Source organism: Mytilus galloprovincialis, chromosome 4, assembly GCF_965363235.1.
Source record: "Mytilus galloprovincialis chromosome 4, xbMytGall1.hap1.1, whole genome shotgun sequence".
NCBI classification, from domain to species: domain Eukaryota; kingdom Metazoa; phylum Mollusca; class Bivalvia; order Mytilida; family Mytilidae; genus Mytilus; species Mytilus galloprovincialis.
In genome coordinates, this window is record NC_134841.1 from 1011351 (window position 1) to 1299708 (window position 288358).

General features: G+C 33.2%; 4 protein-coding genes across 21 annotated transcripts; 2 read left to right on the plus strand and 2 right to left on the minus strand.

Annotated features, from left to right (window-relative positions):
• Positions 1–1723: 1723 nt before the first annotated feature.
• Positions 1724–75261, minus strand: LOC143071085 (solute carrier family 23 member 2-like). 8 transcript variants are annotated; one of them, XM_076245170.1, is made up of 12 exons: positions 75241–75261; positions 52541–52578; positions 29845–30025; positions 26814–26971; positions 24255–24352; positions 22702–22793; positions 19777–19958; positions 17968–18088; positions 16172–16564; positions 11976–12252; positions 10488–10583; positions 1724–6607 (listed from the first exon to the last, which is right to left on the minus strand). In XM_076245170.1, the coding sequence occupies exons 2-12, from the start codon at positions 52558–52560 to the stop codon at positions 6369–6371; spliced, it is 1857 nt and encodes a 618-aa protein (XP_076101285.1). In that variant the 5' UTR covers positions 52561–52578; positions 75241–75261; the 3' UTR covers positions 1724–6368. The 8 variants fall into 8 exon arrangements, with proteins under 8 accessions (XP_076101285.1, XP_076101282.1, XP_076101284.1 ...); XM_076245167.1 differs by lacking the exon at positions 75241–75261 and adding an exon at positions 65441–65502; XM_076245169.1 differs by lacking the exon at positions 75241–75261 and adding an exon at positions 61088–61431.
• A 3370-nt stretch (positions 75262–78631) lies between these two features.
• LOC143071084 (N-alpha-acetyltransferase 35, NatC auxiliary subunit-like) lies at positions 78632–166766 on the plus strand. 5 transcript variants are annotated; one of them, XM_076245163.1, is made up of 19 exons: positions 78632–78672; positions 94891–95013; positions 101482–101596; positions 102075–102149; positions 102942–103109; positions 104805–104915; positions 111020–111154; positions 115437–115554; positions 116477–116655; positions 118084–118143; positions 118460–118566; positions 123362–123527; positions 125641–125819; positions 126704–126789; positions 127613–127731; positions 128542–128682; positions 131829–131951; positions 143054–143134; positions 166645–166766. In XM_076245163.1, exons 1-19 carry the CDS (start codon positions 78632–78634, stop codon positions 166702–166704), a joined length of 2187 nt encoding a protein of 728 aa, XP_076101278.1. In that variant the 3' UTR covers positions 166705–166766. The 5 variants fall into 5 exon arrangements, with proteins under 5 accessions (XP_076101278.1, XP_076101277.1, XP_076101280.1 ...); XM_076245162.1 differs by lacking the exon at positions 78632–78672 and adding an exon at positions 87896–88002; XM_076245164.1 differs by lacking the exon at positions 78632–78672 and adding an exon at positions 93782–93800.
• Positions 166767–189870: 23104 nt separating this feature from the next.
• On the plus strand, positions 189871–251376 carry LOC143071088 (AP-3 complex subunit beta-2-like). Of its 7 annotated transcripts, none has more exons than XM_076245177.1 (25): positions 189871–190052; positions 191155–191230; positions 192252–192326; positions 205815–205910; positions 206790–206950; positions 210776–210842; positions 211275–211457; positions 212503–212661; positions 213340–213437; positions 215003–215057; positions 216419–216490; positions 217810–217872; positions 218058–218190; positions 220707–220759; positions 221046–221084; positions 232105–232272; positions 232589–232841; positions 233783–234004; positions 234535–234851; positions 239376–239448; positions 243461–243585; positions 247233–247421; positions 248158–248200; positions 248526–248708; positions 249866–251376. In XM_076245177.1, exons 1-25 carry the CDS (start codon positions 189943–189945, stop codon positions 250153–250155), a joined length of 3303 nt encoding a protein of 1100 aa, XP_076101292.1. In that variant the 5' UTR covers positions 189871–189942; the 3' UTR covers positions 250156–251376. The 7 variants fall into 7 exon arrangements, with proteins under 7 accessions (XP_076101292.1, XP_076101293.1, XP_076101294.1 ...); XM_076245178.1 differs by lacking the exon at positions 221046–221084 and adding an exon at positions 226337–226354 and having other exon boundaries at positions 189872–190052; XM_076245179.1 differs by lacking the exon at positions 221046–221084 and having other exon boundaries at positions 189872–190052.
• Positions 251377–274654: 23278 nt separating this feature from the next.
• On the minus strand, positions 274655–275873 carry LOC143071087 (glycoprotein 3-alpha-L-fucosyltransferase A-like). The gene has a single exon (XM_076245176.1). The coding sequence runs from the start codon at positions 275729–275731 to the stop codon at positions 274763–274765; it is 969 nt and encodes a 322-aa protein (XP_076101291.1). The 5' UTR covers positions 275732–275873; the 3' UTR covers positions 274655–274762.
• Between the last annotated feature and the right edge of the window lie 12485 nt (positions 275874–288358).

A 288358-nucleotide genomic window follows, 5' to 3' on the forward strand; every position in this document is an offset into this window, starting at 1 on the left:
TGTTTCTCAAATTCATATTATTGTGTTGTTTGTAGCTTACGTAATTCCAGTGGGAAATATTTCATGTATAATTTCAGTATAACCAGTCATTAAAAAGTATTCATATAAATGTGGGAAAAAAAATGCCAACGAAAAACGAAAAAAAATTTGAGACGCAATATCGTGTATAATGTCAGAACTATATTTTTAAATTTATAAGAAAAAAAAATCATGAAGGTCTAGCAGTTTAACCTGTATATCAAAAAGAAAATGTGGTATGGTTGCCTATGAGACAACGCATTGTTAGCTATAGAAGGCTCTGAAATTACAAAAGTAAAACCATTTAAACAAAAAACAAATATGCCATACAGTAACTTACCATACAACAACCACTTAACTACAGGCTCTTAAAGTCTATTAAATTAATCCAGACTTATTATTTCTAAAATTATCCTTTAACATAAGTTTGTCTTTCCTAAGGTACGAGTACACAGCAACATACGACAACCATTAAATTACAGGCTCTTAAAGTCTATTAAATAAATAAAGACTTATTTTTCTAAAATTATCCTTTAACATAAGTTTGACTTCCCTAAGGTACGAGTGCACAGCAACATACGACAACCACTAAATTACAGGCTCTTAAAGTCTATTAAATAAATCGAGACTTATTTTTCTAAAATTGTCCTTTAAGATAAGTTTGTCCTCCCTAAGGTACGAGTACACAGCAACCTACGACAACCACTAAATTACAGGCTCTTAAATTCTATTAAATAAGTCCAGACTTATTTACTTGTGTTTGTTTAATTTTTGTAAAGCGAGAACAAATTTAAAAACAAAACGTACCTTGTTTTAAAAGTACATCGTTGATAACACTGGTATACAACTTTAAGTTATAGTTATTGACCAAGCAAGGTACTCTTACGTTGGAGTCAGGATCCGTTCCTAAAGGTAAAAGTACCTTTGAACTGTAAAGTATATCCGAAGTAGTTGAGGCATACTTTATCTGTGCATTATCCAGATTAAAGCAAAGTTAAAACAAAGAGATTTTACCTACGACATGTTTGAATTAAATCTAATTTGATTTTGAAATGCATTTTTATCCAAAAGTGTCAGCAGCTTTTGCCGCTTTTTTTTCAAGTCCATACCCTCAGAAATCTTTCTCTCGGTACTGTTAATGTTAGACTGCGTAATGCTGTCGGTCTCGAGATTTTTACGTTTATCTGTATTTCATTTTTATAAGCATTGTGTATACATTTCATCAAATTAGATCGAAGCCAACTAAGTTAGAGAACGGAAACGAAAAAATCAGCCATTTATATGTTTATAAAAGAGCATAATTCAAGTACGGTAAAAGTGACTTTTATTATGTGGTAATACGAATTGTGTATAAGTTTCATAACATTTGGTTGAGGCAAACTAAAGTTAGAGAACAGAAAAGAACAATTCCGCATTTTTTAATGTTTCGAAAGGAGCATAACTCTTGAACTCTTATATTGACGCCACCAAAATTCAAACTTGATCTGTGTTTTGTAGCAATACGCATTGTGTATATAAGTAACATAATATTTGGGTGAGGCAAACTAACGTTAGAGAACGGAAACCAACTTTGGGACGTACGTATGTACAGAGGAACAAGGATAAAACACAATGCCCCCTCCGCTACGATGGGGGATATTGAAATACAGTTACTAAATTTGGAAAACTACTATTAATAGAAAAGAAAAGAAAGAAATAAAAATACTTTATGGGTTCAAATCATCGTTTATTTTTTACTTAGAAATAAAAGGAGATGATTTAAATTTGTACTAAAACATACAAAACTATATTGCAATACAAATACATGATTCGTTAGAACAGAAGCCAAAAGCAATAGTAATCTCAGTCTACTTACTATAATAAACATTCTTAAATAGTTTTACATACTTGTAGTACGTATCATAGTTAAACATATATAACTTTTTATTTCATAATCAAAGAAAATTCTATATAGTTATAAATATTTCCAAAACCAAACATATACAAATAATCCAAATGTCTGAATTTCTGAAACATTATTGCAAAAAATACAATCAATGAGTTAATACAGTTGGTACCAGAAGTGTTATGTACATTAAAGTAAAAATTCCTCCCTCCTCAGATTCCAACAGATCTATTATCATACAAATGTCATACATACATTGGAATTATTTGCATTGGTGAAGGTAACAACAATAACATTAGGCAGTATTGACAAAGTCTGTGAGCAAAATCTACTATTAACTCTAAAGTAGGAAAATATATTGAAACATAATTTTTCACTATGCTTACAAATTAAAATAAATACATGAAAAGGATTAAATTGAAAAGACCCCACATATTAAATGGTCTTAAATGATGTGTGCTAAATTATATCCCCCTTCCAATAAATATAAGTTATGGTGTAAGGTATAGCTATGACAACACCTTGTGATATTATGGATTCTTGTTTACTGATAACATTTCATTTTCATTAATTATTTTATTAATGACGAAATTTAAAATGCACATTTAATTTCATATCTCAAACACAATAACTTTGCAAAATTTGTAAAAACTAACATGATTGACATATATATAACTGTGACTTACAAATATAAAATACTTATAATAAAACACGATGTATAATTCTACAAAACGGAGTAGCAATATTAAATATGGTCTATTAATCTACAAAAACGGAGCAATGAATCGGATTAAAGCCTCGTGTCAAAAAGACTAACACTGCACCGTTTTCAGAAGGAAGATCATTTAGATGATTTAAATTACTTTCATCAACATTGAAAAAAAGTTTAGTTAGTAGAAAATGGTGTATAATGTTGTAGATAGATTAATAGGTTATTATGAATAAAAGAATATGTTTTAGGTCAATGAAACATCCTGTACGAACTGTGACGCCCGTATATGACACGGAAACCAGGCGTTAAAATCATACTTTATCCTGGCGTCATTGCTGTGTTTACAAAATGCATGTCCAGGCGTCAACCAGGCGTAAACTGGGCGTAAATCAGGCGTAACTGAGGCGTAAGCCAGGCGTAAAGTTAGGCGTTATATTTAAATAAGTACCCCTGGTTCACAAAAAAATAGGCGTAATATGCAAATGAGTACGCCTGGTCAATAAATAAACCAGGCGTAATATCCTTACATAATACTACACTTATTCTAGATCAGTGTATTACCCTAGCTGTGTACTTTTGTGTATTTGAAATAAACGTCTGTACTGTTGCTTTTATTTCTTATTGTTGGACAAAAAACTTGAAATATTAACCATTGAAGAAGCTAATATAGAAATGAATACATTTTAGACAGACACTGGCTCAAATAAGTTTAAGTTTAAATAAGAATTACGACAATTAAATATTTTTTGAAATAAAAGTAGCATTTTAACTAAGTTGTTTTTGAAAATTATTGTCTTTTGAACTAAAAGTAAAAGATATTAATGGTATTATCCATGGATAAAGGTTTTGGGATTTCAAAATTTCTGATAGAACATAGTACTTAATAACTTAGTTATACTCACATTATTATTATTTACCATGTATTACTACTTTCCTTTTATTTCACAATTTTCATTATTTATTTGATTCAGTATTTCCAATTTCAAATTCTTCCCAAAATCACAAAACAATCTAATCATCCCTGAATATATGAAGCTGCCATAAGTCCAACTCTTGCAAACTAAAACCAAAGAGCCAAATTTTGAAAACAAAATCCCATGATCCTTTGAACAAAGCATTATGGGTATTTCTATTTACGCCATACCAACAGTTTTACGCCCGTAAGAAAATTTACGCCTTGCTTATTTTAATTTACGCCAGGTTTACTGCTTTTTTCAATGCCCGTAAGAACTACAAATTTACGTTTCCTGCTCCCTTACGTCTGGATCGAGACACGTAACTACCACTTACGCCTGGCTTACGCCTTATTTCCAGGCGTAATACGCCTTATAATTTCGTACGGGAGCAGCCATATAATATTAACCAAAAAATCATTCTTCAGTGATAGACAGATGCCTTTACAATATGACAGGCTCTAAATTGTCAAAGAAAATTGTGAATAAATTCAACAGGAACAATCCAATATCTACCATAAAATATTTGTAGTTGTTTGCTTCATGTCAGGAGGCAAACAGTGTATGCACATTCAGGACTAGATCAAATTAAAAATTAATCTGTTAGATAATTTTTGAAAGATGACAGGACAGGGATGAATGAACCATAACCATCAGCTGAAATGACCCATTATTTTAGCATGTGTTTTGCTGTTGGATGGGAAAAGTTCAGTATATGTCTATACTCCAAAACAATAATTGGGCACATGCATTTAGGTTACTGCATACAATGTTGTATAAAATGAATGTAAATTTGTAAATTTGTAAACGACCAATGTTTAATAATAATAATGTTTTGTCTATGCTCATAAATATCTCACATATCAAAACTATACATATTTAACTTATCAATGCATTTGGATTTGTAGAATAACAAACTGTTTTGTATTATATTGATTTGTAGAATAACAAACTGTTTTGTATTATATTTGCTTCTAATTATGTCCAACCATTGAAGTATTAACGTTAATATAATACGTCCATGGTCCAACATATTTTGAATAATGTTATATCCTGTACGAAATGCGACGCCTGTATCACACGGAAACCCTGGGTCATAACCAAACCAGGCTTCGTTGTTATCTACCAAGTGTAAAACAAGCGTAAATGAGACAGAGACTAGGATTCATACTTAAATAATGTCATCAAAGAGACCAGGATAAAAACTGTATACACCGGTCGCGGGTTTCATCTACAAAGTCTTAATTATGACGCTCGAACCAAACGAGTTTAAAGGCCAAAAAAATATTAAGTTGGATAGGCTTAAGACCCCAAAAGACGTAAAATGTTTGCCAAATATACCCAAGACAATCCATTCCTTGGGTAGAAAATCCTTAGTATTTTAAAAAATAGTTGAGTACATCGGTCAACAGAAACCAACAGAGTAATACATGAGTACAGCTTGTTAAAAGAAATCAAGGCATAAAATCCGTACTTTATACTACACCTAATTGATACTGTGTCTGAAGGGGTTTTTTTTATACAAATTTAGGAATGCTGATTACAATTTTGAATTGTCTGACATAAAAAGTGCAATAAATACCATTAGAAAAACTACAAAAGATATAATTTAGCCAGACACAGTGGTTTATATCAGTTAAAAGTTTAAATGAAAATTGATAATAACTTGTTGAGTAACATTTGTTATTTAGTGGTCCTTTGAACTGAAAAAATCACCGATTTAACACTGCACTGTTATTTATCTTGAATACAAGGTTGGACTTAAATAATTATTACAGTAAGTTAAAATGACAAGCATTTCTAAAATTAACTGTTAAAAATAATAGGACATAATGACTGTGTTATTTCTAACAAAACAATGTCCACGTTATTTTACCTTTAATCTAAGATTTAAATTTATTGATCAATATACTTTTCTTAGTCCAATTTCAAATAATTCCAATGAACACAAAATATATACAGCACATGAATAAAAGACAAATTTTGAAAAGACATCCCATGATCCATAAAACACTTTTTTCAACTCCTTGCTGATATGTATGAATTAACGTTTCCTCTCCTGTATGACTGTACCTTGACATGTAAATACCACTAACGCCTGGGTTATCTGGTGTTTGACGCATCAAAACTTCATACAGGATAGTTGTAAAAGATACCAATTTAACTAAAATAATTGTGCTTTTCTATATTTTATGTTTTTATTTTAATTTTGCTCAAGTAAAAATATAAGAAAATACAGCTCCTAATACAATGTTAAAAAGGTGATATAATTGAAAAGCACTTAAATTGTTAGTCATAAACTCATCATAGATACCAGGATTAAAATTTTATATTTACGCCCGACGCGCATTTCGTCTACAAAAGACTCATCAGTGACGCTCGAATAAAAAATGTTTTAAAGGCCAAATAAAGTACAAAGTTGAAGAGCATACCAGCTGCTATTTGGGGCATATTTTAGTAGGATTCTAGTTGTGGTTTCAAGCGTAGAGGTGCGTAGAGAATGTTCATAAAATATCATTTTTTGGCATAAAATCGCCCAAACAATTTCTCCTCCCTCAATAACGACCATTATTATAAATTATAGCATTTTTTGAAAATACCGGAATTGCTTATGACTACTTTAACCTAATTTCATCAAGTATATTACAACCTGAAATGCATTGATATATGTTAAAATTGAAACAAACAAATATTAAAATAGTACTAACAAACTCCATGAAAAACACTCGTACATCCGCACATCCTCAACATTCACAGCACTATCATTATATGAAGAGTCTCAACAATGATAACTAGTACATCAAACTCGGGTGTTTTCCTCGTAATTAACGCTTGAAACAGTTTCCAAAACTGGCTTCTTCTTAGGATCTGGTAAAAATGGAATGTACTTTAAAATTTTGCTGTTTCTCCATTTCTGTGGAAAAAGTGGTTCATATACCTCTATTCCTTCCTTAAAATCATCTGTCACAAGATTTTCTGACTCTTGTGCTTTTGATGGAATGTTCTGCCATGAGGTGATACCTCGTTCATCGAGAGTGCCTACAAAACAAGTAAAAAACTAAGGTTGGGGTATTTATAAACCTCCTTCACAGTAACTTTATACTCGGAGTAAGACCGGTTTTCATATAATAGTTGGTTGGGGTTTTGATAAACCTATACAGAATTCTAATGCCCCAAGTTGGACAGGTCATTGTTATTCTATTGATTAAAGGTATGTATTAACACAGGTCATTATTATTCTATTGATTAAGGGTATGGATTAACACAGATCATTGTAGTTCTATTGATTAAGGGTATGTATTAACATCACTTATCTCTGCATGATGTCTCTATTAATGACTTGCTGCCATTCATACAAAAGCCGTTAGGTATTCATCACATTCGCACGAAACTTTATTCATTACCCCTTTCGAAACTTCATTCTCTGTTCAATTTATGTTTGGAATCCACTGTTACAAACCCTCATTCAAACCAATACAAACTTGAAGCTATAATTTCGGATATTGCAAGTCACAGACTTTTCAAGCCAGTTCGCATTGGAAAAGATGAAAAAGAGAAAAGATCTTTTCTTAATCTTTCCTTTGCCAACAAAGGTCTCGATGGCGTCAACCTAGGCAATATCCTTCATCATAAATTAGTGCAATCGAAAATACCTCCTTATTTCAAAGACCAGTCTGTACCAATAATTTCTTATACCTATACCAAACCTATTGCAACTAAAATTTTCAATTACAAACGCGTTTTGCAGGATCTCGATATTGACGACTTCAAGTCTAAACCTCCTGATTGCACTTGTGCTAGTTCCAAATTCACATATAATCCTGCTGGCCACGTTATTACCGGTGACCTTAACATTGTTAATAACACTTCTCTACGAAATGTGTTATCGAAAGGTCCCAAATATCGTGAGCCTAAATCCATCAATTGGAAATACAACTTTAAAATTTTGATGGATTCAGTCGAGGATTATGCCAGGCAATGGGCTAAGCGCGAGAAGGAAGACGTAGACACTCTTTCCGAATGGATTAAGGCAGTGAGGTCGTTGATACAAATCAGAATTAAGAAACTGAATGGGTCCATCAATGCCCATGCTACGTCAATCTTTAAAGACCCAAATGTTGCAAAACACCTATCCGACCTCCATGACAAATATGTTGTTGTCCCTGCAGATAAAGCCCCAAATAACATCGTTTTTGTGTGTAAAAGTCACTACATCAACTGCTTGATAAACGAATTAGGTATTGACAATTCACTTGGTAACTCAACATATACCCTCACGACACTTACCAAAGAGGAAATCCTGGATAATCATAGGTCTGTTCTATGTTCCTTTGGAATTTCAACCAAAGATGAAGAACTGGATCTTCCATCACTGTATTGGATACCTAAACTACATAAGTGTCCTTACAAACAACGGTATATTGCTGAGTCTTCCAAGTGCTCCACGAAACCTCTTTCTAAATTATTAACATCTATTTTATCAGCAATCAAAGACGGGCTTCAAAGTTATTGTGAAACTGCCTATTCTAGAGGTGGCGTGAATCAGATGTGGATACTTAAAAATTCAAAAGATCTTTTAGAGTACATACAATCTAACTCTCTTTCATCTTGTAACAGTATTAAAACATTTGACTTTTCTACCCTGTACACAAGTATTCCACATTCCAAACTAAAAGACAAATTGAAAGAGTTGATATTACTTTGCTTCATAAAAAAGAATGGCCAACGTAGATACAAGTATCTTGTCTTAGGGAGGGATAAATCCTACTTTGTAAAGAATCACTCTGATTCAAACAAAAAATTCTCTGAAACTGATATTATCAAGATGCTTGATTTCTTGATTGACAACATATTTGTTACGTTCGGAGGACGTGTTTTTCAACAGACTGTCGGCATTCCAATGGGAACAAACTGTGCCCCTCTACTCGCCGACTTGTTTCTTTATTATTATGAGGCTGACTTCATGCAGGAACTTCTTAGGAAGAAAGATAAGAAGTTAGCAATATCCTTTAACTCTACTTTCCGCTATATAGATGATGTTCTTTCACTAAACAATTCAAAATTTTGTGACTATGTGGAACGCATCTATCCAATCGAACTAGAGATAAAGGATACTACAGATACAGTTAAGTCGGCTTCATATCTTGACTTACATCTAGAAATTGACAATGACGGTCGGTTGAAAACAAAACTTTACGACAAAAGAGATGATTTCAGCTTTCCAATTGTGAACTTTCCATTTCTAAGTAGCAACATTCCAGCAGCACCTGCATACGGGGTATATATCTCCCAATTGATACGATATTCCCGTGCTTGCATTTCCTATCATGATTTTCTTGATAGAGGTTTGCTGCTCACAAGGAAGCTATTAAACCAAGAGTTCCAAATGGTGAAGTTGAAATCATCCCTTCGTAAATTTTACGGACGCCATCACGAGTTGGTTGACCGTTATGGAATAACCGTTTCACAAATGATATCGGATATGTTCCTTACGTCGTAACTACAATCCCCTTCCCTTTCATGAATATGACCTACCGAATTAGACTATTTACCGGATTTGTAATCACTTAAGCAACACGACGGGTGCCACATGTGGAGCAGGATTTGCTTACCCTTCCGGAGCACCTGAGATCACCCCTAGTTTTTGGTGGGGTTCGTGTTGTTTATTCTTTAGTTTTCTATGTTGTGTCGTGTGTACTATTGTTTTTCTGTTTGTCTTTTTTATTTCTAGCCATGGCGTTGTCAGTTTGTTTTAGATTTATGAGTTTGACTGTCCCTTTGGTATCTTTCGTCCCTCTTTTAAACGCCCCAAGTTGGACAGGTCATTGTTAATCTATTGATTAAGGGTATGGATTAACCTTTTAAACGCCCTCAAGTTGGACAGGTCATTGTTATTCTATTGATTAAGGGTATGGATTAACACAGGTCATTGTTAATCTATTGATTAAGGGTATGGATTAACCTTTTAAACGCCCCAAGTTGGACAGGTCATTGTTATTCTATTGATTAAGGGTATGGATTAACACAGGTCATTGTTAATCTATTGATTAAGGGTATGGATTAACCTTTTAAACGCCCCAAGTTGGACAGGTCATTGTTATTCTATTGATTAAGGGTATGGATTAACACAGGTCATTGTTAATCTATTGATTGAGGGTATGGATTAACCTTTTAAACGCCCCAAGTTGGACAGGTCATTGTTATTCTATTGATTAAGGGTATGGATTAAACTTTTAAACAACAACCTAATGCTCTTTGTTGGACCCGTAATAATTAATCAATCATTTAAGGCTATTTATAAATCTTTTAAACAGCATTTAATGCTCTAAATTGGACAGGTCTCCAGCTTGTTGAAGTTGTTATAGACCCCTAAACACCAACGCAATGCTCTAAGTTGGTCCCGTCATTGTTCAACAGTTGGTTAAGGGTATTTATAGACCTCCTAAACACCAACTTATTGCTCTAAGTTGGACAGACCTTTGTTCATCAATTAGTGTGGGGTATTTATTAACCTATCACACAACAAAGTAATGCTCTCAGTTGGATCCGTCATTGTTCTTCAATTGGTTGGAGGGTATGTATAAACCTATTACACAACAAGTCAATGCTCTAAGTGGACCCCTTCAAAGTTCTTCATTTGTTTGAGGTTATTTATAATCCTCCTACACATGAACCTTAAGCCCTAATTCAGACAGGTCACTGTCCTTTGTTTATTAATCGTTATATCATTAGCAATCATAACACATGATTTAATCTTTAAAGTTTACTATTGGGTTGATGTAAATGATGTATTTTTAATCAACAAAATAATACTAACAAGTATATACAATTAATTACTTGTGCATATTTTTTGTAAAGTTATATATGAAATACTTGATAGTTTTGTCTGGTATGATGGTTTCCTATTAAAAATACCTACCTGGAATAGTGTTGTCAAGGAAACAGGCTAGTAAAGCACCAGATAGATTTGCATTGCCCAAAAGTGTCTTTAAAATATTATCTACACGGAAATTTCCTAAAATATAAACATATACAGGTTTAAAAAATGGTGAAATACAGCACAAATAAAAATAAGCATTTTTTTGTGAAATTGCATGGCAATACATAAACATTTACTTTGTACTAGAACAAACTGCTAACTAAATTTATGACTTGTATTGTTGCAAACTATGTAACAAATATCAAGGCACTATCTTCAAGGACCATAACTCTGAATAAAATCTTCACTATAGAACAAAACTCGTACTTGATCTGTAGCTTGTCACAATAAAAATATATACCAACAGGAATGTGTCCATAGTACACGGATGCCACAATCGTACTATCACTTTCTATGTTCAGTGCACCATGCAATTGGGTACATAACTCGAATTTGGCATTAAAATTAGAACGAGCTTATCATAAGGAACATGTGTACTAAGTTTTAAGTTAATTGGACTTTAACTTCATCAAAATCTACCTCGACTAAAAATATTAACCTAAAGCGAAACAGACGGACGGACAAACGGACGTAAGGAATAACGTACAGACAGACAATGGTAAAACTAAATCACCCTCCACTACGGCGGGGGGATAAAAATAATAGTGCATTGAAAAACAAAAATCAAAATTTATGTCGGTCCAAAAATGTTTTGGCAATGCATTGCTGGGTTAATTTCCTACAAATGTCATATTCAAGGCATTATTTTTTTGACACTTTTTCAATCAAAACCGGATGTGACGTACACTAATTTGATGGTTTTACACGCAGGTGTATTATGAGACACATAGATACCATATGTGCTTAGAAGTATCACGAGACACAAGATAGGTGGCATTATAATGTACATGTATCCTAAAAAAAGTGTAGATGTATCACTGGACATCTGTTATGTGCTATACATGTTTAGATGTATCACGTGACACATGACAGGTGCTATATCTGTGAATATACATGTATATATCATACGACACATTGTAGGTGTCAGGTGAAAAATATATCATAAGACACATGATAAGTGCCATACGTCTTAAGATTTATCCTGAGATACATGAATATTGCGACATGTTTGCACATGTATCAAACGAAACATCATATCACATGTCTATTGCTGTATCTTGGGACATAAGCTTTAGATTGGTGGCATATGTGTGTTTAGATGCATCATGACTGACTTTTCAGTTGATTTCTTGTGGATTTTTTATATATTGAGTTAAGTTTCGATAACATCTATTGGGGTTTTAGTAATAATCTGCGTTTTGTTGTCCATGTTTATGTATAAAGCTTTGTCTAATGTTATGGAAAGAAGAGTAATAGTAAAATAATTATCACACAATTTAAAAAATCATCAACAGTTTTGTATGTTTGTTTCATCTATCTACTATATGTTTACTTTTTATTTATAAAAAGAATTTATAATTTTCTCACCCGTTAAAACCAGATCTTTTCCTTGAAGTTCCGCCCAATAAGGAACCATGAGACCAATGAGGATGGAGGTACCAATAATTGCTATGTTCCTTGTGGATGATAGACACACATACCGCAGATTAGACAGGACAACTCCAATGAACATACCAAACATGGTAATTAGAGCACCACCAAGTACTGGATGAGGTATAGTTATAAAAACGGCGGAAAACTTTCCTATCAGTCCAAAGGCTATATAGATTATAGCTAACACTAAAAATACTAGTCGACTGCCAACCTATAATATAAATTATCATATAAATCTCAGCTTACACAAAAAATAATAGTCGACTACCAGTCTATAAAATAAACTGTATTATATATCACAGCTAACAATAATAAACTCCCGAGTGGAGCTGGATACGACTGCAGACGTTAAACCTGAGCAGTTGGGGCAGAAAATGGTCATAATATTCTAGCTTGACACAAGTCTGACTTTGGATTATAAATAAAATATTTGACACATCTTAGATTTCTTACACAGAATAAATGTAGTCAAAGAACCTAAAATTAGTAATGTGATTTGAATTTATATTCAATTGACCCCTCTTTTCCCCCGAGGATATAAAAGTATCTCACCCAAAACATTTTTTGTTATCCCCCACCCTTAATTTTTTTAACTTCCCTCCCTTTTCCACAAAAAAAGCATTTGAAGAAAACTTTAATAGAACACGAATTATTAACTGAAAACTAGAAAAATGCTTGTTTTATAATAAAAAAAAAACGTAAGATAAGTCATACAAATCTCATCTTGAACTTCATCTTAATTTTCAGAACTCGTTTTAGAAATTTAAATGTGACGTGACTTTGAGCTTAAAACTGGTTATTGCTAATCAGGCTGTGCATTTTTGTTTATAATCGGTTTTTGTTCTGTAGCTAGTCACCACTTCAGTTTAATCATGTAAATCTGTTATATAGTCATTTTATCAAATTTACTATTTGCAAAAGTATGTATTATTCTAAATTCTAAATAATATAAAAGATGTTCTTGTCCCAGGTAGATAACCCTGGCCGTATTAGTCACGACTTTTTGATACTTTTAGTTCTCAGTGCTTTTCAGATTTGTACTTGTTTTGGCTTTCAAACTTTTTACATCTGGGTGTCGCTCGTTAGTCTTGTGTGGACGTGGTGCACGTCTGGCATATTAAATTTTTAACAAAGTACCCTTTGTTGGCTATTAATAACTTGTTTCTCTGTCCTATATTTTATCCCATTTATTTGTATTGTAGTCCTGTCATGTAATGTTGTCATTTTAATGTTATAATTAACATTGCCATTAAAGTGGGAGGTTTGGCATGCCACAAAACCAGGTTCAACCCACCATTTTTATCTTAAAATGCCTTTTTACAAGTCGGGGAAATGGCCATTGTTATATTATATTTCGTTTCTGTGTGTGTTACATTTTAATGTTGTGTTTCTGTTGTGTCGTAGTTCTCTAATATTAGATGCCTTTCCCTAAGTTTTAGTTTATAACTCGGATTTATTTTTTCTCTATCGATTTATGAATTTCGAACAACGGTAAACTACTGTTGACTTTATTTATACCCTGTGTGGCCCATAATTCCTGAACGGTTTTGGCAAATACTCCCAAAATTAAAGATAGCGCTCACATACCCCATGCCCCCACATAAATAACTCAAGAAAGAAAAACATGAACCATAATTTCCTGTCGAAATTCACATTTACATAGAGTGTCCTTGTTATCTACAAAGTTTCATGAAATTCTGTTGTGTAGTTTCAGAGGAGTTGCGATGACAAGAACAGGACTGTCTGACTGACAGACTAACAGACTGACGGACAGACGGACGTGTCAAAAACAGTATACCCTTGTTGAGTGGGGTATAATAAGTCCAAACCATCGACTTGTGATATTGAACCTTGTGGAACAATATCACAGCAATCAAAATACTAATACACAAGTTAATGTCCTGAAACTAGATAAATGCTTGTTTTGTGTCCCTTTTTGGCCTTTAATTCCGAAACTGTTTGGACCATCACCCCAAAACAATCCCAACAATCCTTTGATAGTATTGAACCTTTTTCCAAGAGATCCATAGACTTACACTTAAGTTATTGTCCAGAAACCACATGTCTTCGTACGACGATTCAGACGACTTCGACGACAAGATAGCATTATACGATCCGCAAAGTTGTTTTGTGTTGTATAAAATAATAATAAATAATTGGTTTCAAAATAAAATAATAATTTTTTTCAATGTAAGTTGTTGTTTTATTGTTGAAACAAAGCAGCTATAATATTTTTTTTATATTGATCTCAGTCAGTGTAAATGTTCACACAATAGTCATTTGTCTTAAAGGATAGTCATACAATAAAGTTTTTGTCAAAGAAAGTTAAAAGGGTTCAATAAAATGTGCAAATCAACATTTTTAAACGTAATTCACATGTTCGTTCCACATAAAATGTCATCAGCCTTCCATTCCTGATATTAATATCATAGCAGTACTATTTTACACTCTTATTTTCTCAGTCAATATTTACTTAATGTTTGGTTTATGCCGAAGTCTTTGCAGACCATTTTAAATAGAACGTTTGTTATTTGTTAATTTATTATTTCTACAAAATAGAATGATATTAGTAATACATGAAGTGAAAAACAAGAGGCTCTCAAGAGCCTGAATCACTCACCTGAATTTTTTTGGTTTAATCTCTCATCAATGATTATTTTGGCTTTTCAATTTATTTAAATGTTCTTTGAATCGTCCTATTTTCTTCAAAAGCAAAAAAAAATCATTTTCTCCTATGTTCTATTTTAGCCATAGGAGCTATGTTTCTTGACATACAAGGAAATGAAATATAAAATTTATACTAGATACTCTGAAACTCTAAAACTCATTTAGCCTAAGTTTGGCTGAAATTGATACAGCAGTTTCAAAGGAGAAGATTTTTTAAAGTAAGTCAACATGATGAACAAATTGTGAAAAAAGTCTTTAAAGGGCAATAACTCCTTAAGAGGTCAATTGACAATTTTGGTCAAATTGACTTATTTGTAGATCTTACTTTGCTTAACATTTTTGCTATAAACAGTTTATCTGTATCTATAATAATATTCAAGATAATGACCAAAAACTGCAAAATTTCCTTAAAATTACCAATTAAGTGGCAGCAACCCAACAATGGTTTGTTTGATTCATCTGAAAATTTCAGGGCTGATAGATCTTGACCTATTGAACATTTTTACCCCATGTCAGATTTGCTCTAAATGCTTTCGTTTTTGAGATATAAGCCAAAAACTGCATTTGACCCCTATGTTCTATTTTAAGTAACGGCGGCCAAGTTTTTTGACGGATCAAAAATCGAAGCACACACTTTGTGCAGGATAATCTAAGGAACAATCATGCTAAGTTTCATCCAAATCCATTCAGCAGTTTCAGAGGAGAAGATTTTTTAAAGTTAGCAAATATGATGAACAAATTGTGAAAAATTGTCATTAAAGGACAATAACCCCTTAAGGGGTCAATAGACAATTTTGGTCATATTGACTTATTTGTAGATCTTACTTTGCTGATCATTTTTGCTGTTTACAGTTTATCTTTATCTATAATAATATTCAAGATAATGACCAAAAACTGCAAAATTTCCTTAAAATTACCAATTAAGTGGCAGCAACCCAACAATGGTTTGTTTGATTCATCTGAAAATTTCAGGGCTGATAAATCATGACCTAATGAACATTTTTACCCCGTGTCAGATTTGCTCTAAATGCTTTCGTTTTTGAGATATAAGCCAAAAACTGCATTTGACCCCTATGTTCTATTTTAAGTAACGGCGGCCATGTTTTTTGACGGATCAAAAATCGAAGCACACACTTTGTGCAGGATACTCTAAGGAACAATCATGCTAAGTGTCATTCAAATCCATTCAGTAGTTTCAGAGGAGAAGATGTTTGAAAAATTGTTAACGACGACGACGACGACGACGGACGCCAAGTGATGAGAAAAGCTCACATGGCCTTTTAGGCCAGGTGAGCTAAAAACCACATATTTACAATATCATGAGTATTATGAGGCATGATTTTAACGTACAATGGTTTACTTTTATTAATTGTGACTTGGATGGTGAGTTGTCTCATTGGCACTCATACAACATCTTCTTACATCTATGTCATTTTTTGTCTCCTTTTAGTTCAAAATGTTACCTTTGTTATACCGATAGCACCAATATTTCCACCATATGTCGATGTTGCATGTCCTGCCCCCATTATACCAGAAAGAGTTGTACATAACCCTTCAATTGCAATACCTCTATTGACTGCATGCGATGGTGGTGGAGGCACATGACAGGTTTTAGCACAGGCATAGTAATCTCCTATAGAGTCCAACACAGAGATAATTGTAGCAATGAAAAATCCCACAAAAATGCTGACATCAAAACTAGGTGGACCAAACTGAGTTGGGTGTGGAACATAGAACCAGCTGGCATTGTTTACAATATCTATTCCAACATCAGTCCTGGCTTTTTCGTGGGATAAAACTCCTGCAGCTGTACATATACCACTTACTCCCCAACCCACCATAATAGCTATTAATATCTAAAACAAAATATAATCACATTAGCCAATCATTGGATATATACCACTTACTCCCCAACCCACCATAATAGCTATTAATATCTAAACAAAATATAATCACATTAGCCTATTATTTGATAAATATTACTTAATCCCACCCCACCATTACAGGTGTTAATATCTAAAAATAAAATCGCATTACAATATATCATTGTAAATATACTATTTACTTCACAACTGTAAATATGCCACTTTTATACTCCTCAGTCAACCATCCATTTTCTAACAAAATGGCTACAACGCAACATTATGACTCATTTGGCAGATAAAATGATGAGTGAAATAAAGTGTCAGATTTTAATGTAAAACTTTTGTAAAACAACAATCACTCCTTCAAAAACGGCCAAACAAAATTGTATGGTCAACTACATAATCATGGCAAACAATCCTACAAAGTATGAAAATTGTTTGTCAAATTTTGTCAGATAAGTTTGCTTTACAGTGTGTGGTACAAAAGTAATAAATACCGCAATAATTCACATGTATACTCCTGTATATTGGTCAAATTAATATCAAGATAGAAAATAATCAATTTCTTAAGGCGGCAAAGAATAAAGGAAACAGTATAACATCTCTGTTCAAAAGTCGTAACACGATTGAGAGGAAACACACCTGAGTTACAAACTAAAACCGAGGGAAACACGTCAACTTTAAGAGTCCTGAACGCTTTTAATATGTAAAATCAACTAAATAAGATTGCAATTACAAGGTTTCATTTTTGTACTGTACCAAGTCAGGAATATAACAGTTGTTATTCATTCGTGTGATGTGTTTCAGCTTTTGATATTTTATTTTTATTATGGACGTTCTGTTTTGAATTTTTTTGGAGTTCAGTATTTCTTTGATTTTACTTTTTTTGTACTCTTATTAAACAAATGAAGAATATGTCAACGGGACACAGATGCCACTACTTGTAAATATATGACAAATTCTGCCATTTTTTCAATTCACAAAGGGACATAACTCAAAAATGAAAACAGTGACGCCATCAAAATTCAAACTATATTAGAATTGGTAATAATAAACATTGTGTATAATTTTCATAATTATTTTATTCTAAACAATTTTACTTAGTGGGCTGAAACTTATTTTTAGACTTGCGGACGTACAAACAGACTCATGTACGTGCAGAAAGGGGTAAAATGTAATGCCCACAATGGACAAAAAGAATGCCAGAATAAGGAACAGAATTAACTAGTCTCTGAATCTACTTTAGCCGTTTGACACGCAGGTAAAACGCATTTATTTCCCCTGTAACATCACTTTCAATACTGACAGGTCTGGATTGCTATCAGAGCAGTCATTACCTTCCTATATTCCTATATTTATTATATATAACCAGAGTTAATGTCCATTTTACTTACAGAAAATACTTGATGTAATGGATATCTTATAGTATGACAACCACGTTTTCTTGTCCACACTGGAATTGGCAGAAGATATTTTCCCAGGTACAAAGATAAAATAATAGAAATTGCTGCAGTCCTGAAAAATCAACAACTTAAATTATAACTGATTAAATTATAACGTGATGTCATCAAATACATAGGTCCATTGGTTAAGGAAAAAATTTGTAAGGGTTCCACGGAACCCAGTGTCTCGCCTACTTTTGCTGTTAATCGCAGACTCAACAAAAATGAGGAAAAACATCAATAAAAATTTCCCTCTCGATACTGTCTTTTGATTGAAAGAAGCTTCCAAGTTTGGTAAAAAATCCAGGATACTTTATGAATCTAATAAATGTTTTATAAACTTTAACTGCAGACTGTATGTAATGTTAACTGGAAGAAAAACTAAGTCCATTTATAAGTAAAATACGGAAAAAGTGAATTTTTTTTCCAAATTTACTTCTGAATAATATCTTATGATCAGAAACAAGCTTTTGTCGATGTTTGGTAGAAATCCAGTATAGTTTAAGAACATTATAAAAGTTTTAAAAACTTAAACCACAGAGTGAATGTTTTGTTACTGGCAAAAAAACTAAGTCCATTTATAAGTAAAATACGGAAAAGTGGAAATTTATTTTCACAAAATTTTCTTCTTGATACTATCTTATGATCATAAACAAGCTTCTGTCCATGTTTGGTACAAATCAAGGATAGTTTATGAAAGTTATTAAAATTTTAAAAACTTTAACCACTGAGTGAATGTAATGTTTCCTCGCAGAAAAATTAAGTCCATTTATAAGTAAAATACGGAAAAAATGGAATTTTATTTTTACAAAATTTACTTCTGGATACTTTCTTATGATCATAAACAAGCTTCTGTCCAAGTTTGGTAGAAATTCAGTATAGTTTCAGAAAGTTATTAAAATTTCAAAAACTTTAACCACAGAGTGAATATTTGTGGACGCCGACGACGACGGAATGTAGGATCGCATAGTCTCGCTTTTTCGACTAAAGTCGAAGGCTCGACAATAAAAAAGACTGGAATGGGTATAACCAAGATAAGTTACCTGCAAGAGAGGATGATTATTAAGCATCTTTCCAACAACAAATGCAAGAGTATGCAGGAATTAGAAAAAGAGAAAATAAACTGCATTCAAAACAAATAAGCTTAACTATCAAAAAATGAAAATTCATCTGGGAAAACCCCTCCTGCAATTTGAATACTAGTAGTCTATTTGAATATTGTCCACAATGGACAAGAAGATCTCCAATAAGTCTACTTGATCTATATTGACAATCGACTTATTATATGAGTTATTATTATTATTATTATTACTACCATTCCTTGAATAGCCTCAAGACTTACATATTTAAGCGACAGAACCAAACAAAACAAGCAAGAACATCTAAGTTAAATTAAGATAAGAGATCTGAATGCACTATATGTAAAATGTGTCATTGTCTGGTACTAGGTGGATAAGCGACAGCTTTTTAGCATATATTTCTTTAATTCAACATTGCGAAACTAATTTGAAATTCAAACTGATGGGCAGGCATAAATAAAGCCATTGATTTTTTAAACAAACTTATTCTATTATGATATCTGTTTCTCTTTTATTGTTCAGGAGTTATGGTCCTTGGTGGATTGGGAATTAACACTTTAGATATTTTCCATACCATTACCTATGCTAAACGCCACATTATAAAGGTACCTGTCCTAAGTCTTTTCTTGTAAAATTGTCATGTGGGACTATCGATAATATCGTAGACAAAGTGGTTACTTACATAAGACCTATACCCCAATGATATGATATAAATTTGACAGCCGTCCTTGTCATGTACAGTCCTATCAGTAATATAGTTGGCACAATAGTTACGGGTCCTATGAATCGCAACAATACTCCAACCAATCCTGTTGCTCCAATCAGGAAATGTAAGAAACCTGCTAACATTAAGCTGCCTTCTAACTGAAATATAATCCAAACATTCACTGATTAAAAATCTAAAGGACAGTGTGTAGTACTTTTATGATGGTTGGTTTTTCAGAAAAATAATATTTATGGTTAAGCTACCAAACGTATTATTTGGAACAGCCACGACTTTGGTTGATCTTTAGAATGATGAACAAAACAATTGGGATCGTTTTAATACAATTGTGACATTCTAACATAAAATGAAGTATTCCGCTAAAACAAGATTGTAATGAAGAACAACAGCGACGTTCAGAGAATACGGGCAAGCAATAGAAGATTCGTATAGACTTGTTTATCCTTCCAACCCCACAATTGTTCAAATATTTATCTATACTTGTGAAGATTTTAGTGTGCTCAGGCATTTTATTGAAAAGAAGTTAATAAGAAGTCAACATTATTTACATAATTATTTTTTTTTAATTACAGAGACAAAGGTGACTCATCAGACATCGAGCTGAATGATGTGGTATTCTTAAAAAGGTAAATGCAAAAGTCGTTATTGTTGTTGACGGTCAGCTTGGAGGATCTTCAATCACATAAAAATATTGACCGGGACTAGAGGAACATTGTTAAAATACTTCTTCCTTTGAGAGAAATTGCAAGAACAAATCATTGCAGGAAAAAGTAAAATCACAAAAATACTGAACTCAGAGGAAAATCAATTCGGAAAGTCCATAATCACATGGCAAAATCAAATAACAAAACGCATCAAAAACGAATGGACAAGATCTGTCATATTCCTGACTAAAAACAGTGTAGACACTAGATCAGTAATTGCTGTAGATACATTAATGGGAACTGCTATAAAACGCAGTCGTAGTAAAATAAGGACTGACAGGAACGTTCGCTGATATTTCATAGAGAAGTTTTAGTGTTCTGTGAAAATTGACGGGAATATCGCTAAGAACCATTTTTATGAATGCATATGAGGGATTAATTATTACCAGATTGTTTAATACAACCACTACAGAAATCACATTGTTAAAACATATAGCTTTTTTATTTAAGTTATGAATATCATTGAAAATTTTAAGGTAGCAGCTGATAATGTTGAAATGTGTGTCACATTGACGAGAAAATATACAAGACTGGGGCATAGTTATCTCACTATAAGGATAATATGTTAATTGATGAAAAAACTATTATTAAGGTATTTAAACAATACGAAGTTATTTGCAAATCCTAATGAAAAGACTGGACAAACAATATTGTCAAGCATTCTATAACATTGCATGATGAAACACCTATTAAAGAAGAGCATCACTGATCAACAGGCACGTTTTGGAATGTGAAATAGAAAGTTTAAAGAAAAACATGTATCATTGTCTTAGTAAATAAAAAGTCATATCATGGCGGCTAAGTGTTGATTACTGGAAAATGAATGAACAGACTATCTAAGATACATATCCGATTCCGCTGATTAAAGAAAACTTGAATGCTTTGTGTGGATCACGTCAATTCTCTCAACTGGACTTGGATATGCTTGATATTGTCATATACTAAGCCTAAAGACACAGAAAGCTAAATCAGCAAACAGCAATGCCACTCAAATTATGTCATGAGGCATCACATTTCAGAAAATAATTGAAGCAGTAGTTAGCGGACGTCACTTGCATTTAGCAGTGTTGTAGCTGAACAATACTTTTTTTTATTGTAAATCGTGTGATGGCCATCTTGTATGCGTTTATGAAGAAACTTTAATTGTCATCACAATCAGTTACATTTTAAATACTAATGTCATGAGCTGTACGAGGGAATTGATGCATTTCATTACAGTCCTCATGACTGTTACGATACCGCCCGTTGTCTATTGAGAGAACCGTACATTTTTTTCTACTTTTCGGAACCACAATGGCACTAACCATGCAGGACCATCACGGTAAGTCAATGTCATTAAAACCACCCTCGTCGTTGAGATAAGTGTATGTTAAGTTTAGCTTGTGTCAATAAGGAGATGCATTTAATTTCAAACTTAATTACATAATCAAATAACAAGCATGGAACATGTAGAATAGTCACTAGCCAAACTCTATATTACAATGGTCTTTGTTTTATTGTATGAAAACAAAACGTAACATCATTTAATGAATTTTCTATTGTTTTGAATGATTTTAAAATATTCAAACGTTTATGTGAAGGTTTTTTAAAGAATTATCTTTAATATAATACGTTCCGAAACATGGAATTCATGCTTCATGTTGATGATTTTTAAAAAATAAGAATATTTTTTGGGGTGTATGCTAGATTTTAGTCATATACTTCATAATTCAAGACAACAGTAGATTCTGACATGAAATGAACTTCCTTTATATTAAGAAGCTGACTATAACCTTATACTAATGAAAATTCACTGAAAGTTTATATATTTTCTCTACGTATTCCTCTAATTTTGATTTAATTGCAATCTTAAACTATAATAATGTGTATCACACTAAAATAATAGCCAGATATATGCAGCATACAAAGGTAACATTAAATAAAGACGTATATTTGTGTTTAATAATTTGCATATTAAGTTGCTTTTTTCTACGGCTTGGGAATGAAATTATTAAAAGTCGATAATTTATTACAGGGTCAATTGCGGAAATTGACAATTGATATCCAACGAAAATAATGAATCCATTGATTTTTCTCCAAAAATCCACGAACAAAATTGTACCCCACAGCCATATATCTTTTATATATTTATTTTTCTTTTTAAATTTGACTAGGAGTTCAGTATACAATGAGTACTTACCTTTTGAACCTGTCCATATAAAATATCATCTGCACTTGTTGTTCTATTAACTAATATTGATATGTTTAATGTTGAATTGTAAAAAGAGCTTTCTGCAATGAAATAAGAATTTCTGTTTAATGTTCACACAATTCTTAACTTCAAATTAGTCCTAGTAGTGAATTGAGGTAATTCAATGTAAAGCATTAAAAAAGAAAAATCCTTCACCCACCTAATCACAAACTAAGACATTGTTGACGCCGACGTTGCCGTTGACCCCGGAAACAGCATACCTATGTGTCGCTTTATGCCTCCGTCAAGCGAGACAAAAAAAAGTCAGCATATATACATAGTAACAGCTAGAACTGACATCAAAGTGAGAGGGTTAGCGATGTAGTCCACCATTTTCTACATCTGAACATGCCTGTACCAAGTCAGGAATATGAAAGTTCTTGTCCATTCGTTTTTTATGTGTTTTGTCTTTCAATGTTGCCATGTGATTATGGACTTTCCGATTAGATTTACCTCTGATTTCAGTATTTTTGTGATTTTACTTTTTTTCTAGAACATGAGCCTTGATGAGATCTTTAACAGGCTTATGTTTGCTGTGTGCCACTTTGTTATACATGAGCCTTGATGAGATCTTTAACAGGCTTATGTTTGCTGTGTGCCACTTTGTTATACATGAACCTTGGTGAGATCTTTAACAGGTTTATGTTTGCTGTGTGCCACTTTGTTATATTGTGTCTCTTATTTCGTAATTCGTAAAGCCAACAAATCACTATTGTGTCTATTGGCTTTGTTTACACAACGTAGTCAATATAATGGAAATGTATACGACTGTCATACAAGTGAGAGGTTTGGCTAACTAGAGTTAATCTACCATTACCTTCATAAGAAAATACCTGTACCAATTCATGAACCATTTGATTTGGGACTTTCGTTTTGAATTTTTCTTGGTATTTTTGTGATTTTACTTCCCACAATACTAAAAAGGGAATGAAGACAAAACGTAAACAATTACATGCACTGACAACAAATATGTACAGCATGTTAATATGTGTAAAAGAGGAGATAAAACTTCATTGGTCACATAACTTCTGATTGTTCTTCCATTGTTACATCACCGACTTTCAAATGTTACGGTTTAGGAAAGTAAATTTAGAAAAGGACTTCATACACACAACATTTGTCTATTTGTCATTTATCAAGTGATTGTGTTATAATGTGATTCAGCATTCATACTGGCAATATGTATGGATGTAATGTGAAGTTGTAATCATTAGCATTGCAAGAAGGTCATACTCCTATTAGAGTTCTTTAAAACTGCCATTGTAGAAATACAATTAAAATGGGTCGATGGGATTCGGATTGACAAATGTTTTTCTAAAGACCTTGATATGCTACTAAACTGGAGATTAAGACACACAGACTTACAGACTTGGTGTACATACTTGCAGAAATTGATTATTATGGAACATCTTAATGTACAAAGTAATTTTTAAAAAAACTTCACAATGCCAATTGAATATTGAGATAGAATTCGTTATGTGTTATTGGCACGGTAAACATACCCGTTATTATTTGTGGGTCACATCGTTCAGGATCAAGTGTCTGAAGTGCAAGTAACGGCACTGTGTACTCAAAAGCTGCACCTTGGAATAATGGTAACCTGTTAAGGGAAAAAGAAGCATATTATTAACAGATACATTGTAGATTGAATAAATTGCTTATATACGACCGCAGAAGTCTAACACTGAACAGTTGGGGCAAAAATGAACACAATATTCGGGCTTGATACAGGTCTAGACCTGAATTAGGATTGTAATTAGATATTTGACACATAATAGGTTTCTGAAACAGAATAACTGTAGACAAAGAACTTAGAATTGGTTATATGATTTGAATTTATATTTAATTGTTTTGCTTTTGTGCATTACACTTTGCTGTTTCGAATGGATCCCCCCTTTTTTGCAATAAGAATAATATTTGAAGAAATTGTCTTTTTAATTTCTGTAATTTTGAGAAGAAAAAACCATTGCCCCCCCTTTTTCCACACAAAAAAAAATTCTTTCCCTCAAGACAAGGTCATAATCTCAGTTCAATTTTCCAATGGAGTGTAAAACCATAACTACCCATTCAAATACAGGCATTTTCTAAAGTAGAAAATTGGCTATAAAAAAAAGAATCAAAACAATAGGATAATTTAATATATATCTTCATCCAATTTTCTCAACATTGGTGCAGTCAAATTTGGCAGATATTTAGGGCCAAATTTACACTTTTAAGCGAACTAACTCCTTTATTTGAGAGTTTAACATCGTTGATTAACACCAAGTAAACTCTTAGACTGACCTTAAGCCTTGTCAACTAAGTTTCACCATACTTCGGTATTCTCATTTTAGAAAGACTCTATCAAATGTTCTAAGTAGATATAAATACTAAATTACATTTAATTTATATTTTCTTAAACCTTATTTTTTCCAACATTTTTTTCTTTCTTGTCAAATGAACAAACATTTTAAAGTAAACAAAAGGCTAATATATGAATGCTTACAACATAATGAACAAATATGTTATTTCATACTATATTTGTAAAAATATAAATTCATTCAAATGTATTCAGCCTTTTAGACAATTTTTCAAATGGATGGATTTCAAGATCAATAAAACATCCCAAATTTACAATTTTCCGTGACTAAATTGTTAATATTTTTGATAATAATCCATTAAAATATTTGTAAAATATCCAACAGAAAAATAAAAATTCAAGGTATTCATAATACAAATGTACAATTAACCTACAGTATGACATGTAGGGTGTTTAATTTAGATGTCTTTTGTGACACCTAATCAGAATTTACATCATTTGTAAATGTTTTGCTTTGGTCTTTTCAACTTGTCAAAACGTGGATTCTTAATGCTTATATAATGTGTATAATAAAACCTCTAGTCTCACAACATAATGATATTTATGTGTTCTTTTCTAACATCAATCAGTTCACAAATATGAAACTACTCTGTTTCATATAACTCAGTAAAAACACAACTTTCATTGATATAATCATATAACATTATTGTTCAATACACAATAAACTAACTATGTTAAAACTGTAACTAACTTCTTACTTTATTTGGCGTTTTGCTTTTACATTTTCTTATTCCAGCGTCACCGATGAGTCTTTTGAAAACAAAACGCGCGTCTGGTGCATATACAAAATTTCAATCCTGTTATCTATGATAAATTTAATCACATATTTCACAAGAATTGGTAAAATTTACCTTTTAATTATAACAACTACAAAAGGAGTCAACTTGCGGTAGGTTAGCGTTTCAGTCTTGTTCACGTATATAATATTGCCCTGGTCATCATTATGCTGTTAAAAAGTATTTCTCTTTCTACTATAGTTCCCATAAACATCACGAAAAATGATTAATATTGATCTTTTAAGGTGTATATCTCCCATAAGGAGTTGACTGACAACTTATAACATTTGACCTGTTTGTTGAAAGTGTTCTGCTGATCATTTTTTAAACAATTAACTCAGAATTATGGATACTCTTAAAAATGAGATGATTATAGACCGATGTTTGTTTGTTGTCTTTTTATATTGGCAATGCGTTCAATTTAAAAAGAGAAAATCCTTAAGAATCGATTGATGATGTCTTTATATATAATTTTATTTTAAGAATGGAATAGAAATTTTATTTCAATTCGGGTAACATGCGCATTATTTGTTCCCTCTTTGTTCGGTCTTCAAAAGTCAAAAATCGATTAAGAGAAAACAAATCCAGGTTACAAATTAAAAGAGGGAAACATAACAACTATAAGACAAATGTAAGAGGAAACCAACAAAAACAACAGACTAATTCATTCCAATATTTACTGTTCAGTTAAATTTGAGGTAACATATGACTTTAAAGATAAAACCTGTGAGGAGTTTTCGGACACTTTCCATCATAATGAGTAACTATCACAGTACCTAGCTTTGATAACTTCACCTCCTTTGCCTGATTTTATCAGCAGCCAGTAATTATATTTATCTTAATATCCTTGCCTGATTGTCTTCATTTTTTATGTGTGATACTTTCTACTCAACTCAAAGGTAGTCTTTCGTCTTTTTTATTCTTACCTCACTCCAAACAAAATCATCATCAGCGTGGTAATACCATCCATAAATAGAGTGGTACTGAGCAGCCTCGTTTTAAACATGCCATTTGTTTCTCCACACACAGCTTCCGCTACCATTATAGACAATGCTAATTGATTTGCCAGAGAGAGGAGTGCTTGCTGAAAGTAAAATATTAACTTATTCAGGGGTTTGATAGGATAATAGACAATGCCACTAGGCTTGCCATATGTATAACTGGCTGACAATAAAGATAACTTAATAAGGGGTTTGTTGGAATTCAAGACAATGTCAACTGGTTAGCTAGAATGAGAGAACTGGCTGAAAGAAAGTATTCTTTTTAAACTTATTTTAGGTGTATGGTAAAATTATTACTTATCATAGATACCTGACTAAAAAACGTGTACATAAAAAAGACAACAGTAGTATACCGCTGTTTAAAAGTCATTAATCGATTGAGAGAAAACAAATCCGGGTTAAAAACTAAAACCGAGGGAAACACATCAACTAAGACGTATATAAGACTAGCATTTTGTCTACAAAAGACTTATCAGTAACGCTTGTATAAAGTAGTTAAAAATGTCAAATAGTTATCAAAGGATCCAGGGTAATAGTTTGATACGCCAGACGCGCGTTTCGTATAAATAATACTCACCAGAGACGCTCTTATACAAAAAAGTAAGAAAGCCAAACAAGTATGAAGAGCATTGGGGACCCTAAATTCCAAAAAGTTGTGCCAATTACGACTAAGGTAATCTATCCCTAGGATAAGAAAATCTTTAGTATTTCGAAACATTCATAAATTTTGCAAACATTAAATTTATAAAAATGACCATATAATCAATATACATGTCATCACAAAAAGTGCTGACTACCGCCCTGTACGCGATAACGCACGAAGATGAAGAGCTTTCAGATCCGAAATGTCTTAATGATTGGTAATACATCTAAGGTATTGGAATTATAGACAATGCTAACTGGTTTGCCAGTGTATGGGGTGCGTGCTGAAGGCATATATATAACACATTTAGGTGGACGGTAGAATTATAGCAAAGTCTTCATTTTTCATTATTATATGCTAAATTTTTAACGCACAAATCAAAGAATATATTATGAAGTTATAATACATTGTTAAGTGTCTATTTTGAAGCTTAAGGCTGCCTGTTTGATCTATTTTCTACGATGAAGTTGCTTCAATGTAGCTAAATTTTACCTTTAGAATAAGTCAAACTGAAGATTAATTTTTAAAATTATTATTTTTAAATGTAAATTATTTTGTCACTGAAATACCTGGGAGACCGTATCAAGTACCTGACTGATTTGATCTACTGTTAATATGCATTACTGCATTTGAGACTTACATGTCTATTAAGTTAATATAGTCGAGTTGTTGTATTGTCAGAGATTCAAAATCGTTAAAACTTCTGATTTTTCATCAACATCTAGTGGCAACTATTATATGTGCAACTTAAGGTCTAGGAAGTTATCGATGTGGAGATAGGAAAGAATGATTGAGTTTTAACTTCCACAAGAAAAGACTTTAAGGTTAGACAATTAAATCTTTTCAAGAAAACAGGCTATCCATGGATCCCTCAGGTAGTTGTTGTAAGGTTTCCCTTATCTGATTGTTGTTCTCTCAGTACACGAGAATCGTGTCTATTCGGACCGGGTATAACATGTGTATGTCTCCTCTCGTAACTTGTCTATTCGGACCGGGTATAACATGTGTATGTCTCCTCTCGTAACTTGTCTATTCAGACCGGGTATAACATGTGTATGTCTCCTCTCGTAACTTGTCTATTCGGACCGGGTATAACATGTGTATGTCTCCTCTCGTAACTTGTCTATTCGGACCGGGTATAACATGTGTATGTCTCCTCTCGTAACTTGTCTATTCAGACCGGGTATAACATGTGGATGTCTCCTATCGTAACTTGTCTATTCGGACCGGGTGTAACATGTGTATGTCTCCTCTCGTAACTTGTCTATTCGGACCGGGTATAACATGTGTATGTCTCCTCTCGTAACTTGTCTATTCGGACCGGGTATAACATGTGTATGTCTCCTCTCGTAACTTGTCTATTCAGACCGGGTATAACATGTGTATGTCTCCTCTCGTAACTTGTCTATTCAGACCGGGTATAACATATGTATGTCTCCTCTCGTAACTTGTCTATTCGGACCGGGTATAACATGTCTCTGCAGATACTAAATAGTGTACACCTATGACAGATTCTATTCTGAAACAAGCTTAGTACTAACATGTGAAGCAACACGCAGGTGTCACACGTAGAACAGGATCTGCTTACCCTCCCAGAGCACATAAAATCACCCCTAGTTATTTCTAGGGTTTGTGTTGCTTAGTCTTTATGTTTCTATGTTAATCCATAGTTCTCTTTTAGTACATGTCCAACACTTACATGTATGCATGAACCTTTGTTATGTCGAGTGACAAGTACTTGTCTACTGGGATGACCGTTGACCCTTGGAATCGGTAAAAAATAGCTAGCTGCTAGGTGGATTTTTGACCTCTGTGAATCAGTAGTATAATACTGGCTGTTTGCAGACGCTGGGCCCTGGAAAGCGGTAGAAAATTACTGCTTTTGGGTGGACGGAAGGCCCTTGATATCAGTAGAAAATTACTGGCCATTGGGTGGACGGTAAACCCTGGGAGTCGGTATTCAAACATTACTAGCTGCTGGATGGACAGTTGACCCCGGGAAGGATTTTCCACATGAAAAAGGTTAGAGCAAAACACAATATCAATCCACATAATGCATTCTCTTTAATATATCTTTTAATGTAATTTCTTATTAAAAAAACTTTTACAATTTTCTGATATGTCATCTTGTTCATGTTATTTGTCACCACATGCCGTTGATGTTACCAATTTTTATACAACAAAATAGCAATGGCAACAATTATTAAGGGTATATAATTTTCTACGGAATTTAAGGACTAGTTTATGTGTACGTTTAACGTGTTTACAAAATGAAAGGACTAATAGATTAATTGAGGAGATGTAAATAAATACCTGGAAAGCAAATAGTATAGTGAGATGTATTGGAGGGTTGTCAGTAACACCATAGATTAGGGCATCATCGGTGACGTGAACTTCGTCCTCTATTGTAATATCACCCTCGGGTTCTGGGTGAGGGGTAAAACCATTCTGATCCTTCTCCTCCATTAATGTCATGGTGGCTGAATTATCAGACCTGCAAAATAGAGATATCTTCTTTAACAAGATGTATGTTGTATATATGTGTGACTGTGTATAACATGTGTACAGTCCTGGAAAATAATGATGTCTTCTTTAACAAGATGTATGCTGGATATGTGAGGCTATTTATAAAATTTATACAGATTTTACTAGGAATAAAACATGTTGTATCTTCACAAAGCAAACTAGTTCACTTATAACCATTTGTTGTATGTAGTTTCTAAATACGGAACAAAATAGGGACGTAAAGTAAGTAACTGACCTTGAGTACATCTTTGCACCGGACATCACCACCAAAATATTTTCTAATCCATTTCTTATTAAACAATCATCAAAATACTCTGACCAAAACACGTCATGATGTACAATTACAACCAAAAGGAGTGCAGCATGTTAGAAACTGATGAAGAATCAATAAGTATATTTATCTTACGCCCTCATCTTATTGATTCTTGATTATCAACATCAGAAAGAAAACAATTATTAGAACTTAATAGTATTTTTAATGTCATTGAGATTTTCCCGTTTTACATTTATTAATGAACATGATGTAACTACAATCAAAAATACAATAGTTTTTAAAGGATTTATTTTTAGACCAGCAGTAACAATAGACGGATCAATCAATACCACCATTTAACAGGTTTACATCACATTACACGTATAGCCTAATCTTGATCACACATTACACATGATTTCCTTATAGATACGACCGAGAAGTTCACGGAGTACAAATACGACAATATTCATCCAAAAACCCTTCATCTTCTGATTTATACTGAGAAACAAGAAAACATCTCATAACATAAACAAAATGACTATGTATTTAACTTAAATGGAGTGCAGTCAAAATACATTTCTATAAGAAGATAAAGATAAGATAAGAATTTTATTAGTCTAATCAAGAACCCATAAAGGGCATCATTTTACAACACAATATGATTGGAAAAAGCAAAACAGAAAACTAATACCATACTATAACATTATGGACAGGATCAGAGCCTAACACAACATGTGTTTTATATAACTATTATATTAAATCTTATAACAATAAAATATTATATTATTTCATATATTTTGTTTACATCTGGATCTTATTTCTAAACCTTTAATAATGTAATTTCCTAGGCACATGAGAGTTGGTAAATGCTCATTTGTGAACAGCCAGAAATATTTCTTATCATTAGGTAGTTCTTTAAAATTAGTACAAAAAATGGTAACTTTATCAAATAATAATTTCCTATGTTCATCATATAATGGACAATTTACTGTAAAATGGGTCTCATCTTCAATAGAATTTGTTCCATGTGATAAGGCAGCAACCATTTGATTTTCTGGGGGGGGGGGGGGCTATGGTTTTTTTTTTGAAAAAAAGTTTGTTTCCAGTTTTTGGAGAAAAAAATAATTTGTTTTTGATTCTGAGAAAAAAAAATTGTTTGTTTCACCCTCAGCTGCCACTATATGTAATGCTAAAATTGAAAGAAAAAATTGTTTTCGACTTGTGAAAAAAAAAATTGTTTTTCGCCGCAGGCGGAAAAAAAATTTCTCCAGAAAAAAAAACCATGCTACTGAGATATCGTGACACCAAATCGCCTGCACTGCAGCCGTCCCGCTAGACCACACGACCACCTGGGCTCTACAATAATAAAGCTTTCAGTGGCCGTGTGTTACCTTTCCTCGTCAGTTTTAATCTAGCGGCGTACTACAGTACATGATATATAAGGCATGGAGTGTTATTGTTACAGATCAGCTTAATTATCTATAGTAAAGGATCCTACAAATTAATGCAAGATACAGTCACAGAAAATAATTATATTCATAAGTACGTCTGAGTCAGTGACAACTCTACAACAGATGTATCCATCGGATCGCCATCAATGATGGTGATACATGGCTGTGTACATTATGTATATACAACTCGTCTAAACATCAACCCAACAATGTTAGATCTGTAAATTTGCTTTCGTAAATTTTTTATTCTTCCTTCGCCGGGATTCGAACCCATGCTACTGAGATATCGTGACACCAAATCGCCTGCACTGCAGCCGTCCCTCTAGACCAAAAGACCACCTGGGCTCTACAATAATAAAGCTTTCAATGGCCGTGTGTTACCTTTCCTCGTCAGTTTTAATCTAGTGGCGTACTTCAGTACATGATATATAAGGCATGGAGATGTTATTGTTACAGATCAGCTCAATTATCTATAGTATATATCTATATATATATACCCCATTTGAAGTGGCGCCCAAAAAGCAAGAGTTTTATACTTCATTTAGGATCATGTGAAGTAGCTGTCAAAAGTTATGAGTTATATACCTCATGTAGAGTGGCATGATTTCCCAGATGGTATCACCAGCCCAGTAGTCAGCACTTCGGTGTTGACATAAATATCAATTATGTGGTCATTTTTTTTTAATTTCCTGTTTACAAAACTTTGCATTTTTCGAAAACTAAGATTTTCTTATACCAGGTATAGATTACCTTAGCCGTATTTGGCACAACTTTTTGGAATTTGGATCCTCAATGCTCTTCAACTTTGTACTTGTTTGGCTTTATTACTATTTTGACAAGAGCGTCACTGATGAGTCTTATGTAGACGAAACGCGCGTCTGGTGTACTAAATTATAATCCTGGTACCTTTGATAACTATTTCTATATAATGTGCAGTGACCGTCAAAATAGAAAATTTCTATACCCAATGTGGCGTGACAGTCAAAAGGCATGATGTCTAAACCTAATGTAGCGTGACAGATAAAAAGCAACATTTCTATATTTTAAGTAGAGTCACAGTCGAAATACATGATTCTATACACAATGTAGAAAGACTGTCAATGGGCATGCTTTCTATATCATATGTAGAGTTACTGTCAAAAGACATGCCTATACATAATGTAGAGTCGCAGTCAAAATGCACGATTTCCATACCTCATGTGGCGTGACAATCAAAAGGCATGCTTTCTATATAATGTGCAGTTACCGTCGTGATTCCAATACCTAATGAAGAGCGACAGTCAAAAGGCATCAGCCCTATAGCTAATGTAGAGTGACTTAAAAAACATCAGCCCTATACTTAATGTACAGCGACTTAAAAGACATGAACCCTATACTTAATGTAGAGTGACTTAAAAAACATGAGCCCTATACTTAATGTACAGCGACATAAAAGACATGAGCCCTATACTTAATGTAGAGCGACTTAAAAGATATGAGCCCTATACCTTATGTAGAGTTACATGTACCAAAAAGTTACGTTTATCCCCCGTATAATATTTGATATTTATAATGTTTATAATCTTCATACCAATTGTATGTACATCTCCCCGTTTAGTATATATCTAACTTAGTAGTATATCACCCCCGCCCCTCAATTATCGTAATTCATGTTTAAAATCGTATTAGCAATCGTAGACCCAACCACTTGTTACACATCGTATATCCAATTGTACTCCCGTCACATATTATAAATAAGATGTGGTATGATTGCCAATGAGACAACTGTCAACAAGACCAAAATGACACAGGCATTAACAACTATTAGGTCACCGTACGGCCTTCAACAATGAGCAAAGCCCACACCGCATAGTCAGCTATAAAAGGCCTCAATATGACAATATAATAATTTACATGAGAAAACTAACGGCCTTATTTATATAAAACTAGAGGCTCTCAAGAGCCTGTATCGCTCACCTGATTTACTTGGGTTTTTGAAATCATATACAAAAATATAAAATTTTGCTAAAAGTAACAACACTTGGCAAGCACCTCATAAGGAAAGGAACATTCATGCTGTGTTTGATTTCATTCAATTCAGTGGTTCTTTACAAGAAGACTTTTGTATGCATTTCCCATAGGGTCCTATGTTAAACTAAGTCATAGGCGGATCCAGGGGGCCCTGGGGGGCCGGGCCCCCCCTTTCGTGGGAAAAATTTTGTTGATTATATAGGGAATAATTGAAGTATGACTGGAGCGGCCCCCCCTTAGGTCAGTCAGTGCCCCCCCCCCCCTTTTTAGGAAAAGTTCTGGATCCGCCACTGTAAGTCCCCCACCCCACTGGCGGCCATCTTGGATGTTGCAATGACAACAAAGTAACAACACTTGGTCAGCATCTCATTAGGAACATTCATGCTATGCTAGGTTTTATTCCATTCAGTGGTTCACTAAAAGAAGACATTTGTATGTATTTCCCATAGGGTCCAATGTTAAACTAAGTCCCCCACTGGCGGCCATCTTGGATTATGGATGGGCTACAAAGTAACAACACTTGGTCAGCATCTCATAAGGAACATTTATGCTATGTTTGGTTTCATTCCATTCAGTGGTTCTCTAGAAGAAGTTCAAAATGTAAAAAGTTAACAACGACGACGACGACGGACGACGACGGACGACGGCGGACGACGGACGCCAAGTGATGAGAAAAGATCAATTGGCCCTTCGGGCCAGGTGAGCTAAAAATAAACGAAAAACAAATATGTAACATATAAACAAACGACAACCACTGAATTACAGGCTCTTGACTTGGGACATAAATAATGTGGCGGGGTTAAACATGTTAGCGGGGTCCCCCCTAACCTGGGACAGTGGTATAACAGTACAACATAATATTGCCTATTTAAAATCGTCTCTTCAAGCTATGAACACCCCCCCCCCCCCCTTTCCCCCTTTTCCACTTTGTCACACATTTTTCAAATTTTTTGCAAAGTTTGATCGCACACCTTTATAATTTAAATGATAAATGATTGACCTAATAAATTATAGCTAGTATTGTTGACATATTTGTTATTTTAAATCGTCTTCTGATTGTACCCCCCCCCCCCCTTCCTTTTTTTAAATATTTATGATTAAAAATCGTCTTACCAATTGTTGTTAAATCAAATCCCTGTAAAAAAAATTCACACGTTATAAAAAAGTGGACAGTAATGAAGATGATGACCGGTTAGGTGTTGACACTGACAATTTATTTTACCACCAGGTGAACAGCATGAAGACAAACACTTGTCAAAATGACAGTTGGGGAACATAAAAAATGTTTTATTGAATAAAATAAATGCATTGTATACAAATGTAAAGTGAAAGTATTAGTAGTCAGACTATGATCTAAATTAAATGGAGATACCTTCTAGTAATGACAAAATGCATATTAATGATTGATATCCATTGTTAAGTATCATCAGTTAGAAAAACTTTTGTTACATTATGGTTAACTTTAACTCATAATATGGTAATGGAGTTGTGGGGGGCAGACGTGTTTCCTAAAGTGCTGTTACATGTATCCAAATTAGGGGGGAAGTTGAGCGCGCACACACATTTCACCTAAAACAATGTGTGTATACCAGGATCTTGTAAATCGGTGGTTGTCATTGGTAGCTGTCTGTCATATTTGTTTTTCGTTTATCGCAAACACAAAATTTAAATCTTTCACAATTTGTCATACCGGACCCTAAATAGGTACTGTAATTTTCCTAAATATTTAATATACTAAGTTGATACAATATGTCACAGCTCCTAGGGTTTACTTAGATCACTTACATTTTTAAAAGTAAACCATTATAGGTCAAAGTACGGTCTTCGACCAACACGGAGTCTTGTCTTACACCGAACAGCAAGCTATAAAGGGCCCAAAAAATGACTAGTGTATAACTAATAGGCTTGCCATAACATTTTAGGGGGCTCTGATTTGCAGTTTCCTCGAATTAATGAAACGAATAGTTTATGGGACGAAAGCGCGGACGATTGAAAGGAGGGAGATACAAAAACCAGAATAACTCCTTCCTTCGGACTGGAGGGGAGAGGGGATTGATATCAGACAAGAGAGGGAATTATTATAGTACCGGATTGGGGATTAATATGAGACTAGAGGGGGTTTAATATGTGTTTTGTCTTCATTTCGTTCGGAAAATGGATGAATAATTTGTTTATGCTGTTACTCTGTATAAATGTAAAAAAAGAAGATGGGGTATGATTAGCAATGAGACAACTCTCCACAAGAGACCAAAATGACACAGAAATTAACAACTAGAGGTCACCTTACGGCCTTCAACAACGAGCAAAGAACATACCACAAAGTAAGCAATAAAAGGCCCCGAAATGACAACGTAAAACAATTCAAACGAGAAAACTATCGGCCTTATTTATGTACAAAAATTGAACGAAAAACAAATATGTAACACATAAACAAACGACACCCACTGAATTACAGGCTCCTGACTTGGGACAGGCACATACATTCACAATGTGGCGGGGTTAAACATGTTAGCGGCATCCCAACCCTCCCCTAACCTGGGACAGTGGTATAACAGTACAAGTTAATATATTTCACCATGTTGTACATAATTGAAATATTAAGGTATCCTCGCCTGGTACAGTTGATAACACAAAGTTAGTTTTTACTAATGTGCGAAACAAAAAGTGGAAAGGCCCAGTTATATAACAACTGTGTTTTGTCTACGTAACATTTTGATCAAGTGTCTGGTGTTTTTTAAATGAATTATTTTAACTTCGCCTTTCAAGTTTTGTGCAAAAACATTAACACCAAGATGTATTTCATTCTTAAAGGTAAAACTGATTAGCCTACTTGAATTCACATGCACTTTATTATAGCTTTGTTCAAGAAATGCGTGTTGACTGTCACACATTATAAACTTTAAAAAGGGGTGTAAATGAGATGGTGATAATTGATTAGACAGCAATCCGACAAAATAACAATAGTAGATATACTGGCATGTCACGCTTCTCCTCCATCGACTGGATATTATAGGACAAGGTCTTCCTAAGATATACTACGTATTATCTATTTCTCGCCTTTAATAAACAAGTACAAAATACGTGTATCACAACAATGAAAATGTATGAAATCCTTTGATATAAAATAACGAGAGGCTTTTATGTAAATATTATGTTAATCAGTGAACCATGAGAAGGAGGTATTTAACTCGCAATCTGACGAAAAACATCTATAGGTTCGGATTTTAACCGTAAACAAACTTGGTGTCAGTAACATCTATAGGTTAACTTTCGGTCTTTTAACAGTAAACCAACTTTATTAAGTTCTGTATGCTCTGAGTAAATAATCTACCTTTGCTAGATTACAATCAACTGATTCTTACATTAAAGTTTATTTGGTTCAATACCACAAAGGTAGCTGTAGATATAATTCTCCCGTACAACATTAATGGACAGCCATATGACTGCAGGGAATTTATTATTACACAATAAAAACTGCAAACGTTACTGATCAAATGATAAAAATAAAGCATCTGAACATGAAACCTTTTTGTGAAGTACTAACATACATATATTTAGAGTACATGTATAAAGTTTTCTGAAACAATTTATTAATTCTTGTAAAACATGTTCCCAAATGAGCACACGGTACAATGCAGATCGTGACTTAATAGTCTTCAATAAATAATCTTTATTATTGAATAATTATAATCTGCACCACTCCATGCATAAACAGTCCGACATGTTATGTATTTAGACAAGTAACATATACAATTAAAAACATTAACAAAAATATATGTATTAAATTACTTTTACGAATTCTTTCAAATTATTTCATTTAACAAACTTTTTTTTTCTAAATAACTGTTTCGAATTATTTCATATATGTATTTCTATTTTCTCCTATATTTAAACTTGATTTAAACAGATAGAGATGTGTATAATAAATTCAAGATTCTTTTAACGATATAAAAGTTGTAAATAATAAACAAAACTCGTTTATGTAAATCTTTTCTGAAAAACTGTATATCTTCGCTTAGTAAACAAGTTACCTTAAATATATTCAATATTATCGCTATCACCGATCTACATTTGTTAGGTAAGAGGACAAGGTTACGACGAATTTTAGGAGCTTGTATCGCTCCTTTGGAATATACATTTCTTCTAAAACTCATTGATACTATATTTTGGCAACTGACAATGACATAATTGGTATATAATTGACATAAAAGGCCGTACATTGACCTATAATGGTTTACTTTAATAAATTGTTATTTGGATGGAGAGTTGTCTCATTGGAGCTCATACCACATCTTCCTATATCTATATAAACATCACAGAAAGAAAACTCACAATGGCGCTTCATCATAAATAAAAGCTACAGTAGTTTACCGATGTTAAAATGTCATAAATCAATAGAGAAAACAAATCTTCGTTAAAACTAAAACCGAGGAAAAAACAATTCAAAACTATTTTTCTAAATGCGGTCTGATTTTAAGTAATGGCGACTAAGTTAGATTGACTGGAATATGATTTGCAATGAAAATAACGCTTACATAAAAAGTCTGACACCTGACCTTGTACATGTTTAAATCTATAGTCTGACCTCTGACCTCTGAAAGGTTTGAATCTTTTGTCTGACCCTCTATATAGGCATAAATACGAAGTCTCAACCCTGACCTTGTAAAGGTTTAAATCTATAGTTTGACCATCTTAAAGGCATGAATACGAAGTCTGACCCCTGACCTTGTAAAGGCTTAAATCTTTAAACTGACCCTCTATACAGGCATGAATACGAAGTCTGACCCCTGACCTTGTAAAAGTTTAAATCTTTAGTCTGACCCTCTATACAGGCATGAATACGAAGCCTGACTCCTGAACTTGTAAAGGTTTTAATCTTTAGTCTGACCCTCTATACAGGCATACATACGAAGTTTGACCCCCCGACCTTGTAAATGTTTAAATAAATAGTTTGACCCTCTATAAACGCATAAATACGAAGTCTGACCCCCTGACCTTGTGAAGATTTAAATCTAAAGTCTGACCCTCTATACAGGCATACACACGAAGTTTGACCCCCTGAACTTGTGAAGATTTAAATCAAATTGTAGCAGATACAGTGGGATAACTAAAAAAAAACTGAATCAAATTGTAGAGATTAATCTGATTCCCACAAAAGACCAAAGCTAACAGTACAGTTTATAGTCTGTTCCATATATAAGACTAAATCTAACTGTAATCTTTACATGTATAGTGATCTCTATGAAAGCTTGGTGTATATTCAAGTCTACATCCGGCTGTACAGTTTATAGCTTGGTGTATATTCAAGTCTACATCCGGCTGTACATTTTATAGCTTGGTGTATATTCAAGTCTACATTCGGCTGTACAGTTTATAGCTTGGTGTATATTCAAGTCTACATCCGGCTGTGCAGTTTAAAGCTTGGTGTATATTCAAGGTTACATCCGGCTGTACAGTTTATAGCTTTGTGTTTATTCAAGTCTACATTCGGCTGTACAGTTTATAGCTTGGTGTATATTCAAGTCTACATCCGGCTGTGCAGTTTAAAGCTTGGTGTATATTCAAGTCTACATCCGGCTGTACATTTTATAGCTTGGTGTATATTCAAGTCTACATTCGGCTGTACAGTTTATAGCTTGGTGTATATTCAAGTCTACATCCGGCTGTGCAGTTTAAAGCTTGGTGTATATTCAAGTCTACATCCGGCTGTACAGTTTATAGCTTTGTGTTTATTTAAGTCTACATCCAGCTGTACAGTTTATAGTATAATCTCATAAGAAGACAAAATCTAGCTGTACAGTTTATAGCTTGGTGTATATTTAAGTCTACATCCGGCTGTACAGTTTATAGTCTGGTCTCAAAACACAAAATTTAACTGTACAGTTCATAGCTTGATGTTTATTTAAGTCTACATTCGGCTGTACAGTTTATAGTATAATCCCTAATTACAAAATCTAGCTGTACAGTTTACAGCTTGGTGTATATCAAAGCTTATAGTCTAACTGTACATTTTAAAGTCTGATACGTATAAAAGACTAAATCTAACTGTACTTTTTATAGCCTGATAAAGGCATATATCTGTGTATAATATAATTAATGAAGTCATACTTACATCTTAACTTAACACCAAAGTATCGTATAAACATGAAAATATTCCTTTCCTTACAGTGTAAATAATGTAAGTAAAAACATATATATATACTCACAAATATGATCAATATAACCAGATGTTCATACTTGCAATTAATTTCACACTAGTATACTAATACACCTTGTAACCGACAACAGATTGTGAAATGTCAGTCATGTTTTACTATTTTATTGGACATATGCAGGTGAAAAATTAAACAATCAGACCATTGTATGACCAAAAATAAAAATAAATTTAAACCGGGCAAAAAAGCAAAACAATTTTCAAATGCGGCTCCAGTATACTTCTGAAATTTCAAAAATGTACTTTGCTGGCTTTAGTTAGTTTAAAAATGTACTTTGCGGGCTTAGTTTTAAAATGTACTTTGCCGGCTTAGTTTTAAATAATAATGAATGCTTTTCAGCATGCATGTCAAACATAACAGATACCCAACAAAGAGGTATGTTTCATTCTTATTCTGTGAGTTATAGTATACAAAGCAGACCCTTCTACAGTGGCCACCGCAAGACCCTTCTACAGTGGCCATCGCAAGGGCTTTGTCTAATCTGTTTATTGTATCTTTATACAATTTATTATCAACATTTTCTGTCTTATATTGATATTAATAAGTAAAGAAAAAACTATCTTACCTTTTACGTGTTTGTCTAGTTAAATACCAGTTGCTATTCTGTTGTTAGTATTTGAGAAATGTGATTTAAATATTTATAAGATATGCGTGATAATATTAAGCTACGACGCATCACATAGATTTTCAAACATTTGTTAACATTAAAGGGTCCTGAACGTGCATATAACAAACATATTAAAGATGTAGTGTCTACGTAGAGCATTTTACAGGTAAATAATAATTCGACATCAATTTAGTAATAATAATTATTCATATTGATAAACTTTTGATTTAATAACGTCCTATGTTTTTTATGATTTTGTCATAATGAGGAATTTGTTGAAATAATTATTACTAAAGCGTCATCAATGAGAATTGTGACACTGAATTAATTGAATCATATACGATTGCAATATGATTTGTTTCTGTTGAATGAAAACAGTGTTACTGTATGACAAAACAAAATGTCCTGCTGATATGTTTTGCTTCCCCAAGTTTTTGTCTATATCCATTATAGTTTTCAAGATAATAAGGATATATTAAATATAGTGGGTTTCAATTATGATTCAAGGACAACAATAGTTTACTCTTGTTAAAAGTAGATTGCCGTTTTGACTAAGTTGTACATGTAAATAGTTTTTGCTGTTGAAAAATCAGTATATATATCTAGTTTTCATGATTGTCAATAAAGCGCAATAACTCATACAGAAGTCGGCAGACAATTTCGACCATATTATTGTAGATATTTTTTTCTGTGTATTTATTTCCTATACGGGTTATCTCTGTCCTCTATAGTTTGTCAAAATAAATGTAAGCTAGTTCAAATAGTTGGTCAAGGGAAATAACTCCTTTCATTGAGTCGACTGCCGATTTCCGTCGTGTTTACTTATAAGTAAATCAAATCTTTGTGATCAATCGTTTATTGAAAGTTTCTCTCTATATAATAGTTTCCTAAAAAAGCATAAATGTGTAGAAATCGTCGTTCAAGGGCAATAATTGTTTTTTCTCCATTAGTTGTCTTACAATTGGTAAACATTGTTATTTCCGGTATAAGCGTCCAATAAGAATTGTCTAACAATTGCTTGCAATAGCCTTTCAGACCAGGTGTGCTCAAATAATCTTCAGATAGGTGTGCTCAAATAATCTTCAGATCATTTTGACTTTTGGGAAATATTATGTCAATAAACATACAATCGTATGTGACGTCATACAATATACAGTGACAAAACAAGTCGTACAATCAAAAACGACTAAACATATACAATATAAAGTGACTTAAAACAGGTCGTCCAATAGAAAGTAACTAAAATCAGGTATCACAATATGAAGTGACTAAAACAGGTCGTACAAACTAAAATGACTAAACCCAGGTCGCACAAATATAAAGTGACTAAAACCAGGTATCACAATATGAAGTGACTAAAACAGGTCTCACAATAATAAGTGACAAACAACTGTGACAGGTCGAACAATATAAAGTGACTAAAACCAGGTCTCACAATATAAAGTGACTAAAAACAGGTCGTACAAACTAAAATGACTAAAACCAGGTCACACAATATGAAATGACTAAAAACAGGTCGTAGAAACTAAAATGACTAAAACCAGCTCGCACAATATAAAGTTACTAAAACCAGGTTTCACAATATGAAGTGACTAACCAGATGCTCCGCAGGGCGCAGTTTTATACGACCGCAGAGGTTGAACCCTGAACGGTTGGGGCAAGTATGGACACAACTTTAAGCTGGATTCAACTCTAAATTTGGATTGTGATTAAATAGTTGACACAGCATAGGTTTCTGACACAGAATGAATGTGGTCTAATAAACTTAAAATTTGTTTTTTGCCTTTGAACAATTCACTATGCTGTTAAAAATTAATCCTCTCAAAAAAATGTTTGAAGAAATTTTCTTTTTATTTATGAAATCTGAAATGAGAAAAATTGACCCCCCCCCCAATTTTTTTTCACATCCCCCTTTCCCTTATTCCTAAACTGATCTCAATTCAAATTACTAATGGAGTTTGCAACAATAACTACTCATTTAAATACATCATAAAATATTAAAATGTAAAAAAAGTGCACTACTATTCTGGACAAAGAAAGATAACTCCAATTGAAAATCTCTTGCTATTGCGCAATATTGTGCAATTAGATATTTCTTGCTATTGCGCAATACTGTGCAATTGAAAATAATTGCTATTGCACAATACTGTGCAATTGAAGATTTCTTGCTATTGCTGAATACTCATGATACTGTGCAATTGAAAATATCTTGCTATTGCACAATACTTAATATAATAATTTTGGATCCTAATTTGGACAACTTGAAAACTGGGCCCATAATCAAAAATCTAAGTACATGTTTAGATTCAGCATATCAAAGAAGCCCAAGAATTCATTTTTTGTTAAAATCAAACTTAGTTTAATTTTGGACCCTTTGGACTTTAATGTAGACCAATTTGAAAACGGGACCAAAAATTAAGAATCTACATACACAGTTAGATTTGGCATATCAAAGAACCCCAATTATTCAATTTTTGATGAAATCAAACAAAGTTTAATTTTGGACCCCGATTTGGACCAACTTGTAAACTGGGCCAATAATAAAAAAAATATAAGTACATTTCTAGATTCAGCATATCAAAGAACCCCAAGTATTCAATTTTTGTTAAAATCAAACTAAGTTTAATTTTGGACCCTTCTGACCTTAATGTAGACCAATTTGAAAACGGGACCAAAAATTAAGAATCTACATACACAGTTAGATTCGGCATATCAAAGAACCCCAATTATTCAATTTTTTATGAAATCAAACAAAGTTTAATGTTTTACCCTTTGGGCCCCTTATTCCTAAACTGTTGGGACCAAAACTCCCAAAATCAATCCAAACCTTCCTGTTATGGTTATAAACCTTGTGTTTAAATTTTATGGATTTCTATTTACTTATACTAAAGTTATGGTGCGAAAACCAAGAAACATGCTTATTTGGGCCCCTTTTTGGCCCCTTATTCCTAAACAGTTGGAACCAAAACTCCCAAAATCAATCCCAACCTTCCTTTTGTAGTCATAAACCTTGTGTCAAAATTCATAGATTTCTATTTACTTAAACTAAAGTTATAATGCGAAAACCAAGAAAATGCTTATTTGGGCCCTTTTTGGCCACTAATTCCTAAACTGTTGGGACCAAAACTTCCAAAATCAATCCCAACCTTCTTTTTGTGGTCATAAACCTTGTGTTTAAATTTCATAGATTTCTATTCACTTAAACTAAAGTTATAGTGCGAAAACCAAAAGTATTCGGACGACGACGACGCCGACGCCGACGCCAACGTGATACCAATATACGACCAAAAAAATTTCAATTTTTGCGGTCGTATAAAAACAGGTCGCACAATATAAAGTGACCTAAAACAGGTCTTACAAACTAAAATGTCTAAAACCAGCTCGCACAATATTAAGTGACTAAAAACATGTCGTCCAATCTAAACTGACTAAATCAGGTCGTCCAATAGAATGTGACTTTGACCAGGTATCACAATGTAAAGTGACTAAAAACAAGCCGTACACTCTAAAGTGACTAAAAAAAGTCGTTACAATTTTTAACTAAAGAATACTTACACAGGGATTGTCTCTTAGTTGTACATCAAATGAGTTCATTTTTATGTGATGTAACATTATAATAAAGTCCGTAAAGGTATTCATAAGTTAAAAAACAATAAACAACCACGCATTAACTGATTCCTAACGAATTTATAAAATATGGAAAAAATAAGTTATTACCTTCATATGTCAATTTATTTAATAGGATTTTGTCATCGGGTGTCTTTCCAGATTGCTGGAATATCTGATGTACCACACTTATACATAAGAATGGTGATATCAATTGTTGTGATAATTACAGATGCCTAGGTCTTACAAGCTGCTTCGGAAAACTTTTCACTTCTTTATTACAAACTAGACTTAATGGATACCTAGATGATTATAATCTATATAACAAATTTCAAGCCGGATTCACACCAGATTACTGTACAACTGATCATATATTTACAATAAAGACAATACTGAACAAATATATCTTTTAACACAAAAAACAGATATATGCCTGTTTTGTAGACTTTTCCGGGTGCGGGAATTTCTCGCTCCATTGAAGACCTGTTGGTGACCCTCTGCTGTTGTTTTTTTATTTGGGCGGGTTGTTGTCTCTTTGACACATTCCCCTTTTCCATTCTCAATTTTATTTGATTTAATTTGACATGATGGGTTATTTGAAAAACTTTTAAAACTGGGAGTCAAAGGATATTTTTTCCAATTACTTCACAATATGTATAATAATGCAAAATTTGTTGTAAAAAAAGATAACACTATTCCTGAGTCATCTAAATTAGGAAAAGGTGTGCGACAAGGCGATGGCTTAAGCCCCCTCTTATTTGATCATTTGATTCAATTTTCCCCGAAGAATCATGTTTTCCGGTGCAGCTTACAGACACTAGAATGAAGTGCGTATTGTATGCTGATGATTTACTATTACTATCTGAAAACAAAGAAGGTCTCAATCCTGTTTAAATTCTCTAAAAACATACTGTGATAGATGGAAGATGAATGTCAATTTAAATAAAACAAAATTTTTTTTTTTTTATGATAACAAAGAAATTGAAATTGTTGAGAAATATAAATATCTGGGTATTATCATTTACCTTAATGGAAATTTTAAACATGCTGCAGAACACTTATATAAACAAAGCCTAAAGGCACTTTTTTCTCTGCATTCTAAGACATTTGGATTCAATACTATAGATCATAAACTAAAATTAAAACTATTTGATACTCTTATAAAACCCATCAGTACTTATGGGTCTGAAATATGGATTAATGACTACAATATAAAACACTCAAATATTGATAAATTACCTTTTGAAAAAATTCATAATAAATTCTGTAAAAATATTTTAGGAGTTCACAAGAAAAGTTCAAATATGGCAGTGAAGTGTGAATTAGGAAGACAACCTACTTTGAATCATATACTAATCCTAGCCCTTAAATATTATGATCGACTTAAACAGCTTCCATCTGACAGATTGCTTAGTGAAACATATAGATTAGATCATTCATTATTTATTGATGGACACAGATCTTGGCACACATTTATCTCGAACTCTATTGAAAAATATAATTTAATAGACAATAATCTCAATTTAAAGAACTTAAAGGAAAATATTAATAACCAACATTCTATAAATAACACTTTACATAATCTAGAAAAGTATGCCAGTATTTATTCAGAAGAATTTAAATTACAACATTATCTATAGTATAAATGTTCTCCTAATATAACAAGAAATCTTACAAAATTAAGAATTTATTTTAGTTCCCACCCTCTTTTGATTGAAAAGGGTACATATTTCAGACCAAAAATTAAAAGAGAAAACAGAATATGCTTGAACTGCAATCAAATAGAGGATGAAAAACATCTCCTTATTTATTGCAAAAAAATTGAAAATTATAGAAAACAACTATTTAATCAACTAAATATTAATTCACAAGATTTGCGCTCTGAAAAAGTTATGAAAACCATTATTAGTTTAAATAACCAACAAAATATTGATGATACAAAAAAACATATGCCATTATATACAATAATGCTTGAATCTTTGTAATTTTATTCATTTAACCTTGATTAGGTATTTTGTCATACATAATATATATTTATTTATGTGATGTAATATGATGTTAATGTGGGGGAAGACATCATTATACTTGTATTGATTTTCCTGATTTAATAAAAACTTGAAAACTTGATATTTATATAATTGCTGGAAATAATCCGTGTGGTTTCAACAACAAGTATAATACACACAAGTTTGATGTAGTGCATTTATAATTTGTCACGTACTCCTTAATCATTATTTTTCTTGTGACTTTTACAGGTTAAAATATTTAAAATTAATTTCAATACAGTCAAATGTGAAATTGAAAAGTATATGTAAGAGTCAAGATATCTACATGATCTTCACTACCTTTTAAGGGGTAAAATTTGAGATATTTACAGCTCAAGAAATCAGTTTTTTATAAAACTTCATGGCTTTGCGGTGTAAGAGGATACAAACATACGGTAAAACGTGTTAAAAAGACTTCATGGCTTTGGGGTGTTAGAGGATACAAACATACGGTAAAACGTGTTAAAAAGACTTCATGGCTTTGCGGTGTAAGAGGATACAAACATACGGTAAAACGTGTTAAAAAGCAAAGAAAAAAAAAAGAATTGTTTTGTGTCGATTTTATTCAAGATGTTATAAAGAATCGTATTACATTAATATTTCCCACAAAAAATTCGTATTTAACATATGATAATTAACAAAATTCATCTGCATGTATAATCTATACAGGACTATTTCTACAGGCAAGTGTATCTTTTATCATCTATACAGGACCATTTCTACATGCAAGCTTATCTTTTATCATCTATATATTAAGAAGTCTACAGTGCATTGAGTAATATAACTTTTTAATTTCATCCATTACAACATTTGTAATTCTCGTTCTTAATTCACTGTAATGTTTCTCACTAATCGTTAATAAATAACAACCAATCTATTAGCGAATACCTAGAGCGTAGGAAACTAAATAAAAAAAAACGTAACCGTCAATCGATGTCTCTATTTGTTTCCCCATCAAAACTAAATGAATAATTAGGTATTGTACATTATACACCCGTTACTTATAACAATAAATAATTCCTTATAAGTGATTTGAAACTGTCATACTTCATATAACTTTGTTACATTGTAATAAGCTGGTTGTAGATGTCTCAACTTTCTCAAATACAAAATTACATTTGACTGACTTGGTACCGTAAAGACTATGCATCAACGTGTTTACTGTCAAACTTAGTAGGTTGAAAGTACTGACTTGGTAACGCAATCTAATTAAAAACCGATCCGTCTCATCGCTCCCGTTTTCTGATATGTCGCGTGCGCGTATCAGAAAACGGGAGCGATGAGAGATTGGTTTTTAATTAGATTGTTGGTGCCGTAAAGACTATGCATCAACGTGTTTACTGTCAAAACCTAGTAGGGTGAAAGTACTGACTTGGTACCGTAAACGCAAACATATCGTATTATCGTCAATTTTGTTTCTTCTCTCTGTCTGTTATGATAAAAATATGGCAGCTAATTAATTGCCGTGATTTAAGCCGTAGTTTGTCGCTTATCACCTTATAATAATTACATAAGATGTATGTTTCATTATAATACGTTATTTTGATTGGCTACACTGCAATCTCACGTTATTCCTTAATCAACTTCATTACACAATAAAATTTATCATTCATGACCCCAATAAAGTGCACAGGTAAATTAAATAAAAACCTGAAAAAATCGTGTTTTCATGATCCTAACTAAAAAAATGTAATTATAAGTATTGAATTCTTCTTTTTGTAAATTCCTAGGGTTGTAAAAGCGTTGACCGTGCGCACATTTTTAGAATGAAGCACGGAAACAAAATGTACTTAAGTCAACGTTTTTATACCCCAATGAAGTTACAAAAAGAAGCATTCAATTCTTAAGTAAACAACTCACAAAGAAGCATGGATATTGAACACGTGTATAACATGTTCAATTAGATAGTAGTTTATTTTAAACATAGATTCAGGAGTAAAGCGATCATCGGATTTTTACGAGACGGGTCACGCTAAGGTCACTTGTATAGTGAAAAAATGTCGGCGAATTGCTTCCTGGAAGCAACCAATTAAAAAAATACACTTCTAAATTGTTCAAACAATTGCATGTTACCCATATATTCCATTTTAGACATAGCGGCTATGTTTTTTTGACGAACAAGGAAATAAAATTACAAAATTTATACTAGATACTCTGAACTTCGTTCAATCCGAGTTTGACTGAAATTGATTCAGCAGTTTCAAAGAAGAAGATTATTTTAAAGTAAGCAAACTATTCGTTCCTTCTTATGTTGTACTGTTACACCACTGTCACAGATTAGGGGGTAGGGATCCCGCTATGTTGTACTGTGACACCACTGTCCCATGTTAGGGGGTATGGATCTCGCTATGTTGTACTGTTACACCACTGTCCCATGTTTGGAGGTAGGGATCTCGCTAACATGTTCTTATGTTGTACTGTTATACCACTGTCCCAGGTTAGGGGGTAGGGATCCCGCTAACATGTTTAAACCCGCCACATTCTGTATGTGTATGTTCCAAGTCCGGAGCCTATCAAGACATAATCTCTTTTTTTGCATTAGAAGTAGACAGAGCATATCATAGGGAACATGTTTACTAAGTTTCAAGTTGATTGGACTTCATCAAAAACTACCTCGAACTATTTCAAACACTTTAACTTGAAGCAGGACAGACGAACGAACGACCGGACGAACGAAAGAACGGAGGCAAAGACCAGAAAACATAATGCACATAAATGGGGCACAAAAATTTTGGAATTCAAAATGGGGGCTTCCTCTAAATACAGACCAATAAATTGAGAATATAAGTCTTCATGATCAAATCTGTTTTATAAAGATATTTCTGTAATTCAGTGGTTGTCGTTTGTTGATGTGTTACATATTTGTTTTTCGTTCATTTTTGTATATAAATGAGGCCGTTAGTTTTCTCGTTTGAATTGTTTTACATTGTCATTTCGGGGCCTTTTATAGCTGACTATATGGTATGGGCTTTGCTTATTGTGGAAGGCCGTACGATGCCCTATAGTTGTTAATTTCTGTGTCATTTGGTCTCATGTCGAGAGTTGTCCCATTGGCAATCATACCACATATTTTTATAAACGAAGAAATTGTGAAAAATTGTCTTTAAAGGGCAATAATTCCTTAAGGAGTTGACAATTTGTGTTGTATAAAACTTATTTGTAGATCTTACTTCGCTAAACATTTTTGCTGTTTACAGTTTATCTTTATAATTAATAACATTCAAGATAATAACCAAAAACTGCAAAATTTCCTTAAAATTACCGATTTAGTGGCAGCAACCCAACATTGGGTTGTTAGATTCATCTGAGCTAAAACACTTAGTGTAATCAAAAGTCTGTATACATAATTAACCATTTGTGTTTAAAGGGAAATAACTCAATTACATAATCAGTACCACTTTTGAGGCTGTCAAGAGCCTGAATCGCGCACCTGTTTTTCAGAGAAGATTTGTAAATGTAAGCAAATTTGAACAAATTGTGAAAAATTGTTAAAGCTTTAGGTTTTGAGACATGAGCCAAAACTGCATTTGACCTCTGTGTTCTATTTTTTGCCATGGCAGCCATGTTTGTCGATCGATCAAAACTTTGGATATAATTTATACACTAGATACCCTAAGGAACATAACCAGGGGTGCTACTTAAACAAGTGATTTCAAAATCACTCCTTTGAGTGATTTTGGCTGTGAAATATTTAAAAAATTTTGCACAGACTTTTCAAAATCACTGAAACAAGTAATTTGAGAAGTTAAAATTTAATCACTTCAATAAGTGTTTTTAACAATTTTTGGATAATTTTCACACAAGCTTGATTTTTTTATTGGTAAAAAGACCAGAATTCCATTGAAAAAACAACTATGTACATGCAGAAATTGTCATTTGCTTGATAAGCCTGCCAGTTTTTACAGTTTATTTGAATATGCAAAAACTAGAATAATTTGTAGATCAGGACATAACTTCAAAATAAATCATTCTAATTCTAAAGAAAACCAATCAGGTCACCTAATATTGTTGACCTTTGTCTGATAGTAAGAGTAGTTAATGAATATTTGATTACAGAACAATTCCCAAGGGTATTTTTAAAAGCTTTAGCGCACTAACTTACTGCCCAAGCGCACTGGTGAAACTGATATATAAAGATAAAGGGATAATTGATTTATGTACGAAAATTACAGAAAAGTGTGTGAAAATATGGAAAATCACTGAAATTAGCATTTGAAGATCAAAGAAAACACCAAAATCACTTAAATAGGTGATAACTGAATAAAAAAAATCACTGAAATAGGTGATAATGAAATCACTTGTTTAAGTAGCACCCCTGACTGATAACAGCTCAAATTAAATTTTCAAAATGATTGGGAGAAAATGTGAGATTTTTATTTACAGAATCAAGGCAAATTGAACACTTATTTTTCATTTAAAAGGTCATTTGACTACGAAAATTATTTAGATTTAAAGCCCCCACAAAAACATTTGTTAACAAAATACAGACTCAGTAATCACTGTTTAAGAATAGAAACTGGCAGACATGATCGAATTACCAATGTATGTGGTAAATATAAAATATTACCTCGACATGAGAGGATATGCATATATTGTAATTCAAATTGTATTGAAAATGAAATGCACTTTCTTCTGGAATGCTCCTTTACAATAACCTCAGAAGAGATGTGACTGATTATATCAAAAAATACCCCAGTTTATATAATTCAAACAGAAAAGATCTTTTTTCATGGATAATGATTAATGAAGATAGCAGATTTTTATCTATTTTATGTGCATACCTCGATAAAGGCCTGCAACTTAGAAAATCATAAAATTAGTTAACTTAAATACTCTAAAAGATATCAAAATTATCTCCCTTTGACCACTGATTCTTTCCTCATGCATTTGAATTATTATTTTATGTTTCTTTAATCACTCTGTAATTTTTATGTCATGTTATGCTCTTAATGGGCCCTTTAATTTGGAAAATAAAAATATTGTATTGTATTGTATTGTATTAAGTTAAAGTTTAAAGGTATTTGGCCACGTTGTTTCAGAGGGGGGAGATTTTTAAATGTTAGAAAACTTGATGAACAAATTATGTAAAATTGTCCTTAAAGGACAATACCACCTTAAGGGGTCAATTGACAATTTTGGTCATATAAAAGTTTTTTTGTAGATCTTACTTTGCTGAGCATTATTGCTTTTTACAGTTTATATCTATCTATAATAATATTCAAGATAATTACAAAAAAACTGCAAAATGTCCTTTAAACTTCAAATTTAGTGGCAGCAACCCAACAATGGGTTGTTCGATTCGTCTGAAAATTTCAGGGCTGATAGATTTTGGCCAATTACATAATTTCACCCCGGTCAGATTAGCTCTAAAAGCTTTAGTTTTTGAGATATAAGCCAAAAACTGCATTTGACCCTTATGTTCTATTTTTAGCCATGGGGGCCATGTTTGTCGATGGATCAAAATTTCGGATACACTTTATAAACTAAATACCCTAAGGAACATTTGATTTAAGTTTGAAAGTATTTGGCCCAATGGTTTCAGAGGAGATGATTTTTAACGACGACAGACGACTCACGCCAAGTGATGGCATAAGCTCACATGGGCTCTTCGGGCACCTGTGAGCTAAAAAGAGCGACAACTCAACTACGAGAAAGGTTAAATCTTGAAAATTGAACTTGCTCTTAATTTAGTCACAGGAAACGCATATCTCAAATTGTCAATTGTCAAAGCGTTTTCATGTAAATTAACGGACATTGTTTGGAAGCTGCCCGCCATACATCCCGAAACCAATAACCGATGATTTCCCTCGAAAATCCGGTAGAAAATTTAAGATGATCGTGTGGATTCTGATCCACCTTGTTAAAAAACGAATAGAGATTTACACATGCAACCGTCGAAGTTTCTTGTACTATAAAAAGAAACGGATTCTTCATTGAAAGTATATTTAATAAGCTTGCTCGGAAGTATGAATGTTATCACATGTACATGTATTGTATTGTATTTCATACATGTTTTATTTAAATTTACACATAGTTCTGGCACACATTTATAAACAAACAAGCACATCTATATATATATATAATTCATAAAATTATGGTGTTAAACACGTTTTTAACTGACACGAAGTGCAGTAAACACAGTACATTATATGATTAATGATGATTATGAATACACTTTATTAAGTTTTAGAATCTGAGAGCCAATCAATGCAATTCTACTTAAAAATCTTTAAAAAAATAAAGTTTACATTTTATGATGGGGTACGTAAAGCAATTCATTCATATTCTGTACTTACATATCGTCTTCTGGGAACATTTTTCTCTCTATGTCGTCCTGAAAACATGAAAACAAAAATTAAACAATGTACTAAAATAGAGTTTATTGTTGTCATTTCATGATAAATTACCTGTACAACAGTTACATCACTACATGTATCATACTTTATATACAGATTTCTCCCTGCGTTTGCTTCATTCATAGGTACGAATCTTGAAGTTGTCAAATTCGATTGGAAATTGATAATTAAGACGTCTATATATCAATTTACTCTGTCGAACTGAGGAGAGAGGTAGAAACATGCGGCAACGTCTAGTCGGAATGGGAACGTTAATCTGGTGCACGAAGAAGTATGAAAGTATAAAAGTAGATACCAATGAAGGCAGTCTATGGAAGAAGCGATTCGATAAAAACTTTTCTTATATCACATAGCGATATTGTCTAATGTCAATTGTAAATATGCAGACATTCCATGCGGAAAATGTTGTTTTCGGCAACGAAAAATAAATAAAATACTTACTTTAAAACTTATTGTTCAAATATGAACAATTGAGTCTAAATATACATTCAGAAGTTAGTTAGAAGCAAACGTTTATTTCCGTGTAAAATTTGAAGTGCTGTGTTTTTCTTATATAAAATAATATACAAATGCTATTAGTTCTAATATCAATGCGATACTTTTAAAATATTATAGCGGTGTTTTTGTTATTATATCAATATTAGTACTTATTAGTATTAATATTTGACTGCTGTACCCATATTTTGACAATTTTACCTATTATGTCTGTTTTGTTCACGCATCGTTGTAAATATGACAGAATTTGATGAGACTGTCATACACGTGAGAGGTTTAGCGCTATAAAACCAGGTTCAATCCACCATTTTCAAAATTTGAAAATACCAGTACCGATATGACCGGTACCGATATGGGATTTAATAAACAATGTCGTCATCAAATAGCTAAGTATCAAACCTGTTGTTCACATATAAAACATTTAGCAAATTTTATAATGAATGCTATTAGTTCTAATATCAATGCGATACTTTTAAAATATCATAGCGGTGTTTTTGTTATTATATCAATATTAGTACTTATTAGTATTAATATTTGACTGCTGTACCCATATTTTGACAATTTTACCTATTATGTCTGTTTTGTTCACGCATCGTTGTAAATATGACAGAATTTGAAGAGACTGTCATACACGTGAGAGGTTTAGCGCTATAAAACCAGGTTCAATCCACCATTTTCAAAATTTGAAAATACCAGTACCGATATGGGATTTAATAAACAATGTCGTCATCAAATAGCTAAGTATCAAACCTGTTGTTCACATATAAAACATTTAGCAAATTTTATAATGAACGCACCGAAATAATATATATTTGATATGCTCGAAACGCACGCATGGATGACTTTCTTTATTGATAACAATGATACTAACTAGTGACAAAGATGAATCATACTGTCCTCGTTCAGATTGATTCGACAAATCTGACCTGTACTTTTGAATCTCCCTTTTTTATACAACATAGACCGTTGGTTATCCTGTTTGAATGGTTTAACACTGGAAACTGTTTGGTTTCTATATAGCGTGGTGTTTGCTGTGAGCTAAGGCTCCGTGTTTAAGGCCCTACTTTGATCTATAATGGTTTGCTTGATACAAATTATTACTTTGTTGGAAAGTTGTCCCATTCGAACTCATGCACCATCTTCTTATATCTATAAACCTTTAAAATTTCCCCTATAAATAACTGCTTTCCAGTCCTCCAAAAACGTCATTTGGGTGCTGAATCTTTTGTAAAGTGCAATATGAACTAGCACACTTCTAACGGTAACGACAATTATGATGGTACAAGACCGATTACGTCAATAAAAATACAAAATAAACAGCACTGGACGATCTAAATTTATAAATAAAGAAAAGATATATACACATTTCTAAAGTCAACAGACATTTACATCTTATTTATTTGTTTTCTAATCATTTTTTTTTAGTATTTATTGATGAAATGAATTTATAACAAGCGATACGGATTGTTATTTTGCCACTAAGAAATGTTCGCGTATTCATACGATCGGTTACTAGTCAAAAACGAAAGTCAAATCTCTGTGACAACAATACATCAGAATGCCCTCACGGTTTTCGCGATGTAAAAGAGCGTCCACGCCGCGAGCTGATTATGTTCATAGAGATCTCGATTTACCAACGGGAAAAGTCTTTGATATCCAAGAAGATCTGTTTTCCTTCTCAATAGTTTCATTTCTATGGTAATAATAAATACATTTTCTGTTTGACAAGATTTTTGATTTTCGTTGTATTTGAAGTTGTTCAATTTATAGTCTGAGGCTATTCAGTTGGTATCTTAAAAGTTCGGGACATCAGCATTTGTACATTTTAATTTGTATGGAATATTTATTTTACCATTTGAATATTCTTTGTTATTTGGAGCTGTATTGGATTGGATTGTTTGAATGAATGTTTTTTTTTTAAGTAATGATATTTTTTGTCTATTTCCATATTACCCATGTAGATAGGCTATAGCAGTGTGACCTAAAGGGTGAATCCCAGGATAAAGGGGGTGTCCAACCATATGTCCCCCTTCAAATGCAATGATCGGCCAAAAAAGGGGATTTCCACCCCCCGGATCCGCCACTGGACCTATAATATAATCTAATAGGTGGGTAGACTATTCAAATCCGCCATTGCACCATCACTTCAAATAGAATTAGTCGGTTAAACCATGTGATTGAAAACAATAGACTGAACAGGTTGTTAACACTTTTAACTATCAATAGGATCAAGCAACATTTTCGAAATGATTAGTTCATGTAAGCGTTAATTTTGTTACAGATACGAACTTTTAGTGATATTGATCCCCAAACATTAAGCCGGCCATGAATTAAGTTTGTGAATAATGTTTGCGGTTTTCTTGACATGCATTGTGACGTGTCATCGTATTCATTTTATATTAGAAAACTTTAGCATTTATATTAGAAAAGTATCGCATTCATAATTTTTTTTATATTAAAAAAGTATCGCTATGATATAAGATAAACATCGCATTGATATACTAAAATATAGCAGTATCTTTGACTTATAGGTGATTTTGGCTTAGCAAACAATTGAATTCATCTCAATTGCATTCCACTGAATTTGCTACATGATATTTATTGAATGTGTACATCTATAAATGATAAATCGTGCAGTAATGTTTCTTTTATTCAACAATTCAATTTTCTCGTTATTTAAAATACACCTTGCTTGTTATTACATACAATAATTCATGGAAATTATACAGCAGACGTATGTCGTGTTAAATGTCCCCCTGTTTTAAGAAAAGAGTCATTACTTTATACAGAGAAATTTGCCTTTCTTCGTACAAATGCTAACATTCGTCTGAAATTTCCCACAATGCAACTCGTTGATATTATATGTTATTCAGGTCTCGGACAGGGTATATACTGTGACATTCCCAGCTTAGAGTTTATATCCCCTGAGCCGACTGAGATATCAAGGACACTTAGGTAGGGGGATATAAAAGTAGATATTAAGGAAGAAGGATATACAAGTAGATAAAAAGAAAGGGGGATATAAAAATAGATATCAAGGAAGGGGGTATAAAAATAAATACCTAGAAAGAGGGGATATACAAGTAGATATCAAGAAAGGGAGATATACTATTAGATATTAAGGAAGGGGGATATAAAATTAGATACCTAGATAGTGGGATACAAAAGTAGAAATCAAGGGCGCAGTTAAAATATAGATAACAAATAGTCAGTAATTAACAATTAATAATCGTTTAGGAGGCGCTATAAACAAAGTTGTAACATAAATTATATTTTTTCTTTTGATGTTTTAATACAATAATTCGCTTAAAAATTGTGTTTACGGAAAACCATGGTATATTAAATGCAAATTGATGTTGTACCATACTTTGCTAATTAAATATGCAACTCAACTAGAATCTAAAGGAACGAAGGCGGAGCTTAGCCATGGTACAAAATATTCATGTTCATGTTATTCCATGATTGAAAGGACCAAAATCCTGAATTAAATAAATGCGAATACTTTGGGAGTGTGAGCAATTCATTTTTGTGTAGCCTCAGTTGTGATGTAAATCAAAATCGTGTCAGGATACGTCGAATGTAAAAGTGTAATTAACGATTAAGATTAGAGGTCTTAATACATGTAATATATAAACGGAAATTTTTAGTGGTTAGCTTATCATTAATATTTGATATTTAACATTTTTGCTTACTGTTGTAACGACACAGGCATTATAGAATAAGATGTGTAAGTCATCATAGTTATTTTGAACATCTATTTCAGAGCCTAGATGGTCCAGTAGTCTAGCGTCGGGCACAATGCAAGGATATTTAGTGTCACGATATATCAGTAGCATGAGTTCGAATCCCGGCAAGGGAAGAACCAAACATCTGTAAATTTGCGTCAATTTACAGATCTAGCATTGTTGGGCTGTTATTTAGACGAATTGTATATATTCTATTGTATCAGATATCCTTGTTTAATAATTCCTGCGAGAAGGTAACACCTTCCGAAACGAAAGCTTATTTTTATAAGATTTAGTTAGAGGCGGGGATAAGGTGTCTGCGCAACGCTTGGCGGTGTTTTGGTAGAAGTTAGAAATAAAAAGAACAGGTGGCAGCCCCGAATGGGGAGGAAGTGACAAATCAGTTCTACTCTAACATCGTTAGGTTGATTTGCTATCCACTTTATATATATACAAATTAACTTGTCTACTATTACAAAAAGTTCACATGAAAAATTTATAGATTTAAATTCATATAAGTTTTAGTCCAAGTTTTTTGTTTACACAGTGTGACTTGTGATATAATGTTGGAAACATAAGATTCAAATGATACCCTAGTAGACCCTGCATGAGTGACACCTGTCATCTTATGATACCCCAGTAGACCCTGCATGAGTGACACCTGTCATCTTATGATACCCTAGTAGACCCAGTATGAATGACAACTGTAATCTTATGATACCCTAGTAGACCCTGCATGAGTGACACATGTCATCTTATGATACCCTAGTAGACCCTGCATGAGTGACACCTGTCATCTTATGATACCCCAGTAGACCCTGCATGAGTGACACTTGTCATCTTATGATACCCTAGTAGACCCTGTATGAATGACACCGGTCATCAAAACCTAATAGACCCTGCATGAGTGACATCTTAATTTAATGATACCCTAATAGACCCTGTATGAGTGACCCCTGTCATCATATGATTACCTAGTAGACCCTGCCGCTGGTTCACTACCCCTATGTCTCGCTTTCTGTGGCAAAATACGCAGGTTCGACAAAAATGTTGCCAGGACCCGTGAGAAATTCAGTAAAATACAAACATGATACGATGATATGTGAAGAAACTGAGTCAATTACAGACATGCTCGGGCCTGGTGAAGAAACTGTGTCATGGTGACGAAACTGTGTCAATTACAGCCATACTGCAAGAACCCGTGAATAAACCGAGTCAATTACAGATATATATGCTGCAAGAACCCGTAAATTAACTGAGTCGATACGTACATGCTTCTAGAATCCGCGAGGAAAATGAGTCAATAGAGAAATACTGCCGGGTCTGATGAAGAAACTGAGTCAATAACAGATTTGCTGGCGTGCCTGATGAAGAAACTGAGTCAATTACAGATATGCTGCGGGCCTGATGAACAGATGAAGAAACTAAGTCAATTACAGACATGCTGCTGGGCCTGCTGTAGAAACTGAGTCAATTACAGACATGCTGCCGGGCCTGATGAAGAAACTGAGTCAATTACAGACATGCTGCCGTGCCTGATGAAGAAATTGAGTCAATTACAGACATGCTGCCGGGCCTGATGAAGAAACTGAGTCAATTACAGACATGCTGCCGGGCTTGATAAACAAACTGAGTCATTACAGTTATGCTGTCGGGCCTGATGAAGAAACTGAGTCAATTACAGACATGCTGCCGGGCCTAATGAAGAAACTAAGTCAATTACAGATTTGCTGTCGGGCCTGATGAAGAAACTGAGTCAATTACAGACATGCTGCCGGGCCTGATGCAGAAACTGAATCAATTACAGACATGCTGTCGGGCCTGATGAAGAAACTGAGTCAATTACAGACATGCTGCCGGGCCTGATGAAGAAACTGAGTCAATAACAGACATGCTGCCGCGTCTGATGTAGAAACTGAGTCAATTACAGACATACTGCCGGGCCTGATGAAGAAACTGAGTCATTCCAGTTATGCTGTCGGGCCTGATGAAGAAACTTAGTCAATAACAGACATGCTGCCGCGCCTGATGTAGAAACTGAGTCAATTACAGACATACTGCCGGGCCTGATGAATAAACTGAGTCATTCCAGTTATGCTGTCGGGCCTGATGAAGAAACTGAGTCAATTACAGACATGCGGACGGGTCTGATGAAGAAACTGAATCAATTACAGACATGCTGTAAAGACCCATGAATAAACTGAGTCAATAACAGACATGCTGCCGCGCCTGATGTAGAAACTGAGTCAATTACAGACATACTGCCGGGCCTGATGAATAAACTGAGTCATTCCAGTTATGCTGTCGGGCCTGATGAAGAAACTTAGTCAATAACAGACATGCTGCCGCGCCTGATGTAGAAACTGAGTCAATTACAGACATACTGCCGGGCCTGATGAATAAACTGAGTCATTCCAGTTATGCTGTCGGGCCTGATGAAGAAACTGAGTCAATTACAGACATGCGGACGGGTCTGATGAAGAAACTGAATCAATTACAGACATGCTGTCGGGCCTGATGAAGAAACTGAGTCAATTACAGACATGCTGTCGGGCCTGATGAAGAAACTGAGTCAATTACAGACATGCGGACGGGTCTGATGAAGAAACTGATTCAATTACAGACATGCTGCCGGTTCTGATGAAGAAACTGATTCAATTACAGACATGCTGTAAAGACCCATGAATAAACTGAGTCATTCCAGTTATGCTGTCGGGCCTGATGAATAAACTGAGTCAATTACAGTCATGCGGACGGATCATGAAGAAAAAGAGTCAATTACAGACATGCTACCGGGCCTGATGAAGAAACTGAGTCAATTACAGACATGCTGCCGGGCCTGATGAACAGATAAAGAAACAGTCAATTACAGAAAGATTTGCTGCTGGGCCTGATGAAGAAACTAAGTCAATTACAGGCATGCTGCCGGGCCTGACGAAGAAACTGAGTCAATTACAGACATGCTGCCAGGCCTGATGAACAAATGAAGAAATTGAGTCAATTACAGATAGATTTGCTGCCGGTCCTGATGAAGAAACTGAGTCAATTACAGACATGCTGCCGGGCCTGATGAAGAAACTGAGTCAATTACAGACATGCTGTCGGGCCTGATGAAGAAACTGAGTCATAACAGACATGCTGCTTGGCTTGATGAAAACACTGAGTCATTGCAGTTATGCTGTCGGGCCTGATGAAGAAACTGAGTCCATTTCAGACATGTTTCGGGCCTGATGAAGAAACTGAGTCAATTACAGATATGCTGCAAGGACTCGTGAATTGAATATCATTAAATAGATCAGAATGATATAATAGGTATAAACTATCTGATCATCTATACTAAACCTACAAAATGCCAGTAAATAATCTCATCATAGATACCAGGACCATTTTGTATATACGCCAGACGCGCGTTTCGTCTACAAAAGACTCATCAGTGACGCTCGAATCCAAAAAAGTTAAAAAGGCCAAATAAAGAACGAAGCTGAAGAGCATTGAGGATCAAAATTCCTTAAAGTTTTGCCAAATCCAGCTAATGTAATCTAGCTATGCCTGACATGCCTGAGGTAGAAAAGCCTTAGTATTTCAAAAACAAGTTAGATCTACTGTAACGTAAGCAAACCAAACTAATTGCAATAAAAGAAAAAAAATGACGTATTTTTACCAGGTAAGAATGATAAGCGAATCAGTTTATTTAAAGCGCATTGGTTTCAAGCTACAGGTTTTTTTTTTTAAGTTGTCTGAATTCGTATAGATTATATATGGACAATGCCGATCTAGTTCGAACCAGCTTCATATTCAAATGATCTAATTATCTTGTTCTCGTCCTTACATCTGTATATTACTGTACTACATGCCACTGGACGTTACACCCCATATCTATCTTGTTAATTATTATGACTATCGTATCAGCCTTGATTTTCTTTGAACATGTTAAATAAAATATTATATTAATATGCTGCTGTAGAAATGATAACAAATGGCAAATAAGTTCCGAAACAAATTTATTTTAAGGATCGAACAATAAACAAAAATTAATAATAATTAAATAAACAGGCATCATAGATTTGTTGTGGTACATTCTTATTATTCCTGATATTTACTAAAAATGACCTGTCGATATATTGACCATCTCGGTATTATACAAGGCTTAAACGATGGCAAGGGTATCAACACTCCGTTAATATGTGTGGTGAAGAAATAGTTTAAAGTAGATAGAAACAATTAATCAATCAGTGGTATAAAAAAATCTTTATTTGTAGTGACTTACCTTGATGGATATTATTCCAGACCAATAAGAATTTTAATAGTTCACCGGAAGACAATGTGAACACAATGCGATCGGAAGTTACACAACCATCACATCGCGTTTCTCAGAATAAAAGGTTAAATGTTATTAAAATGCCCAGTAGTTCGTATTGATTTTCTATTATTAGTTATTTATTTTTATTCATTGTCGTTAACACTATATTTTCACATGAATTGTCAATAAATGAAAAGTAGCTCGATTAGTCGGTGAACAACAAAAAATACACAAGAAAAACATATCCGCGTACAAATCACGTGTATGTAGTTTCCACGTGTTATATTTATTTATATAAACCATGTCGGGACAACATATCCAACATTGTGTGACCGTGACTTTTCTTTCAAGCAGAGTCGACATGCTTCACTAAATGCGTTACACCCTGAGTTAATAATAGAATACTAGATTAGAAGTGCGTACGGACAACTGTCAAAATCATTTCATGTAATTTAAATATCTGATTGTGGGGACCTGGGAGAAAATATGGAATTTCTCTAACTTTTAATGAAATCCATTGAAGCCCCCATTTTGAAAAAAGAAACTAAATTTCACCCCTACCCCAAAATTGATCAAAACCCATATTTTGTCATAACCATGATAACGTTAACAACAAAAAAGGTATGGTATTTCTATATAAAATTATTGAATAGGATGTTGCAGTATGGGAACTTTATCCGGATCATAGCTACATGGGGACAAGGCAATTGTTTTTGCCCTACCATTTTCTTCTCAATATACGGGGGGGGGGGTAGTTTTTTTTTATGGTTTTTTTTTTTTCTTCTTTCTTTTAATTTCCGCAACTAATCATGGCTTACGACAAACAAATGGGCGAATTTTTTTTTAAAAAGTGTATGAATAAAAATATAGAAACTAAGGATTCGGTTAATATGACTCCCCTCCTTTTTTTACACAAACATACATGAATTGGGGATCAATATTTGTGCTCTGGATTAAAAATTAACATACTAAATTTTTACTGCAATATTAACAAATGATTGTTGTATTCCTTTGTATAAACAACAGATCACTTGATTATTGCTCCTGTGTCAATATATTTAGAGGTGGGGACCGGACATAACGAGCCAACGACAACCTGGGGCCTCAGATAAAGCTCAAGTTCTGAACGAGACAACTTAATCTTATTGCTTAACGAATGTCGTTAGGGAAAGGTCTTGACTGTCCTTCGCGTTTTGGGAAATTGTGTGCATTTTTAAGGTATATCTACGTTGACAAAAACTATACACCATAACTTTTTTATAACTGAATCAACAGTCTTATGAGGGCATTTGAAAACCATATTTTTTTTACAAATGTACACCACAAAACATTCACCAATTCTTGTAAAACCAATGAATACTATTTGACTTTTATAAAAACCCAGATTTAACGATATAAGTGAGGTAATCAACCGGAGAAAGGGAAGTAATTCAATGTGAAAAATTAACTGTAAGTGTTAAAGAGAGACGAAAGATATCAGATGGACATTCAAACTCGTACTGACAACGCCATGACTAAAAAAGAAAAAGACAAATAGACAAAAAAACCACACAAGACAAAGTATAGAGAACTATAGACTAAGCAACACGAACCCCACCAAAATAAAAAAGATCTCAGGTGCTCTGGAAGGGTAAGAAGATCCTGCCCCACATGTTGAACCCGTTGTGTTGCTCATGTTATTACAAACCCAGTTAATAGGCTTAATTCGGTAGGTCATAAGTGAAACTACAAGATTTTCTTCATGTTGGCCACGGTTTTTTAACCAATACTTTTGTTAAGAAAATATGTGTCCTAACGATTTGTAAATAAAAAAAAAAGATAAAAAAAAAAAGATAAAAAAAAAGCTGTGTAAAAAGCGTATAATTTTGGGTTTATGAAGTATCTTCATGCAAAGTTTCTTTTCTGCTTTTTCTTTATATACATTTGTACTATGAAATATATTTGTGATTTTGTCGCCCTTCGGTTAATATAGGATATATATATAGAATCCAATATTACTTTTCTTTTTACAAATCTCGATTAAATGTGTGCCTGCAATACAACTTTATTTATAATTATATATGACATTTACACACATTTTACATGCCTATGGCCCATAAGGTATCGCCCCCTGGTGTCAGCTGCCTTTAGGAAACCATAATGCTTTCCTATTTGCTGCTGACACAGGATGAGTCATGGACATGTTTAATTTCTACTTTCTTTTTGGCTAATTATTATATATTTAATTGATCCAACTTTTTGTGTACTATACATATGTGGATATCTATTTTTCTTTTTTTCTTTTTGGGCTGCTTGTTTGTTATCTATATCAACCACACTTGCAATAAAATGCATTAGTATTAAAAAAAAAAACATATTATAGATTCTTTATCTACGTATTCTTTAAGAACTTAAATAGTTCTCGTTTAACTTTTTTTTTTATCTCATTGTTTGTATTGTATTATGAAAAAAATTATTGATGTTGTAATGTTTATGCCCTTTGGGGCCCATAATTGGAAAATAAAATATCTTATCTTATCTTATCTTATCTTATCTTATCTTATATGACTTTTGAAAATTATTTAACAGCTGATTATCAATTATCATCATCTAATTTCCATGTTCTCTTTGTTGATTGGACCAAAATACACTTTAGTACATTCAAATTTCAATCAACAAGACATTTGATAAGATATAAATCAGGAAATAAGGGGGAGTTAATTCGGTTTTTTTCTCCGTGTTCCGTTATGGAAAGATATATATATATATATATGTATGTTGTTTGTGCTATATTTAGACCCCTCTACAACGAAATTTGTTACATACACATGTATAAAAATTGCAGTTTTTATCCAACGCAACCATAGGTTTGAACGTTGTTTTCAATTTAGACTTGTTTATATTTATTTCGTTTGGGCTTGTATTATATTTTCCCTCCCCTTTATGTAAGCCGTTCATCTTATTTCGACTCTTTAAAATTCAAGAGTCTATCCTAAATTGAGGTAAATTAAATGACCCTCCAAACATCCGTAACATCACTGAAGAGACATTAATTGTCGAAATCCGGATATGGTGTAAGTTTAGCACCTCATTTTGTGGTTTACCATCTTTGCCGCAAGTATATTGTTTTCTACTTTGTATTAGATAAGTATAGGACCTATTAGTCAAATGCGTTTTGCGAAAATATATTTTTTCACTCTTTCGGTCTTTTGGAAAATGTTGTTTGTGCTATATTTAGACCCCTCTGCAACGAGACTTATTACATGCACACGTATAAAAATGGCGTTGACATCAGCCTAACAATGTTTTTGTTCTTCCTTCGCCGGGATTCGAACTCTTGCTACTGAGATATTGTGACACCAAATCGCATTGCACTGTGACCGACGCGCTAGACCACTCGGCCACCTAGGCGGAGGATCGGGAGGGTAACATAGCGAAGGATTGGGAGGGTAACATAGTGGAGGATTGGGAAGGTAACATAACGAAGGATTGGGAGGGTAACATAGCGGAGGATTTGGAGGGTAACATAGCGAAGGATTGGGAGGTACATAGCGGAGGATTGGGAGGGTAACATAGCGGAGGATTGGGAGGGTAACATAACAGAGGATTGGGAGGTTAACATAGCGGAGGATTGGGAGGGTAATATAGCGGAGGATTGGGAAGGTAACATAGCGAAGGATTGGGAGGGTAACATAGCGTAGAATTTGGAGGGTAACATAGCAAAGGATTGGGAGGATAACATAGCGGAGGATTGGGAGGGTAACATAGCAAAGGATTGGGAGGGTAACATAGCGGAGGATTGGGAGGGTAATATAGCGGAGGATTGGGAAGGTAACATAGCGAAGGATTGGGAGGGTTGGGAGGGTAACAAAGCGGAGGACTGGAAGGGTTGGGAGGGTAACATAGCAGAGGATTGGGAGGGTAATATAGCGGAGGATTGGAAGGGTAACATAGCGGAGGATTTGGAGGGTAACATAGCGGAGGATTTGGAGGGTAACATAGCGGAGGATTGGGAGGGTAACATAGCGGAGGATTTGGAGGGTAACATAGCGGAGGATTGGGGAGGTAACATAGCAGAGGATTTGAAGGGATGTGAGGGTAACATAGCGGAGGATTTGAAGGGTAACATCGCGGAGGATTTGAAGGGTAATATAACGGAGGATTGGAAGGGTAACATAGCGGAGGATTGGGAGGATAACATAGCGGAGGATTGAGAGGGTTGGGAGGGAAGCATAGCGGAGGATTGGGAGGGTAACATTACGAATGATTGGGAGGGTAAAATAACGCATGATTGGGAGGGTTACATAACAAATACTGTTTGTTGAGCGGGTAATTACTTACCGCTATAACTTTTATCCCTTCGATGGCAAACATATCACACTGTTGCTATACCCACTGGGTATCTGTTAAATATAAATGATAAGATGTTTTACCTCTCTACTCAAATCTATTATGAAACAAAAGGAATCAGACCGGGATAACATGTCCTATTTTTATTCCGATTTCCCTTGTATAACATAACAATCAATAGACACAAAACAGAACCAAACTGACCTCATATATAACATAACAATCAATAAACATAAAACAGAACCAAACTGACCTCATGTTTAACATAACAATCAATAGACATACAACAGAACCAAACCGACAAGTCATAAATCGTAGCCGCTATGATATTGAACGCAACCCTGCATTATGAAATCAAGCCATAGAAGTATCGATTTTGTAGAAGTAAATGAAGCTATAGAAGTTTCGATTTTGTAAAAGTAAATGAAGCGATAGCAGTTTCGATTTTGTAGAAGTAAATGAAGCGATAGAAGTTTCGAATTCGTAGTATTAAAAGTATTGATCAAGCGGTAGTAAATTACACGATAAGAAGTATCGACCCTTCGGTAGTAAATCAAATTATATCAGTATCGATCAAGCGATAGCAATTCACACAATTGCAATATCGATCCAGCGGTAGAGACCCTTCTGTAGTAAATCGAACGAAATAAGTATCTTTTCGGTGGTAGGTCACACGATAGAACACAACTATCAATTTTGGGGTAGATGTATCAAGTCATATGTCCATTTAGTGTACGAAAATATCTGTTTTTCTCTAGGGATAGAAGAGATAAAAACGAGGCTCGTCGAATAAAAATAAATTTTACAGTTTCCTACGCTGTACAAATATTGTATTATTCTGCACTGACCTGATGCAACTTGGGTTATCCTTTTAACTTTTAAAAACGTATAGGATTTTTTTTCAATTCGCATTGTTGTATTGTTTTGTTGAACTAGACATCTGTACTACTAAAGGAATAGAACGATTTCATAGGGTTTTTCCTCTTCCTCATTGAGTTATTTCCTCCGTTCTTGGAACACCCGCATCACACAGAGACAAATCGTGATTCGCACATTTGGAGAAAAAAACCATTAAACTAGCACCACTGAGAAATGTTTAAATGGTCAAGAGTTCTAGGTTGTCTCCTTCTCCTTTTAGTTATTCCCTCCGTTCTAGGATCGACTGTGTGACAACGAGACTGAAGCTACTAATTGAATATTCAAACTCATATACATATATGGATGAAGAACTGACACACTAATAAATGGACATTTAAACTCCTATTGAAGAAGAACTAACAAACTAATAAATGGACATTCAAACTCCTATGGAAGATAACTAACAAACTAATAAATGGAGATTCAAACTCATATGGAAGATAACTGACAAACTAATAAATGGACATTCAAACTCATATGGAAGATAACTGACAAACTAATAAATGGACATTCAAACTTCTATGGAAGATAACTGACAAACTAATAAAAACTATCAAAATCGATCAGTGAATAAAGTCAGTATTAGAAACACAAACCCAAGGTGTATCACTACAGTGGCGGATCCAGAAATTTTCATAAGTGGGGGCCCACTGACTGACCTAAGAGGGGGCCCGCTCCAGTCACGCTTCAGTGATTCCCTATATAAGCAACCAATTTTTTTCCCAAAAAGGGGGGCCCGGGCCCCCTGCCCCCCCCCTAAATCCGCCTCTGCACTATAAACATTTCAATTAGACTTCAAGTCTCGCTTGCGTGTCTTTTTTCCAGCACACTTAACGCGAACCACAATAAGGACTACGAATCAAACTGTGATCTATACAGTAATCTGAACATAACCGTACGCTCGCAACAGATGCAGGTTACCAGGAGACGTTTCGTATATGTTTATATACGCTTCGTGTTGTATGTGCACCACTATATTATAGTCTATAGTATAGAAGAAAGGTAGATAGCAGGATAAAAAGTATTAAACCAGCTACAAACAGATAAATAGACCTAATGGTAACGAATCTAAGTAAAACATACCCTAGCTATTTTCGGTGTAAACAGTTGCTATCCCTGTAAATTGTTTAGAAGATATAATGGGAATTATCTAAAGAGACTTTTAATAAGACTAGTATATGCTTTTAGGAAGTTTCGAGTAGGATTGGAAATCGTCTAGAATGTGATTACTAGTTGCCGTACCTTTGATTGATCATTGTTAGTTGCTGATATGCTGTGTTTATTTTTTGTGATCACTACCAAAACAGTAAAATGTCAATTTCTGGAACAACTAGAAATAGATACCACTTATCATAGCTAGCAATAAAAAGTAAGTCGATTTAAACTCCCACACATAACAATATAGAACGGAATGTTGAATATATTTACCCCATTCATTTATTTAACAGTTTAAATAATTGTTAAGTGTAACAGGGTAACTCAATCTGTTACCCATTAATTGTTATGTGTAACAGGGTAACTCAATCTGTTACCCATTAATTGTTATGTGTAACAGGGTAACTCAATCTGTTAACCCATTAATTGTTATGTGTAACAGGGTAACTCAATCTGTTATGTGTAACAGGGTAACGCAATCTGTTACCCATTAATTGTTATGTGTAACAGGGTAACTCAATCTGTTATGTGTAACAGGGTAACTCAATCTGTTACCCATTAATTGTTATGTGTAACAGGGTAACTCAATCTGTTAACCCATTTTCTTTCGCCATTTGATAAGGGATCATATTTTCTTCACATTCTGTCACAATAACAATGATCGTTTTGAAAATATCAATTTAGTGTATTGATTTTATTTAAATGTCCGACCAAAGGTCAATTCAGTTCACGTATTTCTGTTTCACTTAGAGACGTCAATATGCTCAACATTTCTATCTTGTTTCAAACTAGAAATTTTACATTTTGAGACAGCGTAAGGTTATTCCCTTTTTAATGCACATCTCAATATGTTCTAAATGAAATATTTTAATGATGTATAGTTGATATTCACCGGTACCTATAGTACCAGATTTCTTTATATTACTTTTATTTCATTTCAAGCACTTTAATTTTCTTTGCTGTTATGACACATTACTTGACATATAGCATGCAGTTGGTCGAGTATCCCTGTGAATTAATTACTGGATAACGTGGGGAATTACCAACTGAGTTCATTAATAAGTAGTAAGTTGGTTTTACAACTCATAGTTAATGTAGAAACGTAACACACAAGACTGATACGGTCAAAGAGTCATATATAAGGCTCATACATGTACATAAATGCGGCCGAAGTAGAGTCGCACATAAGGTTTATATATACAAAACGGTCAGTGCAACGTCCCACTAAAGTCTTATACACGTGTTAATATGTCAGTGTAGAGTCACCCATAAGGTTTAATATTCATTAATAAAGTCAACTTGTAGTCACATATTAGGCTTATACATTAAGACGGTCAATGTAGAGTCATCTATCAGGCTTATACATTAATACGGTCAGTGTAGAGTCACCTATCCGGCTTATACATCTATACAGTCAGTGTAAAGTCACCTATCAGGCATATACTTTAATACGGTCAGTGTAGAATCACACGTAAGGCTGATACATTAATACAGTCAGTATAGAGTCACACATAAGACTTATCCATTATAATACGGTCAGTGTAGAGTCACACATAAGACTTATCCATTATAATACGGTCAGTGTAGAGTCACACATAAGACTTATCCATTATAATACGGTCAGTGTAGAGTCACACATAAGGCTGATACATTAATACGGCCAAAGTAGAGAATCACACATAAGACTTATACATTAATACGGTCAGTGTAGAGTCACACATAAGGCTGATACACTAATACGGTCAGTATATAGTCACCTATCAGGTTTATACCTTAATACGGTCATTGTAGAGTCAACACTCAAGTTTGTACATAAATACGGTCAGCGTAGAGTCACCTTTCAGGCTTATACATCAATACAGTCAGTGTGGAGTCACCTATCAGGCTTATACATTATTAAGGTCAGTGTAGAGTCACCAATAAGGCTTTTACATTAATACGGTCAGTGTAGAGTCGCACGTCAGACTTATACATCAATACGGCCAGCATAAAAAATCACACATAAGGCTTTTACATAAATACGGTCAGAGTAGAGAACCACACATAAGGCTTATACATTAATACGGTCGGTGTAGAGTCACACATAAGGCTTATACATTAATACGATCAGTGTAGAGTCACACATAAGGCTTATACATTAATACGATCAGTGTAGAGTCGCACATAAGGCTGATACATTAATACGGCCAGTGTAGAGTCACCTATCAGACTTATACATCAATACAGTCAGTGTAGAGTCACCTATCAGGCTTATACATTAATACGATCAGTGTATAGTCACACATAAGGCTGATACATTAATACGGTCAGTGTAGAGTCACACATAAGGCTTCTACATTAATACGATCAGTGTAGAGTCACATATAAGGCTTATACATTAATACGGTCAGTGTAGAGTCACACATAAGGATGATACCTTAATACGGTCAGTGTAGAGTCTTCTATCAAGTTTGTACATTAATACGGTCAGCGTAGAGTGACCTTTCAGGCTTATACATCAATACAGTCGATGTAGAGTCACCTATCAGGCTTATACATTAATACGGTCAGTGTAGAGTCACCTATCAGGCGTATACATCAATACAGTCAGTGTAGAGTCACCTATCAGGCTTATACATTAATACGGTCAGTGTTGAGTCACACATAATACTTATACATTAATACGGTCAGTGTAGAGTCACACATACGGCTTATACATTAATACGGTCAGTGTAGAGTCGCCTATCAGGCTTATACATTACTACGGTCAGTGTAGAGTCACACAGAAGGCTTATACATTTATATGGTCAGTGTAGAGTCATACATAAGACTTATACATTAATACGGTCAGTGTAGAGTCACATATAAGGCTTATACATTTATATGGTCAGTGTAGAGTCATACATAAGACTTATACATTAATACGGTCAGTGTAGAATGACACATAAGGCTGATACATTAATACGGTAATATGAGTCACACATCAGGCATTAACATTAGTACGGTCAATGTAGAGTCACACAGAAGGCTTATAAATTAATACGATCAGTGTAGAGTCACATATAAAGCTGATACATTAATTAATACGATCAGTGTAGAGTCACCTATCAGGCTTATACATTAATTAATACGGTCAGTGTAGAGTCACACGTCAGATTTAGACATCAATACGGCCAGCGTAGAGAATCACACATAAGGCTTGTGTGACTCTACACTGACCGTATTAATGTATAAGCCTTATGTGTGACTCTACACTGATCGTATAAAATACAATCAAAGTAATACGGTCAGAGTAAAGAATCACACATAAGGCTTACATTAATACGGTCAGTGGGGAGTCACACATAAGGCTTATACATTAATATGGTCAGTGTAGAGTCACACGTCAGACTTATACATCAAAACGGTCAATGTAGAGTCACACATAAGGAGTAAACATAAATACGGTCAGAGTAGAGTCATACAAAAGTCTTATACATTAATATTGTCAGTGTAGAGTCACCCATAAGGCTTAAACACACTAATGCTGTCAAAGTAAAGTCACACACTTGAGTTGTACATAATGCGGTCAGTGTAGAATATCACATAAGGTTTTATACGCACAGTCAAAATGACTTGTGAAAGATTGTACGTATTGTATGCAGAAATAATTATAGTCTTTGGAATGTAAACTACCATATCTAATACAATTTGGTTTATAAGTACCGTCATATGTTAAGCAAATTAATTAAGGTTTCAGTGCTTGTATTGAATAATATTTCTTATACGTACGATGAAGGATTTAATGATAATTAATGTAAGGTCATACCTTATACGTTATCTTCGTAAATGGCTTATCATAGTTTGTTTACTACCAGAGATATCTTATCTACATTGAACTATGTCTCTGGTCTAAGATTGTCATTTCATTTTTAGCATTCAAATTTTGCCCTTTTACGAAATAGTTAAGCACAGTCCACTTGAGCTTAAAAATTGTTGTCCATCTTTACTGTGTGAACGATAACATTTGTTCATAGAGTTGTTTGGTCACTTGAGATCTTATAAAACAACAAGTGTAAGGATGTGGACAAACAGAAGTAAAAAGGTAAATTTTAAAGATTAATTGTCATATCCTCAGGCTAGTTTGAAGGAAACTATTACATCTTCATAACAATATTTAGTAATTGACTTTAATAATTGACTCTGTAAACAGACACATTTTATACTAGTATTCGGAATGATAGCGGATTTACTATCTGCCAAAACCGACACCTGTATCACAGGGACTCGGTTAATAGCAGATTAAAATTGCGTTTATCCATATTTTGCCAATCATTTTCGTATTTACTGTCTATTTGTATTACATTATTAACGTTTTTTAACGTTGGCATGGCTATTTATTTGTCTTCTAGCAATGTGCAGTTTACTATCCATATCCGTGTGCTTATATTGTGCTAGTATACCATTGTGTCATGTTAAGCAGAGGTTTGAGCGCTCATTATAAAACTTTCAACTCCATCTCATTCTTAATGTACGAATGATTTTCGTTGTGTTTAACATTGTGCAAAATTAGTTTTTTAGTTTAATTCGTTTGTAGGGTCTCATTTTTTTGTTATATCGAGTTATTTCAAAGCTGACTATATGGAATTTGCTTTGACCATTGCTATAGGCCTAACTCCATCTCATTCTTAATGTACGAATGATTTTCGTTGTGTTTAACATTGAGCAAAATTAGATTTTTAGTTTTTTTCGTTTTTAGGGTTTCAAGTTACAACTTTTTGTTATATCGAGTTATTTTCAAGCTGAATATATGGGATTTGCTTTCTAAGAGTGATTGATATATTAATATTGTTGCTGTAATCCACATCATTGGCAATCATACCACATCTACTTATTGCATTTTTATAGAATTTCCAATAAAGCAATTTAAGTATCATGAGACGTTTCCCAACATCTTTTATTTCAATTAAGAATGATAAGAAATTAGCCAAAAAAACAAGATATCAAATATAATAGAGTGGCGGTTGGTGGCAGTATAGCATAGAATGAACTGACGGAAGGATGTACAATGGTAAAGCACCAAATGAACTGACGGAAGGATGTACAATGGTAAAGCACTAAATGAACTGACGGAAGGATGTACAATGGTAAAGCACCAAATGAACTGACGGAAGGATGTACAATGGTACATTTGTAATAAATTAAATGAACTAAAGGACGGATGTACAAATGGTATAATATTAAATGGACTGACGGACGGATGTTCAAATGGTATTATATTAAATGAACTGACGGACGGATGTACAAATGGTATAATATTAAATGGACTGACGGACGGATGTAAAAATGGTATACTATTAAATTGACTGACAGACGGATGTACAAATGGTATAATATTCAAATGGACTGACGGACGGATGTACAAATGGTATAATATTAAATGAACTGACGGAAGGATGTACAATGATATAATAATGAATGGACTGATGGACGGAGGTACAATGGTACATTTGTAATAAATTAATTGAACTAAAGGACAGATGTACAAATGGTATAATATTAAATGGACTGACGGACGGATGTACAAATGGTTAAATATTCAAATGGACTGACGGACGGATGTACAAATGGTATAATATTAAATGGACTGACGGACGGATGCATAAATGGATTACTAATGAATGGACTGACGGACGGAGGTACAATAGTATAACATTAAATAAACTGACGGACGGATGTACAAATGGAATAATAATGAATGGATTGACGGACGGAGGTATAATTGTAAAACATTAAATCATTGACAGACGGGCGGATGAACAATATAGTTTTACTTTAGATGGTCTGACGGACGGAGGAACAGTGGTATAACTTTAAATTGACTGACGGACGGATGTCCAATATAGTATAACCTTATATGATATGCCGGACGGAGGTACAGTGGTAATGGTATAAATTTAAATTGACTGACTGACGGAGGTACAGTGGTATAACTTTAAATTGACGGACGGAAAAAAGTACAAAAGTGTAACTTTAAATTGACAGACGGACAAAGGTACAATGTTATAACTTTGAATTGACAGACGGACGAAGGTACAATATTATAACATTAAATCGTTTGACGGACGGAGGTACAGAGGTATACTATAAAACTGACTGACGGACGGAGGTACAATAACGTATTACTCTTTGTAGTCTGACGGACGGAGGTACAATAACGTATTACTCTTTGTAGTCTGACGGACGGAGGTACAGTGGTATTACTTTGAAATGAGTGAAAAATGGTGGTACAACAGTAAAACTTTAAATTGGATGACAGAAGGAAGTACGGACGGAGGTACAATAGTATAACTTTGTATGGTCTGACGGTCGGAGGTACAATAGTAAACATCTATTGACTGGTTATAGGGGTAATGGCAAGTTTGTTATCCCTGAGATACCAACTATTGCTCAAGTCAAAGCCGAGGGAAAAAGTTAGTATCAAAGGGACTATAAACTTGCTGCTACCAATATATTCAGTCAATAAGTGTTTTATTTTACCGAACAAACCAATTTTCCAAAAAGTCTACAAACATCATCTGAAAGAAAATGAAAATGTTACATAAACATGCACATTTTTATAGTCCATGTTGTATTTGTAAATATTTAATTAACTGTAATCAAGACTAGGATTACTTGTGTAAAAATTCCCGTGCATATAATGAATTCTGCTAGATAAACTAAAGTATTGTGCACCAAAGCAATCACAGTTTTTGAAGACGACGACATCTTTTAAAAATGTGTCACGAAGATAATCCAAGCAAAATCGATAATGACGTTATTATTGTCCAATGAAAAATAAGTATGAAAAAGTTCGGGGAAAATAATGATAAAACTATTAACCTGGGCAATAATCTTTGAAACTATTGACTGGCTAATAATCTGTGGAATGAAAAGCACAACAATTTCGTTATTTGTAAATATAGAAAAATCATACTACGGTATAATGATACAACATTATATGTCCTGACGGACGGAAAGTACATTGATATTGCTTTAAATGACATTGATATTACTTTATATTGTCTGACGGACGTTGGTACAGTGGTATTACTTTAAATTGACTGACGAACGCAGGTACAATATAGTATAACATTATTATGTCTGACGGACGGAGGTACAGTGGTATTACTTTAAATTGACTGACGAACGCAGGTACAATATAGTATAACTTTATAATGTCTGACGGACGGAGGTACAGTGGTATTACTTTAAATTGACTGACGAACGCAGGTACAATATAGTATAACTTTATAATGTCTGACGGACGGAGGTACAGTGGTATTACTTTAAATTGACTGACGGACGAAGGTACAATATAGTATAACTTTAAATTGACTGACGGACGGAGGTACAGTGGTATTACATTTGACTGACGGACTGAGGTATAATGGTTTAACAATGATGGACTTAAAAATTTGTTAAATAAAAGTTTTTATAGTTTATCATTCTCAGGAATGATTGTCGATATATAGTGTTCCTTTATTCTTTTGTGATTTTAAATTTTTATCTTCAAAATGTTAGTTTTGTATGATTTTAAAATCTAAAACTTTATCTTTGAAATGCATCAAGTTTTAAAACTGTGAATTATTGATATATTATAGGTCGATGGTTATTTGATTTTGTATATAGTGATATACAATGTATAGGGTAAACGTAGATGAGAAATCTACAAACAGCAATTCATATATAGAACAAATGTCAGCTGTATTAATACATACAGTTAATGAAGACTATACCTGAGACATGAATTGTCGCCACACAAATCTTATTATGGTTAAAAGGACAGTTCCTTTAATCTAGGCATTATTCAACACCGAAAGTGTTTTAACCATTTAAACAAACTCAAATCATGTGTGACCACCTACTGTTAAAAGAAAGTAGAATTTTTGGTGCATAAAATGGTTACAGGAAAACAATCATCCGTCTTTATATTACTTAGTCTTATGTAATATTGATTTCAAAAGTTTAAAGTTCTTAAAGTCGTTATGTGGATAGTCGAAAACTAGTTGATCTTTACTTTACATATCATAAACTATTAATATACCCCAAATGACTTTATAAATGACAAATGAAAATTCATTGTTTTATTGTAAGCGGGCAAACGTTTTTTGTTGTTGTTAATTTTTTTTTTTTTTATCTGAGAAGGAAACTTCTCTTCGTGATACTTTTAACCTGTTGATACATCATACTTAATCTCAAATACTGAGAAAAAAAACACGACTTTCTTCATGAAATGAACACTTCAAAGAAAATAGAAACAATCCATAAAAATAAGGGCTCAAGATGTATGTTATCTTTGATGACAATGTTGTTATCCGCCTTAAGAGCTCAAGTTAACTTTGATGACAGTATGTAAACGTTGATGGCAGTATGTTAACTTTAATGACAGTATGTTAACTTTGATGACAGTATGTTAACTTTGATGACAATGTTGTTATCCGCCTTAAGAGCTAAAGTTAACTTTGATGACAGTGTGTTAACTTTAATGACAATGTGTTAACTTTGATGACAATGTTGTTATCGCCTTATGCCGGCGTCACACATTGGCGTATAGACCGGCGTGCACCAAACGTACAGAGAAAATTGACAGTCGGAATACGTTAGTTGCACGCCAGTTGCATAAGTTTGAAGTACGTCGAAATACAAAGGTATACGCTTGGTGAACGCTACGACTCGTAAAAATTTTTATACAGCATTAAAAATTTCATTCAATTGAAGCGTGTGTCTAGCGTATACCTATACGCTACACGCACGTTATACATACGCTGCAAGCGCGTTCAACGCGCTACAGATAAGGCACGTTGTATACGCTTCAAGATCGTTCAACTTTAACTAATTAAAAACGTATGCGCGTGTGTTTGTTACAAACACCCATAATATAACGTCCAAGACACGACCAGAACGCGTCTCAAATACGTCCAAGACACGACCAGGACGCGTCTCAAATACGTCCAAAAATTGTTTTTCCCTCGTAGCGTGCATTCCATATACGTTAGACAAACGCCAGGCATACGCAACCATACGTTTTTTGAACGTCCGATAAATGCTTAGGTACGCTTCTCGTACGCCCAATACACGCTTAAAGCTCGTTGTGCACACGTTACAGATATGATTGACAGGTTGGAAGTATCCAATATTACCAGCGTAATGGCAGCGTACATTATAAGTTATATTGTTCACTACTGATCCCTTACGGATCCAAAGAGGGTTAGTAAAATCCATAGGGGTGAGGCCGGAGGCCAAATCCCCTATGGATTTTATTCACCCTCTATGGATCCGTACGGGGTCAGTAGTTAACCGTATAAAGAATTTATCGCACGCGGAAATTTTCTGCTGCATTTTGTTGAAAAAATAAACAACGAAACACAACAAAATTAACAGATCACTATTAACGCGTCATGAACCCCCTATGAAATTTACAAGCCCCCTACAGGGGGTCACCACGTGACGGTTTTAAACCAATCACAACGTGATAATTTACCCGCGGTGCGATAAGATTTTTTACTGGTGACACGCCCGGCGAACGTCGGAGCTATACGCTGATGTGTAACGCCGGTATTATGTCGCTGGTGTTGTAATTTGTTCCTGTACGTAAATGCATCTTTGTTTCTCCTTTTTGAATGCCAAACGATTGCTCAAAACTGCTAACATTCACTTCATTTGAACTTTAATGGATATATTGTAGTTTTCTCAATGGCTATTGTACTAAATATCCATATTTTTTATATCAATAGTTGAAAAACGAAAATATCCATTATTCATTACGGAATTTTAAAAATTGTTAAATAGACGCAACTCGGCACGGTTGAATAATGTATGTCAAATGATTTTCATATTATTGATAATGTGTAAATTGACATTCCGTTATTCTATTTCTTGTCACAATTTTTCAGCTGTATATTACCCTATACTGTCAAATATCAGTTTCTTTATAAGTGACTACCCTCTAGTTTATTATTTTAATTGTTTGCTTTTCACACTCAATGCTCTGGTGTATGTAAACCTAAATCTTAAACAAATCATTTAAGCATAATTATATACCATTCATCACACATTTATCAATACTTTTTTATATTAACAGTGGGTGGATTATATGATATTTTTTTATATTAAAGTACCCTCTAGTCTTTGTGATGCATGATATTACTTAATATAAAAAAGAAGATGTGGTATGATTGCCAATGAGACAACTGTCTACAAGAGACCAAAATGACACAGAAATTAACAACTATATGTCACCGTACGACCTTCAACAATGAGCAAAGCCCATACCGCGTAGTCAGCTATGAAAGGCCCCGATATGACAATGTAAAACAATTCAAACAAGAAAACTATTTTATTTTGAATTGGCATTCATTAAGGTGGGATGCCTCGACTATTTTCTTCAATTTTCCTTGAGTGCCTGTCTGGTGCTTGGGTGTTTTATGAAGTTCTCTAGTGTTATGGTTCCATAGGCTTTAGTCGTCTTCCACCCAGTAGCTAGTAACATAATACGTGAAATCAAGAGATTGTACAATAGAATCTGCACCATCGGTGCCTTCATAACCAAACATTTCCACCTGTGTTGGGTGGTAGAAGTGGATAGACTTAACTTTTCGAACATATAGATGGATGTTGTCGTCCTCTGTGTATGCTGTCTGTAAACTATGTTTTGTGCGTTCCTCAATATCAGAGCTCAAAGTTACTTTTATTAGCATAATTTCATAGTCAAATACTGCTCATCATTTCACCCTAAAAAACATATCATTCAGTACATAACCATTAATTCCATATGACAATATTTATTGTTTAGCTTTTCCATATAGAAGCTGACAGAATAAGACATCCACCGCTGTTGACATCACGTTTTCCCCTTATTGTCTATTTTCATTTTATTGGGGGGGAGGGGGTAAATGGATTATTGTTGGTTGTTTGATAAATTACAAGACAAATAAATCAGCTTATTTTTCTTATTTGTTAATAATTTTGGCGCTATATTTATCAAAGGAAACCAGTTGAAACCAAATGTGAAATTGTTATATAATATGCAATATATATTATGTTTTCTCTTCTTTTTTTTTTAGGTATAAATGTACTAAGAAAGACATTTAAATTAGATTCTGAATACTGATGCATGACTCTCCCATGCATATACCTGTCACAGTTTATAAGTAGCAATGACTTGCATTTAATACAGTCGGCTGATTTAAATTGTTTAAGATTTAGAAGAAAAAAAACTTAGATTTCAATAATTGTACAATATGTTTTGTTACCATAATCTAAATCTATAGAGATGCACATACATGTCAATTCAACCGATAAAATGTCTTATTTGTACACGTAGTAAAGTTTTGAGAGACCTTGAGACTGAATAGTCCGTGAACAAGTCGGCCAAGAAATAGACCAAACATGTTTAATGATGTGGAAGGCTTGTGCATTTTCCTCGCTTAATAAATCTTACTGAAGATGAAACAACATGGATCTTATTGATAATGATATTTTACAATGTAAAAACAAGTTTATACAAAATCGGTCTACCAAAGCAATATATTAAAACATAGCAAACTAATTTACATGCAAAAATTGGTAGTTGTTCGCGTCTATAGGTTTTAAAAAAATGAAGCGCTATCAAGGTTGATATTTTAGACTTTAAAACATGTTTATGACGTCTTTACTCTAAATCCAATGGATGTTAAAAGTGTACTGATTACTATTTCGTAATGTTACACCACTGCCCTAGGTTAGGGGTAGAGTTGATGCATGTAGTAGTCTTAGACATACTGAAGTTCTGTCTTAACTCCAGCCTATTTATTTCTAGTTAAGATAAACATATTGTATCTGAATAAACACAAATTGTATGAGACATAAGTCAAATTGACTTATGAAGTTTTTTCCATAGAACATATGTAACAATACAATATTACATAAGATAATATTGACGGAATGGAAACGGGGAATGTGACGACTAGACAACAACCCGATCAGGGAGCAGAAAACACTGAGCTCACGATCGACAATAGGTAATGCATACATACTACAATATTTCAATATTTGTATAGATTGCACAGAAAAATTAGTGAAACAAAAGAAGATGAAAAAAACACAATAAGTGACACAAAATAAACACAAAAAAAAAAAACAAGTGAAACTTAGATGATCCTGTATGTGTGGTCCGTGTTTTACTACCTAAACAATAAGGCATTTATTCGACCCTCTAATAACTTTGAAGTTGGGTAGGAACAATGTTGAGTTCATATTATGAAAGAGCATAAATTAAAGTTGCTTAAAATAAATGTATGAAACATATCAATTTTATTAAACCTAGAAATATTTGCGTTTTAAAACACTGAGTTCCAATTTCTCTTTGAAATAGGGGTCCTTCTTCACGGTAACAATGAGTCAATGGGACAACTCTCAACAAGAGACCAAATGCCACAGAAATTCACAAGTATAAGTCACCGTACTGCCATCTACAATTAGAAAAGCCCATACCGCATAGTCAGCTTAAAGGCCCCGAAATGACCCTAGGGTCGTGGTTTTTCGGGTGATTTGATCGGGCTTTTTCGAGTGTGACCACTTTTTTCGAGTGAATATGAACAAAAATGAAAACAAACAGACTTCATCTCTAACAAGACGGGATATAGACGCTTGTCTTTGATATACAAAGTTATATTATGTATAATAGTATTTGCTATAGAAAGATATTATTAACCCGACATTATTTTTCGTTAAAAAAGGTAAAATAAGCCTTAAAATGCTTTAAGGCGAAGTGTACGTAATTAAACTACACAATGGATTTTTTAAAAATTTTACATGTAGATTCTGCTTGTAAAAATAAATCGGAAAATAAAATAAAAAATGGGGGTAACCGTTTTCGTTTTTGAGATACGAGCTGTTGAAGTTAACAGCATCATACACCAAAATTACAAAGGATATATAGGGAAAATCGTGAAATTCGGCAGGAATTGTTACATTTCCAAGATTTTCTATTATATTAGACAATCGATTTTGTTTTAAATTTATGAGACGATTCTAAAAAGTCTGAGGAATCGATTGGTGCAAAGAAAGTCCTTAGCAACCGTGCTACTTTTCAAGCTATACCCTGTTAAAGTTGAATCTTGAGTGTAAAAAAACAAAAAAACAACGACAACGTTATTGACGTCGCCGCAACAGTTACGACCAATCGTAACTACTCGGCCATTCTCGCTACGCAGTACAATAGCCTCGTATGCACTACGGAGAAATTCTTCTTAAATTGTTGGCCGGAATTGTAGTGATCCGCGACACAAAGAAGTTCTATCCTCCAGGTGGCGCTATAATTTTGTCACATATCACAGTAATCAAGAACTTTAACTCTGCCAAATATTTTGGCGCGAAAGAAGGAGCAAAGTAAATAAGTTATGGTAAAAAATTTGTACCATTCCAGTCGAAAAAATATAAAATTCAATCGGATCGGAAAATTTTCCGGACAGGAGCAAGTTAAATCAGTAGTGGTAAAAAAAATGTACCAGTCCAGTCGAAAAAATATAATTTTGAATCGAATCGGAAACTTTTCCGGACAATGATTCCTCCGCCTAATGCATACGAGGTTATTTCTTCGTGCAACCAGAAAGGCCGAGTTGTTCCGATTGCAGTTACGACGCTTCATATAGTTCTATACTTGTATGAAATATATACCGTTTTGTTGGAGTTCGTGTTGCTCGGTCTTTAGTTCTTTATGTTACGTTTTGTGTACTATTGTATTGTATTTGTCTATTATATTCGGGTGCGTGCAGAGATCGCCAAGCTAGAAAACGGTTAACATTTTCTTCATTATGAACTAGAACTATTTTCGACCTTGGTGCCTTATTTTTGTTAAAATCTGAACACTGCGACGTGTTTTCAAAATCTTTGTTCCCATAAAACTTCATTTCATCAAGGTCTCTTTTCAGAATATCAGCCATCTGTCTGGCACAGGATAACAAATCAATATTTAAGTAAATTTAAGTTGTGTGGTAATTCTTAGTACATTTAGGTAAATTAATCTTATCTTTGTGCCGCATAAGCATCTCTATAATTCAACACATTCCTGACCCACGACATTATATATTTTATGCATTTCATGCGCTTCTTTTTATCACAATCCAGACCGGTTAGTAACCGTTGTACTTTACACGTCTGAAGACGAATATTTGCGTGAAACATTTTTATTTCTGGAAATCAATCTGAAATCTACAACAGTCCTTTCCCGAAAGTCGGGCTGGACCTTTACTTTTATGTGCATTCGGGATTTACACAAATTGTAACCCGAATAATTCAGTCGTATTATTCAGCTAATGTACGAATGCTACATTTCTTGTGGGAGAAAATCGGACATGAAAAGGGCTTGAATTATTCGAGTTACTCAAATTGAAACTCTGGAATATATTTCTAGCTGTACGGAATTCGCGGAAACAAATGATTGTTTTTCGGCATTACGGTATTGAATCAATATGAGAGATACCAATTTTTTCTTTTAACAAATTCGAATACCAGTCAGTTTATAGGACTTAAGTTTGAAATAGGGGCGGTAATCCATTCATTTTATCCAATCAATTTTGGGGGGGGGGGTCAACATTGATAGTCAAAAAGCCTTGAAATATTCGATAAAAAACGTTGAATGTAAATTATATGAACTCCAAAGTCTCATATTATAAGACTAATATAGTAAACCACAGGCTTCTCAATCCTTGTATGATCATGAACTAGGGGAAAACCTAGAGCTGACCGAGTGCGAAATCCTCATGGATAATCATCGAGGTCGATAAACACCCCTTACAGTAAACTTGGGTTAAATTTAAAAAAAAATAGAAATGTAATAATGTCTGAACACATTTCACCTCTCATTCCACTAAATATTAAATTACAGTTACAAGTATTACAAAACTTCCCTGACCTCTTTTCTTTAACCATAATAGAGGGAGGAGGGACGGAGGGATCCAGATCCCGAAATCCCGGGCTTAAAAACACGACATCCCGAGGTACTGAATTAAAAAAAAATTTAAATCCCGACTACCCGAAATTCGGAAATAGAATTCCTGGATCCCGAAAGGGTCAATCCCGAAATCCCGAGCTTAAAAACACCCGATCCCGGAGTTCCGATAAAGGTCCTACCCCGCCCCCCCCCCCCCCCCCCCGTAATTCTATATTCTATTCATTCATAATCCTGAATTGAGACTTGATACTTCAAAATTACATTCTCTAATTTTGAATGATGCACACAGGCACAATAAAAGAAAACAGATTTTGCTATATATCTCTTCGAAATTGGAATTTGTGAAAGAAGAAATGACATGTTATATTTTATCTTACATGTGTACTTTCAATTTCAATATGGTTCTAAATTTAGATTTAGTTTTCCCATAAATTGCGGACGGAATAGAAGACACCTGTTTTTCTGCACATGTAGAAAAAGTTGAAACTGGGAGTTGAATGACATAATTTTTACTTACTTTTAAGATAAATGTTAGAGTGAGACAACTTTTAAGTTACTGAATAATTTTTGGGGCCTAATTTGTTAATTTTTTGTTTGTTTTCCGTCTTTGTTCTTCCGACCTGTAAGTGTTGCACTAGTGGTCAAATTATTCTCTTGGTATCGTCTGATTTCTAATATGAATATAAATCATGTCCTTAAATTTTCAATTGCACAAAATACGAACATTTCAACGTCTTTTTAATTACTAGTAAACAATTAAATTCACACGTCTTTCATTAATTATTTGTAACCTATTATAAAACTTTACGTTGAGTACTGTGTTTTCCGTTCAAGACTACGGCTTTTTAAAACGATATTGTTGGGTCAATTCAGGTTTCATTTTAATTAATTTGATATCAATAGAAGAAAAATTGTTACATGTTTATTTGTTTATTTGTTTATAATTTTGTTGTGAGGCGTTTTTTCTTTCTGTTGATATCATAAACACGAAATGCCTTCTCCTAGCGTCTAAAACAAACAAAAAAACAATGTTTTTAAGTCAGGCTGCACACAGAACAACGTACAGAATGCTGTGATTTCTAATTGGAGTTATTTAGATAATTTCTATGAGGTTTAAGACAGCATAGGAGTGCTTGTTGGATTCATTATAGACCGCAGAAAGTAGTTTCTCTTTCGTGTGTCCTTTCTTGGAGTAAGGGAGATAACTTGCGTAACTAACGACGAACGTTTTTAATCCCATTTTCCGCTAGAGGCGTGCAATTACGTACACTTCGCCTTAATTCCAAAATACAGAATAAAGTCATTTTTATACATATAACACTGATAATGTTGAAGCAAATGCATACATGAAATCTATATATCCTAAGAAATACAGAAACTTTACAAATTTAAAATTCTTATTCTTGCATTGAAAACGCCATTTTGAGACTAAATTCATTTATTTATGTTCGTTTTTTTCGAAAGCAGTCCGGGCTTTTTCGAGTGTGTCCAATTTTTTGAGTGATTATACAAATTGTCTGTAGTTTAAAATGCTTTAATTTTTGTCAGTGTATTTACGATTAAAAATAATAAATTTTCAAATTAAGTACTTTTCCAAGCATGAAGCAATGCATTTGTCACTTTGATAATGGTGTTGTAACACTTCTATGTTATAAACATTCGTTAATTTTTATATATTTTGCTGTTTGTCATATTTTATAACTTTCATGTACAGTACATATTCTTGATGTCAACAATATAATGTACGCATATAAAATTTGGATTGAGACTTACATACAGATATTCGTATTACTGATGAGTTATTCATTTCATTGTTTATTATGTATAAAATCTAATTCAAATGTTTTTGTCTATTGAAATAAAAACCGAGCGGATTAATTGTGTCTATGATTTTTTTTATGTTTTTCGTTCATGTTTTTTTTTATGTTGGGGTGGGGGTCTGGCCTCCATTAGCAGAATGTGTTTTATTACATAGCATTTTTTTTATTCTTTATTTCATTGTTTATTATGTATAAAATCTAATTCAAATGTTTTTGTCTATTGGAATAAAAACCGAGCGGATTAATTGTGTCTATGATTTTTTTTTATATTTTTCGTTCATGTTTTTTTTTTATGTTGGGGTGGGGGTCTGGCCTCCATTAGCAGAATGTGTTTTATTACATAGCATTTTTTTTATTCTTCATTTCATTGTTTATTATGTATAAAATCTAATTCAAATGTTTTGTCTATTGGAATAAAGATGGAGCGGATTTAATTGTGTCTGTGTTTTTTTTTTTATTTTTCATTCATGTTTTTTTTAATTATTTTTTAATTTGATCTGCTGGTGTCACACCACCAATTACTCCCTCCAATGTAGAACCTATGTAAAAGTAGCTCTACTCTGACATTAAATAGTGATTTAGATGTCCTTGCTTAATTAAACTAACCAACAAAGTTTCAAAAATCAAACTGTTGGTGAAATAGAAATATATTTAGACCATTTTGAGCCAAAATTTACTTGTCTATGAGTATTATTGCGCTCCACGGTATACTAATTAAAGATTTCGAGAAAACCAGGGGTTATTTTTGGATTACCTCTATTCGAAGGTCAGTTTTTTTCTAAGAAGGCTTTAACGGTATTGGCATGTAGAAAGATGATACATGTACATGGTTTCTAGGAAGTTAAACTTAGGGTAAGATATTTAGAAATCTGTTAAAATTGCAAAATTTGGTAGAACAGATAGGGAATTTTAATTGGTGGTCTGACACCTTGTACATCATCATAAGACGATATTACGGCATTTTCACTGGCTATTTGTTAGGTCATTGATGACCTTCAAAGGTTATGACGATGTGTAAATTGCTAGAACAACGATTCTCGGAATTTTTAGTTTGTATTTACGCTATGAGAGTGTTAACCGTATTAAAGGCTCTATTGAAATTAAATAACTCAGTTGATAAAAAGCGATATCTATCCTCACTCGTTATGACGCCTATAATTAATTTCTCAATTTCAAAAACTTAACTTTTACAATAATCAATAATTTCTAAAAAAAACAAACTGAAAGGGATGATACCTCAATAGACAATTCACCAAAGTTTTATGTAAATTGTCACAACGTTTTTGAGTTTTTGTCCGACATGCTGACGATGGACGAATTGACAACGGGGTACCATAATACGTCCCGTATAAACACTCCATGGTTCACCACGATTTTTTTATTTACTTTGAAGTTGCAATAACTTGTTTCCCAATCAACTATCTATAAATATGTTTAAACTAACAAAAGCACCATGAAATGAAGTTTAAAAGATTATCAGTCTCCTGCACTTTTTTTTCTAAATACCTTTTATAAAGGATCTAATAATTCCTAATTTAATACTGAAAATTTGTGGTAGAACGATTTCCGAAAAGAAAACTTGCATTAAATTCAAAAACGTTAGTTTTGATCAATGTAGCATTATGTTTTTGAGAATAAATAATAGTTTCATTCATTAAATTACCGGCATAAACTAGAAACGTCATTTTTTAAGTCTAGAATACCCTTTTTCTTATTCAATTTTTCTGTAAAAACCCGAACCATTTGTCTAAAAACCTGGACGATTTCACAGTTGCTTTCGAATAATCCCAGACACTAACAAACACTAAATTTTTGGTTAAAGTACAAGGACATTGTGCTTCTTTAAATTTTGTTGATTGAAACATGAAAAGTATTCAATATAAGATGAGAAGTAATGTAAAAAAAACTATTATAATTACGAAATAGCAGTTAATTGAACATGTTGAACGTATCGCATGTGTTATCACTCGAAAAAGCCCGAACCACAACCGAAAAAAATGAACCGAATCACTCGAAAAACCTCGATCCTAGCCGGACACTATACCTACCGTGTTCTTTGGAGTAACTTCTTGGCAATTAAATTGAGAAAAAATATTTCTTATTATTTTCACGTAACTTATAGGGGCCAAATGATGGGGGAATACTCATTGATTGAGGTGCTTCTTTATTTGAGGAAGATATGGAATACAAGTTACAGGTTACAAGATGGACCTAAAAATACGACTTATTGTCGACAGCTCTTTTCTACTGCCATTGCTTAGAAATAGGACTGAACTGGACAAAATTCAAAGATTATCTACGGACATGTGTAATAGACTATATTCTCAGCGTGTATGGAAATTACAGGGAAAATAAGATCTGTATAGTTAAATATGTATAGACAATACATTCAGTGAAATAAGGAAAGATATGAAATGAACATTATAAAATTGAGAAAGGAAATGGGGAATGTGTCAAAGCGACAACAACCCAACCATAGCTGCATAGAGCAGATAACAGCCAAAGGCCTCTATTGGGTCTTCAATGTAGCAAGAAACTCCCGCAACCGTAGGCGTCCTTCAGCTGACCCTTTAATAAATATGTATACTAGTACAGTGATAATGGACGTCATACTAAACTCCGAATTATACACAAGAAACTAAAATTAAAAATCATACAAGACTAACAAAGGCCAGAGGCTCCTGGCTTGGGACAGGCGCAAAATTGCGGCGGGGTTAAACATGTTTATGAGATCTCAACCCTCTCCTATACCTCTAGTCAATGTAGAAAAGTAAACGCATAACAATACGCACATTAAGATTCAGTTCAAGAGAAGTCCGAGTCCGATGTCAGAAGATATAACAAAAGAAAATAAATAAAATGACAATAATACATAAATAACACTGTGACAGACTACTAGCAGTTAACTGACATGCCAGCTCCGGACCTCAAATAAACTGATTGAAAGATTATGTCTTAGCATATGAATATCAGGCACGATTCCTCCCGTTAGGGGTTTAGTATCATACTATCATAAAATATATGAGAAGAACATAACCCGTGTCATGCCAACAACTGTTTTTTTTTTTTGTTTTTTTTTTTTTTAAATATTTCCTTATACCGATGATAAAATTTAGTAAATGTTTTGACTAGTTTGTGATATCGAAAACCCTGTTGTAATAATTTTTCAGTAATACATAAATTTCTCTCGCTAAAATCTAATACGTTGTTACATACACGAGCGAATCGTACAAGTTGAGATATATAAACACCGTAAGATGGTGACAAGGGAACGTCACCATCTAAAAATGGGTAATTAACGATAGGAAACGAAAAATCATCTCTTTTATCATAAATTTTTGTGTTAAGCTTCCTGTTATGTACATATGTGTATATGTAGAGTGAAATCTAATAAACTGTTAAATATTGATAAGGCCTAGATATTTTTACCTTTTAATCAGTCCTTAAATATTTTAGATTTTATCCGTGTACAGTGAATCTAGATTTTTTAACTTATTTGTGGAAAACTTAGCCACTGCATACTATATAAGTTTTAATTAACTCCCGTCTGGATAATACTGTTGAGGAGGTGTTCCATAATTGGAAGGATATACATATGGAAGAAGAAGAAGAAGATACGGATTCCCTGTCCGAGATTGTGTCAACTTTTACATAATCAACATGTCGACTATCGACGAGCAAAACAATTTTGATTCACCTAATTTAAATGAAGATAATTCTTGCAATGAGTAAGCAATAAACGCAAATAACATGCACGACTAACGGTTTATCATGGCAATTATCATCTGTCCTATATAGAGCTCAAACCAAAAAATTAAAAGGATAACAGGAATTCCTAAACGGGCTAAAATTTCATCATAACAAATGGACAAAAATGTCTGTAATGTATGTACACTCAAAAATTACTCTGAGTACATACCAACCTGTGCAGTTGGAAATTTTAAAAGACCTGGCATGCGCTAGATATATAAAAATTTAATGTATTATGTGTTTCTGAGAGAACAGATTGTAATAATATTTCTTATTTAATAAAATAATTGTATTTACTTTCTTTGCGTAATAAGAAGTAATTCGGTTCTAGACCTTTATATAATTATTTTGGCGCCTTTTTCTAATTATCGAGAAAACACCAAAGCGAGTTCTACAGTTATATTTAAACATCAACGCAGCCATGAGTGACGAAGAAGATTTTTCGCACGAACCTGACGTTCGAGATACGCCTAGTCGAGCAGTCCCTAGATCTGAAGAGCATTTTTCTCCAGAGGATGCGCTTTCCTTATTTTCAACAAAGCTAGATGCAGCATTATCCAGACAGAAAAAGGAGATTGTTTCCGAAATTGATCATAAGCTAAGTACTCAAGCATTTGAAAACACCAATCGTCCCGCAACCCACACCCAAAAATTCAAGTTTGAAGGAAACAGCAAGCAGCATTCCTTCAATTCTCTCCGCCTTGACGAAATCTTCAAGACAAAATCGCTTATCGAGAGAGGTTCCTTGGAAGCCGCTTTAAAGTCGCTGGGGGATTCGGAAAAGGCTCTGAAAGAGCGTAATAAGATAATAAGGATCGCCGACAAGTACGGGTGGGATGTCGTCGAGGAGTACATGGACGACCCGCTTACAGAAAATTCAGAAGATGCCACCAAGTTGCGTCAGGCAGAAACTAGAGCTAAGGCCAAACGCAGAGACAAGGCGCGTGACAAGCAGAGGACCAGTCCGTACAGCCGAAATAATGAGTTTAGTAATGACAAGGGTAATAATGATCTTTTTCGTAGGCCTGGCCCATCATATTCAGAAGACTCATTTAAAGGCAGATCTTCCAACAATTCCCAGAATGTCTACTCCCAGTCCGAATACTACGGTGGAAAGAAGAGCGACAAGTGCTTCTATTGCAACGCTGAAGGACACTTTGCCTACCAGTGCCCAAAGAAAGCCTCAAGACTCCAGTCTGGGAAGCAGTTCTAAAACAGTTAAGTACATACCTAATTTAGTAGAACGGGATTATGAATACAAAAATTTAAGCAGTTCATCTAGTACTTTTATAGTTGGAAGTCTTAATCATAATTTAGCATTTTGGAAAGATACTTTACAAGCAAATAATTTCGTTTTAAATGTTATTTCAAGCGGTTATTTAATTCCTTTCTTTGAAAATCCATCTACAGCCCAGCTAACCAATAATATATCAGCTATTAAGCATGCTTGTTTTGTTGAGACAGCGATTAAAAAGTTGCTTGATTGTGGAGCCGCAATAGAATGTAAACATGGTATTCCTCACGTGGTTAATCCATTAACGGTATCAGTAAACGTAAAAGGTAAAGAAAGGTTAATCCTAGACCTACGCCACGTCAATCAATTCATTGAAAAAAGAAAATTTAAATTTGAAGGAGTTTCCGAAGCTATGAATTATGTAATTAAAGACGGTTTTATGATTAAATTTGATCTTACATCCGGGTATCATCATATAAGTATACACGAGGAACTCAGAACTTATTTAGGTTTTTCGTGGAGATTACAAGGTGTTACAAAATATTTCGTTTTTTCCGCATTACCCTTTGGCCTCTCCACAGCTGCTCACGTTTTTTCAAAAGTTTTACGTCATCTGGTAAAGCGTTGGCGTTCACAAGGTTCTAGAGTAGTCATGTATTTGGACGACGGTTGGGGTATGGAACACGATTTCGATTCTTGTAATGATTTGGCTAATAAGATGAAGCAAGATCTGAAATCTTCCGGTTTCTTTGTAAATAAAGATAAAAGTATTTGGCAACCCACAAAGAATCTTATATGGTTAGGATTTGTATGGGATTTAAACACTCATACTTTGGAGATACCCTCGGAAAAAATCCAGCGCTTTAAAAACGATATAAATTCTTTACATTCTGTTTCACCTACAGCCAGACAACTAGCCAAAATTACTGGTAAAATTATTGCATTTATGCCTAGTTTAGGAAACATTTGCAGGATAATGAGCAGAAATATGCTAATGTTAATATCCACTAGCCGGTATTGGGACGAACAGATTTTGCTAACGCCGAATGCAATTTCCGAAATTAATTTTTGGCACAATAATTGCGAATTATTACCCTCCAAAACACTTTTTTCGAATAACTTTTTGCCTGATAAAATAGTTTACACTGATGCCAGCAGTTTTGCAGCGGCAGGTTATACAGTTGAGACATTTAAGAAAGTCGTCCACAAAATGTGGACATATGAAGAAAAACAAAAGAGTTCTACTTATAGAGAATTAAAAGCCGTTTCGATAACTTTAAATTCTTTAATGAAATATTTTCATAGTCGCTTGGTAAAAATTTATACAGACAACCAAAACGTTGTCAGGATTATTACAGCTGGGAGCATGAATTCCGAATTACAAGTTTTAGCAATAGAAATATTTAATTTATGTGTGCAAAATAACATTTCAATAGAAGTTGAATGGGTTCCAAGAGAAGAAAACAAATTAGCCGATTTCTATTCTAAAATTTTTGATTTTGACGATTGGCAGATTTCAGATATTCATTTTAAATATTTTAACAATTTATGGGGCCCTTTTACTTGTGATGTATTCGCAGATTTTAATAATAACAAAGTACCTATGTTTTTCTCACCCCACTGGTGCCCCGGAACGGGAGGCGTAGACGCTTTTGCATACGACTGGTCTTTGTATAATTGCTGGATTGTTCCGCCAATTAGATTGATAAGTAGGTCAGTATTACATTTGTCAAAGTGTCAAGGTAAAGGTGTATTGGTTACGCCGAAATGGACATCGTCAGTTTTTTGGCCAATCATATGGTCTTTAAAAGAAAATTCGTTTCATTCATTCGTTAAAAAATTCATAGAATACAATCAGCCCAGAGGATTTTTTCAAAAAGGATCAGATCCTAATAGTATTTTCGTCGCAGATCGTCTGTCTTTTAATGTGATAGTATTATACTTGGATTTTACTTCCTAACATGTTTCAGTTATATAACCGACGTAATAGTGATCAGCAAACACACCCGTTATGGGTATTGTTAGTTTTGCACCCTGTGATGGGATTTTCCGTGACGGAATAAAATTGCAATCATATATTTAACCCGTTATGGGTCTTCCCGTGAAGGGATATTGAAAAGAAGGATTTTCCGTGAAGGAGTAAAAATCTTATACATATATAACCTGTTATGGGTTTTTCCCGTGAAGGGACATTGAAAGGAGGCTAATGTATTAAATTATCATTGTGCCCGTGAAGGGACATGATTTCTCGTTTTGAGATTAACAATTTACTTGCATCTTAAGAAGGGTCTATATTTATAAGTATTTTCCCTGTGATAGGGTTTTATGTTATGGACGACGTATAGTTTGCAAGACGCATTAATAGCTATAATGTTATTGGGATTTTCTTTTTAGTTTTTGTTGTAAAATAATTATTTTTTTTTTTTTTAAATTCTTTTAATGTTGTTTAGATTTGATAATCGTTTTGTTGAATTGAGTTTTGGCTAATTAATTTTTCGTATATTTATTTATATCATTCCGGTTCTTAAGTTTTGTTGAAAATGTTTTAAATATCTTTTCAGAGATTTCAATTTTCGTATTGGAAAGATTTGCAATCAATTCAAAACCCGTCATTACGTGACTTTGCTAGAAAACTCCCTATTATAGCAGAAGCAAGCAAAAGCAAAAACACCGTGAAAAAGTACTCTTACGCTTTTAAAAGATTTAGCGTTTGGTGTTCAAATTACGATTTATGTCCACTGCCAGCTTCAGTGACAACAGTTGCAGTTTATTTATCTTTTTTGATACAATCCGAAGTTTCATCTTCTGTTTTAAATGGCGCTTTTTATGGAATAAAATGGGAACATGATTTAAACCTGTATAGTAATGTGTTTACAAGTGATTTTTTGTCAATAGTTCTAGAAGGTGGAGTCAGGCTTTTATCAAAACCAGTTAACAAGAAAGAACCTATCACTCACGATATAATAAAGAGAGTTATAGACAAGTTTGGTTTATCTACTAATTTAGCAGACTTAAGAATTTGCTGTTTAGTCCTTTTGAGTTATGCGGGATTTTTAAGATACAGTGAGCTTTCTCATTTAAAAGCTTCGAATTTACGATTTTATGATTCACATGTCGAAATCACCATAGTATCTAGCAAAACCGACGTTTACAGACAAGGCAATGTAGTTGTGATAGCAAAAACTAACTCTGATTTATGTCCAGTTGCAATGTTAAAAAGATATTTGGAAGCAGGAAATATTTCCCTTTCTTCAGACGAGTTTATCTTTAGAGCTATTTCTTTTTTAAAGTCCAGGAATAGTCATATTTTGTGTAAAGCTAACAAACCATTGTCATACACACGAGCTCGAGAGTTGTTATTAAGCACATTGTCAGAAGTAGGTTGTAAAAAAGAACAATTTGGTTTACACAGTTTAAGAAGTGGCGGTGTTTCAGAAGCTGCACATAATCGCATCCCTGAAAGATTATTAAAATCACATGGTCGTTGGAAGACGGATTTGGCTAAAGACGGTTACATAAAAGAAAACCTTAAAAATAGATTGTCAGTTTCCAAAAGTTTGAATTTATAGTTATTTATGAAATGTCAATAGCACGTACACTACACATTTATACTTTTACCTTTGTTTTGTCGAACTGCTTTGGTGCATCTCTCAATTCACATAAGTCTTTGGTTGTCTTTGAAGTAATCAGAAAAGTTTTATGTTCGGATGAGCAAGCGAAGGAGAACATAATAATATTTCTTATTTAATAAAATAATTGTATTTACTTTCTTTGCGTAATAAGAAGTAATTCGGTTCTAGACCTTTATATAATTATTTTGGCGCCTTTTTCTAATTATCGAGAAAACACCAAAGCGAGTTCTACAGTTATATTTAGATATTATTTATTACAATGTTTTTGTATGGAAGTTTATTTTTTTATTTTTTTTCTTGTTCTAATTCATATTATTTATATTTGTAGATTGTGTGATTCCAGAATTGTATCGATAATTTGGACTTTGAAATAATTTAATACAATTTGGACTAATATATTGATTATGAATGAATTATTTTGTTGTAAAAAAGTTTATTAAAACTGCTTTGGTGCATCTCTCAATTCACATAAGTCTTTGGTTGTCTTTGAAGTAATCAGAAAAGTTTTATGTTCGGATGAGCAAGCGAAGGAGAACATAAAGACTTTTTTATTTTAATGAGGTATTTTCTTCTTCCTTCTGCAGGTGGATTATACCTTAATTGACGTATAATCCATCAATTGACATATAATGGTATAGACCATTTGGTGTATAATTCTTTGTTTTTCAAAGCAAATTATTCCACCAAAAAGGAGCATTGTTTTCTTAAAACCATATTATATGGTATGAAAACTTGTCAACATTTCCTAGTTTAGTATAGTGGCATAACGTATTGCATTTAATCAATAATTATATTTGCAGTTTCTTTTATTGTTATCTTGTCACTTCTTGATTGGCAAATTTACCTGTAATCACCTGTCAACGGACATCAATACTTCTGCAGTCATGTGATTATGAGTACAACTCCACAGGTGAATGGAGCTCTTTGTTAATACTTAACTTTCATTATCAAAAGTCAATCATGGTCAATAGTACAAATGTTTCAACAAAAGAATTGTTGTTCACATACATTCTCAAGAGATGCAACAGGCTTTGATAAAACTAAAACTTTCGGAGGACTCATTAAGCCTTAAAGGGTCATAAAATCATGAAAATAGATTGCAAGTTGCAAAATCATGCTCCTATCTCACATTAGCATTGTATAACAAAAAAAAATTGCATTATACGTCAATTGGTCTATACCAATATGCCTCAATTGGTGGATTATACATCATTTGAGGTATAATCCACCAATTAGTGGTTATTCCTGACCTGTTCTTTGGGTGCAGGTCGTTAAGTCTTACAGCACCACATCATTTTGATTAAAAATAATAAATAGACTTATTGATGTATATATCCAAAGGTAAACTTAAAAGGTAACAGCGTGTTAGGTTCTACTTCATACAAGAATGCATATTCTCATTCTGGGATAAATATACTCATAACCAGATGTCATTTAGTACATTGTTAAGGAGATGTGCTTTTGTTTACGGCCCAACTGGTGCTTCTGCTGCTCCAGTCAACTAAGACTTTGTTAGATCTGTTTATACCATATTTATTTTGGCTTCAATATATAGTCAATTTTGAGAGATAAATACTTGAGACAAAACTAGTCTACACTTGTTACACACAACAATGCACAAACCTAATCCCATTTCAGAAGTTCTGTGTATAGAGATTTTCTGATAATTGGCCCCCACAGAATGCCTTATCAAGCCTAATTTATTCTTATTATTTTGATATCATTTTCTTCACTACCTTATTAGGACTCAATGACCTTTCTCTTACTTAAGAGATATACGCTGACTGTATTACTGAATCCTGATTCTTGTGTTTACTGACCTCCAACTTTTATTGAAGGAGACCAGAATGTAAAGTTATATTTTTTTTTATTTTCAGGAAAAAACACTACATGTTTTGTTACTATATATAGCTACACTACAAAAGGTAACAGACCTTTTACTTACATGACATATCACATGTTTTATTTGCATGTATAAACATTAACTTTTATACTTTAAGAAATAAACAAGAAATGACAATACATCCAGATAATAAAGCAGTTTACCATTGGAGAGATGTCACTTCAGAATTTATTGAAGCAGCAGGAGAACTAGAATTAGGAGAATTGTTACACGATGCCTCGTAAGTAACATTTATATATTATCAGTCAAGGGTCTAACTTAAATAAGTTATTAGAGAAAAATAACATACATGTTGTTATTGTGGGCTAAAAGATAAAAAAAACTGTGATAACATACATGTATGTATGTAAAGTTGAAATAAGCTTGAAACTTCTTCTCAATAACTGGCAGCCCTGTTGGTATATGTACTGACAACCAAAAAGTTTGATAGGGAGCCAGTTTTGAATACTGGTGGTCTAGATCTTGATGTCCATCTAAAAATGTGTGATTGTGTTATTCTTGTTTAGGCCCTCAGGTATAAGGTATTTTGATCGTAGTGTATATATATCAATATCCTCATGACCACCATGCTACGCCAGTAAGCAGAGAAAACATAACACATGCGATCGTTAGAAAGGCACATTTAATAATGATCGTGAGGCGGTAAACAGTAAAGGGAAATAACCCATCAATCATACATGTATAATCATGACACATGGGGTAAGGGAGATAATACAGATTAATACATGTGACAATCAATACAATACATTGGCGCAACTTCTTTTCTCCTTTAAAGTCTCTCTCTCTCTCTCTTTACAATTGTCAACTAATAATCTCTGTTATTATAAGAACATGAATAAAAATAAATGTTGTCAATATGCATAAACTAAACACATAGCTATCAATAAGAAACAAAATAATTCTGACATTTTTTTCCATCTCCTTTAAAGTCTCTATATCTTCATCAAATTCATATTACTATATAAGTAGTTAAGCAAAAAATACTGTGCATATACATTGTAGTAAACATAAAATAAGCAGTAAATGAAATACGACGTACATTTTGTTGTATCTGATTCTCTAAGTAAACAATTAACCCAAGGTGACGAGTGAGCATCAAGTTTAAAAGGAAATGAAATCTTTAAACCGCGCTGGCGTTTTCAATTCGGAGCGCTTACGGAGAACACGCTTATTATCTTGTTCAGTGCTCGAGTTACTAAGTGTCAAGTCATGTTCGAGACTATTATCATGTTGCGCAGTCGGCTCGTCCAGATTTTCAACATCGTCGATATTGTCGCAAATAAGAATAGGCGGGGGCTCCGCGCGTTCTGGTGGTAGGTCACGGTTAGGCCCAGGAAGGCTATCTTCGTCATGGCCATCTGAATCAGACTCCTCATTATACACATTCTGAGAATATCTTGGATTTTGCTGGGCACTTATAGTGTTTAAAACTTTATAACATTCCGAAAGTTTTACTTTGTAGGACGAGGCGCGGAGTTGATTGCCTGAGAATTTTTTGATGAAACACCATTCGCCATCACGGGCTACAACAAGGTACCGATCTCGCGATTGGGTCTTTGATCTGTCGGTATAAAGGTAAACCAAATCCCCTATATTAATATTAGGGGTCGGACGACCGGGTTGACTGCATTTAGAATTTTTGCTAAATCCGTGATTTTTATTTCGAGCCTCCTGCTGTGCGCGAATAAGGTTCATGTCAGAAATTGGCAACTGTTCATGAGTAAACTGACTTCTTTGAGTCCATAGTTCGCGGGAGGACAATCCACGCTGGCGAAGCCTAGAATTAAGTCTCGTAGTAGCTATAACTAGTGTATTTTCAGATAGAGGAGAATGATCGTGTTCCTCACGAAGTAACTCGTCTTCGAGCTCAGCGATGGCTTTATCAGCAACTGGATTTTTGTTCCGATTTTTAACACGGCCAATTTCAATTGATATGTTGAGTTGCTTTAAGTATGAATCGTCACATAAAGGGCGAAAACCCGGGGCCGGGTCAACTCGAACAACAACACTTGGACCGTTTAAAGGCTTTAACGGTATCAATAAGTGTATGAGCCCATCTCGCAAGCTACCTAGTTTTTCGTCTTTAATAAAGCATGTACTAGTGTATGACGTTACAGTTTCTCTGACGACCAGTATGAGTTGACGGTTGCGCTTAAGAACGTCGGCCACGTAAGATATGCCAACCAAGTCCGGTGGGTCTTCTGAAGACTGCTCGACGAGGCTCTTAGGGAACCGTTTTAAAGACGCGCATGTGTGACAGGAGTCACTAGCCTGTTCGGCCGCCTTTGGCATGTCTAAAGCGTAAAAGTGGCGCTTTAAGACGAGGTTTAATTGGTGTTTTGACGGATGGTCCAACTTAATATGTAGAGCGGTGACGAGTCCGTCAAGAACGTTACGTGGAACAATGATCAATTCGTTGGGTGGAGCAAGAGGATCACAACGCCGAACAACTAACAAACCGTCTTTGGCGATTGATGCAACATTCAGGTAACGTTTGACGTCTTTAATGTTTGTCAGTTTTTTGGAGGGCCGGGTGCCTTGTTTTAAATGAGCGTGAGTGCGTCTAAGATCAGGGCATTCTGATTGAATATTAATCCAGGCCGACCTGGTGGTGAAAGGTAAGCGAAATTCGTCATTGAGAACGTCTTGAATGCTTACGGCGCGAACGACAGAATCTTCGGTACGCGATATAAAGCAACAAACCTGACAATTAGGCTCTGTACAAACGGGTGCGTTTCTGCTTGCAAAGTCGGATGGAATATTTGCACGACCGGATAAATGGTTGACGCTGACCTGGTATCGGCTTACAACAGAAAGAAACGATGTGACACGCGGACTGACCAAAAATTCACCGCGACATAGTTTTTCAAATCCCTGTACGCATGGTTTACTATCTGTCAACACATTCGCTTGCAGTTTTGACTGAATAATAAAGGGACTGAAATGTTTGACACTAGCGGCAATGGAAAGCGCTTCGATTTCACACGGTAGCCACAACACTTGATGTTTACGCAACTTAGCACTGAAAAATCCTGCTAAGGACACTTTACCGTCACGATTTATGTATAGGGTCGCTCCGATACCACGTTTAGTGACGGAACCGTCTGTGACTATCCACAGTTGATCACTGCATTTAGGTAGCGTGATGGCTTTACGGGAGCTCAGAGACTTTTGGGCAAACTCGAAATGTTCTCTTAGCATGTCGGACCAAATAATTTTGTCAGCTGATTTCATACCACTTATTTTCTCTTCTAATGGGGCAATTAAATTGGAACAATTCGGAATGACGCGGCTTAGCATCTTGTACGCACCGATAAATGATCGAAGACCCCGCACAGTGTCTGGTACGGGACACGAGGCTAGTGTTGCTACTCTGTGTGTGCTAGCGGAAATCGAACCCTGTGACCAAATCCAACCTAGGATTGTTATCGATTTTGGGCAAATAACAGTTTTGCTAGGTGATAGGCAAATTCCTGATTTTTGTAGCGACTGAAGAACGCACTCCCAATTGTATAAAAGCTCCTCCGGGGTATTACCGCCACAAAATAAGTCATCTGCCAACTTAACTACGCAACCTTTTTGTAAGAAATCCCCCACTATACGACACATTAGTTCTTCAAGAGCCGTTTCGGAACCAGGCATTCCCATCGCACAACGTGTATATACGCGAACTCCACGGTAAGGGGTCGCGACTCCGCAATACTTCATCGAATCTTTTGCCAGGGGGATTTGGTAAAATGCGCTCGTAAGATCAGACTTGATTATATATTTCCACTGTGCGATCGTACGGAGTGTGGAATCCACGTCAGGCATAAGAGAGGGTTGCGGCTTACTATATCTGCCAACATCGGCAAATGCTATTACAAGTCGGAAACCACCGGAAGCTTTTTTGACAAGAAATGAAGGGTTAATATACTCGACTGAAATTCCGACGTCTTCGGGTTTACGGAACACTCCTTTACATTCCAATTCGTCAAATTTGTTTTGGAGTTCTACCAAATTATTTTTTGAATACTGTGGCATTCTACCTTTCCGTTGGGGAGGCTGGACAGGACCCATATTAACAGATGCTTCAAAATGACCTATTTCCCCATTATAACCTTCAAAGTTAGGACTAAAAACTTCACTGAACTTTCGAAGAAGTTCATTAAACTGGGTTTAGAGATCTGGACTAAGTAAATTATCTGGGTCTACAGAGACTTGTTTGAAAAATTGGGAAGTATGTGTGGAGTCTATGTAGTTTGTTGTTTTTATGTCACGGATATTGTCCGGTGCCTCTGGTGCGTTGTCTATGGTAGTCGTAAGTCGTACTCGACAGAAATGTTCATTTCGTTGTATGAACTGCGGTACCGACGTGTTATTCACGATGCGTATTTTGCCTGCGACCGACTGAGCAATTTGGGGACTGGGCCAATCTTTCGTACGAGAAGCGTCAGTGTGAGGCTAGACCGCGAGAATGCAATCCGATTCTATTTCCGATGGGATGTCGTATTCGCCGTAACATCCTGGCCAAACTACTGAACTTGCTGATGGAGCCCGGATAAGAAAGGCCTGTGTTCTACGTACGCGAGTATTACTAGAGTTAAGTTCCTCGTTTGGGCTACCATACATAACAGTTACCTTATCGCGTATTACGATTTTATGTTTGCTAGGGAAAATCGCGATGTCGTTCGATGACATGAAAGGAATACCGGCGAGTATATCAACGTCCAAGTCGTTCACTACTAGGGCCTCTAACTGTAACTCGATTCCGTCTCTCGAAAGTGTGAAATGACATTCACCAACTATATTTAACGGGGTAACACCGTCAGCTTGTAAAGCGGAATGGTTGCTTTTCTTGATTGTTACGCTGATGTAATCCGCGGAAGAAGCTTTTATCATACTCACCTCAGCACCCGTATCTAGTGTTAGCTCAAGTGGGAAATGTTTATAAAATGCCTTAAAGTAAGGGGACTGTTTAGTGCTCACCCGTCTTAAAGCAGATACAACTCTAAGCTTACTAGGACCTACATTATCATTTAAAAATGAGACTTGTTCATTACCAACATTGTCCTCAGACTCACTATCACCTACTTCTGTACAATAAGATTGCCTTACTCTGGACATATATTGTTTGTCTTCATCAGGTAAATATTTACAAGTACTTAAAAAATGTTGGGACGGACGACCTGCTTGCTTACATAAAATACAACACTTTATTTGACGACCAGTTCTTATACTACCTGTCTTTTTTGCACTTCTGTCAAAATGTTTGTCTTTTATTGACGCCCGTAAAACTTTGGCATCAGTGGCTGAATGAATTTCGTCAAGTAAACTATCAAGTGCCTGTGAAATTTCAGGTTTCAAAGAAGCTAATGTTTTTGATCGTAACTCAGTTCCATATCGCTGCTTCACTAGGTTGGGCAAGTCACGATTAATAAGTCTTAACCAAGTTAGTACAATCAGGTTTTCCAAAGAAGGCGATAGTTCTTCGTCGGCTTCAGGTACTTCTCCGTGGTGATGAATATTGCCACCGGCACGAAGCATATTGTCTTCAATAAAACTAGCCAATCGCTGAAATAAGTCCTCAGGACGCTCATCTGGTTCCAAAAAGATGCTATTAAAATCAAGAAAGTGTCCACCAGTAGACTGAAATTCGTAGTGTAGACGAATTGACTGCCAAATAGAATTAATGGATGTCGAATTTTTAATTATAGTGTTTCTTGAAATAATCGGACAGTAATTTGCTATTTGCCCAAGCATAAGGTCCAAATGTGTGCACTTTTGGGCTGCTGTTCGTCGGTTAGCTTCGGCAACCGCCTCGCCATCGTCAACAATGCCACGTAAAGGATTGGCGTTGGTTTTCTTCAGCCATGTAAATCCATCTACAAGGAACGCTGCGAAGTTTTGATCAAGGGACAAGGTATATTGTAAGTTTTGTCTCCATGCTTCAAACGATGTTATTGTTTCAACTTTTGAGAGTGACCATTGTTTTGGAGCACGTGTGCCTGCCATTTTGTAAAGATCAGTTAAGTCCAACAATAGAAAATGTTGTCGTGTTAGTCAGAATAAATGACAAATTTTCCTGCTCACCTTTTACTTCTAGAGTGGAATAATGTTCAAATTGTTGAGTTATTTGAGATGTGGGTTTCTTAAACCGCTGCCGCCACGCCAGTAAGCAGAGAAAACATAACACATGCGATCGTTAGAAAGGCACATTTAATAATGATCGTGAGGCGGTAAACAGTAAAGGGAAATAACCCATCAATCATACATGTATAATCATGACACATGGAGTAAGGGAGATAATACAGATTAATACATGTGACAATCAATACAATACATTGGCGCTAAATATGGTTTCAAGAACTTTGAAAAGAAGAGCTTTTAAAATCAATATGTTATATAAATATTTATTCTGCTTTGTACTAGACCTACAACACTGTACAATGTACACGCTGAGCTGAGAAAATACCAATTTTAAAGTCTGATTTAAACCGGCTAAACCCAGAACCTCCTGCGCTCTAGTCAAACATGTAACCATCGGCGGTTGGCTAAATATGAATTAAGGTTAAGTTGAATGTATTGAAGTCTGTTTCTACATTATACAGACATGAAATTCAAAGAAAAATAATAACAATACTGTTGCATACATGACTTGTATTGAAGTGACAATGTAAAGTATTTTCGTACCATTTAATTATTATAGGTTTGGACTTTTTGAGGCAATGTCTGCCATAGAAATGATGGACCCCAAGATGGACGCTGGGATGATGTGTAATCAAATTCAAAGAAAAGTTCTTAACTTTGAACAAGCTGTCAGTGTGAGTATGTTAAATAATATTAAGCAAGACTGTCAGAACGATTTTTATTGGGTGATTGCTGGTTGCTTAACAAAAGTCAGCAGATAATCAGTATATAATCAGCATATTTAAGACAGGAACAAGTTATGGAGTCAAATAAAAGCTGTTACAGAAATTAAACTGCTGAAAGAATGCATATGACACTTCTTAATACAGGGTTTCTAAGCAATCTAAGGCTGAATTAATGTCTAGTCATTAACAGACTGACTAGGCGTAACTGCTATACTTTCATAAATTATAAATCTGTTTTTCCTGAACCTTCATGTACATTGTACATGCTAAATATTAGGTTTCTTGATACAGTTGGATATCAGTAAATAAATGATTCCATATGATACTGTGACAAAAAGGGGGAAATCAGCTGCCTTGGAAATCTCAAATATTAGTCAGATAGTTTCCACTAGCAGCAGTTAAACTATTATGTATGTGATTATTTCAGGCTGACACATGTAAGATAAAGGAGCTATCCATTCCACAACTGATAGGAATAATTGATGCTTCAATGGCATGCTTGGTAAGTTAATTTGATATATAATGTACAGATAACAGAACAAATTAAAATTTGTGTAAACAATTTATGAGTATGGTTACATACAAAGTTAAAACATCTGGTTACATACAAAGTTAAAATATCTGGTTACATACAAAGTTAAAACATCTGGTTACATACAAAGTTAAAACATCTGGTTACATACAAAGTTAAAACATCTGGTTGCATACAAAATTAAAACATCTGGTTGCATACAAAGTTAAAACATCTGGTTGCATACAAAGTTAAAACATCTGGTTACATACAAAGTTAAAACATCTGGTTACATACAAAGTTAAAACATCACACATCAAGCATTAAACAAAGAAAGTCATTGAACACTGAGGTGATGGTGATTTACTATAACATCCATAGTAAAACTAATATAAAGAAAGTGGGACAACATTTTTGTTATTGTATGATTGAAGAAGTCTGAAGTAAAACTGAGATTTGTAACAGAAATATACAAAAATTACTGTAAACCAACTAAATTGTCGAGTGATTTATTTTTGCTAGTAGAAAATTAACGTGAATATAAACCATGGCGAATATGTAAAATTAGGTTTTTTCCTTATTTATCTGCATGAAGTAAAATTTACAATCAAGAAATTTTAAAAATAGCTGGGAAATGGGTTTGAAGGGAATAATAAAGTATCTGCTAAAATAAGTTAGGTTTACAGTATACTATCTAAAGTTTGACTTTTGCAAAGTTTTATGAGAATATGATATTTTATATAAAAAACTATTTGTATGAACTTAAGCTGTTTAATTTTTCAGGTAACCTGGTTAGAAGGTCATTCTTTAGCTCAAACTGTGTTTACAAATCTTTATTTACATGACCCTTACATCATTGAAGACAGATGTTTAAAGGCATTTAGTATAGGCATGCTGAAGATTATAGACCATATCAGAGATCGTGTCAACAGAGCTAGTGTGTTTGAAGAGGTAATATTGATTCCATTTATAACTTATCTTCTCATTATGTTAAAGTCACTTTAAACTTGCTAAATTTCAAATCCAAAAATTAAACAAATTACAACATTTCTTGCTTTTTCAATTCCGATGGGTAAAATCTATGGATTTATGGGATGGGATATTTATGAACTTAAAGTGAAAAATTTGTTTCGAAATTATCTTTATCTATTGCTTTTTAGGATGGTATCTTGTTTGTCCAACTGATCTGACCATTTTCCTTGGAGTTATCAGTTTTTGACCACTCTTGATTTTTAACTTTCGTACAATAAAGACGCCTTGTTAATGCAACTTCTCTAAGACCATTTGACACTTGGAAGGATTGTTTGCCACCCTATTTTTATGATCAATTTGATATGACTATTTTCATGGGAGTTATGGGAACTTTTAACTTTTTTGGGATACTCTACCAGCAAATTCTACGAGACGGTTCTATTGGTCTTCAACTCTGAATGTCTTAAGGACAGTATGCAAAACTTAAATCTAGACTAGTACAGAAACAGCTATGTCTTTAACCTTTTATTAAATCATTCTAACTCTTCTAGTTGATTTATAAATTTAAATGGTACATGTGCATAAAACAATCACAGATCAGTCTGCACCTTTGAAGAACAATTAAAACCCATAACATGTACTGGTAGTAAGCTGTAAAAACATAACATATACTGGTAGTAAGCAGTAAAAACATAACATATACGGGTAGTAAGCTGTAAAAACATAACGTATACGGATAGTAAGCAGTAAAAACATAACATATACGGGTAGTAAGCTGTAAAAATCATAACATATACGGGTAGTAAGCTGTAAAAACATGACATATACGGGTAGTAAGCTGTAAAAACATGACATATACTGGTAGTAAGCTGTAAAAACATAACATATACTGGTAGTAAGCAGTAAAAACATAACATATACGGGTAGTAAGCAGTAAAAACATAACATATACGGGTAGTAAGCTGTAAAAACATAACATATACGGGTAGTAAGCTGTAAAAACATAACATATACGGGTAGTAAGCTGTAAAAACATAACATATACGGGTAGTAAGCTGTAAAAACATAACATATACGGGTAGTAAGCTGTAAAAACATAACATATACGGGTAGTAAGCAGTAAAAACATAACATATACGGGTAGTAAGCAGTAAAAACATAACATATACGGGTAGTAAGCAGTAAAAACATAACATATACGGGTAGTAAGCAGTAAAAAACATAACATATACGGGTAGTAAGCTGTAAAAACATAACATATACGGGTAGTAAGCTGTAAAAACATAACATATACGGGTAGTAAGCAGTAAAAACATAACATATACGGGTAGTAAGCTGTAAAAACATAACATATACGGGTAGTAAGCAGTAAAAACATAACATATACGGGTAGTAAGCAGTAAAAACATAACATATACTGGTAGTAAGCTGTAAAACATAACATATACGGGTAGTAAGCAGTAAAAACATAACATATACGGGTAGTAAGCAGTAAAAACATAACATATACTGGTAGTAAGCTGTAAAAACATAACATATACTGGTAGTAAGCTGTAAAAAGACAGAGGCATGAAAACAAACAAAAATAACATGCATGATTAACTGATTCTTTATACAGGTTTCTGTAACTTGGATATTTTTGTATAATTACTTCCCTTTGTAATCATTTTTAAGGAAGATTTTCAGACAATGACTTATGGGTTTAAAATGGCAGCTGATATAACTGATGTGAGAGCAACAGGAATGATGAAAGAAGTAGAAGATGATATCAATAGAATACTCAAGGTAAAAGTTGCTGGTTGTAATAAATGATTGAAACTCCTTCTAAAGGTGGTTCATAACACTACAGGGAGATAACTCTGTAAAACTCCTTCTAAAGGTGGTTCATAACACTACAGGGAGATAACTCTGTAAAACTCCTTCTAAAGGTGGTTCATAACACTACAGGGAGATAACTCTGTAAAACTCCTTCTAAAGGTGCTTCATAACACTACAGGAGATAACTCTGTAAAACTCCTTCTAAAGGTGGTTCATAACACTACAGGGAGATAACTCTGTAAAACTCCTTCTAAAGGTGGTTCATAACACTACAGGGAAATAACTCTGTAAAACTCCTTCTAAAGGTGGTTTATAACACTACAGGGAGATAACTCTGTAAAACTCCTTCTAAAGGTGGTTCATAACACTACAGGGAGATAACTCAAAGGTGGTTCATAACACTACAGGGAGATAACTCTGTAAAACTCCTTCTAAAGGTGGTTCATAACACTACAGGGAGATAACTCTGTAAAACTCCTTCTAAAGGTGGTTCATAACACTACAGGGAGATAACTCTGTAAAACTCCTTCTAAAGGTGGTTCATAACACTACAGGGAGATAACTCTGTATAAATCAGCTGAATATTTTAAACACTTGTAATTGTTAAGGAAATATAAAGTTTACATTTGTGGCATATCCTTTTTCATCAGTTTTTTTCCCCTTTTTTATTGCAGAAAAATCATTATAAAGTGTTTTTGTTATATGGCATTTTGTTACATGAACTAAAATATAAATTCTAATATGATGCGCTTTGTAAACAACTCTGTGATAAAATTCTAGATCTATCTATACTTAGCCCAGACTCAGAGATATATATAAAAATGGATGTAAATCCACATGTATTGAAACCTATTTGTAAACTCTTTGTCAATTTTATTGTTTTAAAAATTGCAATTAAAAAAAGACAAAAGAACTCTTATTCTTATTCAGATACATAACAAAAAGAATTAATGCACAAGAGCTCGGAGAAGTCAACATATTTAAAATAAGATAAAATTCTGTGAAAAGTCTATTAATGCTTATGGCGCATTTAAGTCATTATAAAACATGACATAATACAAATGAAAATGCTAGAGTTGAAGGTTTCCATTACGTTAACCATTGAAATTCGTACAATATTTTATTAAAATGGATTTATGAGGTAGGTTTTGTTTTATTTTGTATTCTATTGCATTATTTACATATTTATTGATTTCGGCAAGTCAACATGGCGGCTCCTTAGTTAGGAAATGTCATATATGGATATGAAGTAGTGTACAAGAAACACATGTAAATTAAAAATGGCAAATGTTGGGTTTCAGAAATAAAAGATTTTTACTACAGTTATTCACGAAATAATCTATGCAAGCTACAGATTTTTTAGAATTTCTAGCTTTATCTAACAGGTAGTAAAAAAGAACAGCCACACACACAGCATTCCCACCCATCCTTCAGATTTTTAATGACCATATTTGTCCTATTAGAATCGAAATAATTCATGGAAACCATAGATTTGTTGTAAATTTACACATGGTCTGGGCCGTGATATTCGTTGATTTTATTTCTTGCTAACGCTTAGGATAGAATTCGAATACAACGGCCCAGGCCATGTCTAAATTTCCAACAAAAATATGGCTTCCATGAATTATTTCTTAAATAAACATTTTAAAAATTCATCTTGAAATATTAGGAAAAACCCATGAATCCCTCATTTATAACTCTAATCAAGGTATAAACTGTTACGAAAACCAAGTGGTCGGAAACCCTCATTTATAACTCCAATCAAGGTATAAACTGTAACGAAAACCAAGTAGTCTGAAACCCTCATTTATAACTCCAATCAAGTGGAACTGTAACGAAAACCAAGTGGTCTAAAACCCTCATTTTTAACTCCAATCAAGGTATAAACTGTAACCAAAACCAAGTGGTCTAAAACCCTCATTTATAACTCCAATCAAGAGTATAAACTGTAACGAAAACCAAGTGGTCTGAAACCCTCATTTATAACTCCAATCAAGTGGAACTATAACCGTGGTCTGAAACCCTCATTTATAACTCCAATCAAGGTATAAACTGTAACGTAAACCAAGTGGTCGGAAACCCTCATTTATAACTCCAATCAAGGTATAAACTGTAACGAAAACCAAGTGGTCTGAAACCCTCATTTATAACTCAATCAAGGTATAAACTGTAACGAAAACCAAGTGGTCTGAAACCCTCATTTATAACTCTAATCAAGTGGAACTGTAACGAAAACCAAGTGGTCTGAAACCCTCATTTATAACTCCAATCAAGTGGAACTGTAACGAAAACCAAGTGGTCTGAAACCCTCATTTATAACTCCAATCAAGTTGAAGGTATAAACTGTAACGAAAACCAAGTGGTCGGAAACCCTCATTTATAACTCTAATCAAGTTGAAGGTATAAACTGTAACGAAAACCAAGTGGTCTGAAACCCTCATTTATAACTCTAATCAAGGTATAAACTGTAACGAAAACCAAGTGGTCTGAAACCGTCATTTATAACTCCAATCAAGGTATAAACTGTAATGAAAACCAAGTGGTCTAAAACCCTCATTTATAACTCCAATCAAGGTATAAACTGTAACGAAAACCAAGTGGTCGGAAACCCTCATTTATAACTCCAATCAAGTGGAACTATAACCGTGGTCTGAAACCCTCATTTATAACTCCAATCAAGGTATAAACTGTAACGTAAACCAAGTGGTCGGAAACCCTCATTTATAACTCCAATCAAGGTATAAACTGTAACGAAAACCAAGTGGTCTGAAACCCTCATTTATAACTCAATCAAGGTATAAACTGTAACGAAAACCAAGTGGTCTGAAACCCTCATTTATAACTCTAATCAAGTGGAACTGTAACGAAAACCAAGTGGTCTGAAACCCTCATTTATAACTCCAATCAAGTGGAACTGTAACGAAAACCAAGTGGTCTGAAACCCTCATTTATAACTCCAATCAAGTTGAAGGTATAAACTGTAACGAAAACCAAGTGGTCGGAAACCCTCATTTATAACTCTAATCAAGTTGAAGGTATAAACTGTAACGAAAACCAAGTGGTCTGAAACCCTCATTTATAACTCTAATCAAGGTATAAACTGTAACGAAAACCAAGTGGTCTGAAACCCTCATTTATAACTCCTATCAAGGTATAAACTGTAATGAAAACCAAGTGGTCTAAAACCCTCATTTATAACTCCAATCAAGGTATAAACTGTAACGAAAACCAAGTGGTCTGAAACCCTCATTTATAACTCCAATCAAGTGGAACTATAACCGTGGTCTGAAACCCTCATTTATAACTCCAATCAAGGTATAAACTGTAACGTAAACCAAGTGGTCGGAAACCCTCATTTATAACTCCAATCAAGGTATAAACTGTAACGAAAACCAAGTGGTCTGAAACCCTCATTTATAACTCAATCAAGGTATAAACTGTAACGAAAACCAAGTGGTCTGAAACCCTCATTTATAACTCTAATCAAGTGGAACTGTAACGAAAACCAAGTGGTCTGAAACCCTCATTTATAACTCTAATCAAGTTGAAGGTATAAACTGTTACGAAAACCAAGTGGTCTGAAACCCTCATTTATAACTCTAATCAAGGTATAAACTGTAACGAAAACCAAGTGGTCTGAAACCGTCATTTATAACTCCAATCAAGGTATAAACTGTAATGAAAACCAAGTGGTCTGAAACCCTCATTTATAACTCAAATCAAGTTAAAGGTATAAACTGTAACGAAAACCAAGTGGTCGGAAACCCTCATTTATAACTCTAATCAAGTTGAAGGTATAAACTGTAACGAAAACCAAGTGGTCTGAAACCCTCATTTGTAACTCCAATCAAGTTGAAGGTATCAACTGTAACGAAAACCAAGTGGTCTGAAACCCTCATTTATAACTCCAATCAAGTTAAAGGTATAAACTGTAACGAAAACCAAGTGGTCTGAAACCCTCATTTATAACTCCAATCAAGTTGAAGGTATAAACTGAAACGAAAACCAAGTGGTCGGAAACCCTCATTTATAACTCCAATCAAGTTAAAGGTATAAACTGTAACGAAAACCAAGTGGTCGGAAACCCTCATTTATAACTCTAATCAAGTTGAAGGTATAAACTGTAACAAAAACCAAGTGGTCTGAAACCCTCATTTATAACTCTAATCAAGTTGAAGGTATAAACTGTAACGAAAACCAAGTGGTCTGAAACCCTCATTTATAACTCCAATCAAGTTGAAGGTATAAACTGTAACGAAAACCAAGTGGTCCGACCTAAGTGTTAAACTATAATTGTGTAACCCTTAGTGTGTTGCTATACGAATGTGTTTTATAGTAATGTATAAGTATATGAAATAAAGTTATAACTAGTGACCCTTCTTTGGTAGTGTGGTACTCTGGTTATCTGTCCTCACCCTGGTATATAAAGTTATAACTAGTGACCCTTCTTTGGTAGTGTGGTACTCTGGTTACCTGTCTTCACCCTGGTATATAAAGTTGTAACTAGTGACCTTTCTTTGGTAGTGTGGTACTCTGGTTATCTGTCCTCACCCTGGTATATAAAGTTATAACTAGTGACCCTTCTTTGGTAGTGTGGTACTCTGGTTACCTGTCTTCACCCTGGTATATAAAGTTGTAACTAGTGACCCTTCTTTGGTAGTGTGGTACTCTGGTTATCTGTCCTCACCCTGGTATATAAAGTTATAACTAGTGACCCTTCTTTGGTAGTGTGGTACTCTGGTTATCTGTCCTCACCCTGGTATATAAAGTTATAACTAGTGACCCTTCTTTGGTAGTGTGGTACTCTGGTTATCTGTCCTCACCCTGGTATATAAAGTTATAACTAGTGACCCTTTTTTGGTAGTGTGGTACTCTGGTTATCTGTCCTCACCCTGGTATATAAAGTTATAACTAGTGACCCTTCTTTGGTAGTGTGGTACTCTGGTTATCTGTCCTCACCCTGGTATATAAAGTTATAACTAGTGACCCTTCTTTGGTAGTGTGGTACTCTGGTTATCTGTCCTCACCCTGGTATATAAAGTTATAACTAGTGACCCTTCTTTGGTAGTGTGGTACTCTGGTTATCTGTCCTCAACCTGGTATATAAAGTTATAACTAGTGACCCTTCTTTGGTAGTGTGGTACTCTGGTTACCTGTCTTCACCCTGGTATATAAAGTTGTAACTAGTGACCCTTCTTTGGTAGTGTGGTACTCTGGTTATCTGTCCTCACCCTGGTATATAAAGTTATAACTAGTGACCCTTCTTTGGTAGTGTGGTACTCTGGTTACCTGTCTTCACCCTGGTATATAAAGTTATAACTAGTGACCCTTCATTGGTAGTGTGGTACTCTGGTTATCTGTCCTCACCCTGGTATATAAAATTATAACTAGTGACCCTTCTTTGGTAGTGTGGTACTCTGGTTATCTGTCCTCACCCTGGTATATAAAGTTATAACTAGTGACCCTTCTTTGGTAGTGTGGTACTCTGGTTACCTGTCTTCACCCTGGTATATAAAGTTATAACTAGTGACCCTTCTTTGGTAGTGTGGTACTCTGGTTATCTGTCCTCACCCTGGTATATAAAGTTAAAACTAGTGACCCTTCTTTGGTAGTGTGGTACTCTGGTTATCTGTCCTCACCCTGGTATATAAAGTTCTGTTTGCTTAATAATTGAGAGCTATGATTTCATTACAGACCTATCTGTATATGGATACATGTTATAAACTATTTATAAATTTTGTAAAAATCAATTAGCTTTCCTTTGAAAGGCAGAAACAGTTTTAGCTTAGCTTTGAATTGATTTGATTATTGTAGTTAAATTAGCCAGCACCTGAAATTTTTCCAGGTATAGCAGATACATATATATTTAAAAGTCCTGCCGATTGAAGAACTTGGAATTTTGTGTGTAAATGTAGTTGTTTCCATGCATATAGCTTAGTTTCTAGATCAAAAGCAGATTTCTCAATCAGAAGTTTGATCTTTCCACATATTGAATGTCTTTATTTACATTCCAGTGAGTGAAAGTATACAAAATAAATGATAACTTTAACTAGATAATTTTGTTATTACAGACAACCAGAAGTAAACCTGGTGAAGACAGACAGCCAGACATAGAACAAGAACATGAACTCAACATGGCCCTGTATGCCAGAATTAAATTCAGCAGATTGTTACTAACATTACTACTGTCCTTAAATAAAGAGAAGGTAAATGTTGTTCTTAACTCATATTAGACCCTAGGTTTGTCATGACAGTGGCTCAATATCTTGTTACATGAGTTACCTCTTATAATTTTTCATCACAACCAGATTTTTAGTTATAGATCCACTATTTCAGGCCCAGTAGGGAAGAACATACAAGAAAATAGTACATATTTTGAACATATTAGTTCCTATGCATACCTTTAAAAGAGGGCCGAACGATACCAATTAGACATTTAAACTCATAAGTCAAAAATAAACTGACAACGCCATGACAAAAAATGAAAAGGACCAAAAGACACCCAGCAGTATACAAAAACACAGAAAATTAAAGACTGAGCAACACTAATCACATATACTGTAGAAACACTAATCACATATACTGTAGAAACACTCATCACATATACTGTAGAAACACTCATCACATATACTGTAGAAACACTCATCACATATACTGTAGAAACAACACTCATCACATATACTGTAGCAACACTAATCACATATACTGTAGAAACACTCATCACATATACTGTAGCAACACTAATCACATATACTGTAGAAACACTCATCACATATACTGTAGAAACACTCATCACATATACTGTAGAAACACTCATCACATATACTGTAGAAACACTCATTTTTGGTGGTTTTGTCTCTACATAAGATTTCATGGGGATTTAATTTCCTGGTCTCCAGTAAATGGAAGAAATACTGTAAGTAGGTTAAATTATTATAGAGGTTTTTATTTTGTGGCTACATTCTTTCCACGAAATAAACGAAAATTAAATCCTCCACGAAAATTTCTGCTTTTACAGTATATAAAACAGGGTGAAATCATGTACTCAGAAGTGTATTAAAGCAGATCCTGTTCCAAATGTTGTACCCAACTAGTTTAAAACAAATTAGTAATTAGTCTAATTTGGAGGGCACATCAAGAGAAAAGAATACAGGATTGTTGGTACAACAATTGAAACATATCCATCATTAACTATGAAACAGATGTTCCATAACAGTTAACAAACTTGTGATGGTGTTCCAACTTTACCACTTGGAACTTTTAGTTTCATAGCTTAACCATGTTAACTATCAACCTTGTCGAAAATGAAAATCTCTTAATAATTTTCGAATCAAACATGTTAAACATGTTAAATAATGAAAGTAATGAAAGGAAGTAGTCACTGTTGAAACCCTATTAAAAAGATTCTTTTGAATGATAAAAAAATATAAGAAATAAGTGGGAGAACATGTTTAGACAATTGCTCAGACCAGAACTACCTGCTTCTTTTACAACCAAACTTGCTGAAACCAGTGCCATCTACTATGCAAATAAAGGTTTTCACTTTGGGTAAAGATTGCATGAAATTCAAACCCTTATGGTAGTAACTTGCTTTAGGTTCTAAGGTTATGTCAACTCCTTTGATACTGCAGTGAAATGAGCAATCTGTAGGTACTATAATATCCAATGTCAGACATATTATTGATTTTATACTTATATATTTAAACTACAAAATGATATGCATAAGAATAATCATTCTTGTCAAGTAAATGTTGTAATGCATGGTGTATGAATTTGTAATAAAAACACATAAAAATACATATGAAAAATTCTGAACAAAGGAAGATAACTCAAACTAGAATCTGTTACTTGCCTAGCTAAATATCTTAAATTCACAAAATTGCAAAATGAAAGCAATCTTTACCATCCAGTGCTCTCAATCACTTTGATTAAAACCTAAGTAAAATAGCTATAAATGCTTAAAATTACAGAATGTAGACATAGGAAGCAATTAAGTTAAAATGTATTTTATCTAGTTTAAAAAATGTGTGGCATGACCCGGTCAACCAACCAAGATGGCCACCACGGCTAAAAATAGAACATAGGGGTAAAATGCAGTTTTTGGCTTATAACTCAAAAACCAAAGCATTTAGAGCAAATCTGACATAGGTAAAAATGTTTATCAGGTCAAGATCTATCTGCCCTGAAATTTTCAGATGAATCAGTCAATCGGTTGTTGGGTTGCTGCCCCTGAATTGGTAATTTTGAGGAAATTTTGCTGTTTTTGGTTATTATCTTGAATATTATTATAGATAGAGATAAACTGTAAACAGCAATAGTGTTCAGCAAAGTAAGATCTACAAATAAGTCAACATGACCAAAATGGTCAGTTGACAGGTTTAGGAGTTATTGCCCTTTATAGTCAATTTTTAACCATTTTTCGTAAATTAAAGTAATCTTTTACAAAACTCTTCTCCTCTGAAACTACTGGGCCAAATTAATCCAAACTTGGCCACAATCATCTTTGGGGTATCTAGTTTAAAAATGTGTGGCGTGACCTGGTCAACCAACCAAGATGGCCGCCACGGCTAAAAATAGAACATAGGGTAAAATGCAGTTTTTGGCTTATAACTCAAAAACCAAAGCATTTTTAGGAATCTGACATGGGATAAAAATGTTTATCAGGTCAAGATCTATCTGCCCTGAAATTTTCAGTTGAATCGGTCAACCTGTTGTTGGGTTGCTGCCCCTGAATTGGTAATTTTGAGGAAATTTTGCTGTTTTTGGTTATTATCTTGAATATTATTATAGATAGAGAAACTGTAAACATCAATAATGTTCAGCAAAGTTAGACTTACAAATAAGTCAACATGACCGAAATGGTCAGTTGACCCCTTTAGGAGTTATTGCCCTTTATAGTCCATTTTTAACCATTTTTCATAAATCTAAGTAATCTTTTACAAAAATCTCCACTGAAACTACTAGGCCACAATCATCTTTGGGGTATCTAGTTTGAAAAATGTGTCCGATGACCTGGCCATTCAACCAAGATGACCGCCACGGCTAAAAATAGAACATAGGGTAAAATGCAGTTTTTGGCTTATAACTCAAAAACCAAAGCATTTTTAGGAATCTGACATGGGATAAAAATGTTTATCAGGTCAAGATTTATCTGCCCTGAAATTTTCAGTTGAATCGGTCAACCTGTTGTTGGGTTGCTGCCCCTGAATTGGTAATTTTGAGGAAATTTTGCTGTTTTTGGTTATCTTGAATATTATTATAGATAGAGAAACTGTAAACATCAATAATGTTCAGCAAAGTTAGACTTACAAATAAGTCAACATGACCGAAATGGTCAGTTGACCCCTTTAGGAGTTATTGCCCTTTATAGTCCATTTTTAACCATTTTTCATAAATCTAAGTAATCTTTTACAAAAATCTCCACTGAAACTACTAGGCCACAATCATCTTTGGGGTATCTAGTTTGAAAAATGTGTCCGATGACCTGGCCATTCAACCAAGATGACCGCCACGGCTAAAAATAGAACATAGGGGTAAAATGCAGTTTTTGGCTTATAACTATGAAACCAAAGCATTTAGAGCAAATCTGACAAGAAGTAAAATTGTTAATCAAGTCAATATCTATCTGCCCTGAATTTTTCAGATGAAGTGGACAACTGGTTGTTGGGTTGCTGCCCTCCAATTGGTAATTTTTAAAGAAATTTTGCCGTTTTTGGTTATCTTGAATACTATTATAGATAGTGATAAACTGTAAACAGCAATAATGTTCAGCAAAGTAAGATCTACAAATAAGTCAGCATGACCTAAATGGTCAATTGACCCCTTAAGGAGTTATTGCCCTTTATAGTCAATTTTTAACAATTTTCATTAATTTGGTAAATTTATGTAAATTTTTACCAAATATAGTTCTCTGTTACTAATGGGCAAAGTTCATTATAGATATAATTGTAAGAAGCAAAATCGTTCAGTAAAGTAAGAACTTCAAACACATCACCATCACCAAAATACAATTTTGTCATGAATCCATTTGTGTCCTTTTTTTAATATGCACATAGACCAAGGTGAGCGACACAGGCTCTTTAGAGCCTCTAGTTTAAATACCAGCAGGTAAAGATTGATTGAAATTTTATTGGTTATTTGTTTGGTACAAATCTAAAAACAATGATGAAGAATTAACCTGAATAACTGCAGCATATTCTGATTAGTAAATTCTTCATACAAGTACACAAGTCTCAAAAAATTTCTTAGTAAACTCTTTAATTATAATGTACATGAATAAACTGGATTACTGCTTTGATATAAGCTTGCATTGGAAATAAGCATAGGGAATCAAAACACAAACAATAGATAGAAAGACACATTTAATAATAAGACATGTAATAAAGGGAGATAATACAATTCAATACAATATTCTGGCTTATAGTTAACCATTTTCATATTTTTAAAATGAAAAATAAACACATTTTAAGAAATATTATTATGTTTCAGTGTGAAGGTGTTCCACATGTGAAGAAGTTGGTCACACAGATGGAAGAAGTCCTTCCTGTCATCAAAACAACATTGTCATGTGGAATACAACCTGAAACCAAAGAAGTCAGTAAAAATGGTAAGGAAATAATACAATGGGAATAAAAAGGACAAAAGACATATAGAGACATTTAAAATGTTGTGAGGAAAGAAAAGAAACCTGAAGTATTTGAAATAACTGAAAACAACAATAGTCAGGCCAGTGCATGATAATTTAATGTTACTTTATTAAAGTGAAGTTATTTCTATGGAAATGTAATTAACATGGAATTCAAAGGGAGGGACTTAAAAGTAGATTTTAATTGCAAACATTAAATATTTATAGTTGAGTTGAGGTGTCACATTCAGGTTTGAATTGGCCTCCTAATGAGCTGACTGAATTTATAGATACTAAATGAGTGTTTTTAAAGCGCACAACATTTTCTCAAAGCAGGTTGCCCGATTGATCATCATATAAAGTTGACTAAAATCCAACATATTCTTTACTGTGGATTCATAATTATTCAGTGGATATGAATTCTCGTGGATTTCGTGGGCACAACATCTTTGCTAGCCAAGGGTTATGATCGACTCCCCTTCTCTCTGGCTCTCCATCCTTGGAGGATTGAGAGAATTTCACATATATGAGGTAATAATTTTCATTGGTTGCAGTCCAAACTGGCTGCATTCAATCAAAAAGCACTAATAACATGATCAGGTGTAAATTTAGAAATTGTAGGTAAGCAATTGCCACCTGCAAATTTTATATAGGCTGATGTGCAGACTTTGGTGAAACTATAAAATTAAACATCTCCGAACATGTAAGTTCCCACAATACATAAAAATTGGTACCCACAAAAAACAAATGAATCCACAGTTATTTATTTTGGTAGAAGTAAATGTCAAGAATGTAATTGTTTGTATTGTAGACTCTCCTACTATTGTAGACTATCCTACCATTATGGAAAGCACCATTAGATAATCATCTACTTATACCTCCAATGTAATTATTTGTATTGTAGACTATCCTACCATCATGGGATTTGAACCATTAGTTAATCAGCGACTTTTACCTCCAACCTTTCCCCGTTACACAGTCATCAAGAGTAGGGAGGAATGTGTCAGTTACATGGAAACATTGATGAATCAGTTACACATATTACCAGAGATTACACAAATGGTGTCATTACACACGATATTGGTTTGTACAAAGTGATTATATAAGGAAATTTTGAGATTTTTTGGTGGATATCTAACATCTTTTTGTTTCTAAATTGAACCCTGATCACATTGCCTAATATCAGTTAGAATAAATAACAACAACTAGCCATTATTCTTCTGGTGACATCAATATGATAGCTCACAATCTTTATTTTAGTGGCATCAAAAGAATTGCACATAGTATTCTTTTTTTTGTGGCATCAAATTGACAGTACTGGTACCAAATCTTTATTTCTGGTTGCATCAATAGGACAACACGCTTTCTTATTTTCTGGTGGCATCAATAGGACAACACACCATCTTAATTTCTGGTGGCATCAATAGGACAACACACCGTCTTATTTTCTGGAGGCATCAAAAGGACAACACACCGTCTTATTTTCTGGTGGCATCAATAGGACAACACACCGTCTTATTTTCTGGTGGCATCAATAGGGCAACACACTGTCTTATTTTCTGGTGGCATCCATAGGACAACACACCGTCTTATTTTCTGGTGGCATTAATAGGACAACAGACTGTCTTATTTTCTGGTGGCGTCAATAGGACAACAGACCGTCTTATTTTCTGTTGACATCAATAGGACAACAGATCGTCTTATTTTCTGGTGGCATCAATAGGACAACATACCGTCTTATTTTCTGGTGGCATCATTAGGACAACACACCGTCTTGTTTTCTGGTGGCATCAATAGGACAACACACTGTCTTATTTTCTGGTGGCATCCATAGGACAACACACCGTCTTATTTTCTGGTGCATCAATAGGGCAACACACTGTCTTATTTTCTGGTGGTATCAATAGGACAACACACCATCTATTCTCTGGTGGCATCAATAGGGCAACACACTGTCTTATTTCTGGTAGCATCAATAAGAAAATCTATTAAGTATAAGTCCATGAATCTCTATGAAATAGCACATGGTTCAATACCAAAAAAGGAAGGTTAGGGTTGATATTGAGGAACTGTTTTGGGCTGTGGGCCAAAAACATTACTTTTCTCATACTTTGTATCAATTACTTATTTCTTGACCATTGTCAATAGTATTTGATTAAAACTTTGAATATGAAATGTTCTTTAATATGCCAAATATAATGGTGTATTTAGATTATTTTACCCTTGTTTTCAAATTGGTCCATAATAAGGTCCAAAAGGTCCAAAATTAAACTTTGTTTGATTTTAATAAAAATGAATTTTTGGGATTGTTTGATGATATGTTGAATCTAATTATGTATTTAGATTTTGAACATTGGGATATTATCCATAATAGGTAAATGTTCAATTACAATTTTTTTCTAAGTTTTATTCCAAGTCATTTCTAGATGCGAGCTGTACACCATGTTATTACAAGTTTCAACTGTGATTCTAAGTTAAATATAAATATTCCAATCTTTTTATATTATACAGGATACATTTAAGGAATTTAGTAAATCATCTCCCTGTGTGTTATCCAGGTCATTGATACAGGTGAGTACACATAGCATTGAGTATTATATATAATTCATCAATACAGGTGAGTACACTTAGTATTGGTTATTGCATGTTAGTCATTAATACAGGTGAGCACACATAGAATAGAATATTACATTTGAGTCATAAATTCAGGTGAGTTCACAAGGCTTTGTCTATTAAATTAAGGTCATTAATACAGGTGAGTACACAAGGCTTTGTGTATTATTCAGGTCACTTTTAAGACATGGCTCATATTAATATATGTTTAAGCCTGAACAATATATGATTATATCAGTGTTTTGAAAGATATAAGTGTACTTATTCATTTCAGTTGACCTTCCTTCCTGTCAATAAACGAGTATTTGGAACAATACCAATGGTAGATTATCTAAAGGATACAATAAGGAACTTTATAGCACCTCCTTGTCTTAGTCAGAAGTAAGTTTATAGCACCTCCTTGTCTTAGTCAGAAGTAAATTTATAACACCTCCTTGTCTTAGTCAGAAGTAAGTTTATAGCACCTCCTTGTCTTAGTCATGAGTAAGTTTTATAGCACCTCCTTGTCTTAGTCAGAAGTAAGTTTTATAACACCTCCTTGTCTTAGTCATGAGTAAGTTTATAGCACCTCCTTGTCTTAGTCATGAGTAAGTTTTATAGCACCTCCTTGTCTTAGTCATGAGTAAGTTTTATAACACCTCCTTGTCTTAGTCAGAAGTAAGTTTTATAACACCTCCTTGTCTTAGTCAGAAGTAAGTTTTATAACACCTCCTTGTTTTAGTCATGAGTAAGTTTTATAACACCTCCTTGTCTTAGTCATGAGTAAGTTTTATAACACCTCCTTGTCTTAGTCATGAGTAAGTTTTATAGCACCTTCTTGTCTTAGTCAGAAGTAAGTTTATAGCACCTCCTTGTCTTAGTCATGAGTAAGTTTATAACACCTCCTTGTCTTAGTCATGAGTAAGTTTTATAGCACCTCCTTGTCTTAGTCATGAGTAAGTTTTATAGCACCTCCTTGTCTTAGTCATGAGTAAGTTTTATAGCACCTCCTTGTCTTAGTCATGAGTAAGTTTTATAGCACCTTCTTGTCTTAGTCAGAAGTAAGTTTATAGCACCTCCTTGTTTTAGTCATGAGTAAGTTTTATAGCACCTTCTTGTCTTAGTCATGAGTAAGTTTTATAGCACCTCCTTGTCTTAGTCATGAGTAAGTTTTATAGCACCTCCTTGTCTTAGTCATGAGTAAGTTTTATAGCACCTTCTTGTCTTAGTCAGAAGTAAGTTTTATAGCACCTCCTTGTCTTAGTCAGAAGTAAATTTTATAGCACCTCCTTGTCTTAGTCATGAGTAAGTTTTATAGCACCTCCTTGTCTTAGTCATGAGTAAGTTTTATAGCACCTCCTTGTCTTAGTCATGAGTAAGTTTTATAGCACCTCCTTGTCTTAGTCATGAGTAAGTTTTATAACACCTCCTTGTCTTAGTCATGAGTAAGTTTTATAGCACCTCCTTGTCTTAGTCAGAAGTAAGTTTATAGCACCTTCTTATCTTAGTCATGAGTAAGTTTTATAACACCTCCTTGTCTTAGTCATGAGTAAGTTTATAACACCTCCTTGTCTTAGTCATGAGTAAGTTTTATAACACCTCCTTGTCTTAGTCATGAGTAAGTTTTATAGCACCTCCTTGTCTTAGTCAGAAGTAAGTTTTATAACACCTCCTTGTCTTAGTCAGAAGTAAGTTTTATAGCACCTCCTTGTCTTAGTCATGAGTAAGTTTTATAACACCTCCTTGTCTTAGTCAGAAGTAAGTTTTATAGCACCTCCTTGTCTTAGTCAGAAGTAAGTTTATAACACCTCCTTGTCTTAGTCATGAGTAAGTTTATAGCACCTCCTTGTCTTAGTCATGAGTAAGTTTTATAGCACCTCCTTGTCTTAGTCATGAGTAAGTTTTATAGCACCTTCTTGTCTTAGTCAGAAGTAAGTTTTATAGCACCTCCTTGTCTTAGTCAGAAGTAAGTTTATAGCACCTCCTTGTCTTAGTCATGAGTAAGTTTTATAGCACCTTCTTGTCTTAGTCATGAGTAAGTTTTATAGCACCTCCTTGTCTTAGTCATGAGTAAGTTTTATAGCACCTCCTTGTCTTAGTCAGAAGTAAGTTTATAGCACCTCCTTGTCTTAGTCATGAGTAAGTTTTATAGCACCTTCTTATCTTAGTCATGAGTAAGTTTTATAGCACCTCCTTGTCTTAGTCATGAGTAAGTTTTATAGCACCTCCTTGTCTTAGTCATGAGTAAGTTTTATAGCACCTCCTTGTCTTAGTCAGAAGTAAGTTTATAACACCTCCTTGTCTTAGTCAGAAGTAAGTTTATAGCACCTCCTTGTCTTAGTCAGAAGTAAGTTTATAACACCTCCTTGTCTTAGTCAGAAGTAAGTTTATAGCACCTCCTTGTCTTAGTCATGAGTAAGTTTTATAGCACCTTCTTGTCTTAGTCATGAGTAAGTTTTATAGCACCTTCTTGTTTGAGTCAGAAGAAGATTTATAGCACCTCCTTGTTTTAGTCAGAAGTAAGTTTATAACACCTCCTTGTCTTAGTCATGAGTAAGTTTTATAACACCTCCTTGTCTTAGTCAGAAGTAAGTTTTATAGCACCTTCTTGTCTTAGTCATGAGTAAGTTTTATAGCACCTTCTTGTTTGAGTCAGAAGAAGATTTATAGCACCTCCTTGTTTTAGTCAGAAGTAAGTTTATAACACCTCCTTGTCTTAGTCATGAGTAAGTTTTATAACACCTCCTTGTCTTAGTCAGAAGTAAGTTTATAGCACCTCCTTGTTTTAGTCAGAAGTAAGTTTATAGCACCTCCTTGTCTTAGTCAGAAGTAAGTTTATAGCACCTCCTTGTCTTAGTCATGAGTAAGTTTTATAGCACCTCCTTGTCTTAGTCATGAGTAAGTTTTATAGCACCTCCTTGTTTTAGTCAGAAGTAAGTTTATAACACCTCCTTGTCTTAGTCATGAGTAAGTTTTATAGCACCTCCTTGTCTTAGTCATGAGTAAGTTTTATAGCACCTCCTTGTTTTAGTCATGAGTAAGTTTTATAGCACCTCCTTGTCTTAGTCATGAGTAAGTTTTATAGCACCTCCTTGTCTTAGTCATGAGTAAGTTTTATAACACCTCCTTGTCTTAGTCATGAGTAAGTTTATAGCACCTCCTTGTCTTAGTCAGAAGTAAGTTTATAACACCTCCTTGTCTTAGTCAGAAGTAAGTTTTATAACACCTCCTTGTCTTAGTCATGAGTAAGTTTTATAGCACCTCCTTGTTTTAGTCATGAGTAAGTTTATAACACCTCCTTGTCTTAGTCATGAGTAAGTTTTATAGCACCTCCTTGTCTTAGTCATGAGTAAGTTTTATAACACCTCCTTGTCTTAGTCAGAAGTAAGTTTTATAGCACCTCCTTGTCTTAGTCAGAAGTAAGTTTATAACACCTCCTTGTCTTAGTCATGAGTAAGTTTTATAACACCTCCTTGTCTTAGTCATGAGTAAGTTTTATAACACCTCCTTGTCTTAGTCATGAGTAAGTTTTATAACACCTCCTTGTCTTAGTCATGAGTAAGTTTTATAGCACCTCCTTGTCTTAGTCAGAAGTAAGTTTATAACACCTCCTTGTCTTAGTCATGAGTAAGTTTTATAGCACCTCCTTGTCTTAGTCATGAGTAAGTTTTATAGCACCTCCTTGTTTTAGTCAGAAGTAAGTTTTATAGCACCTCCTTGTCTTAGTCAGAAGTAAGTTTATAACACCTCCTTGTCTTAGTCATGAGTAAGTTTTATAGCACCTCCTTGTCTTAGTCATGAGTAAGTTTTATAGCACCTCCTTGTTTTAGTCAGAAGTAAGTTTATAACACCTCCTTGTCTTAGTCATGAGTAAGTTTTATAGCACCTCCTTGTCTTAGTCATGAGTAAGTTTTATAACACCTCCTTGTCTTAGTCATGAGTAAGTTTTATAGCACCTCCTTGTCTTAGTCATGAGTAAGTTTTATAGCACCTCCTTGTTTTAGTCATGAGTAAGTTTTATAGCACCTTCTTGTCTTAGTCAGAAGTAAGTTTATAGCACCTCCTTGTCTTAGTCATGAGTAAGTTTTATAACACCTCCTTGTCTTAGTCATGAGTAAGTTTTATAGCACCTCCTTGTCTTAGTCATGAGTAAGTTTTATAGCACCTCCTTGTCTTAGTCAGAAGTAAGTTTTATAACACCTCCTTGTCTTAGTCAGAAGTAAGTTTATAGCACCTCCTTGTCTTAGTCATGAGTAAGTTTTATAGCACCTTCTTGTTTGAGTCAGAAGAAGATTTATAGCACCTCCTTGTTTTAGTCAGAAGTAAGTTTATAACACCTCCTTGTTTTAGTCAGAAGTAAATTTAAAGCACCTCCTTGTCTTAGTCATGAGTAAGTTTATAGCAGAAGCCAGTTTATAGCACCTCCTTGTCTTAGTCATGAGTAAGTTTTATAGCACCTCCTTGTCTTAGTCAGAAGTAAGTTTATAGCACCTTCTTGTCTTAATCAGAATTAAGTTCATAGCACCTCCTTGTCTTCTTCAGAAGTAAATTTATAGCACCTCCTTGTCTTAGTCATGAGTAAATTTATAGCAGAAGTTAGTTTATAGGACTTCTTTGTCTTAGTCAGAAGTAGTTTATGGCAACTCCTTGTCTTAGTCCTAAGTATGATGTTTATGGCACCTCCTTGCCTTAGTCAGAAGTACATTTATCACACCTCCTGGTCTTAGTCAGAAGTACATTTATCACACCTCCTGGTCTTAGTCAGAAGTTAGTTTTATTAACCATACCTGTCTTATTCAGAAGTAATTCAGTTTTATAAGCTATCATGGTCTTTGTCAGAAGTAAGTTATATTAGCCGTCCCTGTAATAGTCAGAAATAAGTTGTATTAGCCCTCATTGTTTTAGTCAGAAGTAAGTTTTATTAGCCCTCATTGTCTTAGTCAGAAATAAGATTTATTAGCCCTCATTGTCTTACAGGTAACAGGTGAAATTCTGAATAGGAAGGACAACATTTATTGTTAACTCTAAGAAAGAATATTGTTACATAGAAAAGACATTATTTAACAAGATGATCACTAGGTTATAAGATTCAGAAAATTCATTACTGAAAAACATAACATGAATTAAAAAGGCATTGATGAACAGTAGCAAGGAGTTATCCTGGATCAACTCCATTACTGATTGTTTTTATTTCCAGATCTCAGCTCTACAACAATGCTCAGGCCAAAACTTTTGTAGATGCTTGGTTCATGCAGGCAGTCCGTCCTGTCTGTACACTAATACAAATCCCTGGTCATAATAGAGCCAGACAGAGAGACAAGTGGGGACATATATTAGAAGAGTTATCTGCCCTTCAGGAAGAGGTATGTATCACAGTTACCTTAATTAATCTTCTCTTTAAGCTCCACCAAGGACCATTATGTTTTCTGGTTTGTACATCTGTTTGTACTGCCATCTGTCCCACTTCAGCTTTAAGTTTTTGGTCAAGGTAGTTTTTGATGAAACTGAAGTCCAATCACCTTGAAAGCTAGTACACATGTTCCCTTTGATATGATCTTTCTTATTTTAATGCCAAATTAGAGTTTGTACCCCAATTACACGGTCCACTGAACAAAGTGAATATAGGATATGATAGTGTGAATGGGGCATCCATGTACTATGGACACATTCTTGTTATTTGTCTATTTGTTAACTTGTTCTTACTTTGTACCCACAGCTTATCCTATTTAAGAACATATTTTTATGCCTCACCTAGGAACATTGTGTTTTTTGGTCTGTGTGTCTGTTCATCTGTTTCTGTTTGTCCATCTATCTGTCCCGTTTGAAGTTACAGTTTTTGGTCAAGGTAGTTTTTGATGAAGTTGAAGTCCAATCAACTTGAAACTTAGTACACATGTTCCTCATGATATGATCTTTCTAATTTTAATGCCAAGTTAGAGTTTTGATCCCAATTTCTCAGTCATAGAACATAAAAAATGATAGTGCAAATGGGGCATTCATGTACTATGGACACATTCTTGTTTTTATGGCCCTGCAACAGGCTTTGGAGTATAAGTTTTGTTCTGCTCCACTAAATTTTGCCAAAATTATGGGCTTTGGACTTTGATAAATTGTTGAAAATCACAGTTATACAGACTTTTTTCTCTATACGCCTCCAGATTTTGAGCTGACTTTAGATATGTGAGACTACCATCATGTTTTTGTCCACATGTGTTATTCAAATTGCAGATTTTTCAACTTTTTGTGATGGGGCCATTAGTGTCGCTTTGACACATCTAGTTTATGAATTATCCTAGTACAAATATCTTCTCCAAAAATTTAAATTTTAATTATTAAAAAAAATACAGGTACAGCACATGACAAAGCAGATATATTTACATTAAAAACAAAGACTATACAACAATGAAACAAAGAAAAGAAGGCATTTACTATAAGATAATGACAATAAACATTGTGAAGTATGTTATATACAGGAAATTTGAAGAAATAATTATACCCCCGCTTTAAAAAAGGGGGGGTATACTGTTTTACCTCTGTCTGTCCGTCCATCAGTCCGTCAGTCCGTCCGTCAGTCCGTCCGTCAGTCCGTCCGTCAGTCAGTCCGTCCCATGAAACTTTCGTCACATTTTTCTCAGGAACTACACATCCACCCTTTCTGTAATTTGGTATCAACATTTATATATGTCAGCCATACCGTGTGATGCGTTTTCAGATTCATCACTTGACAACTTCCTGTTTACCGAACACTTGTCTGATTTTACACATGATAGCCAAGTTGAAAATTTTCGTCACATTTTTCTCAGGAACTACAATACAAGGATTTCTGAAATTTGGTTTCAGGATTTATATAAGTCAGCTATACCGTGTGATGTGTTTTCAGATTCATCACTCGACAACTTCCTGTTTACCGAACACTTGTATGATTTTACACATGATAGCCAAGTTGAAAATTTTCGTCACATTTTTCTCAGGAACTACAATACAAGGATTTCTGAAATTTGGTTTCAGGATTTATATAAGTCAGCTATACCGTGTGATGCGTTTTCAGATTCATCACTCGACAACTTCCTGTTTACCGAACACTTGTATGATTTTACACATGATAACCAAGTTAAAAATTTTCGTCACATTTTTCTCAGGAACTACAATACAAGGATTTCTGAAATTTAGTTTCAGGATTTATATAAGTCAGCTATACCGTGTGATGGGTTTTCAGATTCATCACTCGACAACTTCCTGTTTACCGAACACTTGCATATTTTTACACTATTAATATTATCCACTTGCGGCGGGGGTATCATCAGTGAGCAGTAGCTCGCAGTTTCACTTGTTTATTACTGATAGTCAATAGACACAGATGTTTCATATGTTGCTATGCAATAGAAAGACCCTAGAGCCCATGAGGCAACACATTGCCTGTTTTCTAGTGGTTTTGGCAACCCAGTTCTGTATTTAATGTCGCCTATCATATTTCAGGCAGATAAAGTAGATGCCTATCTTCATCAGCTGTTGTCCAAAACGGAGCCCAGTAGGCAACATATTGCCTGTTTAGGTAACTGGGTTTTGTACCTGATACTACAGGCCATGGTGTCCTATCTGTTGGCTGGATTTGAATTAGAACTGTATGCTACATATGAATACCATTATGTTTATTGGTAAGAAGTACATATATATAAGAATGTATACATTGTTAAAATAAAAAGATATAATTGCTAATGAGACAACTTGGCTTGACTCATCAGATCAACACACATCACCAAACAACTAAAGACACAAATTACCAGTCTAACATCATTAGCTGTCACTGAAACCTAGTTCAAAAGCAATAACAGCTAAAATACACAAATAATTTATCAAAGACTCAAACTTTAATCAATACACACCAGAAAACATGATCTTGTGCGATTTCAAACTATTTGTATTGACAAATGTAGAACAGTAAATGTTTATAGCTATAATGATTATGTAATGATAACCTTTTAGAATAAGTTTTTAAATGATGGATAATTTAGGGTAAATATCGCACGAAAGGCAAGGGAAATCCTATGGAACTGACTTGATATCTAAATCTTCCAAGGCTTATCACTACATTTTTGATAAACAAAATATATTGCATTTATCATAACATTCTATAAACCCTATCCATGAACATTTCCAGAAATTTATTTATGTGATATATATGCTCAGATATTTAAGTCACAAAATGATGTTAAACTTGTCAAGTGAAAAATATCCAATAGGGAAGGAAAAATCCTAAATGTTGTACAGAGTTTCTTCTGTGAAACTAAAATATCTATATGTAGAAAATGGCAGCTATTGCTTTTTACATTTGATTTATTTAAAGTTGATTTCTGCAGTTTATTTAGAGAATTCTTGATTATTTGAAACAGTTAAACACTAAAAGTAAGTGCTGTTGAATTTATTAATTAAAAGTAATTTTGTATTTTAAGCAGATTTTATTCAGCAAAGACAACCTCTTTAATGGATGAACTAATATGATTTTTAAAAAATACATCTTATATTTAATTTTATTTTACAGGTATTTATCAGAAATGTTATATTCCTGGATGATCAACACACTACATAGGGCTGATAACTTCTTACTGGAACATGAAACTGTTGCAGGTAAGGCTTCACCAAATCATATATACAATATGGTACACCCCATACAAATTATATATACAATATGGTACACCCCATGCAAATCATATTTATATGATACACCCCATACAAATCGTATATATAATATGGTGCACACATAAAAATCATATATACAATATGGTACGCCCCATACAGATTATATATACAATATGGTACACCCCATACAAATTATATATACAATATGGTACACCCCATACAAATTATATATATAACATGGTACACCCATAAAAGTCATATATACAATATGGTACGCCCCATACAAATTATATATACACTATGGTACACCCATAAAAGTCATATATACAATATGATACACCCCATACAAAATATATATACAATATGGTACACCCATACAAATTATATATACAATATGATACACCCCATACAAATTAAATATACAATATGGTACACCCCATACAAATTATATATACAATATGATACACCCCATACAAATCATATTTATAATATGATACACCCCATACAAATCGTATATATAATATGGTGCACACATAAAAATCATATATACAATATGGTACGCCCCATACAGATTATATATACAATATGGTACACCCCATACAAATTATATATACAATATGGTACACCCCATACAAATTATATATACAATATGGTACACCCATACAAATTATATATACAATATGACACACCCCATACAAATGATATATACAAAATGGTACACCCCATACAAATGGTTATATACAAAATGTTGATATGGTACACCTTATATTTATCAAATACGATATAGTCTACCAATTTTAATGTTTATCAGATTCTCAGCAGAAAGGAAAAAGTAATAAGAAAAACAAGAAAAAGAAAAGAACAAAGACATTAAATAAAGAAATAACTCAGGCACAGGCTGAACAGCAGTTGTTTAATGGGTACTATAAGGTATGGATCTTTTTCATAATAGACTTGAACTTTCACCTTTCACTTTGCCAATATGCATATTTAGCAATATTTTAAATACTCTTTTTGTTCTTTTTAACATTCAGAAGTCTTTGATAACATCCTCTCCTTTCATTCATAAGTATTATGGTTAATTTTCTAAGTTATTCAAGGTGTTACTCTTTTTTGAGAGAATAATGATGAATATGATTTCAATTTCATACAAATAACTAAAGTTTATATGTCTGTCCCTATTTTCAAGTGTGTTATCAAGTCAACAAAAAACATTTCATCAGCACAAATTAGTATTTATAGGACAAAATTAGTGTATATGAAACAAACTGAGTTTTCAATAAACTGATAGCTGTTTTGTCTGAATGCCTTACAGCTAAAAAAACTTTCCAACAAACCACATTACCATGTGACAAGTTAGTAAGATTGATAATTTTTCTGCAAGTTTCAAAACGTTCATAGTCAAGATTCTTTTCTATAAATCTAAACATTTTTAAATCAATGTCATTAGAAAATAAAGTCAGAAATATAAAAGATGCATAGGGTGTTTTAATTCTTTTGAAAACAAATACAAGGATAAATTTTATCTGTTATTTAAATGATTTCATTTATTTCGCTTCTGAAATTTCCCAACGTTGCTGGACTTTATAAGAGCTTGTAGAAACTTTAAAGAAGATGAGGTGTTTTCAGATTATCGAAATAGCATATTCACAAATCACACATGTAACAGACTGTTTGGCATCAAAAACAGAAAATGACAACATGTATTAACAGATGAATAAAAGATGTGTTTATTTTCAGGCTGTTCTAGGTTTCAGACAAGATGGAAAATTATTTCAACCAAACTTTGAGTTTGACAGTGAAGAAGTTAGATACTCCCATAGATTTCAACCATTTACAACTGTCTCAACACCTCCGTATATACATTATAACCAGTATAGGGTATGTATCTGTGTCCACACTTGTATACATTATAATCAGTTTAGGGTATGTATCTGTGTCCACACTTTGATGCATTATAACCAGTATAGGGTATGTATCTGTGTCCACACTTGTATTCATTATAACCAGTATAGGGTATGTATCTGTGTCCACACTTGTATACATTATAATCAGTATAGGGTATGTATCTGTGTCCACACTTTTATACATTATAACCAGTATAGGGTATGTATCTGTGTCCACACTTGTATGCATTATAATCAGTATAGGGTATGTATCTGTGTCCACACTTGTATACATTATAATCAGTTTAGGGTATGTATCTGTGTCCACACTTTGATGCATTATAACCAGTATAGGGTATGTATCTGTGTCCACACTTGTATTCATTATAACCAGTATAGGGTATGTATCTGTGTCCACACTTGTATACATTATAATCAGTATAGGGTATGTATCTGTGTCCACACTTTTATACATTATAACCAGTATAGGGTATGTATCTGTGTCCACACTTGTATGCATTATAATCAGTATAGGGTATGTATCTGTGTTCACACTTGTATACATTATAACCATTATAGGGTATGTATCTATATCCACACTTGTATACATTATAACCATTATAGGGTATGTATCTGTGTCCACACTTGTATTCATTATAACCAGTATAGGGTATGTATCTGTGTCCACACTTGTATACATTATAATCAGTATAGGGTATGTATCTGTGTCCACACTTTTATACATTATAACCAGTATAGGGTATGTATCTGTGTCCACACTTGTATGCATTATAATCAGTTTAGGGTATGTATCTGTGTCCACACTTGTATACATTATAACCATTATAGGGTATTATCTATGTCCACACCTGTATACATTATAATCAATTTAGGGTATGTATATGTCAGGGATCTCCATGGATGAAAATTGAACAATGAAGGAACTTTCAACATTACAATGCGTCTACACTGTACAGTGTAGCGCGATCGGAAGTATTTTATCCCTCCATACAGGGAATGGTGAACATGCTAATTCATTGCTTATTTAAATTATATTTATTTGAATTTTCATTATAGAATTAAAAGTATCAATATTTTCATTTATTGCCGTTTTTAACCATTCAAATGCCAAGTCTTCATGGTCCCCCTTAGTCGAGAATGACCAAAAGCTGTCATGAAGGTCCCCATGTAGATTTCTTGTATTTTTGGTAATTGTTATGGGGGTTAAAAATCATATGATGTGGAGCTTATTTTTCATGGACACTGTCAAATTCAGAACCCATTACCAGTATGGCTGATTTGCAGCAAAACAACAAAACGATTCCTACGGGTTATGTAAAAGGTTAAAGAGATTTGTAAAGCAAACGTTGACAAATGAAAAGGTTTTTAATGACTTTATCTGGCAAATTGATGCTGTGCAACATGCATCTTTCGAGTCTGAATAGAAACCGGAAACGCGGATGTATCAATTTGATTGCAATATACGAAATGAATTCGGAATTACGATACGATATTTCTTCACAGGAAATATTAAAGTTTTTACTTTTAAACTATTAAAGTAATTCTAAATTATTGTTACAGCAGTACTCGAGTTATTTGCGATGAAATAATATTTACTGTTTTGCGTCTTATTTTGCACTTTTTAAAAAAGGGGGATGCTGATTGCGTAAGTCAAAATAAAGCACATGTTCGACTTGTTAAACTGTTTTCTTTGTATCTGGGTTATTAATTTATTTATTTAATCTAAATTATCATAATCATTTGCTGAAACTTAGTTGATTAATTCGACAAATGGATTGTCTATCCTCAGATAGTATTCTCCTGTCTGGTTTGTTGATCTACCTGTACAAGCTCAGGTACAAGTGATTCAGCGATCTTAATCCGGATATCCCTCAGGCGTTAGAACTGTATTGGATTATAACATAAAAGCCTAAGGGTTATGCAATTACATGCATTTGATTATAATTGATAAAAAAAAATGGCGGAAGACAATTTAACAATGGCGTGAGTCATTTGACAATGGCGCAAGACATTTGAACGATGGCGGGGCGCCATCGTTAAACAGGCCATGGAGATCCCTGTATGTGCTTACACCTAGAAAAAATCTACAATTAGGTCAACATGGTCAAAATTGTCAACAGTTGCACTGACTCCTTTTTGAAGTAATTGGCCTTGAAGTATGTTTTTTTTTTACTATTTTAAAACATACTAAAATAGATACATGTAGTGAGAAACAGTAAAAAAATCCCTGAAAAAATTTTAACTATACAAGTTTCTTCAAAGTTTTCTCTGCTTCAAATTGAAAAGAATATTTTACTACTTGTTCTGCAGCTTGATAATGTTTAGTTGTTTGGAGTAAGCTATGTCTGCCATTTAGCCACTTTCTGTTAGAAACACTCATTTGTACAAGGAAAATTAATTTTCTTGGCATCAATGAAAGGGAATAATTGTGATCCCCTACCTTAAAGATAATAATACCTCAATCATTTGCATGCAGTGAGTCAGTTCCCGACCCAGGATTGGTCTTTGTATACTTATACAGACAATCATTGACGGGTAGGACTCAGACTGGTGGTTTTCGGGCCCTTTATAGCTTGCTGTTCTGTGTGAGCCAAGGCTCCATGTCGAAGACCCTACTTTGACTTATTATGGTTTACTTTTACAAATTGTGACTTGAATGGAGAGTTATTAGATTGGTAGTCATACTACATCTTCTTATATCTATCGTATGTTTCTAGTTTTCTAATTTTTTTGGTATATTTTTAGGAGATGTCAGACATCGGCTGATACGACTCAGACTCATCTGTTTCTAGTTTATTATTTTTGTTTGTTTATTTTTAGGAGATGTCAGACATCGGCTGATACGACTCAGACTCATCTGTTTCTAGTTTATTATTTTTGTTTGTTTATTTTTAGGAGATGTCAGACATCGGCAGGTATGACTCAGACTTGTCTGTTTCTAGTTTATTACTTTTGTTTGTATATTTGTAGGAGATGTCAGACATCGGATGGTATGACTCAGACTCGTCTGTTTCTAGTTCCTTATATTTGTTTGTATATTTTTAGGAGATGTCAGACATCGGCAGGTATGACTCAGACTCGTCTGTTTCTAGTTTATTATATTTGTTTGTATATTTTTAGGAGATGTCAGACATCGGCAGGTATGACTCAGACTCGTCTGTGACAAGTTTATACAGTGCTTCCTGTAACTGTTTCTTCAAAGCAAAATCCTTATTTGAAAGTCTTTCAAATCCATCAGAAGAGGTATATATCTTATAACTATTTTTCACAATAAGTTATCTATCAAAATAAACATTGAATCAAAGAAATTTTGGACTCTCATCTTTTGACCCAAGAGATTTTTTTATAACAATAACATTCTCCAGAATAAGACAGTCAAATCTTAAAGTTGCACTAGCTACGAGATTATGAAAAATTTAAATTATGAATTTTTGGAAAGATTGGAACTTGCTTCAATTCTTTCCCATTGCACTGGCCTCCAAACAGAAAGTGGACAGATTATCTACTAAATCAGTAATATAGTCTAAACACACTGACATAAACTTCCCAATCAGTAATATAATCTAAACACACTGACATAAAGTTCCAAATCAGTAATATAATCTAAACACACTGACATAAACTTCCCAATCAGTAGTATAATCTAAACACACTGACATAAAGGTCCCAATCAGTAGTATAATCTAAACACACTGACATAAAGTTCCCAATCAGTAATATAATCTAAACACACTGACATAAAGGTCCCAATCAGTAATATAATCTAAACACACTGACATAAAGGTCCCAATCAGTAATATAATCTAAACACACTGACATAAAGGTCCCAATCAGTAATATAATCTAAACACACTGACATAAAGGTCCCAATCAGTAATATAATCTAAACTTACTGACATAAAGTTCCCAATTGTATTCATGTCTGTGTATAGAGGCACAAATGAACTGTAAAGAAATTGGTTACATCTATGTTTAGAACATTTTTTTCAAAAATAATAGTCATTACATATTTTTAATTACTGGCTAGGTTTGTCTTTTTAGTTTTAAAAGTGTATTGATACATAAACAATATGATTGACAACTGTCATGATCAAGGTACAAGTAACATTAAGGGTGGGACAATAATTGGAATTCTATATACACTCCTCCTCCTTAATGCCAATCATAATGACAAAATGACATAACTTGAGTGACCACTCAATACACATACTTTGACCAGTACAGATATAATTCGATCTATGGACATATATAGAAATTAACTGAGCTTATTGTATATTTGATTATTTTAGAACAACAGTTTAAGGTTACAATAGAAAATATCAAAATTTTATATTACAAACATGTGAAAAAAAAGTGACTTTTGATAATTGCTAAAAAGGTGCTATCCAACACTTTGATTTTAAATGCTCAAAAGATGTTGTATGATTGCCATTGAGACAACTCTCCACAAGACACCAAATGACACAGAAATTAACAGCAATAACAGACACCTATATGGCCTTCAACCATGATAAAAAACTGTACTGCATAACGTGAGGGTACCCAAATTGCAACTTAATTGACAGTTTTTATGCAGTTAATCTGCATTATGCGAGCACCCTAGATTTGTGGTCTACCCAATAAATGCTGAAATACTTGCCATTGTTATTATCTAGCTGGCTACTATGTTATATATAACTAATTGAACATTTTTTTAATACTTTTAATTCTGGATTACAAAAAATATGACTAGAAAAACCTTAAATGATCGTCGAATCACCCAAAACTTTTGAAGTTGCACATAGGAAGTAGTGCTCATTAGGAATTCTAATGTAGTTTATTATCGCCTATTTGGCTAAGATGTCAAAAAACAATTGTACGAAATATTTAATCGCCGAAAATCTTTTAAGACAAGTAGTTTAGATTTCCCAAATGGCAAAAGTCGTAGGAATATTGTTTGTCATCAATACGTAGTACAACTTCGTCAGTAGTCTATTATATAACAAGTTCAAATGTTCATGCTGTTGGCGGCAATTTCAAATTAGAAGACGAAATTCGTATCTTTTCAATTTGGAGGCAGGGGTTCAAATAAGCGGTGGTCCAAGGTCCGCGACCTTCCACTTTTGACTTGGTTACTAGCCACGCCCGACGGGCCTTCCACTCTGAGACAACTATATCACAGTTATAGTAGTCTCAGTTCCACTTGAAAGAAAATTAAAAATAACTTTGCAAACCTTTTCGCCAAAGTCTCCAAATAAACGATCTCAAAACTTATTTTAATCATTATTATTATACCCCCGCTTTAAAAAAGGGGGGGTATACTGTTTTACCTCTGTCTGTCATTATACCCCTGCTTTAAAAAAGGGGGGGTATACTGTTTTACCTCTGTCTGTCAGTCCGTCCGTCAGTCCGTCCATCAGTCCGTCAGTCAGTCCGTCCCATGAAACTTTCGTCACATTTTTCTCAGGAACTACACATCCACCCTTTCTGTAATTTAGTATCAACATTTATATATGTCAGCCATACAGTGTGATGCGTTTTCAGATTCATCACTTGACAACTTCCTGTTTACCGAACACTTGTCTGATTTTACACGATAGCCAAGTTGAAAATTTTCGTCACATTTTTCTCAGGAACTACAATACAAGGATTTCTGAAATTTGGTTTCAGGATTTATATAAGTCAGCTATACCGTGTGATGCATTTTCAGATTCATCACTCGACAACTTCCTGTTTACCGAACACTTGTATGATTTTACACATGATAGCCAAGTTGAAAATTTTCGTCACATTTTTCTCAGGAACTACAATACAAGGATTTCTGAAATTTGGTTTCAGGATTTATATAAGTCAGCTATACCGTGTGATGCGTTTTCAGATTCATCACTCGACTACTTCCTGTTGACCGAACACTTGTATGATTTTACACATGATAACCAAGTTAAAAATTTTCGTCACATTTTTAAAGCAATTGCTTTTATGCCGTCGCGTATGGCCATCTTTGTGACCCAGATCAGAGACTCCGCCCAGATCAAGCCATAGTATTTTGTTAAACAGGCTCCTGGTCAGTCATTCTTTAACACCTATGTATGTTTTCTAATGCAATACATAGCTTGAAACTTTAAAAAAAAGTTAGTGGATTTAAGAAGTTTCAGAATATGTTCTTGTAGATGTATTTTTGTATTTAAAGGGTCAACCGTTTGACTATCAAATAACATAGAAGTCCGAGTGAAAAAAAGTACATTTTTATAACTGCGATTCCGTTTTCCGCCGTTCGTACGATGTTTCAACAAAATATGGATTCATTTCAGTTGTTGATTTAGTATTGTAAATTTAACTGAATTATCTCCTAATAAATACATTTTTTTATGTTTAATTTGTGTTTCTTTAAGAGGTCAGGTGCTCTTGTTCATTCATAAAATTATCGTTCATTCATACATTTATCGTAAAATCAAAATCACTACACAGGTTAATGCGTAGTGTCAAATTATTACCTGTAATCTCAAAATAGACAAACTTTATTTGCGCAAATAATTTAGCGGAACGAAACCCTTGTTGAAAACACATAACAATAAGTTCGTTTTCCTTTTCTGTGAAAACTCCGTAATATTTATCGATCACCTTACTAATGAAATGGACCCGTCCAAACGTAGTAGATGCCAAGTCGGTCCAGATGAAGAGATATTTACAATTTGGAATTTTCTAGTTTATTAATACATAGATTGAAAAAAAGTACGTCTTTTTAAATATCATGATCAAAACTGGGTTTGCATAACAAATGTCAGATGAAACCATTATCCTCGTCTTTTCAGTGAACAAGTCTACTACGTTTGTTGACACTGGACGGTCCACCGTGTTAGCAATTTTATTTCACATGTTTTCGAAATATTGAAGATCATTTTTCGCAATGTTTCCTAAAAATTGATAAATATCAAAGCAACGTAGAGCTGTTTGTTCTTGTTCGTATAATAAAATTGAGAATGGAAATGGGGAATTTGTCAAAGAGACAACAACCCGACCATAGAAAAACATACAACAGCAGAATTAAGGTCACCAACAGGTCTTCAATGCAGCGAAAAATTCCCGCACCCGGAGGTGTGCTTCAGCTGGCCCCTATACAATATATATACTAGTTCAGTGATAACGATTTAATGTCATGTTTGTCTGTGATGACCCCCCCCTTTTCGGGATTGCATGAGAATTGTAGTTATCTCGTACCCACATGCACTTGTTTCTATCCATAGGAAGGTCGACTATCCATATAAAACTATTTATATGGATAATCGACCTTCCTATGGATAGAAACAAGTGCCTGTGCTCGTACCGCATCAGAAGGACACATATCAACTGAGCAATAATGTTTGGAACTTAGTTTTAAAAATGATGACAAAGTAACATTATGAAAATATTTTTATTAAGCTGAAATATACATTTATTCTTTACATGTTTATGTCTTGTAAGATATTTTATTTCTTTCCCGTTTTTTAACATTTGCGTCTGGATAGTTGAAATGTTTTAACTTAATCATTTGTGTTAATGGTTAAATATAAATTAATAATGAAAATTGTTAAAATTAAATCAATAAAGGAAATTATTGCCAAGGAAGTTACAAACACTACCAGGGGATAATCCATGATGATTTCTTTTTGAGTTATATGTTTCAGCACATGTATATTTGACCCCAACTTTAGCCTGGTAAACGTGTTGTCTCCTTGTGAAATATAAAACATATTAAAAATGACTTTCTGCTAAAGTCTTTTATTTATATAAAGTTAAAACCTTCTTACTTTTAACTAGACAACACTCATGTCAGGTTTAATTCTTGTATATATGTGGATGAAAAATAAAAGTCCCCAAACATTAACATGGCAGCAATTGCTTTTACAGCCTTTATGGCTTTGATTCTCAGGAACTACAATACAAGGATTTCTGAAATTTGGTTTCAGGATTTTTAAAAGTCAGCTATACCGTGTGATGCGTTTTCAGATTCATCACTCGACAACTTCCTGTTTACCGAACACTTGCATATTTTTACACTATTAATATTATCCACTTGCGGCGGGGGTATCATCAGTGAGCAGTAGCTCGCAGTTTCACTTGTTATTATTCATGACTGCGATGTCAATTTTGTTCAATCGCTAGCTATATACAGAATATCGCCGACAAAAAATGTGTAAATACGAGTAAAATCGTATCTGACTGACAAAAACAACATTGGAACACAATGATAATCACTGGGGTAAAGCTGATGACCGTAACTGCATTCACGGTCATCCCAAGATGTCGGATGAAAAATTAGGTCAGTTTCTGTATTGTCTGTTTAAGTGTTTCTATATCATTTTCTTTTCAAATCATACATTGAAACGATGAAAAATAATAAAAGAATCACTCGGAAATCACTAATTACTTCCGAGAAATGTGCATGAAACGGGAAATTCGATTTGAAAAAATCGTGAAGATGACCGTAAATCATAATCAAAATATTTTCAAGATGACCGTAACATATAACAAGGATGACCGTAATTGGTAAAAAGATGACCGTAACTTGTAAAGGATGACCGTAATTTGTAAAGACTGACTGTAATTTATATAGAACGACCGTAACTTTTATAGGATGACCATCAATTCTAAGAAATATCCGTATTTGTATTGAAAGCTTTTTGTTGAGTTTGTCGATCTCAATAGGGGCTAGGTTGGCGGATATCAATATGTTTAATAAATTTCTTTTATTGAACTATGATATAATTGGCCGTATTTGGGATTTATGACAATGATAGTAAATTGCATATTTCTCGTAAACAATGAAATATCTATTGATAACGACGTTAAAATTTTAACACAAATTGACAGCGATACGACGAAAATTTGAAGAAACATGAATGTGTCCCTGGTACACGGATGCCTCATCTACACTATCATTGTCTATGTATAGTGGACTATGAAAATGGGATAAAACTGTTATTTGGCATTAGAATTAAAAAAATCATACCATAGGAAAAATGTGTACTAAGTTTCAAGTTGATTTAACTGTAGCTGGACAAACGGACAAACAAATAGACGAACGGACGAACGTACGCACAGACCAGAAAAACATAATGCCAATTAATGGAGCATAAAAAACATTAATAATACATATGGATATTCGGTAATCGAGCCCATGTGTATGGTTCCAGAGCAAGGAGATTAAAATCTTAATTTGTCTTGATATATGCAGACGGAAACACTCTTGAAATAGAACAAAAGAATCGAAGCTCTTTGTTAGAGAAGGCGATAAATGTTAACTGTAATGTTAACTGTAGTGACAAAATTTTTAAAAGTTCATAGAAACAAATACAACGACAATTTTCTTCTCAATTACGAAGTGTTTTATTTTAAAAACACCATTTGCATAAGTTTTCAATTTATCTATTACATTATGTCATAGTAATGCAAAACAATAAGATATCAAGTGGACGACATGGGTATCTATAAGTTGGATGTAGAAAATGCTTAACCTCCGATTTATTTATTTTTTAACGAGGGACGGAGAACATATAAATCTTTTAGTTCAGAAATTTTCGTGTCCGGCCCTTCCATTATGTGAATCAAGAAAATATTCCCAAAAATAGGTAACGATTGTATCGAAAAGAGAAAATCGAATGCACCTTTTTATGTTGGGGCATGTTTGAGGTGTATATTTTGTCTTTAAAACGTAAAAAGCAAGAGTATTTGATATAGCATCTCGCTTCAGATTCTGTCATTTTTATATATCAAAGCTACAGGTTGACTTTATAACGTAACAAAATGACAAAAGATGAAAATTGAATATATGGGTCAAGTGAAATACCTATCTAGTGAATCACAAAAACAGTAGGTGTGTTCGAATAGCTATTTTTTTCTTCTAAAAGTTCTTGACGACAGTCTTTTAATTTGCATGATGAAAATGAATATCTTCGAAAAAATATGATTTTCTTGTGTGTGATAACTAGGGTTTATAATCTTCAACCACTGAAAATATTTAGTCTGCCCTTCCACGAAATATTTAATTAGAATTTTTTTTTTAAATGCTTAAGAATTTTCGAAAATTCCACCTGACATCCGATCAGACAATACTTTTAAGTACAGACAAGATCACTAACTAATGCTCAATTGCTAGTAGATACATTTGTCTTTAAAATACAACTGACATATAACGGATCATAATGGTGCTATGTGGATAAATTTGTCAGTTTTCAAGAGCAAAATTGGCAGAGCGTCATCCCTACAATGGCTTCAATTTCTACGATTGTTGTGAGCATGAACTGGCGTAATGGGGAGATAATTTTGACGAAGTATAATCCTGACTGTATGAATAAGATTTCTGTATATATACAAATTGACAACGTTCCGCCTTGTGATACGCTATTCGTACAAAACAATTTTAAGGATCTACTTTGCTGGAGCTCACCTTCACTAGTCGTATGATATTTTCAAAATATTTTCTGTGATTTTATTTGCACGACAAAATGGAAGACGATATAATATCAATGGGTGTACATGCATTGGCATTTTTAAAAATGTGTATTTATTATATATAATGCATTAAAAGGATTCCCAGAAATAAAAAAAAATCTTTTGTCGTGCAGTTGGAGGCTGTGCACCTCATTTTTTTCATTATACTTGTAAGGTGTAATTTTATCGCGCTTTTGTAGCATGTTTTCCCTACCTGTTTATTTGCATGTCTTTTTGCAAATTCATTTTAAAAATTAAACCCTCTACCGTAAAAAAGATACATATGGTAAACTTTGCAATTTGAAGCACGTCTTATTTTCTTCTACCTATAGGATAATACTCTCATATTAATATGTTTATACCAACACGATTTATCATTTGATACAAAAAGGTAGTTATATAAACAAGGATATTTCTTAGAATTGAGGGTCATCCTTTAAAAGTTACGGTCATCATTTACAAATTACGGTCACCCTTGTTATGAATCGCTGTTTCTGTTACGGTCATCTCGATTGTGATTTACGGTCATCTTCACGATTTTTTCAAATCGAAATTCCCGTTTCATGCACATTTCTCGGAAGTAATTAGTGATTTGCGAGTGATTCTTTTATTAATTTTCGTCGTTTCAATGTATGATTTGTAAAGAAAATGATATAGAAACACTTAAACAGACAATACAGAAACTGACCTAATTTTTCATCCGACATCTTGGGATGACCGTGAATGCAGTTACGGTCATCAGCTTTACCCCAGTGATAATGGCTGCCGTGAAAAGACAATTACAATTTCGGATCCGATTCTGGAAGCGGATAAGGGTAATTCCGAGTTTTTGGCGAATCCAGGCAGGTGACAAAATACATCTATTCATGGTAAATGAATATAAACACTAGAATTGAAAACCAAAAGATATATGTAAAAGAAAGAAAAAGCAGAAAATATTTTAAACAGAAACTCAAAATTACTTTTGACAAATTTTAATGTCAAAATCCAATACAATGTGACAGCTGGGAACAGTATATCTAACAATACATATGTTCCTGGTCACAGTATAAATTTTCTTTATCAGTGATAAATGTTGATAATGCATGTAAGATGCTTTTAAACTGTAAACATATTACTGCAATTTTGAAGGGGTATTTTTTTTCTCAATTTTGAAGGGTCAGTTAAAGAAGCTGGAAGATTCTTACTTTATTTTCACAAATAACTACCTGAATGTAGGCAAATCATATGATATATAGGTGGCGTCCTTTGGGCCACTCTACCCCCTCCTGTTTGATAACTTTGAAACGGATGAGATCCCCACCTCTCAACCATATACATTCATGTATGGGACTATATATATAACTAATCAAATGAAATATAAGGGGAGTCCATGGGGGTGACCCACCCCCTCCTGTTTGGGAACTTACAAAACGGTCGAGATCCCCACCCTTAAACAATATATATTCATGTATGGGTCAATATAACTAATTAAATGAAATATAGGGGGAGTCCCCCTACCCCCTCCTGTTTGAGAACTTGGAAAACGGTCGAGATCCTCACCCCTAAACCATATATATTAAAGTATGGGACAATATAACAAATTAAATGAAATATAGGGGAAGTCCCTGGGGTCATCCTATCCCTTCCTGTTAGAGAACTTGAAAACCCTCGAGATCCCCACCCCTAAACCATATGATATATATTCATGTACGGAACAATATAACAAATCAAATGAAATATAGGGGAAGTCCCTGGGGTCACCCTACCCCTTCCTGTTTGAGAACTTGAAAACCCCTTGAGATCCCCAACCCTAAACCATATATATTCATGTATGGGACAATATAACTAATCATTTACATTTACTATGGTCAGGTCAGTCAGACCTCACCTTTGATCCTTGTAGTAGTGAACATTTGTTCGATTTGTGTTGCATAACTATTGTACTATAGAACACATACTCAGTTTTCTTTACTGGGAAACCAGTCCATTCATACTATAACATGTTCGTACTAAGTCAACATGTACTACTAACAGTCAACTAAAACCAACGTTAACTACCTACTAGAACAACTACAATCATTGCGAACTTGTACCACTGCAGACTCACCATTAAAAATATACATTTATATATTCATTGCTATTGAAACCTTGATAACATATAAATTATTTGCCTTAATAATTAATTCATTAGATAAACATAAATGTACAATATATGAATGTTTAATGCCACATCAGAGGCGGATTTAGAGGGTTTTTCAGTGGGCCCACTCCCCCGCCCTTTCCATTTTTGAGAACAATTTGGTTGATTATATAGGAAATCACTGAAGCATGACTGGAACAGGTCCCCTGTTATGCAGGCAGTGGGCCCCCACTTATGAAAATTTCTGGATCCGCCACTGCACATAATTACGTTTGCCTGGTTTTTGGTTAACTGCCTTCAGCGCTTACAGCGCTTTGATTTAACCTACGTTTATTTATGCTTCAGACAAAAGTTTTCATTATGTGTTTATTTTGTTGATTTATCATCATTTACTATATGTATATGGTTTCACTGATTTAATTTTAATTCCATATGGAATCATAATAAAATTGGTCTGATTTTTGATTTTTTTGTGTTTTAACGCCACTTTTAAGCACCGCTTATGGGCTATTTCGTGGCGGCCAGTTTTTAATGGTGGAGGAAGCCGGAGTGCCTAGAGAAAACCACCGACCTTCGATAGGAAAACTGACAATCCTAGTCAATAAAGATTGGAGTCGAGTGCACCTGCACGAGCGGGGTTCTAACTCACAACCTCAGTGTTGACTGGCTAGTGATTACAGTAGTAACTACTTAGACCACTCGGCCACCGAGGCCCCAAATGGGTCTGAACTGACCTCCAAACGATCAATGATTCTGTAATGAGGAGTACCCAAATTGCATCCATGCATGATGCTTAAATTCCAATCGTTTGAAGTCGAATAACAGAGCTTTTGTTTAATTTCTGTAAATATTTTGACAATCGGATATTAGTCCATGCTTACTCTTCATTTTTAAGAAACAGATACTTGTCACATATTGTATTTGCTAATTTTATAACGATGACATTTCTGTTCATTTTTCTTTTTCAGTAAACACTTCATCTGTTGATAAATGCTGTGAACGTTTTGTGTATATCTAAATATGTTTACCTATTTTGAAAGATGTGCATTATAGTATCAAATCATAAAATAACAAATTATTTTTGCTAAATAAGTGCAATTTTGGTAGTCAGCGCAATTTGGGTACTCGACACAATTTGGGTACTGTTACGCTATTTAGGTATTAAAGGCCTCAAAATCACAAATGGAAGACAATTCAAGCAAAAAAACTAACGGCCTAATTAATGTACAAAAAATGATCTGAAAAACAAATATGTAACACATCAACAAACGACAATCACTGAATTACAGGCTTCTGACTTGGGATAGGCACATTCATACAGAACGTGGCTGGTTAAACAGGTTAGTGGTATCCCAACCTTCCCCCTAACCTGGGGCAGTGGTGTAACAGTACAACATAAGAACGAACTATGAAAATCAGTTGAAAAAGGCTGACTTTATAGATCTCCATAGTATTAGACTAATGCAAACAACTCTCCTCCATTTAAAAAATGACTTTAAAGTTAACAACTACAGACCTTAAACAATAAGAAAAAACTCATAAGGTATAGAAAGCCAGAAACGGCCCAAGATGACAAGCATAAAACAATTGAAACAAGACAATTAATGTTCTGATTTATGTTCAAAACAATAAACAAAAACCAAATATAATGTAAATGCTAATGGTAATTTAGCACAAAGAACCTCTACAATAGGAGAGTAAGGAAGCTTCAAACTTCATTCCTCAAAGAAAGAGGTCACTTGATCAAAAAGTTTTAAACATTTTTTTTTTTCAGATACAGACTCTAACAAAGATTTCCAAAACCAATTATGTAGTTATGAAGTTATTAATGGGAGGTCACAAAAAAGATTCCAAGGTAACTATATTTAGTAGATATAGGAAGATGTGGTGTGAGTGCCATTTATTTAGTGTATGGAATAGATCTATATTTAGTGTATGGAATAGAACTATATTTAGTGTATGGAATAGAACTATATTTAGTGTATGGAATAGAACTATATTTCGTGTATGGAATAGAACTATATTTAGTGTATGGAATAGAACTATATTTAGTGTATGAAATAGAATTATATTTAGTGTATGGAATAGAACTATATTTAGTGTATGGAATAGAACTATATTTGGTGTATGGAGTAGAACTATATTTAGTGTATGGAATAGAATCAATCAGGTGATAGGTAATTGTCAATAGTGTATACTTATTGACTGAGTATGAGTGGAATAGTAAGTTTATGGTGCAACTATTGCCCTAAGGCATAGCCGAGGGCAATAGTTGTATCAGAGGGGACAATAAACTTACTTTTTCACGAGTATCCAGTCAGTAAGTGTTTTAATATATCGAAAAAGACAACAGACAATAAATGGCGCTGATAAATCAACTATCATAATATAAAAAGCGGAAACCCAACCTACTGTCATAAATATTTTAAAATTCTAAGTCTACCTCATACACTGAAGTTAACCTAAGATACAATTTGTAAATCATGATGTCACAACTCTCGTTGTATTTTTAAATATCCTCCAATCCCGCAGCTGCATTTGAAATTCCATGAAATATAATGACGCTTGTGGTCAAATAGTTTCATCGAGGTCCAATAAAAAAGAAGATGTGGTAAGATTGCCAATGAGACAACTATCCATAAAAGACCAAAATGACACAGACATTAACAACTATATAGGTCACCGTACAGCCTTCAACAATGAGCAAAGCCCATACCGCATAGTCAGCTATAAAAGGCCCCGATAAGACAATGTAAAACAATTCAAACGAGAAAACTAACAGCCTTATTTATGTAAAAAAAATGAACAAAAAACAAATATGTAACACATAAACAAACGACAACCACTGAATTACAGTCTCCTGACTTGGGACAGGCACATACATAAATAATGTGGCGGGGTTAAACATGTTAGCGGGATCCCAACCCTCCCCCTAAAAAAATAGCTAGGTAAAACACGACGTCATTACTCCTGCATAATTTTCAAAATCCTCCAATCGCATAGCTGCATTTAAAATTCCACGAAATGTAATGACGCTTGTGGTCAAATAGTTTCACCCAGGTCCAATAGTTGGAAACTTTTGACTGGTCCAATAGTTCAAAGCTTGTAATTTGCGAAATAGTGAAAATATTGTGTACTTATTTTATATAGAATATGATAACTGAGATATAATAATGTCATTTAAAAAATGTCCCAGGTTAGGGGAGGGTTGGGATCCCACTAACATGTTTAACCCCACCACATTCTGCCTGTCCCAAGTCAGGAGACTGTAATTCAGTGGTTGTCCTTTAATTTGTTGATGTGTTACATATTTATTTTTTTCGTTCATTTTTACCCGGATTTTTGAAGGAAATATGGGTATTGATTTGGAGATATACAGCGGGTGGGCACCTGCAAAACAGTGTCTCCACAATAACATGAAAAAGCTTTGACAAATATTTTTCCAATTTAAATATATGTTGTTTCCTGTGACTAAATGAAGGTCAAGTTCAATTTTCACGATTTTAGTCTTTTAGAGATATCACCATTTTTAATATCCATAAGTGGCATTTTAAAATATTTTTCTCTTTTTATCATATTATGAATAAGATAAAGCAGATGGTAAATGTCTTATCTCACAATTATAATTGGAGTGACAGATTTATTTGAAAATTTTCTATATCCTAAGTTGTGATGATTATTAACTATATTATTAGACATTTCGAAGTTAATTACATTACTAATTATTATATACATGTATGTAATGTTAGAGTACTGAGTCAAACCATAGTTCTATTCAAAGAGAAATAACCCTTCAGATTTTCAAGTATGATTTCATTATTAATTATACCCCCGCTTTAAAAAAGGGGGGGTATACTGTTTTACCTCTGTCTGTCCGTCCATCAGTCCGTCAGTCCGTCCGTCAGTCCGTCCGTCAGTCCGTCCGTCAGTCAGTCCGTCCCATGAAACTTTCGTCACATTTTTCTCAGGAACTACACATCCACCCTTTCTGTAATTTGGTATCAACATTTATATATGTCAGCCATACCGTGTGATGCGTTTTCAGATTCATCACTTGACAACTTCCTGTTTACCAAACACTTGTATGATTTTACACATGATAGCCAAGTTGAAAATTTTCGTCACATTTTTCTCAGGAACTACAATACAAGGATTTCTGAAATTTGGTTTCAGGATTTATATAAGTCAGCTATACCGTGTGATGCGTTTTCAGATTCATCACTCGACAACTTCCTGTTTACCGAACACTTGTATGATTTTACACATGATAACCAAGTTAAAAATTTTCGTCACATTTTTCTCAGGAACTACAATACAAGGATTTCTGAAATTTGGTTTCAGGATTTATATAAGTCAGCTATACCGTGTGATGCGTTTTCAGATTCATCACTCGACAACTTCCTGTTTACCGAACACTTGTATGATTTTACACATGATAACCAAGTTAAAAATTTTCGTCACATTTTTCTCAGGAACTACAATACAAGGATTTCTGAAATTTGGTTTCAGGATTTATATAAGTCAGCTATACCGTGTGATGCGTTTTCAGATTCATAACTCGACAACTTCCTGTTTACCGAACACTTGTATGATTTTACACATGATAACCAAGTTAAAAATTTTCGTCACATTTTTCTCAGGAACTACAATACAAGGATTTCTGAAATTTGGTTTCAGGATTTATATAAGTCAGCTATACCGTGTGATGCGTTTTCAGATTCATAACTCGACAACTTCCTGTTTACCGAACACTTGTATGATTTTACACATGATAACCAAGTTAAAAATTTTCGTCACATTTTTCTCAGGAACTACAATACAAGGATTTCTGAAATTTGGTTTCAGGATTTATATAAGTCAGCTATACCGTGTCATGCGTTTTCAGATTCATCACTCGACAACTTCCTGTTTACTGAACACTTGCATATTTTTACACTATTAATATTATCCACTTGCGGCGGGGGTATCATCAGTGAGCAGTAGCTCGCAGTTTCACTTGTTAGATCTGGGAAATATCTTAGCATATGATAATAATTGGAATGACAGATCTGTAGGACTCTGAATATAAAGTTTATTAAAGTTAATAAAGTTATTAGTTAATTACATTACTTATGATTATATGAAATGTTAGAGTACTATATTAAAATTTTGTAAATTGTTTGAAGAATTTTATGGTATGTTTGTTGTTCTGTAAAAACGAATTTTTAGAGTCATATACATGTATACAATTGTTTTGTTGTGTCTGTTAATTTTTATTTTTACTTGATCCTGAACTTCATTAGATAATAATCTGTTATTTATATGTTAAAAAGTTAAAATTAAAATAAGATAAGTTGCAGATCTATATATGAATGTTACATATGAAAGAAAAAATATTGGGAACTATTAACTTTATTTATACAGTTTGATTTATACACTAAGTGTTAAGATAACAGTCACATCTGGTACTTGTTAATCACCCAATTATAACTGGAGTAACAGATTTATTAGAATACTATTAATTATATGTGACGAAAAAATTTAATTATAGGGACTTAAACTAAAGTGTGTATTCTTTTGGTTGTGTTGTGTTGATGGGTGTCTAAGTTTCACTCGTACACGGAACGACAAATGCCAAGTATACTCTTTAACAGGGTTACCCTTTTAATCTACTGGTAGCATGATCCTGGTCACATAAATAAATAAATGGATCCTGGTGTAGTCTGAACAAAGTCTTGTAAGTGAACATAAACACAAAGTGGAATAAAAGTTCAATACTGTATTACTGTATAACACAATGTACATCTAACTACAGGCTCAACAATACAGATCTCCTATCTACTAAAATAAACGCAACTGTCTTCTCCTCACTATAAATTCTCTCCCTCTATCTCACGCTCTTTCTCTCTTTTATGTGACTCCTACAAGCCCGTATACAAATATAGACTACTAGGGCTCCGAAAGTCTGGGTGCTTCGGTGATCCGGGCTCCTAATGCTCTGTGCTCCTTACATATAGAATAATAGGTAGTTTTGTTTTTGATACTGACTATATCATGTGGAATATCTAGACAAGGCCGTTAAGGGGAGTTGTGATATTCCACATGATATAGTCAGTATCAAAAATGAAACTACCTATTATTCTGTTTATCGGTAATTATAACGTCACACAATGTATTGCCTAATATTTTCAGTGATACAGCCAGTACGTTGATACTCGAAATATTAGGCAGTAAAATCAAAGGGAAAATATACGAATTACCGATAAATAAATCTACTAGGGCACCATATGCAAATCGTTAGGGCTCACTAGTCAAACAAAGAAATCTAAATAATCTTGAAAAAGTTAATAGAGAAAAATAACATACCAGTGTTATAACAGATACTTTCATGGGTTGTCTACTCTTTTTTTCTTATTCTGTAGTAACATATGTTTGTTATCAGTAAAATGTATCATACATTTTTGAATTTTCAGTAGGCACGTGGGAATTCATGAAACTTGTGCAATAACTTGATACATAAAGGACGACATCAAAAGTTCAATGTAGGATAAAAAAACATTTAATTCATATAGTTTTTTCACTGGCCCCACCCTCCTTTTGATTTAATTTGGGAAAAAAATGATTGACCAATAAGGATAAACATAACATCGATGTCAAATAAACAAAACTTGCAGCAATTTTGACCCCCACCCCCAAACTTTTTGAATTAAGTCTTTTATTCTTCATTGATTTTTTGATGTCATCCATAAATTTGAAATTTAATTTTCCAATTCAATTTTAAAATACATTTTTGATCAACCATGGTAAATCAATGAGATGACGATTTTAAGTGATAAACTTAGCTGTAATAACTAGTCTTAGTTACTACAGGCATTTAACTCATTATATGAGACACTTGAGAATGACTTGGAAGCTTGCGCAGTACCTCATTACATGCTTTGATAAATTTTTTTTACAACAAATTAAAATACATTGTGATATATGTCTGAAGAAAGGCTTGGAAGAGATGTAGAGAAACTGTAATAACACCCTTCAGATATTATAGGCATAAATGTTCTGTAATAACATAGGTGTACTATGCATGATTGGCAAACTATGAACTGCTTTATCTTTCTAAAGCTTAGTATACATATTTAAAAGACAATTATAATAGCAAAAATACTTGTATACAATTTAACAAAATAAAGGAGGTATAATTCCCACTTGAAACATGTAACATACATATTTTATCACAGATTTTTGATTTAGTGAACCACAATAACAAATGTATGTTATTCTTCTCTAATAACTAACTTAAGTTACACCCTTAACTGCAAATAATCAAGCACAATCCAAATTTAGAGCTGTTTTAAGGTTAAATGTTGTGTCCATACTTGCCTAACTGTTCAGGTTTGACCTCTGCAGGAAAATTTGCTGTCTCTCTGACAGTTTCTTGTTTGTACATAAATTAGGCTGTTAGTTTTCAGATTTGAATTGTTATAAAGTTGTCATTTCGGGTCCTTTTATAGCTGACTATGATGTATGGGTTTTGCTCATTGTTGAAGACCATAGGGTGACAGTTGTAAATTTCTGTGTCATTTGGTCTCATATGGAGATTTCATATCATACCACATCTTCTTTTGGTCTCGCCTTAACGGAGTCAAAAAGCGAGACATAGGTATGCTGTTTTCGGTGTCAGCGGCGACAGCGTCAACAATGTATTAGTTTATGATTAGGTCTAGTTTATGGTGAACCACAATTGGTAGTTCAATCATATTTGGTATGTAGTTGTATAAGCATAGGCACATTTCATTTCCATGGAGATTGTTTGGCCCTCCCCCCTCAGTCATGGTCTATTGACTTCGAAACTTTTGCTTATTTTACATGTATTAGTTTGTGATTAGGTCAGTATATGGGGAACCACAAGTGGTAGGTCAATGATATTTGGTATGCAGTTGTATAAGCATTGGCATATCTCATTTTCATGGAGATAATTTGACTCCGCCCCCTTAGTCATGGTCTATTGACTTCGAAATTTTTAGGTCAGTTCAAGGTGAACCATCAGTGGTAGGCCAATGTTTTTGGTATTTAGTTGTGTAAGCATTGGCACATCTCATTTCCATGGAGAATATTTGGCCTCGCCCTCAGTCACAGTCTAATGACTTTGAAACTTATCTTAGTTTACATGTATTAGTTTGTGATTAGATCACTTTAAGATGAACTGCTAATGTTAAGTCAATGATATTTGGTATGCAAATTTATTGGCATTTGCAAGTGTTGTTTCCATGGAGATTATATAGCCCCAACCCCTTTTCATGGTCTTTGACTTTGAAACTTTTACATAGTTTACAAGTTAATGTTTGTATTTAGGTTTGGGAATGACTTATAATAAGTCAATGATATTTGGTATGCAGTTGTATTAGTATTGCCACATCTCATTTACATGGATAGATATAGGAAGATGTGGTGTTAGTGCCAATGAGACAACTCTCCATCCAAATAACAATTTAAAACTAGAGGGTCCAAGGACCCTGTGTCGCTCACCTTAGATTTTTGTTGACAATTAATGCATGAAATAACAATAACACTTTTTGTTGAAGGAAACTTTGTGAACCAAAATCTAATCTTTCTTGTGATTGATCTACTTTCAACTAGTTTATTATTTTCAGTTTTGAGGTCTAAAACAAACTTTTCAAGTATTGTGTTGTTTTCTCATGGACATACATAAAATTGAGAATGGAAATGTCTATATATTTGTTCTATATAAACTCATCATCGATACCAGGCCTACATTTTGTATATACGCCAGATGCTATCATTACTGGTCAAGGATCATTAAGGAAACTTTAATTGATTTTGACATGTTAATTGATTTTGACATGTTCATCATATACAAGTTGTCAATTGGTTGTGACAGCAAAGTTACTGATCATTATGGAGAATGACAACAGATCAACTGTATCAATCTTTTTACTGGACCCAAGATTATCATCTTTTATGAGTGGTGATCTGACCTTTAAATTAAGATTCAAAATGAATAGGTATTACTTGAATTGAACAAGAAGGTAGACACAGAGAACTAAGTTTTTGCTAGCTTAAATAGAACGACCTTTATAGTAGTTCTAACATGTGTGAAGCTTCATTTTTGGGTTGTGACCATGTTTGTCTCCAACTCATTATTTTTTCTCTTCTTGACTGGAGGTTTTGTTTTTATCAATTTCAAAAATGAATGGGGTGTGAAAAATAATAAAAGACATCAAATTTAATTGTTTATTATGATAAATTTGAACACATCAAATACTTCAAATAAGGCATTATAATATTCATTGTTTTTTACATTTTTTTTTTATATATATGTGCATTTAAATAGTTCACCTTTAGAACAATATTTACATTCTATAACAACACAATTTCAAAGTCAAAATATGACAGTAAAAACAGTACATATAAAAAGCAACACAGCGATTATATTATGATATGATTATTGTTTCCATAACTTGACCTTCAAAATGACTTTAAGTTAATTTGAAAACACTTGTCAAGAAGAATATGCAACAGTTTTTTCTAACTTAAAAGAGTCTAGATTCTATGTATAATTTATTTTGTCTTGAGCATTTAACAACTATCTGTCAAAGTAATTGTCATTTTTGTTTCATTTCTATTCATGGTATACTGAGTTATAGTCCATAGTATCTCTGTTTTTAAGTTTATTCATATCAGTTCTGGTGGATTTGCTTTAATGCAAGATTCAAGAGTTTACTCCATACGTTTATTAATTCTTGTATGATGTTAATATAACAACAACTGAAACAATCTATATATATAATTCTTATTTTCTTCAGTAGTTAGTTTACTGAATTTACTTTACATTGGCTTATTATAAAACAGTCATTAAATGTTCTCAAATTTCTTCTCTAATAAGCAAATGTTCACAAATTTCTGCTCTATTGAGCAAATGTTCACAAATTTCTGCTCTATTAAGCAAATGTTCACAAATTTCTGCTCTATTAAGCAAATGTTCACAAACTTCTGCTCTATTAAGCAAATGTTCACAAATTCTTCTCTAATGGCAAATGTCACAAATTTCTGCTCTATTAAGCAAATGTTCACAAATTTCTGCTCTATTAAGCAAATGTTCACAAATTCTTCTCTATTAAGCAAATGTTCACAAATTTCTTCTCTATGAAGCAAATGTTTACATGAATTGTTCATTAGTTTCTGTTTTATAAATGACTTCTACATATTTATCAAACGTATAAGCAATAATGCAACTACATAGTTGAGTAGAATGACAAATTAATGCAATATTTAACTTTTTTTTCTCAACATTTAACCCTTTGCATGAATTAATGATTTACACATTTTGATAAACCTCAGTACTTAGAATAAGACATAATTGAAATCATAAGAAATTGAAAATGTTGGATTTATAGATTGTTTTTCAATTTGGAGAACTCCAAGTAATTATATTATAATAAAATATGTGGTATTTGTACAGAAAATGATTTATTATGTCTGATATGAACATGAGAGCATTTCTTAAACAGAAAAGTCAATGAATATTGGATGAGATAAATATACAGATTAATTTGGCATTACAAAAAGTAAACTGTACATACTTAATCATGATAAATGTTTAGTATATCATATATATATATAGTGAACAAAAGTATTGTAAATTGTATCAAGTTATCTATATGTAAATTACAATGAATATATGTACATAACAGCAAGGATTTCAACATTCATAAACATTTTGATTATTTAATCATAGTTCATCAAACAGCCAGTTAAATATAATCATTTTGTAGGAAGAGAAATGAGGCATGGAACTTGTGGTCTTCAAAACTCCCTTTTTACATCTATATTAAAGCAATGGGTTTTGATCGTATTCAAAAACAAATATTTCAAGAATTATATATATATATACATTTATAACAAGTAAATATCAGGAGTGTTCACATGCGAAGTGCACACAACTCTCCACTGATACAATGAGCATTCAGGTAGTTGAGGTTCTAAAATTTGATGTCTCCAATCATTACTGACTTGAAATGAATGGAATTCTACTTTTCTTCCATAGCAAAATGGTTGACCAATCACCAAGGGCCTTTCTGCTTTATGGAAGTCAAAGCAACAGTTTCAAATTTCTTTACCTCTGCTACCGTTAATCCAGTGTACCTTTAAAGAAGAAAGCTGTAAAGAAGCTTTCTTCTATACAGGTAAAACTGGATATCAGGAGTCTTGAAGCCAACTTATTTCTATTCCTACTTATGAAAAGGCAAATCTGTTGGAGTGGAAACCCATTTTCCGTTAAAACCACTCCTGCACATTTGAGGTTGCATTTTCAGCAACCGCAAATGTGTCATGTTTTTCAGCGGGTTTAATTTTCATTGTTTCAAACAAAGCTGATTTCGGCATATAAAATAATTATTACACTGAATCATTGTGTTTCAATGGCTACATATATAACTTTATGATCGGACCAATAGGAATCAAGAACATCTGTTTCAAAATTTACCTTACTATCAAAATTTAGGAAAATTAAGTCCAACAATGTACCATAAGATGTAGTAGGTTTAGACACAATTTGTGAACAGCAAAATGAATCTCTCATGAACTTTAAAAAAGAAGTGTTCCCAGTGTTTAAATCAATATTAAAGTCTCCCATTATGATAATTTTTGGATGTCTTAAATACACATCAGGAAGAAGGTTTGCAAGGAAAGTATCTTTTAGTTGTTGCAATTTGCAGTTTGGTGCTTTGTAAACAAAGACAACCTGAAAAAGACCTTTGGTGGGTGATATTATGTCTGCTATAACAAACTCTAAAGATGGAGTTGAGAAAGTGACTGTATTGTGAAGTATACAATCATTTCGATAATATAATACCAATCCATGAGGTGGTCTTGTATTAAAGTTTGTTTGCTTTTGGTCTAATCGAACTGGTGTTTCAAAACCAGGTACATGAAAATGGTCATTTTCATCTGTTGAAATAAGTCTTGATTCAGCAATACCAATTACATCAGCATCCAAGATGTTAGGGTCTGATAGAAGATCATTAAAATGAGCATGGAATGACCTTGAGTTGTTAAAAACTACTTTAAAATTGTTACTTGATAAGTTGTACAATGGCTTGAAGCACAACTGTAGAGTTGCATCTGTACTTAGTCTGTGTAATTCTTGTCGAACACAATCTGCTACCGCTATTGCTTCTTGATTGAGATCTAATATCTGTAATCCAGTTAAAGATGTTACTCTGCTTAGGGCAACATAGTGAATATGTGGTATTTTCCCTTTACGTTTTGATTTCAGACTAACAACAACCTCATGTAATGTATCTCCTTGCGATTTATGAATCGTTTTTCCGGCTGCTGGGCGAAGAGGAAACTGAATTCTTTCAAAGGTCTTATATTTATAAGTAAATGACCTTTTAATGTCAAACATTGGAGTCCATATTTTTTCAACATCTTTTCCATACAAGTGTGAATATTTTCTTCTATTGTTAGCACCAATTCTGGCATCTTCAAACTTAACCCATATGATACTTGGTCTTAAAGATGATGTTTTGCACTCAATCAATTTAAGTTCACAAGTTGAACCATTTGTAAGACCATCAGTGACTTCAATATTAGCTGTAAGATCATATTTCATACCAATTGCTAATACTACTTCTTTTGCAAGATTGGCTGTGTCGGACTGTTTTTCTGGTAAAGAACTAAGTAATTTTGTTTTTACAGATGCTGGTAAATCCCCACAAACTGTGTCAACTGCTTTAACTTTAACCTTTTGTGAGCCTAATTTAGATATGTATTGCAAATTGAAATTATCTACTAAAGCATTTTCAACAAACAAATGAGTTGCATTAGATCTGTATGTTGGATCACTAATTGAAACAGTTCTGGTACTTAACACTGCAAAATCATTTTCAGTCAGCTGATTTTGTCTCAACCTATTTAGTAATAGAGCAAATTCTAAATCATCCTTTTGTCTCATTATTTCGGTAAGTTCATGAAAAGAAAATAATAATTTCCAGTAATTAGGAGCTAAAGCTGTTAATCCTTTGCTTAGATCATTGAAAATCCAGCTGTCAAATACAGGTTGGAGTTGGAAAAAGTCACCAATAGCTATGATACTCACACCACCAAATGAACAGTTGCTTCCCTTGATTTTTTTCAGCCTTCTCTCTAGTAAAGAGAACATTTTGTTTCCAACCATTGAAATTTCATCAATCAAAATCAGAGACAAATTTCTGTATTTCATTCTGAGTGTATTGAGAACATCGCATGACAATGACTGGTCAAGTCCTTTATTTGGTTGTATCTGGAAAGCATTGTGAATGGTCAAACCATTTATATTGTAAGCTGCCTTTCCAGTAGGAGCACAAAGAAGAATTCTAATATCGTCAGGGTCCTCACCTTCAGTAGAACATAAGTGTCTGTGTAAAGCTTGAAATATTGTTCTGACAACTACAGATTTTCCACATCCTGCTCCACCTGTCAAAAATGTATAAAATGGTTCATGTTTTGTTTTAACCCATGTGACAACATGTTGGAAAAATTCCCACTGTTTCTTATTCAAGGATCTTATCAAATCAAAATAATCTCTCTCACTTATTCTGTTTGCATGATTTGTCAATTCTACTGTTCTTGCTTCTATTCCAACTTCACGGGACATATCATACAGTCTATGTTCTGTTGGTCTATCTGGATTGAAGTGTACATACTGTTCAGATTCTGTTGGGCCTATTTCAGCATCTTCCATTTCTACTTGCTGTGTGGCAGGTGCTATTTGATCATTCTCATTACAATCATTTTCTGCCTCTTCTATAGCTTTCTCTAGATCTATCACTTTTCCTTCATATTGCTTAGCTTTTTTTTCTAATAGTCTTGCAACAGTCAAGTACATGTTTTCGAATGTTTCATGTCCGCATTGCAAATCTGAAAGTTCATTTCTCCATGGATAAAATAACATTAAGCGTTCTCTGTAGAAGTTTTCAGAGTCAGTCTTGTAATTGTATTTAACATATCTTATAACCTTAGGTGTTTTTCTTTGATATATTCGAATACCATTCTTCAGGGTTATGTCGATTTTGTTATTGATTTCTTCTATAATATCTGCATTTGCCTCTTCATTTTCACTTTCAGATTCATTTTCTTGCTGTTCTGTTTCATGATCATCTGAGGACTCTGAAGTTTTAGGATACTGCAATTCAAGCTGAGATACATAGTCTGCTAGACACCAGTTCTCCAGTTGTTTTGGTCTACGCGAGTATCTTTTAATATCATTGTCTGATTCTATTTCAGTAGAGTCTGGGCCTAGTTTTTCTAGGGCCGATGATTGCTTGAGGAGAAAAGTTCTTTTGTGTTGTGGAGATGTGTTAATGAATACAACTTGTCTTGTGGCTTTTGTTAAAGGCATCTGTAGTGTTAAGTATGTTGCTTCTTGTGCGCTTGTTTCAACAGAATTTGAAAAGTAATTCCCAATGTGCCTTACTTGATGCTTCAAGTCTAAATTTCCCTGTCGTGCTTCTTTTGCTGCTTGGTCTAGTAATGCACTCATACCTTTTTGTGACTTGCTTATATATGAAACAATATACACTGCACATGCAAATGCATCTAAAACAAACTGTAAATCGTGATTTGCTTGCCAGGCTATCAACACAGTTTTCATGTAACCATTTACACGGACTTCAGATGGTTTTCGTTTGAGAAAAACTTTTGGACCACTCAAGTTGCTTCTTATGGCCTTAATGTAATTTTCATCATCCATTTGTAACACATCATCTAAAAACATGTCATATGTCATCTGGTCTATATCTTCAGAATTGTGAAGTGCATTAATTTCGTTTTGTATTTCTTTATATATAGTTTTGTACTTTTCTATGTCATCATTTTCTTTCAAAGGCTCTAAGATTACTGTTGCTTTCATAGGTGGAAGGGGGAAACCAAAACGACAAATTGGGTGACCTTTTTTTCTGCATGTTTTTGAATGTTTATGAACCTGCAAATTGACTAAACTAGTATCATTTTCTAAAAGTGAACAGGAGACATATTTATCAATAAATGCTACAACATCTTCATTTGAATTGCTTTCATAAACAGGTGCATTTTCAATCCAGATCAAGATATGAATATGTGGTGAACCTCTCTGTTGAAATTCAACTCTATAAAAAAAATCTGTCAATTTTCCAATAGGAGCATGATCACTTTTCAACACCAAGTTAATAAACTGTTGGACACGATAGTCAAAATATCTAGAGCATGTCACAGGGTCTTTCTGAACAAGTTTAGATTTCTGATGCCAATCCATTTCTTCCAATTCATTGTCAGTATATTCTTTGCCATCATTTAATTTGCCAAGAATTCGTAACAAATCTTTCCAATTAGTGTCTGCAGATGAAAGAGAGCCAAACCATGTTGGAAGACCCAACTGTCTGATCATTGCAAACAAATCTTTCTTCCTCTTTTCAAGGTATACTGGAGAATTTCTTAAACTTCTAAAGATATAATAACCTTCATCTAATCTTACAAGATCATTTACAGTGTTAGGATTCAGTACATCTTTTGCTGTCCATTTTTTTCCTTCTGATTGACACCTTCTTAGAGCAAGATAGACCTTATCACTTATGCTTTTTAACTGAATTTTTTTTAACTTGAAAAATATATTTGGTACAGACTGTGCTACTCTCCTATCCATGGACCTTAGTTCCCATTTAACAATATCAGTATAGTGAACAGAGACAGACCTGTCTTTGTTATCTGGCCTTCTTTGACCACAGAATATAGTTGGAAAAGATAAGTACTCTGCATCAGGATCACTGTAGAGACTAATTGGTCGTTGACCTTCACCAGGAGCAAAAGTTAAACCTGTATCACATAGTGGATTGTCGTCTGGAATGTGATCTAACAGTGTATCTGTGTTTCCAACATGTGTTTCACTTTCATCTACTTCACTGAAATGATCGGAGTCATTATCTGAATCATTCTGATCTTGGTTATCCTCTTGTTCTTCACTATTGTTTTCATTGTCATGTATTTCTTCATTTATTTTGGCGATTTCTGTAATCCAATCCTCATTTATTTCTATTCCAGAAGACTTGTACAAGTCACTTGTTCTCATCAAATAATGTAATGCACAAATGACAGCAAATGGTCTCACATTTTCACTAAAATCACACTTTTTGAATTCCAGTTTCTTCTTTAGTTTAACTGATATTGTACCTGATTTCTCTAATGTATGTGGAAGTGAATTTATTGTAGGTTGAACTTCAACAGGCACATTTACTACATTGCCTTTAACTGATAACTGTCCACCTCTTGGCAACTGTCGAATCTGCATAAAAGGAATTCTTAATGATAACAGTCTTTCTTCTAAAGGATACAAATTTAGTTCTTTTGGTCTTTGGGGAAATCCCATTTTATTGGCAATTGAAAATCGAGGAATTCTTTGTTTTTTTATTGCATTGAGACAAGTATGACATATCCATTCTATGTCTTGTACAGATTTAAAATTAGTAAAGCAATGTGACATGTTAGCAGGAGTGGTCATTTTGACAGTTTTAGAATTAACTACAGAATCACAAAACCAAGTTTGTTCACATGAAGTACATATATATGTAGGACCATCATTAATTTTTGTTTTAAAATTTCTTATGCAAGCATCAAGAGTTATACCTTGAACTCTTTTCTTTTTTAGTTTTTTTTCATGATCTGTGAAATCAATGTTTTTTCTTTTAGTACTTTTAACTGTCTTATCATAACATCTGTCTATATCTAGTTTGTTCTGTCTAGAACTGTGTTTCTTCAAACGCTCATGTTCTAAATTTTCTGGATGTGACCTATATTCTTGTTTTCTGTGGAAGTCCCGTTGGGACTCATGTTTTCTGTAGTCTTCATTTTGTCTGGCAATTTTTTTCTTTTCTGTTTCATTTCTTTTGAAAACATCATTCTTTCTAGCCTCTCTTTTAGCAGCAAGTTCTCTTTTATTGAAATCTTCATTCTTTCTAGCATCTCTTTTAGCAACAAGTTCTCTTTGTCTTTCTATCTGTCTTAAATCAGAATTATCTCTTTGAGACTTTTTACTTTCAGCTTCAGCCCTTCTATAATTTGTATCCTTTCTTACTTCTCTTTTAGCAGCAAGTTCTCTTTTATTGAAATCTTCATTCTTTCTAGCATCTCTTTTAGCAGCAAGTTCTCTTTTATTGAAATCTTCATTCTTTCTAGCATCTCTTTTAGCAGCAAGTTCTCTTTTATTGAAATCTTCATTCTTTCTAGCATCTCTTTTAGCAGCAAGTTCTCTTTTATTGAAATCTTTATTCTTTCTAGCATCTCTTTTAGCAGCAAGTTCTCTTTTATTGAAATCTTCATTCTTTCTAGCATCTCTTTTAGCAACAAGTTCTCTTTGTCTTTCTATCTGTCTTAAATCAGAATTATCTCTTTGAGCCTTTTTCTTTTCAGCTTCAGCCCTTCTATAATTTGTATCCTTTCTTACTTCTCTTTTAGCAGCAAGTTCTCTTTTATTGAAATCTTCAGTCTTTCTAGCCTTTCTTTTAGCAACAAGTTCTCTTTGTCTTACAATTGGTCTTATATCTGAATTTTCTCTCTGAGACTTCTTTCTATCTGCTTCAGTCTTTCTATAATTTTTTTCTTTTCTTCTATTTTGCATGTAGTTTTTCATATATACAAATTTGGGTACCTTTATATGCTGGTAAGAATTATTTTTTTGTTTTGTGTTCCTTCGTTTCTGATCATCGAAATAATTCTTCATCTGCTTGGTCCCATCTTTCTCAGCATCTTTACTACTGATACATACAGGTAAAATTTCATATTGAGAGTCTAAATCAATTTGTAAACTTGTGTAAAAAGCATACAAGTAACTGAGGAGGTCATGTAAGTCAGCAAATCCAATCAAAATACTTTTGCCAGAGGAATCTAATGGATTATTTAGTGTACATTCTGAATGAGAATGACTGTCAAAAAAATAGTATATATGATTATAATAATAAACTGCTGAACATATGGCTCCAATCATTATAAGAAATTTGTTTGACTGCTTAATACAATTTTGAATTGCTTCTTGTAATGAGAGAAATCCAGTCAACTCTTGATACTGTAAAGCTATACCAAACAGAATATTTTGTTTGTTAATGATAAAAATCCCTTCAGTAATTTCAATTTTGACAGGAATTTCATCAAAATTCAAAAGCATATTTTTAAATAATCCCTGTGTTATTAGTTCTTGAACATGCTTCCTGTAAATTTCATCTCCTTTATCTAAAATGTAATCCAGGTTCAATGTGTTTGAATCAAAATTTAAAGACGAAAGAGATAAGAAAACTAAACAATTACAAGTACATTGGTTTCCCCTGCTTTGAGCAGCAAATTTTGTGGCATACTGGTCAAAAGTTCCAAATTTAATAAAGTTTGCATTAAAAGAATTGAAATATTTTGATAGCACTTCTTCTGAATTATTTCTAGGTTGTTCATTTTGGTTTTGCAACAGATCAGTTTGGATATTACTATGAGAATCTGATTTGGCATAACTATTGTTTGATTCATTTAACAGAAAATCTGTTCGTATATGACAAGTTTCTTTTGCACAGTTATTGTTACTGTTTTGATTCAATTCTTTTGCACAGTTATTGTTACTGTTTTGATTCAATTCTTTTGCACAGTTATTGTCACTGTTTTGATTCAATTCTTTTGCACAGTTATTGTCACTGTTTTGATTCAATTCTTTTGCACAGTTATTGTTACTGTTTTGATTAATCTCAGATAGTTCAGGTTTATCTAATTCAGATGTTTCATGTTCAGATGTTTCATGTTCATTCAATTCAGATATTTCAAGCATATTTAGTTCAGATATTTCAAGTTTATTCAATTTAGATCTTTCAAGTAAATTCAAGGTACTGTTGTTTGTATTTGAGTGGAGGTCAGTATCCCCCATGTTATTTGAGATACTGTTGTTGAGGGTGTCAGTATCACCCAGGTCAAGGTCAATTCTAGTACTGTTTATGGGGCCAGTATCCCCAGTCAAGTCCGTCAGTGTCTTTTTCTGTGGATTTTTCACACCACGTTTAGCCTCTGCTGCCCTCCAATTTTTTCTTCTTGGCATCTTTAAAAATCTATAAATACATATATGCAAATAATGTACAATATGAGGACAAACTGTTACAAGTTCTTAATGCAATATATGAAAGGCTAGATGAACAATTGCATAATGAGAGCTAATATGATTAGTAACTTTAAATATATCATGGATATAATATATGTTTTCTGCCAAAGAGTTGTCACTTGTTAAGACTTTCTTATAGATATACATATAGATGTATCTAGAATACTGATGCCTTGTTCACATGTATATTCAATTCGAATCTAATTCGCTATTCACATTCACCCACTCTTCTTTTTTAATTCATTTTATCCAATTCGCATTAGAAATACCTTTTTGTTAATAGGAATTAAAAGATAACATCATTAAGACAGTAAGGCAAATTTGACGTGCATTGCAATTTGAATGAGAAATGAGGTTAGAACGTAAAATGTTTGGAATGCCAATTAAACCAATTTGAATTACCCGGTACGTGTGAACTCAGCATGATATGCTTCATGTATTGGAATAAAATAAAATATCAAAGTGCAATTATAGTTGCTCATATTGCCTTTGGCTAAGGAAAGAAAAGTTATATTATGTCCTTTTTTTTAATAATGATGAATATCATGTTTTTTTTTTTTTTTAATGTACAAAAAACTGTATAGCTTCACGAAAATGGTACTGCTGGTGCAATTGTTCATATTTACATTTGTAAACAGTATTGCCAAACATATCCATATATTCATTATAACAGACTTCGTAAATTAAGTAAATACGAGTTTCAATTATGTAAGGCATTAAGGTGATAACATTAATGCACTAATGTTCATAAAGAGTAAAATTTAGTTTAAGGAGGCTCTCGGGTATAAGATTTTCAGAAAAAAAATAAACATTAATTTTTTATTACAAATTTTATTCATTATTTAAAGTTGTTACTTTATCACATGGTTCAAAAATCATTCCAAAAAATCATTTCGTGTTGGCCACAGGTGACTTTTAAAATGTAGATATCATTGAAAAAGCTCCAAATTATCTCCCTTTGGTGCAAAAATGTCATTTTTTGGCATTAAAATTAAAATATCTTTTTTAGCCCATCGGTGACCTATATTTTTTATTGTTGTTTTCGAATAAGCTGTACATAAATTTTTTATTGTTGTTTTCGAATAAGCTGTACATAAATTTTTTATTGTTGTTTTCGAATAAGCTGTACATAAATTTTTTATTGTTGTTTTCGAATAAGCTGTACATAAATTTTTTATTGTTGTTTTCGAATAAGCTGTACATAAACTAACATGACTAAATAATTGTACGATTTAAGCGATTTCTGTAATCTAGTTCTTTTTTTATTTCGATATTACCGCTATTTCTCCTATTAGTTCAACAGAAAACAAGAGGCTGTCACAACGACAGCAAACCGGATTTATTAACATTTATTTGTGTCCTGGCTATATATCACAAGAACCATTACTGATGAATGGTAAAAGTGAAAATCGTCAATATCAAATTTGACCTCCATTTTGTCATCAGTATCAACATATTAAAATCTGAAAAGCTTGGATTGAATGGTGCATGAGTAAATGCAACAACGTGAATTGAAACGCCATTTTACGATCTTTCAAGAACGATAACTCCTGAACGGTAAAAGTCAAAATTGTCATTATTGAACTTGACCTCTATTTTGTCATCAGTAACAACATATAAAAATTTCAAAAGCTTTGGTTGAATGGCTCATGAGAAAATGCACGGATACAACTGGAAACACCATGTTTCAATCTTTCAAGAACCATAACTCCTGAACGGTAAAAGTCAAAATCGTCATTATTGAACTTGACCTCCATTTTGTCATCAGTAGCAACATATTAAAATTTGGGAAGCTTTGGTAGAACAGTTTATGCGTAAATGCACGGACACGACTGGAAACTCCATTTTTCAATCTTTCAAGAACCATAACTCCTGAACAGTAAAAGTCAAAATCGTCATTATTTAAATTGACCTCCATTTTGTCATCAGTTACAACATATTAAAATTTGGGAAGCTTTGGTAGAACTGTTGAGTTCATGCGTAAATGCACGGACACGACTGGAAACTCCATTTTTCAATCTTTCAAGAACCATAACTCCTGAACGGTAAAAGTCAAAATTATTGAACTTGACCTGCATTTAGTTGTCAGTAACAACATATTAAAATTTTAAAAGCTTTGGTTGAATGGTTCATGAGTTAATGCACGGACAACATTTGATTGCCGCCTGCCCGCCCGCCTGCCGTACATCCCCAAATCAATAACCGACATTTTTGTCACAAAAATCCGGTTTAAAAGGACATTACATGTATTAAAAATGTAGGCTTCTTTCGAAGGCAGATTGTGAGCGTAAATGAACGGTGACCCCATTTTTTTATTTCATTTTTCTATTAAGTATAAGATAAAGTTCATTTATAGAAAAATATAGAGAAATCCTATATTAAATAAAAAATTTGATTTAGATCCGCGAGTCCCCTTAAATGTTTTAAAACAATACATGTTTACTTCATTCATATGTATGAGTACAGAAGTTTGAACTATGACATTTGAAATCAGTCAATACAAATTGATGTTCAAAGCAGTTTTGTGCTTGTAAATATTTTAATTTCAATCTAAGTTATGAAGAAAACTTACCATTGAATAATTTCAAAAAAACTAATTAATTCAAAGTAACTGGACCATGTTGTAGAGGCCAGGGCAACAAAATAGTCATCAAATTGATATATTATAATAGTATTGCATCTTCATACAAAATATCATTGATCTATCACATGTACATATGTAGTTCTTATCAAACTTACTTGCGTAGAAAACTGAACAATTGACTATACTAGCTAGATATGTCTGAAAACTTAACAATTGACTATACTAGCTAGATATGTCTGAACTACATGAATGACCCTGTCTGAAAAAGTTGAAAAATCTGCAATTTCACAACACATATGGACTCAAACATGATAGTAGTCTCACATATCAAAAAGCAGCTCAAAATCTTAAGGCATGTAGAAAAATAGTCTGTATAACTGTGATTTTCAACAATTTTCAAAGTCTTTAACCCTTTAAATTTTCGTCAAAAATCGTCTGAGTGGACCTTAACTGAAACTTGATTCATCAGGGTTAAGTGACATACCAAAAATCAGCCCAATATCTGAAGGCGTTTAGAAAAAAAGTCCATATAAATGTGATTTTCAACAATTAATAAATTCCAAAGCCTATAATTTTTACAACAATTAGTTGAGCTTAATTAACAAAACTTAAACTTGATTTGTTACTCATGATTGTCAAGTCACATATCAATTATCAGCCAAATATCTGAAAGCGTTTAGAAAAATATCAGTTTAACTTGTTTTCAACAAATTTCAAAGTCTTTAACTCTTAATTAAGGCAAAAATCAGCGGAGCCCAGCGAAACCTAACTTAAACTGTAACTGATCATGGTTAACTAGCTATCACACCAAAAATCAGCTCAATATCTAACTGCATTTAGAAAATAAAGTTTGTATAACTGTGATTTTCAACAATTTATCAAAGTACAAAGACTGTATGACCCTAATTTCTGCAAAAAATAAGCGAAGTAGAACAAACTTAAACTTGATCTGTAACTCATCATGGTTAACTCATATACCAAATAACAGCCCAAGATCTGAAGGCGTTAAGAAAAAAAGTATGTATGAAAGGTTTGTTGTGGAATGATGGAATGACGGACAAGGGTAAAAATATATGGCCCCCACAACTTTCTTGCTGGGCCATAATAATTGCTACTTTAAAGTCACTAGATCATGGTCATGACCAAAGGGGCAGGGCCTCATATAATTCCCCAAACTGATATGAACTGACAGCAATCCGTTTTGTACACAATTTCATTGATCTATCACTAATAGATCCTATTTTTACATAGTCAGATATTATTAGAAATTATAAAAATAATAGCAAGAACATCTTTTAATTTTCAATTTGTAGAGCTACAAATAAAGTATATATCAGTTCACAATTAAGTTACAACAGAACACAAATGCTTCAAATATTTTTAATTTATTTAAATGCAACTATAATGATTATTCATTAAACATTTAAATATATCCATTAAAAACTTGTTTTAACTTCATCCTTCTCTTTTACAAAAAAGTTTTCTCGACAACAACATTGACATAATTTGTTGCCAATGTTGGGAACATGCAAAAAATGCTAAATTTACATGTGTTTGTAAATTAGATACATTTAATTTTAATTGTATGCTACTTTATTTTCAACTGCACAACACAGTAAAATAAATATAAACAGCAAAATAATCACTAAGCTATTTCAATCACTGTTAATATTATTTGCTGTCCTTTATCTGTATTCTTCCCTTTCATCATCATTATTATTTTATACTTTAATTTTACATTCTAAATTTAGAATGCTAGCTAATCAGATTTTTCATATAATTATATAAATCCTATTTATCTACATGATAATATATCTGAAAATGCTAAGCAGTTTGTGTGTCCTCATTATATTTTAACTTATGCAAACTCTATCACAAACATATATTGTACCTTGTCCAGACTGTTCACAAAAGGAAATGCAGTATAATTTTAACTTTTCATTGAAGAGTTTCTTTTTGCTATATCTTATTACCACAAAGAAAATTTTAAACAACAAAGTACAACTAACTAAAACTCATGACACTGAAAACATGGTCTTCATTCTAAGTAAATGGTATGGTTCAAATATTTCTTAAATATTAATTCAATACCAATACTTTATATTGGAATTATCCCAGGTTTTTGAATTATATGCCAAAAACTGCATTTTATCCCCATGTTCTAATTTTAGCTATGGCCGCCATCTTGGTTTGTTGGCCGAGTTACCAGACACATTTTTAAAACAAAATACCCCAATGATGATTATGGCCAAGTTTGGATTAATTTGGCCCAGTAGTTTCATCAGAGAAGATTTTTCTAAAAGATTACTGAGATTTACGAAAAATGGTTAAAAATTTACTATAAAGGGCAATAACTCCTAAAGAGGTCAACTGACCATTTTGGTCATGTTGACTTATTTGTAGATCTTACTTTGCTGAACATTATTGTTGTTTACAGTTTATCTCTATCTATAATAATATTCAAGATAATAACCAAAAACAGCAAAATTTCCTTAAAATTACCATTTCAGGGGCAGCAACCCAACAACGGAATGTCCGATTCATCTGAAAATTTCAGGGCAGATAGATCTTGACCTGATGAACACTTTTACAGTGTGTCAGATTTGCTCTAAATGCTTTGGTTTTTGAGTTATAAGCCAAAAACTGCATTTTACCCCTATGTTCTATTTTTAGCCATGGCGGCCATCTTGGTTGGTTGGGCGGGGCACCGGACACATTTTTTAAACTAGATACCCTAATGATGATTATGGCCAAGTTTGGTTAAATTTGACCCAGTAGTTTCAGAGGAGAAGATTTTTCTAAAAGATTACTAAGATTTACGAAAAATGGTTAAAAATTGACTATAAAGGGCAATAACTCCTAAAGTGGTCAACTGACCATTTTGATCATGTTGCCTTATTTGTAGATCTTACTTTGCTGAACATTATTGCTGTTTACAGTTTATCTCTATCTATAATAATATTCAAGATAATAACCAAAAACAGCAAAATTTCCTTAAAATTACCATTTCAGGGGCAGCAACCCAACAACGAAATGTCCGATTCATCTGAAAATTTCAGGGCAGATAGATCTTGACCTGTTGAACAATATTACCCCATGTCAGATTTGCTCTAAATGCTTTGGTTTTTGAGTTATAAGCCAAAAACTGCATTTTACCCCTATGTTCTATTTTTAGCCATGGCGGCCATCTTGGTTGGTTGGCCGGGTCACCGGACACATTTTTTAAACTAGATACCCCAATGATGATTGTGGCCAAGTTTGGTTAAATTTGGCCCAGTAGTTTCAGAGGAGAAGATTTTTGTAAAAGTTAACGCAGGACGACGACGGACGACGACGACGACGGACGACGACGGACGCCGGACGCCAAGTGATGAGAAAAGCTCACTTGGCCCTTTGGGCCAGGTGAGCTAAAAAGTAAACCATTAAAGGTCAATGTACGGCCTTCAACACGGAGCCTTGGCTCACACTGAACAACAAGCTATAAAGGGCCCCAAAATTACTAGTGTAAAACCATTGAGACTGTTTAGCCATGTAACTCAGTCATGGTTCATTGAATTTGAATATTTCAGCATTTGCATAATCAAAATTACAAAAATGCAAGACATATCTTTGTGATAACAGTTTATTAATATTCGTATTTAATTTGTAGATTGCACCAGAGTTTGACTACAGCCTGCACAAAGCTTTCCCAGTATTGAAGATTTTATAGTGGACATTTTAATTTAGTGTGAAGCTAGGTGTTTTTTTAAGATTAAAGAATATTGATTTTGATTTAGTTATAAATTTAGTTTAGATATGAATTGACTTATTTACTTTTCCTTAGTAAAATCTTAATTCAAAAACAAGTTAAGGAAATTATTGTGATATTTTGGTAAAGAATGCAGCCAAACCCTGTCGTACTGATTTCATTTTCTATATCATCAAAGATTTATCACCACCTTTGATAGTTCAATAAAATAGTGCTGTGAAGAGTTCATTATTAAGATCCTATCCAGTCGATGACAGGCAATTTATTGATAATACTTTATACTTTGATATTTAATTTACACTACAATGTATATTTGAATAACCATATTGTCAAGAAAGCATTTGTATTCCCTACCGACGAAGTTGAAGGGGACTTTAGGTTAGCACTCCATCCGTCTGTCTGTCCATCCTTCAGTCCGGCAAATCAGTTTTCCACACTTTTTTTCTTCGTTCTTGAAGATATTGATTAGTTTAAACATGACATGGTAAAGTTCAACTTCAGATTTTGTTGCCGTCTGACATTTTAGTCCAGAATTATGGTCCATAATTTTATAGTACTATGTTAAACCATATTTCTTTACATAGAGAGACAACTAATTTTTTCAAAGATTTTTGATCGACATTCTTTGGTAAATTTTGTGGCAGGTTCGTTTGTTATTTTGTTTAAACTAATTTTCTGAATGTTATATATATATATATATATAGAAAAAAAATATAAAGTGAAATCCTTTAATTAGATAATAGTCTATTTTTGTCGAGACTGCAACTTTAGTTGCAGAAAGCTCGACATAGGGATAGTGATCTGGCGGCGGCGGTGGCATAGGCTAACTTCTTAAAAGCTTTATATTTTAGAATGTGGATGACATGGATGCTTCATACTTTGTATATAGATGCCTCATGTTACGAATTTCCCATCAGTCCCATGTCCAATGTCCTTGACCTCATTTTCATGGTTCAGTGACTACTTAAAAAAAGTTATGATTTTTTGTAATATTAAATTCTCTCTTATTAGAAGTTATAGAATAACTATAATTGATATGTGCAAATTGATATGTGCATACCTTGTAAGGTCCCCATGCCCGTCAGACAGTTTTCACTGGTCCTCGACCTCATTTCATGGATCAGTGAACAAGGTTAAGTTTTCGTTGTCAAGTCCATAACTCAGATACTATAAGCAATAGGCCTTGTATATTCAGTGTATGGAAGGACTGTAAGGTGTACATGTCCAACTGGCAGGTGTCATTTGACCTTGACCTCAGTTTCATGGTTCAGTGGTTATAGTAAAGATTTATACGACAGCAATAATTGAAAATTTTTTGGTCGTATATTGGTATCACGTTGGCGTCGTCGTCATCGTCGTCCGAAGACATTTGGTTTTTGCACTCTAATTTTAGTAAAAGTAAATAGAAATCTATGAAATTTTAATACAAGGTTTTTAACCATAGAAGGAAGGTTGGGATTGATTTTGGGTGTTCTGGTCCCAACAGTTTAGGAATTAGGGGCCAAAAAGGGACCAAATAAGCATTTTTCGTGGTTTTCGCACTATAACTTTAGTATAAGTAATCAGTTTAGGAATTAGGGCCCAAAAACAGGTCCCAAATAAGCATTTTTCTTGGTTATTGTTGAGCCTGCAATTTTTGTTGCAGAAAGCTCGACATAGGGATAGTGATCCGGCGGTGGCATAGGCTCACTTCTTAAAAGCTTTATATTTTAGTAGGTGGAAGACCTGGATGCTTCATACTTTGTATATAGATGCCTCATGTTACGAAGTTTCCGTCAGTCACATGTCCAATGTCCTTGACCTCATTTTCATGGTTCAGTGACCACTTGAAAAAAAGGTTCAGATTTTTTGTAATGTTGAATTCTCTCTTATTATAAGTAATAGGATAACTCTATTTGATATGTGCGTACCTTGCAAGGTCATCATGTCTGTCAGACAGTTTTCACTTGACCTCGACCTCATTTCATGGATCAGTGAACAAGGTTAAGTTTTGGTGGTCGTCCATATCTCAGATACTATAAGCAATAGGCCTTGTATATTCGGTGTATGGAAGGACTGTAAGGTGTACATGTCCAACTGGCAGGTGTCATTTGACCTTGACCTCATTTTCATGGTTCAGTGGTTATAGTTAAATTTTTGTGTTTTGGTCTGTTTTTTTCATACTATATGCAATAGGTCTACTATATTTGTTGTATGGAATGATTGTAAGGTGTACATGTCTAGCGGACAGATGTCATGTGACCTTGACCTCATTTTCATGGTTCAGTGGTCAAGTTTTTGAGTTTTGGTCTTTTTATCTAATACTATATGCCATAGGTCAACTATATTTGGTGTATGGAAATATTTTATGATCTTTATGTCAGTAGCGCAGGTTTCTTTTGACCGTGACCTTATTTTCACGGTTCATTGCACAGTGTTAAGTTTTTGTGTTTTGGTCTATTTTTCTTAAACTATAAGTAATAGGTCAACTATATATGTTGTATAGAAGCATTGTTAGCTGTACATGTCTGCCTGGCATGGTTCATCTGACCTTGACCTCATTTTCATGGTTCATTGGTCTTTGTTTAGTTATCTTGGTTAATGTTAAGTTTATGAGACAGTTGTAATAAAGCTTTATACTTAGGACTATCAACATAATATCAATGATTAGTATAGAAGGCGAGACATTTCAGCGTGTGCACTCCTGTTGCACAATAACTTTAGTATAAGTAAATAGAAATCTATCAAATTTTAACATAAGGTTTATGACCACAAAAGGAAGGTTTGGATTGATTTTGGGAGTTTTGGTCCCAACAATTTAGGGGCCATAAGGGTCCAAAATTAAACTTTGTTTGATTTCATCAAAAAATGAATTATTTGGGTTCTTTGATATGCCAAATCTAACTGTATATTCAGATTCTTAATTTTTAGTCCTGTTTTCAAATTGGTCCAAAGGGTCCAAAATTAAACTAAGCTTGATTTTAACAAAAAATGAATTCTTGGGGTTCTTTGATATGCTGAATCTAAATATGTACTCAGATTTTTGATTATGGGCCCAGTTTTCAAGTTGGTCCAAATCGGTGTCCAAAATTATTATAATTTAACCCCGCCACATTATTTATGTATGTGCCTGTCCCAAGTCAGGAGCCTGTAATTCAGTGGTTGTCATTTGTTTATGTGTTACATATTTGTTTTTGGTTATTTTTTTACATAAATAAGGCCGTTAGTTTTCTCGTTTGAATTGTTTTACATTGTCTTATCGGGGCCTTTTATAGCTGACTATGCAGTATGGACTTTGCTCATTGTTGAAGGCTGTACGGTGACCTATAGTTGTTAATGTCTGTGTCATTTTGGTCTTTTGTGGATAGTTGTCTCATTGGCAATCATACCACATCTTCTTTTTTATAAGTATTGTGCAATAGCAAGAAATTTTCAATTGCACAGTATTCCACAATAGCAAGAAATATTCAATTGCACAGTATTGTGCAATAGATAGAAATTTTCAATTGCACAGTATTGCACAATAGCAAGAAATCTTCAATTGCACAGTATTGTGCAATAGCAAGAAATCTTCAATTGCACAGTATTGCGCAATAGCAAGAAATATCTAATTGCACAATATTGCGCAATAGCAAGAAATTTTCAATTGCACAGTTTTGCGCAATAGCAAGAAATATTCAATTGCACAGTATGGTCCCCTTTTCAAATTGGTCTACATTAAGGTCCAAAGGGTCAAAAATTAAACTTTGTTTGATTTCAACAAAAATTGAATATATGGGGTTCTTCAATATGCTGAATTTAACCATGTATTTAGATTTTTAATATTTGGGCCTGGTTATCAAATTGGTCCACATTGAGGTCTAGAGGGTCTAAAATTGAACATTATTTGACTTCATCAAAAATTGAATTCTTGGGGTTCTATGATATGCTGAGTCTAACAATGTATTTAGATTTTGGATATTGGACCAAAATAGGTAAATGTAATTTAAAATTTTTAAGTTTTTAAGTTTAAGTTCTTAGACCACATTTATTCTGTGTCAGAAACCTATGTTGTGTCAACTATTTAATCACAATCCAAATTCAGAGCTGTAACAAGCTTAAATGTTGTGTCCATACTTGCCCCAACTGTTCAGTGTTCGACCTCTGCGCTCGTATAAAGCTGCACCCTGCGGAGCATCTGGTTGTGTTTTGGTCTGTTTTTCTTATACTGTATGCAGTAGGTCTTCTATATTTGGTGTATGGAATGATTGTAAGGTATACATGTCTAACTGGCAGGTGTCATCTGACCTTGACCTCATTTTCATGGTTCAGTGGTCAAAGTTAAGTTTTTGAGTTTTTGTCTAACTGTGTATGTAGATTCTTAATTTTTGGTCCCGTTTTCAGATTGGTCTACATTAAAGTCTGTCTTTTTTTCTAATACTATATGCAATAGGTCAACTATATTTGATGTATGGAAATATTTTATGATTTATATGTCAGTCGCGCAGGTTTTATTTGACCTTGACCTCCTTTTCACGGTTCATTGCTCAGTGTTAGGTTTTTGTGTCTATGTCTGTTTTTCTTAAACTTAGACAATAGGTCAACGATATTTGTTGTATGGAAGAATTGTTAATCTAACTTTGACCTCATTTTCATATGGTTCATTGGTCAATGTTTAGTTTTCATGGTTAATGTTAAGGGCATACGATACAGTTACAGGGGATGTAATGACGTTGCTAACGTAAAATGTTATTTTCGCGACGTCAAACTACGACATATCGGGAAAAGATGCATTTTTCGACTATTATTTATCATTCAAACTGATTTAATTTGAAAACGAGTGCATGGACCCCTATTTTTTAAAACGACATTTTGTTTCATTTTGCAGGGAGAATATGTGGACCAAATTTTATAAAACTGTAAATAGAGGATTTTTTTTAATTTTGATAAATATACTGCAAAAAAATACGATTTTTTCTTAATTCATGACCATTTGATAAATATGAGTTATTTCCGAATAAAAAATGCATATTTTTTTTAGGATACTTGTTAAATACAAAAATTACAAATTATCTAACAAAAACAATTTGTGTTTATCTCTTAAAACAAAAAAGTTATGGCTTTCTTTCGGAAAGGAAAATACAGCCACAAATCCGAATTTTGAGCAAATATACCAAATTTTGACCTCGTTTAACTCAAAAAGTAGCACATGCAGGTATATTTTTGCTGAAATATTTGATTTAAGCAGGCAAAAACTAGCCTATATGGAAATTCATCAAACTGTAAATACAGGATCAAAACTGTATCGTATGCCCTTAAGTTTATGTGACAGTTGTAATAAAGCTTTATATTTAGGACTATCAAGTTGAACATAATATCAACGATTAGTGAAGAAGGCGAGACATTTCAGCGTGTGCACTCTTGTTTTATTAAGGTATATATTTCATTACATTACATTGTGTAGATAAAAGTTGTATTGTAATCAAGCTAAACAGTACCAGAGTAGATGTACGAGATACTTTGCAAAACAATATTTTATTGAAGCTTTGATAGTCTCAGAAATGAGAATCCGTATTAAACAGTTCAGGCCTCATGTTTTGAATGATGCACTTAGAGTAGCAGTTGAACTCGAAAAGTATAACAGGGCAGAAAAACAATTTATAGACAGCCGTTCCTATTTAAGACAAGCATCACAGACTGAAGAAAAGGAGAGTCATGTTGACAGAAATGAAAATTCTGATCAAATTACATTAACCGAGTTAATGTCAAAGATGGAACAAAGAGTTCAAGAGCTGCAAAATGACATCCGTGAGTAAAACAAATTAAAAATAAAATAAATACCGGTACAGCTTCGCCGATTAAACAAGCACCACGAAGACTCCCAAATACTCTAGCAAAAGAGGTGGATGATCAAGTTGACAGAATGTTGAAAAATGGATTGATCACTCTATCAATGAGTCCTTGGTCAGCTCCAGTTATCTTGGGCGAAAGAAGGACAGGACAATGCGCTTTTGTGTAAATTACAGGAAATTGAACGCAGTCATAGTTAGTGACGCATATCCTTTACCCCAGATAGATGACTCGTTTGATCACTGGTACGGACCGCCGACATGTTTCAAAATTTTATAAAAATTGGGCAAGAATTGTACATGCAAGAGAGCTTAAACGAGGTCATTGTCCATAAATAGGATATTCTACAGGGGCGAAATTCTTTATAAAGATGCTGATCGACCACCATTATAGAACTTGGCTGAAGCATACCGCTACCTTGTAATCAATTCGTGCATAAGGAAGTAGAAGTAATTTTTAAAAAGAAAAAAACATGCAATAGACTTTCCAGGTGTGAACAAGCAAGTATTTATGTGTGTCACCAATCAGACAACTAGAAGCCTTCTCCGTCAAACATTCTACTCATTGTTTGATCCTTCTTTCTCAGAATGCTCAAGTCAAGCAAGTCCTAGTAAAGGACCTTAGTTTTAAATTCTTGTGAACAAGAAGTAACTTATTTCTAAATGTCTTTTTTTGTCCAATATGTATCATTTCCAGGAGTCTCTCGTCAACTTACGGATGTGACATAGATGTGTGTCGCTATTAGAAATTTACACCTCAGTATTTTTCGTTGACATACATGTGTAGCATACCCGTATAAGAAATATACACATTTGTCTTCATTGTCATTAATGTGTAACATGCCCGTATTAAAAATTAACACAACAGTCTTCATTGGTATACATGTGTAACATACCCGTATTAGAAATTTACACATAAGTGTTCTTTGACATACATGTGTAACATACCCGTATTAGACATTTACACATCAGTCTCCTTTGAAATACACGACTTACATACCCGTATTAGAAATTTACACATTAGTCTTCTTTGACATACATTTGTAACATACCCGTATTTTAGAAATGTATACATCAGTCTTCTTTAAAATACATGAGTAACATACCCGTATTAGAAATTTAAACTATAGTCTTCTTCGACATACATTCGACATACATTTGTAACATACCCGTATTAGAAATTTACACATCAGTCTTTTTTGAAATACATGAGAAAACATAACCGTGTTAGAATTTATACATAAGTCTTCTTTTACATACATTGGTAGCAAACCCCTATTAGAAATTTACACATCAGTCTTCTTTGAAATACATGAGTATATATCCATATGAGAAATTTACACATAAGTCTTCTTTGACATACATATGTTACATACCCATGTTTGAAATTTACACATCAGTCTTTTTTGACATACACGCTTAACATACCCGTATTTAAAATCTCCACAACAGTCTTTGACATACATGTGTAACATACCCGTATCAAAATTTTACACATTAGCCTTCTTCTTTTAAATACATGTGTAACATACCCGTATTAGAAATTTATACAGCAGTCTTCTTTGACACACATGTGTAACATACCAGTATTAGAAATTTACACATTACACATGTATGTACTGGTAAATACCTCCAATATCCGAAGAACCCCTCGAAAGCTGCGAGGGTATAGTGGCATCCATGTACACTCCCTAACGGGATTAATGGAGATGTGTCACTAACGTATATTTATATGACAATTATTTTTACAAGGACAATCAATCCCCACCCAACACAAAGGGATTGTTAGGACACCGGGAAGTCTGTTATTATGGTGGAGGAAACCGAAGTACTCGGAGAGAACCACCGGGCTACTCGGTGGAAACAGACAAACCAGAGAGATATAAGTAGATTGATCTCCAGTTCAGAGTAGGGGACAACTTTGACCAACCGAGGCCCCCAACGTACCCATTCTAGTTTAAACTCCGGTCTGGGTACCAGAGATGTGTGTGAGAGGGTGAAAATTACCCTTCTAATGTACTGATATTTTTAGCATCCCGAGTGAGAATCGAACTCGGGACCCTCAGCACTGTAGCCATCGGTCTTAACCACTAAACCACGAACTCGCACATAGATTACACTTGTTTGACATACATTTGAACCATACCCGTATTAGAAATTTACACATCAGTCTTGTTTGAAATACATGAGTAACATACCCGTATTAAAAGTGTTCTTTGAAATACATGAGAAAACATACCCGTATTAGAAATTTACACATCAGTCTTCTTTGACATACATTGGTAATATACCCGTATTAGAAATTGACACACCATTCTTCTTTAAAATACACGAGTAACATATCCGTATTAGAAATGTATACATAAGTCATTTTTTACATACATTGGTAATATACCCGTATTAGAAATTTACACATAAGTCTTCTTTGACAAACATTGGTAATATACCCGTATTAGAAATTTACTTATTAGTCTTCTTTGACAAACATGTGAACCATACCCGTATTAGAGATTTACACGTTAGTCTTCTTTGACATACACGCTTAACATACCCGTATTGGAAATTTACTGAATAGTCTACTTTGATTTACATGTGTAACGTACACCTATAAGAAATTTATACAATAGTCTTAAAATTCGACATACATGTGTAACATACCCGTAATAGTACTGAAGAGAAAAGGGACGAAAGATACCAAAGGGACAGTCAAACTCATAAATCGAAAAAATAAACTGACACAGACATGGCTAAAAATGAAAAAGACAAACAGACAAACAATAGTACACATGACACAACATAAAAAAACTAAAAAATAAACAACACGAACCCCACCAAAAACTAGGGGTGATCTCAGGTGCTCCGGAAGGGTAAGCAGATCCTGTTCTAAATGTGGCACCCGTCGTGTTGCTTATGTGATAACACATCCGGTAAATAGTCTAATTCGGTAGGTCACATTCATGAAAGGGAAGGGGATTGTTGTTACGACGTAAGGAACATATCCGATATCATCTGTGAATTTACACATTATTCTTCTTTCACATACATGTGTAACATACCCGTATGAGAAATTTATACATCAGTCTTCTTTGAAATACATGTGTAACATACCCGTATTGGATATTTACTGATAAGTCTTCTTCGAGATATATATGTAACAAACCCGTATTAGAAACTTACATATCAGTCTTTGACATACATGTGAACCATACCCATGTTAGAAATTTACACAACAGTCTTCTTTGACATACACGCTTAACATACCCGTATTTAAAATCTTCACAACAGTCTTTTTTGATAAACGTGTAACATATCCGTATAAAAGTTTACACATTAGTCTTCTTCTTTTAAGTACATATGTAACATACCCGTATTAGAAATTTATACATCAGTCTTCTTTGACATACATGTGTAACATACCCGTATCAGAAATTTACATATAAGTCTTCTTTTACATACATGTGTAACATACCCGTATTCGAAATTTATATAATAGTCTTCTTTTGCATACATATGTTATATACCCGTATTAAAATTTACACATTAGTCTTCTTTGACATACATGTAAACCATACCCGTATTAGAAATTTACACAATATTCTTCTTTGACATACATGTGTAATATACACGTATTAGAAATTTACACATTAGTCGTCTTCTTTGACAAACATCTGTAACATACCCGTATTAAAAATTTATATAATAGTCTTCTTCGACATGCATGTGTGACATACCCGTATAAAAATGTACACATTAGTCATCTTTGAAATACATCTGTAACATACCCGTATTAGAAATTTACGCATTAGTCTTCTTTTACATACATGTGAACCTTACCCATATTAGAAATTTACATATTAGTCTTATTGACATACAAATGTTATATACCCGTTTTAGTAGTTCACACATCAGTGTTCTTTGACATACATCTGTAACATACCCGTATTAGAAATTCATACAATAGTCCTCTTCGACATACATTTGTTACATACCCGTAGACAAAATTTACACGTTAGTCTTCTTTGACATACATGTGTAATATACCCGTATTAGAAATTTATACAGCAGTCTTCTTTGACATACATGTGTAACATACCCGTATTAGATTTTACACAATATTCTTGTTTGAAATACATATGTAATATACTCGTATTAGAAATTTACACATAAGTCGTCTCCTTTGACAAACATCTGTAACATACCCGTATAAGAAATTTACGCGTTAGTCATACATGCAGTGGCGTAGCTAGGTCTTTTTTACGTGTACGCCTGAACATTCGTGAGGGGTTCTGATGGTCCCAAGCGGGTCTATTTCTCTATTTCATAGCATTCACCCCGAGCATTTTAACGAGTTATTGAGAAAAAATATCATTCCTATCATTAAAAACTTTGTTAAGGTGCAATATGTGAGTTCGTTAAGGATTTTGCAATAGCTGAATCCGGCATTTATCATTTCTCAACATTATCAATAAAGGTTTAAAAAAAACTCATGTAACAAAAAATACAGACTGTTTGTTAATTTCTGTCAATTTTTATACTTTTTATTTTTTGTATCAGACATCAATCAAAAAAAGTTTCTGCTCAAACTTTTTAATAAAATTCGATGAAGTTTTGACAAAGAAATTGATGCGTTACAAACTAACCTTCTCTGTATCCACTAGTAAATTGTAAAACAAAATTCATTTTATCTATCTATCATTATGCTCTGGATACTCTTTTGATAAAAAAAAAAAAAAAAAAAAAAACAGTTTCTGTCCAACTATCGTATAAATTCACGAAGATTTGACAAAGTTATTGATACTAGTATTTGAATGTTTTAACCGCATACTAAACCTTATTATGTACGTCGCCAACGAAATTTAGGATCTCTGTCTTGCTTTTTCAACTCAAATGTCACAGACTCGAAACAAATGCAAGGCACATATATTGAATCTCGGCAGATAATGAATAATATAATTTCTTTAAAGTAAAGGAAGGTGAGTAGAATTCGCAGTAGATTCAGACTTTGACGGAAAATGTACAAATATAACTTGATTCCATTTGGTTAAAAAAGGTAAATTTCGTCACTTTTATTTGCAATTACAAGTCACTGAAAGAAGAATTGCCAGGCTCATGTGCTTTTAACAGTTCTTTTTATTTTCCTCAGATAAAATTTTTATTTTATCAAACTTCAAGTGTACGCCCGGGCGTTTTGACGTAAACGTAGCTACGCGCCTGACATGTGAAACATACCCGCTTTAGAAATTAAAACATTTGTCTTCTTTGACATACTTCTGTAAAATACCCGTATTAGAAATTTTACATATTAGTCTTATTGACATACATGTGTAGTTTAGTCGTATAAGAAATCACACATTACTCTTCCTTATCATACGTGTGAACCATACCCGTATTAGAAATTTACATATTAGTCTTCTTTGACATACATATATTAAATACCCGTATTAGACATTTACACATTGGTCTTATTGACATACATGTGTAGTTTAGTCGTATAAGAAATCACATTCTTGTCATACATGTGAACCATACCCGTATTAGAAATTTACATAATAGTCTTCTTTGACATACATATGTAATATACCCTTATTAGAAATTTACATATTAGTCTTCTGTGACATACATATATACCCGTATTAGACATTTACACATTATTCTTCTTTGACATACATGTGTAACATACCCGTATTAGAAATTTACACATTACTCTTCTTTGACATATATACATGTAAACCATACCCGTATTAGAAATTTATATATTAGTCTTATTAACATACATATGTTACATACCCGTTTTAGACATTTATAAATTAGTGTTCTTTGACATACACCTTTAACATACCCATATTAGAAATTCATACAATAGTCCTCTTCCACATACATGTGTCACATACCTGTATAGAAAATTTACACGTTAGTCTTCTTTGACATACATGTGTAATATACCCGTTTTAGAAATTTATAAATTAGTGTTCTTTGACATACACCTGTAACATACCCATATTAGAAATTCATACAATAGTCCTCTTCCACATACATGTGTCACATACCTGTATAGAAAATTTACACGTTAGTCTTCTTTGACATACATGTGTGACATACCCGTATTAAAAATTTTGTATATTAGTCTTATTGACATACATGTCAACCTTACCCGTATTAGAAATTTACACATTACTCTTCTTTGACATACATATGAACCATACCCGTATTAGAAATTCAAATATTAGTCTTCTTTGACATACAAATGTTACATACCCGTATTAGAAATTTACACATTAGTCTTCTTTAACAAACATTTGTTACATACCTGTATTAGAAATTTACACATTACTCTTCTTTGACATACATGTGAACCATACCCGTATTAGAAATTTACACATAAGTCTTCTTTGACATACATGTCAGTCATACCCGTATTAGAAATTAACACATCAGGATCCTTTGAAATACATGAGTAATATACCCGTATTAAAAATTTACATATTAGTCTTCTTTGACATACACATGTTACATACCCGTATTAGACATTTACACATTAGTCTTCTTTGACATACATGTGTAACATACCCGTATTAGAAATTTACACATTACTCTTCATTCACATATATACATGTAAACCATACCCGTATTAGAAATTTACATATAATAACATTAAAGGTACCAATTTTCTTGCACCAGATGCGCATTTCGACAATACATGTCTCTTCAGTGATGCTCGTGGCCAAAATATTTGAAATCCAAAGCTTATATAAAAGATGAAGAGCTATAATCCAAACGGTCTTGAATTATGAATTTGAACTCATCCTACTGAGATATCGTGACACCATATCGCCTTGCACTGTATCCGATACGCTAGACCACTCGGCCACCTAGACTTCACAAAATCAAAGCTTTCGGTGGCCGGATGTTACCTTTACTCGTCAGTTAAGTCTTGCGTCGTAGTACTGTACATGATTTTCTGTGTTTGTTACATTTTAATGATGTTTTCTGTTGTGTCGTAGTTCTTTTCTGATATTTGATGTGTTTACCTCAGTTTTAGCTTGTAACCCGGATTTGTATTTCCTTCAATCGATTTATGAATTTCGAACAGCGGTATGCAACATATCTAGACGAGACTACACATCCCTATCTAGTCAGTTCCAACCTTAACTCTGGATGCTCAATGTTATTTTTAAGAAAGATTTCAGGTGCATTGACATGAATTATCATTGATATGATCATAATTATAAGTTAACTGTTTAAAACACTTTGAATTTTTGAAATACTAAGGCCTTTCTACCTCAGGAATAGATTACCTTAGCTGTATTTGACAAAACTTTTTGGAGTTTTTAGTCTTCAATGCTCTTCAACTTCGTACGTTATTTGACCTTTTTAATTTGAGCGTCACTGATCAGTCTTTTGTAGACGAAACGTGCGTCTTATGTAATTATATACAAAAATTCAATCCTTGAATCTATGATGTGTTTATTTGTAATGTAGTACTCACAAGGGTAATTACTTCAGTATTTGATAATTAGATTAATGATCTACATCTGTAAAGTAACATTTATCAACATCAATGATAGAATGAATTTGGATGACGTGTTATTGACTAAATGAACAATAGGCGTCCCGAGATAACAAATGGTTGGTTTTAATTTTCTTTTGCCCAATTTTTGTTTCTTGCACTTTAATATTGTTTTACAAGATGTCGCTTTGATATTTGGTATACGATATCGAATAGTGCAGTTATACGCTTCTGAAACTGACCCTGTTTAACTGGACACTTTTCTTGTTGGAGTTATCTCCTCAAAAACTTTTTTGTGGCCACTACTCCTTCGGAGCCGTAAATGAAATTGACAAATTTATTTTACCAAATTGCTTGCTATATCCTCAAGATGTTGAATTTAGTTTTGATCGAATCTATACGGAGACTCCATATGATAGCTATTTCCCCTTATGTATTTTAAATAGTTGATATGCATGTGTAACTAACAATAAGTGACAATGACATAGAGTCTTTTGATTTGAGGTCCTTGGTTAAAAAAAAATGAAAATTAGGTCAAGGTCGAAGGTCAAAAGCATATTCTTAACTTTGATTTTGGCTGATTTTCACTTTTTCAAAAACTGTATAAGATATCGACAACATATGTGTTCCTAAATTATTAGTAACTACATGTCGTAACACATACAATTCGGTTGAAAGGATGAGCTAACATTGAAAGGGAGTTTTCTCCCCTAACATATTTAAAATTACGTGTATGGTGATATAACTCATTAGCCATATATAATAAAGACCTGGTGTCTTTTGATTTGAGGTTATGGTTTATGACCTTGAAGTTGAGGTCAAGGTCATATGTAAATTTGACGTTCTATAATTTGACCTTTGTTTTTACTTCATATATATATATAGATCTAACATTGTTGGGTTGATGCTTAGACGAGTTGTATATACATACTGTACACAGCCATGTATCACCATCATTGATGGCGATCCGATGGATACATGTGTTGTAGAGTTGTCACTGACTCAGACGTACTTATGAATATAATTATTTACTGTGACTGTATCTTGCATTAATTTGTAGGATCCTTTACTATAGATAATTGAGGTGATCTGTAACAATAACATCTCCTTGCCTTATATATCATGTACTGTAGTACGCCGCTAGATTAAAACTGACGAGGAAAGGTAACACACGGCCACTGAAAGCTTTATCATTGTAGAGCCCAGGTGGTCGTGTGGTCTAGCGGGACGGCTGCAGTGCAGGCGATTTGGTGTCACGATATCACAGTAGCATGGGTTCGAATCCCGGCGAGGGAAGACATAAAAAATTTGCAAAAGCAAATTTACAGATCTAACATTGTTGGGTTGATGTTTAGACGAGTTGTATATACATAATGTACACAGCCATGTATCACCATCATTGATGGCGATCCGATGGATACATCTGTTGTAGAGTTGTCACTGACTCAGACGTACATATGAATATAACTATTTTCTGTGACTGTATCTTGCATTAATTTGTGGGATCCTTTACTATAGATAATTGAGCTGATCTGTAACAATAACATCTCCTTGCCTTATATATCATGTACTGTAGTACGCCGCTAGATTAAAACTGACGAGGAAAGGTAACACACGGCCACTGAAAGCTTTATTATTGTAGATATATATATACAACTCGTCTAAACATCAACCCAACAATATATATACATGATAAAGTCATCGGACTGTTTGCATTAGGTTGCAAGCCGTATGACCTTGAACATGTTGAAATAGCCAACTGGGAGAGACCTTGTGAAAACAGGAAATAACTATTTAATAACTATTTTTTGTACTTTATTACTGTAAAAGTATATAGAACCATACAGTTTTGGAATCAGGGTCAAGTAAACTAACACGTAATAGTGGAAATAACATTTTTCAAACCGGAGGTAATCTTTCTTATTTCAAACAACAGTGTATATAAACCATATATATTTTTAAAGTAATATACAATAATCTATAATTCGACACTGGAAATGACATGTTAAACTGGATTTTTTTTCATATTAAATATATTGTTTTTGCAGGAAAGAACTTCAATTGTTCTTTGAACAATTATTTTTAAATTGTATATTGGTTTATTTTATTATTTTTGTTTGCGTTTGTTTAAATAATGATACAATTTACTATATATAAGCAATGGTATCAAATGTTAAAACATAACTTTTCAGTTACAAAATATGCAATTTAGTATTCCTACGAACAATGTTTCCCACAAAGAACGATCTCTAGATTCCTCCAACTGAAAGAAGACTTTGAAAGTTCTATAATATTTAATTGCGTTTTAAAAATTTAAAGAAACCTGCTTGTTATATCGTAGAACACAACGAACAAATAAAACAACCAGGAATCATTTCTAGAAGGTTTTTTTTCTAAATTTATGTTGAACATTCAGACAAGATTCATGTTAAGCTTGTGAAATAATGCTAGCCTAGATAAATGTGCATATTACATATTTATAGAACAAGTTGATTATATATAGCGGGATCCCAGTCTAAAATAATGCAATACGTTTTAATTAGAATATCAGTGTTAAAACTATTCAGAATCTCTTCTTTTGTTATCAACAAAAACAAAATAAAAAAATAAAATAAGAATGAAATAAAACAAAAACAAATCTAAAGCATAAAACAATTAACAATTAATTAATGCCTTACATCGAGTTACTATTTAAGACAGTTAATACAAATCGAAAGTACAATATAGGCAACATATTGTACAACGATTCAAATACATGCAAGAACAAATGTACAATTGATATTTAAACTGTAAACATCTGGCTCACCGGGCATTTTCAAAGTATGTTACATATCTCCTTCAAGCTTATGTGCGACACATTGAATACCTGTTACTATCAAGTATCTCGAGTCAAGTATACATCAATAGAATGTGTTAGGAATTTACCTATTTCATTATGTAGCAAGAAAACAGGTCCCGAAACCCCATTTTTTTCTTTTTCTGGTCTGAAAGCATAATATTAGAGCTATCTTCTCATATCTTTTCTCAAAATTCTATGGTACAATGTGTAGTTTTCGTTTTATGGCATGGTTTTCCATGCAAATACAAATACAAATATTTTATTAGCTGTTACCTGTTACCTAATCTGTAAGTTCCGCCTCTGTCAGGCGCACCACCATACGGTGTAACTTGGGAGTTGCTATATACAGGGGCTCAATCACACCTTAACTACTGTACATGATTTATAATGGGTTTCATCATGAATTTTATGTTAACCAGGTATATACAAATAGTAACCATAAATGGGAAGTTAATATATACTTTAATGGGAAGTTAATATATATTTTAATGGGAATTTAAATTTACTTTAAATCATGGGAAATTTAATATATAAACTTTACGGTAAATATGTACATGACTCCACTCCTGGCTTATTCATACTTCTACTTGCACAGTTCAAAACAGTTCTTCACATGGAATTAATCACAGTTTCAAGATTATTGTCAATTGAATAATGATGATAATTAGGTTATTTGAAGTAGCGAAGCTCTTCTTTGATGTAGTCTATAACAATAACCTCTAGATACACATTCAATATTAGAGATGTTGGATTCGTCTAGGAATTCAAAGGATGAACAGTCAATAATAACTTTGAGTTGTAAGTCTTCTGATGATAATATTTCATTATACACTTCCATATCAACACAGTCATATAACTTTACTAGTATAATATTTAGGAAATGTTCCTGTATGTCTCTCAATTTTTCACAATATAGAAGGAAATGTTTAATGTCCTCACTTCCTTTGCCACATAATTTACATGCTGAATTAGTTCCACCAGATCTGTCGAACTTAGCTCTGTCATGCTGTAAGGTATAAGTTCCACACATGATTTTTGCTTTTATGCTGGCCATAGTTGAAGTAAACGGCTCTGTTCCACAGCTATCCCAGACATTGTGGGTTTTTCCTTGAGTGATATTATTGACATTTAAAAACTTTAGAGATGACTTTGATTTTACATCAGATTTTAGAAGATCAATCCAATACGAAGAGATAGATTTTCTTACAATATTTTTCCACTCGATTTTCCCCGGAGGCACATTAATAAGATCATGTGGTGATGGTAAGCCATACTGTTCTGTTAAGTCAATAATTTTGACAAACCAACTATTTGAATCCCTTGGCATTACAGCCAGTTGTCTTATAGCAACATCACGCTCGACAGAACCATGGTTTCTGATGATATTACCGAAAAAATTCAGCATACGCTTATGCAATTCAGCCTCAACTGGAATTTGACCGAGAAGTAAGTAGACAGCACTAGTGGAAGTGCGCTCTGGCAAATGCTGGATCTGCTTTAAAAGCTTGGTGTAATATACGGAGAGTAATTTCATATCGGAGACAGAAAGAATTATGGAGTCTAATCCATACAAAAGTCTGGGTAGCACATAAATTTTCACCAGGTGCATAGAGACTTTAGGGTTAAGTCCATTCAAACCATGGAGCCCAGCTCCCATGAGGGCATACACTGTTTTCCTAGCTGTCTGAATTCTATTAGGTACACAATCTTTCACACCATATTTAGAATTGACATCATGATCTATGCCAAGATGAGTCGCTTTAGCAGAATTTTGAAGCGGTTGACCATTCAGTGTAAATAAATGTTCAGTTTTACTTCCATATTGTAGAGTACATGACTTCTGGCTACTAATTATGTAGCGATGTTTATTTGCATAATCAGACAAGACATTTAACATTGTTTGCATCTCATACGGGTTGTTGGAAATCAGAGTAACATCGTCGGCAACAGTGGGTATTCCACAGTAAATAGAACCCAAGTGAGCACCAAGACCATTCATTTCAAATGTTTTCAGTAGTGTGTTTATGAAGACCTTATAGGCAGTCGGGGACCAAACTCCACCCTGGCGAACACCCTGGAATTCGTGAACTGGTTTTGATTTGATACTTTGCCACATTACAGAGGACTCCAAGTTCTTATACCACTCGTTGAATAATAACCAATTGTCACCGGTCATTCCACCTTTATACATCTCTCTCATTAGCCCAGAGTGCCACACAATATCAAAAGCTTTTTGAGCATCACTAAACGTTATAATTAATTGTTTTTTTAATTTCTTAGCTTCAGCCTTGAGTTCAGTTAAGATTAATGCTGCTAGCGAAGGACATTCCCCAACTGTGAAGCCTTTTTGCAACCGACTTTGTTTATCTTTAATAATGTTCACATTTTTTGATAGATGAAGTTTTTCCACAACTTTTCCAATAGTACTTGTTACGGTAATTTTACGATAAGAGTTAGGCATTTCTCTAGGTTTGCCCCCGTTTTTGAATACTGGATAACATATACCACTTTTTAAATTAGATGGGAGGTTAATATGTTGAAATATAAAGTTTACTAATTTCACTATAATTTTAATAACAGGTTGACCACCATATTTTAAATGTTCAATGGTAATACCTTGTTCATCAGCTGCTTTTCCATTTTTTGAAAGACATTATACACTTTCCCACATCATCCTCAGATAAAAATTCTAGGGGTTCTTTATTAGTGTTAAAAAGATCCTGTAGTATTTTTACATCATCTTCGACCAATTGTTTATAGCTGTTATCAAAAAATTCATTATCAAAAGGGGTAGACAGCTCTTGGAAATAGTCAGCCCATGTTTCACAAATGGCTATAGAGTCACTAAAAATCTTGTCATTATATCTAAGAACAGATGTTGATATATAGTTGTGGTCCCGTTGGCGTTTGATAAGTTTATAAAATTGTTTTTGATCAGTTTCACGAAGTTCCATTATATTGATAAGGTTGTCTTGACGTTTAGATGCTTCAAGCTGTCGCTGAGCAGACCTGAGATCTTTTTTCGTTTGTTTCAATTCATTAAAATATTTGTTATCTTTGCTTTTTGGTTGACCAGCTTGTTTCCATTTCCAAAAACAATGTTTCTCTTTCCTAATAATATCCACAATATGTGGAGGCCAAACTCTGCCTTTCCTACGAGTACGTGATCCAGAATTTTGTTTAGATGGGACAAGCTCCCTGGCTGTGTCAGTAACAATTTCACACAGATTATCTATAAAATTATCAAGCGATTCCAAATCTAAATTTTGGAGTTCAGAGTCTAGTTTATGGCTCAATTTTCTTTCATATTCATTAGTGTCAATTTTATTCCAGTCAATTTTCCGCACACACTTGTTATCTGAGTTAGTCGACTCATCAATAGACTTTTCCATTGGAACAGTTATAGTAATTGGATCATGTGTAGAGGTGTTACACAGCTCTCTTGTCAGTACGTTATAGGATGTCACAATATCAGTATTAAGAATAAAGTAATCAATTTGTGAAGAGTCTTTCCCATTAAAATGAAAAAAAGTATCTTGTTCTTTACAAAGTTTAGGTAAAGAGAGATTATGTTCATTGGCAAATAGTTTAAAGTCAATATCTCTAGTGTTACTACTGTTACGATGAAACGAGGCGTTCATATCTCCTCCAAGAATAATTGTATATGAGTCATTATATTTTTGAATAATTTCCGAGAGTTCATCCAATATCGCTTGGTAGTCATCACGGGAATATCCATTTCCTCTTGTTGGAAGGTATACACATAACAGAAGTATTGGTTTTGCTAGTTTTATTAAAACCCCAATAATTCTGTTTCCACCATCCGGAATTTCTTTAATAATTGTTTGCAATGTTTTTCTATACATAATTGAAACACCAGCATGACCCCGACTTCTTTGAATAGGAATATCGAATTTATCATCATCAAAGCATTTAGTATATGAATTAAAAAGGTTAAAAATCATCATGAATTCTATATTTATCTCTAGAATGCAGCCAATGCTCTTGAAGCATAATAATGTCAAAATGTTCACTAAGATTTTGAAGATATACATTGTTGCTTAAAAATCCTTCAATGTTAAAAGATAAAATACGTAAACTATCTACACCATCAGCTTCATCTAACAAGTCCTGACCTGACCTAGACTTATCTCTTCCCAGTCGGAGGGGTGCATGCACGGGGTGCTCGGATAAGATTGACACACCTTTCGCTGTTGGTTTATCATTTCCCTGTTCGGTTGTGTATTTGCACAGATCGGCACTTTTGGAGATAATGTTATATTTTGTACAGACTTTTTCCTGCCTCTTGGGCGATTGCGCATGTCTAAAAAAGTACTATCGATACTACCTGAAGTTGCCTTTTCAGGGGTTTGCATTAAATAATTATCCATTTCATTTTCAAGGGGATCATTTATTATTACAACAGATTCATCCCGTCTGGCTGGCGTACAGAAATCATTATAATTATCATTGCAAAAATTGTGTAGAGAACTATTTTCCACATTTTCAGTTATGTCAGATGGCATATTATTAGCCTGTTTATGTGTTCTATGGCGATTGTTATTGTTGTTACCATTGCGCTTTCGTCTACCCCTTTGTTTCTCAGGGTTATGTTTGTTGTATATATGATGAATATGCATTTCATTAACTTTATCTTGTACGTTTGCCATTTTATTATCTTGCTTGATTATATCAAATTCAAGAGTCTTAATTCTTTGTTCCAAAACCCAGACTTTTATGGAATCTTGCTCGGCACTATGATGACAATGAGATTGAACATTGTGTTTTTGTGAATTTTTAACTGATGGATAATCCTCATTTTGGGATAATTCATTGGCAAGCTTCTGCTTATGTATACGGAGAGAATGCTCTAAGTCTAATTTATCACTTTCTAGAGTTATAATATATGACCTACTAGTAGTTAATTCTTTTTGTAGGCTAGAAATATCAGTTTGTAACTTATAAATTGTGGAGTCTTTAGCTCTTAATAACTTTTCTTTCTTACACAGGCAATCTTTAAGATGCGCAATTTCTTGTTCATAAAAATATCTTTTACCAGTGTCATCAGGGTTGTTAGTACTTTTTCCAATTTCAGAATGTGCATCTGGAACATGTGGAATATTCAGTTCATTTGGTACTACTCTTATGTCATGAATATCACCCAAGTTAGTTGATACAATTGACCTTTGTTTAGAGACGCTAGGTTTTTTTGGTTGGATTTCTACCCGTTGTTTTACTACATTAATAGGCGATTGATTTGCATCAGCAGTATTAGATATAGGCATTTTAGGTATAGTTTGTTCCATAACCTTAAACTTTGACCTTTCCAAGTTTTCACATGCGCTAGGTTTATCAGAGATGTTGAGTATAGGATTTTCTAGATTAGCAACAAGATGGATAGGAACGTTAGAGCACTCAGAATCATTCGCAACAGAGGCTTGTAAACTCATGCAGCTACGACAAACATATTGTGCTGAGTGATCAGATTCATAGTATCTTATGTCTTTAGGTGATAGATGTTCACACGAGTAATGAAGCCATTTATCGCACGTATCACACCCTATTGCTTTTGAGGAGAATTCACATGGAACGTTACAGACAGGGCAAATATTGGCTGGAGTCACTGACTCATTGTCTATATGTTGTACACTTTTGATGTCACTAGAATTGTTGCATTTATTACTTGCATGGTCATTTGAACTATCAAGAGTTTCAAGATAATGTTTACAATAGTGCTTGATTGTGTTGTTTATACTAGTAGAGTCCTCACTCTGATCTAACACACCCATGATTTCTTGTAGTGTTGTTTGTATAAAGTCAATCATGTAATTTTGTTTACCATTAAGCAGGACCTTTGAGCTCGAGTGGTAGAAGTTCAGCACATATAGTTTTACAGATTTCGCTTTGACTGCGACAGAGTCATATATTACAGCACCAGATTGGTCTTTTGTGCTTGTGATGTCTAATGAGTATTGTAAGTTGTTTAATACACCAAATGTGACATTCTTAAACGTTTCATATGCAGCAGCTGAGAATACCAAGACAAGATTACCAGGGCTAATTTCTGGCGTGACTGAGAAAGATCGGTTGGCAGCATCTAGTTTTTTCTTAACAGCCTTTTGTCGATCTAGAGTATACTGAACAGTTTGATCTCTGATAGTAGACTTAGTGTTTTTATGTTTTCTCGATTTAACAACTCCCTTGCCAGGTGTAAAAGGCAAGTGTTTAGCCTGGACACGAGAACTTCTACGCACCACATCCATTATTGTTTTGTTTTATCGTTGTAGAGCCTAGACGTGGGGGTCATGTACACTCGGGACTGACTCAAGATAAAACCAAAGTCAGAAATAAACACAGTACTTTAAAAAAAAAATTTAGAATAGCTAAAAAGGCTAAAAAAATAAAAGAATAATGTACAAAGGATACGCGGGGATTATGATAAGATATTTACAGTAAAAATATACGTACAAGAGGGACAGTATCTTCGGATGACAGGAAAATTAAAAATTTTCAAGATGGCGGTACTTTTTTAAAACGGCGGCAAGTACAAAACAGCTAAAAGTGTCAATGGGATAATTTAAAATCTACCAAGGAGCACTAAAAGTTAAAATCGAAGTTAAAATGTGATTGTGAGCACACAGACTTGATCCAGAATTAAAACTATGGTATCTATAGTCTAAAAACTTCTAAAACTTCTTCTGCTATAAAAAGCCGCTGTCAGCCATAACACATAACCTTTAATTAGCACAAACTCATCAACAATAAATGGTTAAGGCTCATGGTATATTAATTACATAGTTGATCATACATAATAAGTATTGCTAATAATGACTATATTAATATGTAATATTATTTATATGAGCTAAAATTTAATCTTCAAAGATCAAAATTGTTGAACTTATATGTGGGTTATTGATGGTGCGCTTCTTTCATTTCGTTTCTATCTTCGGTAATTGTCATTACCGGAAGTTGATTTTGCAGGGACGTAACTTCCGATAATTATCAATCACAAGATTCTGAAAGACCGGCAGAGAAAATACCACAAAATGAGTGGTGGTTACGCAAATGAGAAGCCTCCGTCCTCGACTGGAAGCGCTGAAGGAGATCTAACCGCGGATCCAGCAAGTAGTGGATTCTTTAATACTGACTTTAAACGGTAAATGGGTAACTCAACGACAACAGTATATATATTGACTCTTGGCCAAACTAATTTGCTCTGACGTCCAACGGCTGGTTTGTCAGACAAGCTGGGGCTATGGGTCGTCAGTGTTATTTCAGTTATTTTCATAAGTTGGACATGTTATCCAACCTATGTTCGATGGTACAGAAGAGTGTTGAGATATGTCAGAAAGGGGTACAAGTGGAATTGACTATATCAAGTGCAAATATAACTGAGATAAAGAAACTGTCCATTTGCACTAAATTAGTCACAGGAACCTACATACTGCAATCTAATAAAGCGGAATATTCAAATAATGCAACAAATCCGATGTGTAGACTGTAATAAAGCTGACATCTCTTATCGGCAAAATACTACACGTAGTCTGGTCTCAGCAAGAGAAAGCCTGCAGATTCCTATTGACCTAACCCTTTCAACACTATACACGGCATATGCTGCGATGCCGTCCGCAATTCGTGGCATAAGCCATGATGACAATGGATTTTTCATCAGGACATTCGGTTTTCATTTGGGTCTTCTCTAATTTTTCCTCGTATGAATCAAGGATATTCATTGCCTTATTCATATTCATATTTGCCAGTGGTCCCTTTGTTTAGTTCATGTGTTTCCCTAGGTTTAAGTTTGTAACCTGATTTTGTTTTTCTTTCAATTGATTTATGACTTTTGAATACCAGTATACTAATGTAACCTTTATTTATGCCCCACCTATATCTAGGGTTATTATGTTTGTCTGTCTGTACTGTTTCATGTTAAAGTTTTATTGTTCTCTATAATATGATCTTTCTAATTTTAATGTCAAATTAAAATTTTACTCTAATTTAGTTACAAATGGTTTTGGATTGTTTCACACTCAGTGGAGCCTTTTATATTATACTTACCTAAACAATATCTTTTGCTTATTTATGGAGGCAGTACAGTGTCCTAGAGACTGTAACCAAAGAAGAAGAAGAAGACCTGTAATAGTTCACATTTGTGTCCTTTGGGCTGTGGAAAGTTGTCCTGATAGCAATCATACAATATTTACTCAATGTTATATTGACATGATTGATTTACTTTGATTGAATGGTATTTTTTACAGACATGAAGATTTAAAGACAATGTTAGACAGTAATAGAGATAACCAGAAACTAGAAGCCATGAAAAGAATTGTAGGGGTCAGTATATACATGTAGCAAAAACAAACTATAGGTCATGCAAAGACTTGTAGGGGTCAGTATATAGCAAAAAAAAAAAAAAACAAACTATAAGTCATGAAAAGAATTGTAGGTGTCAGTATGGTATATAGCAAAAAAAAGACTATAGGTCATGAAAAGAATTGTAGGTGTCAGTATATAGCAAAAAAAAAACTATAGGTTATGAAAAGAATTGTAGGTGTCAGTATATAGCAAAAAAAAACTATAGGTTATGAAAAGAATTGTAGGGGTCAGTATATAGCAAAAAAACTATAGGTTATGAAAAGAATTGTAGGGGTCAGTATATAGCAAAAAAACTATAGGTCATGAAAAGAATTGTAGGGGTCAGTATTACTTGTATTATAAACAAAATAGAGGTCATCATGGTCATGGCAAGAATTGTATGGGTCAGTAATACTTGGACAAAAGAAAAGTATAGCTCCAAGATTCTCAATTAATAGGTGAGTCCTGGCCTTCAAGTCATAAAACTTTCCAGCCAATTTCGTACTCATACTCCAAAATCAACCAATCAAAATGCTGGATTTCATGGTTCGAGCATGATTTTTGTGCTTCAAGCACTGAGCAAAGTTTTGTAACTTCAGCACCAGGAGTGCTGGACTCATGCAAATCATGAAAACAGTTGAGTCCAAAAATGCATTAAATCTGTAAAATGTTGAATCAACTGAGCACATATTTTTGACATGGAAACTGATTAATTACTTTATATAGACAATAATACATGTAATAGAAGGTAATTTTCACCCTCTCATTATTGGACTCATCAATGTTATCATGGCCAAAAAAAGAATGAGTCAATGGACTCGCCTTGAAAAAAACAAAAAAAAAAAACACTAAAAAAACATTTTACATTTGTACTTAAAAATATAGAATACGTTTTCATGAAGTCTGAACATAAGTTTCTACAATTTACTTCTTTATATGTTACATTGTATCAGAGTTAAACCTTTAACTTTACAATGTTTTCTATGTTAATATTTTGTAGATGGTTGCCAAAGGGAAAGATGCCTCAGATCTGTTTCCAGCTGTGGTTAAGAATGTAGTTTGTAAAAATCTCGAGGTAATGTATTCATATGGTCAGACTTTTACTTTAACAGTTTTCAACAATAATGTTAAGGTCAATGATCATAAAGTTTTAATCTTTAGAAACAGAACCAGACAAAACTGTACACTTTCCGTAATCATGAGACAATATATTTTGCAAAATGTATGTAATAACCATGAATTGTAAAACTAACAAACTATCTATAAATATGAATTCACTGAATACACATGGAATAAATTCCCTGGTTATCCAGTGACTAAATCACAGGGATACTCGGCCAACTGGCCCTTGAACACAGTTATTTCGTAGTGCATTTCTTTTAGACAATTCAAATTAAAAAAACCGCACCTGCTCTTTCTCAAACAGATTTTTACAGTGTAGTGTACCAGTGAGACAAATAATATCAAAATTATAGAAACTTCTATCAGCTCTAACTCAAAGTATTGACAATTCTGTGTTAAGGGGGTGTAAAATTCAGTTTGACAGCTTCAGACATGATAAAATTTGACCTTTTTGAACTGAACCAAATCACTACTTAACATAAAGATTCAGCACCCAAAATTTTTTTAACATGTAAATACATCCCCCTACTTAATTTTTCATGCATTTATTATCAAAAAATAAATTGGGAAAGTGTATCAAATAAAACATGCAAGTTATACACTGTTTACACTAGGGACTATATTCGTAGACAACGAAAACCAAAGGACGATAACTGTGTCCTTGGACCTAATAGGACAGAAAGACTTGACCAATCTTTATAAAACTTTGCATAACCTAAGCTTAGGCAAATTATGAGATAGTTTGCCAAGTTTCATGGCCATGTGGCGTATATTAGAGAAACTAGGGTCATTTTAGTATTGACATTTGGATGTTTATTTTTGACGTATAAATTAAATATCTTCAACTGTCAAGATTTTGGCCTAAAAATTTAAAATTTTGAAAAAAATTTGCTTTTTAAATGCTCTTGAATATTATATATTAAGTATTAAAAGCATCTAAACACTCATTTTATTTATCAGATGTATTGTAATTATTACAAAGTCAAATTTATATGAGCCTATGCCTGAAAATAGAGATTTTCCAATTCAGGGAAGCCAACATAAATATGCATTTTTCTCAGCCAATTTGAAGTTTTTGAAGTTTTTTAAGCCTAAATTATTCTTTCATATATATTAAATGTACTTTAAATGTATAGAAAAGTTACAAAAAACATACCGCATGTGTATAAAATGGTCTTGGGCTATGTAGTACTGAGAATTATTTAGAGTCGATTTAGGCAGTAGCCCATATTGACATATAAAAATGCACACAGAAGCTTTCAGAAATGAAAATGTGTTACTTTTTGCTCATTTCTATGCTTAGATGTTATGATACAAGAAGTCTAATTGCAAAAGGACTCTTGCATTTAAATTTTTTGAAAGACAATATGGTCTGATGTCCATTTTTTCACTTTTCAATGGAAAACTTGCATTTTAGTTTTAGTCTCAATAGACAAAACTTTGGACCACTTACTATCATACAGAAAAAAAATATCGTAGCCTATGAAAGGAGTAAGGTGTACTGAATATAGTAAAGTGCTTTATTTACAGATTTACTGAAATATTTGTGATGGACTACAGATTTGATGTACAAAGCTCTTCACTTTTTACATACATCAATTAGGCTGTTTAACCAGGGCCATGAATACAAAATATGCTGCACTTTTTTTCTGTGATAATCTACTTTTCTCTATATTCAGAGTTCACAAATGGTTAATTAAATTTGATTTAAGCATAGAAACACAAATATCAGAAACAAAATAGCTGTCAGATAGAAAGTCAGCATGCCTCTTAGGCATAAAATGTAAACTGCTTTAGAATGCTTCTCATAGCCGTAGAATGCCAAAATGGCACATTTTAACAGAATTTCTGGAAACCAAAGATGTAAATCCTTTACTTTGATTGAGTTTGACAACTTGAAACCAGCAAATCATTCAGGAAAGTTGACAAAGTACAAAATCTAGATTTCAGGAATCCATCTCTTAGGCCCGAGAACACAGTTATTTCATAGTGCATTTCTTTTAGACAATAAATTCAAATTAAAAAAATTGCACCTGCTCTTTCTCAAAATGATTTTTACAGTGTAGTGTACTACCAGTGAGACAAATAATATCAAAATTATAGAAACTTATACCAGCTCTAACTCAAAATATTGACAATTCTGTGTTAAGGGGGTGTAAAATTCAGTTTGACAGCTTCAGACGTGATAAAATTTGACTTTTTTGAACTGGAGTGGACCAAATCACTACTTAAAATAAAGATTTAGCACCCAAATTTTTTTAACATGTAAATACATCCCCCTACTTAATATTTCATGCATTTAATATCAAGAAATAAATTGGGAAAGTGTATTAAATAAAACATGCAAGTTATACACTGTTTACACTAGGGATAATATTCGTAGACAACGAAAACCAAAGGACGATAACTGTGTCCTTGGACCAACTGCTGTAGGTCGAGACGGTTGAGTAATTTGTCATAACAGCAAAGAAAAGTGCAATAAAGATATTATTTTAAGAAAAAAAAAAGAAAAAAAAAGACATTTACTTTATTCCATAGATCAATATACTGATACATTTTAGAACATGTAGAATGGAACCAAAGGCAAGAAAATTATACATGTTTGCATCAATAATCCCATCCATCCATCTGTACACTACATAAACATAATTTACATCATGTACATAATATACATAATATACATAATATACATAATATACATAATACATGTATACATGTATACATAATACATGTATACATAATATAGTTAGATTTTCAGGATATATTTTATAATGTCACTGTGATAGTGGAGAGGACATTAAGTTTTACCCGTTGTTTGTACATCTGTATGTACATCTCAAAAGTAGTTACTGTTCTATGACCTATCTTTGCATGAAGCAAAAGTTATGAAACAGGGCTTTATTTCAACATTCTTGAATTACCTTTATAAAAATTGCAAAATTTGCCATATCTATATTTATGTATTATTTAGTTCATGACACTCAAATATACATGTACAAGAACTATTTAAGTCTGACAATCTATGAACGATGTATACGTTTAACGGTGCAGGTAAACTAAATAAGAATCCCCTAAACAGACAGTAAAGGGAGTTTCTCAGAAGATATGTAGTTACAGTATACCCAGAGGTCATGTGTGATAAAGCCTTCAATGAAAGAGTCCTCTCTCAATTCAATCAGCTTATTAAGAAGACCGGTTCATCGAACGTAATCAGAATAGGAAGAAGATTATTGACAAAACTGCTTGATAAATATATTTTATGTACAATGTTCAATTAAATATCACATATTTCTGTCATTAAATTTGTCCGGATATTATTTATATTTATTTTCGAGTGTAAAAGTTGATCTCGAAAGTTTGATAACAAAAAAAAACCCACTTATTTTTATCAAGTAGATACTCTTTTGAATGGGGTTAAATGAGAACACGAAAATGGTATTCGTTTTTTTTTATTTCCTATACATTTGTATTAAACCGTCATATAACTTTACTAGTATAATATTTAGGAAATGTTCCTGTATGTCTCTCAATTTTTCACAATATAGAAGGAAATGTTTAATGTCCTCACTTCCTTTGCCACATAATTTACATGCTGAATTAGTTCCACCAGATCTGTCGAACTTAGCTCTGTCATGCTGTAAGGTATAAGTTCCACACATGATTTTTGCTTTTATGCTGGCCATAGTTGAAGTAAACGGCTCTGTTCCACAGCTATCCCAGACATTGTGGGTTTTTCCTTGAGTGATATTATTGACATTTAAAAACTTTAGAGATGACTTTGATTTTACATCAGATTTTAGAAGATCAATCCAATACGAAGAGATAGATTTTCTTACAATATTTACAATATTTTTCCACTCGATTTTCCCCGGAGGCACATTAATAAGATCATGTGGTGATGGTAAGCCATACTGTTCTGTTAAGTCAATAATTTTGACAAACCAACTATTTGAATCCCTTGGCATTACAGCCAGTTGTCTTATAGCAACATCACGCTCGACAGAACCATGGTTTCTGATGATATTACCGAAAAAATTCAGCATACGCTTATGCAATTCGGCCTCAACTGGAATTTGACCGAGAAGTAAGTAGACAGCACTAGTGGAAGTGCGCTCTGGCAAATGCTGGATCTGCTTTAAAAGCTTGGTGTAATATACGGAGAGTAATTTCATATCGGAGACAGAAAGTATTATGGAGTCTAATCCATACAAAAGTCTGGGTAGCACATAAATTTTCACCAGGTGCATAGAGACTTTAGGGTTAAGTCCATTCAAACCATGGAGCCCAGCTCCCATGAGGGCATACACTGTTTTCCTAGCTGTCTGAATTCTATTAGGTACACAATCTTTCACACCATATTTAGAATTGACATCATGATCTATACCAAGATGAGTCGCTTTAACAGAATTTTGAAGCGGTTGACCATTCAGTGTAAATAAATGTTCAGTTTTACTTCCATATTGTAGAGTACATGACTTCTGGCTACTAATTATGTAGCGATGTTTATTTGCATAATCAGACAAGACATTTAACATTGTTTGCATCTCATACGGGTTGTTGGAAATCAGAGTAACATCGTCGGCAACAGTGGGTATTCCACAGTAAATAGAACCCAAGTGAGCACCAAGACCATTCATTTCAAATGTTTTCAGTAGTGTGTTTATGAAGACCTTATAGGCAGTCGGGGACCAAACTCCACCCTGGCGAACACCCTGGAATTCGTGAACTGGTTTTGATTTGATACTTTGCCACATTACAGAGGACTCCAAGTTCTTATACCACTCATTGAATAATAACCAATTGTCACCGGTCATTCCACCTTTATACATCTCTCTCATTAGCCCAGAGTGCCACACAATGTCAAAGGCTTTTTGAGCATCACTAAACGTTATAATTAATTGTTTTTTTAATTTCTTAGCTTCAGCCTTGAGTTCAGTTAAGATTAATGCTGCTACCGAAGGACATTCCCCAACTGTGAAGCCTTTTTGCAACCGACTTTGTTTATCTTTAATAATGTTCACATTTTTTGATAGATGAAGTTTTTCCACAACTTTTCCAATAGTACTTGTTACGGTAATTTTACGATAAGAGTTAGGCATTTCTCTAGGTTTGCCCCCGTTTTTGAATACTGGATAACATATACCACTTTTTAAATTTGATGGGAGGTTAATATGTTGAAATATAAAGTTTACTAATTTCACTATAATTTTAATAACAGGTTGACCACCATATTTTAAATGTTCAATGGTAATACCTTGTTCATCAGCTGCTTTTCCATTTTTGAAAGACATTATACACTTTCCCACATCATCCTCAGATAAAAATTCTAGGGGTTCTTTATTAGTGTTAAAAAGATCCTGTAGTATTTTTACATCATCTTCGACCAATTGTTTATAGCTGTTATCAAAAAATTCATTATCAAAAGGGGTAGACAGCTCTTGGAAATAGTCAGCCCATGTTTCACAAATGGCTATAGAGTCACTAAAAATCTTGTCATTATATCTAAGAACAGATGTTGATATATAGTTGTGGTCCCTTTGGCGTTTGATAAGTTTATAAAATTGTTTTTGATCAGTTTCACGAAGTTCCATTATATTGATAAGGTTGTCTTGACGTTTAGATGCTTCAAGCTGTCGCTGAGCAGACCTGAGACCTTTTTTCGTTTGTTTCAATTCATTAAAATATGTGTTATCTTTGCTTTTTGGTTGACCAGCTTGTTTCCATTTCCAAAAACAATGTTTCTCTTTCCTAATAATATCCACAATATGTGGAGGCCAAACTCTGCCTTTCCTACGAGTACGTGATCCAGAATTTTGTTTAGATGGGACAAGCTCCCTGGCTGTGTCAGTAACAATTTCACACAGATTATCTATAAAATTATCAAGCGATTCCAAATCTAAATTTTGGAGTTCAGAGTCTAGTTTATGGCTCAATTTTCTTTCATATTCATTAGTGTCAATTTTATTCCAGTCAATTTTCCGCACACACTTGTTATCTGAGTTAGTCGACTCATCAATAGACTTTTCCATTGGAACAGTTATAGTAATTGGATCATGTGTAGAGGTGTTACACAGCTCTCTTGTCAGTACGTTATAGGATGTCACAATATCAGTATTAAGAATAAAGTAATCAATTTGTGAAGAGTCTTTCCCATTAAAATGAAAAAAAGTATCTTGTTCTTTACAAAGTTTAGGTAAAGAGAGATTATGTTCATTGGCAAATAGTTTAAAGTCAATATCTCTAGTGTTACTACTGTTACGATGAAACGAGGCATTCATATCTCCTCCAAGAATAATTGTATATGAGTCATTATATTTTTGAATAATTTCCGAGAGTTCATCCAATATCGCTTGGTAGTCATCACGGGAATATCCATTTCCTCTTGTTGGAAGGTATACACATAACAGAAGTATTGGTTTTGCTAGTTTTATTAAAACCCCAATAATTCTGTTTCCACCATCCGGAATTTCTTTAATAATTGTTTGCAATGATTTTCTATACATAATTGAAACACCAGCATGACCCCGACTTCTTTGAATAGGAATATCGAATTTATCATCATCAAAGCATTTAGTATATGAATTAAAAAGGTTAAAATCATCATGAATTCTATATTTATCTCTAGAATGCAGCCAATGCTCTTGAAGCATAATAATGTCAAAATGTTCACTAAGATTTTGAAGATATACATTGTTGCTTAAAAATCCTTCAATGTTAAAAGATAAAATACGTAAACTATCAACACCATCAGCTTCATCTAACAAGTCCTGACCTGACCTAGACTTATCTCTTCCCAGTCGGAGGGGTGCATGCACGGGGTGCTCGGATAAGATTGACACACCTTTCGCTGTTGGTTTATCATTTCCCTGTTCGGTTGTGTATTTGCACAGATCGGCACTTTTGGAGATAATGTTATATTTTGTACAGACTTTTTCCTGCCTCTTGGGCGATTGCGCATGTCTAAAAAAGTACTATCGATACTACCTGAAGTTGCCTTTTCAGGGGTTTGCATTAAATAATTATCCATTTCATTTTCAAGGGGATCATTTATTATTACAACAGATTCATCCCGTCTGGCTGGCGTACAGAAATCATTATAATTATCATTGCAAAAATTGTGTAGAGAACTATTTTCCACATTTTCAGTTATGTCAGATGGCATATTATTAGCCTGTTTATGTGTTCTATGGCGATTGTTATTGTTGTTACCATTGCGCTTTCGTCTACCCCTTTGTTTCTCAGGGTTATGTTTGTTGTATATATGATGAATATGCATTTCATTAACTTTATCTTGTACGTTTGCCATTTTATTATCTTGCTTGATTATATCAAATTCAAGAGTCTTAATTCTTTGTTCCAAAACCCAGACTTTTATGGAATCTTGCTCGGCACTATGATGACAATGAGATTGAACATTATGTTTTTGTGAATTTTTAACTGATGGATAATCATCATTATGGGATAATTCATTGGCAAGCTTCTGCTTATGTATACGGAGAGAATGCTCTAAGTCTAATTTATCACTTTCTAGAGTTATAATATATGACCTACTAGTAGTTAATTCTTTTTGTAGGCTAGAAATATCAGTTTGTAACTTATAAATTGTGGAGTCTTTAGCTCTTAATAACTTTTCTTTCTTACACAGGCAATCTTTAAGATGCGCAATTTCTTGTTCATAAAAATATCTTTTACCAGTGTCACCAGGGTTGTTTGTACTTTTTCCAATTTCAGAATGAGCATCTGGAACATGTGGAATATTCGGTTCATTTGGTACTACTCTTATGTCATGAATATCACCCAAGTTAGTTGATACAATTGACCTTTGTTTAGAGACGCTAGGTTTTTTTTGTTGGATTTCTACCCGTTGTTTTACTACATTAATAGGTGATTGATTTGCATCAGCAGTATTAGATATAGGCATTTTAGGTATAGTTTGTTCCATAACCTTAAACTTTGACCTTTCCAAATTTTCACATGCGCTAGGTTTATCAGAGATGTTGAGTATAGGATTTTCTAGATTCGCAACAAGATGGTTAGGGACGTTAGAGCCCTCAGAATCATTCGCAACAGAGGCTTGTAAACTCATGCAGCTACGACAAACATATTGTGCTGAGTGATCAGATTCATAGTATCTTATGTCTTTAGGTGATAGATGTTCACACGAGTAATGAAGCCATTTATCGCACGTATCACACCCTATTGCTTTTGAGGAGAATTCACATGGAACGTTACAGACAGGGCAAATATTGGCTGGAGTCACTGACTCATTGTCTATATGTTGTACACTTTTGATGTCACTAGAATTGTTGCATTTATTACTTGCATGGTCATTTGAACTATCAAGAGTTTCAAGATAATGTTTACAATAGTGCTTGATTGTGTTGTTTATACTAGTAAAGTCCTCACTCTGATCTAACACACTCATGATTTCTTGTAGTGTTGTTTGTATAAAGTCAATCATGTAATTTTGTTTACCATTAAGCAGGACCTTTGAGCTCGAGTGATAGAAGTTCAGCACATATAGTTTTACAGATTTCGCTTTGACTGCGACAGAGTCATATATTACAGCACCAGATTGGTCTTTTGTGCTTGTGATGTCTAATGAGTATTGTAAGTTGTTTAATACACCAAATGTGACATTCTTAAACGTTTCATATGCAGCAGCTGAGAATACCAAGACAAGATTACCAGGGCTAATTTCTGGCGTGACTGAGAAAGATCGGTTGGCAGCATCTAGTTTTTTCTTAACAGCCTTTTGTCGATCTAGAGTATACTGAACAGTTTGATCTCTGATAGTAGACTTAGTGTTTTTATGTTTTCTCGATTTAACAACTCCCTTGCCAGGTGTAAAAGGCAAGTGTTTAGCCTGGACACGAGAACTTCTACGCACCACATCCATTATTGTTTTGTTTTATCGTTGTAGAGCCTAGACGTGGGGGTCATGTACACTCGGGACTGACTCAAGATAAAAGCAAAGTCAGAAATAAACACACTTTAAAAGAATTTATAATAGCTAAAAAGGCTAAAAAAATAAAAGAATAATGTACAAAGGATACGCGGGGATTATGATAAGATATTTACAGTAAAAATATACGTACAAGAGGGACAGTATCTTCGGATGGCAGGAAAATTAAAAATTTTCAAGATGGCGGTACTTTTTTTAAACGGCGGCAAGTACAAAACAGCTAAAAGTGTCAATGGGATAATTTAAAATCTACCAAGGAGCACTAAAAGTTAAAATCGAAGTTAAAATGTGATTGTGAGCACACAGACTTGATCCAGAATTAAAACTATGGTATCTATAGTCTAAAAACTTCTAAAACTTCTTCTGCTATAAAAAGCCGCTGTCAGCCATAACACATGCCGGAAGTAACATCCTCCCGCAATCATGGAGTCTCCGTATGCCGCATTCATTTCGTGTATTACAATTTCAAAACAACTTAAGATTCCTGACACCGATTTTTACACATGATTAGGCATCTGAATCATTTAATTTGTAAATTATGATTGTAAAACAATCACTATCGTAAATATGACCCTTTTATTTATGTAAATTATTAGATTTCATCTCATCCACATGACCGTTATTTGTTTACTTGTAACAGGATGTTTAACTGTAGATATTTGTATTACGCATGCGTGAATTTGGTATCGGGACAACTCGCCCTGTTTACAAGTTCGCCCTTGAAGTTACGAATTTGCAATCCTGCAGACAAGAAGATTTTGTTTTTATATAAATAAAAAGGATATATAAAGTGTTGTCTTTATTCATGGTTTTCCTTTGTCATGTGAATTGGATGCCCTTCGTATTACATGTGAACCTGCCGACGGGAGTACAAAACTCCCGTTTTCAGGGGTCTCCTCCCGTCCTCCCGTTTAGGAGAAAAAACTCCCGTGTATGAAATATTTCATGAATGAAAATTTTCAGACGCCATATTTGATCATTTCTTACTACTGTACGGGTGTAATTGACACCTGTGTTAAATTTTACCTGAACATCAAAGAAGATGTATAATTATATGGCTTCACTTGACAGCTTGGGTGTCAAACATACTGGTGATCAACGATGTTTACCTCCGGCTAACTGCCGTTGTGTTATCAAAACGATGTGTATTGGGAATATTGAAATACTTTTTTGTTACTTCCCTTTGTTTTATCCTGTTTTCAGTTATTTTGCTTTTAAAAATGTAAATTGTAAAAAGACTATAAATGATTAATATTTTAATCAAATAATCATAAAATGATGTTGATTAAATGAATTTAAATGATTTTGGACAAATAAAAAAATTAAAATTTATAAATTATTTTAGCAATCTAGACCTCCTTTCAAGAATTAAATTGAAGTTTATATGATAAATTTGTTTATTATTGATTAAAAGTCACCATACAATATGTGCAACTAGACATATATTAGATTTTATTGTATAAGCTAAGAAATAGCAAGACGTTTTACACTGTTTTAAAGTCTTTATAAGCTTTCTACAAATATGACCTTTAAGAATGCTTAAAATCCATGCAGTACTAGTGTTAGTGTATGTTATTTTTTTTAATAAATTTACAATGTTGCAAATATACATGTGGAGCTTATTTCTACTTATTTGTCTAAACATTTACAAATGATAAGGAGATGAAGACATGAACAAAAAATATATGCAGATAAGATATATAAATATAATGATTCATTTGCAAGCAGTGAACAATCATTTGTCAAAAACAAAACAAAACAAAACAAGAAACAGATTCTTATTATTTTATTTTATTCAAATAGAGAGGCAATAAGGGAACTATAAACATTACAATTTGATGGAAATTTGATAAAAAAACACAATTTCTACATCATTTGGTTACATTTATGACAAAATTTATGTCGATAAAAAACATGATGTTTTGACCATTCAGTACTTAATAGATGCATAGTTCTTGGGGAAAAGTTTCATCAAATAATATAAATATAAATGACTTTTTTTGTGCTCATTTTTTACAGTGGGTTGTGATGATCTTCCAGTTAGGTTACCCTCATTTGGAGTGTTGTTCCCAACCTGTTAAAGGTCCATCTTTGTGCATAATTCAAAATTAGAAATTTCAACAAGCATCTAATATTCTTAATCTGGAAAATAAACCCTGGTCTGCTAGCTTCATGTATATTTTTTCTACCGATTTAATATATAACTAGAATCATGCAAACAGACTTAAGGAAAAGGCATGTAAGTTCATCATACAAATATGACACTTTTTCTAGACAATCCAGATCTTGCAAAATACGTCGCTAAAAATTGTAACCTTTAAAATTGTTGTTGTGCAGTAAAAACCCATATGGGAACTTTCAAAAGTTGGCGGGTATGTAACAAGTCTTACTATTTTTATGCTCCATTTATGGGCAATATGTTTTCTAGTCTGTCCGTCCGTCCTGCTTCTGGTTATAAAGTTTATGGTCGAGGTAGTTTTTGATGAAGTTGAAATCCAATCAACTTGAAACTTAGTACACATGTGTTCCTCTTGATATGATCTTCTTAATTTTACTGCCAAATTAAAGATTTTACTTAATTTTCATAGTCAACTGAACATAGAAAATGATTGTACGGATGGGAAATCCATGTACTTATGACCTTTTCTTGTTTGAAGAAAAAAAATACATTTTAACGATAATGGAACAAAGCAGCCTGGGTAAGTGGGGCTGCTTTTATGGTAATTCAAGTTACCTTTTATTCACCTTCTTTCACTTCAGAGCTATCAGCTCTTTGATTTTTTCTAGAAATGAATACAATATCGATTCCAGTGATACCTTTTATTTTAAGAATGAACAAGAAAGATAAAAATAATTAAATCAACTACCCACCAGAGTACCTGTACACATGTGGTTTATTACATAATAAACCAAACAGACACATGATCTCGTCTTTCGGGTTATAAATGTCATTTAAAAGTAGCCTTCTTACAACAACTTGGTGTACACATAAAATCAGATTTGCAAATCAACAAATATGCTACTTGAACTGTCTACTTTAGTTTTTTGAGGCAAATAAATACACAAGAAATAACTTCCCATTATAAAATCACACGACACATGGTCGTACACAAATCGTCTGCTGCCTTTTCTTACTTATTGATTAACAGTAAATAAAACAAAACGACATACACCAAACATCGCTCTATAATAAGTGATGAACAAAACAACTAACACCAATGAAAAACATCGGTCAGCTATATTTTAGAACATCCTAATCTTCATTCAAAAGAAAAAAAAGGTTATCGGGGAAAAGTTTAAAATCGAAAAGAAGTATTTACTTAAATATTCCCATTAAATCACATGACACATGGTTTTACAGGAGAGTAATTCCTTTGTTTTGAATAGCGTAATCGAAGGCTTTTCATAATTTATGACGAAATTTTAAAGGTAATCAACTAAAAAAGAAACTGATTGTTAAATCTGTCATTCAACCTGAAAAATAAATTAATACAAATCAAAAATACACTATGAATACATTTCTTTATAAATATCTTATCGAGATACAGCTACAGGTAAAATAACTGACAAGAACTGATCACTGTCCATATGTAAAATCAGGTGTCGTTTATGACTTTGAATAGTTGTGTGAAGAGGTCAAACACCGCAGGTGTTAGGTAGATTAATTAACCTGACATGTCGGGCACTGTGTCGGTAACCCCATGTCGGGCAAAGACTGTGTCGGTCATGTCTCTCAGTATGTCCTTACGAGTACTGTATGTATACTAAACTATTGTTGTTTCTTTTTTTTATTGTCTGATTTATGTCTTATATTGTACTATGCTCCTTGTGAACCCATTTAATGGAAATAAACTTCTTCTTCTTAATCTTTAAAAAAAAGCTGTGGTATGATTGCCAATGAGACAAATTTCCACAAGAGATGAAATGACACAGACTTTAAATCACTGTACAGCCTTCAACAATGAGCAAAGAGACCAAATGAGACACAAATTTACAGATTTAGGTCAGCATAGTGCCTTCAACAATAAGCAAAGCTCATACCTCATTAGTAGCTTTAGAAGGCCTCCAAATAATTAGAGGAAAAAAATTCTAACAAGAAAACAAACGGCCTTTATAAATTAATGTAAAAAAAAAAACGATCCAAAAACAAATATGTAACACAGCAACAAGCAACAACCACTGAATTACAGGCTCCTGACTTTGGAAAGGCACATGCTTTCAGAATGTAACAGGGTTTAAACATGATAAAACTAGAACTATAAAAATCAGTTGAAAAATGCTTGACTCATCAGATAGATACAAATAGAAGTACATTTAACAAAATCATGTAGATGTGACTAGGTACTTGTACATCCCAACAACTATAAAGACATATATTTACAAGCTGTTACCCATGTACATATTCCTCATTTATTTAGAATGATTTTAAGTTTCATTTCAGATTATTAATTTAAAATGATATATATACAATTTTAGGTAAAGAAGTTGGTTTACGTCTATCTGACCAGATATGCAGAAGAACAACAAGATTTGGCTTTGTTATCAATAAGTACATTCCAGAGAGCTTTGAAGGTAGGGTTACTTTTAAAGAGCATTGATTTCATTTTTGATTTTTTTGTGTTTTAACACAACTTTTAAGCACAGCATTTCAGCTATTTTTGTGGTGGCCAGTTTTATCGGTGGAGGAAGCTGGAGTGCTCAGAGAAATCCACTGACCTTCCTTGGGAAAACTGACATTCCTAGTCAATTAAGATTGGAGTCAAGTGCACCCGCAAGAGCGGGGTTCAAACGCACAGCCTCAGTGTTGACTTGCTAGTGATTAAAGTAGTAACCACTTAGACCACTTGGCCACCATGGCCCCTTAAAGAGCACTGAAGGTATGGTTACTTTTAAAGAGCATTTAACAATGTTTTAGGTATGCTAACATTGAACGTAGACCATTGAAAGTAAAACAACAGTGAACATGGAGCAATTAAACATCATTGACTTATTTTTATAATGATTGGGAGAGATGCTTCATAGAAATTAGAATCAAAAGACAAATTCTACCACACAATTATGATACTTATAAAAAAAGATTTGGGAGTTAAAAAAATTGGTGTGGGGGGGGTCAATTCGCAAGCCAAAACAATGAATATCACTTCAAATCACATAACCAATTAAAGTTCTTTAACTACAGTTATTCTATTAACTCTTCATGGTTGGACTTCTGTGGATGAATCCAATCGTGCTTGGCAAAGCAATTAATTTTATTTTTTTATTTTTTTTCTCAATATTCCACTGATGGCAGTCAACAAAAAATGAAATGTAGAACCCTTAACCTCAGATTCTTGTTATTGATCTCAAGTAAAAATAATTAAGAGGAGGGGTGGGGGAAACATAAGCATGCATTTGACGAGGGCAGTGATAATATTTTGTGATCTCTAGTTTGCATAACCTTAAATATTGTAGGATCCTAACCAGCTGATCAGAGCCAGTGCATTGAGAGTGTTGTCAAGTATCCGTGTACCTATGATTTCACCTATCATGATGCTGGCTATAAAGGAAGCTGTCAATGATATGTCACCCTATGTCAGGAAGACAGCAGCTCATGGCATTCCTAAACTATACAGGTATATTAATATCAAATACATAACTGGAATGATATGTCACCCTATGTCAGGAAGACAACAGTTCATGGGATTCCTAAACTATACAGATACATCAATATCATATATACATAACTGGAATGATATGTCACCCTATGTCAGGTAGACAGCAGCTCATGGCATTCCTAAACTATACAGGTATATTAATATCAAATACATAACTGGAATGATATGTCACCCTATGTCAGGAAGACAACAGTTCATGGGATTCCTAAACTATACAGGTACATCAATATCATATATACATAACTGGAATGATATGTCACCCTATGTCAGGTAGACAGCAGCTCATGGCATTCCTAAACTATACAGATACATCAATATCATATATACATAACTGGAATGATATGTCACCCTATGTCAGGAAGACAGCAGCTCATGGCATTCCTAAACTATACAGATACATCAATATCATATACATAACTGGAATGATATGTCACCCTATGTCAGGTAGACAGCAGCTCATGGCATTCCTAAACTATACAGGTATATCAATATCATATACATAAATGTAATGATGTGTCACCCTATGTCAGGAAGACAGCAGCTCATGGCATTCCTAAACTATACAGATACATCAATATCATATATACATAACTGGAATGATATGTCACCCTATGTCAGGTAGACAGCAGCTCATGGCATTCCTAAACTATACAGGTATATCAATATCATATACATAAATGTAATGATGTGTCACCCTATGTCAGGAAGACAGCAGCTCATGGCATTCCTAAACTATACAGGTACATCAATATCATATATACATAAATGTAATGATATGTCACCCTATGTCAGGTAGACAGGAGCTCATGGCATTCCTAAACTATACAGATACATCAATATCATATACATAACTGGAATGATATGTCACCCTATGTCAGGTAGACAACAGCTCATGGCATTCCTAAACTATACAGATACATCAATATCATATATACATAACTGGAATGATATGTCACCCTATGTCAGGAAGACAGCAGCTCATGGCATTCCTAAACTATACAGATACATCAATATCATATACATAACTGGAATGATATGTCACCCTATGTCAGGTAGACAGCAGCTCATGGCATTCCTAAACTATACAGGTATATCAATATCATATACATAAATGTAATGATGTGTCACCCTATGTCAGGAAGACAGCAGCTCATGGCATTCCTAAACTATACAGGTATATCAATATCATATACATAACTGGAATGATATGTCACCCTATGTCAGGTAGACAACAGCTCATGGCATTCCTAAACTATACAGGTACATCAATATCATATACATAAATGTAATGATATGTCACCCTATGTCAGGTAGACAGCAGCTCATGGCATTCCTAAACTATACAGGTACATCAATATCATATATACATAACTGGAATGATATGTCACCCTATGTCAGGAAGACAGCAGCTCATGGCATTCCTAAACTATACAGATACATCAATATCATATACATAACTGGAATGATATGTCACCCTATGTCAGGTAGACAGCAGCTCATGGCATTCCTAAACTATACAGGTATATCAATATCATATACATAAATGTAATGATGTGTCACCCTATGTCAGGAAGACAGCAGCTCATGGCATTCCTAAACTATACAGATACATCAATATCATATATACATAACTGAAATGATATGTCACCCTATGTCAGGTAGACAGCAGCTCATGGCATTCCTAAACTATACAGGTACATCAATATCATATATACATAACTGGAATGATATGTCACCCTATGTCAGGTAGACAGCAGCTCATGGCATTCCTAAACTATACAGATACATCAATATCATATACATAACTGGAATGATATGTCACCCTATGTCAGGTAGACAGCAGCTCATGGCATTCCTAAACTATACAGGTATATCAATATCATATACATAACTGGAATGATATGTCACCCTATGTCAGGTAGACAGCAGCTCATGGCATTCCTAAACTATACAGATACATCAATATCATATACATAACTGGAATGATATGTCACCCTATGTCAGGTAGACAGCAGCTCATGGCATTCCTAAACTATACAGATACATCAATATCATATACATAACTGGAATGATATGTCACCCTATGTCAGGTAGACAGCAGCTCATGGCATTCCTAAACTATACAGGTATATCAATATCATATACATAAATGTAATGATGTGTCACCCTATGTCAGGAAGACAGCAGCTCATGGCATTCCTAAACTATACAGGTACATCAATATCATATATACATAAATGTAATGATATGTCACCCTATGTCAGGTAGACAGGAGCTCATGGCATTCCTAAACTATACAGGTACATCAATATCATATATACATAACTGGAATGATATGTCACCCTATGTCAGGAAGACAGCAGCTCATGGCATTCCTAAACTATACAGATACATCAATATCATATACATAACTGGAATGATATGTCACCCTATGTCAGGTAGACAGCAGCTCATGGCATTCCTAAACTATACAGGTATATCAATATCATATACATAAATGTAATGATGTGTCACCCTATGTCAGGAAGACAGCAGCTCATGGCATTCCTAAACTATACAGGTATATCAATATCATATACATAACTGGAATGATATGTCACCCTATGTCAGGTAGACAACAGCTCATGGCATTCCTAAACTATACAGGTACATCAATATCATATACATAAATGTAATGATATGTCACCCTATGTCAGGTAGACAGCAGCTCATGGCATTCCTAAACTATACAGGTACATCAATATCATATACATAAATGTAATGATATGTCACCCTATGTCAGGTAGACAGCAGCTCATGGCATTCCTAAACTATACAGGTACATCAATATCATATACATAACTGGAATGATATGTCACCCTATGTCAGGTAGACAACAGCTCATGGCATTCCTAAACTATACAGGTACATCAATATCATATACATAAATGTAATGATATGTCACCCTATGTCAGGTAGACAACAGCTCATGGCATTCCTAAACTATACAGGTACATCAATATCATATACATAAATGTAATGATATGTCACCCTATGTCAGGTAGACAGCAGCTCATGGCATTCCTAAACTATACAGATACATCAATATCATATACATAACTGGAATGATATGTCACCCTATGTCAGGTAGACAGCAGCTCATGGCATTCCTAAACTATACAGATACATCAATATCATATACATAACTGGAATGATATGTCACCCTATGTCAGGTAGACAGCAGCTCATGGCATTCCTAAACTATACAGATACATCAATATCATATACATAACTGGAATGATATGTCACCCTATGTCAGGAAAACAACAGCTCATGGCATTCCTAAACTATACAGGTATATTAATATCATATACATGACTGTTTTAAAATTAGCTTAGGGTCAGAAACTTGTCACAAACACGAAGACAAGGTAGAAATATGATATTTTCATGTGAAAATATTTTGACACTTTCTAAATTTAAGTGATGAAATTAATTTCAAATACTTTTGTCATTTTTAAAACTGTTTTGTAAAGATGAAAATGATGAGCGCTTGCAAAATCACTGGTTATAACAATATCATGTATACATAACTAGAATGCTATGTCGCCCAATGTCGTGAAGACATCACTCATGACATTCCTTAATTATACAGGCATATCATTATCATATATACATAACATTAACCATATGTCACACTATGTCAGAAAGACAACATGACATTCCTAAACTGAACCAGTCTGAGATAAAATTTACACACTTAGTATTTCAAACTCTGACAGGTGATGTCCATTTTATTTTTCAGTCTTGATCCAGAGAACAAAGAACAGCTTGTTGAAGTCATTGAAAAACTTTTAGCTGATAAGACTACGGTAGGTTGTATTGTGCTTAATTAGACAATGGTCTATGTAAAAATGACCTTAGATTTAGACATCCTGAGTCAGGTGCTTCATTGAGCAATGGTCAATGTATAAATGACCTTAGTTTCATTAAGAATCAACAGATTAAATTCATGATAATAAAATTAAGTTGTTAATTGTAGACCTTGTATTGGAATACATATTTAATTGTTGGTTGTGTCCTTCTGAAACCAACATTCATTATACAATGAAATGTCACATTCATGATAAAAAGAATGTAATTATAAGTATTGAATGCTTCTTTTTGTTATTTCATAGGACTATAAAGTGTTGGCGCTTCTGCACCTCATACAAAATGTATTTTGGTCAACGCTTTAACACCCAATGAATTTACAAAAAGAAGCATTCAATTCTTAAATTAATAAATGTACATTATTTTTGTAGCTTGTGGCAGGTAGTGCTATCCAGGCTTTTGAGGAGGTGTGCCCAGAACGGATAGATTTGATCCATAAGAACTATCGTAAACTCTGTAACCTACTGGTGGATGTAGAAGAATGGGGTCAAGTTGTTATTGTTAATATGTTGACAAGATATGCCAGAACTCAATTCATCAACCCTAATAAAACGGTAAATTATATATATTTTAAATAGTTAGTTTTATACTCATGGAAGTGTCAGGACTGTAGTTTTATAGTCATGGAAGTGCCAGGACTGTGTTCATCAGTACCAACAAGTATGATGACTGAATTCTTATGGAGATTATTCTAAATTATGTTTCATAGGATAAGGAAGCTCATGAGAAAGTCTACAAGTCTTTATATACAAATGTTATATGTTTAAAAACTAAAAAACTGACAATTAAGGGGACTTGTAACAGTCATATTAGGTAGCTACGTCAGTTTTGAAATTCAAATAATTGAAATAAAATTGTTAATTTTTGTCAAATTGAGTTTAAAAATGACCATGATAAGATTTTTCCAGGATCATTTTGTTGGAAATTGCATATTTCGGGTTATCAATCAATAAATCCTGACTTAAAGCTTTCCAGTAATAAAACTGCCACTGCTATATGCCATTGCTATATGATAATACCAAAGATTTTCTAAGTGACAGTTACCCCTGGAGACATATGGCTAATGTTTACTAATCAATGTTTCCTGTGACCTTACACATCTGACAGGAGAATATATTGAACACATACTTATTACTTGATAATTTATGTCTTGCTTTAAAAAAAAGTCGAAATATGAGACTAAGGCTTATATAAGTTTCATTTACATGAAGAGGATATGTCCCCACCCTCTTATCATGATTTTGTTTATTATATAGTACCTGATTTAAACTGCAGAAATAAACTGTTTAATTAGATGAATATTGTCATGGTTGTGGTTGAAGCTTCATCAATGATATTCTTGTTTGACCAAATAAAATTATTGCTGACCCAATTATGATATTTCTACAGGAATTCTATATAACAACTGATTATGTAATAATTATGTCATAATGAAATTATCACAGTTTGAAAGATTAATCCTTCTTCTTTCTTTTGGTACCTCATTTATAAAATATAAAGAAGGATGAAATGAATTACATCAGTTTAAAGTTGTCTGATTGGGAGTGAACAAATCTTTGTATTGTGCTACCTTAATGCTGACTTTTTATATTAAATCAGGATAGTTCCAAAGAAAATAAAAGTTTTTATGAAGATTCAGAAAAGGAGGAAGAGGAGGAGGAGGAAAAAGAAAAGAAAGAACCAATTTATATCATGGACACGGATCACCGACTTTTACTGAGACAGGCCAAACCATTACTTAATAGTAGAAATTCTGCTGTAGGTATTATAACTTGTATCAGGGACATGGATCACCGTCTTTTACTGAGACAGACTTAATCATTACTTAATAGTAAAAACAGTTTTTAGACCTCACCTACAATAGTAGAGGGGTTTTATGTTGTCTGATCTGTACATCTGTTTGTTCATTAGTTATCTGTTCATCGGTCCGTTTGTCCCTTCGTTTGTCTGTCCTGCTGCAGGTTAAAGTTTTAAGTCTAGGTAGTTTTTATGAAGTTCAAGTCTAATCAACTTGAAACTTAGTACTCATGTTCCCTATGATATGATCTTTCTACTTTAAATGTTAAATAAGATTTTTGACACCAATTTCAGGGTCAACTGTACATAGAAAATGATATTGCGAGTGGGGTATCTGTGTACTATGGACACATACTTGTTTTTACTGAATTTTTCACTTATAAATTTATATGAAGATGCCAAATTATCTCTAAAACATTACATTATGTTCATTCACAACCAATAACAGTACATGAATGAATTACATTATACAAAACTAGCCATGATGTATGGTATCTTATGTGTGAATCATATTAAAAAATAAATGAAATGTCTCTTCTGTAATAAAAAATACTCAACATGTAAAATATAGATCATAAAATATAAAGCAGTTATTATTACACATTGCAGTGCTGGTGACGATGTTCTATTTATTTTAAGGTTGTGATGTCAGTGGCTCAGCTTTATTACCACTGTGCTCCAAAGGCAGAAGTAGGAGTTGTAGCTAAATCATTGATTAGACTACTTAGAAGTCACAAGTAAGTAAACATTTGACTAATCTAGGTCACTGTGCTCCAGTTGTAGCTAAATCATTGATCAGACTACTTAAAAGTCACAAGTAAGTAAACATTTGATTAAATTAGGTCACTGTGCTCCAGTTGTAGCTAAATCATTGATCAGACTACTTAAAAGTCACAAGTAAGTAAACATTTGTTTAAACTAGGTCACTGTGCTCCAGTTGTAGCTAAATCATTTGATTAGACTACTCAAAAAGTCACAAGTAAGTACACAGATGAACATTTTAGTAGCAAACTTAATTGATTTTCTTTTTTTTAAATTTCAATTTTGGTCTGATGAAAATACTGGTATTTGTAGTAAAGAATATGTTTCCCTTTTCTGTCTACCAGATTGACCAAAATGGCAAATGTCTATTGATATGAAATGTCAGGGGTGTGATAACTCTGTTAAAATCAGAAATTATCTACTAAATAGCTGTATGCTATTAAGGTAGCACAATACAAAGATTTTTTCACTCCCAATCAGATAACTTTAAACTGATGTAATTCATTTCATCCTTCTTTATATTTTATAAATGAGGTACCAAAAGAAAGAAGAAAGATTAATCTTTCAAATTGTGATAATTTCATTATGACATAATTATTACATAATCAATTGTTATGTAATTAGTTGCTATATTGTGATGTCCACACTTGAATGAATTTAGCTTCTTTGTTATTCATAGCATCCCAAAATATTTTATAGATTCTTGTACAACACAGCTTGACCTCCAAACCGTGTCTCAGATTTCCAAAAATATCAATAGAACAAATGTTATACCCAATTGAATTTAGTGCTCTCTTATGAATTGATGTTGCAAACTTCATTGAAGATTTATGAGAGAATGAAATACAATAGGAAAAATCTGAGACACAGTTTTGGAGGTCAAACTGTGTTGTGCAAGAATCTATAAAATATTTTGGGATGCTATGAATAACAAAGAAGTTAAATTCATTCAAGTGTGGACATCACAATATAGCAACTAATTACATAACAATTGATTATGTAATAATTATGTCATAATGAAATTATCACAATTTGAAAGAAAGATGAGTGAAATAACATCAGCTTAAAGTTGTCTGATTGGGGATGAAAAATCTTTGTATTGTGCTACCTTAAATGGCCAGTTTGTTTTAATTTTTTTTGTAGTTAGTATCAAAGAAAAGGAAAATATTATAGAAAACATCAATATTAAACACAAATAAAATACACAAATAAATATTCATGTGAAGAATGTGACACTTTTAAAGTACGTTTTTTTTTTAAAAATGCTACAATTACAAATGCTGTTTACATTGTAAAAAGTTAAATGATCATCAATAGAAGATTTAGAAAAAAATGATACTGAGTTTAATTTCAAATAAGTAAAAATAATAGATTGCAATAAAAGTAAATAAATACATGATTCAAAAATGCATATTTTCACCTGTTGAGAACCTGTCAGATTCTTGGGAATCTCTTGTTTATACCACAAAGTTGTGAAAAGTTAGAAAGTTCATTGAGTAATTAGCTGTATAATTGTTTTGATTATTTATTTTCTTTTTAGAGAAGTACAGTATATAGTCCTGAGTAACATAGCTACCATGTCTATTGACAGAAAGGTGAGTACAGTATATAGTCCTGAGTAACATAGCTACCATGTCTATTGACAGAAAGGTGAGTACAGTATATAGTCCTGAGTAACATAGCTACCATGTCTATTGACAGAAAGGTGAGTACAGTATATAGTCCTGAGTAACATAGCTACCATGTCTATTGACAGAAAGGTGAGTACAGTATATAGTCTTGAGTAACATAGCTACCATGTCTATTGACAGAAAGGTGAGTACAGTATATAGTCCTGAGTAACATAGCTACCATGTCTATTGACAGAAAGGTGAGTACAGTATATAGTCCTGAGTAACATAGCTACCATGTCTATTGACAGAAAGGTGAGTACAGTATATAGTCCTGAGTAACATAGCTACCATGTCTATTGACAGAAAGGTGAGTACAGTATATAGTCCTGAGTAACATAGCTACCATGTCTATTGACAGAAAGGTGAGTACAGTATATAGTCCTGAGTAACATAGCTACCATGTCTATTGACAGAAAGGTGAGTACATTATATAGTCCTGAGTAACATAGCTACCATGTCTATTGACAGAAAGGTGAGTACAGTATATAGTCTTGAGTAACATAGCTACCATGTCTATTGACAGAAAGGTGAGTAGTCAAAAAAACTTATTACAGTTAAAAAGTATTTTTTCACATTGTGGAGATTCTTGTTATAACAGGATTGACACTTAATATCCTTGTGACACATTTTGTGTACATGTAGCTGCTACAGGAAGATACATTATTTTAAAATGCAGATTTTTATTTTCCCCATACACAATAACTCAATGGAATCTTTGACCAACATCAGTAGTAAATACACAGACAGTCGACTCTGTCAGAGATCAGCTTACATATGCTGTTCTCTCCACTATCATTTAAATAGCTTCATCTCCGATACATAGTTTTAATCACTACATATGTTCTCTAAAACGTTTTGTATATACCTAAAATTTTAACTAGTTTTAAATAAAAAGGCCAGGTATGCACCAGTTATTAGTCATCTTTATTCAGATGGAAAACTGGAAAACTTAAAGAAGAAAAAATATAATGTGAATTAGATGTAGGTGTTGCCTATTTGAAGTGTACATTTCTATATAATACCTTGAAACATACTTATTAACACAATTACTTATATGTTGGACTCCCATAAAAGCAGGAAAAGATTGATGAATTATCACATTATATATATTGTGAATTATACACACCACTAAAATAAATTAACAAAAACACAACCCAGATTAGCTAGAATTTTTATTGTGAAAATAATTTGATTTATTTCAAAATAGAAAATTAAAATCTTTCTCAAACTTTTATAGGAATAATCTTGATTTATAATATACAGATTTTGTTGTATTATTTCAGGGAATGTTTGAACCATTTTTAAAGAGTTTTTATATAAGATCTAGCGACCCAACTCACATCAAATTATTAAAGGTAGATACATAACATATATTTTAAGCTAGTTAATCAAATGCATGCTCTTCAGTAGTCAGCACTTCTGTGTTGACTTGAGTTATCATTGATATGTTCATAATTATAAATTAACTGTTAACAAAATTTTGAATTTTTGAAATACTAAGGCTTTTCTTCCTCAGGAATAGATAACTTTAGCTGTATTTGGTATAACTTTTAGGAATTTATGGTCCTCAATGCTCTTCAACTTCGTACTTTATTTGGCATTTTAACATTATTTGAGTGTCACTGATAAGTCTTTTGTCAATGTTTGTAGACCAAACACGTGTCTGGCGTAAATATAAAATTTCAATCCTGGTATCTATGATGAGTTTATTTTATATTCAAATATTTTTAGTTTTACTAGTCTGTCTGTGTGGAAGAAATGATCTTTGCATGATTACTTGAGTATCCTTTGCTTGATTTGAATGAAGATATGCTAAAAGGGTAAAAGCCATTGAATAAGGGTCAAAGGTCAAGGTTGTTGTTACTACAAATAGAACAAAATTTGAAAGAATGTTTTCTTGATGGTTATTTGAGTGTCTTTTCTTGATTGGAATGAATTTTATTCAGATAAAAGAAATGAAAAGTGAAAAGAATCCTATTTGATTTGTGTCAAGAAGTCTAGGTATCTGTTGTGTACTGAAGATTGTGAAAATAAGTACATGTTTGTTATATTCCCGCTTTAAGAAGTGGGGTATACTGTTTTAAGCTCTGTCTGTCCATCTGTCAGTCCATCTGTATGTCCATCTGTCAGTCCATCTGTCTGTCCATCTGTCAGTCCAACTGTATGTTTATCCAATGAATAATTTTTGTCCCCTCTCGCTCAGGAACTACAATACAAGGACTTCTGAAATTTGGTTTCAGGGTTTACATAAATCAGCTAAACCGTGTGATGAGTTTTCAGATTCATCACTCAATAACTTCCTGTTTTCCATGTTTACTATATACTTTTAGTGGGCAGGGTCATCACTAGATACACTTGTTTGTCCAGGCATGCTAGTAACTTGAACCTTATGAAACCCTTATAATTTATGTGCAGATCAGGGAGCATCAGTTGGAAGTTCAAGATAAGCATTTTCAAAAGAAAGATGGTATAAATTGTTTTAGATGCTGCATCTGTTAAACATTTATGTGGTTATAATTGTTCATAAAGTTTTTTTATCAAATAGAATAGCATTTTTTTTCAATCAGTTAATCAAATCATAGTTTGTATTGAAAACACAAAATTACTTATATTAAATAAAATAAAATAACTTGCTGAAAATTAATAAAGTTTTGTTTTCCTTTTTTGTTTTCAGTTGGAAATTTTAACAAATTTAGCAACAGAAACCAACATTTCTACAATTCTGAGAGAACTACAGGTAAGAGAAACTCATTCATTACTGTGTTATCTATGTACTGTATAGTAATTTGTTTTATAAAAGTTATATAATTTCAAACCATTAATAGACATGCTACAGTTATTATTTGAATGTCTGTCTGTCTTCATAAACTTAATATTTTCAAAATTATGAATTTCTAAAGATTTGATATTATGTATTTTAAGACATATGTGACCAGTAATGACAAGGAATTTGCAGCAGCTACCATTCAGGCTATAGGGAGGTGTGCCAGTAATATTGCAGAAATAACAGATACCTGTCTAAATGGACTAGTCCATTTAATGTCCAATAGGGATGGTAAGGTCATTATATCAGAATTAAAGGTTTGAGTATTTTTTACAGATGCGCTACACCAATATTCCAATGAATGTAAAGTTTGAAATACACTTCATTTTAGAAGTTATATGAGTCAGTTGAAAACATTACAGCACTTACTACAAATTAGACAATATATCTGCTTTATTTGTCTATTGGTGTTCCTTCTTTTGTTTATATCGGTCTGTCCTAAAAAAAAAATGTGCTAGGGCTCATTTATATTATTAATTGATTTAAATAAGGGAAAAACTGGTCTTGATTGTACATATGAATGTATAATGTCTAAATAAATATAAAAAGATGTGGTATGAGTGCCAATGAGACAACTCTCCATCCAAGTCACAATTTATAAAAGTAAAACATTATAGGTCGAGGTATGGCCTTCAACATGGAGCCTAGGCTCACATCGAACAGCGAGCTATAAAGGGCACCAAAAATGACTAGTGTAAAACTATTTAAAGGGGAAAACCAACAGTCTAATCTATATAAAAAATGGGAAACAAGAAATGCCTATGAACAACATCAAAAAAGACAACTACTGAACATCAGATTCCTAACTAAGGACAAGTGTAAACAATTGCATCGGGTTTAAATGCATCGGGTTTAAATGTTTTAAGGGTACCAAACCTTCACCCTTATCTGAAACATTAATGTAACTTCACAATATGACAATGTATAAAGCATGTAAAGGTCATTTATAGTATTTGAACATAATGAAATTTGATAAACGATAATGGTCTTTTTAAACAAAAGCTTGATCACTTTGACATTTATTTTGTGCACATGTAACTTCAGCTAATGTGTTTTATGTTCATGTTCTACTTAAATATCCTCTGCCACAAAACTCATTAATTTGTAAAGTCCCCCTTTGTATGATTCTTGACAAAATAAGTTTATGCTGTTCAACCAACTAGATTTCTGTAGGAGTTATACCCCATGGAAGATTCACCTGTTTTATAAAAAAAATAGGGTTTCTAGAAGAAGAAAAATTAAATAAGGGAGATAATTTGTTACTACCCATTTGAAAAAAGTAACTTCAGGTTTATTTGATAGTTTACTTGACACTGATTCCAAAAATATATGGTTCTATATAATTGTACATTACACAAGTACACAAAATAGCTACTTCTTAGTTCTAGTTTACACAAGGTCACTTCTGGTTGGCTTTTCCAAGGTCATATGGCTTACAACCTGATGCAAAAAGTACCATGGCTTTATTATGTATACATAAAAAGTGAAAAAGGAAAAAATCTAGAACATCAAATTTACCTATAACCTTGAGCTCAATTTGAAGGTCATAAATCACAGAACTCAAATCAAAAGACACAAGCTCTTTATTATATGTGGTGAATTAGTTCTATCACCATACGCGTCATTTTAAATATAAGAGGAAAGAAAAGTCCAATTTAATGCTAGCGTACCTTTTCAATCAAAATGTATGTGTTATTACATGGCACAACTAATTATTTAGTAAACATATGTTGTCAATATCTTATACTTACAAGTGAAAATAAGCCAAAATCAAAATTTAGAATATGATCATGACCTATGACCTTGCTCTCATTTTTTTCGGACTAAGGAAGTCAAATCAAAAGACCCTAGGTCCCTATCACTTATGATTTACAAGTTAGAAATGTAACATAATATCCTGAGCATTTTGGAAAAATAAATATGTCGCTTTCTTTTATGGTTGCAAAGGAGATCTCATAACAAGATAAACAGTGTTCAGGGAGATAACTCTTACAAAGAAAAGTGTTTGATTGATTAACCAGTCAGTTTCAAAAAAGCATAGCCTGAATGATAATATGAGGCAGGCATTACCAGTGAAAGGGGACGAAGTCTGTATGAATTATTTTTTTTGTAACTTCAAAATCTGTTAAGAAAGAAATGGAAATACCTTAACGTTTCCGATTTTGGTTCTGTTGTTATGGATTTTACTTTGTTATTTAAGTTATGACACCATGTTCAATGTATACAAAGAATTGCGATCATCAGGTAACGTTTATTCATATCAAAGACAAAGAATTATTAAAAATGAAAATTGGTATTGTGTTCCTGCAGTTCCTATATTTTACAGGACTACTCAAAGTCTTATAGCAACAACACGGGTAGAAGGAAGTAGATTTCTGCGTTCTGCGCAAATGCGGGAATTTAAATAAAGTGACAAAAAAAAGTTAATGATTTTGAGTTCATCAGTACAATGAAAATTTCAGGAAATTTTCCTGATTTTTAAAATTTTTTATTTTATTGATTTTACTACTGTTACAGGGGACTTCATCCCTTTATTATATACCAAAAAATGAGCGACATCTTTTGAAACAAAAGATTTGGCAGAAAAAATAAATAAACAATAATCAAAACAAAACCAATAGGTCTTTCCAAGGACCAGTGGAAATGCCAAAATATGTATGAGGTATTGCATGTGTACAGATGTGATATGTTTATAACTTGAAGGCATTAGACAGCTGTTTTATTTACATTGATATGATGTTTTACAGAGAGTGTAGTAGCAGAAAGTGTGGTTGTTATAAAGAAACTTTTACAGATGCAGGTTAGTTTAGAATACTTTACTATCTTCTGATACATAAAATCAACATTCTAAGAAAATGTTTGTTTCACTTAATGCCTTTGGATATATCATAGAATTAATGTCTTCAACATAGATGTGTAAGCTATTAACATGCTCCCTGTAATTAAATATCGAAGATAAACATGCTACACAAAAGACTTTTTTTCTAAATTTATTTTTTCTAAATTTATTTTACTTTATTCTAAATTAAAAGATTTTGAACTAACTTGTAAAATAGATATAATTATAAATTTACAAATTATTCCAGAGAAACAAAGGGTCGCGGGTTCATCCTTACAGTTTTGCGGTATCTTTATAGTGTTTATTTAGCCTCTGTTGTAGATAACTAATGCTTTAGCTTTCTCTCTCAGGTAGACATTTCTTCATTAGATCACATATTCAGACTTTTAATACATTATATCACAATACACAGAAATATAGTTAGTACTATCTATATGTACATCTCTCTCACCTTTAGGCAATATCATTAAAAGGAAAGGTTTGCGTATAAAAAAAGAAAAAAATTGGTATGATTGCCTATGAGACTACTCTTCACAATAGACCAAATGACACAATAATTAATAACTTAAGGTCCTTGACAGCTGTCAACAATAAGCAAAGTCCAAGAATTGTAAATTGTTTTACTGGATAAAATTCAAAAAGATATGGTCTGCAAAAAGGGTTAACCTGAATGAAGGTTGGAAATTTCAACTGCAGCTTGAAAACTTTGACTCTGTTTGATAAAAAAAAAATGTTCTTATGAACCCCTGAACAAGTTATAGCAGGAGTTCTTTTACGTGTAGAGAGCTTGGCTTTGTTCATCAAAATCATCAGATTCAATATCCCTATTTAGATATGGCTGTGTTATTTGCAAATCCTGTTCAGCCAAATGACCACCCCTCATTAGAATATATTTTACTGAAGGAAAAGAAAGTACAGAAATGTCCATATTTCTATTCTTAGTCAACCATAGGGTTTTACTGTAGGATAAATAAGTACAGGAATGCCTAAACTTCCATACTTAATCAATCCTAGGTTTTACTGTAGGATAAATTAGTACAAGAATGTCTAAACCTCCATACTAAATCAATCCTAGGTTTTACTGAAGGATAAATTAGTACAGGAATGTCTAAACCTCCATACTCAATCAATCCTAGGTTTTACTGTAGGATGAATTAGTACAGGAATGCCTAAACTTCCATACTTAATCAATCCTAGGTTTTACTGTAGGATAAATTAGTACAAGAATGCCTAAACCTTCATAGTAAATCAATCCTAGGTTTTACTGTAGGATGAATTAGTACAGGAATGTCTAAACCTCCATACTCAATCAATCCTAGGTTTTGCTGTAGGATAGATAAGTACAGGAATGGCTAAACCCAAATACTCAATCAATCCTAGATTTTACTGTAGGATAAATATGTACAGGAATGTCTAAACCCCCATACTCAATCAATCCTAGATTTTACTGTAGGATTAATTAGTACAGGAGTGTCTAAACCCCATACTCAATCAATCATTGGTTTTACTGTAGGATAAATTAGTACAAGAGTGTATTAAACTCTATACTCAATCAATCCTAGGTTTTACTGTAGGATAAATAAGTACAGGAATGTCTAAACCCCATACTCAATCAATCCTAGGTTTTACTGAAGGATAAATATGTACAGGAATGTCTAAACCCCATACTCAATCAATCATTGGTTTTACTGTAGGATAAATAAGTACAGGAATGTCTAAACCCCATACTCAATCAATCATTGGTTTTACTGTAGGATAAATAAGTACAGGAATGTCCATATTTCTATATTCAGTCAATCCTAGGTTTTACTGTAGAATAAGATAATAGTTCCTGTTTTACACTTTTTCTACCTTTAGCAAATATTTCTTTGCACTTCATAGATGTATATTTCAAGTGTTCCTATATATTTATGTCAGTATAACATGCTTTCTTCTTCTGTTGCATTTTCTGTTGCTTAGATACACAAACATTACATTCATGAGCTGTTTTTATCTCTGTTCAAACATGGGTTTTTTTAGGGATGATTCTTTTCATTAGTTCATTATGCTTGCTACACTATTTCTGTTATATGCACTAAAAATAATTTCAACAAAATTCTAGTCATCTATAATAACCTGTTTAAAAATCAGCATAAAACAGAATAATTTGTGTTGGAAATTAAATATGGTAATTATTAAGGGGAGATAACTGAATTTAAAAATCATTAAAAAAGATTTGCAAAACCAATGTTTTTGATTTTAATGCCTCATTTATGGGCATTATGTTTTCTGGTCTGTGCATCCATTCGTCTGTCTGTCCGTCTGCCTGTCTCGTTTCAGGTTAAAACTTTGGTGAAAGTTTTTGGTCCAGGTAGTTTTTGATGAAGTTAAAGTCCAATCAACTTCAAACTTAGTATACATGTTTCCTATGATATGATCTTTCTAATTTTAATGCCAAATTAGAGATTTTATCCCATTTTTGCAGTCGACTGAACATAGAAAATGATAGTGCGGATGGGGCATCCGTTTACTTGGGACACATTCTTGTTTTTAAAAGAAATTATATGATATTAAGACAAATTCAAAACCTTTTTCTAATTATACCAAGATTTGCATTCTATACAAATTAACAGCTACAGTGAAAGAATGCATCAAATAATATTTTAGAGAATACAAAATAAATGCATTTCCTTTTTCAATTCTCAGATCAACACACAATTTTTTCCAAAATCTGTTCCTTGACCTTTATTCTGCAATTTCACTAAATACTTCTAAAAAAGTTGCACTATAAGCTAAAATAACAATAGAAAAAAAATAATTTTATGTTTTATATGTGTGTGCTTTGATCCAATATAACTTTGGCTTGAATCTTTAAATATTTAACATATAATTTATTTTATATATCATGGAGAACAGGATTTCCTTTAAATGCCATTGCTTGATATATATTGTATTTCTTCCTATTCTGCCTGCATCAAACTTTACTGCTTAACATGATTAATTATAACAATGTATAAAAGGAACTTTATGATAATTACATTCAGTTATTCAGACGTTAAGTAGTATATGAGAGTTCTGAGAGATACTAACAAATAGATTGCCATAGAACATCAGTTATTTCGACACTAAGTAGTATGTAAGAGTTGTGAGAGATACTAACAATAGATCACCATAGAACATTCAGTTATTCAGACATTTTAAGTAGTATGTAAGAGTTGTGAGAGATACTAACAACAGATCACCATAGAACATTCAGTTATTCAGACATTTTAAGTAGTATGTAAGAGTTGTGAGAGATACTAACAACAGATCACCATTTACCACAAAATTGTAAGGATGAAACATTGCATTAAATATAGTCTCTGATTTGTTTATACGCAAAAATCTAAGGTTAAAATGTCTTAACTCAGATGAATTTTTATGTATAAGGTGTATTTTGTATTCCAGTCAATCATGGATATTTTTGTGTATAAGGTGTAGTTTGTATTCCAGTCAATCATGGATATTTTTCTGTATAAGGTGTATTTTGTATTCCAGTCAATCATGGATATTTTTGTGTATAAGGTGTAGTTTGTATTCCAGTCAATCATGGATATTTTTGTGTATAAGGTGTATTTTGTATTCCAGTCAATCATGGATATTTTTGTGTATAAGGTGTATTTTGTATTCCAGTCAATCATGGATATTTTTGTGTATAAGGTGTATTTTGTATTCCAGTCGATCATGGATATTTTTCTGTATAAGGTGTATTTTGTATTCCAGTCAATCATGGATATTTTTCTGTATAAGGTGTAGTTTGTATTCCAGTCAATCATGGATATTTTTGTGTATAAGGTTTATTTTGTATTCCAGTCAATCGTGGATATTTTTGTGTATAAGGTGTATAAGGTGTAGTTTGTATTCCAGTCAATCATGGATATTTTTCTGTATAAGGTGTAGTTTGTATTCCAGTCAATCATGGATATTTTTGTGTATAAGGTGTATTTTGTATTCCAGTCAATCATGGATATTTTTGTGTATAAGGTGTATTTTGTATTCCAGTCAATCATGGATATTTTTGTGTATAAGGTGTATTTTGTATTCCAGTCAATCATGGATATTTTTGTGTATAAGGTGTAGTTTGTATTCCAGTCAATCATGGATATTTTTCTGTATAAGGTGTATTTTGTATTCCAGTCAATCATGGATATTTTTGTGTATAAGGTGTATTTTGTATTCCAGTCAATCATGGATATTTTTGTGTATAAGGTGTATAAGGTGTAGTTTGTATTCCAGTCAATCATGGATATTTTTCTGTATAAGGTGTAGTTTGTATTCCAGTCAATCATGGATATTTTTGTGTATAAGGTGTGTTTTGTATTCCAGTCAATCATGGATATTTTTCTGTATAAGGTGTATTTTGTATTCCAGTCGATCATGGATATTTTTCTGTATAAGGTGTATTTTGTATTCCAGTCGATCATGGATATTTTTCTGTATAAGGTGTAGTTTGTATTCCAGTCAATCATGGATATTTTTGTGTATAAGGTGTAGTTTGTATTCCAGTCAATCATGGATATTTTTGTGTATAAGGTGTATTTTGTATTCCAGTCAATCACGGATATTTTTGTGTATAAGGTGTATTTTGTATTCCAGTCAATCATGGATATTTTTGTGTATAAGGTGTATAAGGTGTAGTTTGTATTCCAGTCAATCATGGATATTTTTGTGTATAAGGTGTATTTTGTATTCCAGTCAATCATGGATATTTTTGTGTATAAGGTGTATTTTGTATTCCAGTCAATCATGGATATTTTTGTGTATAAGGTGTATTTTGTATTCCAGTCAATCATGGATATTTTTGTGTATAAGGTGTAGTTTGTATTCCAGTCAATCATGGATATTTTTCTGTATAAGGTGTAGTTTGTATTCCAGTCAATCATGGATATTTTTCTGTATAAGGTGTAGTTTGTATTCCAGTCAATCATGGATATTTTTGTGTATAAGGTGTATTTTGTATTCCAGTCAATCATGGATATTTTTGTGTATAAGGTGTAGTTTGTATTCCAGTCAATCATGGATATTTTTCTGTATAAGGTGTAGTTTGTATTCCAGTCAATCATGGATATTTTTGTGTATAAGGTGTATTTTGTATTCCAGTCAATCATGGATATTTTTGTGTATAAGGTGTAGTTTGTATTCCAGTCAATCATGGATATTTTTCTGTATAAGGTGTAGTTTGTATTCCAGTCAATCATGGATAGTTTAATATTTCTATACTGATGATTCATTCTTTGGATATCAATATTTGTGGCTATGAATGCAAATATTCAACGAAATACACATTTTCCTTCGGCTTGTGTGCCAACTTTGGTGAAGCCACAAAACCAAATATCCAAATTTTTTCCTCAATCTTTATACTCTTGGCCTAAAGCACTTTGGAAACATTTATTATGCACATCCAATCTGCAGTAAAAGTTTTTTTCTTAATCATAATTTTCACTGTTGAAATAACAAATGCAATAATTAATAATGCATAAATAATCAATTATTATAACATATCTTGTGCTTGGAATTTAGCGTGAACAAGAAAAAAAGGTAGCTACACATATTGAATTTTATGGTGATGGGTCAGTATGCTAGGAAAAGTGGATATATAAATTAATAGGAGAGGAATGCATGATAAATTAAAAATAACGAAAATGTTAGAGCATGATGGCATAAGGAGTATTTAATTTAAGACATAGTCTATTTTGTTTTTTATGATTCAAACTGAGTCTTTTTAGCTCACCTGACCTGAAAGGTCAAGTGAGCTTTTCTCATCACTTGGCGTCCGTTGTCCGTCGTCCTGCGTCCGTTGTCCGTTGTCTGTAAACTTTTGCAAAAAACTTCTCCTCTGAAACTACTGGGCCAAATTTATCCAAACTTGGCCACAATCATCCTTGGGGTATCTAGTTTAAAATATGTGTCAGATGACCTGGCCATCAAACCAAGATGGCCGCCATGGCTAAAAATAGAACGCAGGGGTAAAATGTATATTTTAGCTTATATCTTTAAAACCAAAGCATTTAGATCAAATCTGACAGGGGTAAAATTGTTGATCAGGTCAAGATCTATCTGCCCTGAAATTTTCAGACGAATCGGACAACCTGTTGTTGGGTTGCTGCCCCTGAATTGGTAATTTTAAGGAAATTTTGCAGTTTTTGGTTATTATCTTGAATACTATTATAGATAGAGATAAACTGTAAACAGCAATAATGTTCAGCAAAATAAGACCTACAAATAAGTCAACATGACCAAAATTGTCAGTCAACCCCTTAAAGAATTATTGCCCTTTATAGTCAATTTTAACAACTTTTTCGTCATTTTTTGTAACTTGTACAAAAATCTTCTTCTCTGAAACTACTGGGCCAAATTTAAACTAACTTGGGCACAATCATAATTGTGGAATATAGTTTAAAAATGTGTTCGATAACCCCACCTACCAAATATAATGGCCGACATGGCTAAAATTAGAACATAGTGGTAAAATGCAGTTTTTATACGCCCGTCTTTTAGACGGGACATATTATGGTATACCGTTGTCTGTCCGTCCGTCTGTCCGTCCCTCCATCCATCCGTCCGTCGTCCACACTTCGGACAATAACTCAAAAACTCTTTCACCAATTTCCATGAAACTTAAGTGAATTGTTTATATCTATTGACGTAAGCTCCCTTTCCTTTTTTTTTTAATTTCAGATTTTAAGTTTTGGATTTATGGGGCTTTATTCATAAAAAAGGGGGGATTTTCAACACTTCGGACAATAACTCAAAAAGGCTTTCCCCAATGTCCATGAAACTTTCGTGAATTGTTAATATCTATTGATGTTAGCTCCCTTTCAATTTTTATAAATTTCAGATTTTAAGTTTTGGATTTATGGGGCTTTATTCATAAAAAAAAGGGGGATTTTCAACACTTCGGACAATAACTCAAAAAGGCTTTCACCAATGTCCATGAAACTTTGGTGAATTGTTTATATCTATTGATGTAAGCTCCCTTTCTATTTTTATAAATTTCAGATATTAAGTTTTGGATTTATGGGGCTTTATTCATAAAAAAAAGAGGATTTTCAACACTTCGGACAATAACTCAAAAAGGCTTTCACAAATGTCCATGAAACTTTGGTGAATTGTTTATATCTATTGATGTAAGCTCCCTTTCAATTTTTATAAATTTCAGATTTTACATTTCCGTGTTATGAATTTTTATGCTTAAAAAAGGGGGGATTTTCCAATTTTGGGACAATAACTAACACTTTCACAAAATTTTATGCAACTTTGATAAATTGTTTATATCTATTGACATAAGCTCCCTTTCCATTTTTATAAATTTTAGATTTTACGTTTTCTTAAGTAATGAATTTTTATACTTAAAAAAGGGGGATTTTATGAAACTTTGGTGAATATATTAATGTAACATCCCTTTTGATTTGTATATATATTTCTAGTTGATCATATAAATTCATTTAAAGCATAAAAGACAAGTTAAAAGAGCAACGGGTGTATCATGCGCTAAAGCACAGCCCTTTATTGCTTTATATCTTTGAAACTAAGACATTTAGGGAAATCTTTTAAGATTTATATGTCCATCAGAATAAGATCTATCCCCTCGCTAATTTTCAGATGAATCCTACAACCCGTTGTTGGGTTGCTGCCCTAAAATTGGTAATTTTAAGGAAATTTTGCAGTTTTTATACGACCGCAAAATTTGAAAAATTTTTCGTCGTATATTGCTATCACGTTGTCGTCGTCGTCCGAATACTTTTAGTTTTCGGACTCTAACTTTAGTAAAAGTGAATGGAAATTTATGAAATTTTAACACAAGGTTTATGACCACAAAAGGAAGGTTGGTATTGATTTTGGGAGTTTTGGTCCCAACATTTTAGGAATTAGGGGCCAAAAAGGGCCCAAATAAGCATTTTCTTGGTTTTCGCACTATAACTTTAGTTTAAGTTAATAGAAATCTATGAAATTTTGACACAAGGTTTATGACCACAAAAGAACGGTTGGGATTGATTTTGGGAGTTTTGGTTTCAACAGTTTAGGAATTAGGGGCCAAAAAAGGGCCCAAATAAGCATTATTCTTGGTTTTCGCACAATAACTTTAGTTTAAGTAAATAGAAATCAATGAAATTTAAACACAATGTTAATGACTACAAAAGGAAGGTTGGTATTGATTTTGGGAGTTTAGGTCCCAACAGTTTAGGAATTAGGAGCCAAAAAGGGACCCAAATAAGCATTTTTCTTGGTTTTCGCACCATAACGTTAGTATAAGTAAATAGAAATCTATGAAATTTAAACACAAGGTTTATGACCATAAAAGGAAGGTTGGTATTGATTTTGGGAGTTTTGGTCCCAACAGAATAAGGGGCCCAAAGGGTCCAAAATTAAACTTTGTTTGATTTCATCAAAATTGAATAATTGGGGTTCTTTGATATGCCGAATCTAACTGTCATGACTGTGTATGAAGATTCTTAACTTTTGGTCCCGTTTTCAAATTGGTCTACATTAAGGTCCAAAGGGTCCAAAATTAAACTTAGTTTGATTTTGACAAAAAATGAATCAGTTAGGTTCTTTGATATGCTGAATCTAAAAATGTACTTGACTCTTGATTATTGGCCCAGTTTTCAAGTTGGTCCAAATCGGGGTCCAAAATTAAACTTTGTTTGATTTCATCAAAAATTGAATAAATGGGGTTCTTTGATATACCAAATCTAACTGTGTATGTAGATTCTTCATTTTTGGTCCTGTTTTCAAATTGGTCTACACTAAAGTCCAAAGTGTCCAAAATTAAACTTAGTCTGATTTTAACAAAAATTGAAATCTTGGGGTTCTTTGATATGCTGAATCCAAAAATGTACTTAGATTTTTTATTATGGGCCCAGTTTTCAAGTTGGTCCAAATCAGGATCTAAAATTATTATATTAAGTATTGTGCAATAGCAAGTCTTTTCAATTGCACAGTATTGTGCAATGGCAAGAAATATCTAATTGCACAATATTGTGAAATAGCAATTTTTTTTTTAATTAGAGTTATCTTTCTTTGTCCAGAATAGTAAGCAAGAAATATCTAATTGCAAAATATTGTGCAATAGCAAGATTTTTTTTTAATTGGAGTTATCTTTCTTTGTCCAGAATCAACTTAAATCTTTGTTATATACAATATACAATGTATATTCACTTTTTACTACCAACTGATAAATTAAAATAATCTTTACCATTCAGTGATAACAAGCAGTTTTTTTACATCTTAATATTTTATGATGTATTTAAATGAGTAGTTATTGTTGCAAACTCCATTAGAAATTTTAATTGAGATTAGTTTTGGAATAAGGGAAAGGGGGATGTGATTAAAAAAATTGGGTTCAATTTTTCTCATTTGAAATTTCATAAATAAAAAAGAAAATTTCTTCAAACATTTTTTTGAGAGGATTAATATTCAACAGCATAGTGAATTGCTCTAAGAGAAAACAAAAATTTTAAGTTCATTAGAACACATTCATTCTGTGTCAGAAACCTATGCTGTGTCAACTATTTAATCACAATCCAAATTTAGAGCTGAATCCAGCTTGAATGTTGTGTCCATACTTGCCCCAACCGTTCAGGGTTCAACCTCTGCGGTCATATAAAGCTACGCCCTGCGGAGCATCTGGTTGGTTATTATCTTGAATACTATTATAGATAGAGATAAACTGTAAACAGCAATAATGTTCAGCAAAATAAGACCTACAAATAAGTCAACATGACCAAAATTGTCAGTCAACCCCTGAAAGAGTTATTGCCCTTTATAGTCAATTTTAACAACTTTTTCGTCATTTTTTGTAACTTGTACAAAAATCTTCTTCTCTGAAACTACTGGGCCAAATTTAAACTAACTTGGGCACAATCATAATTGTGGAATATAGTTTAAAAATGTGTCCGATGACCCCACCTACCAAATAAAATGGCCGACATGGCTAAAATTAGAACATAGTGGTAAAATGCAGTTTTTATACGTCCGTCTTTTAGACGGGACATATTATGGTATACCGTTGTCTGTCCGTCCGTCTGTCCGTCCCTCCGTCCGTCCGTCCGTCGTCCACACTTCGGACAATAACTCAAAAACACTTTCACCAATTTCCATGAAACTTAAGTGAAATGTTTATATCTATTGACGTAAGCTCCCTTTCCTTTTTTTTTTAATTTCAGATTTTAAGTTTTGGATTTATGGGGCTTTATTCATAAAAAAGGGGGGATTTTCAACACTTCGGACAATAACTCAAAAAGGCTTTCACCAATGTCCATGAAACTTTTGTGAATTGTTAATATCTATTGATGTTAGCTCCCTTTCAATTTTTATAAATTTCAGATTTTACATTTCCGTGTTATGAATTTTTATGCTTAAAAAAGGGGGGATTTTCCAATTTTTGGACAATAACTAACACTTTCACAAAATTTTATGCAACTTTGATAAATTGTTTATATCTATTGACATCAGATTTTACGTTTTCTTAAGTAATGAATTTTTATACTTAAAAAAGGGGGATTTTATGAAACTTTGGTGAATATATTAATGTAACATCCCTTTTGATTTGTATATATATTTCTAGTTGATCATATAAATTCATTTAAAGCATAAAAGACAAGTTAAAAGAGCAACGGGTGTATCATGCGCTAAAGCGCAGCCCTTTATTGCTTTATATCTTTGAAACTAAGACATTTAGGGAAATCTTTTAAGATTTATATGTCCATCAGAATAAGATCTATCCCCTCGCTAATTTTCAGATGAATCCTACAACCCGTTGTTGGGTTGCTGCCCTAAAATTGGTAATTTTAAGGAAATTTTGCAGTTTTTGGTTATTATCTTGAATACTATTATAGATAGAGATAAACTGTAAACAGCAATAATGTTCAGCAAAGTAAGATCTACAAATAAGTCAACATGACCAAAATTGTCAGAGAACCTCTTAAGGAGTTATTGTCCTTTATAGTCAATATTGAACAACATTTTGTCATTTTTGAATTTCTCTTGTTCCATTAGTCTCACTGAAAACAGTATCCCTTGTTAGCAAAAAATTACTATTTCAAATGTTTTTCTTTTAATTTATATATTGCTTTAAATAAACTGCTATGAAATTTAATTCAAAGGTGGATGTTAAATCACGTACATTTATAAGAAATAATGTTGTTAGTTTATACTCTTTTACCTATTTTTATACATCTAATTTTCCTGATCAGCTAATAGAATCAAAACTGCATGCCTGTTGTGACCTTTGTTTATTTTATCTTTAACAATTTATGAAATTACACGATACAATATTCTATTTATAGCCAAGTGAACATAAGGATATAATAAAGCACATGGCTAAGATGGTGGACACAATCACTGTTCCTATGGCTAGAGCCAGTATTCTGTGGTTGATTGGAGAATACAGTGAACGAGTACCTAAAATAGCTCCTGATGTACTCAGGAAAATGGCCAAAACATTCATTAATGAGGTGACCATTTATTTATACTGTTCGATAAAAATATTTTTTAATTTAAATTAATTAACAATTTTCAATGTTAAGATTTCTGCTTAAGTCAGTTTGATAAGATCTAATGGGGATAGATCAATGATATGTTATATAATGTTGCATCATACATATCATTTTAATGATTATTTTCAGGCCCTGCCCAATAACATAATGGTCCAGTGGCAAAATTAATAAATCATGTTGCTGTCCGTCAGATTGTCTTTTTTTTTTTAAATTTTATCCCAATAGGCAACATATCTGTGTCAACAGTTTATTGTAAAATTATTTCTTATTTTAGGAGGATATAGTGAAATTACAGATAATAAACTTAGCAGCCAAACTATGCATCACCAACCCTAAACAGACGAAACTTCTGTGTCAATATGTGTTTAATCTAGCCAAGTACGATCAGAACTATGACATTAGAGATAGGTGTAGATTTCTACGACAGATGATTTTACCAGGAGAAAAACCAAGTGCTCTAGCAAAATACGCTAAAAAGATATTCCTAGCTACTAAACCTGCCCCTGTATTGGAATCAAAGTTTAAAGGTAAAACTTGAGGTTTATGATTGTCTCAGCTACTTTCACCTTCATCTGTGTTGGACTCGAATTAAAAAAAAACCAAGTGCTCTAACAAACATGTAAAGTGTGCTTAAAAATTATTCCTGTCTTCTAAACCTGCCCCTGTGTTGGAATTTAAGTTTAAGATAAAACTTCAGGTTTAAGATTGTCTCAGTTATTGATATTAAAAAAAAAGATGTGGTATGATTGCCAATGAGACAACTCTCCACAAGAGACCAAAATAACACAGAATTAAACAACTTTAGATCACTAACGGCCTTCAACAATAAACAAAGCCCATACCACATGGTCAGCTATAAAAGGCCCTGAAATGACAATGTAAAACAATTCAAACGAGAAAACTAACGGCCTAATATATGTACAAAAAATGAATAAAAAACAAATATGTAACACTTAAACAAATGACAACCACTGAATTACAGGCATCTGACTTTGGACAGGCACATTTGTAATATTGGAATCATGTTTAAAAAACAAAGTACTTTAGCAAAGTATGTTTTTAAATCATCCCTAGCTAGTAAACCTTCACCTGTGTTGAAATCAGAGTTTAAAGGTTAAACATAAGGTTTAAGATTGTCTAGGTTACTTAACCTCCACTTGTGTTTAAAGGATGAAAATTGAAATGTTTTATTATCCCACTTGACCCTGCTCTAAAGGAGGAAGGATTTACCATTTTTGTCCCCATGGACATTTAAATACCAGCCTTCTGTGTGTCAGTCTGTTAGTCTGGTCATGCAAACAATTTTGCAGGATTCTTTTTATTAAACTTATATCATAGGTTTAGGTATTAAGCCATGTCTTGAATAAGTTTGAAATTGGCACTGATTAATATTTTATAGTTATATCCCAGTGAATGTTTAGTTTTATAGGAAACATTGTTAGTGATACACTTTTATTTACATATTTAGATCGTGAACAGTTCCAGCTGGGTACCCTATCCCACATACTGAACACCAGAGCTACAGGCTACCAAGAACTACCAGACTGGCCTGAAGTAGCTCCTGATTCCTCTGTTAGAAACATAGAACTACCAAGTCTATTTGATGAGCCATCTAAACCTAAAGTCAGAGATAGAAAGAAAGTAGTCAAGAAAGAGAAATCATTTTATTCTGATGATTCTAGTTCAGTTGGTATGTACCGTAATGCTTTTAAAGGAAATTAGAAAGGGGGGGGGGGGGATATACACATGTTATTTACGACCTAAATCTAAGGTAATTGGTGTTAATTAACAGTGTGTTTGACATCAAAGCTGTCAAGTGAAGCCATGCACTTAATGGGTCAGTAAATTTGACAGTACACACACAGCTAGTTTAACTTCCTGCTTATGGAAGAATTACCATTTTGCTGATAATTCAAAAGAGATGAGTCTGAAGGTTCCAGAATCTCTGTGAAAACGGATAATTTTCGGAAATCTCCAGTTATTTAATTTGATTAAGAAGTTTTTGTTCTCAAAAACAGAATTTTTTGACATTTATATATAATCATAATCTGATGATAAGTCAATTGTTGTTTTCACATGATACCTTAATCCACAAAAACTGGTACCAACAAAAACTGGTACCCACAAAAACTGGTACCCACAAAAATAAATGAATCTACAGTAAACGATAAGGTGACATTATTTTATTATAGAATATTAAGTTAACTTGATTTATTACAGATGAAACAGAATCAAGTGAGGATGAGGATAGTGACGAAGAAAGTGATGATGAAGAAGAAACTGACAATGAAGAGGTCGATGAAAGTTCAGATGAAAAGTCATCTTCATCAGAGGAAGAGGAGAGTGACGAGGAAGACTCAGATTTAGATGAGAAACTGGCAAAATTTACGGGAAAGAAAAAGGAAGAAGTTAAAGTAAAACGTCATGTAGAAAGTGATGAATCCTTGGATGATGATTCTGATGACGAGGATAGTTCAGTGGAGGATAGTGATGAAAGTGAAGAGGAAGTAAAACCAAAGTCTAAACCCCAGCCAAAGGTACAGGTCTTGTCGGACTTAATTTTTAATTTTTTCCATTGGAAATCCACAGAAGGATTTTACTTTCTCTTGTTTTCATTTATTGCATTTTCTTGACCTTAAGTATTTTAAAGCATGTACAGTGAGTACATCAATGTTGAATGTGGTGTCATTCTTAAGGTGGCTCAGCTGTCTTCCTCCATCTTGGCTTGGACTCTGAAGTAGTTAGTCTAGATCTTAAATGAAATGTGTAAATTTTGAGAGTAGTAGGTAATTCATGTGTAAAACACTTAAAGTAAATAAAGAATTATGTGTGGGCTGTAATATCCTAAAAAAAACACCATATTTTTCAATTTTGCCAAATAAGGGGAAATAACTCAGATAAAGTAATTTTTTATAGAAAGTGTTCTGAATTTATCTATTTTAATCTGTAGCAAGAAAACAAATTCAGTTACCCATTTTTAGCTCACCTGTCCCGAAGGGACAAGTGAGCTTATGCCATCTCTTGGCGTCCGTCGTCTGTCGTCGTCTGTCGTCGTCTGTCGTCGTAAACTATTTCAAGAATCTTCTCCTCTGAAACTACTGGGCCAAATACTTTCAAACTTTAACTGAATGTTCCTTAGGGTATCTAATTTATAAATTGTATCCGAAGTTTTGATCTCATGGTCGCCATTGCTAAAAATAGAACATAGGGGTCAAATGCAGTTTTTGGCTTATAACTCAAAAACCAAAGCATTTAGAGCAAATCTGACATGGGGTAATATTGTTTATCAGGTCAAGATCTATCTGCCCTGAAATTTTCAGATGAATCAGACAACCCGTTGTTGGGTTGCTGCCCCTGAATTGGTAATTTTAAGGAAATTTTGCTGTTTTTGGTTATTATCTTGAATATTATTATAGATAGAGATAAACTGTAAACAGGAATAATGTTCAGCAAAGTAAGATTTACAAATAAGTCAACATGACGGAAATGGTCAGTTGACCCCTTTAGGAGTTATTGCCCTTTATAGTCAATTTTTAACCATTTTTCGTAAATCTTAGTAATCTTTTACAAAAATCTTCTCCTCTGAAACTACTGGGCCAAATACTTCCAAACTTTAATTGAATGTTCCTTAGGGTATCTAGTTTGTAAATTGTATCCGAAGTTATGATCTATCAACAAACATGGTCGCCATTGCTAAAAATAGAACATAGGGGTCAAATGCAGTTTTTGGCTTATAACTCAAAAACCAAAGCATTTAGAGCAAATCTGACATGGGATAATATTGTTTATCAGGACAAGATCTATCTGCCCTGAAATTTTCAGATGAATCAGACAACCTGTTGTTGGGTTGCTGCCCCTGAATTGATAGTTTTAAGGAAATTTTGCTGTTTTTGTTTATTATCTTGAATATAATTATAGATAGAAACAAACTGTAAACAGCAATAATGTTCAGCAAAGTAAGATCTTCAATTAAGTCAAATTGACCAAAATTGTCAATTGACCACTTAAGGAGTTATTGCCCTTTAAAGACTTTTTTCACAATTTGTTCATCATGTTGACTTACTTTAAAAAATCTTCTCCTTTGAAACTGCTGTATCAATTTCAGCCAAACTTAGGCTAAATGAGTTTCAGAGTATCTAGTATAAATTTTATATTTTATTTCCTTGTATGTCAAGAAACATAGCTCCTATGGCTAAAATAGAACATAGGAGAAAATGATTATTTTTTTTGGCTTTTGAAGAAAATAGGACGATCCAAAAAACATTTAAATAAATTGAAAAGCCAAAATAATCATTGATGAGAGATTTAACCAAAAGAATTAAGGTGAGCGATTCAGGCTCTTGAGAGCCTCTTGTAAATTACCTCCTTTACACTGCTTTTAAATTATGTGTAAAGAAATGTTTTTTATACACCTGTCAAAATTTTGATGGACTGATTATGGTATACAATTATCTGGCATCTGTCCGTCTGTCTATCTGTCTGTCCGGCATAAACATGTAGCAGTGTTAATCCAAATTTCATGGAACTTGATATAGTTGTTTCTTATGATGGTCAAAGATCTGTATACTTTTTGGTGAAAATAAGATTAAAACTTCTTGATATAGGGGACTTTGTAACTAAAACAGGGAAGTGTTTATGTCACATGTCTTGCCGTATCTCATAAAACGATTGATGATTATTGCTTAAAACTTTACAGACTTCTTAATTAATCTCAGGCCACGGTTTTTTTATTTGTTGGTTTACGGATCCGCCGACCCGATTTTGCCGATTTTCAGAATAAAAATAAAATTGACTTTTCATGCTTTTTTATTCCCGCCGACCCTTTTAAATGCATTATCCCTGAAAAATAATTAAATTTTTCTTTATTATGAAATGAAATGCATTAATCATTAACAAAGTTGACTGTAAATAGTTACCAAAAGTACCAGGATTATAATTTTATATAACCCTTTCTATTGTGAAAAATAATTTACGTTTCTAAAAATAGACAAATCAATTATAACTGACCTTGAAATGTCTTTTGCGCAAATAATTTTGTGGAACGAAACCTGTGTTTAAAACCACTTACAAAATAAGTTTGTTTCCCTTATTTGTCATCAGTCCGTAAGATGCATCATCTCAGAGAAATAGACTTGTCCAAATGTGGACAGGTGGAATACATCAATTAAAGTACTGAATATTAACAAATCATTTGAAATTTTCATGTTTCATAGATAACAAAAAATATCGATCATTGGGATAAAAACCGGATTGCATGACAACTGATTAACCCGATATTGTCGTTTTTCCAGTGGACGAGTCTATTACGTTTTTCGACACGTGTGTTGAAACTTATTTTTGTACGACGTTTTTATATTTTTTTCTTTATCAGCTTTTGTGCTTGAAGATCATTATTCACCAAGTTTTCTGGAATTGATTGAGAGCTACGCGAATCTGTTTTTCTTGTTTGTGAAATGACGATTTAATTTCGTCTTTGTCCGTGCAACCCCCACTTTTTTACAGGAAATTATTAAACGATGTCATGCAATTTTCATGATCACTGATCAATAATATTTCAACGAACTTAATGTTAAGAAATGATGACAAAACAGCATATAAGACCAACATTTTGTTAGTAAGGTGAAATATATATTTTATTTTGCGTATATTTTCTGTTTTGAAAGATATTTTTTTTCTTTTTTTTTCCGACCGACCGACCCGACTTTTTTATGCGATAAATCCGTAAACCAACAAATTAAAAAACCGTGGCCTCGACAAGATATGTATACTTTTTGGTGATGATTCAAAATTCTATTTTAGAGTTTTGAGTTTTTTTGTTAAAAAAGGTGGGTTTTTATTCTTATAGATGCATGATTTTCATTAGTTGTTAGTGGCTTTGAGCTAGCTGTCAGATATCTGCGAGTACTCTCAGATCTGTTTTTGTGTCTTTTTGTGTCGGGATGTATAAGTACCCGGCCACGTCCACTTGTATGTTTGTCCATCTGATGAGTTAAGCCTTTTTCAACTGATTTTTATAGTTCGTTCTTATGTTGTACTGGTATACCACTGTCCCAGTTTAGGGGGAGGGTTGGGATTCCGCTAACATGTTTAACCCTGCCACATTATTTAGGTATGTGCCTGTCCCAAGTCAGGAGCCTGTCATTCAGTGGTTGTCGTTTGTTAATGTGTTGCATATTTGTTTTTCGTTCATTTTTTTATATAAATAAGGCCGTTAGTTTTCTCGTTTGAATTGTTTTACATTGTCTTATCGGGGCCTCTTATAGCTGACTATGCGGTATGGGCTTTGCTCATGTTGAAGGCCGTACGGTGACCTATAGTTGTTAATGTCTGTGTCATTTTGGTCTCTTGTGGACAGTTGTCTCATTGGCAATCATGCCACATCTTCGTTTTTATATTTCATACATGTATGTTGCACTGTATCTCAGAAACTATTTATACTTATTGCATAAAACTTACCCACAAGACGACGGGCGTATCATGCGCTCATGGTGCAGCTGTTTATTTTGTGTTGAGGTCATAAGCTGTCAATTTATTTTTAGAACTTACATATTTAAGAATGCTGATAAATGGTTATTTAATTGTAGCCATGATTATATATGTCATTTTCTATTTTAAGACTTTTATGAAGTATTGAAACAGGTTTTTATAGTGTGCAAACTTCATTGGAATTTGAATTGAGATTATGACCATATCTTGAGGAAAGAAATTGTATGGAAAAGGGGGAGAGATTTAAAAAAAATTAAAAAGCTAAAAAATGAATATGAATTCAAATCACATAACCAAATCAAGTTCTTTGACTACAGTTATTCTGTGTTAGAAACCTTTTATGTATCAAATATTTAATAACATTCCAAATTCAGATATGTATCAAGTCTTTGCCTGATGTTTAAGTGTAAATTTTGTGTCCATTTTTGCCCCAACTGATTAAGGTTGGACCTCTGCGGTTGTATCCAGCTGCAATTTATTCATGTTAAAATGTTGATAAGACATCTCTCAATCTGTTGTTATGTGTTAAATTCTAATCTCTCTGACCAAAATTGTACTATTACTTATTACTTCAGAAACAACCAAAGACAAAAGAAAAAGAGATTTCTAAGAAGAAAGAAGATTTACTTTTAGATCTAGATGATGCATGTAGGTTACAGTACGTTTACATAAGTCTCATTAAAATCATAAGACGTTTTGAAAAAATTGAAAACCCCTTATTTTAGACTCGCTTTCAGTGATTACATGTAACTTTTTATTTCATTCTTATTGCATTCATTGTTTAAATGTTTAACACCTCTTTCAACTGCATTGATTGTTTTAAGTTAAGCCCTTGGAGTAATTTTAATTAGATAAAGAGCTATATAAATATTGTAAATAATAAATAATAATAAGCAGTGCTGCTTCATGTATAAAGTGGAGAAATAAGTTGGATCCCACCCTCAGTCATGATTTATTGACTTTAAACCTTTGCTTAGTTTACACGTTAAAAGTTTGTGTTAATGTCAGTTTAAATGGAGCCATTTATGATTTGAATCTGTTTAGTATTTATTATGTAGAACTAGATGTAATTGATTTTGGCATTTCTTATGTCCATGCACAGAGTGTTGGACTCTTTGCCTCCAGTCATGGTTCATTGACTCTTTGCCTTCAGTCATGGTTCATTGACTCTTTGCCTCCAGTCATGGTTCATTGACTCTTTGCCTCCAGTCATGGTTCATTGACTCTTTGCCTCCAGTCATGGTTCATTGACTCTTTGCCTCCAGTCATGGTTCATTCACCATTAAGATTTGCATTGTTTCAAACATGCTTAAGAATTGCCATTTTAATTTCACTATTAGCTTTATTATATACTATCAAAATTACATAAAAAATGATCGTCAAATCACCCAAAAGTTTTGAAGTTACACATAGGAGTAGAGCACATTAGGAATCCTTATGTAGTTCATTATCCCCTGAGCTTTTGGCTAAGATGTCAAAGGACAAATGTATGAAATATTTAATCGCCGAAAATCTCTAAAGACAAGTAGTTTAAATTTCCCAAATGGCAAAATTCGTAGAGATATTGTTTGTCATCAACACGTAATCAATTACGTCAGTATTCTATTAAAATAAGTTCAACTGTTCATGCTGTTGGCCGCAATTTTGAATTAGAAGACAAAATTGTCATATCTTTTCAATTTGGAGGCAGGGGTTCAATTTAGCGGTTGTCGGAGGTCTGCAATCTTCAGCTTTTGCAGTCGGACTTTCAACTTGGTTACTAGCTACGCCCGATGGACTTTCCACTTGAAAGAATAAAAAAAAATAACTTTGCAAACCTCTTTACCAAAATCTCTTAATAAACGATCTCAAAACTTAGTTTCATCATTATAATTCATGACAGCGATGTTCATTTTGTTCAACCGCTAGCTTTATACAGAAAATTGTTGACAAATAATGTGTAAATTCGAGTTACATCATTTCTGACACAAACAACATTGAAAACAAAACTAAGACACAATTACAATATCGGATCCGATTCCAGAAGCGGATAAGGGTAATTCTGGATTTTGGAAATCAACTAAAAAAAATCCAGACAGGTAAAGAAATACATCTATGCATGGTAAATAAATATAAACACTAGAATTGAAAACTAAAAGATATATGTAAAAGAAAGAAAAAGCAGAAAATATTTTGTACAGAAACTCAAAATTACTTTTTGACAAATTTTAATTTCAAAATCCAATAGAATGTGACAGCTGGGAACAGTATATCTAACAATATATATGATTCTGGCGGCAGTATACATTTTCTTTATCAGTGATAAATGTTGGTAATGCATGTTAGATGCTTTTTAAGTGTACCGTAAACATATTACTGAAATTTCAATGGGTATTTTTTTCTCAATTTTGATGGGTCAGTTAAAATAGCTGGAAGTTTTCTTACTTTATTTTCACAAATAGTGCAACTAGATTATATGATACCTGAATGTAAGCAAATCATATGATATATAGGTGGAGTCCTTTGGGTCATTCTACCCCTCCTGTTTGAAAACTTTGAAACGGATGAGATCCCCACCCCTCAACCATATACATTCATGTATCGGACTATATAACTAATTAAATGAAATATAGGGGGAGGCCCTAGAATCACCCAACCCCTCCTGTTTTAGAACTTGGAAACAGTCGACACCCCACCCCTAAACCATATTTATTCATGTATGGGACCATATAAATCATATTAAATGAAATACAGGGAGTCCCTGGGGTCACCCCACCCCTCCTGTTTGGGAACTTTGAAAGAGTCGAGATACCCACCCCTAAACCATATATATTCGTGTATGGGAATATATAATAAATCAAATGAAATATAGGGGAGTCCCTGGGGGTCATCCCACCCCTCCTGTTTGAGAACTTGGAAATGGTCGAGATCCCCAACCTAAACCATATGTATTCATGTATGGGACAATATAACAAATCATATGAAATATAGGTGGAGTTTGTGGGGCCACTCCACCCCTTCCTGTTTAAGAATTTAAAAACAGTCGAGATCCCCTCCCTTGGATCATATATATTCATGTACGGGACAATATAACAAATCAAATGAGTTAAAGGGGAGTCCCTAGGGTCACTGTACACCCTCCTGTTTGAAAACTTGGAAACAGTCGAGATCCTCACTCATTAACCATATATACTCGTGTATGGGACTATATAACAAATCAAATGAAATATAGGGGGAGTCCCTACAGTCACCCTACCCCTCCTGTTTGAGAACTTGGAAGTAGTTGAGATACCCATCTCTAAATTAAATGAAATATAGGGGGAGTTCCTGCGGTCATCCCACCACTCGAACTTGGAAACAGTTGAGATCCCCACCTTTAAATTCAACCATATATATTCATGTATGGGACAAAAGAACTAATCAAATGAAATATAGGGAGAGTCCTTAGGGTCACCTTACCCCATCCTGTTTGATAACTTGGAAACAGATGAGATCCCCAACCCTCAACCATATATATTCATGTATTGGACAATATAACAAATCAAATAAAATATAGGGGAAGTCACTGGGGTCACCCCACTCCCTTTTGTTTTGAAACTTGATAACGGTCAAGATCCCTACCACTAAACCATATATATTCATGTATGGGACAATAGAAAAAATCAAATGAAATATAAAGGTAGTCCCTAGTGCAACCCACCCCTCTTGTGAGTGTTTTCAGAAAGATTGAGATACCACCTCCTAAACCATATTCATTCCTGTTTGTTATTTCAAAAAGATTGAATCACATACAAGGTCAATCTCATAGGCGTCACATATGCATATCACTTTGCTAGACCTAACAGCATTATGTTTCAATTATTTCTTGTTTATTTTAAAATTTTATTGATAGAAAAAAATTAGTAGGTTTGAAGAATTTACCTTAATTTTGAATTTTGAATTATTTCTGGTCCTATAAAAATTTTCATTTTAATATGGCTGATTTTAAAGAAAACAGCCCAAGAATGTTTGACCAACTGTTATATAATTACCTGTCATTTTATTCCAAACTTATACATCATGGACTTGGGGTGAAGGTGGTTGTCATTTACATTTACTTTGGGCAGGTCAGTCAGACCTCACCTTTGATCCCTGTAGTAGTAAACATTTGTCTCATATCTTTTGTACTGTAGAACACAAACTCAGTTTTCTTTCAAGGGAAGCAAGTCCATTCATTCTTTTACAAGCTCGTGCTTAAGTCAACTACTAACAGTCAACTAATACCAACATTAACTATCAACTTGAAGAACTGCAATCATTGCAAACTTGTACTGCTGCAGACTCATGACCATGAAAAAAATATACTTGATATATGCATTGCTTTTGAAAACCTTGATAAAATATTTAATGATTAATTCATTTAATGAACATATATGTACAATATATGAATGTTAAATGTTTGTTCTTTTAAGTCTTTGAAAAAGAATTGAAGCAACATTGCCAGTTTTCATAATTATGTTTGCCTTTGTTTTTGGTTAACTGCCTACAGCGCTTACAGTGCTTTGATTTTTTTTACACTAACAAAAAATGTCAATGGACTTTTGTATTGAAAGTACTGACTTTGAATGAATTGTGCCATGTCAATCATTTTATATTTACTATATCCACATTATGAGTGATATATTGTTTTCCATGTTGACAGTTGGACCTAATGGGGGTACCAGTTCAACAGGAACACCAGGTGACATGTTGACACCCAGTATGGCTGGTAGCCTAAGTAATATGTCTATTAGTGATAAAGGAATGTCAGCAACTAGTAGTATGAACGTGAGTTTTACACATTATGTTATTTCTACTTTTTAGCACCTGTTTCTATTATTTTTAGCAATTTTTTGAAATGATCAAATAATAAACAATCTTAATATTTGATTATACAGTGAGTTTTCATGGAGATTATAAAGCCCCACCCACTCATCATGGTTCATTGACTTTAAAATTTTTACATAGCGTACAAAACTTTGAATTTTTGGAAAAAACTAAGGATTTTCTTATCCCAGGCATAGATTACCTTAGCCGTATTTGGCACAACTTTTTGGAATTTTGGATCCTCAATGCTCTACAACTTTGTACTTGTTTGGCTTTATAATTATTTTGATATGAGCGTCACTGATGAGTCTTATGTAGACGAAACGTGCGTCTGGCGTACTAAATTATAATCCTGGTTCTTTTAAATCCAGACTATTGAAGAACATTCATGATATGCAATATTTAAATATTTTGATCACAATTTCCCTCCAATATGACCCATTTTGTTTCTCGGGGGCAGTTATTCATTGAATGGTGTTTGTGTTACAAAAAGTTACTTTTCTGCCTGTGATTTTAAGCCCAATACCCACTCCTAATGCAGGGCAGCCTGTTTTAATATGACCTCCTGGAGGGGACTTATTATGGAATACTGTTGTCTGTCCCTCCATTGTCAACATGTCAGACAATATAAACACAAAAACACTTTCATCATGTCTATGAAACATTCATGAATTGTAGTTTAGATATTGAAGTAAGCTCCTTTTTTATGTTAATTAATTTAAGAATTTAAGTTTCTAAGTTATAGGATTTTATTCATAGAAGATGCTTGATTCTTCCAGTTTTGATTGATTTCTGGCTTTTATAAAACTTGAAAGAGCCTTGAACAAACTTCATGATACCTTATTAAATTTTTAATTATATATATTGATATATCTTCTCTTTCTATTTTTAAACATTTTTGATTTCACGTTTTTGTCGAGCCTGCAACTTTTGTTGCAGAAAGCTCGACATAGGGATAGTGATCCGGCGGCGGCGGCGGCGGCGGCTATGGCGGCGGTGTTAGCTAACTTCTTAAAAGCTTTATATTTTAGAAGGTGGAAGACCTGGATGCTTCATACTTTGTATATAGATGCCTCATGTTACAAAGTTTCCATCAGTCACATGTCCAATGTCCTTGACCTCATTTTCATGGTTCAGTGACCACTTGAAAAAAAAGTTCAAATTTATTGTAATGTTGAATTCTCTCTTATTATAAGTAATAGGATAACTATATTTGATATGTGTGTACCTTGCAAGGTCCTCATGTCTGTCAGATAGTTTTCACTTGACCTCGACCTTATTTCATGGATCAGTGAACAAGGTTAAGTTTTGGTGGTCAAGTCCATATCTCAGATACTATAAGCAATAGGGCTAGTATATTCAGTGTATGGAAGGACTGTAAGGTGTACATGTCCAACTGGCAGGTGTCATCTGACCTTGACCTCATTTTCATGGTTCGGTGGTTATAGTTAAATTTTTGTGTTTTGGTCTGTTTTTGTCGAGCCTGCAACTTTTGTTGCAGAAAGCTCGACATAGGGATAGTGTTCCGGCGGCGGCGGCTACGGCGGCAGCGTTAGCTCACTTCTTAAAAGCTTTATATTTTAGAAGGTGGAAGACCTGGATGCTTCATACTTTGTATATAGATGCTCCATGTTACGAAGTTTCCGTCAGTCACATGTCCAATGTCCTTGACCTCATTTTTATGGTTCAGTGACCACTTGAAAAAAAAGTTCAAATTTTTTGTAATGTTGAATTCTCTCTTATTATAAGTAATAGGATATATATATTTGATATGTGCGTACCTTGCAAGGTCCTCGTGTCTGTCAGACAGTTTTCACTTGACCTCGACCTCATTTCATGGATCAGTGAACAAGGTTAAGTTTTGGTGGTCAAGTCCATATCTCAGATACTATAAGCAATAGGGCTAGTATATTCGGTGTATGGAAGGACTGTAAGGTGTACATGTCCAACTGGCAGGTGTCATCTGACCTTGACCTCATTTTCATGGTTCAGTGGTTATAGTTAAATTTTTGTGTTTTGGTCTGTTTTTCTCATACCATATGCAATAGGTCTACTATATTTGTTGTATGGAATGATTGTTAAGTGTACATGTCTAGCGGGCAGATGTCATGTGACCTTGACCTCATTTTCATGGTTCAGTGGTCAAAGTTAAGTTTTTGAGTTTTGGTTTTTTTATCTAATGCTATATGCCATAGGTCAACTATATTTGGTGTATGGAAATATTTTATGATCTTTATGTCAGTCGCACAGGTTTTATTTGACCGTGACCTCATTTTCACGGTTCATTGCACAGTGCTAAGTTTTTGTGTTTTGGTCTATTTGTCTTAAACTATAAGTAATAGGTCAACTATATATGTTGTATGGAAGCATTGTTAGCTGTACATGTCTGCCTGGCATTGTTCATCTGACCTTGACCTCATTTTCAAGGTTCATTGGTCTATGTTTAGTTATCTTGGTTAATGTTAAGTTTATGTGACAGTTGTAATAAAGCTTAGCTTTATACTTAGGACTATCAACATAATATCAATGATTAGTATAGAAGGCGAGACATTTCAGCGTGTGCACTCTTGTGGTATATTGGGACTATTTTCACACAAAGGGTGGAATTTCCAGTATTTCAGACAATAACTCAAAAACTTTTAGAAGTTATTTTGAAACTTTACTGATTTGTTCATCTTTTGAATTAGCTCCCTTTTTAACTGGATTTTTGTGACAAAAATGTCGGTAATTGATTTGGGGATGTACAGCGGGCAGCCGGTCGGTCGGGCGGGCGGCAATCAAATGTTGTCCGTGCATTAACTCATGAACCGTTCAACCAAAGCTTTTAAAATTTTAATATGTTGTTACTGACAACTAAATGAAGGTCAAGTTCAATAATGGCGATTTTAACTTTTACCTTTCAGGAGTTATGGTTCTTGAAAGATTGAAAAATGGAGTTTTCAGTTGTGTCCGTGCATTTACGCATGAACTGTTCTATCAAAGCTTCCCAAATTTTAATATCTTGTTACGGATGACAAAATTGAGGTCAAGTTCAATAATGACGATTTTGACTTTTACCTTTCAGGAGTTATGGTTCTTGAAAGATTGAAAAATGGAGTTTCCAGTCGTGTCCATGCATTTACGCATGAACTGTTCTACCAAAGCTTCCCAAATTTTAATATGTTGTTACTGATGACAAAATAGAGGTCAAGTTCAATAATGACGATTTTGACTTTTACCGTTTACGAGTTATGGTTCTTGAAAGATTGAAAAATGGTGTTTCCAGTCGTGTCCGTGCATTTTCTCATGAACCATTCAACCAAAGCTTTTGAAATTTTTATATGTTGTTACTGATGACAAAATAGAGGTCAAGTTCAATAATGACGATTTTGACTTTTACCGTTCAGGAGTAATGGTTCTTGTGATATTGCCAGGACACAAATAAATGTTAATAAATCCGGTTTGCTGTCGTTGTGACAGCCTCTTGTTTAAATTTATTTTATATGTCTTTGTGTGGAGTTTTTAGTTGGAAAATTGTTGAAAACTGTTCAGTTTGGGACAGGCGTATCATGGGTTCATGACAGCTCTTTTTCCCTAAAAGTTTTACCTAATTTAAATTTTTGTTTCAGTTTGTGCAGCCTCCTCAGATTGTACCGAAGACTTATGAGTTACTGAACAAGATATCAGGAAATGGATTATGTGTATCATATAAATTTACAAGGACTATATCTGTCTTTTCTCCAAAAATGGTGTCTATAGAACTTGTTTTTACTAATAATAAAGATGATGCAATATCTGCCATCAAAATTGGTGACAAAGTGAGTATATAATTATAAAAATAAGTATGACGCAATGTTATATTGAGAGAAGATATAAGATGAATTCAAGAGGGACAGTCAAGGGTTTACATGATAAATTTATTTTTTTCATTTTAAAAGGTGAAATTGTGTAAAATATCTGTTTAATTCACATGAACTTAACTAATCAAAATAAATGAAAACTAAGTAATGACATGAAAAGCTTGAAACATGACAAATTAAAGTATAATAGTACTGTAGTTAAAGAGTTACCACCCTCAATTGTCGATTTGACAGTTGCAAATACAGTTTTACTGGCGACGTGTAGCGAAATCAAAATTGACGATGGCAACTCTTCAATTTACAAAAAGAAATAATATGTTCGAGCTTAAAAAAATGTATACATTTGACATACAAAACAAATTCTGCTTATCTTCATGAAAGATTTTGGCACAAAGACATTGTAACTAAACGTGACGTCATACAAATGAAAACTTACAAACTGGAGGTTATTACGTTACCACTATGCTTCAAATTTGGATAAAATCACATTAAAACGGAGAGTTTGAAGTATTTATTTTCGATAATTATGTAGTAATCGAACATTATTGGTTGATCCAATCAATTCAAAACTGCGGGTCCCTCCTTAGTTACGCCTGGTCAACTGTGGATTAGGCGGTAACTTTTAGCCAATGAAAAAAACTGTTACATAAATATTGCATTTGATTATGTGTACCTTTCTATCCTTATATTCTAGAAACTTCAGCCTGGAATGGAAATACAAGATTTCCCTGAAATAGGTTGGTATATTGTATTTATTACTTTCAGGTTCCCACAACTTTTAATTAGCAGAAAAGTTTCTACATGTATATAGATAAGAATTACAAACCAGTGTGATTTTTGAAATTTGAATCCAGATTTAATTTAACATCACCTTTTCAGAACACTTCTATAGTCTTACACATAATGGCAATGAATAAAATTCTAAGTTTCTCACTGCAACTACAAATAGAACAGCTTGAAATATAATGTGAAGGAGTTTAACACTTACTTTTCTTCAACCTCCTACATACAGAATACTTAAAGCTGGGATACACAAATGTTATAAAATAATCTTGTTTTCAGACTCACTAGGTGAAGGAGCCACAACAACTGCTGTTTTCTCTATAAACTTTAACGACACAACACAACCTGCCAAATTTGACTTGTGTACTACAGACCAAAAATTTAATGTAAGCATAACGGCTCCTGTAGGAGAACTGTTACAGCCACATACTATGAGCGAGGGAGAATTTACTTCACAACAAGGTAAGAATAATATTTTAGAGATAGTGAAAATTTTCATACATTAGTTATAGAATTTAACACAGAATTTAGAATTAACTTTCTCATGGTAACAAATTTTGTATTAAACAAAACTTTTATATACTGTACAACAGTCAGGCAATGGTCAAATTTTCAAGTCATGGTCTCTTCCTAAAGATCCTTGACCACAAAGTATTCTCGGTTTGATTTGAAGGATTAAAAAAATTTGTAATTTGACCTTGTCCTAGATTTTAAACTTAATTCAATACTAAATTGTAAAATTGCTATTCCAGTATCTCAGCAGATAAACTATTCAGTGTAAAGATTTATATTTTGATTGTAGGTATCTCAGTAGATAAACTATTCAGTGTATAGATTTATATTTTGATTGTAGGTATCTCAGTAGATAAACCATTCAGTGTATAGATTTATATTTTGATTGTAGATATCTCAGTAGATAAACTATTCAGTGTATAGACTTATATTTTAATTGTAGGAATCTCAGCAGATAAACTATTCAGTGTATAGATTTATATTTTGATTGTAGGTATCTCAGTAGATAAACCATTCAGTGTATAGATTTATATTTTGATTGTAGATATCTCAGTAGATAAACTATTCAGTGTATAGACTTATATTTTAATTGTAGGAATCTCAGCAGATAAACTATTCAGTGTATAGATTTATATTTTGATTGTAGGTATCTCAGTAGATAAACTATTCAGTGTATAGATTTATATTTTAATTGTAGGTATCTCAGTAGATAAACCATTCAGTGTATAGATTTATATTTTGATTGTAGGTATCTCAGTAGATAAACTATTCAGTGTATAGATTTATATTTTAATTCTAGGTATCTCAGCAGATAAACTATTTAGTGTATAGACTTATATTTTAATTGTAGGTATCTCAGCAGATAAACTATTCAGTGTATAGATTTTATATTTTAATTGTAGGTATCTCAGTAGATAAACTATTCAGTGTAAAGATTTATATTTTGATTGTAGGTATCTCAGCAGATAAAATATTCAGTGTATAGACTTATATTTTAATTGTAGGTATCTCAGCAGATAAACTATTCAGTGTATAGACTTATATTTTAATTCTAGGTATCTCAGCAGATAAAATATTCAGTGTATAGATTTATATTTTAATTGTAGGGAAACTTGGGGGTATGAATGAGAATTCAGGAACGGTAAAACTTCCAGAAAATAAACGTGATTCTGCCAGCATATGTAAATGTGTGCACACAGTGGCTAACGTGATACAGATACCCTCACAAAATACACAACTTTACCAGTTTGCTGCCCAGACTGTGGCTTCTAATACATTGACATTAATTATTATTAAACAAACTGATGACTCAGCTAAACTGACTGTTAATTGTGAAAAGATGGTTATAGGCTCAATGTTGTTCAAAGACCTAAAGTCAATTTTTGTTAAGGAGTAGCTTATGTTACTAGAGTATTATGAAGTAACAGTATTCATTTCTCATTCTTTTGGAATTTATATGTCAAATTTTGCATTGCTTCCTTCAAATATTGATGTACTGTATTCAAAGGAGTAGAGCCTGTCAGACCACTTTTTGACCAAAACTAGCATTTTAAAAATTTGTTTAAATGTAAAGTTTTAATTATTTATTGTAAAGAATACTTTTTTTTTAATTCACAAAATTGTGACTTTTTTTTTTACATTTAATTGTACATGCATCAGGTACTAGCAGCATTGATTCCTGCAAAATTACTGAAATCTTCAAAATTGTAAAATATGTGCTAATTCTAGATATTTTTGTGTAATATGGCCGGGTTTGAATATATGTTGTATTTGATGATGATGCATAGCATGTGTAAAGATTGAGACATAACATGAATGGGGCCACTTCCCTTTAGGGAAAAAAATGCCTGAAAAGTAACCTTTTGTGGCATATTTGAGAGAATTTAATGTTTAAGTGTACATTTAGATAAACTGAAGAAGACGCTTTTTTAAAAGTATTTCATAAATGTCAAAAAACTTTGATGATATGAACTTCAAATTTTAGGTCAGAATCAGGGTCAAAATAAGCCCATACTAGACCTCCTCCCTTATAATGAAAGATGAAAAAAACATTGCATTCCACCATGATGTCATTCTAGGGTATATGATAAGCAAATCTTAAATGATTGAATGGAAATGTCTAGTCATTGAATGTAATAAGAGTCAGAACCATGCCAACAGATATGGTCTGTGTTTTAAAACATTTAAATTGCTGGTCTTTGTTAATGTGTCACAAAATAATTCATTTTATATATATTCTATATGGACCATTGTTTTGTTGTTGTTAAATTAAACATTGAAGCTTGGAAATTAATATTGATGAATTTACTAAATGATAATCTTATTAAACTAAATGATATTTAAATCTTATTAAACTAAATTTCAATATTATGTGTATGAATGTCAAAATGAATTTTTGTATCTTTACAAATGTAGACATTGTCATCAGGAATTTGAACAGTCTCATAACAAGAGCCAATCACCTGTCTTAAAACATTTGAAATTGAAATATCATATGTGTTTTTATCCCTTCTAGTTGTTATGATTAAGATGATTTATTATAAAGGTATACAATCAGTGCTATACTATGTGCAATATGTTCAACAATTTCCTTAATAAAATTCATTATTATTTACAATGATTTGATTTAATTCCAATAGTGTAGGCATGGTAGGGGTAGGTGTGTCCTGAATTATACCATAGGTGCACAATTAGTTTCCATTGAAATACTGACTGTGTTGAAATATCAATCCTCCAAACTCAACAAATATAAAGTCGATCATAAAGTTGATCATTTCGATAATGTCATCTTCAGTATATTTTCTGGTAGATTCAGTGTGGTTCTTCACAAAATATGAATTATTGTAACCCAAAACAAGGCATTTGTATATTCGATTGCAATTTTTATAGGAAAATTTCTGTTAAATGAGATGTTGAAGATGATCTTTCAACTGAGCATTGGGAATAGTAGTGTGAAGCGTAGAAAAATCAAAAGTCTTTATATTGTTGCAAAGCAGTAGATCTTTCGAATTTTGAGAAACCACATCTGGTTAACACCACTGGTAGAATATATCTCATCACAATATTTTTGAAGCCTATCTTTAACTGTAGAAAGAATAGTAGTCAGTACTTTAGAAAGATGTTTAGTCGAACATTTTGATGACCCAGCTGTATATCGTTCTCTATATGGAGTTTTGTGAAGCTTTGGTATTCAGTATAATGACGGTAAATTTTCTTTGATGTTGATACTAAAAGATAGGACAGATTTGTGATTTTGTAAAATTTCATCCTAGGTAAATGATGTTAAATAAAATTGAGAATGGAAATTGGGAATGTGCCAAAGAGACAACAACCCGACCATAGAATAAAACAACAGCAGGTCCGAGACCACAATTGTCGTCCCTTGATTTTCGTTGTTCACGAATATAGTCCCTAGTGTTAACAGTGGGTTACTTGCCAATAATTTTTATACCCCTTCCAAATTTATTTCTCCATGTTCAATGCCTCAAATTGCAAGTAGGGGGATGAAATTACACTGTAAAAAAAATTGGGTCCAGAATTTTAAAGGAAAGTAGTGATTCGGTCCAGCTGAAAAAGGTTAAAAATTAGCACTTCGGAAGCTGTCAAAAGATTTCAAGACACCCTAAACACAAAATTGTCCATATTTTGAGTTTGAGGCGATGAAGTTTTCTATAATTTTGATATAATTTGTCCCAAAAGTAGTACAACACACTGTAAGAATTTCATTGAGAAAGCGCAGGTGGGATTTTTTTAATTTTCATTAATGTTCTAAAAGAAATGCACTACGAATTAATTGTGTTCTCGGACCTAAGAGGTGAAGTCTGTAAAAATAGAATCTGTAATTTGGCAACTTCCCTAAATGATTTGGTGGTGTCAATTTGTCAAATAGCATGAAACTAAAGGATTTAAACTTTTATTTTATAGAATTTCTGCAAAAATGACTAATTTTGGCATTTTATGGTCAAAATAGGCATTTTAAGGCTTTTTCAATATTGATGCATACATGGCATCCTGACTTTCTATCTGACATGTTTTCATGTGTCAATACTTGTGTTTCTAGGCCTTTATCTAGTTCTTTTACTTGTTTATGAACTCAGAATCTACAGAAAAGAAGATTATCTCAGAGAATATGTACAAAATGTGTTGTATAAATGACCCTTGTCTAACGCCCTGTTTGGATTAAGTCAAAAGTGGGGTTCTTGGTACATAAAATTTGAAGTCCACAATTAAGACCTCACTAAATTTGTATCCAAAGCTCTTTACAATATCTATTGTACCTGTTCCATCTCACATAATATCTTTTTTTTCTTCTGTAGGATAGCAAGGGGTTTAAATATAAGCCTGTTGAGACTAAAATTGCATTCAAGTATTTCATTAAAAAGGCAAAAATCTTTGTATCAGACCATACTCTCTGTAAGAAAAGTTAATTGCAAGAGCCTTTTTGTGCTCAGATTTGTTGTATCATGTCTCATGAGTATAGAAATGATAAAAAAGACACAATTTTTTATTTCTTATAGCCTCAATATGCATTTTTAAATGTAAATATGTGGCACGGCCTAAATTGACCCTTATTTTTTCCCAGTCTTACTTGGCTTAAGACCCTTTTAAACTAATATGATATGTTATTTTTGACTTTTCTTTCCATTTAAAGTACATTCAATACATATGCAAGGATTATTTATAACAAAAAAGCTTCACAAATTTAAAATTGCTGGAAAATATTACATCTTCATGTAAGGCCCCCTTTCATTGAAAAACCTCAATTTTTAGGTCCAGGCTGATATAAATTTCACTTTTGAATAATTATGCTAAGTCTGATAAATCAAATGAGTACTCTATTGCTTTAAGTACATAATAAATGATATATTAGGGCATTTAAAAAGTATTTTTTTGCAACATTTTAATTTTCAAAGCCCATAATGTTGATAGTTGAAATTATTCAATTTTAACGTCAAAATTTAACACGCAAAGATGAGTATTGAATTTAACATATTGTCTATAATATATATCCCATTGTTATGAAACTTTGCAAGCAGTGTTATAATTAATTAAGCTTTGGTCATACCAAGTTTTTTTAAGATTTGTCAACTCTTTCTATCCTATTAGGTCCGAGACCACAATTGTCGTCCCTTGATTTTCGTTGTTCACGAATATAGTCCCTAGTGTTAACAGTGGGTTACTTGCCAATAATTTTTATACCCCTTCCAAATTTATTTCTCCATGTTCAATGCCTCAAATTGCAAGTAGGGGGATGAAATTACACTGTAAAAAAAATTGGGTCCAGAATTTTAAAGGAAAGTAGTGATTCGGTCCAGCTGAAAAAGGTTAAAAATTAGCACTTCGGAAGCTGTCAAAAGATTTCAAGACACCCTAAACACAAAATTGTCCATATTTTGAGTTTGAGGCGATGAAGTTTTCTATAATTTTGATATAATTTGTCCCAAAAGTAGTACAACACACTGTAAGAATTTCATTGAGAAAGCGCAGGTGGGATTTTTTTAATTTTCATTAATGTTCTAAAAGAAATGCACTACGAATTAATTGTGTTCTCGGACCAGCAGAAGGTCACCAACAGGTCTTCAATGTAGCGAGAAATTCCTGCACCCGGAGGCGTCCTTCAACTGGCCCCTAAACAAATATATACTAGTTCAGTGATAATGAACGCCATACTAATTTCCAAATTGTACACAAGAAACTAAAATTAAAATAATACAAGACTAACAAAGGCCAGAGGCTCCTGACTTGAGACAGGCGCAAAAATGCGGCGGGGTTAAACATGTTTGTGAGATCTCAACCCTCCCCCTATACCTCTAGTCAATTTAGAAAAGTAAACGCATAACAATACGCACATTAAAATTCAGTTCAAGAGAAGAATATGTAGGATTATCAGTGGTTCTATTCAAGCTCTGATGTGAGACATTGCAAATAATAGTTTTTACATATGAAGACAATATTATTGGAGGCTTAATCTGCTGAGACAACAACATATTTGTCAGGTAAAGAGGAAAAGAATCCACAACCTCCGGATTCTTGAAAGGGTTAGTAAATCTGTGCTCATAGTAATTATACCCCACGCAACGAAGTTGCGGAGGGTATAATGTTTTTGACCCGTCCGTCCGTCAGTCCGTCCGTCCGTCAGTCCGTCCGTCCGTCCGTCAGTCCGTCAGTCCTGTTTCTTGTCATCGCAACTCCTCTCAAACCACACAACAGAATTTCACGAAACCTTTTCAGATGAAAAGGACATACTATGTAGTTGTGCATATCGACAGGAAATTGCGATTCAAATTTTTTTATAAGAGTTACGCCCCTTTGAACGTATTTGCTTAATGTACTACTGCAACAGTTTGTCATCGCAACTCCTCTGAAACTACACAACAGAATTTCACGAAACCTTTTTAGATAATAAGGACATACAATGTAGATGTGCATATCGACAGGAAATTACGATTCAATTTTTTTTCTAGGAGTTACCCCCCTTTGAACTTATTTACTTTATTGTACTACTGCAACAGTTTGTCATCGCAACTCCTCTGAAACTACACAACAGAATTTCATGAAACCTTTTAAGATAATAAGGACATACTATGTAGATGTGCATATCGACAGAAAATTACGATTCAATTTTTTTTCTAGGAGTTACATCTCTTTGAACTTATTTGCTTTAAGGTACTACTGCAACAGTTTGTCATTGCAACTCCTCTGAAACTACACAACAGAATTTCATGAAACCTTTTAAGATAATAAGGACATACTATGTAGATGTGCATATCGACAGGAAATTACGATTCAATTTTTTTTCTAGGAGTTACATCTCTTTGAACTTACTTGCTTCAATGTACTTCTGCAACAGTTTGTCATCTCAACTCCTCTGAAACCACACAACAGAATTTCATGAAATTTTGTAGATAATAAGGACATACTATGTTGATGTGCATATTGACAGGAAATTATTATTCAATATTTTTTCTTATACAATTTTTTTTCTTACACTTATTTAATTTCTCCAATGACAATGTGGGGACGTGGGGTATGTGAGCGTGCTCACTAAGGTTCTTTAATTTTTGAATGCGTTTCTAAATGCATGATCGAATATCTTTGATCCACTCAGACAAAGTGTCCAATTCAAGCATGAGTTCTATAGACAATACATTAATACTCCATCACTGATAAAGTAAGGTAATTCAAGCATGAGTTCCTTAGACTATACATTAATACTCCATCACTGATAAAGTATAGCAATTCAAGCATGAGTTCCATAGACTTTGTACATTAATACTCCATCACTGATAAAGTAAGGCAATTCAAGCATGAGTTCCTTAGACTATACATTAATACTCCATCACTGATAAAGTATAGCAATTCAAGCATCAGTTCCATAGACTTTGTACATTAATACTTCATCACTGATAAAGAATAGCAATTCAAGCATCAGTTCTATACATTGTTTACATTAATACTTCATCACTGATAAAGAATAGCAATTCAAGCATCAGTTCTATACATTGTTTACATTAATACTTCATCACTGATAAAGAATAGCAATTTAAGCATCAGTTCTATACATTGTTTACATTAATACTTCATCACTGATAAAGAATAGCAATTCAAGCATCAGTTCTATACATTGTTTACATTAATACTTCATCACTGATAAAGAATAGCAATTCAAGCATCAGTTCTATACATTGTTTACATTAATACTTCATCACTGATAAAGAATAGCAATTCAAGCATCAGTTCTATACATTGTTTACATTAATACTTCATCACTGATAAAGAATAGCAATTCAAGCATCAGTTCTATACACTGTTTACATTAATACTCATCACTGATAAAGAATAGCAATTCAGGCATCAGTTCTATACATTGTTTACATTAATACTTCATCACTGATAAAGAATAGCAATTTAAGCATCAGTTCTATACATTGTTTACATTAATACGTCATCACTGATAAAGAAAAGCAATTCAAGCATCAGTTCTATACATTGTTTACATTAATACTTCATCACTGATAAAGAATAGCAATTCAGGCATCAGTTCTATACATTGTTTACATTAATACTTCATCACTGATAAAGAATAGCAATTTAAGCATCAGTTCTATACATTGTTTACATTAATACTTCATCACTGATAAAGAATAGCAATTCAAGCATCAGTTCTATACATTGTTTACATTAATACGTCATCACTGATAAAGAATAGCAATTCAAGCATCAGTTCTATACACTGTTTACATTAATACTTCATCACCGATAAAGAATAGCAATTCAAGCATCAGTTCTATACACTGTTTACATTAATACTCATCACTGATAAAGAATAGCAATTCAAGCATCAGTTCTATACATTGTTTACATTAATACTTCATCACTGATAAAGAATAGCAATTCAAGCATCAGTTCTATACACTGTTTACATTAATACTCCATCACCGATAAAGAATAGCAATTCAAGCATCAGTTCTATACATTGTTTACATTAATACTTCATCACTGATAAAGAATAGCAATTCAAGCATCAGTTCTATACATTGTTTACATTAATACTTCATCACTGATAAAGAATAGCAATTCAAGCATCAGTTCTATACATTGTTTACATTAATACTTCATCACTGATAAAGAATAGCAATTCAGGCATCAGTTCTATACATTGTTTACATTAATACTTCATCACTGATAAAGAATAGCAATTCAAGCATCAGTTCTATACACTGTTTACATTAATACTCCATCACTGATAAAGAATAGCAATTCAAGCATCAGTTCTATACACTGTTTACATTAATACTTCATCACTGATAAAGAATAGCAATTTAAGCATCAGTTCTATACACTTTACATTAATACGTCATCACTGATAAAGAAAAGCAATTCAAGCATCAGTTCTATACATTGTTTACATTAATACTCCATCACTGATAAAGAATAGCAATTCAGGCATCAGTTCTATACATTGTTTACATTAATACTCATCACTGATAAAGAATAGCAATTCAGGCATCAGTTCTATACATTGTTTACATTAATACTCATCACTGATAAAGAATAGCAATTCAGGCATCAGTTCTATACATTGTTTACATTAATACTCATCACTGATAAAGAATAGCAATTCAAGCATCAGTTCTATACACTGTTTACATTAATACTCATCACTGATAAAGAATAGCAATTCAAGCATCAGTTCTATACATTGTTTACATTAATACTCATCACTGATAAAGAATAGCAATTCAAGCATCAGTTCTATACACTGTTTACATTAATACTTCATCACTGATAAAGAATAGCAATTCAAGCATCAGTTCCATAGACTTTGTACATTAATACGTCATCACTGATAAAGAATAGCAATTCAAGCATCAGTTCTATACACTGTTTACATTAATACGTCATCACCGATAAAGAATAGCAATTCAGGCATCAGTTCTATACATTGTTTACATTAATACGTCATCACTGATAAAGAATAGCAATTCAAGCATCAGTTCTATACACTTTTTACATTAATACTTAATCACTGATAAAGAATAGCAATTCAAGCATCAGTTCTATACATTGTTTACATTAATACTTCATCACTGATAAAGAATAGCAATTCAAGCATCAGTTCTATACACTGTTTACATTAATACTTCATCACTGATAAAGAATAGCAATTCAAGCATCAGTTCTATACACTGTTTACATTAATACTTCATCACTGATAAAGAATAGCAATTCAAGCATCAGTTCTATACACTGTTTACATTAATACTCATCACTGATAAAGAATAGCAATTCAAGCATCAGTTCTATACACTGTTTACATTAATACTTCATCACTGATAAAGAATAGCAATTCAAGCATCAGTTCTATACACTGTTTACATTAATACTCATCACTGATAAAGAATAGCAATTCAGGCATCAGTTCTATACATTGTTTACATTAATACTCATCACTGATAAAGAATAGCAATTCAGGCATCAGTTCTATACACTGTTTACATTAATACTCATCACTGATAAAGAATAGCAATTCAAGCATCAGTTCTATACACTGTATACATTAATACTCCATCACTGATAAAGAATAGCAATTCAAGCATCAGTTCTATACACTGTTTACATTAATACTTCATCACTGATAAAGAATAGCAATTCAAGCATCAGTTCTATACACTGTTTACATTAATACTTCATCACTGATAAAGAATAGCAATTCAAGCATCAGTTCTATACACTGTTTACATTAATACTCCATCACTGATAAAGAATAGCAATTCAAGCATCAGTTCTATACACATTTTTCACATTAATACTTCATCACTGATAAAGAATAGCAATTCAAGCATCAGTTCTATACACTGTTTACATTAATACTTCATCACTGATAAAGAATAGCAATTCAAGCATCAGTTCTATACATTGTTTACATTAATACTCATCACTGATAAAGAATAGCAATTCAAGCATCAGTTCTATACACTGTTTACATTAATACTTCATCACTGATAAAGAATAGGAATTCAAGCATCAGTTCCATAGACTTTGTACATTAATACGTCATCACTGATAAAGAATAGCAATTCAAGCATCAGTTCTATACATTGTTTACATTAATACTTCATCACTGATAAAGAATAGCAATTCAGGCATCAGTTCCATAGACTTTGTACATTAATACGTCATCACTGATAAAGAATAGCAATTCAAGCATCAGTTCTATACACTGTTTACATTAATACTTCATCACTGATAAAGAATAGCAATTCAAGCATCAGTTCCATAGACTTTGTACATTAATACGTCATCACTGATAAAGAATAGCAATTCAAGCATCAGTTCTATACACTGTATACATTAATACTTCATCACTGATAAAGAATAGCAATTCAAGCATCAGTTCTATACACTGTTTACATTAATACTTCATCACTGATAAAGAATAGCAATTCAAGCATCAGTTCTATACACTGTTTACATTAATACTCCATCACCGATAAAGAATAGCAATTCAAGCATCAGTTCTATACATTGTTTACATTAATACTCCATCACTGATAAAGAATAGCAATTCAAGCATCAGTTCTATACACTGTTTACATTAATACTTCATCACTGATAAAGAATAGCAATTCAAGCATCAGTTCTATACATTGTTTACATTAATACTCATCACTGATAAAGAATAGCAATTCAAGCATCAGTTCTATACATTGTTTACATTAATACTCCATCACCGATAAAGAATAGCAATTCAAGCATCAGTTCTATACACTGTTTACATTAATACTCATTACTGATAAAGAATAGCAATTCAAGCATCAGTTCTATACACTGTTTACATTAATACTTCATCACTGATAAAGAATAGCAATTCAAGCATCAGTTCTATACATTGTTTACATTAATACTCATCACTGATAAAGAATAGCAATTCAAGCATCAGTTCTATACATTGTTTACATTAATACTCCATCACTGATAAAGAATAGCAATTCAAGCATCAGTTCTATACACTGTTTACATTAATACCTCATCACTGATAAAGAATAGCAATTCAAGCATCAGTTCTATACATTGTTTACATTAATACTCCATCACTGATAAAGAATAGCAATTCAAGCATCAGTTCTATACACTGTTTACATTAATACTCCATCACCGATAAAGAATAGCAATTCAAGCATCAGTTCTATACACTGTTTACATTAATACGTCATCACTGATAAAGAATAGCAATTCAAGCATCAGTTCTATACACTGTATACATTAATACTCATCACTGATAAAGAATAGCAATTCAAGCATCAGTTCTATACACTGTTTACATTAATACGTCATCACTGATAAAGAATAGCAATTCAAGCATCAGTTCTATACACTGTTTACATTAATACTTCATCACTGATAAAGAATAGCAATTTAAGCATCAGTTCTATACATTGTTTACATTAATACTTCATCACTGATAAAGAATAGCAATTCAAGCATCAGCTCTATACACTGTTTACATTAATACTTCATCACTGATAAAGAATAGCAATTCAAGCATCAGTTCTATACATTGTTTACATTAATACTTCATCACTTATAAAGAATAGCAATTCAAGCATCAGTTCTATACACTGTTTACATTAATACTTCATCACTGATAAAGAATAGCAATTTAAGCATCAGTTCTATACACTGTTTACATTAATACTTCATCACTGATAACGAATAGCAATTCAAGCATCAGTTCTATACATTGTTTACATTAATACTCATCACTGATAAAGAATAGCAATTCAAGCATCAGTTCTATACACTGTTTACATTAATACTTCATCACTGATAAAGAATAGCAATTCAAGCATCAGTTCTATACATTGTTTACATTAATACGTCATCACTGATAAAGAATAGCAATTCAAGCATCAGTTCTATACATTGTTTACATTAATACGTCATCACTGATAAAGAATAGCAATTCAAGCATCAGTTCTATACACTTTTTACATTAATACTTAATCACTGATAAAGAATAGCAATTCAAGCATCAGTTCTATACATTGTTTACATTAATACTTCATCACTGATAAAGAATAGCAATTCAAGCATCAGTTCTATACACTGTTTACATTAATACTTCATCACTGATAAAGAATAGCAATTCAAGCATCAGTTCTTTACACTGTTTACATTAATACTTCATCACTGATAAAGAATAGCAATTCAAGCATCAGTTCTATACACTGTTTACATTAATATTCCATCACCGATAAAGAATAGCAATTCAAGCATCAGTTCTATACACTGTTTACATTAATACTTCATCACTGATAAAGAATAGCAATTCAAGCATCAGTTCTATACACTGTTTACATTAATACTTCATCACTGATAAAGAATAGCAATTCAAGCATCAGTTCTATACACTGTTTACATTAATACTCATCACTGATAAAGAATAGCAATTCAAGCATCAGTTCTATACACTGTTTACATTAATACTTCATCACTGATAAAGAATAGCAATTCAAGCATCAGTTCTATACACTGTTTACATTAATACTCATCACTGATAAAGAATAGCAATTTAAGCATCAGTTCTATACACTTTACATTAATACGTCATCACTGATAAAGAATAGCAATTCAAGCATCAGTTCTATACACTGTTTACATTAATACTTCATCACTGATAAAGAATAGCAATTCAAGCATCAGTTCTATACACTGTTTACATTAATACTTCATCACTGATAAAGAATAGCAATTCAAGCATCAGTTCTATACATTGTTTACATTAATACTTCATCACTGATAAAGAATAGCAATTCAAGCATCAGTTCTATACACTGTTTACATTAATACTTCATCACTGATAAAGAATAGCAATTTAAGCATCAGTTCTATACACTGTTTACATTAATACGTCATCACTGATAAAGAATAGCAATTCAAGCATCAGTTCTATACACTGTTTACATTAATACTCATCACTGATAAAGAATAGCAATTCAAGCATCAGTTCTATACATTGTTTACATTAATACTCATCACTGATAAAGAATAGCAATTCAAGCATCAGTTCTATACACTGTTTACATTAATACTTCATCACTGATAAAGAATAGCAATTTAAGCATCAGTTCTATACACTGTTTACATTAATACTCATCACTGATAAAGAATAGCAATTCAAGCATCAGTTCTATACACTGTTTACATTAATACTTCATCACTGATAAAGAATAGCAATTCAAGCATCAGTTCTATACACTGTTTACATTAATACTTCATCACTGATAAAGAATAGTAATTCAAGCATCAGTTCTATACACTGTATACATTAATACTTCATCACTGATAAAGAATAGCAATTCAAGCATCAGTTCTATACACTGTTTACATTAATACGTCATCACTGATAAAGAATAGCAATTCAGGCATCAGTTCCATACACTGTTTACATTAATACGTCATCACTGATAAAGAATAGAAATTCAAGAATGAGTTCCATAGACTTTGTACATTAATACGTCATCACTGATAAAGTATAGTGACCTACCAAATTAAACTATTTACCGGATTTGTTATTTCATAAGCAACACGACGGGTGCCACATGTGGAGCAGATTCTGCACTGGAGATTACCCCTAGTTTTTGGTGGGGTTCGTGTTGCTTATTCTTTAGTTTTCTGTGTTGTGGTATGTGTATGTGTATGTGTACTATTGTTTGTCTGTTTGTCCTTTTCATTTTTAGCAATAGAGTTGACAGTTTATTGTCGATTTATGAGTTTGGCTGTCCCTCTGGTATCTTTCGTCCCTCTTTTAAACTGAACGAATACAACTGATCTATGACACAATGCATATACAAAATTGATAAGGCATGGGGTTAGATGTAACACAATATCGGAAAGACAATCATGAGGTCGTGTAATTCTTGTCCATTCGTTTTTGATGCGATTTGTTATTTGATTTTGCCGATTGATTATGGACTTTGCGAATTGATTTTCCTTTGAGTTCAGTATTTTTTTGTGATTTTACTTTTTCCTGATGGTGTTTGATCTTATTTAGATTTTCACGAGTTTGCCCTGTTTGATATTGCTTAGCAAATGTACAATAGGTAATACAATCAATATAATGGAAAGAAACATACTTACCGAGGGTTTGTTTTTAATCAACACATAATAATAATAATAATAATAAAATTCTTTATTTAACGAAGGTAACACATTTAACAATTACATGTTAATCTTCCATGAGGCCTTCAAAAACTATTAATACAAATAGAAAACGGACAAAAATACATACAAAATAAAATACATAATACAGTTAAATATAGCAGCTTAAATATTGAATAAGCACATATATGCATTCAGTAGAAGAAGAAAAAATATACATTAGTTTCGTGCATGATTATGAATGAGTTAATTTATAAACTACACATGGATTATTACACCTGTTACGTAGTATCAACATTGTAACTTTCATTGATTTGTTTTTGTCTGATAGTTTCTGTCTAAATTACATTTTGTATACATTTTAGATGATATACACAAATCATAAAAATCATTAAACAACCAGTATTGAATTGCTTACAAATACAAGAATAATTTAAAGGATTACCTCGAAAACATCATGGTGGTAGGGAATTAAATTTGTGGTTTATTTTTGTTTTTGAATATATAATGTTTTTGTTTTGCAACAGTACATTTAAGACAACTGTCTTATTTTGATGTGTTCGTTAATTGATACCACCAAGTTTTTATTTGGATTTATGTTGCTCAGTCTTCAGCTGTCTATGCATTCTGCTGTTTGTCGTTTCTTTTTTTAGCAATTGCGAATTCAATATAAAAAAGAAGATGTGGTATGATTGCCAATGAGACAACTATCCACAAAAGACCAAAGTGACACAGACATTAACAACCATAGGTCACCGTACGGCCTTCAACAATGAGCAAAGCCCATACCGCATTGTCAGCTATAAAAGGCCCCGATAAGACAATGTAAAACAATTCAAACGAGAAAACTAACGGCCTTATTTATGTAAAAAAAAAAAATGAACGAAAAACAAATATGTAACACATAAACAAACAACAACCACTAAATTACAGGCTCCTGACTTTGGACAGGCACATACATAAATAATGTGGCGGGGTTAAACATGTTAGCGGGATCCCAACCCTCCCCCTAACCTGGGACAGTGGTATAACAGTACAACATAAGAACGAACTATAAAAATCAGTTGAAAAAGGTTTAACTCATCAGATGGACAAAAATACAAGTGGACGTGGCCAGGTACTTATACATCCCAAATGTCATACACACATATTAACAAATTAGTATTGTCTTACAAATACTATGCACGAAAGCCAATTGTGTTAAAAACAAAACAAAAATATAACTTCTTTTTTAAAAAAAATATATTTTGTTGGTACATTAATTTCTGTTTTACGATACAAATTAACGAGAGGGTTACAGACTTCGTTCTTACGGTTAACAAAATTCCAAGTAGTGGGTTTTTGAAAAAAATCCAATACAACGTTAAAATAATCGTAATGTGCTTGTATTGCAGGCCGCATAACGTTTATTTTTGACGTTTTACCCAACAAAAAGGTAAATAAATTATTAGACAAAAAACAACGTCGGTGACTGTTTGATTATTTCATATTATCAAATTCAGGTATCACCAACATATAGCTTTTTAAGAAAAATCCATGGAGTAGAATTAGATATTGTGCGATTTTAAGACAAACTTGGAAGGTTTTTAGCCGATTTTATGTGCTTTCTATACAAACATTCAACTATATTTAAAGATATTTATCTGTTATATTTCAAATGTCCTGTACAAAGTCATGAAAATGGCAGTTGTTATCTTAAAGTTCGTTTCTGAGTGTGTTGCATTTTCGTTTTGTTTTTTAGTTGCACTTCAGTGTTTCTGTTGTTTCGTTGTTTTCCTCTTAAATGTGTGTGTTTCCCTTAGTTTTAGTTTGTAACCCGAATCTGTTCTTTTTCAATTTATTTATGACTTTCGAACAGCGGTATACTACTGTTACCATTATTCGTCAGATAATAAAAGAGATACACGCATTATTTTTCGATATTCAGTTGTAGTTCAACGAGCCCAGGTTTCATGCCATTTCTGCGACATTTACTGTTCCTTCATCTTAAGCCAATCTCAGACCAAAAAATGATTTCTGATATGTATTGGTAACTTAAACTACACAAAAGCCCGTAAAATATTGTTTCATCTCGGTCTCTGTTGAGTGATTTATTAGAGCGTCACTGATAAGTCTGTAAAGACGTAACGTGAGTCTGGCATAAATATAAAATTTCAATCCTCGTATCTATGATGATATAGAAAAGAAGATTTGGTATGATTGCCAATGAGACAACTGTCCACAAGAGAGCAAAAAAAAAAACACATACATTAACAAATATAGGTCTCATTACGGCCTTCAACAATGAGCATACTACATAGTCAGCTATAAAAGGCCCCAATATGACAATGTAAAACAATTCAAACGAGAAAACTAACGCCCTTAACTACATATAAAAAAATGAACGAAAAACATATATGTAACCCATAAACAAACAACAACCACTGAATTACAGGCTCCTGACTTGAAACATGTTAGCGGGATCCCAACCCTCCCCTTCCTTGGACAGTAGTATAAAAGTACAACATAAGAACAAACTATAAAAAAATCAGTTGAAATAGGTTTAACTCATCAGATTGACAAAAATACAAGTATCACCACCCCAGTAGTCAACACTTCGGTGTTGACATGAATATCAATAATGTGGTCATTTTAATAAATTTCCTGTTACAAAACTTTAAATTTTTCGAAAAACTAAGGATTTTCTCATCCCAAGCATAGATTACCTTAGCCGTATTTGGCACAACTTTTCGGTATTTTGGATCCTCAATGCTCTTCAACTTTGTACTTGTTTGGCTTCATAAATATTTTGATATGAGCGTCACTGATAAGTCTTATGAAGACGAAACGCGCGTCTGGCGTACTAAATTATAATCCTGGTACCTTTGATAACTATATATATTTCTATACACAAGAACATTTATTATAGTGAACTTTATATATTTGTATATATACGTTTAGGGGCCAGCCAAAGGACGCTTCCAGGTGCGGGAATATCTTGCTGCATTGAGACCTATTGGTGACCTTCTGTTGCTGTCTGTTCTATGGTCGTTGTCTCTTTGACACTTTCCCCATTTCCATTCTCAATTTTATGACACCAGAATATGAATATATCGATATCGTATTTGGTCTGTAAAATGATACAATTAGTATATCAACAATGCTCTCAACAAACTTTCTTAAACATAACTAACATGTTTAACCCCGCAACATTACTTATGTATGTGCCTGTTCCAAGTCAGGAGCCTGTAATTCAGTGGTTGTCGTTTGTTTATGTGTTACATATTTGTTTTTCGTTCATTTTTTTTTTACATAAATAAGGCCGTTAGTTTTCTCATTTGAATTGTTTCCTTTGTCTTATCGGGGCCTTTTATAGCTGACTATGCGGTATGGGCTTTGCTCATTGTTGAAGGTCGTACGGTGACCCATAGTTGTTAATATCTGTGTCATTTTGGTGTTTTGTGGATAGTTGTCTCATTGGCAATCATACCACATCTTCTTTTTTATATCACACTCATTTGAGTTTTTGGGAAAGTTTCCCAAACAAGAAAATTATAAGAAGCAGTCAAGAGCGAATTTTCGAAATGCACACCTGGTGCAGTAAAACTGGTACCGATAGTATTATGACTATGAGCAAATGTAACATTATTGATTTACAGTATGAACTCGTAACCGGTACAAATGAAACCTTCAGCAGTCTGTATGCCTACTCAGAACTCACTTAACTTTATCTTTATCAGATACATCCTATATCTGCTATTTTATGATTGTTTCATATATGAGAAAAGGTATGATGAATAGGTCATCTTGGCCAGCCTAGACATTTACTAGATAAGACCTGTTTAATGGCAGTTCCTTTGGAATTTCAACCAAAGATGAAGAACTGGATCTTCCATCACTGTATTGGATACCTAAACTACATAAGTGTCCTTACAAACAACGGTATATTGCTGGGTATTCCAAGTGCTCCACGAAACCTCTTTCTAAATTATTAACATCTATTTTATCAGCAATCAAAGACGGGCTTCAAAGTTATTGTGAAACTGCCTATTCTAGAGGTGGCGTGAATCAGATGTGGATACTTAAAAATTCAAAAGATCTTTTAGAGTACATACAATCTAACTCTCTTTCATCTTGTAACAGTATTAAAACATTTGACTTTTCTACCCTGTACACAAGTATTCCACATTCCAAACTAAAAGACAAATTGAAAGAGTTGATATTACTTTGCTTCATAAAAAAGAATGGCCAACGTAGATACAAGTATCTTGTCTTAGGGAGGGATAAATCCTACTTTGTAAAGAATCACTCTGATTCAAACAAAAAATTCTCTGAAACTGATATTATCAAGATGCTTGATTTCTTGATTGACAACATATTTGTTACGTTCGGAGGACGTGTTTTTCAACAGACTGTCGGCATTCCAATGGGAACAAACTGTGCCCCTCTACTCGCCGACTTGTTTCTTTATTATTATGAGGCTGACTTCATGCAGGAACTTCTTAGGAAGAAAGATAAGAAGTTAGCAATATCCTTTAACTCTACTTTCCGCTATATAGATGATGTTCTTTCACTAAACAATTCAAAATTTGGTGACTATGTGGAACGCATCTATCCAATCGAACTAGAGATAAAGGATACTACAGATACAGTTAAGTCGGCTTCATATCTTGACTTACATCTAGAAATTGACAATGAGGGTCGGTTGAAAACAAAACTTTACGACAAAAGAGATGATTTCAGCTTTCCAATTGTGAACTTTCCATTTCTAAGTAGCAACATTCCAGCAGCACCTGCATACGGGGTATATATCTCCCAATTGATACGGTATTCCCGTGCTTGCATTTCCTATCATGATTTTCTTGATAGAGGTTTGCTGCTCACAAGGAAGCTATTAAACCAAGAGTTCCAAATGGTGAAGTTGAAATCATCCCTTCGTAAATTTTACGGACGCCATCACGAGTTGGTTGACCGTTATGGAATAACCGTTTCACAAATGATATCGGATATGTTCCTTACGTCGTAACTACAATCCCCGTCCCTTTCATGAATATGACCTACCGAATTAGACTATTTACCGGATTGTAATCACTTAAGCAACACGACGGGTGCCACATGTGGAGCAGTATCTGCTTACCTTTCCGGAGCACCTGAGATCACCCCTAGTTTTTGGTGGGGTTCGTGTTGTTTATTCTTTAGTTTTCTATGTTGTGTCGTGTGTACTATTGTTTTTCTGTTTGTCTTTTTTATTTTTAGCCATGGCGTTGTCAGTTTGTTTTAGATTTATGAGTTTGACTGTCCCTTTGGTATCTTTCGTCCCTCTTTAATTTAATCCAACCATTGATTTATCCATCCCTCAACTATTCATCCCTACCTCTATATATCTATACATCTTTTTTTAATCCATCTGTACATCCCGTCCTCCATACTTCCGTCCCTTTATCTCTGTCTGAATTCCTGCCTCAATTCATTCTTGCATTTATGCATGATTCCATTTCCCTACCTCTATTTCGTCCTTTTACCACCCGCACCTCTCCATTCTTCCATCCCACTATCAATCAATCTCTTCATCAATACATTCCTGACTCTATTAGATAGATAGTTTAGAAGCGTAACAAACGAAACTGTATGGATATTCGTCTATTCGTAACATTTTAATTGTTTAAACGTTTTTTCTCCTTTGACATTTTGCTCCTTTTATCAAAGATTTTGTCTTCCATTGTTTTGCAACTTGATAGTTACTAGCATTAATACATATCACTTATATCAAAGACAAAGACAAACAGGAAATAATACGAATCTGAGCAATTTAAACACACATGGTATTTGTTGGTTTCTCTTACAAATGGGAAAAAGTTTACCACAAACTAGTGTTAGGAGAGATAAATCATACAGAGAAAAGAGTTCGGTAAGCGATGTTATTTTCAGACCCGCGCTAACTGTTTGATATTAAACTGACTGACTTTAAATACGCAACACTCATTTTGAAGATTCTTTAAAAAAAAAATCATGTTTGTAGGTCATTTTTTAGTAGCAATAAACAAAACAATTATGTCAACTTGACATGCTTTGATACTATATTTTCACTTGAATTTTTACTAGATAACATTTTTGTTCGCCTAGGAGATTCCGTATATCGTCAGGTTATCGGAATTCCAATGGGGACTAACTGTGCACCACTTATTGCGGACCTGTTTTTGTATTGCTATGAGTTACAATTTATGACAAAAATTAGCAAAGACCCATCGAAACAAAATTTGATACACCAATTTAATAATTCTTTTAGATATTTGGATCAAAAATGACGACTTCAGTATGTATACTAAAGAAATTTATCCTGTTGAACTTACTTTAAATAAAGCTAATAATAACAATGACCACTGCCCTTTCCTCGATCTTGATATATTTATCATTAACGAAAAGCTTAATACTAAAATTTATGATAAAAGAGATGATTTTTCATTTCCTATCGTCAATCATCCATTTTTAGATGGTGGCGTTCCCTTGTCACCATCTTACGATGTTTTTATATCTCAACTTGTATGATTCGCTCGTGTATGTAACAATGTTTTAGATATTAACTAGAGAAATTTATTTATCACCGAAAAATTATTACACCAGTGTTTTCGATATCACAAACTAGTCAAAACATTTACTAAATTTTATCATCGGTATAAGGACATCATTCGGAAATATAGTTCAACATGCAGACTTCTTATACGTTTAGGTATTTCACATCCAACATTTTATGATAATATTCTTTATAAAGCACAAAAATGTCAGTATTCACCTCAGAAGCTAACAAAACCTTTAAATAGACTTATTAAGAAGGAATATAGTTACGATACTGTTGTCAGGTCATTAAAGATTGCATATTTTGGCGTTAATATTGATTCACTTATAGGATCTTTGCATCGAAACTAAACACATTTATTATTAATAAACCAGTTGTTGGCATGACACGGGTTATGTTCTTCTCATATATGTTATGATGGTATGATACTAAACCCCTCACGGGGAGAATTGTGCCTGATATTCATATGATGAAGACATAATGTTTCAATCAGTTTAATTGAAGTCTGGAGCTGGCATGTCAGTTGACTGCTAGTAGTCTGATGTTATTTATGTATTATTGTCATTTTGTTTATTTTCTTTGGTTACATCTTCTGACATCAGACTCGGACTTCTCTTGAACTGAATTTTAATGTGCGTATTGTAATGCGTTTACTTTTCTGCATTGGTTAGAGGTATATAACCCCGCCACATTTTTGCGCCTGTCCTAAGTCATGAGCCTCTGGTCTTTGTTAGTCTTGTTTTATTTTAACTTTTAGTTTCTTGTGTACAATTTGGAGTTCATTATCACTGAACTAGTATAGATTTGTTTAGGGGCCATCTAAAGGACGCCTCCGGGTGCGGGAATTTCTCGTTGCATTGAAGACCTGTTGGTGACCTTCTGCTGTTGTCTGCTCTATGGTCGGGTTGTTGTCTCTTTGGCACATTCCCCATTTCCATTCTCAATTTTATTGATCCTCATACAACTGCTATTCATGCTTATCATACTTCTTTCTCTTTCGAAAAAAACAACAGCTGACTTACTTGTCGTTATTGGCCATACGGTATTTCTGAGATCGCACGAATTTCAGAAATGGAAATTACGAACCAATCCAAGGTTTTTTCATTTGTTTTTCTTTGTGAAACACTTCTTTCAATCATTGGCCGCACTGAAATCAGTTAAAAATGTTGCATCTCCATATTGTGCAGACTTAGGAATAAAAAACTGAATCAACGCATTAGAATACTACAAACAGGAAAACGTAAACGTGCTGCAACCAGACAATTTGACGTCAGAAACTCGTTTTACTGTCCTTTCAACAATGATACCGGAAGACGGGATTTGTTGAGGACCATCAATGACCTGATCACCATGAATGCAACGTCAATTGCTAGACAGGTCTACGGTCGCATATTTTTAAATGGGCTTTAAAAAGAATAATATAGTGTTGCGTTTCTAAAGTTGGTCAGTATATATACAAAAAAATCAAAACATTAGTTTGCAACACAAATAATTGCGCATGAAAACACAGTTAGCGGAAAGACCCTAGTAAATAGGATAAATATAAAACGAACTTATTCACTGGGGTGTAAGAATTTTTTTATTTCAAATTTGTGTCAAATTAAATTTGTAAAAGTATTGTAATGATTTAAATGTTAATGAGGCCTATAAATCTGTCAAGGTCAGTTATAATATGGATTTAATTTGCTTTAATAATTATCACATTGAACAAATATATAGTACAAAATAATGCTTTGTCGAATACTGTAAATTCAGCCATTTTGTTTTTGAATATTGCAAATTTCAAATCGCATTTTAGTCCAAAACAAATAAAACATTGTAATATTATATATCCAATGCCGTATGACATCCTTTGTTAAAGGGAAACTTCGCAAAAAAATCAAAAATTGATATTATGTTTATTCTGTATAAAAATGCTCAAATTCATAGATATTAAAGTTTTATTCTGCTAGATAAGAGATCACCATCGATTTTAAATTTAGAGTATCAATTCTCTGCGGTCAGCCATTTTGTCACCTTCTCCGATTTGCAGTCACGATATGTCTAAGGACCAAAACTACAGTAACCCGATGTAGTCGTAATTGCGTGTCGATATCTCGTCAATCGTATGGTTGTTTTATCCAACTAGTTAACTAGTTAACTAACTTGATACGGAAAATTTTCTTCTTTTTTTTTTAAATAACCATGATCTGTTATTTTTAGACTGATAATATAGGAATTTAATAGTGAAAAAGTCAAAATTTCAAATCATAAATAAGTCTTCCGTGAAACTTGAATTGTTTTCGGAAATCTAATTAGTTCATAATTCTTTTATGTAATAAACTTTATTCAAATAAATTAGGATCTTCGCTCCACTGATCACCCGCATGGCTAAAGGTATTACTCCCAAAGATATTGTAGGGGGTGTGAGGTGACACGTCCAGGTATTCAAGCGATTTCCTGTCGAGAGCAAATTCATGCATCGTTTCACTTCTTAGTGTATTGATAAGTGTACACGGCCGATAACTTATAACTTTCCATTTTTAACTATTCGGTGTATAATATAGATCTCTATCTTTCGTGTCCGAAAGTGATATTACTAAACTCATACGCTTGTTTATGAATAACATTTCTGGTGAAAAGAAAATTATTTATAAAAATATAAATAATACCAAAAAAAAACCAAACAGATTTGTGGATGAAATAAAAATCTATATACGTATTTGTTCCAAGGGTAAATTTGGTAAAATGTAATATATACTCGTTGTCAATGTTGAAGGCCAGAAATATTGATTTAAAAAAATGTACGCACTTGTCGACCATTCGTATATACGCCTGGATTATAAGTTACGGACCTATAGCGCAAATTAAAACATATACATGTATACATAGAACATAAGAAAGAAACATACATTTTGCGTAAATTGGGGTAAAAGTTTTGTAAAATGACAAGTCCATGTATGCCAACATGCAGTATGTAATCATCAAATGACGATAGACTATAGTATACCAAAAGAAGAAGAAGAAGAGATTTAAATACAGGTCGATATATAACTTTATTTGGCTCATCGAAGTTATGGACATTTATATATCACTTAGATTGTTCTCGAAAAAAGGAAGAAATTCGCCATCATCACAATTGTTCCGACATGCATGTAATATATACGCAACTGGAAGTACACTAATACCGAGGGATGTGAATATTTTCCAGGAAAACTATAGAGTATCAAAGTTTCAAATCAATTTCGGGATTTATTTTCTCTCTTGATATTCAATGACAGCAATTTAAAGAATAAACTGCTTGTCCGTTTTAGTGGTATTCTTGCCAGTTGAAACAGACTTATAATTACATTAAAAAACAGGGAAAGATGACATTTAATTCGTTCATTTTTTTTTAATACATCGTTGGTCAAATAGCTAAAGTATTATATATAGTTACGGTGTGAGACAAAGAGTATTTTAAGAAGGACATTCCCGATTATGTATAAATTTTGTTGATGTTTTTCACACCTGAAAAGCATATCTGTTCGTAATTTGTTGATTCCATTCCAATTAGATCCTTTAATTTCCTGTCAATTTTTTAAAACATCTTTTTTCAAATATCTGAAGTATTCATGTGTTGTGAGATTTAAAATATTTTGATGAGCAGTTTAATTCCTAAATAGGTAATTAAAGATCACTTTGGATGGACTAAATTATATAATTGCAATTGTTAATGATCTGTTTGAAATATTTAAGGCTGCCGTTCCTAATTTGAAATAGTACAATTTTTAGTTCATAAACTCGTGTTTAGAAGGCAATTTTATTTATAAATTCTTCAATTAAAATAATTCAGTATTTTATCGTTACTAAAGTAATCAAAAGTCATAATTCATTAAAAGTGATCTTATGCAAAATATAAAAATATACAACAGCTATCCAGTTATTGTGCGATCTTTTTATTCCCGTTATTTAATTTTAATTTTTTTTTTTACATTCATGTGTCTGAAACTTTGTCTGACTCCCGTTTACAATTGATACGAAATGTTGTTCACACCTGAAATGCCAGTGAACCGTGACGCCTAGATTTCACTGAATGAGGATCAAAAGATTAGAATTACATAATGCTAATCTTTTAATTACCTTGAGTTAAACTACGCATTCCACATTCTTTAGGTGTCACAAAACAATACACATTTTATTGTTTCCATCGTACAAGCAAGTGAAAATGATTGCTGGAATGAAGCAAAAAGGTCAGAATACAAACATGTACTTTTAATACACTATCGATCATGTCAGTTTCGTATGTTTGTTTAAAGTATTTTTAGAAAAAAAATCATAAAAATGTTCTATTGTATGATTTACTTTTATTATTAAAATTCGTTTTAAAAAATCCACAGGATCTTATTTTAAAAGTTGCATGGCTATCACTTATTTTTCGTTGGTTAATAGCTACACCAAAAGTCGTCGATGCGCTTTAAATCGCGTTATTAGATGGTTAACGAACAAGACTTAAATGAGATATTTTCACTCCCGGCATGCATCAAAGACTTAAACTACGTCACATAAGTCAGGAAGTTTCAAAAAATAAAATTAATAATTCCCAATTTTCTTCTTTTATAAGATTTCATATCAAAATAAAACTTGGTGAATATGTTTTTTATGGTATTATGAACATAATAAGATGAAAAGTGAAAAATCGCGAATTATCCCTTTAATAATGGTTTGTTGAATACTGTAAATTTAGATTGTTTTTTCTTTCAATATTGCAAAATTATAAATCACAGTTTTAGTCCAAAAACGTCGATTTCGTTATAATATTATACATCTAATGCCGACATCCTTTGTTCACTATCCAACTTGTTAAGTTAAGTTTGGTACCACGTGTATAATTTGTTGAAAGTTTTTCACACACAGAACAATATATAAATGAAACAATCTCAAGTCGTGTATACGGAGCTGCCCAGAACTTATCTTTCTCTTTTAGATAATTACTATAAACGATTTCATTGTCGGCAACTGATTTCAAGTATACCGCCAGCGCCTTTGGGAATTTGAAATCTAGTGTTGGTATAAAAGTCCCAGCAGGCAAAATATCCTTTACATTTGGTGCCCCTCGGTAAACTGGAATTATGTTGAAGTTCTCTTGATACAACCGAAATGCTTTTTCCGTAACGTAGTCTTCACAAAGGGAATTTTCAAAAGCTAAATAAAATTTATAATCACCACTTAAATATTTGAAACATGAGTCGTCATTCCAGGTAGAACACGGTTTGCCACACTTTCCGTATACGTCAACATCGATGTATTTCTTCAGCTCTGCTATATAGTTGTTTCTTGAAAAAAGAGAATTACAGTTGCTTGCTACCCAGGCAACATTTTTTGTCTTTTTCCTATATATATCAGAATAATTTTTTGGTACTGGTACACTTCTTTGTGCGAATTCTCCGTATGGAAGATATATATCTGAATCTGATCTGTAGCTATATGTCCAATCAAAATTATTTCTCCATTTATTTTTCATAAAGTATTTCTGTGTGTGAATATTTGATTCATCTGACATAAATATCCATGTCTGATTTTTTACTTTGTTCGGTATGGCAACACTATTCATTTCACTATGATGAAACAACACAGCGTCGCTTCTGTTCAGATCAGCTATGTTGTTTAATAATTCACAATGATTAGATGCACATTTTCGAAATTTGAATTTGTACAAATATGACGCTATCCAATATGGTTTTGTATACCATAACACAGTGAAAATCTTTGTGAATTCCTTGTAATTTGTTGTCATTTTATTGTTATCTGATAATTTCGGTATGTTAATTGTTTCTGTATTAGACCGGGTTATTTTTGCTAGAAACCTGAACTTCGTTCCTATATTTTGAACAGTGTTCACATGATATCCTATACTTAAGATTCCAATACCTGTTAATATAAACATTGTCACCCTTACGGATATACAAACCGTTATATAAGACGACTTCATTTACAAAAATCTGTTTTCTAACTTCTGTGCTGATCCAGATAAATATAGGCTGATTATATTACGTATGAGTTTACTGCAGTATGTCAATACTTTTTTTATCGTTTTTAAAAACAGTTAATAAAATTGATCAATATATTTTGTATTCGCCTGTGCTGCTTGTTTTCTGAGGAGAAAGAAGAAAATCGGAACTGACAAAAAAAAAAGACAACTTTTTATTAAATACTTTATACATACGGTATTCTGAAAATAACAACATGTAGTATGACCTTTATATGATATTCATACACAAATTATCATATACAGATGTTCATAATGTTTCCGTGAATAAACGTATTAGTTACGAGTGGACAAAATGTCTCTTAAATTACTAGTATCAATGAATGAAGAAATTTGTCAAGAGTGGAAGACGAAACGCTGCTAGGTTATTATTATCAATGAATGGATGGTATTAGTTAAGAGTGGACAAAATGTCTGTTAGGTTACTAGTATCAATGAATGGAAGGTATTAGTTAAGAGTGGACAAAATGTCTGTTAGATTACTAGTATCAATGAATGAAGAAATTTGTCAAGAGTGGAAGACGAAACGCTGCTAGGTTATTATTATCAATGAATGGATGGTATTAGTTAAGAGTGGACAAAATGTCTGTTAGATTACTAGTATCAATGAATGGAAGGTATTAGTTAAGAGTGGACAAAATGTCTGTTAGATTACTAGTATCAATGAATGAAGAAATTTGTCAAGAGTGGAAGACGAAACGCTGCTAGGTTATTATTATCAATGAATGAAGGTATTCGTTAAGAATGGACAAAATGTCTGTTAGGTTACTAGTATCAATGAATGAAGGTATTTGTTAAGAGTGGACAAAATGTATCTGAAGTTACTAGTATCAATGACACTTGATAAAGACGTTAACATATGTTCATCTGTGATAAATTAACATGTGTTAACATAGTAGGTTGAAATATTTATGAAATAGTATCGATGGTTTGTAAACCGTATTTTGTGTTCTGAAGAGTGAAACAGGTAATGTAGTTATCAACTACTACAATGGCAGCAGAATAGTATATCATGAACAGACGAGGCCACAACGTCGTTCGCTCATTACTAGCAAGTATTATGTTGACAAGTATGTTTATAATGTTTCTAATGGTGCATACTCTTGACGTTAATAATACAGCCACGTCACCATTAAATGAAATATCAAAGTCAATAATGGAAAACAACGTGTTAGTAATTACAAATACAGATCTTTCACTTAGACGTTCTATCACAAATGGTCAGAAGGAAACTATGACAAAAAATAAAATGACTGTCAAACATGGTGAACTGTTTTGCAAGAATGTTAATCCACATCCATGTAGATATATAAGTAAGCAATCTGCTGTTTGTAATTTTACTGTTAATAATCCACATCCAATTTACTAATCTTAGTCAAATCAAATGTGTTTCAAATTGGACATCGCATGGCCATCAGAGTCACATGGGCCAACTCAAACAGTGCGAGACACATAGCATTTTTTATTAGGATATTCACCGCTAGTCGAATTGTTTATTAAGATGGAATTTAATGTATATAATGATCTGATCCAAGAGGACTTCAATGACCAATATCGGAACAATACTTTAAAAACGATCATGGGATTTAACTTGGCTGCCTACCACTGTAGGCAAGCTAAATTCGTTTTGTTTGTAGATGACGACTATTTTGTAAATATCCCCAATCTAATTAATCTATTTGAAGATATTTAAAAAATCTGAACAGCAAAGTGTGTTGGTCGCATACAAAAGTTCGGGAACGTTCACAGAAATAAATATAATAAATGGTACGTATCTACTGAATAATATCTTAACATAAAGTAGCCTCCTTTCATCAGTGGTGGGTCAATGTTATTGTCTATGGACGTGGTTACAAAGTTTGCAAATGCCTTCCCGTACGTAAAATCGATATCTCTTGATGATGTCTACCTTGGAATGGTTGCTAAAACTCTTACGATAACAATGACACATAACGAGAGATTTGAAACTCGATTCGTCATTAAAAAGCTTGATAAGTTGATTACTAACCATGACTTTGGCTCGCCAAATGTTCTCGTAGGCGAATTTTACAGATTATTGCAGAGGAAAAAAGCTATATCAATCTTTACAAAATAGAAAAACGTGATTAGCTAAAATGTGTATTAGTTGTTAACATGTTTGCCTAATATATATGTCGTGTACAAGTTGCATTTTTGTACAGGTTATAACATGTACAAAAATGTTGTACATGTTATAACTTGTATAATGCAAAAATACAAGTTATAACATGTACAAAAGTACCTCATACATGTTATAACCTGTACAAAATATTGCTTAAAAATGGTTTTAACTTGTACAAAATCGAAAAATAAGATGATATTGACCTCAATAACTTTTTTATTATTCCTTCATGTTAGTGTGTTTTGTCCTTTTTTGATACAGTTAATGTCTAGAGGTCGGTATTACGAAGCATACCTGTAATAAGATATATCTTAGGACATGTCTTATGATCCTTTTATGACTATCTATGGACTTATCTTTATTTAATGAATTATAATTGTGAGTGTCCACTTGAAGGCAATAGTAAAATACTTTCATTATAATTGACACTAAAAGACGTAAGATGATAGCCAGGATAGATGTGTCTACAATTGAAATTGGGAATTGAAATGGGGTATGTGTCTAAAAGACAACAACCCGGCCATGGAGCACACAACATCCCAAGGCCACAAATACATGCTTTCAAAGTAGAGGATATATTTTAAACATCAAAATGACATTCGCCTCATGCAATGATCCTAGAGTTTACAAAACAAGATTGAGTTAAAAATTTACATAAATCACTCTGAAGGCCAAAAATGTTGAAGAGTAGATCCAAAGATATTGATAATGAAGCGTGGTCCAATGAAAACTATTTTAGCTCTATCTTGCTTTTACAGAGTAAGCATATAAGACATTGTTTTAGTCTTTGCATGCTATAAAATGAGAGGGAGGAGTATTACCCAAAATTATTAGACATCGTTCTTAAATTTTTTGGAAGAATTTAGTTACTAGTATCTAATGTAATTGTCATTGAGTTGAGGAAATGCAAGCTTTTAGTAAATAGTTTCACCCTTATTTAAGCCATGATGGGCTGCATATAACATACAATTACATGAAAACACATTTGCCAACATAAGTCATGAAACATATATTTCTGAAACTTTGTGATCATTGTCCTCTACAGAAAAAGACACGTTCTGGCCTATTTATTGTTGTTCTTTATGCATTGGTGAATTCAAATGTATATTTTACCTCATTAAGATTTTTTTTTAATTTTGGACAAGTTAAAACCATTTTTAAGCAATATTTTGTACAGGTTATAACATGTATGAGGTACTTTTGTTATAACATGTACAATATTTGTGTACATGTTATAACCTGTACAAAACCGCAACATGTACACGACATATATATGTTTTAAAATTTAACGCTTATGGCTTGTTAAATGTTATAGGCTATTCTATAGTCTATTTTTTACTTCATGTTTGTGTTGAAAAGTGTAACCCTTATACTTATGATTGAATAACCACACATCAACACAGTGATTTATAAAGTGACAATTAACGTTCTCTATATGAGAGTTTTATGTGTTATCTGATATGTTAAGATTAAAAGAATTGCCTTTCCTTCGATCAGTTTTCAACTTTTAAGAATCAGATAACATTGCATCAATAAGTTTCTCTAATTAATGTACAAATGTTTAACCATAATCTTTAACAATGATCGTGGTAGGTAAAACTGTGATGAACAAAAATTTCACAATAGTATATGTTCTACACTCAAATAATATATAATAGTATCTATTGTAACTGTTGTTATATACAATGCATGTATGTTGACTGCTGTATCGCAGTACCAAGTCAGGAATATGACAGTTGTTATCCATTTGTTGGATATCCATGTGCTTTTGATTTTGCCATTTTATTAGGGACTTGCCGCTTTGAATTGCGTCGGAGTTCAGTATTTACTAACACATAACAAAAAAAGGAAGTAATGGATTATATGCTATAAATCAAACTTTGCTTGTCAACAAGTAAATCAGATACAATATATCAAATAGAATGCAAGCTATATGAAATGGCATCATTTCTTTGGATTTGGTTTTCTATACCTACTATGATCCTGAATATAAACGCCTGTAAATACAATACAAAAACGTTATGTGAATGTAAATACATAATGTTTTGTGAAATTGATAATAACATTTACTAGTATATATCTTCTTATATTTATTGTTAACTTATATCATTTATAAAGTAATAAAGTATTTTATAAATGTATTTGTATCAAGAGATGCTTGCTCAATGCTCTTCAACTTCGTACTTATTTGGCTTCATAAATATTTTGATATGAGCGTCATTGATGAGTCTTATGTAAACGAAAAGCTCGTCTGGCGAATTAAATTATAATCCTGGTACCTTTCATAACTATTTGCTCTACGTAAATACCTCTTGTTTGCCTTTTGTTTGCTCATGCTTGACATCGAAACCACATTCTCAAACTCAAAACAAGTACATAGAGAATAATGACATTATTATTCTTTTATCGGTAATTTGTCTTAACTGTATGTATTTTTAGTGGAGAATATGAAATAGAAAAAATATACGCTTACAAAACATGGTTTTAGTTGATCGGTTATATGAATGAAGATTGGATAATTCATTGATAAATTGACGTGGACTTACATGCACATGTGAAAAAGTGACGTCGTTGCACTGATTCATGATGTCAATGCCTAATATTTTAGAATAGTTGTACGCACAGGCATTTTGTGCATTTTGTGTGTCGCTTCTCTTCTTCCCACAATAAATTATTGATCATGCCTCTGTGTCCTATAGGTACTATGCATAAGAACATTTGTCATCCATTCTTATGACTGTTCAGTTTAGGTTATTTTGGGAGAAAAACGAAAATAAAGGTGTTAGAATATGGTTTCCGTTATAAAACCGACTTCCGGATTTAGCATTAAGAACCAATCGTATGATAGATAACAAATATAAAAAATAAATAAGCCAATCAGAGCGTTGTCCATATCGTGGTTTTTATATCGTTAGAACCACTATTATACCTCGGTTTTTATTTGCACATTATTTTCATGAGGACTCGGAACGGGGAAAGGACAATTATTTTCGCGTTTATTTGCATTTGTTATGATTTATATACTACTATAATATATAATATAGCAGTGAGATTCCGTCATCAAACCAACTTTTAAGTCAGACTATCGGTTTTAACATTGACAACACATCGTTTGATAGATAACAAAAAAAGATAAACAAATAAGCCAATCAGAGCGTTGCCTATATCGTGGTTTTTATGTAAGAACCACGACCATTTTACCTCGGTTTTAACTTGCACATTAAGAACTCGGATTATCTGCGTGTATACTATGATAAATATACTACTATAATATATAGACACTCTCTATATAATATAGCAGTGATCGTCATGGAGAAGAAAACGTTTAATAACAAAGTAAATACAATTTAGTAATTATAATATAGATATGTATGTGCAAAGTATACAGAAAACGCGAAAATAATGGAATATAACGAAAAACAAAATAATAACGGACTTTGAAAAAAAGAGGGGGCTTTAAAATATTGTCCTGTCTCCATATACTGTGGCTATATGACTTTTGATAGCATTTCTTAAATTCTCGAGACTTAAATCTTTTACAAAAATTCATTCTTAAATAGTTAACATAATTTCAACCAAGCTTAAAATGCCCGCGATTTCGCTTTTATGTCAAACCGGACTTCCGGATTTATACTTGCATCTAAATTTCATAATGGAGTACTCGGGTACAGGACAATAACTATTGCGCTGATAGAGACTGTCCAAATAAAAGCAGCGATCGTCTAGGAGAAGAAATTGATAGTTAATAGCATATACACTTTACTAATAGTATACGTATGTTCATAGTATACAGAAAGGCGAACATAATGGAAGTTAACAAAAAAAAAAAATAACGGACTTTGGATACAGGCTTAAACGGTTTCCAAGTACCTATGAATTTTGATATTTTTTCTGAAATTCTCCAGACACAAAATCTCTAAATGCCCGCTATTTCACGGGTGTGTTCTAGTATTTAATATATCAATATCACAGTCACAAGAAAATATTCCACGAATCGTTTCATTGGCATATTATGAGGCAATACAGAAATAGTGGTTGATTGATGACGTGGAATTCTCGTAAACGAACATACCTGAAATTTAAGATGGAAAGCTAGCGTATACAATACGTCAAAAGTTTCCATAGTTATAAACACAAAATGCAATCACATATAAGAATATCCACTACAACATCTTTCAAAATAGTCATCATTCCATTATATAGATCCGCTATCGGGCTAATAGAGTATTCTTATACAAATTACGAAAATACACCTGTCTATTTTCATAAACGAGAAAGTATCAAATTGTATTTAATGAGGAAAACAAATCATAAACGTTGACTCCAGGTAGATGCAATGGCTTCGACACATCATAGATGATACATCTATTTTGTCATGTATGTAAAACATGATGTATGTGATATACTACAATTCTGTAATGATACATATATTTGATTAAGTAAACGTTTGGAATATATAACATTGCTTTATGTAATCATTTAAAGAATAAATTGGTCGTTTTTAGCTGTATTTTCCTATTAGACCAGGTATAGGTTCTCTTGCTGAAGGAAGGTATAGACAGTTTTTTGGTAAAACATTACTGCATTCTTCAGTTAAAACCATAAATTACGGTTGATAAATTGTACTCATATTTTCATTGGAAAATATCAAAAATTAAGTGTTATGATATCTTCCAACGATTAATCAATCTTATTACATGTTTTATTTTCACTAGTATTTTAGAGCAACTTTCAATGTCATTTATGCATCTAAAATAGTAATAATGATGCTAATATATTTGATATTATTTATAATGTCTTCAATATGACATCCATTTGGGGAATTTTTTATTAATAACTTCTTTACATAATTTCTCACACGTTTCTGACATCCAAAAGTATATAGCCGATCTTTAAATGGACATATTTACAGCTGCAGGAATATCTGCTTAAAACATAGGTCGTGGGCAACCTATTTTTATTTCCAATGATAACACGTATGATTCACTTAATTCACATAGTTTTTTTCATTCACCCCCCTACTCCCTCCTAACTTAATTTGGGAAAATTTGATTGACCAATAAGGATATATGTAAAATCGATGTCAATTAAACAAAACTTGCAGCAATTTTTACCCCCATCCCCAAATTTTTTGAATTAAGTTTTTTATCCTTCATTGATCTTTTATAGTCGTCCCTAAAGCTCTAGCATTCTACCTACATATGTAGAGCTCTGTCAATACAAATACATTATACATTCATATGTAAAGTTCTATCAATAAAAATACATTATACATACATATGTAAACCTCTAGCAAAAAAAAAAATACATTCTACCTACATATGTGCTACTTCACCAAGGAATACACAACGTTAGTTTGGTTCATCATCTATGCACCGGTAATTTTTAAGATCTGCATTAAATTACGTGAGAGTAAGCAGGAAATCATTGAAGCGTGCATTTATTTTAACGCAATTGAACGCATGATTGATTTTCATCAATTTTACATATATAGAAACTTGTCTTCAGTTAAACATAGTGAGAAGTTACAGGTTCTTGACGCCTCTACCGTTAGTTTACCATAAATTTAATATTTCAATTAAAACAAAAAAAAAAAGCATTCATATAATTGTTATAATTGAATATTTTTTTTTTCTATTTTCTGCAAAACCTAAATATGTGATAAATATATGTTATCTATACTTTCTCTAGACTCTTCGTTGTTTGAACTTTCTTCAGTTACTTATGCTGACCGCAGACAATATCTAAGTTTGAATGATTCTTAAATGTTGGCACTATTGGACTATATGATAGATCGGAGTTTTGTTGAATGGTCAACCTTCCCATGTGAATGTAATTGGTGAAAGTCCAAATAAAAACCGTGTATTGGTACTCTAATTTAAATCAGCACAGTATATTCTATTTCCATGCACGTCTAATATAAATTTTGTGTCAGTCGATTGATTGATCGCTAATTAATAAGTTGTATATATTATCTTGTAGAAAAAAATAAGCAAGAAGCAAATGAATGATTTGGGAGTTCTGTAAAAAGAGCATATATATATAAAACAAAAGAAAAATAGAACATTGCACCAATGTCGACTTAAACGAGAGAGAAATTATTGAATCTATATACACCATTCAATACTAAGCTGGCGGAAATGCTCGATGATCCTCGTTTTCTGTGCAAAAACAGTTAACAGAAGCTTGGAAGAAAAACAGTTTTATGGAGACGCGAGATTTTCTTCGATTTTTAGGGAGGTAGAAACCGCTAAGATTTTGCTTTAGAAAAGTTGTATTAGTGAAAATGATTTTAAGGAAACAATGGGATCTCTTCTGACATATACTAATAAAGTTGTTGTCCATTCGTTTGTGATGTGTTTTGTCATTGATTTTGTCATGTGATTAGGGACTTTCCAATTTGATTTTCTTCTGAGTTCAGTATTTATGTGATTTTACTTTTTAAACATCAAAATGACATTCAGCCCAAGGTATTCATATTCTGTAATTATTGCATGTTTAAGAGGGATGGAGAGGGACACAATTCAATATGTTAAGGCATCTTCTTCAATAATCCAGAATAACCTGAGTCATCTACTTGCTTGCCAATTGGAAAATGTATGATTTTTCAAACAGGTTTACACTACTGTAGACCATGTTGGACTGCATAAAACATACAATGACCTGAAAACAAATTATAGTTATAGACTATAATATGTATAAGTCTTGAAGCAATGAAATTCGATCTTATTCATTCATAAAACTTTATGACCACTGTGCTCTTAAGAAAAGACACATTCCGCGCTTTCGATAATTGTTCTTTATGTTCAATCAATTTCAAATGTATGTCCTGCTAGATTTAAACTATTTTCAAACTTTGAACAAATTAAAACCATTTTGAAGCAATATTTTTTACATGTTATAAAAAATTGAAAACAACACGATTAAAAATTTCTTGCGTCCACAGCGCTTTTCTGGATTTATCTTCATCAGAAACGGTCAAAGCCAAACATTTAAAATCCAAAGATTACAGGGGACCTCAATATTGTCCAGGACAGAGAGGTTAAAACTTTTTGAAAAAAGGACCAAAATATCGTCCTCCATCTAACATAGATTGGAAAGAGTGTCGTCAAGTCACCAAAGATGCTCTTTCCTCGTTTTGTAAAAAATGGTGTAAACGGGAAAAAATCTGATAAAAAATGTCTTGATTCTTATTTAAATAAATGTATGAATGTGGTAGATAAAAGAATATCACATTTTTAAAATAATTTAGAAGGAAATAATAGAGTACATAATACACCTATTTCCAGAATAAGAAATAAACTTCAAATACTTTCAAAGCGGTTTGTGTTTGTACTTGCCGACAAAGCAGTCAACAATGTGGTGGTGGTATGCCGTAAATACTACACGGACGTTCTTAAGAATGAAATTTTAAATTCGTCTACATTCAAGTCCATCCGCTCCCCAGAGAGTCATATAGTAAACAAGCATAACACAACCACATCAAAGCTGAAGGCTTTTTCTGAACATTTGAAGGTCCCTACTATGTATTGGCTACCTAAACTTCACAAAAAACCATTTAAACATCGTTTCATCTCGGCCTCTAGTAAGTGTTCTACAACCAATCTTTCAGTGCTCTTAACTAGTTCATTAACTACTATCAAAGAGCTTATCATAAACTATTGTAATAAAATATATGAACATAGAGGTATAAACCATTTTTGGAGTGTAAAAAATTCTTTGGATGTTTTAGATAAATTACGTGCCTTTGATTGTCCTTTTGATTCTGTTAATAGTTTTGATTTTTCCACTCTTTACACTACACTTCCACACTATCTTATTAAACAAAAGTTTTCTTATTTAATTAAATGGTTGTTTGGTAAAGCTGAATGTAGATATATTTGCTTCATTTAAAGCCTTCTTCTCTAATGAGAAAGATAAATATGCTAAATATACTTACTGGAGGTGTGATGAGATGATTGAAGCTGTTAATTTTCTCCTTGATAATATTTATGTACTTTTCGGCAACAGAGTTTATCGACAGATTGTAGGTATCCCCATGGGCACTAATTGTGCCCCTTTAATAGCAGACTTGTTTTTGTACTGTTACGAATCACAGTTTATGACTAAACTCAGTAAAGACTCGTTGAAATTGCATTTAATTGATAAATTCAACAACATTTACCGTTATCTTGATGATATTTTTTCGTAAAATAATCAAGAATTTTCTCAAAATACTGCTGAAATTTACCATTAGGAACTTACTTTAAAACAAATTTATTCGGTAATAACTGTCCTTTCCTGGATTTAGATATTTCGGTTTTAAACGGGAAACTCCACACTACAATTAACAACAAAAGAGTTTTTGTTCCCTATTGTTAATTTTCCATTTTTAGATGGTGATGTTCCTTTGGCACCATCTTACGGTGTTTACATTTCACAACTTGTTCGCTATGCCTGTGTCTGTTGTGACGTTTTAGATTTTAACGAACGCAACCTATGTATTACTTGTAAATTATTAAACCAGGGATATCGTTACCATAAATTACTTAAAACCTTTACTAAATTTTTCCATAGATATAAAGATTTGGTTTTGAAGTTTGGTTGTACCTGTAAAAAATATATTTCAAACGGGATAGCACATCCTCATTCTTACGGAAATGTTGTTAACCGTGCCCGGAAATTTAGAAATGATCCATGTAAACTTGTCGCTCCTTTAAATAAACTTATTCTAAAAGGTTACCTATTCAACACTGTAATAAGATCATTGAATATTGTTTTTATTGGTATAAATATTGATCTTGTTATCAGTAAATTAAAAGCCAACTAAATATTACTAGTATGTTATATACATATACATATACATGGATCTACAATCTGTCGATACCTGTAACTTGGCATTGCACAAGGTCATGTTTTTCTCTGGCTGTTTATGACGTCTTTACACTAAATCCATTGGATGTTGGATGTGTACGAATTAATAGTTTAATCTTAGATGCATGATTTTTTTAGTGGCTTTGAACTACCTGTCAGATAACTACGAGTACTCTCAGATCTGTTCATTGTGTCTTTTTGTGTCGGGATGTATAAGTACCTGGCCACGTCCACTTGTATTCTTGTCCATCTGATGAGTTAAGCCTTTTTCAACTGATTTTTATAGTTCGCTCTTATGTTGTACTGTTATACCACTGTCCCAGGTTAGGGGGAGGGTTGGGATCCCGCTAACATGTTTAACCCGCCACATTATTTATGTATGTGCCTGTCCAAAGTCAGGAGCCTGTAATTCAGTGGTTGTCGTTTGTTTCTGTGTTACATATTTGTTTTTCGTCCATTTTTTTACATAAATAAGGCCGTTAGTTTTCTCGTTTGAATTGTTTTACATTGTCTTATCGAGGCCTTTTATAGCTGACTATGCGGTATGGGGTTTGCTCATTGTTGAAGGCCGTACGGTGACCTATAGTTGTTAATGTCTGTGTCATTTTGGTCTTTTGTGGATAGTTGTCTCATTGGCAATCATACCACATCTTCTTTTTTACAATATCGAACATGTAAATACAAAGTTGAAATATTTATGACTTAATATTGATGAATTTAAGGCCGTATTGTGTTTTTTCAAGAAGGAAAAGAAATAACAAAAGGTCACCTATTCATATGACAGGATAGTATTTGATGGAATCCCGCTCCCTCTTCATTAATGTGACCTATCGAAAAACATAATTTCCCGGGTTTGTTATGACATTGGCAAAACGACGGGTACCACATGTGGAGCAGAATCGGCATTCCCGTTCCGATGCATCTGATCAGAATGCCCGAAGTTTGTGATGAGGTTCGTGTTGCTTAGTATTTGTTTCCTGTGTTGTGTCTTTTGTACTTTTATGTGTCTGTTTGACTTTTTCTTTTTTAGACATGGCATTGTAGGTTTATTTTCGATATATTGGTTGGAATATATATAAAAAGAATATGTGGTATGATTGCCTATGAGACAACTCTCCACAAGAGACCAAAATGACACAGAAATTAACATTTATAAGTCACCGTACGGCCTTCAACAATGAAAAGTCATCTGGTATCTTTCGTCCTTCTTTTACACAATAACAGAAACAATAAGTTTTTCTTTATGATAGCACAATGCGTGTTAAATGTTCAGTAAATCAAGATTTTTTTTCGTAATCACTGCGGGCATGCAGCATTTTGTTTTTTGTTTTTTGTCAATGTAAAAAAAACTCCAGTTTTGATTCCTGTTATCAGTGGAAAAT

Coding starts and splice junctions, on each gene's coding strand:
- LOC143071085 (XM_076245167.1), bottom strand. CDS start 65,473: ATGTTTGCCATCGAAGGGATAAAAGTTATAGCG. Junction 52,579..65,440: donor AAGGGATAAAAGTTATAGCG/GTAAGTAATTAC, acceptor TCATGTTTTCAG/GACGACATAGAGAGAAAAAT. Junction 24,353..26,813: donor ATGATTTTGTTTGGAGTGAG/GTAAGAATAAAA, acceptor TTCCCTTAACAG/GTTACCATTATTCCAAGGTG.
- LOC143071084 (XM_076245162.1), top strand. CDS start 87,935: ATGTCGACTATCGACGAGCAAAACAATTTTGATTCACCTAATTTAAAT. Junction 95,014..101,481: donor GAATTGTTACACGATGCCTC/GTAAGTAACATT, acceptor TAATTATTATAG/GTTTGGACTTTTTGAGGCAA. Junction 116,656..118,083: donor TGTCATTACACACGATATTG/GTTTGTACAAAG, acceptor TATATTATACAG/GATACATTTAAGGAATTTAG.
- LOC143071088 (XM_076245177.1), top strand. CDS start 189,943: ATGAGTGGTGGTTACGCAAATGAGAAGCCTCCGTCCTCGACTGGAAGC. Junction 192,327..205,814: donor TAGTTTGTAAAAATCTCGAG/GTAATGTATTCA, acceptor ATACAATTTTAG/GTAAAGAAGTTGGTTTACGT. Junction 210,843..211,274: donor TTTTAGCTGATAAGACTACG/GTAGGTTGTATT, acceptor TTATTTTTGTAG/CTTGTGGCAGGTAGTGCTAT.
- LOC143071087 (XM_076245176.1), bottom strand. CDS start 275,731: ATGACAACAAATTACAAGGAATTCACAAAGATTTTCACTGTGTTATGG.